General features: G+C 53.1%; 14 protein-coding genes, 3 long non-coding RNA genes, 1 other non-coding gene and 5 pseudogenes across 51 annotated transcripts; 12 read left to right on the top strand and 11 right to left on the bottom strand.

The window, feature by feature from the left end:
• Positions 1-15,204: 15,204 nt before the first annotated feature.
• LOC118611842 lies at positions 15,205-15,323 on the top strand (annotated as a pseudogene).
• A 4,583-nt stretch (positions 15,324-19,906) lies between these two features.
• LOC118611757 lies at positions 19,907-20,025 on the top strand (annotated as a pseudogene).
• Positions 20,026-22,540: 2,515 nt separating this feature from the next.
• Positions 22,541-42,399, top strand: LMTK3 (lemur tyrosine kinase 3). 2 transcript variants are annotated; one of them, XM_036231764.1, is made up of 16 exons: positions 22,541-23,264; positions 24,793-24,905; positions 25,790-25,923; positions 26,175-26,325; positions 26,807-26,883; positions 27,323-27,441; positions 30,055-30,142; positions 30,451-30,599; positions 31,083-31,167; positions 31,250-31,371; positions 31,545-31,694; positions 31,993-34,499; positions 36,972-37,378; positions 38,559-38,694; positions 38,864-39,001; positions 41,900-42,399. In XM_036231764.1, exons 2-16 carry the CDS (start codon positions 24,830-24,832, stop codon positions 41,914-41,916), a joined length of 4,356 nt encoding a protein of 1,451 aa, XP_036087657.1. In that variant the 5' UTR covers positions 22,541-23,264; positions 24,793-24,829; the 3' UTR covers positions 41,917-42,399. The 2 variants fall into 2 exon arrangements, with proteins under 2 accessions (XP_036087657.1, XP_036087658.1); XM_036231765.1 differs by lacking the exon at positions 22,541-23,264 and adding an exon at positions 24,589-24,670.
• Positions 42,400-45,916: 3,517 nt separating this feature from the next.
• CYTH2 (cytohesin 2) lies at positions 45,917-53,985 on the bottom strand. 2 transcript variants are annotated; one of them, XM_016122485.2, is made up of 12 exons: positions 53,780-53,985; positions 52,818-52,965; positions 52,653-52,719; positions 51,522-51,640; positions 50,422-50,502; positions 49,839-49,951; positions 49,597-49,745; positions 49,008-49,119; positions 46,935-47,011; positions 46,745-46,816; positions 46,492-46,646; positions 45,917-46,399 (listed from the first exon to the last, which is right to left on the bottom strand). In XM_016122485.2, exons 1-12 carry the CDS (start codon positions 53,796-53,798, stop codon positions 46,312-46,314), a joined length of 1,200 nt encoding a protein of 399 aa, XP_015977971.1. In that variant the 5' UTR covers positions 53,799-53,985; the 3' UTR covers positions 45,917-46,311. The 2 variants fall into 2 exon arrangements, with proteins under 2 accessions (XP_015977971.1, XP_015977972.1); XM_016122486.2 differs by lacking the exon at positions 53,780-53,985 and adding an exon at positions 53,245-53,449.
• A 2,059-nt stretch (positions 53,986-56,044) lies between these two features.
• Positions 56,045-64,318, bottom strand: KCNJ14 (potassium inwardly rectifying channel subfamily J member 14). Its single transcript, XM_016122483.2, has 3 exons — positions 64,222-64,318; positions 59,730-60,489; positions 56,045-57,989 (listed from the first exon to the last, which is right to left on the bottom strand). The coding sequence occupies exons 2-3, from the start codon at positions 60,435-60,437 to the stop codon at positions 57,393-57,395; spliced, it is 1,305 nt and encodes a 434-aa protein (XP_015977969.1). The 5' UTR covers positions 60,438-60,489; positions 64,222-64,318; the 3' UTR covers positions 56,045-57,392.
• Positions 64,319-64,858: 540 nt separating this feature from the next.
• Positions 64,859-70,331, bottom strand: GRWD1 (glutamate rich WD repeat containing 1). The gene is made up of 7 exons (XM_016122482.2): positions 69,971-70,331; positions 69,652-69,769; positions 69,270-69,429; positions 67,319-67,532; positions 67,055-67,197; positions 66,711-66,908; positions 64,859-65,740 (listed from the first exon to the last, which is right to left on the bottom strand). Exons 1-7 carry the CDS (start codon positions 70,155-70,157, stop codon positions 65,423-65,425), a joined length of 1,338 nt encoding a protein of 445 aa, XP_015977968.2. The 5' UTR covers positions 70,158-70,331; the 3' UTR covers positions 64,859-65,422.
• Positions 70,332-71,049: 718 nt separating this feature from the next.
• GRIN2D (glutamate ionotropic receptor NMDA type subunit 2D) lies at positions 71,050-98,738 on the bottom strand. Its single transcript, XM_016122481.2, has 12 exons — positions 98,263-98,738; positions 93,979-94,598; positions 90,560-90,674; positions 90,055-90,266; positions 89,624-89,792; positions 88,972-89,125; positions 86,633-86,758; positions 86,214-86,443; positions 84,853-85,013; positions 74,188-74,375; positions 73,753-73,985; positions 71,050-73,609 (listed from the first exon to the last, which is right to left on the bottom strand). Exons 1-12 carry the CDS (start codon positions 98,716-98,718, stop codon positions 72,272-72,274), a joined length of 4,002 nt encoding a protein of 1,333 aa, XP_015977967.2. The 5' UTR covers positions 98,719-98,738; the 3' UTR covers positions 71,050-72,271.
• Positions 72,291-75,162, top strand: LOC107498867. Its single transcript, XR_004954295.1, has 2 exons — positions 72,291-72,419; positions 73,946-75,162. It is a non-coding gene; the product is annotated as an uncharacterized LOC107498867 (long non-coding RNA).
• LOC118611922 lies at positions 78,080-78,193 on the bottom strand (annotated as a pseudogene).
• Positions 86,602-93,166, top strand: LOC118611382. Its single transcript, XR_004954294.1, has 4 exons — positions 86,602-86,709; positions 88,840-89,084; positions 92,712-92,800; positions 92,892-93,166. It is a non-coding gene; the product is annotated as an uncharacterized LOC118611382 (long non-coding RNA).
• A 5,954-nt stretch (positions 98,739-104,692) lies between the features above and the next one.
• KDELR1 (KDEL endoplasmic reticulum protein retention receptor 1) lies at positions 104,693-111,734 on the top strand. Its single transcript, XM_016122491.2, has 5 exons — positions 104,693-104,981; positions 105,625-105,725; positions 105,897-106,055; positions 109,491-109,743; positions 110,989-111,734. Exons 1-5 carry the CDS (start codon positions 104,891-104,893, stop codon positions 111,021-111,023), a joined length of 639 nt encoding a protein of 212 aa, XP_015977977.1. The 5' UTR covers positions 104,693-104,890; the 3' UTR covers positions 111,024-111,734.
• LOC118611503 lies at positions 109,038-109,156 on the top strand. Its single transcript, XR_004954482.1, has one exon. It is a non-coding gene; the product is annotated as a 5S ribosomal RNA (ribosomal RNA).
• A 2,540-nt stretch (positions 111,735-114,274) lies between the features above and the next one.
• SYNGR4 (synaptogyrin 4) lies at positions 114,275-122,029 on the bottom strand. 3 transcript variants are annotated; one of them, XM_036231762.1, is made up of 5 exons: positions 121,985-122,029; positions 120,939-121,120; positions 115,989-116,226; positions 114,739-114,878; positions 114,275-114,511 (listed from the first exon to the last, which is right to left on the bottom strand). In XM_036231762.1, exons 2-5 carry the CDS (start codon positions 121,029-121,031, stop codon positions 114,278-114,280), a joined length of 705 nt encoding a protein of 234 aa, XP_036087655.1. In that variant the 5' UTR covers positions 121,032-121,120; positions 121,985-122,029; the 3' UTR covers positions 114,275-114,277. The 3 variants fall into 3 exon arrangements, with proteins under 3 accessions (XP_036087655.1, XP_015977978.1, XP_036087654.1); XM_016122492.2 differs by lacking the exon at positions 121,985-122,029 and adding an exon at positions 121,872-121,972 and having other exon boundaries at positions 120,939-121,123; XM_036231761.1 differs by lacking the exon at positions 121,985-122,029 and adding an exon at positions 121,872-121,972.
• A 210-nt stretch (positions 122,030-122,239) lies between these two features.
• Positions 122,240-140,142, top strand: TMEM143 (transmembrane protein 143). Of its 5 annotated transcripts, none has more exons than XM_016122444.2 (8): positions 122,241-122,515; positions 122,898-123,138; positions 124,070-124,174; positions 131,581-131,775; positions 132,509-132,636; positions 133,564-133,843; positions 138,265-138,454; positions 139,066-140,142. In XM_016122444.2, exons 1-8 carry the CDS (start codon positions 122,493-122,495, stop codon positions 139,272-139,274), a joined length of 1,371 nt encoding a protein of 456 aa, XP_015977930.1. In that variant the 5' UTR covers positions 122,241-122,492; the 3' UTR covers positions 139,275-140,142. The 5 variants fall into 5 exon arrangements, with proteins under 5 accessions (XP_015977932.1, XP_015977930.1, XP_036087652.1 ...); XM_036231759.1 differs by lacking the exon at positions 122,241-122,515 and adding an exon at positions 122,522-122,737; XM_016122446.2 differs by lacking the exon at positions 122,898-123,138 and having other exon boundaries at positions 122,240-122,515.
• A 912-nt stretch (positions 140,143-141,054) lies between these two features.
• On the bottom strand, positions 141,055-143,686 carry EMP3 (epithelial membrane protein 3). The gene is made up of 4 exons (XM_016122448.2): positions 143,544-143,686; positions 143,150-143,252; positions 142,144-142,284; positions 141,055-141,314 (listed from the first exon to the last, which is right to left on the bottom strand). Exons 1-4 carry the CDS (start codon positions 143,619-143,621, stop codon positions 141,145-141,147), a joined length of 492 nt encoding a protein of 163 aa, XP_015977934.1. The 5' UTR covers positions 143,622-143,686; the 3' UTR covers positions 141,055-141,144.
• Positions 143,687-147,101: 3,415 nt separating this feature from the next.
• ODAD1 (outer dynein arm docking complex subunit 1) lies at positions 147,102-166,371 on the top strand. Of its 2 annotated transcripts, XM_016122410.2 has the most exons (16): positions 147,140-147,198; positions 147,916-147,971; positions 148,322-148,413; positions 149,574-149,673; positions 149,809-149,998; positions 155,998-156,120; positions 156,448-156,561; positions 158,543-158,610; positions 161,480-161,667; positions 161,835-161,969; positions 162,474-162,556; positions 162,635-162,803; positions 164,605-164,768; positions 164,860-164,960; positions 165,242-165,320; positions 165,391-166,371. In XM_016122410.2, the coding sequence occupies exons 3-16, from the start codon at positions 148,344-148,346 to the stop codon at positions 165,916-165,918; spliced, it is 2,112 nt and encodes a 703-aa protein (XP_015977896.1). In that variant the 5' UTR covers positions 147,140-147,198; positions 147,916-147,971; positions 148,322-148,343; the 3' UTR covers positions 165,919-166,371. The 2 variants fall into 2 exon arrangements, with proteins under 2 accessions (XP_015977897.1, XP_015977896.1); XM_016122411.2 differs by lacking the exon at positions 147,916-147,971 and having other exon boundaries at positions 147,102-147,198.
• On the bottom strand, positions 154,860-162,444 carry LOC107498842. 4 transcript variants are annotated; one of them, XR_001594139.2, is made up of 4 exons: positions 161,583-161,845; positions 160,666-160,776; positions 158,148-159,740; positions 154,860-155,705 (listed from the first exon to the last, which is right to left on the bottom strand). It is a non-coding gene; the product is annotated as an uncharacterized LOC107498842 (long non-coding RNA). The 4 variants fall into 4 exon arrangements; XR_004954292.1 differs by lacking the exon at positions 154,860-155,705 and adding an exon at positions 162,292-162,444 and having other exon boundaries at positions 156,556-159,740; positions 161,583-162,029; XR_004954293.1 differs by lacking the exons at positions 154,860-155,705; positions 161,583-161,845 and adding exons at positions 161,963-162,029; positions 162,292-162,444 and having other exon boundaries at positions 156,556-159,740.
• Positions 166,372-169,955: 3,584 nt separating the features above from the next.
• Positions 169,956-185,980, bottom strand: ZNF114 (zinc finger protein 114). Its single transcript, XM_036231760.1, has 4 exons — positions 185,877-185,980; positions 185,367-185,776; positions 180,113-180,239; positions 169,956-173,205 (listed from the first exon to the last, which is right to left on the bottom strand). The coding sequence occupies exons 2-4, from the start codon at positions 185,367-185,369 to the stop codon at positions 172,076-172,078; spliced, it is 1,260 nt and encodes a 419-aa protein (XP_036087653.1). The 5' UTR covers positions 185,370-185,776; positions 185,877-185,980; the 3' UTR covers positions 169,956-172,075.
• Positions 185,981-195,532: 9,552 nt separating this feature from the next.
• Positions 195,533-220,777, top strand: CARD8 (caspase recruitment domain family member 8). Of its 15 annotated transcripts, XM_016155403.2 has the most exons (17): positions 195,535-195,837; positions 197,163-197,306; positions 197,670-197,887; positions 201,022-201,066; positions 201,167-201,369; positions 201,642-201,766; positions 201,886-201,988; positions 203,273-203,374; positions 204,431-204,568; positions 206,717-206,775; positions 208,451-208,601; positions 208,950-209,179; positions 209,250-209,512; positions 213,354-213,479; positions 213,809-213,950; positions 214,844-214,888; positions 218,676-220,777. In XM_016155403.2, the coding sequence occupies exons 7-17, from the start codon at positions 201,930-201,932 to the stop codon at positions 218,939-218,941; spliced, it is 1,581 nt and encodes a 526-aa protein (XP_016010889.2). In that variant the 5' UTR covers positions 195,535-195,837; positions 197,163-197,306; positions 197,670-197,887; positions 201,022-201,066; positions 201,167-201,369; positions 201,642-201,766; positions 201,886-201,929; the 3' UTR covers positions 218,942-220,777. The 15 variants fall into 15 exon arrangements, 14 of the variants coding, with proteins under 14 accessions (XP_016010900.1, XP_016010891.2, XP_016010899.1 ...); XR_001598169.2 differs by having other exon boundaries at positions 201,022-201,369; positions 213,809-214,099; positions 218,676-218,719; XM_016155402.2 differs by lacking the exon at positions 201,022-201,066 and having other exon boundaries at positions 201,188-201,369.
• Positions 220,778-224,330: 3,553 nt separating this feature from the next.
• Positions 224,331-224,449, top strand: LOC118611731 (annotated as a pseudogene).
• Positions 224,450-227,714: 3,265 nt separating this feature from the next.
• On the bottom strand, positions 227,715-245,100 carry ZSWIM9 (zinc finger SWIM-type containing 9). Of its 4 annotated transcripts, none has more exons than XM_016155428.2 (4): positions 244,928-245,100; positions 243,620-243,904; positions 238,924-239,236; positions 227,715-231,343 (listed from the first exon to the last, which is right to left on the bottom strand). In XM_016155428.2, the coding sequence occupies exons 2-4, from the start codon at positions 243,892-243,894 to the stop codon at positions 229,235-229,237; spliced, it is 2,697 nt and encodes an 898-aa protein (XP_016010914.2). In that variant the 5' UTR covers positions 243,895-243,904; positions 244,928-245,100; the 3' UTR covers positions 227,715-229,234. The 4 variants fall into 4 exon arrangements, with proteins under 4 accessions (XP_016010914.2, XP_036087641.1, XP_016010913.2 ...); XM_036231748.1 differs by lacking the exon at positions 244,928-245,100 and adding an exon at positions 244,446-244,847; XM_016155427.2 differs by lacking the exon at positions 244,928-245,100 and adding an exon at positions 244,627-244,847.
• On the bottom strand, positions 238,204-238,322 carry LOC118611565 (annotated as a pseudogene).
• A 78-nt stretch (positions 245,101-245,178) lies between the features above and the next one.
• Positions 245,179-272,772, top strand: LIG1 (DNA ligase 1). 5 transcript variants are annotated; one of them, XM_036231752.1, is made up of 29 exons: positions 245,179-245,385; positions 246,246-246,395; positions 247,368-247,438; positions 248,469-248,558; positions 249,492-249,630; positions 251,895-251,988; positions 253,576-253,659; positions 255,158-255,265; positions 255,965-256,084; positions 256,321-256,396; positions 258,428-258,508; positions 258,782-258,838; positions 258,917-259,089; positions 259,391-259,557; positions 259,985-260,061; positions 260,804-260,895; positions 261,067-261,166; positions 262,037-262,122; positions 262,749-262,864; positions 263,687-263,782; positions 263,997-264,107; positions 264,680-264,751; positions 268,004-268,148; positions 268,275-268,357; positions 269,580-269,732; positions 270,642-270,695; positions 271,185-271,328; positions 272,278-272,370; positions 272,514-272,772. In XM_036231752.1, exons 3-29 carry the CDS (start codon positions 247,422-247,424, stop codon positions 272,595-272,597), a joined length of 2,712 nt encoding a protein of 903 aa, XP_036087645.1. In that variant the 5' UTR covers positions 245,179-245,385; positions 246,246-246,395; positions 247,368-247,421; the 3' UTR covers positions 272,598-272,772. The 5 variants fall into 5 exon arrangements, with proteins under 5 accessions (XP_036087645.1, XP_036087646.1, XP_036087643.1 ...); XM_036231753.1 differs by having other exon boundaries at positions 251,892-251,988; positions 255,971-256,084; XM_036231750.1 differs by having other exon boundaries at positions 251,892-251,988.
• Positions 272,773-275,193: the final 2,421 nt, after the last annotated feature.

The following is a 275,193-nucleotide window of genomic DNA, read 5'->3' as shown; positions in this document are numbered from 1 at the left end:
TCCCTTTATTCATTCAGAAAATATTTACTGAGCGCCTCCTGTCTGCCGGGTGCTGTTCTAAGCACCGGGATGCCGCCAGGAACCAGACAGACAGAAACCACCCCCGAGGCCGACACTCTGCGGGGCGCACGCACAAACAGACTGAGAGACAGACGTGGCCGGAGCCACAGCAGCTCGAACCAGAGAGAGAGAAGCCGGGAGGCCAGGAGAGGGTCGAGACAATCAGAGGGTCAGGGGCCAAAGGAGACAGTGAGAGCGGGGGAGAGACAGAGGTGCACGAAGACGGGGATAGAAATGCAGAGTCAGAGACAGAGAGACACAGAGAGACCGAGGTCCGGGGGTCAGAGAGGCAGCGATAACCGCCGCATCTGCTCGGTCATGGGGCCTGGTGCGGGTCTCAGCTCCAGCTCCTGTGATCTACGGTGTCCGAAACCAGTCCCATCGTTCCCCTCTGTGCCTCGGCTTCCCCACCTGTAAGTGGTACCTGCGTCATCAGGCCGTTGTGACACTGGGTGAGACATTTCTCAAGTGTTAGGCTCAGTGAAGCCAGCATCCCTCTCGGCTTTAATTCCCCAACGGCCCTTACCGATGACCCTCTGAGTCTGGTCACCAAGCCCAATCTCCCCAGAAGCGAAGTAATTTCCTTTTTTTTTTTTTTTAGAAATGACTTCTTTTTATAAGACAAAGGCATGTGTGCATCTTGTTCCCCCCCCCAAAACAAAACAAAACAAAACAAAACAAAAAACAAATAAGTCTAGAAAGAAAATAAGGCTCCCTGTGACCCTTCTACCAATGGAGTTAATCACTATTAGCATTTTGGTGGACTCTTTCTAGAAACTTCTCATTTTTCTAGTATATTGTGCCAGAGAAATTTCGGTTGGGTGAATAAGTACCAAAAAATCACCGTTTAAAATCCCATCTGCTGACCCATCACAGTTTGCCATATGTTGCTGCGTAGGGGTGGGCCATGGGGTGTGTCGGACCCACAGAACGGATGCAGAAGGGGGGCTCAGAGAGGTGGGGTGACTCACCCAAAATCACATGACACTGTGCACCCTCACTCCGAGGGGGCGCAGAAGACAGATGTCCCGGAGTGTCACACCCCCTCGCGCTATCTGCCTCGAGGATGCTGTGGTGTGGGAAGCTCCCCACGCCGCCCATCCCCCACCACGACTGACTTTGAATCTCGCCTCGGCTCCGTCTGATATTCACCTCGATGTTCCCATCTGTGAAAAGGGGCTCCCTCGCAGGGAGGGGGCAAGTCGAGAGGGCCAGCTCCCGCGGTCTGGGGCCGAGTGGACTTCCCCAATGTCGGGACGGTTGGGGAACCAGTGGAGACACCTCGCCTGGCTGTGGGGCCGGGGCTGCCTCGCCCTCGGTCTGCCTTCAAAGACCTTTTGTTCCTGGCTCTGGGAAGGTGACAGCCCTATCTTGTCTCTCCCACTGGATCCTCCGCCTGAACCCTGTCACCAGGCCCCCCACAGCGTTTCGGGAACCAGAGGACAGGGCCCTGTGTCAACCAGAAGCCTCAGGCTCTGAGGGTGGGAAGAGTCTGGGGAGAACGGAACGCCTAGGTCCCTGAGGGGGACAGGAAGGGAAGTGTGGGGGGCAGTCCTGGGGGAATTAGGGATCCAGGGAGACCTGGCGAGAACCTCAAGGAGGATGCTGAGGGGAGAAGGCGGGCCTGGAGGCTGTGCTTGAGTGGGGCAGGACCAGCTAAACAAAGGGACCCAGAGATCAGGAGACGCTCCCATGGCAGGCCTTTGCACCTGCTGTTCCCTGTATGACATGCTCCTCCTCTGACAGCTGGGAGCTCCGCCACCTGCCTCCATCCAAGCCTGCCTGTCACACCTCCCCTGAGCTTTCTCAGCAATGTCTCCACAGCCCTCATCACCGCCTGACGCCTTAAATGTTTCTTTCTTGGTCTCATCGGCTGTCTGTCTCCTCATCAGACTGTTGACCCACGCAGGCTTCTGATATGTTTATCCCCTGCCGTATCCCAACGGGGGTGCCTGGCGGAGATGTTCAATAAATGTGATGGGAATGAGTGACCAGATCATGGCGGTGCATGGAGGAGTCAGGTAAATCTCTTCAGAAAATGGGAGTGGGGTACGGAGATGCAAGGCCTGAATGTGGAAGGCGAGGGGCCCAGACTCCAAAGGAGGTGGTGAGAAGAACCAGAGAAGCATCTTTTCCAATGACAGGAAGGGAGGGACAGTAATGGGGACCACTGACCCACAGAAATAGATCTGGAAGGCTGGGCTTTGGGGGACAGGGAAGAGATTTGGAGGGGAATGGGAAGAAGAAAATAGGAAACTCAGGGCCAGCTCAGGGGAGCACTGGGAGGAGCAACGATTGTACATCCATCCAGCCGTCCATCCATCTGGCCATCATCCATCTGTCTCTCCATTCATCCAGCTGTCCATCCCTCTGTCCATTCATTCATTCACCCATCATCCATTCATCCACCCATCTATACCTCTATTACATACATATATTCATCCATCCATCCTTCTATTCATTCATTAACTCACTCATTCATTCATCCATCATCCATCCACCCATCCATTCATCCATCCATCCATCCGTCTATTCATTCATTCATTCACTCATTCATTTGTTTATTCATCCATCCATCCATTTATTTACCCATTCTTACATCTGTCCATCTCTCCATCCATTCCTCCGTCCATCATTCATTCTTCCAACTAAACTTTGGGAGGCCTCCTCTGGGTGAAGACTGGGCATTTTGTCTTCAAATGAGATAGGTAAGTAAACACAGCTTAACATTGTGCCGTCCAACCCAGGAGCCACCGGCCACATATGGGTATTTAGCATATGTGACTGGGAAATGTGACTGGGAGCGAACATATCCCATTTTATTTAACTTTAATTAATTTAAATTCGACTTTAAAAACAGAGGCAGTACTTTCCTCTTAAGTGCAGTGTTAATACTACATTTCAGTTTAACTCCTGGAAACAGAGCATCAGAATCGAGATAAACCATGTCCAGGATCTCATGAGTAATTTTTCTTGATTACCTATTAAAATGATATTTTGGACATATGGGATTACATCAAACGTATTCCTAAAATTAATCTCGCCAGTTTCTCTTTACTTTCTAAAAGAAAATGTGGCACTAGGAAGTTTAAGACAACATCCATGGCTACGTGCCAGTCAAATCGACCCTGCTGGCCTGGGGTGAATCCGGTCGCTTGGTGTCTGTCCTGCCTGTAGACACAGAGGCTGCTTGGGGAGGTGGTGGCATGTCCCACTAAAGGAAATTCAGCAGGTGAGGGACATGAGAGGAGGTAACATCTGGGCGGAGCACGTCCTGTGGGCAAAGGTCTGGAGGCTAGAGAGGCAGCAGGGGATGTATTTCCTCCAGGCCAAAGAGGGGGCATCTGGGGGGGTGGTATTCCTGGGTCCTGGGGCGGGAGCTCACACCCGTGTCTGGGGGCACTTAAGGGCAGCAGGGTGCTGTGCCAGGTAGGGATGGGTTGGGTCAGTCAGGACAGGCCCTCTGCCCCTGTGAGCCCCCAGGGAGATGGACATGTCACCCCTATGTGCCACTGGCCATGAGGGGGATCCCACTTTTGCCTCACACCTCAGGGACTGAACGTGAAAGGGGAACCAAGCTGAGGGTCCAAAGCAGAGATGGGGTGCTCTCCAGCACACCCCCTCCCCAGGCCCCCCACCTCAACTAGCTGACCTCTCTCCAGGCCCCCACTTGGGCCCCGAGAACCTCCAGAACGTTCTCTTTTGCTCTTGGAGCTCAGATGTGGGCACAGGGAGGTCACTGGGTCATGAGGGCATGTTTCTCCGGAATCGGGGACGCATTCACCTCCAGAGCGCGACCTTTCCATTAAAAGCTGGTAATTGCCAGGAATTCTGGGAGAGCTGAGGCCAGGCCAGCTCTGGCTGCTGGAGGCTGAGTTCCCTGGAGGACAGAGGCTGGGGGCAGGGCTCCCAAACCTGGTACGATCTGAATGGGGTGGAGAGGGGGGAGGCGTAAGAGCCAAGGCCGCACTGCTGGGTCTGAGAGAGGAGTGGGTGGGGGCCGAATTCCTGTGACCCAGACAAAGAGGAAACTGGGACAACTAGACACCTGGACCTGGGGAAGGGTGGGTCATGGGCGCAGGGTGGGGGCGGGAGGGGGGATGCCAGTGTCCCCAAGGCAACAGGGCCCCTAGAGAAAGAAACAAAGACATCACGCTGGGTGGGGCGGGAGGAGGGCGGACACGACTCCCTCCCCTCGACCTTGCCTCTAATCAGTGGGTCCATCTTGGGGTGTGCGGCGTTTGGAAACCTTCTCCGCTCTCCACCCGGATTACTCCATCCCTGTGGAGGAGCCCGCCCCAAGGCCGATACCGTGGCCCGGGCCCCACCTCACACACTCACACGGCCGCCCCGCCCACCCTGCTGCGTCGTGGGGCTGGGGCTGGGCCTCTGCTGGCGGCTCGCGCTGGGACCCTGAGCCTGGGGAGGGGTGCTCACGGGAGGGGGCTGTTGATAGCCTTGGTCCTTACCAGTGGCCTGGTCACCAAAGGAGACCAGATGCGGGTGTACAGAGAGCAGGCATCCCCAGGAGTCTAGCCCAGTGCTGACAACGAGGGAACCTAAGCCTTGGGCTCCCGGACTCCTGGGCTGAGGGAGGAGGGGCTGGGGACCCAGACTCCCCCGTCCAAGGCAGAAGGTTGAGGATGGGGAGTTAGGCTCCTGGTCCCTGGGGCTGGACAGACAGAACCGAGCGAGGCTTCTGGGGCGGGACTGTTGGCCATGGGAGTCTGGGGTCTACTGGGACGGACCTGTGAACAAAGGAGCTGCCCGCCCCCCGCCCCCCGCGTCTTCCGGTCCTCCCCAGGAGCGCCCAGCAACATCCTCACCTGTCCCCAGCGCTTTCCTTTGCCAAGATGCCAGGACCAGCCAAACCAGCTGTGCCAGTCAGACACCCCGTGCACCACCCCCCCACGCTCTGCCTTCCCTCCGCTCGCTGGCTGCCGGGAGGCCTGGGCGCTGCGGGCGGTGAGTAGGTGCGAGTGGGAGAACAGGATGACCCGACCTCAGCAGCATCTTCTGCCCCGGGCCGGGCCGGCCTGTCCAGCTCATCCCTGCCACTTCCGCCATCCTCCTGCCCTAGGCGGGGGACGCTCCGCTCCTTCCTGCCGGGACTTCCACTTCCTTCTTGGCCCTCAGTCCCCAAAACCTGCTCCACCAAACTTCCACCCTGCCTTTCCTGCTCCTTGTGATTCATTCATTCACTCATTCATTCATTCATTCACTCACTCACTCCCTGGGCTGCTCCTACAGAGGCTTATTCAATGCCAGGCACTGGTGACTCAGTGATAAACAAAAAAATGACAGTGTTGTGATGGGCTGAATGGTGACCCCTCCCTCCCAATGATGTCCTCGTCCTAATCCCGGAACCTGTGAACATGTGACCTCACATGGCAAAAGGGACTTTGCAGATAACATCAAGCTAAGGACCTTGAGATGGGGAGATGACCCAGGGTTATCTGGGTGGGACAATGTAGTAAGGAGGAGGGGTCCTTACAAGTGAGAGAGGGAGGCACGAGGCTCAGAGTTACAGAGATTTGAAGGTGTCCCACTGCTGGCTTTGGAGATGAAGGAAGGGGCCAGGAACCAAGGGACGTGGGTGGCATCCAGAAGCGAGAAAAACTCGGAAGTGGATTCTTCACCAGAGCATCCAGAAGGAACTAGCCCTGCTGATACCTTGATTTGAGCCCTGTAAAAATCCACTTTGGACGCCTGAACTCCGGATCCGTAAGATAATAAGTTCGCATTGTTTCAAACTGCTAAATCTGTGGCCATTTGTTACAGCAGCCATAGGAAGAGAACGATGACAAGCAGCTAAAAATCACATCGATGGCAAGGAGTGACAAGTACCAGGAAGAAGGCTTAAGTCAGGCAGAGGGGCTGAAAGTGAAGCAGTTGCTGTTTAGGTGGGTGGTCAGGGCGGGCTTCTTGGAGGGGGTGGCATTTTACAGAGGCCTGAAGGAGGTGAGTGAGTGAGCCGAGGTGAGGGGTAGATGGGGGAGGAGGGGTGCAGACAGGGAGAACAGCCAGCCAGAGGCTCCGTGCTGGGAGCAGCGTGCCTGGTGTGACAGATGAAGGGACCTGGAGGTGGCCGGTGTCACTGGAGCAGAGGTGTGAGGGGGCAGCTGGTGGTCCTCACGGCACCTTTGTGTTTATTCGAAAAAGACCCCCTTGTTTCTCCATGAGTATATCATCAAACAGCGTTAATAATGGTGTGGGGAGAACTTTCTAGGTAAACATGGGAATAAGTGCTGTGGGAGAAACTAAGGCAGGGCGGGGCATTGGGAGACAAGCGGTGGGCATCAAGTCAGACCCCGGTGGTAACATCTGAGGGAGCCCCCGAAGAAGACGAGAGAAGAAAGGACGAAGGGGACAGCGAGGACACAGGGCAGAGGGTGGGACCGTGCCTCTCGGCCCGCAGAGGCGGGGGGTGGCGGGGGGATTCGGACCCAAGTGCACTTTTCCTCGGTGACCCAGAACTGATCCCCGATGTGGCAAGCTCTCTCCCAGCTCAGGGCAATGACACACCTTGCCATTGTACAAACACAGCCAGGGACACCTTTGTCATTCCAAGATACAGTCATAGTCTTATTGTATTTGTCCAACACTTACCTAGCACTTAGTCAGGGCTCAGAAGCGCAGCAAGAGATGTGCACAGCTCCTCAGCTAATCCTCAAGATGACCTTATGCGGTCAGCACTATTATTATCTCTATTTTACAGACAAGGAAACCGAGGCACAGAGGGCAGATGTCACTCGCCTGGCTTGGATCGAACCCAGCAACCCGTGCTGTAGGCATCATCTGGGCTCCAGATGAAACGCTTTGTACATCTCCTAGTTCACAGTAAATGTTTAATTAATATTGGCTCAGAGTCACCGGTTCTCATCGGGACTGCCCATCGCAATTCCCTGGACGGCTTTTAAAAGCCGGTCCCCAGGCCGGAGAAGTGGGGGAGCATGTGTGTTTGGGGGAGAGTCCAAGTGTAACTGTCTGTTTCCCCTGTTTATTGGTCACCTCTGGAGGAGGGATTGTGTCTACCCCCCTCAACCACCAGAGACCCACTGCAGCAAACCAGGAAGAAGTCACACGCAAACATTTGAGTCCAGTAGTACTCAACTGGGGACAATTTTGTCTACCGAGGGGACATTTGGCCATGCTGGGAGACATTTTTGGTTGTCACAATGGGTGGGGGGGCGGGTAGGAGAAGCTGCTGGGTTGAGACGAGGGATGCCACTCAAGGTCCTGCAGGGCACAGGGTGGCCCCACAGAGTCCTCAGTGCCCCGCCCTAGACACACATGCGGTTTGCTGTGAACAGGAGCAAGAAGGGTCCAAGGTAAAGGAATCCACCAAGGAGGGGGCGAGTTGGAAGGGAGGACGCTCCAAACAAGACAAGTTGCCAAGCTCTTCAACGCCTCAGCTTGGGGACAGCAAGAGGGAAGGGCCACACGAGGTAGGTCTTTCTCAAAATGTAGGAATTAAGATTTGTGCATTAAAAGGTACGTATGTGTAACCCTATTGGAAAAATACCACTGTCAACAAACATGGAACTCTAGTTAACGACATGCTTGCTGGAGGTTTGGGGTGGAAGCGTACTGGTTTCTGCAACTCGTCTTGAAATGCATCCAAAAATTGTATGCATGCTATGCTGTTGTGATTTCTAGTAATGAAATACATATTTGGTCTCCATCCCTGCTTCTGGCACAGAGCTCTAAACCCCTTGGAATTCCCTAAGAGGTGAGAGTGTTCGAGGTATCTTTTATTCATAACAAACCCCTTTGAGTCCATGATAATGAGGTGACTTTTGGGAAGAACCTAAGGGTAGGGGCTAGTTGCCAAGGGAACCAACCCAGAAATTAGAGGGTTGGAATTTTTCGTCCAGGGAGGGGACAAGGGCTAGAGACAGTTCAATGGCCAGTGGCTAATAATTTAACCACTCATGCCTATATAGTGAAGCCTCCATAAACCCCCCAAAAGCGGGGCTCGGAGAGCTTCCAGATTGGGGAACCCATGAGGACCGGGGACGGTGGCTCCTGGTGAGGGCATGAAAGCCCCTTGCCCTTTCCCCATGCCTGGCCCTACGCACCGATTCAATCTGGCTGTGCCTGAGTTATATTTGTTTATAACAAACCGGTGACCTAGTAAATATTATGTTTCTTTGAGTTCTGTGAGCCGCTCTAGCAAAATCAATCTGACCCAAGGAAGGGGGTAGTGTCAGAAATTGGATTAAATTGTAAGACGTCCAGCTGGTATTGGGGAATTGCTTGGTGTGAGGAAAAGATATACCCAATAGCACATCTAAACTTTGAAAGACTAGGTGCTGGCCAGGATATGGATTGATTAGAGCTTTTCTGTAATGCTACAGGGGGTAGGAAATGGTCCAGCCAGTATGGAAAACAGTTTGTCAGTCTCTCGGCAAGTGAAACAAATGCTCTATGACCCAGCAATCACAGTCCTGGGTATTTACCCAAGAGAAAGGAAAGCGAGCACGTCACGTCCACACCGAGACTTGTACACGAGTGTTTATGGTTGTTTCATCCGCCGTAACCAAACGCTGGAAACAACCAGATGTCCATCAACAGGCAGATGGACCAAGCAGCTGTGGCACACCCGGACCACTGAATGCTGCCTGACTCTGAAAATGAAGGAATTATGGATGTGCCCAGCAACGTGGACAAAACAGTTCTGCTCGGCAGAGAAGCCAGACCAAAAAAAAAAAAAAAAGAACATTCTGTATGCTTCCATTTATAGAAAAGTCTAGAAAATGCAAACTAATCTACAGTGATAGAAAGCAGGTCAGTGGGTGTCTGGGGATGCGGGTGGGGTGGGGTAGGAAGGGAGAGGAGGGGGAATTACAAAGGAGCACTGGAGACTTTGGGGGGATGACAAAGTGTTCATTCTCTTGATGGTGGTGATGGCTTCGCAGGGGTGCACATATGTCAAAACTTACCAAATCGAGCACCTTCAAACATGCAGTCTATTATATGTTAATTATACCTCCATGAAGCTGTACGTAAGTGAACACAAACTCATGAACTGTATGCTTTAAACATCGTACCAGGGTGGGTTTTTATCTCTGGAATTGAGTGATTTTATGTAAATGATACCCCAATAAACTTGCCTTGTAAAAATAAGGTGGATACAAACTTGTCACCGGTAGATAAATGAGTCCTGATGCTCAGCACAGTAATTCTAAGCAACGATACCGTATTATAAACTTTAGAGACTAGATGTAATGGTTCTCGCCACAAAAAAAAAAAAAATGATGATAATGTGATGTGAAGAAATTAGCCAGCCCTGCAGTAGTAACCCTAGGCATCAAATCACCATGCTGTTCACCTTGAACTTGCAGGATGCCTTATATCAATTACATCTCCATCCTAGAAAGCAGAGGCATAGACCTCGCCCTCAGCACCTCTGCGTCTGCATCCTTTACCACATCCTTTGTAATAAATAGGCAAGGCAAACGTAAAGCGTTTCCCTGATTTCTGTGTCTTGACTTGCCATGGCAAGCGATTGAAGCCAAAGAGGGGGGTCGTGAGAATTCCTGATTTACAGCCAGTTGGTCAGAAGTCCAGGTGACAAACTGGGACTTGAGATGGACGTCTAAAGTGGGGGCAGCCTCCAGGGGCTGAGACCCGTGGGAGGGGCACTGGCTCTGCTCTCTCCGGGTAGTGTCAGAATCGAATTGAACGTTTGTACGCCCAGCTAGTGTTTAGAGACTCGGAGACTTGGTTGGTGGTGAGGGGGGCGGGGAGGGTAGGACACAAGCTACACGTTTGGTGACGGAAGTATCGTGAGCAGAGCCCTAGCACTGGTCCGGGATGGTTATCGGTTGCATCTGCTGGTCTGGATGATGGATACCATGGTGGTCTGGATATGTGAGTCCTTCAGGGGACAATCGGAAGGCGATCTGGAGGTAGGATATATCTCCAGGCATCTATGCAGAACGGGAAAGTTCAAACGTTTAACTTTCCAGACTGGTGAAAACAAAAACGGAATCATTTCCTCATACCTCAGCCTGATTTTAGTAATTTAGCCGCTCGATTAACCTGCCTCCGCGTGATTTCTTCACTCTGTTCCTCACCATCATCCCCACGCCCACTGCTCTCACCCTCTCCCGCCCGCGCCCGCCAGGCTCCAGGTCCTCCTGGGACTCTGGGGTCTGGGCGCTCCGGGCACTGTCCTTGTCTCGCGGCCTCTTTCTCTCCTTACTGCCCCGTGATGGGCCGAAGAATGTCCCCTAGGGGAATTCCAGTCTGAATCCCCAGGACCCCGCGTTCTGAAATTCGGTTTTAACGTATAGAGGTGATGGAGCGATGACACGGAGCATCGACCGTGTCGATGACTGGCATTTCCTGAGCGGAGGGGCCGGCCCGGGCATGCTGGGCCACAGGGGGAAGCACCGGGTTTGGTCGGGAAGGACAGGGGCGCGGGGCAGGAGGCCTAACCAGAACCTACACTGGGGTTCTCGAGGCAAAGGCAAGTCAGGCGGGGCGAGTGGTTGAGGATACGCTCCTTTGCATATTTCTGGGGGACTTTGGCCCGTAGGGGTGATCTCTAGTCACCTGGTACCTTGTCCTGAGATGGAGGAAATATTGGCTCAGTGTGTGAGAATTAGATGGAAAGGCGGCAGGGGGGAGATGGGCTTGAGATCAGTTATGTGCATCCTAAAGGCATGCTAGCGGGCGAATTGTTATTATCTTTAGGGCTTAACCTTGCCCTGGGAGGGGTGGTCTGTCTCTGGATCTGTGGGGCCCTCCCGAAGTGTCAAAACATCATAAGAGACAGAAAAAATTTTAAAAATGATTAATATGTCTGAGAATGTGTAACCTCACGTGGCAAAAGGATTTTGCAGATGTGATTAAATTCAGGATCCTGAGATGGGGAGATGATCCCGGATGATCTGGGTGGGTCCAGCAGACCCCAAGTCTCCCGGTGAGAGGAGGAGGTGTGACGGAAGAGAGCTTCGGCTCATTTTGGAATTCTGGCCTCCAGAACTAAGAGGAAAGATGTAAGTGGTTTTAAGTCACTTCGTTTGTGGCGACGTGTGGCAGCAGCCACAGGAAGTGAATCGGTCCGTGTGTTTCAGGGTCGAGCGAGAAGTGGAGAGCCAGCGACAGGAACACATTTGGGACAGGGCCGGTCCATTACTACACTCCCAGCCTCTGGCATCCAGGGCCCTGTCTCCCCCACTTACAGCTCCTCTGAGCTGATGTCGAGGGACCCCCCTCCCTCCCGGAAGCTAAAGGGAGACACGGCCCATTAGTTTCCCAAGACTCTATAGAGTCGAGGGCAGAATGGGAGTCAGGGCGTATGGGACCTATGTTCCCCCCTCAGACACGGAGACGATGATCCTACATATGTCATTTTACATCCTGCTGTTTTACACGTGACTTTAGGCACAAATAACGATTTGTCATGGTGCTTCGAGCTCTTGGTAAACATAATTTTTAATGCCTGCCTAAGAACCGATGGGCGGATTCTGATTTATCTCCCCATCTTCCCATCGTTGGACGTTTGGCTCACCTCCAAGTTCTCACTGGGATAATTATGTGTGTGCCTAGCGCCGTTTCTGCCTTTTGGTTCAGTTCCATCTCTGGAGCTGAGTCCCTGAGCGGTCAAGAGGAAGGAAACACCTTGGTCTGCAAATAATCTTCTTTCTTCGTGCTTACCCCCAAATCACGTCCATGTTTGCATAGAATTTGGAAATTACAGAGAAGCAAAAGACAAAAAGAAAAACCGCTAGCAGTGCCATTGTCGTCCTTTGCCATGGGTCCTTCTAATAATACAAAAATTATGCATAGTTTGTTCAGTTTCTTGTTGAGGCTGCATTACACAGCACTTCTGCACCTGCTTATTTTTTACTTAATAGATCATAAAAACATTTCTGCCCATTACCTTGAAAACGATTGTGTGGTATTCCATAATATTGCTATTCCATAATTTCAGAGGCTTTTCTCTAAAGCTCAGCATTATAAACATATAAAGTGTGTTATTATAAATATTTGCTGTATCCAATTTTGTTTTCTTTTACTGTTGCAAATAATGCAATAGAGAAAAATTTTCGTGCGTGAACTTTTGTTCAGATGTTATGTCATTTCCTTCGCAATAGAGTCCCAGAGGTGAAGTTCCTAAGAGTAGCGAGTCCATTTCTAGGTTAAGATAATTTCCACAGTAGGACAGGATTGGTCTCATGGCAGCTTCACGATCACTGAATTCATCGTTTTAAAAGTGCATCGTGCCAAAAGGGTCAGTGAAAATCTGAATCTCATTTTCATGCATATATTCATCCATCGAGTCAGTAAATATTTAGCGAGATCTGCTTCACGGCCAGCACTGTTGTAGACGCTGGAGAAGAAGCAACAAGCAGAAACAGACAGCAGCTCCCGACTTCAGGAAGACCATGTTCTAAGGAGAGAGGGGACGGGAGGCAAACAGCAAACGAGTAAACTACGTGGACCAGATCATTTTGTGATGTGTCCTATTCAGAGAGTTAACAAAGAGGATAAACGATTGTTGATAAGCTTGTAACCCAGCAATTTTGTCTGGCGACTTAGGTGTTTGCATCCCTTACGTATTGTTTATTGGCATAGCAGTTCTGCATTTTCTCCTTCTTTACCAATTTGGCATATCTATGCTAAAAACGATAGTAGTATCATGTATTAAACATCTGCTCTGTGACAAACACTCTACTAAATGCTTTACTCTCTTTGATCTCAGGCAATTTTGCCCAGTATGTGGTATCTTCATTTTGTAGATGTACAAATCAAGAGTCAGAGAGGTTAAGTTACTTGTGTGGAGACACACAGCCTGGGCGGCACAGCTGGGATTCAAACGCCCAGGTTCTTAACTACCAGGCAGTTCTGTTTCTAAAAAGCCTGAGACACTCATTGGTTATCTTATGTGATCGCCTGTCTCCTTGGCAATAACATTTTTTTAAAGTTTTTACTGGCCTACAACGTACATATATATAAGAGAATATATTTCAGAAGCGGACAGCTCAACAAATTACTTTCAATGGATACATCCATCAGCCAGCACAGCAGGTTAAAAAAAAAAGCCCATGAGCTCTTCATCCCCCATCCCCGACCCAGGTAATCATGGCCGTGACTTCTCATATCTGATAGGCACATTTTAACTGCCAGCTCTGAATTCCTAAAAGGCACATTTATGAAACGCCTTTGTGAAACCCATGGAGGTTCGTTAGCACGCCCGCGCCTCTTCCCTAATAAAACCCACGGCGATTTAGTCTCTGTATTCAAAGAGTGAAGGCTCTTTGTCTCACTTGAACTAATAGCAGATGTGCAGACACACAAGCACAAAGCAGGAAGGTGACATGGGGACAACTGGATGGATGTATAAAGGGCAGCGAGGTCACAGGGAACAGAGCACTGTGGTTCCCCAGGGGCGGTGAGGAATGTCACCGGCCCGCGGGGAACATTTCAGCCACCGCTTTAAAGTTAAGTCAAGTGTCAAAGACAGACGGGGCTGGATGATAGTAGTTATTTTACCCCCATGTGATACTGGTCTTATATTGCAGCCTCTAAAACAGCCCCCAACACCTAGCGTTCATGTCTTTGTATAGTCTCTTGCGCAATTAAATTAAATTTAAAAAGATGACACCGGGGGACCCCATATTGAACAGTGCAGCCCCAAGACACAAACAAGCCCACTTAATGGCCATCTGACCCTCTAGGCATGGGCAGGCAAATTTTCATCCGTAAAGGACCCAGATAAATCACCTTAGGCTTTGCAGCCATACGGTCTGCGTCACAAAGACTCACCTCAGCCTCTGTGGTGTGGAAAGAGCCACAGACAGTGCAGAAACGAGTGGTCACAACTGTGTTCCAATAAAACTTTATGAACAAAAACAGGCAGCGGGCTGGATTTGTCTGGCCGGAGGCAATATGCCAAGCCCTACTCTAGGGGAGTGTTTGACCTACTATTTCATACTTTGACTTATTATTTTCTTGAGTAAGGGTCCGCACTCTGGAAAGTTAGGCGTTAACTTGTTTAAAATCGATTCATCGAAACGACTGTTTTTCAAGTACAATGGCAGTCCCAAAAGTTATTGCCCGAAGGTCATTAATTGTTTTTGTCTCTAAAGCCAGCATCTCATTCCGGACTTCTGTCTTTCACTGACTACACATGCATCCATCAGACTCTCGCCTCCTCCCTTGAGCGAGCCTGTCATTCTTCCGGTTCTCTCATTAATGTCATGTAAGTCTTTGTCACGTGTTTACCATATGTTTGTATGAGGCGGGTTTTTAACTGTTTTTTTTTTTTTTTGAAAAATATACTTTAGCGAGACCTTCTGAAATAATGTTTAAATGAATAAAGAAACTTTGTAGGGTAAAGAAACCAACTAAAACACAGTTATCAAAAATATTTCAAAGATGCATTTTTGATATAATATATTTGCTTCTTCATTACCATTAAACAACAAGAATTAACAGTAGATCTGGTCCCAATGGTAAATCATAGCGGTAAGGAGGGTGAACCATATTTCAAATACCTGCAGCTTCTGCAATGTGATTTGGAAATATCTGATTTCTATTGCTAGAAGAATAGGTTCCAGAATAAAGTCACAGGTATTGCTAATGCTATCATCATTGTATGAGTGAGTCACTGCTGTGTAACATCCACAGCAAAACCGAGCGGCTTAAATACAGCAATCATTTGTTTCGTTCTTGAATATACAATGTAGGTGGAGCCTGGTGGAGACAGCTAATTTTTGATCCATGAGGCAACAACAGAGATGGCTCCTCTGGGAGGTGGGGACCCTCGCCCAGCTGGCAAGTCAGTGCTGGCTGTTGGCTAGCTGCTGAGCTGGGGATGGGGGCTGGGGTCCTCGGGTCCTCTCCACGGGACCTTCTCCCGTGGATTCTTGGGCTTCCTCCCAGCATGGAGGCTGAGTTCAAAGAGCATGAAGCGGAAGCGGACGGCATTTTTATGACGCAGCCTCAGAGCTCACATAACATCACTTCCACTGAACCCTATTGTCGGAGGCAATCGCCCAGGTTCGAAGGATCAAAATGCAGAGTTCCCCTCTCAGTGGGGAAGTGGCAAGGTCTGAGAGAGCAGGTGGAAGGGGAGCTGTGGATGAGGTCACCTTCCGGAAATATGATCAGCAACAAAAACAGAGTGACTATGGCCATGCCACCCTGAACAAGCCCAATCCTGTCTGATCTCGGAAGCTAAGCAGGATTGGGCCTGGTTAGTACTTGGATGGAAGACCACCTAGGAAGATCGGGTGCTGCTGTAGGTGTAATAAAATAAAATAAAATATAAAATAAAATAAAAACAGAGTGAAATGCTAGATTTCTGTTGGAAGTGAGTGAAAAGAAGGATGTGATTTTTTTTTTTTTCTTAGCCAGTGTCTGGACCCCAAAGCCCTCCCATCTGCCCCCTTATCTATCTGGCAAACTCCTAGCTCCTCAAGTGTCACCCCAAGTGTCGTCTCCCCTGCTTACCTCAATGACCTAAAACTCCCACCCCAGCTGAAACATTTGTTTCCACCTCTGTATGCCCAAGACATTCGTTCAAGCTTTTATCTGCATTCTTAGCATTATCTAAGGTTTTACATTAACAACTAAAAATAGAGGGAGATCCCGTAAGTATGAACACTTTCTTCTTTTGAAACTTCCAGAGACCTGCTATATGATGAGATATCTGTAGTTCACATATGGTATCGTGTACTTAAAATTTTGATAAGAGAGTAGATTTTATGTGAGGTGTCCTTACCACCAAAACCAAAAAACAAATAAAACAAGACACACACACACACACACACACACACACACACACACATACACACACACACACACACAAAGGGACACTAGAAAACGTTGGGAGGTGATGGGTATATTTAGCACCTGGATTGTATAGCTGATAACATAAGTGGATACGTACATTACCAAACTCATCAAATTGTATACATTATGTGCTGTGTTTTATATTCAAATTTTATCTCAATGAAGCTGGGGAAAAAAACAAGTGGTTATAATATCATTTATAACCAGAATATTAAAAAAATTCAAATAAGACAGACTTCACATTTCATGCCCATTCCCGTTTTTGCTACTGTAAATTTGTTTTATATCCTTGCAGACCTTTTCAGAGCCTATGTATGTATATATGACAAATTGCTATTTCTTTTGTAAACACTATCATGCTTTACTCATTGCCCCAAAACTTGCTTTTTACAGTCGACAATACATCTTAAAGCTCTTTTTCTGCTGGCCGTGGCTCTGTCATTCTTTTTAATTAGTTGTAAAATATTTTGCAAATAGATGCACCTGTTTATTAACCATTCCTTACTGATAAACATCGAAGTAGTTTCCAATTTCTGTGCTTTTACATAAATAATGATCAAAGACAAATAAATAAACAAAGGACACAGAGGACCTGGGTGTGGCGATGTGGCCTGAGATTCTGTGGGTAGGTTTGCACAAAGGTCTCTTGTCTTCTAGATAAAATCCAGATCTAGATTGGAGGGCACCGCCCCTGGGTGCACTGCCTTCGGGCCTGAGTTCAAGTCCCAGCCCTGTCACTTCCTGTGCTTGTGGACTCAGGCAAGGATTGTAACCTCTCCGAGCCTCCATTTTCTCTCCTGCGCAATGGGGTGATACTCATATCTGCCTCTGAGTGTCGTTATTGTAAAAGTGGAAAATTCTCCAGTAAGCTAGTCCCAAGGACAAGACAGGGAGTGATATCTTCAGGCGCCAGCTCCGAAGAAAAAACAATGTTGCCTCGGGGGTGCTGATAACAAAGCTGTCTACCAGGCCCTGTTTGCTGCAAGATTTAGGAGCCCCCAGAAACGATATATCTTTGTATTAGATGCTAACAGCCAACTCCTGCTTTTGTAATCTGCTTGCTTGCTTGCTCAAGGCCAACCAGGACGTAGTTTCGGGCTTTATAAGCTGCCTCCTCCGGAGGCTCGGGGCTGATTCTCCAGTGGGGAGAGTCAGTCGACGGCCGGCTAATAAAGGCTCATAACTAATCTCAATCGGCTCCGTGGGTCTTAGATTTGAACATACCACAACATTATGACAATACATGCTTCCTGGTGAGTGTTCATCGTGGTCTAGACACTCGAAAAATGCTGCTGCTTTTCTTGTCGAATTAGACATACCCCCACCCAGATCCGGCAGTCCCATTCCTTGGCATTTGAGCAAGAACCATGAAAACTTGGATCCATGTTAAGACCTGTACACAGGTGTTCACAGGAGCTTCCTGGGTAAGTAATTGCCTCAAACAAAAAAAGACCCAGCGGGAGATGGAGGAAGAAGCCACGGTCCGGCCGCACAATGTAATGTACCACAGCGATGAAAAGAAGCAATGTGCATGCAAATCTAAAGACACAGACTGCAGAGTTCCATTTACACCATGTTCTAGAATGGACTAAATTAATCCACAGTTAACGAATGCGGACTGATGGTCACCTAGGGGCGGGGGTGGCTAGGAAGGGGTGCGAGGGAACTTTCTAGAGAATGGAAATGTGCTGTATTTTAATCGGGGTGGTGCTTGCCCAGGTGTACACATTTGTTAAGACCCATCGAAATGCCTTTGTAAGACCCGTGCCTATGACCGTAAGTCAGTTATATCTCAATTAACTGTGAAGAAAATTGTTGTTATTAGTATTGCTATCCTTCCTCATGTCCACGCCAGCTAGCCTGCTGGCATGGAGGCCTATTTGCTCGTTGAATGAATGAATGAATGAATGAATGAATGAATAAAGGAACGAGTGAGTGAATGAGGCTCGAAGCGGCATCCTGAGTTCATGGAATTTTCCTCCCCAAACCCTTCACACAGGAGGAGGAGGCTGTGTGCCTCCCAACCCCCAGGAGACGCTCAGAACCTTCCGGTAACCTCGCCCCTGCTCCCCTGTCACCCCAGCCTCCCTCCCAAAGCGAGACTCACAATTCCTAAGCCTCTACGTTCAAGCACTGGGGAGAGAGCTGGGGATGGAACAAGGCCAAGATCTTACCCGGCAAGAGCTCCAGACATCAGGCAATGAAATAAAACGAAACGGGCGGAGGGCCTGGAGAAGGCCAGAGCTGGTGCTGCAGCTGCGGTGGCCAGGGAAGGCTCCTTCGGCAGGGCCACACGTGGGCAGAGGCCTGACTGTAGCCAGGAGGTCAGCCAGGCAGGGATCCGGAGAAAGGACATTCTCTGGACAAAGGCAGCCGGTGCAAAGGCCCTGGGGCAGCGCGCTACTGACACGGCGCGTTCAAGGAACGGGAATGAAGCCTTCGTGGCTGCAGCGGGGTGAGCCGGGGGGAGAGGGACAGCGGTAAGGGCAGAAGGACACGATGCCGATGCTGCAGAGTTTAGGGCCTTTGTCGGCCGTGGGCGGGGCTTGGAGCCCAAGCCCAGCTAGGCGAGAGCTGGGGAGGATCACAGCGGAGGAGCAATGGGACCTAGGCGTGAATGGCAGGAAGAGACAGAAGGGTGCGGGCAGGGTGTATGTGACGAGCAGGGAGACCGTTGAGCAGGCTACTGCACAAGCCCAAGCAAACAGCGGTAATGGGAGCAGAGCCCGCGGAGAGCGCGATGCAGGGGTGTGGGAATGCGGCGGGAGTCGGCAATGACCGTGGCTTTGGGCCCTGAGCCACGAGCCTCGAGCCTCGGAGGCAGTGGGCGGGACAGGTGCAGGTTGCCCAAGCATCTCCAGCTGCTTCGCAACTCCAGGCCTGCGTGCCCTGCACCCCCGGGGCCTGCGTGCTGTCCCTTCTCCCCTCCCCATCCCACTGGGCCCATGCTACCTTCACTGCGAAGCCCAAATGTCCTCCTCTCTGGAAGCGCCTCTTTAAGCGACTTGACCTTGGCAAGGCGTGTCCTCCTGCAACCCCACAACTCCCTGCCCTCCGTCTTCTCCCAAATGGATGGGCAGAATCCAGCTGCCGGCAACTTGCTCCAAGTGGGCGATGCTTGAATTACTGGGGAGAGGCCCTGGCTTCAATCCAGCAGCGACTGCATCAACAGGAAATAGCCTCGTTCATTCAGCAGATATTTACGGTGCCAGGAACTCTAGAAGGCGCTGGGAAGAGACCAGGGAATAGGAAAAGCAGATCTGGGCCCTTATGGGGCTCTGCTGGACACTAAACAAAGCGAAGAAGTGCAAGACCTAACAGGTCACATGGCGATGGAGAGAGAGGAGGGATTCCATACATGAAATGTGGGGTAGGGGAGATACAGTTATTCATAAGGTAATCTGGGAGGGCTTTGCTGAGGAGGTGATATTTGAGCTTCGACCCAGAGGAGGTGAGGGAGGAGCCATGTAGGTTTTGAGGAAGAAGGGAACAGCCAATACAAAGGCCCTGAGGTAGGACCACGCTTAGAATATGGGAGGAACTTGGAGGAAACCAGTATGGCCAGAGCCTGTGAATAAAGGGGTAGAGAGAGTAGGAGCTGAGATTCAGGGAGGGCATGATAGGGGGTACAATCTTACAAGGCTTTGGGAGTCACCTGAGGACTCTGCTTTTACTCCAGGTGTGAAGAGAGCCTTGGAAGGGCTCTGAACAGAGGAGCGATGGGATATGATTTGAGTTTCAATAGGATCGCCATAATAACAGCAATGGTAATGACATTTGAGGAGCACTTCCTGTGAGGTTGGCAGAAGACCCCTCCGTCTATCCAGTGGTCAACACCCCCGGTTAGCACTTCTCCTGCCAAAATATATCCTGAAGCAAATTTTTGACGGCTTTACTGAGATAGAATTTAAACACCATACAATTCACCCATTTAAAGCACACAGCTCAGGACATGGTTCTGTAGCATAGTTAGCACGTCTGCTTTACACGCAGAAGGCCCTGGGTTCGTGCCCCAGTGCAGCCATGGTCCATGGTCTACAGCCATCCCACCCTAAACAAGCCAGATCCCATCTGATCTCAGAAGTTAAGTAGGGTCAAGCCTGGTTAGTACTTGGATGGGAGACATTCTAGGAAGACCAAGTGCTGTAGGCATCAATAATAAAAATAAATAAAGTGTACAGTTTAGCAGTTTTTAATATATTCACCGAGTTGTGCAACCATCACCACAATCAAGTTGGGAACATTTTCATTTCCCCAACAAGAAATCTCTTAACTTCCCCCATCTCGAAGCAACCACGAGTGAACTTCCTCTCTGATTTGCCAAATCTGGACCTTTCCTATCAATGAGATCAAATGATACATAGCCTTGTGTGTCTGGCTTCTCCTACTTAGCATAATGTTTTCAAGGTTCGTCCATGTTGTGGCATCTATCATGACTGAATTCCCTTTTGTGGCCGAATAATACACCATTGTCTGCATACACCACACTTAGTCTATGCATTCATCGGGTGATGGATATTTGGGTGGCTTCCATGTTTGGGTTATTACAAATAACGCTGCTATGAACATTCCTGTACAAATATGTGTGCAGACACATGTTGTCATTTCTCTTAGGTAAATACCTGGGCATGGAATTGCTGGGCCATGTGGTAACTCTGTGTTTGACTTTCTGAGGACCTGCCAGACTGTTTTCTAAGGTGACAGCATCATCCCCACCAGGAACGTCTGAGGGTTCCACGTTCTCCACATCCTCGCCATGACTTATTATTGTCCTGAAGCCATTTGCTCCTCTCTGCCTCCACTGCCACTAGCCCACTTGAGCTGCCACCATCTCTTACCTGGACCATCGAAGTCACCTGGTCCCTTGGCTCCCTGCTTTCACTCTCAGCCTTGCCCCACACCACAGGCAGAGGGAACCTGCTAGCCTGGATGTGAATCCTGTCCCTCCTCAGCTTAGAACTCTTCAAATGCTAGCTCCTCATTGACTGAAAATAAATCCAAACTCCTCACCATTAATGGCCCACTGAGCCTGCCCATCTTGCTGACATAACTCATGTACCCGCTTCTCTCCCCTCTCGGACCCAGCCACGCGCAGCCTAAATCACACCCACTATCCGCTCCCTCAGTTGCACTTAGCGCCGTTTGAAGTCTATTCATGTGACACTCTGCCCAGTCGCTAACTACCCCGCCTCAGGCAGGGCTCTGTGAGGGTGCATGAGCACCAGCACCCGACCTGCGACAAGAGCGGACTAAACATCTGTCCTCATTACCCCTTCTGCCCACATGCAGTGTCCTCTGCCCAGACACACTCTTCTCTCTTTATTTCTCTGGCTGATTCCCACGGTGCCTCGGCTGCATGGCACTTTCTGTCAGAGAGTATTTCTGTTTTCATTCTATTCTCTCGTTTCAGTTTTCACTGTGACCCCACCCCCCCCACACACACACACGCCATGACCAGGACACACAGAGACACAAACAGCAGTTCTGAAATCTTCACACTTTCAAAATTATTAAGGACCCCAAAGGGCTATTATTTATGCGGGTTATGTCTATCAATATTTATCACATTAGAAATCAAAACGGATTTTTAAAATATTTGGTTATTAATGCCTTTCAGAATAAGAATAATAACCCCGCAGCACTTAACATTTAAAACTGTTCCAATAAAAATAACTTTTCCAAACCAAAAAGTCTAGTGAGAAGAGTGGCATCGTTATTACCATTCTGCAACTCTCTTTAATGTCTGGCTCAACAGAGGATGGCTGGGTCCTTGTAGCTGTGTTAGTCACCATGTTGCATGCTGTGCTGCTCTGGAAAATTCCAGGGTACACTCATGAGAGAATGAGAATGAAAAAGGCAGGTGATGTCTCAGCATTGGTATAAATATCATCTGGACCTCTCGGATCCCCTGACAAGGTCTCAAGGACCCCCCAGGGGACCCTGGACCACACACTTCGAACCCCGTTTAATGGACGGGTCCTCAATTTTGAAGTCAATAAAGCTCCAGAACACACTAGCGCCACTCAGCATGCACAGCTTATGTGCCCACGGCCTTATTAGAATCTAATGATTCCCAAATCCAACACACTTCTGGGCCCAGGGTTTAGAATAAGGGACCTGTCAAAAATAAAAGTCCCATACATGGATGTTGCCCTCACAGAGAGCATACACTCTGCTTATTGTTTTATTATTTAAACAAACAAACAAACAAACAAACAAACTCTGGTCACAACCCAGCAGATCCAAGTCACACCTCGGTAATGGCTCACTGCTCACAGCCTGGAAAACTGTCGTCGACCTTCCACCAGCCCCTGTGGCACCCCACCTACACCTCAAGAAGGGCAGGGAACGGGTTTGGCTGTTCCCTGCTGCGCCCGGGTTCTGGCATAGAGTCCAGCACCTAGTAGGTGTTTAATAAATGCTTGTTGAACAAAGAGCAAGCCAGAGAGAGCGTGAGGCCCGCAATCCCGCCTGTGCCGCTGCCTGGGACTCTCAACGGTGGCCGCATCACCTCCAAAGACCATGGCGGCGGATTCCTTCCTGGCTTCTGTTACCTCATCCAGCCACAGCTTCCTCCCCAAGTTGATGCTGAACCTGAGCCTCCAATCTGGATGAGCCAGAACTACACTTCCCACAAATCTCAGGGCCGGGACTACACTTCCCATAAGCCTCTGCTTCCACCCGGTTGTGTGCCCTTCAACCGCGGGGGCGGCTCGCAGCATCCTTGCTTACCCTCCCCCTTCCCCCCAATTCTGTTCTGTCTGCACAATGGTCAGGCTACCTGCAGCCGAGGTCCCGGGTCCCCCTCCTTCCCACACCTCCTCGCGCAATTCATCTGCCTCGGTTTCTCCAATGAGACCCCGAGAGGCAGCCCCCGCCCCCTTTCCTGGGGCCCCAGAGGAGGAGGGCTGTGCACTGCGGCGTGTGTGAGCCGCCTGTCCTGGGTGCGCCGACAGGACGCGGCTGCGCGTCCCAGATCCCTGCTGGGGGGCACGCGTCGGGGAGGGGGTGCCTGGGTCGCCTCGGCGTTGCGCTGTGAGGCTGCGTCTGGGATGCGCGGCGCCGGGCGGGAGGGACGCATCGCGGGCGCTCACGGACGGCGGAGACGTCGGCGCGCAGGGTGCGAATCCTTGCTTCCAGGGTGCCTGCGGCTCGGGGTGCTGTGGGGTGCGGTGTGACCCCCGAGACGGCGGCGGCCTGGCACGTGATGTGTGCGTCCTTGTCTGTTTTGTCTGTGTCCCTAACGGACCGAGTTCCAGTCCCCACTCCGCCATTTCCCTGCTGTGTGCCCTGGGGCAAGTGACTGCGCCTCACTGTGCCTCAGTTTCCTCATCTGTACGATGGGGATGATAAAAGTACCTGTCTCAGAGGGCTGCTGTGAGAATTAAAAGGTAATATGTGTAAAGCGCAGAGAACAGTGCCTGGCGCAGAGTAAATGTTCATGAGAATAAACATATAAAATAAATGCGATCATGTATCTTTTGTGTGAAGCAAGTGTCTATGGCTGTGTAATGGCTGTGTAACCTCATGGGAAATGTGGCTATTTGTGATGTGTGTGTCTGTATCCTCACGTGTCGTGCATCTCGGTAGGTGCTGTGTGTGTCCGTGTGTATTTAGGTATGTGACGTGTGTATCACATACTTTTATGTATTCGATGTGTGTGTGTTTCTGAACGTATAACGTGTGTGACAGTATTTGTCATATGTGTCTATCAGTGTGTGATGTATTTGTGTACTTTTGTATGTGATTTGTGTAGCTCTTGTGTGTCTGTGATTTTTGTGTTGTGTGTGTCTGTATCCACGTAGGTGTTGTGCCTCTCCATGTGTTTTTGTGAATGTGACATACGTCCGTGTGTTCAGGTGAGTGAAATGGGGGTCCGTGTGAGGGACACGGATCTGTTATATGCCTGTGTCTTGTGCATGTTGTGTCTGTGTATATACGTGTCTGCGATACATGCGTCTGTGTTAGTGTGTTGTGTGTCTACATGTCTCTGTGAACGTGACGCCTGTGTATGTGTGATGTATTTGTGTATATCTGTGTGTGCGATGCTGTGTTTATGGCTGTTCTTTGTTGCCCATTTGTCTGTGGACTGTCTGTTTGTGACAGTGTGCTCCAGCATGTCACCATGGTGTCTGCGTGGATCTTTGTCTGTGGCATATGTGTCTGTGTATTCAGTGGCATGTGTGGGTCTTTGTGATGCATTGCTCCTGCGTGGCCGGGGCATCTGTGTGGGGGGCTGGCCTGCCTGTGCATTCCCGGTGCAGCCCGTCGTCCCTGCGTCTTTGTGTGTGACGTGTACGTGTCCCCGTCTGCCGATGGCTGTCCACCTTTGTATGTGATGCGCTTGTCTATGAGGGTCTCTGCGACGTGTGTCGGCCATGTGTGGGCTGCGTATGCCTGCCTGACATTTGCATCTTGGCGTGGAGCACACGTGTCCATGCCGGTGGCATGTCACAGTGGTGTCCAGGCCAGGCACTGTGGGCCCTGCGCCCCCCCAAGGGTCTGCCGGTCCCTGTCTGTCCCTCCCCCTCCACTCCCTCCTGGCAGCCAATGCTACTGGGGAGCCAGTTGCTATGACAACGCTCCCTCCTCCCTCCTCCCACCCTTCTTCTGACAGGCTCTCTGCTCCCCCAATCCCGGCTGCCCTCGGGGGCGGGGCCCTCATTTCCCCCCCCCCCATCCTACCCTCTCCCCCCAACCCCAGCAACCCCGGCTCCCCAGCTCCTCTCCTCTGTCCTCCTCTCCATCCCTTCATCTGTCTGTCCCTTCAAAGAGGGGGAGGGGGGTACCTGAGCCAGTAAGCAGCCCCTCCCTCCCCCTGTCCTGCGTCTCCTGACCCTCTCCTGGGCCGGGGGGAGGTCAGGGTCGAGCGGGTCCCCATGGCTGGGGGCTGAGGGCCCGCCCCCCCCTCCTCCCCAGCCGCCACCACCTCCACCTCCCTTCCATCCTCGACAAGATGCCTGCGCCCGGCGCCCTCATCTTCCTCGCGGCCGTCTCCGCCTCCGGCTGCCTGGCGTCCCCGGCCCATCCCGGTGAGTCTGTCCGGCCATCCAGATGTCCGGCGGCCCCCTCCCCCACCCCGGCCTGCCCGGGGGTCTGTCCGCGGAGCTCCGGCCCCATCACCTGTGTGCGCGTCTTCCCGCAGTCGAGCCGGGGCCTGGGGAGCTTCGCGGACGGTGCCTCTGTCAGCAGGGCCTGTGGGAGGAAGGCTGGGGGCTGGGTGGGGAGAGGGTCCTTTTGGGCAGCATGTGTGTGTGCACGCATGTGTGTGTGCAGGTGTGTGCAGGGAGCCGGGAGGGACAAGGCCTCTGAGAGAACTGGAGACCGAGGGGAGGAATACTATTTCTAAGGCGGACACAGCACAGGAGGCTGTCTCTAGCTTTGGGGAGACCCAGGGTTTGCGGGGTTCCCTTCTCAGGGGCTTGGGCTGGGGACAGAGGACATACGTGCGCTCCAAGTGTCCCTAAAAGAGGCACGCCTCAACCCCCCTAACTAGAGGGCCCTAGCCTGAGGCAAGAATCTTCTCCTAGCCTGAAGCTGGGGGCTCATCCTCTTCCCCAAACAGGGGGGTAAAGAGGCTGTCGGTGAGAGCGTATTGTAAATTCTGGGAGCTCCAGGCTCCACTATTACTCCTCCTTCCCTCAGTCCTCACTGGAATTCATCCAAGCTTAGGGTGATGTGATTGTGGGGGGGTGTCCCAGCTTGGGGCGAGAGGAGGGTCCCCACCCCCAACCACCTGAGAAGGCTCCAAACTACAACTCCCACAATGCCTTGGGCCATCCGGCTCCTCTGCCAAGGGGCCCCTGGTTGCTGAGCATCATGGGAGTTGTAGTCAGGACGGGCCGGAGAGTAGGGGCATGGGGTCCGCAAACCAGGAGCTTGAAGCCGGGACGCCAGCCCAGCCCTGTACCCACAGATGGATTCGCCCTGGGCCGGGCCCCTCTGGCTCCTCCCTACGCCGTGGTCCTCATTTCCTGCTCCGGCCTACTGGCCTTCATCTTCCTTCTCCTCACCTGTCTGTGCTGCAAACGCGGCGATGTCGGCTTCAAGGTGAGGTGCACTAGAAGGTTCAGGGTGGGGAGGAAGACTCCAGCAAGGCCTTTGCCCCAGGTGGTTGGTGAGGGCGTGGAGCAGTCCGTCTGAGAGCACCGTTAGTCCTGAAGTTATGGCGAGACTCGGAGGCTTGGGGTGGAAATTGGGCTGGGACTGGGGACAGTTATGAGAAAGGTGGGGAGACACACGAGAAGGACGATGGCATGTCTCAGCCCTGTGTCCTCCCCTCCTCACCTTCCCGGCTCCAGGAATTTGAGAACCCCGAAGGGGAGGATTGCTCCGGGGAGTACACTCCCCCAGCCGAGGAGACTTCCTCCTCTCAGTCGCTGCCTGATGTCTACATTCTCCCACTGGCCGAGGTCTCCTTGCCGATGCCTGCACCGCAGCCTTCACACTCAGGTACTGCCCACACCCTGCCCAGGTCCCTCTGGTCCTGAGAGCCTTCCCTGAGGGACCTAGGAGCTGAGGTCCCAGAAGCCAAGAGGAAAGGTGGAGCTGGAGACCCCATAACCTTGACCCTAAAGAGAGTCAGAGATCATCTTGGTGGAAGCCACTGCTTCATCCAAAACCAGATCTGGGGCTTCTTGTGGGGCAGTCAGTGGTGAGGGCGGCCTAGATCTCAATATCTGAGGCAGCCAATGGCAGGCCTAAGTCACGGGTGTAGGATCTCAGGATGCCAAAAGGAAGGACGGATTGGATGCTGGAAGCCACGGGCAGCCAATGAGCAGGCTGAGGGCCCATCATTGGGCCGTGGGGTCAGCCAATGAAATGAGACCGGTGTCTGCTTTGCCCCCAGCCCCCAATGAGTTGGGAGGTTTCAGTGGCACTTGGGATTAGAGAGAGGCTCAGGGGCCTTCCCCTTCTACCCCCTCCCCCCCAGACATGACCACCCCTCTGGGCCTTAGCCGCCAGCACCTCAGCTACCTTCAAGAGATTGGGAGTGGCTGGTTTGGGAAGGTGAGTGCAGGTGGGGGTGGGAGGGGGTCCATATATTCCAGGGCCGTGCTCCTGTTCTGTGTCCATTCCTCCCCCGACCCCACCCCTGACCCCCTCCCCCCCATCACCCTCACCTCTGTCCACCTCTCGCCCACCCCCGCCCACCCCACCCTCGCACATCTGTCGGTCAGCGCCTCCCTTCTCACTCCATTGATCACTTCGCCTCGCCACCTGGCTCTCCACGCGTCCGTCTGTCCATCCTTTCATCCGTCCCTGCGTCCATCGGACTCTGGGCCCGTGAGTCTCTCACTCCGCATCTGGTCATGGAAAGGGGGGCGGGTTATGAAGGGAGAGGCCGGAAAGCAGGGAGAAGTCGAGAGCCTGCGGTGGGGCGGAGGCGGTCCCAGGGGAGGGGGCCGGGGGGAACACACGTGCTGACTCCTGGGGTGTCTTTGACCAGGTGATCCTGGGAGAGATTTTCTCTGACTACAGCCCAGCGCAGGTGGTGGTGAAGGAGCTCCGAGCCAGTGCGGGGGCCCTGGAGCAGCGCAAGTTCATCTCAGAAGCACAGCCATACAGGTACAGAGTACCTGGGCCCCTGAGGCCCGAACATCCGGGTATGTGCCTCAGGAAGGTAACACTGGCGAGCAGGGGGAGTTGTAGTGTGGGGGTCAAATGAGGGTTCGAATCCTGGGTCCACCGCCTCTGGGCTGTGCCGCTCAGGAAAGAGAATTTTCCCTCTTTGAGTCCCCAGCTCCTCTTTGGGACAGAGCCAGGGTCGTGAACAAGGGGTGCTGAGCTACAGGCTGGTTCCTGCCACTCTGAACCTCAGTATCTTCCTCTGGAGAGGAAGTTCAGAAAGCCCGGGCAACTGAGAGGAAGCAAGATTGGCCTCTCTGAGGCCCTGCGTACCCCTCCCTCCCTCAGGCCCCTGCTTTGGCGGTGAGGAAGGGAGGAATCAGAGTCACAGAGTCACAGAACAGGCACCCAGAATGGCCACTGAGGAGCTCTGTCCCCTGTCCCCTGCCCCCACCAGACTGAGAGGTCTGGCAAGGCAGGTCCCTGTCCCTCTCCTGCTTGGTCTTCCCCTTCGCTCTAAGGGCTTCTAGAAAAACATTTCACAGATAAGTGCCTTGCGAGGTAGTAAGTTCCTTGGCATGGAAGACGGTGTGTCTACTGAGACCCCTTATCAGACAGTTTAACAGTGGGGTTCACCTCAAGAGACTCAGACATCAGACTATCAACATCCTTGCTCTGACACCGCCCACGTCTCCCTATTGCCTGAAGGACAAAGTGCCACTGCTCCACACAGCCCACAGGCTCCGCACAGCCGGACCCCGTTCCCTTCTTGCCACAGGGCCCCTCACCCCAGCCAGCCTGGGCCCCTCACTGACCTGCCCACGCGTCATCCTCTTTCCCACCTCAAACCTTTGCTCGTCCTTGCTATTCCCTCTACCCGGAATATCATGGGGGGAGGGGGTTCTCAGATGGAGGAGCTCCCTTCCCCTCCTCTAGTCTCAGCTCAGAGGCCTTCCCTTACACACATACACACACACACACACACACACACACACACACACTTAAAGTGGGGCCTGGGCTCCCCCATCCTATCAACTCATGTGTTTTCTTCATAACATGCAACCTAGTTTGTCATTTCTCCATCTGCTTAGTTGCATATTTGCCTGTCTCTCCGTAGACCCGTGCTGGTAAACCTAAGTGGCTTACTTAGGTTTATGTTGAATAAAAAATGAAATTGAGTTAAAAACTTATTTCCTCAGCTACGGTCACCACATTTCAAGTGTTCAGTGGCCACCCATGGCCAGTGGCTGCTATGGCTGCAGAGTACCCCCACCTTAACGGGAAGTTCTGCCGGAGCGTGCAGGACCCCACCTGGGCTGGGTGCCCTCATTCCTCGGTAGACAGGGAGAGCCAGAGGCCTGAGATCATTCCCAGCTGTGTGGCCCTGGGCACATCGCTTCGCCTCTCTGAGCCTCCGTGTCCTCTGGACCGAATGGGAAACGGCATCCTGCCTTGGCACAGGGTCGTTGGGAGGGTCCGATAACGGACGCGGCTGGCCTCGGCTCAGGACAGGGGGTGTGCGGTGAACCCACGCTTCCTTCTACATCTGCCATCCTGGGTCTCGGTTCCTGGGGGCTCCAGCCATTTTTCAAGGCCCAGCACATGCTGAGTTCTTGGTAGCAGCAGGTGCAGGAGGCCCCATTTTTGTAGGTGGAGGAGGTTGGAACGCGGCCAGTGGATGCCGGGGACCTGGGACCTAGCCCCCCAGCACAGAAGTGGCCCCTCCCTCCTGCTGGGCCCCAGAGGGGACATAACTTACTGAACATCTACCCAGAGCCAGGCTCTGGGCAGAAGCCCAGAATGTCTTAATCTTCCTATAGACTGCAGGCCTTGTAGCATGGTAAAATCCTGCCTTCTCCACGTTTTTATTGAACACCTAGTAGTCTGAGTTACTGGGGACACAGCTATGTGAACAGAAAGCCCCAAATCCTTGTCCCAGTGAGGCTCACTGCCTAGTGAAAACAGGGGCGCCCCGCCTTGGGGGGACAGTGATATTTCTTGGGGAAATGATACTGAAGCTGAGGCCCATAGGATGAGAAGGACTGGCGAAGGGAGGTTGTAACCCACAGAGAGAACCGTGAGTGCCAAGGCCTGCATTGTGAGTGTGTTTGGGGGTACACACACTGGGGTGCGAGGCAGTGGAGCAGCCAGAGGGGCAGCAAAAACCAAGGCACGAGCCAGGCTCTGCTCCAGGAATGCCGGGGGACCATGGAAGGCTGTGAGCAAGTCAGGCCACACTGAAAGGGAGAAGCTGGAGGCGGGGAGGCCAGGAGGAGGCTGAGAGGAGAGGCCAGCATGTGAGGAGGAGGCTTGAGCTGGGGTTGTGGAGAGAGGAGGGGATGGGAGAGAATCAGGGGGCAGGGAGACGGAAGGGCAAGGAGGCATCTGGGGGGTCTGGCTCTGGAATGGGGGGACAGCGAGGTGGTCCTGAGATGATGTGTAGGGAAGGAGCGTGTGTGTGTGTGTGTGGTGAGGGAGACCTAAGCTGAAAAAACAGCAGAGAGACCGAAGCACCGGTTTGGTTTTGCTGAGCGGTTAGGGCAGGTGGGTGAGAGGGACTGGGGTGGGTTGGAAAGGGCTGTTTTCTGACCCAAGCACCTCCCCCCACCCCAGGAGCCTGCAGCACCCCAACGTCCTCCAGTGCCTGGGCGTCTGTGTGGAGACGCTGCCTTTTCTGCTGATTATGGAGTTCTGTCAGCTGGTGAGATTGGGGAGCTGGACGGGCGGGGGGCTGGGGGGTGTCTGGCAATAACCTCATCATCATCACAACGCCTGTGTGACAAGCGCTAAGTTTTTGAGCGCTTACTGTAGGTGAGCGCTCGTTCTACAAGTGGTGTGCACTGAACTAGCATGCGAGGTGGATTCTGTTATTTACCCCCCCCCCCCGCTAAGAATCGGGAAACTGAGGCTCAGAGTGGCTGCCTACTGAGTGCAGAAGACGCCTTGGATTGGCTGGGTGTGCGGATGCCTGGGTGGGGGGTGCTGACCCCTCCCTGCCCTCCTTCCCAGGGGGACCTGAAGCGTTACCTCCGAGCCCAGCGGCCCCCCGAGGGCCTGTCACCTGAGCTGCCCCCTCGAGACCTGCGGACACTGCAGAGGATGGGTCTGGAGATCGCCCGCGGGCTGGCGCACCTCCACTCCCACAACTACGTGCACAGGTGGCAGCTGGGGCGCCGCAGGGAGGGGCTGTGGGGTGGGACCATTTGACGGAGGGAGGCGAGGCTATGGGGGTGGGAGGTGAGGCCATCGGAGAGGGGCTTAAGGAGCGGGGGAGGTGGAAATGGCAGACACGAAAGAGAAACCTCAGAGGATCACGGAAGTAGAGGGGTCTGGACTGCAGAGGGAGGAGTTTGGAGCAGGGAGGAGGCAAGAGGGGAGGCGGGAAACAGAGGAGAGGAGGTGTCAGGGAAGGGGAGGATTCAAGAGGAGGGAGGAGTCAGGAAAGGAAGCCGCTTGCAGAGGCGGAGGAATCAGGATTTGAGAGCAGCGAGGCGAGGAATAATGGAAGGGGCGGAGTCTGGAAAGTGTAAGGGGCGGAGTCCGGAATGTGGGAGGGCGGGGTCTGGAAAGTGGGCGGAGCAGCGGGGAGGAGCTACTCCAGGTTTCCCCTTTCTCACCTGGTCCACCTTGCCTGCACCCAGCGACCTGGCCCTGCGCAACTGTCTGCTGACTTCCGACCTCACCGTGCGCATCGGAGACTATGGGCTGGCCCACAGCAACTACAAGGTGGGGGCTGCTATCCGTCGAGACTGGGTGGGGGCCGTGGGGGTGACCCGACCCGCCTGACCCTGCCTGGCCCGCTCCCCAGGAGGACTACTACCTGACTCCTGAGCGCCTGTGGATCCCGCTGCGCTGGGCGGCACCTGAGCTCCTTGGGGAGCTGCACGGGACCTTCATGGTGGTGGACCAAAGCCGGGAGAGCAATATCTGGTGAGGGGGCCTGAGTGGTGGGGTGGAGCTGTGAGGGGTGAGGAGGGCAAGGCAGGTGGAAGGGTTACAGATGTCGCCCGGTTCCACGGATGAGTAAACTGAGGTCGGAAGGGGAGGCCCCTAGGCGGGTGCAGGTGGAGTTCTGACCTTTCTCTGCTCTCTGCTCCCCGCAGGTCCCTGGGAGTGACCCTGTGGGAGCTGTTTGAGTTTGGGGCACAGCCCTACCGCCACCTGTCAGATGAGGAGGTCTTGGCCTTCGTCGTGCGCCAGCAGCATGTCAAGCTGGCCCAACCCAGGCTCAAGCTGCCCTACGCAGACTACTGGTGAGGGCTGGACCTGCCTGACCTCTGACCTTCCGCCTCCCACCCTGCATGGTCCCAGAATCCTCTACCTCCTTTCACACAATCGCTGTCACCTCTAGAGTGGAGCAGGCATGTCCCCACCCCTCTGGCAGCATCTGCTGCTTGGAGGGGAGAAACAGACATGAGTGGTAGAGCTGGTGTTTGCACCTGAGTTTCTGCAGCCCTAGGTGACCCCCGCTACTCGCTTGTCTCTGACTCCAGAACTCACAGCTGAAAGAGGAAGGCCGCTTTAACTATCTTTCCCCCCTGACCACCCCAGGTACGATATACTGCAGTCCTGCTGGAGGCCGCCTGCCCAGCGCCCCTCAGCCTCTGACCTCCAGCTGCAGCTCACCTACCTGCTCTCTGAGCGGCCCCCACGGCCCCCGCCCCCACCACCCCCACCCCGCGACGGCCCGTTCCCCTGGCCCTGGCCCCCGACCCACAGCGCACCCCGCCCAGGGACCCTTTCCTCCCCATTCCCCCTCTTGGATGGCTTCCCTGGAGCGGACCCCGATGATGTGCTCACGGTCACCGAGAGCAGCCGTGGCCTCAACCTTGAGTGCCTGTGGGAGAAGGCGCGGCGGGGGGCCGGCCGGGGCGGGGGGGCACCCCCCTGGCAGCCGGCGTCGGCGCCCCCCGCGCCCCACACCAACTCCTCCAACCCTTTCTACGAGGCACTGTCCACGCCCAGTGTGCTGCCGGTCATCAGCGCCCGCAGCCCCTCGGTGAGCAGCGAGTACTACATCCGTCTGGAGGAGCATGGCTCCCCTCCGGAGCCCCTCTTCCCCAACGACTGGGACCCCCTGGACCCAGGAGTGCCTGCCCCCCAGACCGCCCAGGCCCCTTCCGAGGTCCCTCAGCTGGTGTCCGAGACCTGGGCCTCCCCCCTCTTCCCTGCTCCCCGGCCCTTCCCCGCCCCATCCTCAGCATCAGGCAGCTTCCTGAGTGGCTGGGACCCCGAGGGCCGGGGGGCTGGGGAGACTCTGGCGGGAGACCCTGCCGAGGTGCTGGGGGAGCGGGGGGCTGCCCCATGGGCCGAAGAGGAAGAGGAGGAGGAGGAGGGCAGCTCCCCTGGGGAGGACAGCAGCAGCCTTGGGGGCGGCCCCAGCCGTCGGGGACCCCTGCCCTGTCCCCTCTGCAGCCGCGAAGGGGCCTGCTCCTGTCTGCCCCTAGAACGGGGCGATGCCGTTGCTGGCTGGGGGGGCCACCCCGCTCTTGGCTGCCCCCATCCCCCAGAGGACGACTCGTCCCTTCGGGCAGAGCGGGGCTCCCTGGCCGACCTGCCCCTAGCCCCCCCCTCTTCGGCCCCCCCCGAGTTTCTGGACCCCCTCATGGGGGCGGCGGCGCCCCAGTACCCCGGGCGGGGGCCACCTCCCGCTCCCCCCCCCCCGCCGCCACCTCCCCGGGCCTCCGCGGACCCCGCCGTGTCCCCCGACCCCCCTTCGGCCGTGGCCAGTCCAGGCTCAGGCCTGTCGTCTCCGGGCCCCAAGCCAGGGGACAGCGGCTACGAGACCGAGACCCCTTTTTCCCCCGAGGGAGCCTTCCCAGGTGGGGGGGCGGCCGAGGAGGAAGGGGTCCCTCGACCACGGGCTCCCCCCGAGCCCCCCGACCCAGGAGCGCCCCGGCCGCCCCCAGACCCGGGTCCCCTCCTACTTTCGGGGACCCGGGAGAAGCCGACCTTCGTAGTTCAAGTGAGCACCGAGCAGCTGCTGATGTCTCTGCGGGAGGACGTGACAAGGAACCTCCTGGGGGAGAAGGCGGCAACCACCCAAGAGATGGGGCCCAGGAAGGCCGTGGGAGGCCCCGGGAACAGAGAGAGAGCCCCGGGCCTGAACAGCGACCCTGCAGTCCTGGGCAGCGGGAAGAAAGCCCCAGGCCTGAACGAGGACCTGAGCAGCCTCCCCGTGAACGGGGTGACAGTGTTGGAGAACGGGGAGCAGAGAGCCCCGGGTGTCGAGGAGAAGGTGGCGGAGAATGGGGACCTGGGGTCCCCGGAGAGAGACGAGGAAGCGCTGGAGAATGGGGAGCTGACACCCCCAAGGAGGAAGGAGACAGTGCTGGAGAATGGGGAGCTGAGGTCCCCAGAGAGAGAAGAGACAGTGCTGGTGAATGGGGGACCGACACCCCCAAAGATGGAGGAGATGGTGTCAGAGAATGGGGGCCTGAGACTCCCCAGGAACATGGAGAGGCTGCCAGAGACTGGGCCTTGGAGAGCCCCAGGGCCCTGGGGGAAGATGCGCGGGAGTGGGGGTCCAGCCCCAGAGACCTCACTGGAGAGAGTCCCCACGCCCAGCGTGGCGGCCTCGCCCCAGAACAGCGGGCAGACAGCCCCTGGCCCCACTGGCCAAGCTCCCAGGAGCGGGGGACTGGAACTGGGGAGCGAGAGGAGAGCCCCCGAGGCTGGGGGGGCATCGAGAGCCCCCGGGGCTGGGAGGCTGGACCTCGGGAGTGGGGGCCGAGCCCCGGTGGGCATGGGGACGGCCCCCGGCGGCGGCCCCGGAAGCGGCGTGGACGCAAAGGCCGGATGGGTAGACAGCACGAGGCCGCAGCCGCCTCCACCTCTGCCGCCGGAAGCACAGCCGAGGAGGCCGGAGCCGCTGCCCCAGAGAGCCAGGCCGGAGGTGGCGCCCGAGGGAGAGCCCGGGGTCCCAGACAGCAGAGCCGGCGGAGACACGGCACCCAGCGCAGACGGGGAACCCCCCAAACCCGAGAGGAAGGGCCCCGAGATGCCACGGCTGTTCTTGGACTTGGGACCCCCTCAGGGGAACAGCGAGCAGATCAAAGGTGAGGGGGCTGCTGGGAGCCTACAGGGGCCAGGTTGTAGGCCCCGGGGGGCACAGTCGAGATTCTCGGGCTCCTGGGTGGCAGAGAGGTCAGGCTGGCCATGACCAGTGCAGACACTGGAGCCGCACTGCCTGGGCTCAAATCCTGGCTCTGCCCCTCCCTAGCTCTGTGACCTTGGACAAATGACCTCCCTTTTCTGTGCCCTGGTGTCCTCATCTGCTAAAAAACAGATGACAAGGATAGTGCCTATGTGATAGGGTTGTCGTGAGGGTTAAATGAGGTAGGACTTCCACAGCCTTCAGCCCAGTTCCCCACACTTGTAAGCACCTGCTTTTATTATTGCGATTCACATGGTCTCAAACTCAGATGCCCACGGGGGTCAGACAGTATTGAGGAATGACTGAAGTAGGCTGAGAGAGGTAGGGAGGAAACACAGCCTCTTCTCAGCTCCATTCAGGACCCCTTCCCCTCCCCCTGCCCTGGGGTCATTGAACCCACTATTTTTTCTCATTAGAGTTCTGGGTGTTTTAAAGATTGAAACCAATTCAAATGCAAGCTTCTCTGTGCGCTGGGCTACCAGCATTGTAACCTCTGGTTTCGACTTCCCAACAAGCTGAGGCATTTATGGAGTGTGCTGGGCCCTATGCCCGGGGTTGTCCGGTATCGGTGACCTGGAAGCTGTAGAAATGCCTTTTCTGGAAAATGAGTTTGGATTGGAACACAGGAAGTGTTTTGTCACAGGACGGGGATGATTTAAGAGAAGATACCCTACTTAGATGTAGATGTGGGGACTGTGGGTCCATGGAATCACCTGGTAGAAAAGTTACAAGTGACCAGGTCCTGTTTTATACCGGCAGACTGACAGCCACACTGAGGGATGGTTACGTCTCCCTGTCAAAGGGGCCTGAGGCTCTGGATGGAAAGGTCAGGAAGGGGGCCAAGTGGGGAACTTTCCTTCCCCGAAGCCCCAGGTGTCAAACGCCACCACTTCCTTGAGGCTGTTGGGGTGAGGGGTGAATCAAGAAAGGCCAGGGCGTGAAAATGTCTAGAGGAGCAGCTAAGATGCTTCTGATGACCTGGGGCACAGTGGGAGGCTCGCTTGTGTTTAGTGAGAAAAGGCTGGGAATAGCCTGCTTTTTTTTTTTTTTTAACCAGCAAACTCTTGCTCATCTTTCAAGACCCCACACAAGTTTCTCCTGTCCTAGGAAGTCTTCCTGATTTCTAAAGGCCGTCATCCGGTTCTTCCTCTGGGTACCCACAGCCTCTGATAGCTCTCTCTATTACAGCCCCCACTCCACTCCATCACCCGAGATGGGTGGTCAGGGAAGGCCTCAGTATGGAAGTGACTTTTGAGCAGACATGAAGTGAGCCAGGTGGACATAAGGTCCCCCTGAGATGGGCATTAACTTGGCCTGTTTGGTGAAGCTGGTATAGAGTGAATGAGGGGAGGAGAGTGACTTGGTCCACACCCATCTTCCTCCCTGTTTCGCCCCCATCCTCCTGCCATCCCCACTGTCAACCCCCCACCCCACACACACACACACTAAGGGAGGAATGAGTGGCCCACCCCTGTCCATTTACCAGTGAGGAAACAGACTCAGGAGGCGGGTCTGCTTGCCCAGCAACACAGGGCAAGTGAGCGGATTCTCGGGATTCCAAGCCACCTGTCCTCCAGGGCCCTGAAGTACTGCCTCCCACCAAGCTGACAGCAGGGGGTCTGAGGGCAGGAAAAATGGTTAGAGACTCCGATTTTGTCTGATGATAGCGGGCCAGAGGGGAAACATGCCTTGGCCAACACTACATAGCAGGGAACATTCGTTCTTTCATTCAGTCATTCATTCATCCCACAAATGTTGATGGAGTACTTCCACAGGCTTCAGGTTTGGGGATGCAGCCGGAACCACAGGGACTCCGTGTCTGTTCTGTGGCAAGGCAAACATCTGTCACATCGCCACAGAAATGTAGTTATGTACTGAGATAATCTGCTCAGGAGGAGAGGCCCTGGGTGCTGTGAGGTGCAGGGCCGGTGGCCTGGCCTCATGACTTCCGGGGACATCTCTGAAGGCTCTGAAAGCCCAGACAGAACTAGAGGACGAATAGGACCCCAGTTAGAAAAAGGGGGAACAGCGGATGCAACTGCTCAAAGGTGGGGGGAGGGGGAGGTGGCCTGTGTGGCTGGATGGAAGTCAAGTCAGAATGAGGTGGGGACAGAGCCTGGGGAGGTCAGCAGAGCGAGGGCTCTGCGTGGCAGGCTTGGCAGGGAGAGGTGGGCGCTGGGGAGCCATGAGGAGGGTTAAGCCCCTGGAGTCAGGGAGAGATCTCTCCCACTGGCTCTCTACGTGGAGAAAGGATTCCTAAGCGGGGAAACTGAGGTCCAGGTGGCAGCCTGAGATGGCCTAAGAACACACAGCTCTGTGGGAGGGCGTGCCTCAGTTTCCCCAGGGACGGTTCACCGGGTCTCTCCCTTCGCAGCCAAGCTCTCGCGGCTCTCGCTGGCGCTGCCGCCGCTCACGCTCACGCCGTTCCCGGGGCCGGGCCCGCGGCGGCCCCCGTGGGAGGGCGCGGACGCCGGGGCGGCTGGCGGGGAGGCCGGCGGGGCGGGGGCGCCGGGGCCGCCGGAGGAGGACGGGGAGGACGAGGACGAGGACGAGGAGGACGAGGAGGCGGCGGGCGCGGCGGCGGGGCGCCGGGGCCCCGGGAGGGCGCGGGCAGCCCCGGTGCCCGTCGTGGTGAGCAGCGCCGACGCGGACGCGGCCCGCCCGTTGCGGGGGCTGCTCAAGTCTCCGCGCGGGGCCGACGAGTCCGAGGACAGCGAGCTGGAGAGGAAACGCAAGATGGTCTCCTTCCACGGGGACGTGACCGTCTACCTCTTCGACCAGGTGAGCGGCCGCGGGTGGGTGGGGCGGGGCGGGGCCTGGAGGAAGGCCCGCCTAGGACGGGGGCGGGGCCTCGGGAATGGGGCGGGATTGGAGGGCGAGGTGAGACCTTAAATGTGAGGGCGGGGCCGGGGAATCGGGTGGGGCCAGGAGGTGGGTCCTGCGGTGAGGGTGGGGCTAGGCCTGTGATGGGGGAGGATGCTAGAGGGCGCGGGAGAGGCCTGGAACTTGGCAATGGATCTGGAAGGGAGGACACCTGGTAGTCAAGAGGGAGCCAGAAGAGGCTGTGGAGCAAGTGTCGAGAGGATTGGGGCGTGGCCTGGTTGATGGGGGCGGAGCCTAATGAAGTTAGGGGCCGGGTTTGTACACCAGTGCTCTGTTGGTGTTGCAAGGCTAAGGGGCTGTCTCAGAATGGAGTGGAACTTCCCCATTAGGGCGGGCCATAGAGAGGCTGCAGGTAGGGCTCAAGAGGTACGGCTTGTAGTGTTAAAATGGTTTACAGTGGTTTCACGATGGGCTGAGCTAATGAATTGCGGCGGGGCCCAGGGAGATGGGTTGAGGATTGTAGAACTAGCGCAGGGAAGAGAAAAAGGGAGGGCGGGGTGGTACTTGTGGACTGGGTCGAGTCCAGATGGACCAGAGGTGGGGCAAACCGGGCCGAGGTCCCGAGTGAGAACAGGTGCATGAGCTGAGGCCTGGGCCACTGAAACAAAACGATAGGCCGGCAGGCTGGGCTTAGGGACTCAGGGAAGGGTCGGAAGGTGCTCAGGATGGGGTGGCGGTTTGGAGGACCATAGCAGCAGTTAATTCTGGGGCCCGAATTTGAGCTCCTGCGATCAGTATCCTGGAGGTAGGTATGGCAGGAGGTAGGTAGGACGGACAGGACTTATGGAGAGATAGCGTTAGCTTCCGGTTTAGGAGCAAGCGAAGAATTCCAGCGGTGGGCTGCTTAGCTGTGGGCGGGGCTCTGAAGTCGGGGGAGGAGCCTCGGTGGGTTGGGGTGAAGACTGACCTGAGGATTAGAAGAAGATCTGGGAGATTAGGGGCTCCAGCTATTTCCAGCAATAGTGAATTGGGATGCCTGAGGCCCAAGAATCGTTAGCGGGCTTTGTTGCTTGCTGGGATGCAGTGGGTGGCTTGTGATGGTTCGCCCCCTGCTGTCTCCCCTAATCTGCCTTCTCAGGAGACGCCAACCAACGAGCTGAGCGTCCAGGGCCCCCCCGAGGGGGACACGGACCCATCAACGCCCCCAGCGCCCCCGACGCCTCCCCACCCCGTCACCCCCGGAGATGGGTTTCCCAGCAACGACAGCGGCTTTGGTGAGGGGCGGGCGGAGCGGAGTTAGGGGTGGGGCTGTTGGCGCCGGCAGCGGATGGGCGGAGCCTGGGGAGGTGCGGGGTCTGGGGGCGGGGCGAAGTTGAGGAGAGGCTCCAGAAGGGTCTGAGGGTCTGACAGGGTCCTCTCTTCCCTTACCCCTCTCTCCTCTAGGAGGCAGTTTCGAGTGGGCGGAGGATTTCCCCCTCCTGCCCCCGCCAGGCCCCCCCCTGTGCTTCTCCCGCTTCTCCGTCTCGCCTGCGCTGGAGACCCCGGGCCCCCCCACCCGGGCCCCCGACGCCCGGCCCGCAGGTACGGTGCTTCAGACTCTGTCCATCCCTCACTCAGCCAATATCTCTGTCCCCATCTATCTCTCCCCACATTCTTGTCCCCAACTCCGAATTTCCCTGCCTCCCCCCTGCTCAATCTCCTCCCTCCCCTGTCAACACTCTGCTCATTACTGAGACCTCACCCAACTCTGGAACCAGCTCAGACCAGGCAAGCGGTGTCCATCAGATGCTCTCGGGCACGCAGGCCCCTCCGTGAGCCTCAGTTTCCCCTTCTTTAAGGATCTCCTCGGAGTCTTGGCCATCTTTGCCCTCCTCTCCGTCATGCTCCCGGCAGGCACTTGCGGGATCCTGACCCCATCCTGTGTTGCGGGGCACATGTTGATCAGAGGCAGACAAGGAGAGAAAGGAGACCGGCATTCTCAGAGCTGGGTGATCTGTATGAGCCAGAGCCCAGAGAACCTGGCCAGGAATGGCAGCTCTGCTAATAATAATAGCGAGTGCTCACAGAGCCCCTGCTATGTGCTTGCTCCATTTTAACCCATTTAATCTTCCTATGATCCTGTGGAGTGGATTCTAATCTCATCCTCATTTTACCAAAGAGAAAACTGAGGTGCAGAGAGGAATGAGGAGCAGCCAGGCTGCAAATCCCGTCTGCTTGGCCTCTGGGTCCATGTCCTCCTCAGTAGTCAGTGTTCGTCGAGTTCCTTTTTCGTGGTGTCTCACATACCCCAGATCGCTAATCCTCACCTCCACCTTGGGAGAAGGCATGCCACCCTTTGTTTCTGGCTGGCCCGAAGTGAAGGCCATTCTCACAGAGAGCAGGAGGGCACAGCCACGTCTCACCCGCAGGGCTGGGGCTGGAGAGCGCACAGGCCAGGGCCCTCTGCTGCCTCCTGCTGTCGCTCCGGAGAACAGCCCTGAAGGCGGGGCTTGCCGTAGGTGCGTGTGTCCCCTGAGGACAGAGCTGAGACGGTAGGAGGTGCTCCTGGACCCTTTCAGTGAAGGGTTGCATTCCCGCTTTCCCAAACCGCGCCCGAGTCCACGCGCCCTGCCGCTTCTCGGCTGTGCCACTCTCCCTCTCTGTGCCTCAGTTTCCTTGTTTACAGAATGGGGAGAACAGGATCAAATTCATGAGATCATTGAGGGGGTCGCATGGCTTAATCCTCCCCATGCACAAAGCATGGCACCCCATCACGCAGCGGTGGTCTCTGGTAGCTGTTACCATACTTAAGTCAATGTTTATTGAGCAAACTCAGTGAGCCCCGCCCCGCCCCCAGACACTGACCCCCCCCCCCCCACAGTCCTGCAGCAGTTGCCGAGAAAGCAGATGACAAGAAAGGGCTTTGTCTCCCTCTACAAAGTGGCATTTAACCAGGGACTCAAAGGTTGGTTGTCCTTAACTAGGTGAAGAGGAAGGGACAGTGAGCTAGCTGACTGAACAGCTTGCACAAAGGGCCTGAGGCAGGAGAGAGCTTGGCCAGTTAAGGAGCAGAAGGGATGCAGTGTGTCTGGGGCTTGCTTAGAGGGGGTAAGGTGAGAGGGGGCAGGGCCAGACATGTAGGGCCCCTAGGGCCCGAGAGTGGGTTGAGGGGTGGGGACTTTGTCCTAGGGGCATTAGGGAGTCATGTGAGGGCTGTGACAGGCAGTGGGTGGCAGAGGACCCCCTTGGGGCCAGCTGGAGGCTGGGAGGGAGGCCAGGGCCAAGGGCCAGGACGGAGAGAGGAGCACACTTCAAGTCGAGGGCAGGAGAGACAGGACTGAGGGCTGACTCTTCACTTGACTTTGTCCTCAAATGTCACCCCAAATGTCATGTCCTGCCAGAGGCCGCCTCTGAGGCCCCCATAAGGACAGGGTGCGGTGGGTTCCAGAGCGTGGGGACACCGGCCAAGTGGTGAGTCATGGCTGAGGCTGGCAGGGCCAGCAGAGAAAATGACTTCACCTTTAATCACCAGGAGGGGAGAGGGAGGGCCTGAATGTTTCAAACCCCAAGTCCCTTTTATTCCGTCAGCAGCTAGTCCCCTGGCTGCTGGGCTGAGAAGTGGGGGAGCCTGTCTGTTACTTAGGACCATGGGGCTCCCTTCCTCCTCAGACCCCTGTGCTTGGTGCGGCTCCACCCACTGAACCAGTGTTCCCTGGGTACTGAGTGACCCCACATATCCCAGTCTCCCCTCACCTTTGAAAAGGACTTGAGAGTCATGCTTCCTATTTAAATAGAAGGAAGCCGAGGCTTGAGAACAGGAGTGAGGGCAGTGATTTGGTCTAGGATGGAGAGCGAGGCGAAACGCACCGCCCCACAGACCTTGGTTTTCTGGGCCTGCAGAATGAGAGGAAGGGAGGGGAGCTTCCTTCCACTGAGGGAGGAGGGGTCATGGGAAGGTTCAGTGGGAGGGCATTTTGTGGCAGGCCCTGTGCTGGACGCCGGGGAGGCAACAGTGACCAAACACAGACCTGTCCTCCCCGAGCTTTTGTCCTAGAGGGACAAGCAGACTGGGAGCTCTTCCACGATGACCTAAGAGATATATGAAGAAAGCCAACCGCAGTGCAGTGTGGGGGGTGGGGTGAACGGGAACCCCCATGACAGCGAATGGCCAGGAAGGCCTCCAAGAAGGGGGCGTTTCCTCCCAGGCCCAAGTTACAAGGGAAGGACTAAAGAAATGGGGTTCTACGCACTGGGAATAGCATGTGCAAAGGTCCTGGTGTAGGACCGTGCTTGGGGCCTAGAAGGAACGGTGAGGCCAGTGTGGCTGGAGACATGAGTGAAGGGGAGGGTGTAGGTGAGGACAGAAAAGGGGCTCAGCGGACTGGGCATGGCCTTGTAGGCCACAGTGAGACCTTTGCTTTCACTCGGAGCAAGCCAGAGGCCGTGAGAGCCAGAGGCCGTGAGTCTATCTGCCTAGTAATTCCATTTCTCTGTCCTCAGGCCCCGTGGAGAACTGACCTCCCAAAGACCTGAGCCCCCCGCACCCTCAGAAGAGGGGTTGAAAGTAGAATCCTCTGTGGATGACGGAGCCACTGCCACCACCACAGACACCGCCTCTGGGGAGGCTCCTGAGGCTGGGCCCTCCCCCTCCCCCACTATGTGCCAAACGGGAGGCCCTGGCCCCCCACCCCCCAGCCTCCCCGATGGCTCCCCTGACGCCCCTGACCCCCTCAGTGCCAAATGAGGCAGGAAGCCCCTCACCCCTCCCTGGAGAGCCACCTTTCTTGGAACTGAACTGAACTCTTTTGGGCCTGGAGCCCCTCGGCACAGCGGAGGCCCCTCCTCACCCACTCCCAGCCCCAGACGGGGCTGCAGGCTTTGGGGACCCGGACCCCCCATCTCGCGTCTCCCCTCCCCCGCCCTGGCCTGGCCCCTGGTGGGGGCCTCTGGTTCAAACCTTCGCGTGGCATTTTCACATTATTTAAAAAAGACAAAAATAACTTTTTGGAGGAACACAGGGTCTGTGTGTGTTTCAGGGAGTGAAAGGGGTGGCTGCAGGGAGTGGGTGCCGCCCAGGAGAAGCCGCTGTCCTCATTGCCCCGTTTGACAGACGGGGACATCAAAGCTCAGAAAGGCAGAGAAGTCCTGGCTTCCCCCGGATTCCAGCTCCTGTCTGCTGTTGGCATCACCAACCTCGGTTGCAGCCTCAACTTGCAGTTCAAAAGGTGACAAGGAGCCAGCGAGGGTTGGGGAAACTAGCAGGTTATGATCAGAGCCGTGTTTCTAACAGGTGGCCCATCGCGGTGGCCAGAGCCTGTGCCAGGGCCAGGGCTGGTGAGTGGGGATGCCCAGAAGTCACCACACCGGATGACCACATCCCACTTGGCTCTCTGAGAATGACGCTGCCTGTCCCTCGAAGACCAGGATTTATCTCTCTGCCCTTGGTGACTCTGCCTCAGTTCACCTGTTTCTCCACGTGACCACCCACCTCCCTGACGTTCTCACCTCTTGCCTTCTCCCTAACTGAATCTCTCTGTGGGCATTTCTTTGCTATTGTCCTTGTGAGCCCCCTGTCTCCACAGCCCGGTCCGGGCCCCCATCTGTCTTGCTGTTTCCCCATCTCTCCATTCATGCCTTGTTGCTCAGCCTCCTTCTTCCTAATTCTGTATCTATTTCTTTGAGTTTCTCCGTCTGTACTTTTCTCCCTTGTCTGTGTCTTCCTGTCGCCTTCCTGTCTCTATTATGTTCTTCTGCCTTGTGTTTTTGTCTTGATGCCTTTTTCTCGGTTTCTCTTAACTCTTGACTGATTCTGCCACCATCTGTCTCCCCCCACCCTGCACCCCTTTGCGTCTCTGATTCTTGGCTTCAGCCTGTCCCTCATCACCTCGGTACTAGATCCACTTGCATATCTGAGGGATGCAGTTTGGATGAGAGAGGAAGGAAGGGACTGGAAGACTGGACCCAGCGGGGATGATGTGGATCCCTGGCTTAAGGGGGTGGTGGCATTAGGGTCACATGGAAGTCATGGGGGATGGAGAAGGGGAGGGAGAGGATTAGGTGGTGGCCTCTTCCTGTTAGTGCCACTGCTAGGAGACCTGGTGGTGCTCAGACTGACGTTGGGACACGCCTGCCCAGGGTGGGTGCTGCATGGAAGTTGCTAAGCCAGGTGTGGGGGTGAGGTCGCAGACTCCTGGTGTTAGGGAGGAGAGGAGGGGTGTACTAGTTCAGTGAGGTGGCTTAAACCACAGGCGTCGTCTCACAGTTCTGGAGGCCAGAAGTCGAAGTTCACGGTGTCTGCAGGGTTGGTTGCTTCTGAGGGCTGCGAGGGGTGGGTCCATTCCCTGCTTCTCTCCTGGCTTCTGGTGGTTTGCCGGTGATCGTTGGGGTGCCTTGGCACGTAGATGCATCACCTCGACTTCCGCTTTCATCATCACACGGTGTTCTCCCTGGGTGTCTCCACGTCTAAAATGTCCCCTTGTGGAAGGACACCAGTCGCCTTGGATTAGGATCCACATTAATGGCCTCGTCCTAACTAAGTTTATCTGCAATGATCCTATTTTCAAATCAGGTCATGTCCCCAGGTCCTGGGGGTTATGGCTTCCCCACGGGAGTTTTGGAGGGACACGACCAACCTGTACCAACTGGGCATTAGGGGGCCCGGGAGAAGAGGGAGTTAAAAGCCAGAATCACAGTCCTTGAGAAAATGGATGGGGGAGGGGGAAGAACTGAAGGACAATTTTGAGGTAACTGGAGTCTGGCTTGAATGTTCCACAGGCATCCAGCTTAATTTGCCCAAAATAGAACCATTCGAGTTTTCCCTCCCTGCCCCCAAACATCCCCTCTTTGACACTCAGGGAATGGCACTGCCATTCACCGGTTGTTAAGGCCAGAATCTGAACCCTCAGCAAGTCCCACTGGCTCTTCCAAATGCTCAAGCTGCCTCCCCCCGCACGCCCCCCCCCCCCCCGCAGCTCTGCAGCCTCCTAACTCACCTCCCTACTCTCGCCCCAGCTCATCTCCAGGTTCTTGTCCTGCAGCAGCCAGAGGCCTCTCCTACAACCTCAACCTGAATACATCATTCCCCCACTCCACACCCTGGGATGGCTTCCCACGGGCAGAGAATACATATCCCAAGTCCTAGCATGGCTGTCCGGGCCCAAATGAGTTACTCCACCTCGCCAGGCCTTTCCTGGCCTCCGTACGTGCACGCGCTGTTCCCTTTTCCTGGGATGCTTTTCCTAGGCCTCTCCACTGAGCCATTCAGGAGAGAGCAGGCGCTGAGCACTTATGAGTTTGTTCCATGGAGGAGAGCAAGATAGGGTGGGAGAAGGAGGGGACCCTTTATTTTCCCAAGGACCTCCTTTCCCACAACTTGGGGTTGTTGATTCCATTTCCGTGGGACCTTTGAGAGGAGTCAGGAACTACAGCAGCTGGGGTTGAAGCGGTCAAGGCCTCTTTTCCCAACCTGCACTAGGGCTGGGGACCAGGCTGATCTGATGGCATTGTCTTGGGAAAATCTACAACTCCCAAAAGACTTAGAGACTGGCTCTCCTGCCGCTGAGGGAGCGAGCGCCTCAAGGCTTGCTGGGAATCGTAGTCCGAGGGAAGGGTGGGCCACCTGTTAGAGTGGCAGTGCTGTTGCACTTACGGTCCCTTCATGTCTGCAGATGCCTGTGGCCAAGGGCGGGGCCAGGACCCAGGCCTGAGGTTTGGGGTGCTGCCTCCCAGCCTAATGGGAGCACTGCGTGTGGGAAACTGCTCTCGGGCACGCCCCCCCCCCCCCGCGCGCGTGCGCAAATGACAGGCTTCCCTTCCAGCTGGGGTCGTGGTTTCCTTGTACTAGAGTCGCCCCAGCTAGATCTCTGCGTAGAATGACGTGGGGTCTCCCAACCTGCCAACCACCTCTCTTGGGATCCATGTGTCTTTGCTCCATGGGGATACCACACATGTCCCAAGCTGGAGAGCAAAGGGGAACGGGCCTGGACCTGCGGCTCAGGAGCACCTCAAACCCCAAAGGAAGCGGTTCTTACACTTCGGAGGCTAGTGGATTCCCAGGGAAGGAGATGCGACAGAAACGCAGGCTCCCAGCGCAATCGCCACTTGGTGTGGCCTGTCCTCACGAGGAGGATCCTCCGCAGGTTGAGAAGCGGGGCCGCCCTCCAGTCCTGCCCACTTCCAACTCCAGCCACCTCTTGGTAAGCTCCAGGGAGACCAAGTCCATCCCTCCCGCAACGCCCGGGGAGGGAGGCATTTTTCCTCTTTCCTCCGTGTCTGCCCTTCCTGTGGCCTCCCAGAGTAGGTCCCCTCATGGCCCTCCCAGCTCTCCGGTTTTCCCCAGAAGCACTAGCCCAGCTCACGAGCTCGTCAGGAATTACTTGCCATCCCTCAAACCACAAGCCTGACTGAGGAGGGCAGAGGTGGGGGTGACACCCAGGGTGGATCTGGACCTCGCCCAGAATACCTGTGTCACCCAGAATACCCGCGTTCCAGGGCAGGTCCACGCAACACCAACTCCTGCCATGTTAACTGCTCCCCTTTACTCCAGGCTTGGGGTACAACCACAACTGAGCCACCCCAGAGACCCCCAGGGGGCCACCCAATTGGACGGCACCCTTTCCCCTAGAGCGGCACCCCTGGGCCTGGTCACGGTCACGGTCAGTCACAGATGGGGTGGACAGGCTGGCTCCGCCAAGTACCACAGCTGTGTCAACCCCAAGAAATGAGGGTGTCCACAGGCCAGGAGCGGTTCAATAATTAATAAGATTACCAACAGCATGTTAATTACAAATAAGAGAGGAGCTAGAGATGGTGAATTTTCCAAAGGGGGAACCAGGATCCGCAGCCCCAGGTCCCGGGTCCGGCCTCGTGGGCGGGGCGGCTCAGTAATAAATAACGGAGTTGGGGGTGGGGGGTCAGGGCTGCTCCTGCTTCTTCTTGACAGAAATCCGCTTCTTCCTGGCCGCCAGCATCTCATAGAAGGGGTCCACACTCACAGCTGCCCTGTGGAGCGGAGGGACCCCAGGGTGAGGGGCAGGGAGTCTGCACCCCAGTTCCCCCCCCAGCCCCCTGAGGACCCCAAAGCCCAGGCTCACTGGATGGACTTGATCCACTCGTCCTTCTCCTCCTGAGTGGGCGCCGAGATCCGGTAGACCATGTGGTTCCCCTCGACGACTCGGCCATCGGCCTCTGTTTTGCAGGCTTTGATGAGCTGCCCTTTGTTATTGGGGATGTAAAGCTCAAAGCAGTTCTAAATGGACACAGGGGAGCAGGGACGGCAGGTAAGAGCCAGCCCAGGGGCCAGAGGGGCCCCCATTGTGGCAGGAAGGGGTACAGAGAGGGTCTCACCGGCTTCCGGGGGTCGTCCACCTCTCGGATGCTTAGATTTTCCAGGGGGATGATTCCTCGGGGCTCCTTATCCTAAAAGAGCAAGTTGAACAGACCTCAGCCTTCCAAATCCTCCCCCCACCCCCTCCCTCAGACCTGGGGTTCTGGCCCCCGGCCCAGGACCTAGAGCACAGCCCGGCTCCATTCTCACCGTCGTGTACTCAAAGTAGTAGAGGCAGTTGTCCGTGAGGATAAACCAGCGCCGCTTCCACGTCTTCACCCGGCCCCCTGAAAGGGAAGGGGCGGGAGGGGGCCTGGGCTCAACACAGGGACAGGGCCTCTGGGAGGGTGGGGAGGGGACTGAGAGGCAGAGCAAGCACAGGGAAGGCGGGGCTGGCAGGCCTAGGACAAAGCCATGCGTGGGAAGAGACAGACAAGCAGGGACAGGCGCATCTGGGCCCGGGAACTGGTCCACCCCCGGTGTGGGGCTCTACGCTTTCTAAGCCTGTCTGCCAGCCCAGGGCCCAGGAGCCTGAGCCCCAGCCTCCTCCCCTCGTCTGGTGTCGGGGAGCGAGGGCAGCCGTGTACCTACCTCCTGGGGCAGACAGCGAGAAAGCAGGCAGGACCAGGCGAGAGGGAAGGTAGAAGAATGGGGCGCCCCCAAAGCCGCAGGCACAGGCGACAGAAATAGGGTGGGCGAGGGAAGGAATGCGCAAGGGGTGGGACAGAGACAGAACCGGCAAAGAAACACACAGAGAGGGAGGGAGGAAGGGAGGGAGGGAGAGAGAAGAAAACCAGTTACATCCACAGGAGAGAGGATGGGCCAGGCCCTCCCTCTCGGGGGGCTGAGGGTCCTGAGCCCTACCAAGGCCGCTGCCAGCACTTCCCTCAGCAGTGCTGGGCTCCAGCCCACCCCCAGGCCATGTCCTAGGCCAGCGGGGTCCCCCTGTTGCCAGGATTCTCCCCTGGAGGTCCTTGGCCAGAGGCAGCCCATACAAACTGGCTGTGTGACCTTAGGACAACCTCTGCCCTCTGTGGGCTCCAATCTGGAGACCCAACTTGCGCCCCTACCTTCTTGCTTCAAGGTGACCTGCTTTTGTGTTCCTTGTGGTGCCAGGAGGAACAAATGGGAACAGTAAAATGGCTTTTATGAACCCTGGCTGTGACGTTAGCCACCACCAGATGACCTTTCCTTGTATTTTGGGGTTGTAAGAAGTCTCTTTCTCTAGCGGCCACAAAGCCATGTGTTCAGGCCAGAAATCTGGGCCCAAGGCCACCTCTGCCCTGCAGCGGCTGCAGCGACTGAGCATCGATTTCCTCATCCGGGGGATGGGAAGGATCCTACTGAGGGGAACTAGCTCCTGCTGAAGATGCCGCTCCCTGCCCACCATGCCCTCACTGCCGAGGACCACTGTCCTGGCAGAACTCAAATCCCCAGAGCCCTCGGCCTCCTAGGAGCTGAGGCAGGAACCCACCCGTCCCAGAGCAGGCTGGGAGGAGCACTCTGCATTTTTTTGTTCCCAAGACCCCACTTCTGTTGGCTGGAGGACACCCTGACTTAAGAGCATAATGCCACACTGGGGGAGGGAGGACACAAGGGAGCGAAGGCCAGTCCTGGGCCCCCCACTGGGCTGGAAGCTTCTGCTGGGCCCTCCCACTGCCCTGGCTGCCTCCACTGTCCGCACTGGACTGGACTATAAGTCCTTGTCAGAGTCTCTGTCTACCCGGTAAAAAGCCACAGCTGACACGCTTGTGGCAGCTTCCGTTATGGGCACAGCTCCAAGAGAAAGCTCTCAAACCCGGGACCACCTGGGGAGCTATCAACATGACAGATGGCCCGTCGTGCCCCAGAGATCCTGTCTTCCTGAGCCTGTGGCAGGACCACTGATGCTTTATGAGCTCCCAGGTGACTCTCTTGTGCAGCCAGGGTTGAAAACCATTTGAACCCTCAGGGAGAGACACCTGTATGTCCCCTGCCAGCTGATTCTGAATTTACTAGAGTCCCCTGTCCCATCCTGGCCAGGGACTCTTCATTCATAAGTAGAGCCTGACATGTACTCAATGCCCTCTAACCCCTCTTCACCCTCAAAGGTTGATGGAGCCCCGGCCCTACGCGAGGCCCCGAGCTTGCTTTCAGCTCCATTTCCGGACGTGGAAACAGGTTCAGAGAGGTCGAATCACCTGCCTAAGGTCACACAGTGGGTTATGTGCGGAAGCCAGGTCCAGAGCCTGGCCTGCTAACTTCCCCCGCAGAGGCCCCTGACGCGGTCAGGTGGGGACGTACCCAGCTTAAGGAGCCAGCCCTCCCGGTCCGGGTTGAAGAAGGTGTGGGTCAGATCATTCCCATCATCCTCGGGGATCTTGAACGGCTCATTTCGGATGCTGTCGTAGAGGTTCTGAGGGGCGAAGGCCCAGTCAGCAACTCCAGGCCCCTGGGACCCTCCTGGGGCCACTTAGCAGTGGGGACGGAATGAAACCACAGGTGGGATGGCCCATGGAGGGAGGGAGGGGAGGACAGGTGGTGGAAGCTGGGGAGGGAAGGGCAGCAGAAGGCGGAAGAAGGGAAGGAGCCCTAGGGAGGAGAGGAAGCAGGAAAGAAAGACGGAGAGATGACAGACACAGATGTAAGAGCTTGCCCAGTCCTCAGAGAAACAGAAAGATGGGAAAGACTGAAAGTCAGAAAGCCAGAGAGGGACAGAGAGGAGAGAGAGACAGATAGGCAACCGAGAAAGGACAGGATAGCATGGTGACAGCGTCTGTGGCAGGGCAGGTTCCCAGGCAGATGGCTCAGGCACTGCGGGACCCAGGAGGAGAGGGTCTGTGGCAGGAAGGACAGGCCGAGGGGCGGTGGGGAGGGGAAGAGGGGGCCTGACCCTGAGCAGCTCCTCAGGCAGGTCCCCGCCCTCGTTGATGCCCCGGTTCATGGCCACGAAGCGCTCGAGGCCCGGCTTGTCCCGCACGTTGGGGTTGTGCAGGCTGGTGTTCAGCATGATCACGGCGAAGGACAGAACGTAGCATGTGTCTGCGGCAGACGGCAGGGTGGTGAAGACATATGTGGGTGCATGAGCCGCCCCTGCCCCTGCCCCCTCCCTAGGCAGCGGGCTCTGGGCCCCACCTGTGGACTGGAACACCCCGGGGTTGCACAGGCAGTACCGCTGCGCAAAGGCTTCCATCATCCGGTCGATCTTCTGGGCCTCTCCGGGGAGGCGGAAGCTCCACAGAAATTGCCTGGGTGAGAGAGGAGCCGAGTGTAACTGCCAGGACGGGCAGAGAGCCATCCCCGCTTCCAGTCCCCGTGTTGGGAACCCGTCTAAGCACGCCGTGTCTCACAGCCTCAAAGCTGTTTCAGGTCTGGACACCTGATGCCACCTGACCAGGGAGCACGGACCGTGGGACTTCCGGTATGCTCAGTGGACATGCATCCTTCCTGCGAAGGTTGCTAACCAGGCCTGGAGGTTGCTAGGGGTTTTTCTTACATGGGAGGAGGATCTGCAGAGTGCAACGCCAACACAGCGGCGGGCATGACTGGGAGATGCAGAAAGCTGACCTGACACCGTCTGAGCACCTGGATGCAGCTATATCTGAAGGAGGCCCTACTGGCGACGTCTGTGCACCGGTGCCCTTGCTTTTGTTTCTGGTGCTGTGGGAAAGCTTGGCAGGCACACTCACTGCTGCCCTTCCGAGCCCACCCTTCTCACCTGAGGGCCTGCACCAGATTGAGGTCGGTGAACTCGTGCAGATCCACAAAGGCATGGAGCACTGCCAGGTTCAGCTCTTCCCTGGGAGGACAAGGACAAAGTCACTCACAGGAAGGAGTCTGGGAGGCGGGAGGGAACAGAGCACTGGGGAGGCCGTGTCGCCTCTTTGGCATTGCAGCTGCCTCTGCAGTGGACGAAAGTTCTGGCCTGGGCCCATCGCGGGCCTGGCACGGGGGCAGGGATGTTCAGAACACGCCCTTGCGAGGACCGCGTGTTGCCATGACCCTGCTTTGGTGGACCTTTGCAAAAACGATCCCCACAATGCCAGATGTCCACAGACAGTCCCACACACCTCAGATGCCCACAGATGGTCCCCGAGCACCTACAGAGGGGCCCCCATGTCTCCCAGATGTCCACAGTCCCTACATATCCCAGATGCCCATAGATGGTTCCCAGGCATCTATAGACAGTCCCCACATTCCGTACCTAGAAAGTTCCACACACCTTAGATGTCCACACAACCCCTAAGCACCCCAGACACCCACATAGTCTTGTGTACTTCAGACGTTCAGACTGTCTCCACACGCCCCACTCAGATGGTCCCCAAGCTCCTTCGGTGCCCAGAGTGTCCCCAAATTCCCCAACATCCACAGACTGTCCCCATATACTAATTTGCAATCTTAGGCACTCTAGACTTCTAGACGTCACCATACACCCCACATGTGCACAGATGGCCCTAGGGTCTCCGTGTTCCCTAGAGACCCACTGACAATGCCCATATTTCCTAGCTGTCCACACAATTCTCCAACACACCAGTTGTCTACACATGGTTCTCACGCTCCCATGACACTCACAGACGTTCTCCACTTGCCCCAGACCTAAATGGCTGGTCCCCACACTTTCCAGATGTCCACAGAAGGTCCCCACGCCTCCAAGATGCTCACAGACAGTCCCCAGTTTCCCCGGATGGTCCTGGGCTCCCCAGGCCCCCGTGTCAGCCAGGGCCTGTCCTTGGCAGAGGAGTTGGCAGTGTGAGGGCAGGGGCTCGGGGCAGGGGGCTGTGGGGAGAGAGGCCTGGAGGAGCGAGGCAGGGATCTCACCTCTCCCCCAGGTAGTCCCCAATGGCCGTCTTGTTCAGGCCCTCGCCTTTGTACAGAAAGCGGGCGATCTCCTCGGGTGTGTTCTGCAGAAGTTCGTTTTCCACCAAGAACTGGATCCCCTGGGGGTGGGGGCCGGGTATCAGTGCTGATGTGCTGGGAGAGCCCCTCCCCAGTATGTCCTCGGAAACCTCAGCACCTGGACGCCCCCGCCCCATGGCTCAGCAGGGCTAGGCTGCTCACGGGTCTTTAAATGCCATCCCCCTACCCCCACCTCATAACCTTTGGACCTACTATTCCTTCTGCCTTTGCCTGGTTAACTCCAGCACCAAAAGCAGGGTTCAGCAAAGAACAAGAGCTCAATGGATGTTTGTTGAATGACTAAACAAACTACAATCGCTTTGGGCAGGAAGAATAAAGTGAGAAAGTGTTAGCAGACAGTAGTCTGTCAAGGGCTGGGAGGGCCAAGTCTCATGCTGGACTAGGGCCTTCTTTGGTCTCCCAATGCCATGAGGACCCCTATTATAGCACTACCTCACTCTGAATTGTGGTATGTGTGTCAAGGGGCTCCCTGAGGGCCAGATGGGGTCAAACTCTTCTTTGGGCCCCCAGCCCTGCCTCCCAAGGGAGACCTCAGGAAATGGGTATAGAATGAATGACTAAATGAACGAACATCTTTCCTCCACCTTGTGAACAACTCATCTTTCCAACCTGACCTGAATCTCCCCTCCTCTAGGAAGCCCTCCCTGACTCCACTAGTCCCCTCCCCTGAGTGTCCACAGCCCTTGTACCTCCCCACTGTGGCACTAGCCAACCTTCTTTGTGTATATTCCCTACTAGACATGAGCTCCTCCTGGGACTCTAGGTGACACCAGAAGTGGGTTCAGAAATATGAGTAAAAAGAAAAAAGAGGATCTCTCAGGCAGAAGACACAGGTCAAACAAAGGTCAGGAGGCTGGGACACCTGATTAGTGCTCAGAGAATAAACGGACAGCCAATATCTACATCCAGGTATTGGAACCAAGTCTCTCCGCCTAAAGTGGGCCTTCGGCCACCACACTTCTGAAACCTGGAGGTGCCAGAACACCACTGGCATGTCCGATAGGACGAGTCCAGCCCTGTGGCCCCAAGCACCTTCTTGGGGTCCATGTTGAACTTCTTTCTGCCCATTGCCATCTTCCGGTTCCGCTGTAAGGTCTTACTGCAGGGGCAAAGAGTAAGGGGATGGAGGATCAATGCCTGGGCATCCATGGCTCAGACCTGGGGCCACAGCCCCGAGTTCCCCACCCCAGCCCTCACCTGCCCTCATTGGCCTCCAGACCCTCCACCTCGCTCATGGCTTCACTGAGCTCCTCCCGCAGGCGCTGGATCTCCACCAGCAGCTCCTGCTTCCGCCGCCGGATGTTCTCCAGCTCCATTCGCTCCTCTGGAGTCAGGTCTGGCGGCTCTGGGGGTCAGGGGTTGGAGGTCAGTTCTGTGGGCTATAAGCCTGGATGCCTGCAATCTGAGGGATGGCAGGACTCCTAGGTTCAGGGGGAGGATGAAAGTGAGGGTCTGGCCTCCTATGTCTGCTGGAAGAAGGGGTGGGGACCCGAATTCCTGAGTCCAGGGGAAGAAGGGCTGGGGACTTGGACTCCTGAGTCCCGGGGGGAAAAGGGGTTAGGAGCCTGAACTCTTAGGTCTGGAGGAAGAATGGGCTGGAAGCCTGAAATGCTGGGTCCATTACTTGGAAAGGGGCTGAGGCCTTGGTTTTCTGCTTCCATTCCTGGCGAAGTAGCTGGGGACCTGGGTGTCCGGACTCCTGGGTCCATGAAAAGTAACTACGGCAAGGGAAGCTGATGACAGCATGTAAGAGTTGGGGAAGGGGGCGGGGCGTCCAAGGCCCCGGTCTTAGCGGGATCTCCGTAGTCCCCGAGATTTCTCCCTCACCCCACCGCCCCCAGAAGCCCCCCTCCCCGCTCCCAGCAGTCACTGGGCTCGCCCGGCCCCTCCGGCGGGAAGGTTCCGCCCCGGCCTCGCCTCCGCCGCTCCATCCCGTCCCCTCCCGCTGCCACCGGAAACAGGATCGGCCCAAACAATGGCTTGGAACGCCCCACTCTCGGGCCTCGCCGGAAGCCCATCCCGAGCCACACAAAAGCGAGGCGGCGACGACGGGGCCGAACGGCTGCGCCAGGCGCGCGCCGCGGGGAACGTTCGCAGCGGAACGTTGGTGACCGAAGGCTCCATCCGCTCGCTGCCGGCCCCACCCCTCGCCGACCTACCATAGACACCGTCCTCCATGGCGGCTAGGAAGGCCCGGGGGGAGTCCGGGGCGGTCCCGCCGGTCGGGCCTGGATCCGCGTTGGCCCGCGGGCTCGGGTGAGCCCGCTCAAACGCCCCAGGAGCCACCGCCGCCTCCTCAGCGCCAGTCCTCAGCGCTGAAAAGACTCTCCCTTCGCCTCCCAACCGCCCCGCCAGTAGGGACCGCCCCTCGTTTTGACACCGTCCAATCCACTGCAGGCCCTCTCGTCTGCTCCGCCCCCGATACCGAAGGGCCATCCTCCAGGGCCAATAAGCGCACAAGGAACAGACGTAGCAAAGTCCAGCCAGCGGTAGACGGTCTTTGGGGCCAATCGGAGTGCGGACAGGGGGCCGAGCCCCGCCTCCTAAACAAAAAAAGTCACTTGGCTGGCTAGCCCGCCAATGAGAAGCCTCGGAAAGGAGTCGCATGGAGGTGGAACTATGCGGGAGCAAAGAGGACTGCGTCTCCGCGAGGGCTGTGGGCGCTAGGATACTGATTCAACCAGCCCCGTTTCCAGTTATTTGTTCCTGGGAGGGCCGTACTTTGTTGGTCTCGTTGCCAGGGGGCGGGGCCACAGCTGCTGGTTGTTTCTGTGAGCCACGCCTCGCAGCAGGCCAACCTGGCTTTTGACGGCACCGGTTGCCACGCAACTGGGAGCAACTTTGGTTCACCTTTCTTTTGGCCTCCGTCCTCCGATCTCCAGACCCTTTTCTTACCCCCATCATGACCCCATCCACCTAAGCCTTTTCAGAGCCAAGGAGTGGTGGTGGAACAAAGACTTGTTCTTCCTTCTAAATGCCACGCTTTTTGGTATCTGCCAAGGATAATGGGCCAATAGGGAAAGGCTAAATATAGTGAAAGCACAGGCTCCGCCTTCCTGGTGTCGTCTGCCTCTCAAGCCCCTCCCGCTCACGCCCAAACCCCTCCCCTCATTCCTCCGCTTCCCTCAGCACCCTCCCACCTGATTCCTTCCCCCTTCTCAGAGCCCCTTCCCTCCTCTTCAGCTCGCCTCAGTTTGGCTTCCTCCCTCCTTTCAAACTCTTGCTTTTCTTAAACTCCTCCCTCCTCTCAGAATCCTCGCATATCTGCGGCCTTTCCTCCTCCCCAGCTTCTCACTCCCATTCCTCGCCAGGATGGAGAACCTGGGCACCCTTGTCACGGGCAAGTCCCTAATTGGGTCTGAGGTGGTGTCCGAGCCTCGTCCTCATTTGCCGCTCCTGGGCTAGGCAGGTGGGGACAGATTCGGGGCCAGGACCTGGTTAAGCTGGCAGATTAGAAATGGAGCCTTGTAATCCTCTCATTGACCTTTATGAGTAGCCCAGACCCTGCCCTCGCAGTAGAAACCCAGGCTGTGCCAGCCCTGACCCCACTGTCTCCTTCCAAACAGAACCCTTTTCCTGTCCTTTCACTTTCAGCTTAATATCCTTCTCTATCCCTAATTTCCATGGCCCCCAGTTCCCTATCCCAGACACCTGGGATTGCAGCCAGCTAATTAATCCCATCCGGTTATTACGTGGGGATTCTGAAGGATAAAGGGAGGTGGGGGAGCAGGAAGGGGAGACCTGGGTTGCTGCAGCACTTGGGCAGGCAATGGCCATGCCTGCCCTCAGTCCTGGGTCACAGCGGTAGGAATGTGTCCTCGCTGGCACTGGCTCCTTCTGTGGCTGGCTCCCAGCCTGCTGGGCACTGCATGGGCAGGGGCCAGGCCTGAGGACCCATGCCTCAGAAACATATTCACAGATACACTAGGGCTCCCAGTGGCTTAATCTAGGGGAGAAATCTTCCCCTAAATACATACTTTCCCCTGGCATTCAGAGCTACCTCCTTCCACTGCCACCCAAGGTGGACTGTGGAGGTGATTCCGGCCCTTAGACTCAGCCCACGCTATCCGTGGCCAGCCCTGTCATTCAGACCTCCAAGTTCAGGGCTGGACTCCAAGAGCATGTTCTGTTCCAGTTGCCCCTGGGAGGCCTGGGCAATATCTAGGACCCGCACCCCACCCTCAGTGAAATAAGGAATCATCTTGGTGGAAAGGCCCTTGGAGAAGTTCAAGTTCCAATGGCCCATTTTTACAGATGGGGAAACTGAGCTGAGGAGAGGAGAGCGATTTGCCCAAAGTCACACAGTATGTTGGGGCAGAGTTGGCATGTAGAGCAAAAACTTCCTGGATCCTTGTAAAGGACTCCATTCCAATCAGCTCATGCTCTGTTTCTAACCCTCCTGTAGGAATCATAGGAAAAATAAATAGATATTTGTATTTATATTATATATATATATATAATACACGTATGTATAACATCTTTAAGAAATAGACACACATCACTAGGTGTAGGATTCCAGAACACTGTCGACTCGCCGGCCTTGGGCCTCTCCCTTCCCTTGCCTGATAACTAGCCATTGCCCACAGGGTCTTGCCCAGGGTCCTCACCTTCTAGATCCACCCAGAAACGCTGCCTCTCAAGTCCTGAGTCCAGGACTGGGAGCTGATTAGAACTTTCGGGTTTTGATAATGGACAACTCGGGATCCCTGGAGCCTCAGATTCTTTTGGCATTACAGAACCACAAAGAAGTCATCTAGAATCATCGAGATTCTCAACTCTGTTAGGCAAACTGGAACCAGCTAATCTCAGACTTCTAGGATTGCTACTCCTTCCTTGACTCTGTGGTCAATGTAGAGCCATAGAATCTTGATTCCTTTGGACATTCTAGAATGGCACTTAAAAAAAAAAAACACTGTGGATCATGTAGAAGCATTGATTATCCCCTTGCTTCGATGTTCTTCAGCCAGTGGTCTGAAGTCACCTATCATCAAGAACTCCCAATGTGTCATTTTAGTCCTTCCAGACCCACAGACTCGCCATTGTTTTGTGCATTCTAGAAACACGACTCTTTAGTTTCTGGAGTAGTTCTACTCTCTAGGTCAAACCTGTTCTAGAACCACCAGTGCTTGCCTCTGAGGTCAATCTAGATTCACAGAATCTTAAAACATGGGCTTTCTGGAAACACAGGTCTCTTCTTGACTTGCAGTCAACGTTTCCTGCCTTTGGTCAATCAAGATTGTCTTGAATGCTTGGAGCACTCCATAACTTTCCCTCCTTAGGTGATCTAGAAAAAAATGACTTGATACTTGGTTGACTGAGTCTAACAGGAACAGTCCTTTGAATCTTAGGTCAATCTAGACCTAGAAACTCTTGATCTCTGTTGCTGCTCTGAACCGCTGACTTCCACCCCCAGACAAGGTCTATACCACTGATTCCTAACCCTGCTCAACAATTTGAGCCAGCCATATAGAAGAATCTAGAACCACCAGCCCTTGCCTCTTGGGTGGGCCAGAATTCTGGGTGTCTTAGCTCTGGTGAGATTCAGGAATCAGACTGCTTAAGGGATCTCAGAAGGGAGCATGGAACACAGAGGAATTAAGATCCAGTATGTCCGTGGTGAGTCCACTAGGTGTGGCAGAACTTCACCAGCTAATAAGTTACCCAGCAGGCCCATTGGTCTTGGGGAATACTGCCCCCATCCCAGGAGAGGGCCCGATCTCGCCATCTTGCTATCTCTGGGAAGGGGATACAAATCAGGGACTCCAGCTGGTGTCACGGGGGCAGGGTCAGAGCCAGGGTTGGTGTGAGCACGCGAGGGCTGGCAGCCGCATCCTCTGCCTCCACTTCGTCCCCCTCCTTGGCCTCCTCTTCCTCCTCATCCTCCTGACAGCAGCTCAAAGCAAGTTCGTTCTCATAACAAAATGCAGCCAGAGAGCCGGGGAAGCTAGACTTGGGGCTCTGGGAAGCCCGTTCTGCCCGTTCGTCCAGTTCCTTGGCACTACAGACCGGTGTCCCTGGGACCTCATAAGTGCGATGGAAGTGACGATAGTCGACCTCATACTGGGAGCCACGCTGGAAGAGGACTGGCTCAAAACGATGGCCCCAGAGCAGCTCACCAGGGAGATAGGAAGAGCGACACTGTGTGGTCATAGCTGTGGCCTCAACCATGCCCTCGAGAATGACCACCAGCTCAAAGTCGGCCCGGGCCAGCTCGGCACGTCCTAGTTCATACAGAGGACTAGAGGAGTCAATCTCGTGCACGATGGTGATGGGAGACACAAGGAAGATGCGATCAGTGCCGCCATCGAAGCCCACGTCCACGTCCTGGTGGTCCAGGGGTATGTACTCACCCTCCGGGGTCACTCGAGGCTGCAGTGAAAGGTAAAGGGCCAAAGACAGACAGCAGGGAGCATGGAGATGGAAAGAGATAGAGATGGTGACAGAAAGGAATGGAGATGCAGACAAAGAGGAGAGCAGAGACCAGCAGTGGGTGAATATACGAACTCAGAGAGAGGGGCATGGTGACCCGAGAAGCAGAAAAGAGAGACATGGTGGAGGGGACAGAGACCCAAAGAGAAGGAGATGTAGACCCAGAGAGAGGAGGATGGAGGCCCAGAGAGAGGAAGATGGAGGCCCAGAGAAAGAGGGAACAGAGACTCAGAGAAGATTTGGGGATAGAAACCCGAGGAAGAGAAAGACAGGAGAGAGGAAGAGGGACAGAGTGATATTGACATAGAGCCACAATCAGCAAGGCAGAGATGAAGTTAAAGAAACAGAAGAATCACATCCAACCAGCAATTGGAGAAGAGGGAGAGAAAAATGGCTTTTAATATACGGCCTGAGAAAAATAAACCAGGATTACAAGCTAGGTCCCATATCCTGTGTTTCACCACTGCTTTGGGTTACGCCCCCCGCTCTTCGCACAGCCTCGCCCCCAAACCAACTACAAGCCCTGCACCCCCTGGTGTGCTTATGCATGTTTGTGTTTGTGGGTATGCAGTTCCCAGCCCAGGCCAGTTTTGTCCACCTACCCATTGGTTTCATACCCACCCCCACAGGCCGTGTCATTGCCAGAGACTTCTGGGAGAGACAGTATTCCTCCTAGTCAGGAATCCTGACGCCTCAAGCAGGAGACAGAGGTGAGGGGTGGAGACCCATTCTCTCCCAGCTGTCTCCCGGAGACCCCAGATGCTGCTGGGAGCTGTAGTTTCCACCACCATCCCATCCTCCCTCTTAACCTAAGTCCAACCTCAGCCCAGGGTTAAGTGTCTACCGGGCAAGGACAGCTAGGTACTGCCCAGAATTTGGGCAGTTTGAACACAGTTCAGAAACACGAATGCGCCTTTTTCAAAGCATTGGAGGGAGCCCACTACTATCCCAGGAACCAATGGGAGTTGTGGTTGTTTTTTGTTTTATGGCTGAGTTTCCCAGCCCCGGCCCTGTACTCCTCTGAGCAGGTGGCTGGTGGGAGAGAGTGGGCCACTGACGGGGAAAGACGTCTCCCACAAAGGCTGCAGGACCCAGAGGCCATGGATAACTGTGTTCTTGCACCCCATTCTCACACCTACATCTCCACAATCTGACAGGGGCATGGCCTCAAGCCACAGGCCGCTGGGAATTGTAAACTCCAGCCGTGGTTTACACCGCCGGCAAAACTACATCAGCGCCTCAGACCACCCACGGGGCACTTTCCCTGCCCCCGGACGCTTCTGGGAACTGTAGTTCAGACCCTTAACGGGCCAGAGTGACCCTCGCAGGTCTAGATTTCCCACAACCCCATCGGGGGCTCATCCTCAAGCCTTAGGAAGCTCTTTATGTCTCAAAATCTATCTCAAGTGCCAGCCTCCTGGAAGAGCCGGTCACACATCACCTTCTCTCTTGGGTTTACATCTCCTAAAGCTGCTCCAGGACGGAACCAGGGAGGTCCCTTCCGGAGAGACTGCTGGGAACTGTAGTCCACGCGCCCTCCGAGCCCTATGCACACCTCACCATCGGGCCTACATCTCCCACAATCCGTTAGGGGTCCCCACTCCGCGAAGGCCCCTTCCTGGCTCACCCTCCGCCCGCGCCCTGCTCAGCAGTGGCCCGCCACCGGGGTGGCCCCCACACCTGCAGCAGCTGGGCCCGCACGTGGGCCTCGACGAGGTGGCTGCGGCGCAGATTGCCAACGCGCCACATGAGGCAGAGGCGGCGGTCGCGAAGCGCCACCACCGCGTTCTCGCTGAAGACGAGCGTCTCGTTGCGCTTCTTGGGCTTGGCCATCTTGGCCATGACGGCGCCCACGACGAAGGCGTCGAGCACGCAGCCAGCGATGCACTGCAGCACCACGGCGGCCACGGCGGCCGGGCACTCCTCGGTGACGCTGCGCACGCCGTAACCGATGGACGTCTGCGTCTCCAGCGCGAAGAGGAAGGCGGCCAGGAAGCTGGCCACATGCGAGAAACAGGGCGCCGGCGGCGGCGGGGCGGCCAGGTCGCCGTGCAGCGAGGCGATGAGCCAGAAGGCCAGGCCGAAGAGCAGCCAGGAGGCGAGGAAGGAGCAGGAGAAGAGCAGGCACATCCAGCGCCAGCGCACATCCACGCATGTGGTGAACAGGTCGCTCAGGTAGCGCGCGCCCTGGCCGCCCAGGTTCACGAAGCGGACGTTGCAGTGGCCATCCTTCTTGACGAAGCGCCCGCGGCGACGCCCCACTGGCAACAGCGAAGGTGCCCACCCGTTGCGGCACAGCCCCGGCCCGGCCTCCTCCTCATCGCCTGCCCGGCTGTCGCCTGATTCCAGGGCGCCGCTAAGGCGGCGCAGGGCCCTGGCCAGGCCCATTGGGTGGGGACACCCCCTCCACTTGTCCTAGTGGGGGGCGGGCGCCCCGAACCTGCAGGGACAAGACGTGGGTAGCAACGTCAGAGGTGCCAGGGACGGGTGGGCCGTTGCAGGCATGCTCCCTGGGCCTTAGAAGCCTCATGCCTCTCAGCACTGCAGACATCAACGCCAGTTCACAGATCAAGAAGCTGAGGCACAGAATGCCTACCTTGCCCAAGGCCACAGCTGAGTAAGCCAGGACTTGCATGCTGGCTGTCTAGCTCCAGAGTCCAAAACTAAGAGATAACTGCCGCTCAGCACAGAGTTAGCAGGGCCAGAGAAGCTGGAGCTCCGAGGTTGCCTGATTTTCAAAAACAGGCTCAGAAAGCACATGCAACAGAAGGGGAAACCAAGATAAACTGAACTTCAAACTTAAAAACTTTTGTGCTTCAAAGGACAATAACAAGGTGAAAAGAGAATCCATTAATGGGAGGAAATAGTTGCAAATTGCATATTTAAGAAATTTGTATGTAAAATATTTAAAGAGTCCTCGTGACTCTATAATAAAGACAACCCAGTTTAAAAGTAGGCGAATTATCTGGACATTTCTCCAAAAAAGATGTACCAGCCAAGATGTAAATGAAAGGATACTTCATTAGCCATCAAGAATGCTAATCAAAACTACAATGAGATACTTCACACCTACCGAGGATGGCTATAATAATGTAAAATACAAAGCCCAAAACCAGAACATGAGTGTCGACAAGGACACCAAGAAATTGGCCCCATCAACAGTCTGGTAGTTCCTTAAATGGTTAAACAGTGGCCATATGATCTGGCAGCTCCACTCCTAAGTATTTCCCAAGAGAAATGAAGTGTTCCCATAAACACCTGTATGCAAATGTTCATAGCAGCATTATTCACAATAGCCAAAAAAAATGGAAACAAATTAAATATCCAATAATTGATACATGGATAAATAAAATGCGGTTATGTCCACACACCAGAATAACTCTCCTGTAATGAAATGAAGCACTGACACATGCTACGATATGGGTGGACCCAGAAAACATCCTAAGTGAAAGAAGCCAGACAACGAAAGACCACATACTATGTAATTTATATCAAATGTTCAGAATCAGCAGATCCATAAATTGAGAAAGTAGACTAGTGGTGCCCAGGACTGGGGAGAAGGGAATTGGGAACAGCAGCCAGATGACATTGAGATGAAAATGTTCTAAACTCAATTGTGATGATGGTCGCACAACTCCACGAATATACTTAAAACCCGTTGAATTGCGCACTTTCATATGTGAGCTGTATGTATGTGAATTATATTTCAATAAAGCCATTACTAAAAACAAAAAATACCCCTGCCCCTCAGACCTTGGTTGGGTCTTTTTGAGCCTCAGTTTCTCCAATTGTAAAATGGGGAAATTGGACTTCATCAGTTAGGAAGAGCCCTCTGGCCAAACAAACACAGGCTCAGTTGCTGACCCTCTGTGTGCCCTGGGACCACCAGCTTCCTTTTCTGGAGCTTGCATTTCCTTATCTGTGGGATGGGGATAAAACGTCTTAAAAGGAGGAAGCTCCAGAAGACCTTCGGCTTCTGAATCAGGCAGTTCTGGGTTGAATACTGGCTTTGCCACTTACTAGTCTTATGACTGGTGGCAGGTCATAGTCCTCCCTGAGCCTCAGTTTCCTCACTGAAAAATGGAGGGAATCTCAGCAACTTGACAAGGTAGAGAAGGGGCGAGGGGTGCACCTGCAGACCTCAATGCCCTCCAGCAGCTGCAGGGTGACATCTGGCACTGAAGTGCAAGGACTTCTGGGACTTTTCTCGGCTCGGGGTGAAATATCTTGCATATTGGTTCCATCAACATTTACCAAGAACCTATGTACTGTGACAGGTTCTGGGATCCTCATGAAACTTGGCAGGGCTGGGGGACTGCTTGATCTGAAGAGAGGGCTGTTGGTCAAAGTCAAGTTCAATACCAATGGATCATTCCCTGCCCCCAGCTCTGCACCTGCTGTCCATGACCACCAGATCGCCCTGCCACCTAGGGTTTACTGTGCCAATCCCAGAGGCCAAGCTGTGGCTGTGGCTCTGGGCCTGGGTGTGTCTGGCACCCATGATGGAGCCCAACTCTCCTTTTAGACCCTGAATGTTAGAGCGTTCTTCAAAAAAGGGGAGGCAGACTAATCGCTGAAGGGGTCACGTTCAATGTCAAAATCCAGGCTCTGATCTTGACCTCTGCAGTTCTGTCCTGCCAGTAAGTTCCCATTGTGCACTAGTCCCCCACAGAAGCCACTGAAGACAGGGTAAGGGGGAGGCCGCTGGCCTCTGGCCCCCGCTCCAGGCTGGACCTCCTCACACCCACTCACCCCTAAGCACAACCCTGGGGACTTTGCTTTTCACGGGAAAGCAAGCTGAGCTGCAGAGGTCCATCCCTTGGCTCAGGCCCCTCATGACCCAGAGGATGGCAAACCCCAGATCCTCATCTAGGCTTCCTGCGTGCCAAAGCCCAAAGGACGAACCACCGACGACCACATGGAGCACGCTCCCGTTTCCTGAACACCTACTGTGTCCAGGGCCTCGGGACAAGCTCCTCAGAAATTTGTCTGCAGCCCGTCCCGTGGACTCCACCAGAGCCCGCCGCTCACCTTGACAGCTCAGGACGCTGGGAGGTCAAGGTCACTGTTCTGGTTCAGATTGGGGAACAGGCTCAGAAACCTGGCCAGACCCATGCAGTGCAAGGATGGGGTGCCAGTCTGGGCCCTGGGCCTTTCCAACCTAAGAATGCCTCCTAAGTCCTTGCACCCATTCTCGGCCCTGCGAGGTGGCTGTGACTTTCTCCACTCCACAGAGCAAATGGGGACATCCACCTCTGGGGGGCCTTCTCTGCATACCGTGTGGCCCCGCTCTCAGAGGTGGACGCGACGTGGGCTCAGGGCCCCCCCTGCCCTGCAAAGGCAGGGGGAGGGAAGGAAGGCTCACAAGCCCAGAGTCCCCCCACCCCCACCCTCCCACTGACCTGCGAGAGCAGCTTAATGTTTCCATATAAAGGAGACTCGGGGCTTAAGGTGCGCTAACTTGGTGTCAAAGTCACTGTCTAATCTGGGGCCGAGCAGCCCTGTCCCCGGGCGTGACCTCCCCCTCCCCACCAAAGAAACACACTTCCTTCCACATTCTTCCCTGGAGACCCTGGCTGTTCCCCCTGCCCCCCACCTCCCAATGGGGTCTGGGGAGAGACTGTGGACAGACAAGGGCTGAGGTGGGAAAGAAAGAGGGGTGCTGAGGAAGCCCGAGAAAGGGGGGTGTGCACGGAGACCCAGAGAGGGGGGCAGAGATAGGGGTGCGGAGACCAAAAGAAAGGGGACAGAGGCCCAGGGGGAGAGGGGAAGAAACAGGCAGGTGAGAAACTGGGAAAGAAAAGGGGAGATCGTGTCGGGAAATGGAAAGTGGGGAGATGGAGTCGTGAAGACAGAGGCCAGTGGATGGGACAGACGGGGCGAGAGAGACTCTGCTAAGACAGGATTGGGGGGGGGCAATGGAAAAAGGCAGAAAATGGCGATGGGCCAAAGCTGGGGGCATCGAACCTGCAGGGAGAGGTTTTCTGGGGCTGGACTCTGTCACTACGCGTAAGATGGGACCGCCCCGAGGGGGAACCGTGAAGACGGGGTAGGGGTGTGGGTGTAGAGACACCCAGGCAGGGAGGATGGAGGGTGGAGGGACGGGGTGAGGGAAGGTGGGATGGCTCTCAGGCCCACGACCCCTGCCCAGGGACTGCATGCAGGCACGTACCTGGGGGGGCGGCCCACCCCCATTCCCTCTGCTGGGGGCTCCTCTCTGGGTGCTGAGGGGCTGCGGTCTGTCCTTGGCCCCAGGGGCCTTATGCCGGGCACCCGACCTCTGTGTCCACAGGCGGATCAGAGGCCTGGGAGGAAGGGGGGTAGGGGGTGGGGCCAGCTCAGAGCCGCAGAGGGGGAGCCAGGGAGGACAGCCAGGCCCGGCAAGCGGCTGGGCCACAGCCCAAGCAGGCTGGAGAGGAGACTATGGCAGAGTGGGGACACAGGAGAAAGGGCCAGGAAGACAGCATGAGGGCCAGGAGACACGGAAAGATAGGGACCCAAATAAGACAGAGAAAGATGGGGACAGATAACAAGGAAATGGTGAGATTATAATAAAAGGAACAGTGATAGGACAGAGATATGGGACTCCCTGGTTCCGTCTGAAATGAAGCCTTTACAATGGGGGTCTCCCACAGGTGAGATGTCCTCTGGAGACCCGGAGCGAGTTCCCGATGGACTAAAATCTAGGGAAGGCGCAAAGGGTGGCACCCAGCAGGCGGAGGGCTGGGCTGGGGGGAGCAGGTGCCAGACTCCTGCCCTTCCCGTCCTCAAAGGGAAGTGGCCAGAAGGACGAGTCGCACACACATCAGGCCTGTCCAGGTCCTTTAGTGCCTCTCAGGAGCCCCCGACTTTCCTCCCCCAACCCCAGCGCCTGCCTTCGGCACAGCGGGGGAGGGGAGCAGGCCCATGCAGCTCCCCACTGGGAAGTCCTGGCTGGGCCCAGCTTGCAGGAAGACCAGAGGCTAAGTCCAATTCTGCTGGGGGAACCCGCCCCATTGTAATGCACTTGTGATGCCTGGGGGAGACTAAAGGCCAGGACTAGGTCCTGAGACAGAGAGGTCAAAGGGTCAAGCCAAGTGCCATAGGTGACAAAGTAGCCACAGTAACACCAGCCACACCAGGCCCACCTAGGAAATGGGCCAACAGAGTCCTCTGGCAGGTGGGGGGGCACATGGGGCCCAACCGAGTCCCTTCCAAGAGCAGTCAGTCAGACAATCCATTGCGGCGGCCAGTGGGCCGAGCAAAGTCCTCTGGGGAATGACCGGTGGCGCTCAGAGCTGTCACGATCTGAACGAGTCCCTTTGGGGAGTGACTCGGCCCTCAGTCTCCACGCATGAGGCCAGACCAGACGCCGCCGGCCCAGCCCAGCCGGCTCAGACGCTGATGGTGCGGAAGATGGTGAAGCCGGACAGCGCGGTGCTGACCAGCACCCCGGGGCACTGCGGGTGCCAGTGCAGCTCCTTCAGGTCCGTCTCGCCCTGGTGCACGAACAGCAGCTGCTGTGGGAGGCCCGCCAGCCCGGGCTCGGCCTCCGCGTCGCCCGCCTCGGGGTCTCGCTCCACTGCCAGGTCCCACTGTGTGATCTGGTTATCTGCACCAGAGGCTGCGAAGACCCCGCTGTCCTGGGGGTGCCACTCGACAGAGGTCACGGGGGCCACGTGCTGCTTGAAGGTGGCCACCGGGGTACCGGACTGTGGAAAGACAGGAGTCAGGGGCTCTGAGCACCTCAGCCTGACTTCTGGGGTGACCTAAGCAGAGCCCTCACAAGCCCAGATTCCCTAAAAGGCATAGATGGCAAAGTACGGCTGGGAATAAAGGTGTCACGTCCCCGGGGCTGCTGGGGACTGTGGTTTCACGTGAGAAGCCCCGCCCAGAAAGGGGATGGGGCTCTGAGTGCTCCCCCTGCAGATTCTATGTTCTTAAAGGGGGGCAGAAGCAGGACCCCCAGGCTCCAGAGGCAGCCAATGCCAGGGATGAAGACACTTTCCTTAAAGCAAAGTGTGGCCTGGATGGCAGTTGCCCTAATCTGGAGAAGTGGCCGACATTCCAGTGGTCAATTGACTCAGCCATGTGACCTGGCCATGTGCCTACTTTAGGAGCTGGAATCAATTTCTAGAAGCTTCTCCAGGGCTGATTCTATAGAACCCATTACACTTAAGGGGAAAAAAAATGACAACATGGCGCTCCCAGGAAGGCACAGAGCCGCAGGAAGTTACGGCGTTGAGCAGAGGCGTGCCGGAAGCGGCGACCTCTCCTGCCCACAGCCCCTCTCAGCTCTTTGAAGTCGGCTCTTGGTGGGGCCCTGACGCCACATCTGCTCCAGTCTTTGTGCCTCAGTTTCCTCTCCTGCAATGAGTGAGCTGGGCTCCAACCCTCAGCTGTTTCTGTAAAACCCATGGCTCCCCCACGGGCAGATAGGAACTGTAGTCTCTGCCATTGCCCAGGCTCTTCTGTCTCGTCACCTCTCCAGCTGTAGAGTGAACAACTCCATACCAGGCACAAGGCTTCCTCCTGCAGGGCCTGTTTCCTCATCTATACCCCAAAGGGCCTGAACCTCCATCCGAAGGGCCTTTCCAGGTCTGATGTACAAAAGCATTGATGGTGAAGACCCCAAATCCCAGTGGCTGCCTGGAGCAGGAGCCACTCTGGCTGCAAAAGTACCTTGAACTGCCGCAGGTCCCAGACCTTGAGGGCCCCGTCATCCCCACCGCTGAGCAGGAAGGGCTCCTGGCGGCTCCAGCTGATGACGTTGACGTCCCCATCATGGGCGGTGGCAGTGGTAAGCATGCAGGCCTTGCTGGGGGCTGCCCGGATGTCCCAGATGCGAATGGAGGCATCGGCAGAGCAGGAGGCGAATACCTGGACAGGGCGGAGTCAGAGTGATCCCAAGCTCCCCCTGCCCCACCCTGGAGACCAGGGACTAGTAGTAGGCCCCTCGCTAGGACCTGCCCCCAGCCCCCTCTTCCCCCAGGACCGAAGAGTCCAGGCACCCAGCCCGCTCTCACTGTGTCCTCAGTCGGGGACCACTGTAGGTCCTCCACAGAGCGTGTGTGGCCCACAAATGGCCGCTGGTCCACGTGCCAGGAGCCACCATCAGTAGGTGTCCAGAGGTGGATGTTCTTCTGACAGTCGCCGGTCAGCAGGCGCCCTGGGGAAAGGAGTCAGGAAACCACCTGGTCCCAGGGAGCCACAGCTCATCCCCCTCCCACCCTTGCCGCAGGCCCTGCTCCCTTCAGCCCCCGGGACAAAGTATTCACCCCGAGACTCACCAGGCACTCGGGGGGACCAGTCGAGAGCAAAACCCTCGCCCATGTGGCCGGCGAAGGTGAAGATGGGCTTCACGCGGGCCTGCTCATCCTTGAGGAACATCGCCAAGGCCTGGGCGTCATCCACCACCTGCAGAAGCCGCCGCAGTGCAAACACCTCCACCTGGCCCTTCTCTGACCATACCCCAGCCACGGGCTCCTCACCCAGCCATGACACCTGCAGGGGGAGGAAGACGAGGAAGTGAGGTGGGAAGGACAGGAGGCTTAGGGTGGTGACCAAAGCTGCTAGCATTCCTGAGCACCAGAACCGCAGGTCCTCAGACCCCTGGGGCTCCCAGAACCCTTTGTGGGGAAAGACCACAGCCTACAAGACTGGCTTGGTACCCGGGACGACTCCCCACTCTGAGGTTGAGACAGTGATGGTGGGAAAACAAAACCTTCAAGACTTCTGGGAGTTGAGGCTATAATTCCTACCAGCCCCAAGGGAGTGTGTTCAGACCCTTGGTCTCTGTAACCCTCGAAACTGGTGAGTCGCAGGCCCCGGCCCTCGGGTTTCCGCTCTGTGCATTCGCTTGCTAGGAGATCTCGTTCAGCTTCGGTTTCCAGTGGCTCCTAGCCCTGACCCCTCTCTTGAACTCCAGGTTCATATCTCACTGACCTTTCAAACTCACACAACCAAAGCCAAGCTCCTACTGTTGATTGCAACCTACTACTCCCCCCCCCCACCCTGGTGTTCCCATTCAGGCCCCAAAGCAGAGAACATGTTCTTGACTTGTCTCTTCTTCCTCATGCTCGCCACCTACGCTGCCGGTTCCACTGAAAACACACCACTTTCAACCCTTTCTCGCTACCTCTGTCATCACAAATGCTACTGCTGATGTCGTCCTGCCCTTGCCTCCCTGCAGCCCAGTGTCAACACAGCAGCCACAAGGACCCCTTTAAATTACACATCACAACCCATTTTTCCTCTAAACTCTCCAATGGCTCCCAATTACTCCCCAAGTTAAGGCCAAGGCCCTGAACAACCTGTCTCAATTGTGTCCACCCCAAAATCTCATCACTCTCCCCCTCGCTCACTCTGCTTTAGATGTACCGGTGTTCCCAGCTTCCCTCGAAACTCCTCAAATATGCCAAGTTCACCCCAGGGCCTTTGCACTTGCTTCCCTTGCCTGCCAATCTTCTCCCACAGACATCCTCAGCTCACTTGTTCACTTCCTGTGGATCTCTGTTCAGGAGGCACCTTATCTGTGAATACTTCCCTGACCACACTTTACAAAATAGCAACCCCATTCAGGAACACCCTAACTCCCTTATGTTTCTCCATAACACATAGCACCTGACACAGTACACACGTACTAAGCTGCTTCTTGTTCCCTCCTCTACTAATATGTAAGTTTCATGAAGTCCTTTTGCTCCCTGTTAAACCCCCTGGGTCTAGATCAGTACCTGAAACATAGTACTATTTTAATGGAAAGCACAGCAAGAACCTTGGACCAAGCACTGCTCTAAGTGCTGTTCACATGTCATCACATTCAGTTCACACATCAAGCTCATTAGAAGCTATAAGCCTGAAACACAAAAGTAACCCCTCCACTCAGAACAGAGAACACATATCTCGTACTATAATCAGGAACTGTTTCTAAGCACCTGAACTAACTGTATTTCAGCTACATAAACATCTATATGTTATTCCATCTTACCATTATATCAGGTAAGTTTGGCATCTGTCACTGTTTTACAGAAGAGGAAAGAACATAAAAAACATCTCCATAGTACCTACCACCAAGTGACAATTAAAAATAGCTAAGACACTTATCAACCAATAAATAAAGTGACATGCCCAGGGCTTTCCCAAAAGCTGAAGGACATAAGGAGGCGCCAGTATGGGCATGGCAGGTAGGGGGTGGCGGGATGCTCCAGAGAATGTAGAGCAGGCTCCTGGCATTGTATTTACCCGAACTCGGTTGATGCCACCATAGTGGGGCACCATGGCCAACTCCAGCTGAGGCTTCCGCTCTTCTTCATCCTCTTCATCTTCCTCCTCCTCTTCATCGCTGTCCTCTGATGCTGGGGCCTTCGTCCCATGCAGGTTGTGCATCCGAAGCATCATTAATCTGGGGAAAGTGTTATGTGAGTGAGGTGCTGGATGCCGAGGCCCTTATGGAGGAAAGAGGCTGGAAACTCAATTTCTGGGGCTGAGGGAGGCAGAAGCTGGAAGTCCTACTTCCTGGGTCCTGCCTGGGAGAGGGGGAGTAGGAGGCTCAGACTCCTGGGTCTTGAGGTGGTAAGGGGCTGGGGACTTGGGCTCCTGGTCCAGGGAAAACTTCAGGTCTCACCTGTTGCTCTGGGCGCTGTCCGCCTGGGTCCCAGCACACAGGTAAAGTGTAAGGGGAAGCTCTGTCCGATTGTCTCCCAGATGATCCCTGACTATGTCAAAACTGAGACAGGGGGCGCCTGGAGAGGGAAGTAGGGATTGGAAAGTTAGGATGGGACAGCGGAATCTCAGCCCCTTCCGGTGTGATGTCACCCCTCGGAGACCCCAGTCTTCTCTTTCAAAGCGCCTCTTGTGAAAGGCTCAGGACCTGAGCCCCTCAGGACCAAGGATTCCCGTCCCCTCCTTCCTCAGGAGCCAGGAGTCCAGGGGCCCAGCCCTACCAGTCTGCGCTCGGTGGTACAGCACGTAGGCCTCCTCGTCCATGACCAGCTCCTCTCCTTCGCGTAGCGGCGGTCCCCGGCCGGGCAGGTAGACCTGGGCCGGGCCCTCGGACCCTGCATCGCGGGACTCGGCCTCCATGGGTTGCTCGGCTTCACACGTGCGCTTCCGACCCTTGCGCGCCGCCATCTTCGAAGCTTCTCACCGCCCGCGCAAGGTAAGAGCGTCACTTCCGGTTGTCCCTTCTCCCCCACCCCCGCTGCTTTGAAGTCCTCTCAGCTGCGCAGTTACCTTGGAAACCTTCTAGTTCACCAATTAGAGAGGGCAGTGGGGAGACGAAGAAGGAAAGCCAAGGTAACAGCGTCCCGGTTTGGTGGCTGAGGCCTGCGGTGGACGCTAAGAAGCCACGCCCGCCGCGTGACTTTGGGGCGCTCTTCGCGGAGCAGTGGCAAGGTCTCCTGGGAGCTGTAGTTCCGGAGGCGGCCTATGTTCCGGTTCTCTAGAGCGGTTCCGAGCCTCGACTTCATCTTTGTCTCCCAGCGCTTCTTTTTACTTAATTGATTATTCATATATGCAAATAAGAGCGCTTACTGGCAAGGAGCGTGGGTTTCTGCACCCTGAGGACACATAAAGCCGGTTTCTTTTCTCCTCCTTGTGTCGATGGCTTTAATTTGCTTCAAAATGCTTAAACAGGATATCACGCGTAAGTCAGTCGGTCGAATATACTCTCTCGGGGCTGTCAGTTGCCTAACCGGGACTTCACATAGCAGCTATGGTCAGCGAGCATTTAATCAGAAAGTCCACCCTCTGGAGGCAGCTTATTACAAGTGCTTCGACTCTTTATCGCCCATCAGCACCAGGGGTTTGGCTAATTGGCATAATGAAATGTTAGAAATAGATTCTCCTCGGTGAGATTAACGATATTCGAAATATGTGGACTGGCTGGAATACATTAGACACTGTCCTCGCTTGCACGAACAGGATATTAAACATCTCGCAAGCCTCGTTGCCTGTAGCCATAGGAATGGGACCCTAGACTTGAATCCTAAAATGTTTTGATCCTGGATTTTTCCTGAGTCTCTGTCCCCCATATCTCTAGGTCTCTGTCCACCCGGGACTCTTCTCAGCCCTTCTCAGCGTCTTTTCTCTCCGCCTCTTTCTGGGTCTCTGTCTCCCACCTCCCTCCAGGGTCTCTGTTCTCTCGCTCTAGTTCCCTTGCTGTCCCCCCCTTTCTCTGGACTTTTCTGTTTCAGTTTCCTCTAGAGAAGCTTGAGGGGGTGAGACAGACACGGAGCTCACACTTGGACTGACGAGGCATAAAAACATGGTTTATTCCAAACACTGCAATGTGGAACAGGAACGTGGGAAGGGAGTTGGGTGGTGAGTGTGGATTCCCAGACCCTCCCCTCCGCGACCCAGCTCCAGACCCGGCTGGAGATCTGGGAAGAGGAGGCTTTGGGAGGGTCTGCTGGGTCATCGCTGAAGGGTCACAGATAAGGGCTGGATTGGGAGAGGATGTGTTTGGTGGCACCTGGGGCTGGTAGTGAAGTGCAACAGGGTGGGAAGTTTGGAACCCTGGAGTTTGGGATCATCACTGGGGCGGGGAAGGCGGGGCTTCCGTTTGGGGGCGTGTCCTAGGTCAAAATAGGGAAAAGCAACCGAGGGTGGAAGAGGAAGAAGGGGGTGTCCTGGTTTGACGTCAAGGGTCACAGTCTGGTCGGGGCACAGTCTGGGGTTCGGGTCACAGTTTGGGGTCAGGGGTCACAGTCTGGGGTCGGATGACCATTAGTAGGGGTCGGAAGTCACAGTCTGGGGTCAGGGGTTTCTGTATGGCGGGGCCGAGGTCTAGGGTCACAGTTTGGCGAACGCGTCTCACAGTTTTGAGTCCCGATGGATGAAAGGTTAAAAACGGGCTTCCCCGGAGGCGTGGCTGGGGCCGGGGAGCTGCACAGTGATGTGGGGGCCACGGCCCCGGGCGTAGGGGTGGGGCGTGGCGTGACACCCCGCCCCCACCTCCCGCCCCATCTGGTGACGTTAAAAAGCCCTTGTCGGGTTTAAAAAAAAGTCCAGCGGGCTCCGAGACCCCCGCCCCCTTGCTCTCAGGCAGGGTGAGATTCGGGGGGCCAAATTCCCTCCAGGTCGCAGTGCCCCGAAAGCGGGGAGGCGCAGGACGCTGCTCCAGGCGGGTTCCGGCCAGTTCCACGTTTTTCCTTCCCACCCCACGCGGGTCCTGTCCAGTTTGCGTGCTCCCTCGGACCGTGGCCTGCGCTGACCGAGGGGGCGGTGGGACCCCTGGGGCCGCGTCATACCTCGGACTCGAGGCTGGAGAAGTGTGCCGAGCCCCGGCGGGTCCCCAGGTCCCCGCCCCGGTGTCTCCGGTGGGACGCGGAGGGCAGCGGCGGTCCCCAGTGTGCGGCGTGCGGGCACCGGCGCGCGTGGCGGGAAGGCCCGGTGAGCCGGCGTGGGGGCACGGCGCGGGGACAAGAGCTGAGGTCCTCGAGCGAGCGGGAGGTGGGCGCGGGCGGCGGGAAGTCCCAGACCCCCGCGGCGCGCCGGTGCCGGTGGTGGTGCGGGGCCGGCGCGGCGGGCACGCGGTGCGGAGCCCGCGGGCGGTGCGGGTGCGGCCGCGGGCACCCGCAGCGGGCCCGGCGCCGGGGTGGGGGCCCCGCGGCCCAGGGCGGGGGCGGCGGCGCCCACCAGCCGCCGTCCAGGCCGTCGTGCGAGCAGCTGAGGTGGCGCGGCGGTGGCAGCAGCTCCAGGCTGGCGCAGTGGCGGCAGTGCCAGGCGGCCGGGCCGCCGCGCGGGGGCAGGTAGTCCCAGCTGCCAGCGCGCCATCCCCCGAGCTTGTCGACCGACCAGTAGCGGCCGGGCGGCGGCCCGAGGCGTTCGGCGTATGGGTAGGGGAAGTCGGCGAACCACCAGGGCTCCAGGCCGCCCAACGACGCGCCGCCCAGGCTCTCCGAGTCCTCCGAGTCCGACGGCGACGGCTCGAGGTCGAGGTACGGGCAAGGGGGCGGCGCGGCGCGGCACGGCGGAGGCGCGGCCGGGGCCCCGCCGCCCGCGCCCCCCGCGGGCCCGGCGCCGCCCGCGCCCGGCCCCAGCAGCGGCTGGCTCTCGGGGTCGGAGCGCGGCCAGCGCGCGGGCGCCGGCGGGCTCTCGTCCTCGAAGGCCAGGCGGCACAACGGCGGCCCGACGGCGGCGGCCGCAGCGGCGGGGGGCGCGGGCGGCGACGGGAAGCCGGGGAAGGCGCCGGCGGGGGGCTCAGCCGGCTCCTTGTCGCGCACTATGGCGAAGTAGGAGGGCGGCGGCTTCTGCGGGGGCTGCGCGGCCGGCGGGGACAGCGGGCGCCCGGCCGCCCCCCGGGGCGCCGCACGCGCCTCGCTCACGCCCAGGCCCTGCGGCTCGATGGGGCCGTAGTAGCGGTGGAAGCCGTCGGCCAGGCCCGCGGCCCCCGGCGGCCCCGCGGCTTTGGAGCGGCGCCAGCGGTCCACGGCGGCGCGCTCGCGGGGCACGAAGGGCGCGGGGCCGGGCGCGGGCCGCGCCGCCGGGTACGCCGGGCTGGGCAGTGGCTGCGGCGGCGGCGGCGGCGGCGGCTTGGCAGGCGGCGGGGCGGCCTCGGCGCTGCAGCAGCTGTACATGCCCTGCAGGCGTCCCCGGGAGAGAGTCGGGTCAACGCGGGACCACGTGCCTTCCACGTCCCTCGCTCCTCTCCCGCGCCTCCACCCGGGTCCCTTCCATCCCCAGACACCCACCCCTGCCTTCCTCCTCCCTGTCTCCCTCGTACCCTGGAGAAGGCCAGCAGGAAGTCCATGCGGTGCGTGGGCCCCAGGCAGTGCCGCAGGCGCCAGTACACCAGGTGCTCCCAGGCGAAGACCAGCAGGGAGAGGCCCATGGCCACCAGGAGCATGTAGAAGACACCCGCCATATTGTCGATGTCCAGCTTGCTGCTCATCACCTCGATTTTGTCATTGTGGCAGATCCCGGAAAGCCACAGCCTCTCCAGCATCTCGATCTCATCTGGGGGACGGAGGGAGTGGTCAGAGGTCACCTTCCGTGCGCATCCACCGAGGATCCGCCTCTGATATAGGAGTCTAGGTAGGCCCCAGCCACCTCCTCTACCAGACCCTGGTGTCCCTGTCTTCATCCCCTTCTTCCTTGGGACTCAACCCTGCCCCCCCATTCCGCCCTCCTCCCCCCACTTCCGCGCGCGCAGGCGCACCATCCCCCAGGAACTGCAGCAGCGCCAGGTCGATGGGCCGCTTCCAGCGGGAGCCCTTGTGCAGGGCGATGCCATAGCCCGTGGTGGCAAAGACCTTGCCGGAGCCGATGGTGACGAGCTTGCAGCCCTCATCCTTGCGGGCCATGTAGTTGAGCACAGCCGCATCGTAGATGAAGGCGTCCAGCTTCCTGGGGACCGGGGGCATGAAGGGCAGGGTCAGTCCCACCCAGATGCCCTCATGGCCCAGCCCAGAAGCCCTGTCACCCCTAACCTCCAACCGCCCCAGTTACTACTGTCTGGCGACCTCTTGAGCAAGCCACTGTGCCTCAGTTTCAACATCTGTAAAAAGGGGATAACAGCTCCAGGTCGTTACAAAGGTTGGATAGCACTTGGTGCAGAGAAATGGTTGGAGTAATGTTGGCTGTGATTGTTAATGAAATAACTACTCGTTGAATCCTCACCGGAGTTCCTTAAAGTTGTCCTTTGTACTTCATTTTATAAGGGACCGAGGCTCAGAAAGGGAATCATCCAATAATTATGCCAGTGAGGGCACTTATATGTGCCAGGCAGTGTCCATCTACTGTAGTGACTCACGAATCCTGCCAGGTCCCTCTGAGGTAGGAACAATCATCTCCCTTATTCAGACCATGAAATGCAGGCCCAGACACACCATCTTACTTTGCTCCCATTCTCCCACGAGGCCCTAATTTCTAGAACTTGGTGGGAAGATAGATCATGGACGGATCATGGTGGCTTTCACTGCGTGTCACTTCCTTCACGGCCGCTGCCATCGTACACTCATTACTGTGATGAACTGATTCATCTCGGTCTCTTTCCCACTGGACTGTTAGCCCCTTGAGGGCAGGGTCTGAGTCAGTCATGTTCTAGGCTGTGACATGCTCTCGCCCATACAGGGTGGTCGTAAATATTTGCAGAATAAAAGAACGAGTGAATAAATGAATCCATACCTCAGAACACTGTGTAACTGTTCTATAAATTAAGATAAAAGCTGATGTCTGACATGTGAAGATGTCCAGGATGTATTAATGAGAAAAAAAAAATTAGTCACAGAATCTCATATAGCGTATAACTCCATGTGCATTTTTTTAAATGACATATTTATGGGGTGAAACTTTGGTCATCTTAACTACAGACACCAGACACCGGACTCGCTCTTAGAGGGAGGTACCTGTCTTTATCAAGTACAGAACTGTCCAAAAGAACATTCCGTGATCATGAAAACATTTTGTCTGTGCTGTCCAACATGGCAGCCACCAGCCACGTGTAGCCCTGACTGCCACCAGCCACAGGTGGCTCTTGAGCTCTTGAAATATGCCACTGCAATGAAAGGATGGAATTAATTTAAATAGCACTGGACAGTGCAGATTGAGCGAGAGAGGTCAAGGGACGTGGCTGGGTGCTCGGTGATGGAGAAAGCAAAGGGCCTTCTAAGCAAGACTATGTCACCTGCAGTTTTGAGTTATCTGTCTTTTGATGTAAATACCTCTGTGTCCCCAAACCTTCAGTAACACACAGCCCACACTCACGCACACACACACCTAAAGAATACTTTGGGGGAGCATTTGAGATTTCACTTCCTGGCAATGTCATCAGTTTGACTGAAATAAAATCTTATAAAGATTCAAAAAATAAAAATAAAAAAATAAAGAATCCTTTGGGCACGTGCTTGGTTGCAGAGAAATTAAGGAAAAGGACAGAATTAGTCCATGCACCCCCCCCCCATTGGGGAGGCACACAAAGAGGATCCCCCACATTGGATGGAGCCAGCGAAAGCAGAAACATGGAGGTGGGTTAAAGTCAAGCTCCCAAGAAAGAGTAGAAACTAGGCAGGGGAGGGGGGCATTCACCATCCTGTGGGTGGAGAACGGTGTTCAATTGTATACAGCACCTGACAGGCAGGGCTGCCCCAGTTGGCATCTGGAAACATATATATATGAAAGAAACATCACAACCGCCTACAGGCTCTACCGACTTGTAGACAAAGTCTTAATTTTTCTAGGTCTCTCTCAGTTTAGGAAAATCCCGAGGATGAAAGGGGAATCAGGCTGAAAAAGAGATGGGGGCACTGGGGAGGAGCGGACAATGGAAGGAGGGTCTCTAGGGTCACTGGGGCACACAGTGGGGAGAGCCCCGAGAAGCATTTTAGAGAGCGCCCCAAGCCGAGGCTTCCAGTGGTGGGAAGCCGCGAGGGGCCTTCAGGATGAGGTCACTTGAGAGTCTTCACTTCCAGTCACGTGCTCAATCAATCCGGAGCGTAATGCCTCTGTCCCCCGCCTGCTCCCCATCCTCACATTGTCTCTCAGCCTCTGGTAAAACTCAGCATAGATTTCGGGAAAATAAAATGCCCTGCACTGGTCCTTACTCTCCTGTTTATTCTGCCCTGTCGCCAAAGAGACCTTAGCATTTGAGTCTGTTCCCATCAGGCCTCGGCTCACGCCCTCCCCACACCCACGACTCTCAGAGTGACCTGTTACCTTGAGCTACAAGGCCCTGTGCCACCCAACACCCCCGCATCGCTCCTTACTCCCCTGTCCTCACCTTCCCCGCACACCTCCCACACGAAGCCCCCACCAGCCGCACTGGCCTTCGTCAGGCCCCTGGACGCCTCCTGCCTCAAGGCCTGCTGCCTGAGCCTTCTCCCAGAGAGCCACCTGGCTCGCTCCCTCCCGTCCTTCAAGTGCTCACTCAACGGACACCTTCCCTATTTAATACTGCCAACTATAGCCTCCCCCACCCCCACGCCCGGGTCTTCCAAACTCATTCACTCTATAAAATACTCTTGGTTATTAAATTTATCGTCTGTGTCCCCTCGCTGGAATTTAAGTCCTATAAAGGAACAGGCCTTGTCTGGTTCATGGCTGTACCCCAAGGTCCAGATCAACACCTGACACAGAACGGGTGTTTAATCAACTGAATGAATGAATTTGGGAGGGTTGGAGGCAGGTGTTCTGTGGGCCAGGCACTGGCGCTGAAAGGTGAGATTTCATTACTAGGGAAAAGAGGCCATGAAGTGTTCCACATGGTTTAATTGATCTGCAAGAAATAAAAATCATGCTTTCTTTAGGGAAAGGGGGCTTGATGGATCCTTTTCGGCCCCTCCTATGTGAGTGGGCTTAGAGAACAGCCTCCCAGGGCTGGCTGGGGAAAGAGGCCGTGTTTATTTATTCTGTTTGAAGAGATGCGTTTCCTTTCTCTTCCTACGAGGCTGCTTGCCTGGAGCGGGCGGGACAGCCCACCAAAGCCACGTTAGCTGTGGGTTCCCTGACCCCGTCCCCGCTACCCTAGTCAGGGCTGCCCTGGGTGGTAAACACGAGCCACACATAGGTATTCGAATTCCATCTTTCATTAATATTAAAAATTTGCTTCCTCAGTCACACCAACCACGTTCCGAGTGGTTGAGAACCAGCAACTACCATGTTGGACTGCACAGGTCTAGAATATTCCATCACCGTGGAAAGGGCATTGGAGGGTGCTGCCCTAGACACGCATGTGTGTTTCCCAGGAGAGCAGGGACTTTGACCTGTTCGGCGCTACACCCTTGGTGCCTGGCCCCATGCCCGCTGTGAGAAAACCTTAACAGACATATGGATGGATGAAGGAATGAATGAATGAATGGCTTTTAGCTTTCCTGTCATTAGGGGTTATCTTGTCAGGGAGATCATGGCTCATTATTTGTCATTTCTTTGTTAAGAACATTATATATACATATATATACAAATTACATAATATATATGTGTACATATATATGGATATGAATATATGTTTTTAAAATTTTTTTTAGGTGAGGCAGCCCTTGGTTGACCACACAGATTGCAAGGACCTTGTCAGCTTACAATCCCTTATTCATTTTTTATTTTTTATTTAATTTTTACACCTACAGCACCTGGTCTTCCTAGGTACCATCTAAGTACTAACCAGGCCCAATGCTGCTTAGCTTCTGAGATCAGACGGGATTGGGCACATTCAGGGTGGCATGGCCATAGATATATATTTATTGTATATGTATATGACTAACGCAAGAAAAGAGACTGAAAAATGCTGACGCTGAGAATTCCCCTATGAAAATGGTCCAGATACTACAGTGAAGTTCATAGTCGGCAGCCCCACCCACATCACGGGCCCACCACTTCGAGAGTTTTGGACCCCCCACTCCCGAATATGAGCAGACCCCTAGGGATAATTAGGCATCAGCTAAATCCTCTATTATAAAGATGGAAACAAAACAAAATGGAGGGGTGATTTATGCAGAAAGGAGAAAATGTAAAAACCCTCATCAACTATCATTAACATCATTAGAGAAACAAGATACTGCAATGCTGAACCATGACTAGGACATTATGAAATAGGATACCATAAAATCCCATTATAAAATTTATTAAGTAATATAAAAATTCGGAGATGAAAAAAAGTACTTAGAAATTTAAAATGTAGTAGCAGAGATGAAAAGCTTAATAAAAGAGCAGAAGATAATGTTAAGAAAATCTCTCTGGCAGTAGAGTAGAAAGATAAAGAAAAGGTTAAAATAAGAGCAGGAATAAAATAAATGGACAGTTCAGGAAGCCCAATATCAAATTAGTAAGGGTTCTAGAAAGGAATAACAGAAATGGAGGGAAAGGAGAAATCGTGATTAAAAGAAATCAAGAAAATTTCCCAGAACAAATGATACAAGGGCACGATGAGAAGGTCCAGCAGTGGAAACAGATGTCAGCTGTAATTGAAAAATTAAAAATAAATAAATAAATGCAGACTGCCAGGAGAATAAACAAAATCCACAGCTAAATGGGCCTTAAAGGAATGCTGGGAATTTGGGAAAGAAAAAAAGCCTCAGTGAAAAATGGTTGGAACTAACCCTGTGGGTCCCATGGTGACAAGCACCATCCACACACCCCTAGCGATGGAGTCACTTGCATTTGAAACAATCGATGCAGAAATAACCACTTCTCCCCTCTCCTTTTGTTTGCTTGTATTTAAAACAAATGAATAAAATCCAAATGAATTGGTAAAAAATATACTAATAAGAGACATATTGCTGAGGAACGTCAGTACCCTGAGGACAGGGAAAAGAAAAACAGGCTACATACAAGGCTTAGGAATCAGAATGACTTTGATTTCTTGACAGACACTTAGAAGACAATGGAGTGATGCTTTTGGAATTCTGGAGGAAAATGATCTCTAGCCCAGAATTTTATACCCAGTCAGATGACGCATTGAAAGTCCAGAGGTTTTTTAGAAATGCCATGTCCATATAATTTTACCTTCCCCCCACGTGCCTTTTGTTAGAAAGCTCTAAAGAACAAGAGAGAAAAACCCAGGAAGAATAAGAATTGGGCTACGACAAGATCCAAACCAGGAGGGAAGGGGATGGGATCACGATGGTGGCTATGTACCAGACTGGAGTGGCCAGAAGGCCACGGGAAATACTTTTTCAATAGGACGAAATTAATAGAGTACCTGATGTGGCTAGACACATGAAGAAGAGAGTCATAGAGTTAACAGAGAATGTGAGTTTGAATTAGTTAAGCACAAAGAAGACTCAGCCACCAAGCAACTGAAAAAAAAAAAGACAATTATTAACTCCAGGAAAAACAAAGACTTGTGTAGGAGACGAAAGTAATCATGGTTTACTACTTGTGGCAGCTGTGGGAGCATTTACACAGTCATAACATATAAACACTGCATATTTATCTAGCCAGAATCACAATGTGGGAGGCTGGAATAATTTAAATAAGAGTATGAGGATGCGTCTTTCATAGTGAGAAGTGAATGGAAAATGCCCAAATCGAAAAAATCGAGAGGTAGCTATACAAACATGGTATTTAGAGACAGGGATATAGATAATGAAAGGACACAATAAATAAAGTGAAAACAACAGACCCCTCTAGGGTGGGAGAAATGGAGGGTAGGCAGATGAGGGACTATTGGTTTTCATTTTTTTTTAAATGTATTTGACTCTCCAAATAATGTGGACATATAACTCTGATAAAAATAGAACTAAAGATTGGGGCGGGGGCGGGGGAATGTAAAAAGGAATTCAGCGGAAACAGGAAATCACAGCAAGAGGTGACAGAAGCACGGAGGTATCTCTTGTGAATCCTGAAGTTCCTGCGGAGGGCACAGGGTGCTTCAGGGTTCCTCATAGCCCAAGGGGCTGGGCTCGGAATCAGATGCCCAGGGTTCAAATCCCAGCTCTGCCACTTAGCAGCCATGGGATTTTGTGGGGCCTTAGTTTCCCCATCTATAAAATGAAAATAAAAGTATTCACCTATGATATGTTATGGGTTGAGCTGTGTCCCCCTACATTTGCATCTGTAAGTCCTACCCCAGTGCCTCGGAATGTGACAGGGTCTTTACAGAGGAACTCAGGTTGAAATGAAGGCCCTAATCCCATAGGACGGGTGTCCATGCGACGAGGGGAAATCTGGACAGAGAGACACATCGATGGGAGATGATGTGAAGAACACACTGAGAGAAATGGCTATCTGCAAACCAAGGAGAGAGGGCTGGAAGAGACTCTCCCTCGCGGCCCTCAGAAGGACCCAGGAGGACTTCTAGTCTCCAAAACTGTGAGATGATACATTTCTGTTACAGTGGCCCTCGGAGTGATGAACTTAAGTGACTATTGATATATAATAAACACTAGAGTAAATTTAAAAGATTCGGGAATGATACCAAGCCTTGGCAAGGCTACAGAACAAACGGAACTTTCCTGCACGGTTGATGAGAGTGAATTGGTACGACTACCTTGGAAGATGTCTGGCAGTATCTTTTGACGGTAAAGTCTCCACTCCCCATGACCCAGCAGTCCTACCCGTGGGAATTTGCCCAAGAGAAACGAACGTGTCCTCCGAAGACTTGTACAAGAATGTTCACTGTAGAATATTCATAATGGCCAAACACTGGGAAAAACCCAAATGTCCACCAACAGTTAGAATGGAAGAATTCCCATATATTCATATAATGGTATCCTCAATGGGATACAGCTACGAACAAGCAACCTGGCAGTAAAATGGGGCAGAACAAGCCAGACACAAAAGCTGCTAAATGCACTGTTTGACTCTGTTTATGTTATATTCAAAACCAGGCTAACTCAATTAACAGCGACACTCTACAGTGAGTGGAGGGGTGAGCGGGGAGCCTTCTGGCAGTTGGCCATTTTCTATACCTTGATCTGGGCATGGTCACGTGAATGTTTTGCATGTATAGACATTGATGAGTTCCACAGTTTGTGCTTGTGAAGTAGGGGTGGGTGGGCAGAGCCTGGGAAAGCCACCCTGCTTTGTAGAAGAGAGGGAGAGGATCTGGGAATCCCAGAGGCCTTCCTGGAAGGAGGGGCAGAAGAGGGCAAAATGGAAGGAGGAAGAGAGGGGAGAGATAACTCAGCTGGCTGGCTGGGAGGAAACTCTGGGGGTGAGTCAGGGAGAGAAAGAGTTCCCGGGGCAGGGGGGAAGTAGCCCGAGATCTTTTATGTTTCATGTTCAAAATGTTCACTGTGAAACTTTTTGTGTTTAGATGACTGTGTGCCTGAGCTGTCCCATACGGCAGCTACCCGCCACTGTCGCTATTTCAAATATGGGTCTGACCCGAGGCGTGCGGTGGGTGTAATGTGTATTTTGGATTTCAAAGATTTGTGTGGGAGAATAAAATGTAAAATGTCTCAACCATTTTTTTTTTTACTGATTACATGTTATAATAATATTGAGGATATCCTGGGTTAAGTAAAATATATGATTGAGTCTAATTTCATCTGTTTCTTTTTTTTTTTTTATGTCTTTTCATGGGGCTACAAGCAAATTTAGAATTACACAGTGGTTTGTACTGGATTTTACTGGACGGTGCTGGCAGCCGGCACCTGTCACGTTTTCAATCTGCAGTCCGGCACACACAGTGGGGGCTTTCATGGGGATTGAGGAAGGGGTGGGTTCCGATTTCTGGATAACAGCCTCTGGAGCTGGGGAAACACACTTGGGCCAGTGAGATGGTCCAGAAAGTTAACTAAATCTGGCAAAGAGGACCCTGAAGCCAGGGTGATTGTGAGAAGCCCAGGAATTTGCAGAATTCTTAGGAAGGAAGGTTAGGCCAATGTTTTCTAGATCCTAAGGGTCTAGAGCAGAGGTCCCCAACCCCCGGGCTGTGGACAGGTACCGGTCTGTGGCCTGTTAGGAACTGGGTCGTACAGCAGGAGGTGAGCAGTGGGTGAGTGAGTGAAGCTTCATCTGTATCTGCAGTTGCTCCCCAGCGCCAGCATCACCGCCTCAGCTCTGCCTCAGATCATCAGACATTAGATTCTCATGGGAGCACCAGTTCCTGGTGCCACAAAGGTTGGGGACCGCTGCTCTAGAGGACGCCTGGGGGCTGGGGCAAGCAAAGAAACAGAGGAGAATGTGGAAGAAGGGGAAGAAATGCAAGTAAGAAAAAGAAGAGGAGGAAAAGAAAAAGGAAGAAGAAGATAGAGGAAGGGAAGAAAATATAACAACTGAAGAGGTAAAAAGACAATTCTAGGTCTATGCAGTCCAGAATGACGGCCACTAACCAGATGTGGCTTCTGAGCCCTCGAAATGTGGCAGGTAGGAACAGAGATGTACACTGAGTAGAGCACGCACTCAAAGCTCAAAAAAAGAAAGAAAAGTGAAATATGTCATTACTTTTTATATTACATATTGAAATGGTAATATATTAAAGATATTGGAGCAAATGAAACAGATCGTTAAAATTAGTGTCACCTGTTTCATTTAATATGGATCTTATAAAATTCTAAATTAAGTATGTGGATCCCCAGCCCCACTCTAGAAAAAAACGCCTGAGGAAATGCAGTGAATCATTAGCAATGAGTGGATAAGGGGGTTGGGGAGGGGGGGATCCATTTTCACCTCATTATTTTTAACAAGCAAACGTTAAGCAAATACAACCTTCAAAGAGGGGAAAGTGATTTGGAAAGGGGAAACTCAGCTCAAGGGGCTTGGAAACCTTAAAGTGAGGGTTGCCAGGCACAGAGAAAGGGAGGTCCTCCAGCCAGGGGAGCCCTGGGAAGGGGCGGAGGGGTCCGCCAGGCTTCCCAGCAGAAGGAAAGGCAGGAGACGGATGGTGGAAGGGTGATCTGGAACCCGAGTGAGGCTTTTCTTGCCCACAGGCTCCCTAGCATATATATATATATATATATATATATATATATATATATATATATATATATATATTTAATCTCATTGTATTTCGTTATGCATTTATTAAAGAAAATAATTTATAATTAAAAAAAAAATGTCCCAATATACACGAAAATTCCCTAGCATCTTAGAGAACCTGCCCAGAGTAGGGAAGAGACGGTCGGAGCCACGTGGCCAGGACCCACCCCTCAAGACGGAGGGGTAAAAGGGATCGGGTTAGGGGTGGCTGCTTGATGGGTAAGCAAAGGGTGGGCCTCAGGGAAGGTGACCTCGAGTACATGACAGCCTAGGCACTGGTCCCACTGATGGCCCCTCCTCCGTCCATTCTCTCTATGGGACAGCTGGAGGGGGCGTGTTTACACACAAATCAAATCATGCCCCACCCCTACGCCAAGCCCACCTCCCCATGGCTCCTCAGGGCCCTTCCCGTAAAACCCAGCCCTGACTTGGCCTCAGGGGTCACACCCCTGTCTTCTTCTCATCTGCACTTTGTCTCAGCTCTCCGCCCTTGGACATCATTGGCTTTCCTGCTGGTCCTCTAATGTCCCAAGACCACTCTGCACACCTGCTCCCTCTGTGGGCGAGGCTCTGCCACCTGGTTAGCTCCCTCACCTCTTCCGGTGCTCTGTTCAAGTCACCTCCTCCCAGAGGCCCTCCCTGAACACCCCTAGCTCGGCCATGCTCTAGCTCACTATTACTTTCTAAATGACCTTGCTAATTTTTCTGCTTGCATACTTATAGTTGATTTCCCACCTCTAGACTCTAAGCATCCTGAGGGCAGGAATTGTGGTCTAATTGTCTATGGCCAGGTATAGAATAGATGCCAAGAAAGTAAAGGAATGCTGAATGACTAAAGGAGGGATGAGGGGAGAGGTACCGTGCCTAGCTTTGAACTTAACTTTATCCCCATGGTTTGGGAAATGTGTTAAAAACAAAACAAAACAAAACAAAACGTAATTCAAGTATCAGTTCCAGTGAGTTCAGCTCTGATGATGATGATGATGATGATGATGATTATAACAACAGCAGCAAACACCTACATTGTGCCAGGCACACTGCTCTAAGTGTCATGCACGGATTAACTAATAAAAACTATAATAATATATTAATTATATTGATTAATAATAACTATAATAATTCTTATAATAACCTTATGAGGTGGGTCCTCTTGTTATCCCCATTTTACAGAAGGAAAAACTGAGGCTCAGAAGGTCGAATGACTTGCCCAATGTCACACAGCCAAGAAGGGACAAAGCCAGGATTTGAACCCTGGCAGTCTGGCCCCAGAATTCAGAACTCCTGGATCCCTGAAAACATCACGAGGACCCTCCGTATGGAAGGGGGGCACTCACTCTCACACTCGGCGACCTCTGTCCTCCAAGCCGGCCCACCCCGGGCTGACCTCAAAGGCTGATAAACGACCCCTGACCCCTCGCCAACCCCGAGTGTGCTCAGGGCCCCAGCGGCGCCCCGCGTCTGCGCTGACCCTGCCTTGAGCTGAGTGAGCGCTTCCTCTACGCGCGGTTGGTTGTAGCGCACCATGTAGCTGTGCATGTCGGGGTAGTTGCTGCGGATGTTCTTCTCCGTGGACCCGTTGGGCACCGTCCCAAACTTCAGGGGCGGGTACTGCTCCTGGGGCCTCTGGAACTGAGGCAGAATGGAGAGTTACCAGGGCGCCCCCTTGGGGGCATCTGGGTGGAGGATGTCCTCGACCAGATAGATGCTCCATCTTGGGGGACACTCCCCAACCGGCAGACACCCTGGGGGCAAAAGCCTTTCTCGAACTTGCTCACCATGATCTGCAGTAGGAAACACCCACAGGTAGCTAGCTGTGTGTTGCAGATACGGATACATAATCAGGAGTAATGTTGAAATATGTAACGCCCAGCATGGCCTGACCGTGGTCCAATCAGAAAAGACACTGGCTACAGAGCTCAAGAAAGGTCCCGGAGGCCCCTGATGTGCCAGGCATTAACCCTTAACCAGCGGGATCACGGGAGGACCTGGCACAGGGGCCTGGTATGGGGGACAGGGCTGGGGCAGTTATTTACCAATCTGTTCAAAATCATTCACTATGTTAACAGACATAGCCAGACAAGTGTCTTGCTGGTTCAATCTCAATCTCAATTGTATATATGACTAAGACAAATGTTTCATGAAACCAAACTCATCCGTATCATGTAAGATGCAGTCAAACATACTTTCAATTCCATTCCATTAAAAAAAAACTTGCTCGTGGTCACCCACTGAATTGATTTCTCAGTGAACCACTTGAGTCTCAAAGCCTGCTCTGCTGCCCACCAGTCCCTGAACAAACTGTGACCTGCGGCAAGGCAAGGACAGACACAGTGTGCGTGTGTGCGTGTGTGCGTGCGTTTGTGTGTGTGTGTGTGTGTGTGTGTGTGTGTGTGTGTGTCAGCATTTAGAGCGATCTGACAAAATAATTTCATGTCTGTTGGACCTTAGATGTTAAAACTTGGCTTTGAATTTTGCATGTCTTGATTTAAAATTTTACTTTTCCGGTAACTCATTTCTGCTGTATTTTACAAAAGTATTGGCCACCATTGGATTAGAAATTTCACAGATTAGTCCTTTGTCGTAGTTTAAGACTGACAGTGGTCTAGAGTGCCCCATTTGGCACACTCTGTAACACCTATAACATTTGGGGATACTCCCTGCACCTGGGAACATTGAAATCGTTCACTATGAACTCTGGAACATTCCACTCTACCATTCTGGAACTCTGGGACGAGACTCCCTCTGCCCCCAACATCCTTCCGCCCTCCCATGTGCCAAGCCCCAAGACCTCCAACCCCAGCCGACTCCCCCATCCCCAAACGCACACACCTTTCGGTCACTGAGCCCAGACACGGTGTCCACGTATTCCTCCTGGATCATGAAGGCGGCCAGGTTGGCTGTGTAGCTGGCGAGGAAGATGACGGCGAAGAAGGCCCACACCAGCACCATGATTTTGCTGGTGGTCCCCCGGGGGTTCTCCACGGGCACCGAATTATTGAACACCAGGGCCCAGAGCAGCCAGATGGATTTCCCAATGGTGAAGGTTGAGCCGCCAGGGCCTGTAGGGGGCCAGGAGGGGGGACATGGACCCCAAATCCCTTCTGCTCAATGAGGGAGCGGAAAGAACTACAATTCCCAGTGGCCCCCGAGGCCTCTGCCACCAGGCTCTACTCCAGGGCCTGCTGGGAAATGTAATTCTATCTGGTCCCGGGGCCTGTGAGGTAGGGTGCTGGAGGAAGGGGACTCACGCTTTCCTGTGGCCAGGCTGCGGTTGTAGCCAACGGGACTGAGGTACTCGAAGATGAAAACAGTGACGGCAACCACGGTGAGACACATGACGAACATCATCACCCACACGGCGGGGCTGTAGGGCTCTGGGGGAAGGGGGCGTGTGGTCATGGCTCCACCAAGTGAAGGATTGGGGGGCCACAGGTATGCGGACAAAATGCAGCCCAGGTCTGGCCCTACCCAACTCGGTCCCCTCCCCAGGTTCCCCATCTTGGGGACAGCCTTGTTGTCCACCGGATTCCTGGGAGCCAGCCTTTCTCGTAGACAGCCCCCACAACCATTTCTGTGGTTTCGACCACCTAAATGTGTCTCCTGAGCTCCAGACCCACTTCTCCACCTCCACTTCCTGCCGGCCATCCCGCAGGCCGTTCATGTCCCGCACTGAGCCCCGCGCCAGCTCCCTGGCTCCCCATCCCGAGAGCCCCAGCGGCCATGCAGTCATAGCCTGCTCCCCCCGGGTGCTGTCTTTATCTCCTCCCGTCCCCTCACCAGTCCTCACCTGTCAGTCCCCGGCCTCATTCTCCTGGACCTGTCCCCAGCTTGGGCCTCGTCCTCTCCTGGACCATCTCCCAGTAGCTACCCCTCCAGCCCATGCCCCCTCCCCATGGCCTGAGAGGCTCTTCCTGCACTCAGAGACAACTCCACCTCTTCCCAGCTCTCAATGGCCCACCTGCGACCCCCAGGACAAAGTCCCCATCCCCTAGCCTTGCTCCACCCTCCTCTCTGGCCCAATCACTCTCTCAAGAACCCTTTACTTGTACCACCCAGAACTCAGTTCCCTGAACGAGCCACATCCTCTCTGCCCTGGTCTCCACAGCAACCCTGTCAGAGGGGCCACCCTAACTTGTCCATCACAGGGACTCAAGTTCATGTGTCCCCTCCTAACACTGCCTCTGGGAGTTCAGTGACAATAAGCTCAAGTCACCATTTCCTTGAGATTAGCACTGGCTTGTTTGACTGCCCAGGGCCAAGTGCAAGTGGCCAGGACTGGCCCTGTCACAGCAGGTGGCCCTGTCACAGCAGGGTGACCACCCTGGACTGTCACTGCAGCATCTGGGGACACACCTGTTGCCTCGGCTGGCAACGCGGTGGGGCAGACAGATGACCTTGTCACTCCCCTGCTGAAGGCAGGGGCCCTGCCTGGTGCATCTTGGGGTGCTCTGCAGAGACCTTGATGCAAAAGACGAGGCCACAAAAGACACGCTTGGGGAAATACGCTGAAAACAAAACACGAAGGAAGGACGGCCCTTCCCCCAACCCCTCTCCCTCCCATAGCCTTGCTCAGACTTCAGAGAACAAGCGGGAACTGACAGGAACCGCCACCTTGGCCAGGGGTACACTTCAGGCTTCTACAAGCTCAGTAAATGAGATCTCTATCCTGTTTCAATCCACCTCAAAGCTGCCAACCAATCGAGGTGTCCGCTCCCTAACCTCCAGCCTGTCCCCTTGTCTTACCCTCACTGCCATCTTCCTGCCACCACCTGCAGTTAAAACGCTGGCTGTTTGGGCGAGTGTAAAGCCCAAACCGGCCCTGTCCCCTCTCAGCCCTCACCTCCCACTGCGCTCACTCACTCCCCTCCTCCAACCTCGCAGGCTCCTTCACAGGTCCTCCGCCTTGGCGCCTCCGTCCTTGCTGTTTCCTCTGCCTAGGATGCTCTTTCAGCCAGGTCTACACAGGACTGGGTCGCCGCCTCAAAGGACCTGACTGGCCACCCACGGCATCAGTCTGATTCCTTCTTTTCTCTTCCCCAGCCTAATTTCTCTGTCACAATCTTAAGTGATCCTGTCCCTTTAAGAGTCTATCTTCTGTCTTACCCATGAAGCCGAGTGCCCTGAGAGGGCAGGGGTATGTGTGCAGCTCGGAGCCTGGCGCACAGTAGGTGCTCAATAAGCAGTCTGATGGGTGAATCGAGCACTTACCATGTGCCAGTGCCCTGCTTATCTCTTTTCCTCACCTTATAGCTACAAACAGGGTTAATGGGTTTTGTGGGGCTTGAAGCTTATACAGTTTGGAGGGTTCTCTTTATGAAAAAAAAAGAAAGAACACAACATTATGAATACAGAATGAGGTACAGGGCCTTGAGGAGGCCGTGCAAGGCTCCTGAAGCTCCTCAGCTTCACCGTCAAAATACTTCCGGTAGGTGAAATCATTTCTTCCATGTCACAGACTAGGAAACTGAGGCTCAGCGGTGAGGGCACTTAACCGGAGTCACAGTGCTGATATGGGCAGTACCAGATGGGACTGGGGCACACGGCTGCCCCAGCTGACCGACCGTCCCAGGGCCCCAACCTCACTCACCAAGGAAGGCGGAAGGAGACACGGTGCCGTTGCTGCGCGCGACCATGACGCTGATGCCTGTCTCCACGAAGGGGACAGAGAAGTCTACGATCTCGGACCGCTCCTCATTTATGGTGAGCGAGCCGATGGCCATGTCCGCGCGCTGGTAGAACACCTGGTAAGCGAAGTGGGCCGGCTCAAGCAGGTAGAGGCAGCAAGACCATCCCGGGAGGAGACCAGTGACGGGGTGAGAGAGACGCTTACAAGGATGGCCCAGGGGAAGGGGGCGTGAGGGAGACGCACAGTGGGGCAGGAAAGGTGGAGGTGAGAGTCTGCAGACAGGAGTGGGAACAGGTGACCGCGGCCGCATCCTGCTCCTGCAGCAAGCCCTCAGAAAGGTTTTGAGCTCCATCCTCCAGGCCCCGCCCCGTCTAGGATGTCCGCCCCAGCCCCGCCCCCTCTTCACAAAGGCCCCTCCCTTGGCCCCGCCTCCAACAAGGCTGGTCTTTCCTCTTGGACCGCGTCTGCCAAGGTGGGTCTTTCCTGTGGCCACGCCCCCTTCACATTAAAGCGGTCCCTTCTTTCAGCACACCCCTCCAGCCTCAGAGTTCTCCAACTCGTGGCCTAGTCCCCATGTCCCGGCAGCGCCCCCACCCTGTCCCCGCAGCCTCACCTCCCCGATCATGCCATTCCAGACGCCGTCGATCTTTTTCCCGTGCTTGCCGTTGGTGACCAGGTAGAGGTCATAGCTGAAGCCGATGGTCTGCGCCAGCCGCTTCAGGATGTCGATGCAGAAGCCCTTGCAGCACCGCTTTTCTGGGCGCGGGGCGTCCGGTGGAGGGCTGCGGGGAGCGAGCAGGCTTGGGGACGTTGGGGACCCTCCCCTGCTCATGGAGGGAGGGACAAACAGTGGCTAAAAACTAAGGTTAGTGCTTTCTGGAGAAACTGAGGCTCAAAGGAATTATGTGACTCGTCCAAGGTCACTAAAGCTGGACGGCTTTGTGGGGCCTGGGTCCCAAGGCGGGAAGGGCTGGGGCCAGGAACACTGGGCTTCAAGGCAGAAGGATTTTGAAACCGGAATTCTTGGGTCCCGGGCTGTGTTACCTGTGGGTACGGTTGAGCTGGCTCCGGCAGGGGACGGAGTCTCTGATGCAGGTGCCGCTGATGGGGTCAGCGGGCTCCACGATGACGAAGGGCCTCTCCTCCAGTGTGGCCACTGTGAGGTGCTGCGTGTCATCCACGGGCTGCAGGAAGCGACCATAGCGGGACCACAGCGGGTACTTGAGGCGGAGGGTCTGCTGCTCCCAGCTGCCCACCTGGGCAGAGAAAAGGAGATTCACGCTTCCTGGAGAGACTTCCTGCAGGGACTTCCGGGAGGTCCTGGCCTTCATGGTCGTCCTTCCTCAGAGTGCGGGCTCCCAGCTCCAGGAGTCTGCGCCCCATTTCCCTCCTCCCCTGAGGTGTGGGCTCCCAGTTCTTTCCCACAGGACCTAGAAGTCTGGCTCTGGCCCCTTCCTCCCTCAGAGGCCAGAGGCCAGCCCCCTCCCACACCTGCCAGGACCCAGGTCTGTGGGCCATCTCTATATCCGAGGTCGGGGCTGGGACTCACCACCTCCCAAGTCCTGTCTCTGGTGAGGGAGATGACCACCAGTGAGGGATTCACCAGGAAGCCATCCTCATTGAAGGAGTAATCCCGGTTGTCCCACGTAATGTTCATGAAGTACCTGCCAGGAGGAAGGGAGGGGACATATGGGGACCTGGACAAGACCTTGGCAGCCAAAAGCAGAGAAGGTCCCCTTCCTACTGACCGGCCCCGGCCTCCAGCCAGAATCTCTTCTCCAAGACCTTGAAAACCCAAATTCGCCTCTTGTCTGCGAGGCACTCTCCCCTCACTGCCCAGCACAGCCACACAAGGTCCCAGACCCTCAGCCTGGGGTCGAGGCGCTGCAGACCCTGTGTGTTCTGGCCCCATCTGCCTCTGCGGCCCAGTCTCTGATCCCTTCCCACCCTCAAACCCTTTCCACTCCAAAACTATTTCGTGCCATACCAACAGTAAATGCAACGTGTCCCCAAATGTATCAAGCGGTCTCCAACCTCTAAGCCTATGCAAATAATGTTTTCTCTGCCCGGAAAACATTTATTCTGTCTTTTCTCATCCTAACAAGTTCTTATGTCTTCAAGACTCAGCTCAAATGTCCCTTCCCCTAGAAAGAAGCCCTCAAGAGCCTCTGGAGCCCTAGATAGCTTCACTATGCAATAGCACCCTGTACTTCAAAGACCTGTCACATCACCTCAGTCCCTGGGCCAGATCCCCAGCTGCCCCCTCATTCCTCCTACCCAGGCCATCCATCCCTAAGCACCATCCTTCCTGCCCCTGGGATCTCCTCTCTGTCCCCATAGCCTTCCTGGATGCCTCCCCCAGCCTCCTGCTTGGCCTCCAGCCTCCAATCTCTCTCCTTTGGTCTGTTTCCCACTCCACGCCCAGAGAGGTCTTTCTATGCCCCAAACTGACTCTACCCCTCCCTTGCTTGTAACCCAACCATGGCTCCCCAGTGCCCAGAACAATGTTCAAGCCTCTCAACCTGGCTTGGCCTCGTCTACCCCCCCAGCCTCACCACCCCCAGCCCTAACTCTCCTGCCTTCCTTCACCCTGAGCTAGTGTCCCACCAACCTGCCCTCTGGGGGCCTTTGCACGATGCTGTTCCCCTGCCTGGAATACTCTCTCTGTCTTTCCAGTGAACTCCCAATGGCCCTTAGAATCGAATCCGAACCCCTTAACCTGGCCTACATGCCCTATGTGAGCTGAGTTGCCTAAGTGTTTCTCCATTTCCAAGTCATGCCCCCTCCCCTTGCCCATTAAGCCCCAGCCACGCTGGCTTTCTTTGGGGTTCCCAAGCAGGTAATTCCAGCCCGAGGGCCTTTGTACCTGCTGTTCCCGCTTCCTTCTCTTCACTCAGATCTTCCAATAGTTGGCTCCTTCTCTTTACCTTTTTACCTCCAAATTTCACCTACTCAGAGACCTTTCCTGATGACCTCGCCTAACCTAGCACCCTAGATATTTCTTATCACATTCTACATATTTTATTTTCCTCACAGAAGCTACTATGTGATATTTTCTTCTTTCTTTTCTTGTTTGTCCCCTACGAGATTGTAAACTCTGTGAGAGCAGTGACCCTGTTCAACACTATACACTTTTGTGCCAAAGGCGCTGCTTGGCACATAGCAGACTCTCGATAAAGGGTTTTTCGATGAATAAATGAACAATTCATCCTTGAGGTCTCAGCTTAAAAGCTCCTCCCCCTGGAAACCTCCCTGACTCCACAGGCTGACCAGTGACTCGTGTAGCCTAGTTTGGAAGGCTGATTGGGGCCAATGAAATTCTGCCCTTGGGAGGATGTTGGCTGTGACATTTTGCGAGATGGGTGGTGGGCAGGATGAAAATTATGTGTTAGGAGGAGCAGAATCCTGGGTAAGTGATAGCAACGGAGGAACCCAACAGCCTCTGGGAGTGGCAAGCTGGGGGGGGGGGGCGGAGAGTCTCAGCCTCAATTCCTGACATCTGGATTTCTGTGAGTGTTTATCTTTCCAATAAACCCCCTTTTCCCTGAGGAAACTTGAATGAGACTCTGCTTCCTGCAACCAAAAATGTCCTGGCTTAAACAGTCCTCTCCCTGGTGCTCCTATGACGCCCATTTAACTTCCATTATTGCAAGCATCACGCTGTGTTGTCATTATCCCATCCGTGTCTGCCGCCCCTACAGGACCCTGTGTTCTTTGAAGAGAGGTCCATGGTCTCTTTCATCTGTGTTCCCAGTGCCCAGCATGAGCCCTGGTTCTTAGCGGGCTCTTGGTAAGTATTTATGAACGAGGCATGTTTTTCTCACCCTCTTGTCCCTGGATCCTGATTCTCAATTCACCAATTCTCAATTCTCCTCCCCTAGGTTTTCTTCCCCACTCATCGCCTCTTCCCCAGCTCATCTCAGGATACAGGCCTCTCCTCCCACCGTTCTGTCACCCAACTCATCAATTTCCCCACTCACAAAGCTTCCTACAGTGGACGTGCTGTTTTCTGCCAAACCCTGTTTTCCTCTTCAAAAATAATAGTGTGTAGGCTGGGCACACAGCTGACCTGCTAGAGTCGACGCATCCCAATTTTCTTTGCAGCTGGCGCAAGCCACGTGCAGGGGCTACATTCAAAATGTCTGACAAGCAGCGCAGAACAGGCACTAGCCAATGAGAATCCACCGTCTAACCAATCTGCATGGGTGTGGCCGTAAGTGACCAATAAGCCAGCCCTGGCCACGTGACTACATTCTCGCCAATGGGATGTCGGACTCACCCCTTCTACCTCGCTTGTGCAAAAGGAAATCGCTTGCTCTCCAGTTCCCCTGTTTCCCACATCTCGTGAGCTGGAATTCAGGCTTGCCCACGACCTAGCTTTGTGTGGAAAGGACATGGCACAGCAAGCAAGGTGGCCCGGGTCCCTGAATGGTCACGTGGAGCAACGAGGTCTCCTGATAACCTGGACCATGCATCTCCGGACTGTTAAGTGGGAGAGGAACAAACTTCGACCTTGTTTGGGCCATTAGATTGTTGGATCTTTCGTTACTGAAGTTCAGCTCATACTCTAACTGGCGTATCTCACTGCTAGCCATTAGAAGATGTATCACTATTTTTATGTACCATAAAGAAAGAAAAAAGCATTGCCAATTAAACCACGAAAAGCCACCAATTGTAAGACACGCCTTGATTTCAAAGCCATTAAACTGTGAAAAAAAAAAAAGGTGCATCTTAAAGTCATGAAATATAGTAATACACTCACTGTGTCTCCAACGCTTTTTCCAAGTTACCTGATTTAACCCCAGAGAGGAGACCCAGTTACAATCATTTTACAGGAAAGGGAACTCAAGCTGAGAGGGAGCGTGACCCATCTGAGGCCACTCAGGCAGCGGGTACCCCAGGATCTGGAGTCTTCCCACAGCCCTCCCCACCCCCTTCCCCCCCCACACACACCCCAGCCCGACTCACCTGTGGAGACTCTCCCCTCGATGTGTGCGGTTCTGGGCACGACAGTCATGGCCAAGCTCAGGCAGGAAGCCGTAGTCACGCAGCAGGGCCTGGGCACCTCTAGCCACCACAGCCACACCAGCTGCCACACGCCGGCCCAAGTCATCCCGCCAGCCAGCCGAGCGCACTGCGAACAGCCCAGCTGGCAGCGGGGCGCCTCCTGGCAGAAGGAGGGGCTCCCCAGGGGTGCCCGAGCCCCCGCCTCCAGCCAGCTGGGGCCCCACCATGAACCAGACGTAGCCGGGTCCAGTGAGGCCGGCCTCTTCGGCCGCCCGGAACACCGGCTCGGCCTCCTCGCGAGCACAGAAGAGCAGGCGGATCTGCGCGCTGACGCTGCGGAGCTGGGCGCTCAGCACCGCCTCGCCCGCCCCAGGGTCTAGCGTCAGCGCCCCGCGGTGCTCCCAGCCCACCAGACTGCCATCGGTCAGCACCTCGATGTAGGACAGGAAGGCCCGGTGGCCAGGGGCACGTGTGGTCACAGCTACAAAGGATGTCCAGTCGTACTCCTCCAGCACCTCGAAGATGACTTGAAGCTGCTGCTCTGTGGATGAGCCTAGCTGTAGGAAGGTGGAGCCCTTCTCCTGTGGGCAGGGAGGAGGAGGTCAGGCCTCTGATGTGGAGATCACAGCTCCCAGGAGTCAGTAAGGAACCCTTCGTTACCAACGAGGGGATTACAGCTCCCAGTGGGCAAGAGGGGAACCTCATCTCCCAGAAGCTGATAAAGAGACCACAGCTCCCAGCCACCACCGGTGGCTCACATCTCTCCATAGGGCGGGCTGACTAGCTGTTCACCAAACCCGTCTCCTTTTCCTGCTGGGGCACAGAGACCTGGGTTCCATTTAGTTACATGACTGAGTTCTAGGCTCATCCATAAAAACACTCCCCAGGACACCTTATTTTCTTCCCTGTCTGAGGGCTGCTGTAGAGGACCAGAAGAAAACTCCGAAGTCCTTGGCGATTACAGAGCCACGAGAGGGAGGAGACTGAGTCCCTGAGTCACCACTTGGAGGCGTGCCATCTCCAATCAGGAACATTCGTTTGGATTTTATATGAGTGGGAAACAACCTTCTATTGGGGTGAGCTGCTGAGAAGTGGGGGTTTATCTGTTAAAGCAGTAGCATTGCTGTAATGGATAAATCTAGTGTCCAGTGAGGGAACTACAGTTCCCAGCATCTACTGAGAGGGACTACATCTCCCAGCATGCAAGGAGGGTTCTGAAAGTATTGTCTCTCCCAACTGGAAGAAACTTTGCTGAATGGACTTGCCCTTCTCTGGTGTTCCTCCTACTTTCCTGTCCCTTCCTTCTCTGCTTCCTTGGCTGGACTCTGTTCCTCAGTAGGAATTCTAAATGTAGGAGTGCCCTAATCCTCTCTCCCCAGTGACCTCACCACCTATGGCTATTCAAATTTTAATTAACCAAAATTAAATAGAATTTAGTTCCCCATTGCACTAACCACATATCAACATATCAAGTGCCAGTGTACACATGTGGCTAGTGGCTATCCTGTCGGACAGAGCAGACCTGGACAATCTTCATCGTGGAAGGTTCTGTGGATAGCGCTAGAGCAGGCGATGGCTCCTGCCCTCAGCTCTCACCTCTCTTAGGAGCTCTGGACAAACCCTTCGACTCAACAGCTCCCCTCGGATTTCCAAGGGGCATCTCAAAATTAGTATGTCAAAAACAGAATTCTTGATCTTTCCCTTGCCTCAGACCCATTCCCTGTCTTCTTTCCCTTATTTCCCCAGGTGCTCAGGTCTCACGGGTAAATTGCCCTTTCTCTCACACCCACATGCAGGCCATTTCCAAGTCTTCTTCGCTCCCTGCTCAAAACGTGACCCCAGTTGTCCATTCCTCACTGCTACCCCTGTCACAACCTTCCACTGTCCCCACTTTCTTGCCTAGACAAACCCATCTCTACTTCCATTCTTGGATCTTCCAGTCCATTCTCCAGACAGCAGCCAGAGTGATCTTTTCAAAACATTAATTGGCTCATATCCCTTTTTGGTTGACAACCTTCCAATCATTATATCTTCGAGTCAAAGCCAAATCGTCACTGTGGCCCACAAGGCCCTGCATAAACGGGCCCCCGTTGCCTCTCTGACCGCGTCCCCCGACACTGCCACCTCTTTGCTCTCTCTCAAACACATCAAGTTCCTTCTGGCTTCAGGGTCTTTCCAATGTGGTAGCCACTAGCTGCCTACGGCTATTCAAATTAGCTGTTACCTCTCCCAGGGACACTTTCCCCCTGCTCCCCCATACTGGACCCGCCCCTCCTCACTCCTCAGGTCCAGCTCAGCTGTCACCACCTCACGGAGGCTTCCCCTGACCACCATCTACTGAGGCTCCATGTTGGTCATTACGACATCTCGTTCCTTTTCTCCGGGACAGATTTCATTACGTTATTTGTTTTGTCTGTCTCCCTATTAAAATACAAGCTCTAAGAGCAAGGACCTCGCATATAAATATATATTTCCTTTTACGACTGTATTCTCCAGAACCTAAAACACTCCTGGCACAGAATCAGCCCTCAATAACTCTTCTAGTAACACAATGAGAACAGCAAGTGGACTTACTCCCTAGGCATGTGCCTGTGGTTATATGTGCAAGGGACAGGGCAGTTGTCCTGAAGGCATGCAATGAAAACTCTGAGGAGAACTCCCCCTTGTCAGGTGGAGGTGCGCTGAGGGGGACAACGTTCTCAGCATTCAATGGGGGCACAGATGGGGCTGTGAGGGCCACTCTCTCATCGGAAGACATTGAAGGGACTATACTTCCCAGAAGGGAACTGGCATACAGAGTGGGCCACAGTGCCCAGCAGACAATAAACAGAGCTGCCCACACTTCTCAGCAGTAATGGAGGCACGAGGGACCACATTTCTTGGTGTGCCGTGGAGGTGGCAGTGCAGAAGTAAAAGGTTCACCTCAAAGGTGACCTGCCTACAAATCCCTGGACAACCCCATGCAAGTTGAACAGAGGCCTTTCCCAGAATGCTCTGGACAGGAGAGAACTACGAGTCCCAGCATGCAATAGCGATTTAGCTACAAAGCCACCGGCCTTCACAGGGAGAGATTTAGGCCCCACCCACTGAGGTGACCCTATCCTTCAGCGCGTCCCACCTTTGTCATACTGGCTCCACCCCCGAATAGGCTCCGCCCCTTCCCTGCACCTCTTCTTAGCTGACCCCTTTTACTTCTCAGCCTACACCCTAGCCTTGTTCCAATTCTGTCCTTTGTTACAAGAAGTCCACTCCAGCGGGCTCTCCTGTACCCTCCCGAGGCAGGCCTCTCTCCTCCAGCCTCTGCCCCATCTCTCCTGTAGTCTCCTGGTTTTGACCACTTATTGGCTGGGCCTTCACCCTTCTAGGCCTACCTTCTGGATTCTCGCTTTCCACACCTTACAGCTGGGGAGGGTCTTGCCCAAATCCCACTCTCGGACCAGCTTCCTCTCCAGACCCCGGCCCCTTTAGTACAGAGCAAGGCTCCGCCTCCTCCTTGGCCTCGCCCCTCACCGGTAGCCCCGCCCCTCCCTGACAGGCCACGCCCTAAAACACACTTGGTTGCTCGTCGGTTCTACCCTTCCGCAGCCCACCTGTCACTAATGACTCCTTCCCTTCCCAAACGCCTTTCACCCATGGATCTGCCCTCTACGTAGTTCTCTAGACCCCACGCTTAGCTGTCAGAGCCTCCCCGTCCCTCAGTCCCTGATACCCCTCTTTCCTGGTCCCTGTCCCCGCCTGCCTGGCTCTCTCCTCCTCATTAGGCTTCACTCCTTTCTGAACACCATTCCTTTCCAACTGACTTCTCCCCCGCTGATCCCAGATCCCACCCCTCTCTGAGATTTTGCCATCTTAGCCAGGTCTCTTTGCGTTCCCAATCCCGCCCCCGGATGGCCGGTACCTCCTCTTCCTCAGATCTCAACCCCACGACTCACCTCTTGCGCAGACCCTCAACCCGCCCCATACCGTGTACGTTTATGACTGGCTTCTTTCAGAGCCTACTTCGAGGCAAGTCCTCAGGCAGGTCCCCCTCATCCTACAAACCATGCCTCTCAAAGTCAGCTCCGCCCCTCACCTGGACCTGACCCCAACCATCTGGTCTCACGCATCCCAAATGCAGACCCTCCGGCCTGGCCCCGCCCATCCAAGGCCCCGCCCCCACGGCTGGCCCCGCCTCGCCCCTTCCGCGGCCGGTCCCGCCCACACCCTCGGGGACGCCCCTCGCCCCCGCCCCCAGGTCGCGCGCACCTTGGGCGTGAGCACGAGCGCGGCCCCGCCGTGCACGGCCACGATGGGCAGCGAGGTCTGTGCCGACAGGAAGTCGAGGATGGGTGCGACGGCGGGCGCGCGTGAATCGTCCTCGAAGACGACGCCGTGCACGCGCAGCCCCGACAGCAGGTCGCAGAGCTGCAGCACGAGGCTGCGTGGGTCCGAGCCGTTGAGCACCAGTGCCACCGGCCGCACGTCCAGGCCCGGGCTGCGCACGGCCGCCGCCACTGCCGGGCCCAAGCGAGCCGCCTCGGTGGCGTACGCGGGCCCCGAGAACACGAGCGCCACGTTGAGCGGCCGCGCCCCACCGAGGCCCCCGCCGGCCCCGCCCGGCCCCGGCGCCTCCTCCGGGAACGGGCTGGCGCAGGCCAGCGCCAGCAACAGCAGCATCTTAGCGGGGCCCCGAGGGCCGCCGGGGCCACCGGCGCCGCGCATCGCCTGCGGACCCCGCCGGGCGGCCTCTGAGCGCCCCGGCCCGGGGAGGGACACAGGAGGAAGGAGGGGATACAGAGACACAGAGGTAGGAAAACAGAGACAGGGAGACAAGATATAGAAAGAGACACACGAAGAGACGGGGAGGGAGAGACACAGAGATAGGGAGGAGAAGGGAAGGTTAGGGTGACAGAGACAAGGAGAGACACAGGGAGAGATAACAGGCAAAGGGAGAGACACAGAGACAGGCGGAGTGGAGACGGGTAATGGGAACAGGGAAGATACAGAAGTAGAGAAAAGAGACAAGGTACCGATGGGGAGGACGAGACAAGACAAATGGGAAACAGATCCACAGAGATGGGATCAGAACAGGAGCAGAAAGAGGAACCCAGGACCCAGGGACATAGAAAAGGAAACACGAACAACAGAGATAGACGGTCAGGGAAAGAGAGTGACAGGGATAAGGAAAGAGATGGAAAGAGAAACAGAAACAGGGACAGAGGGGCTCAGAGTGACGGGGAGACAGAGAGAGAAGACGGAGTGATGGACATAGGGAGGCAGGGAGGGACGCAGAGATAGATGAAGAGAGACGAGAAAGTTCAAGAGAAAGGAAGATGGAAAGAAACCAAGAAGTCGGAGACAGAGACCCCACAGCCACCAAGAGATAAGCGCACATGAGAGATGGAGAACCAGGCAGAATCAGAGATTGAGGGAGGAGGCGGGCAGAGCAGACAGAAAACAGGAAGACAGAAATAGCCAGGCAAGGCAGGGATCAAGACCCCCACCAGGGAGGTGCCCAGCACAGACATGAAAGGGAGGCCGGGAAGGCGAGTGGCAGGAGGGATCAAAAATAAAGGGAAGAAAAAGTGAGGGAAAAAAAGATGAGAAAGGGAAAAGGGGTCAGGTTTGCAGGGGAAGAGAAAGAGAAAAAGAAATTACTGGGGGGGGCATCCTAAGGAGAGAAAATATCCCCGTGACCTCACCCCTCACCCCCAACACAACCCCCAGCCCATTTTCGTGTCCTCACTCCTGTCCCTGTTCCTCGGTTTTTAGTGAGAGAGAGTCACGGCCCAGGCTGGGCTGCAGGGTTGGGGGACACAGCTGTGGAGAGCTGGGGGACAGGGGTCCCTGGCTCCCAGCCCAGAGTAATTTAGTAAATTAGAGGAAATACAGCATCTCTTCCTGTGTCCCCTGTTGAATACTAGCTAGCTGCCCGGGGTGGTCGGGCCAGGAGCCCAGACTCCTGGTTCCTGGGTCTGGGGGAGGAGGGCACTGGGGGCCTGGATTCCTGGTTCCCAGAAGGATTACAGTCTGTACTAGGGGCTCCATGAAGGAGTGAGGGTCCAGACAGGGCAGGGTTCTCTCCTAGCTGTCAATCAGGCTCCTGTCCGGTTGCCATGGTAGCAAAGGCCTGTCTCCCCCACTGACAACCAGAGTGGGGGAAAGGCCCACACCCTGCCCAGAGGCCTAGCCCTCCCACCCCACCCACCTTCCCAGGGATGCTGGGCCACTGTCTCCTCAGGAATGGGGGTGGGGGCCCTGGCATGCCTCTCCCTCTCAAATCCTGGCTTCCATGCCCCTCCTCTCCTCTGCCCTTCCCCAAGCAGCTGGCTCAATCAGCGCTCAGAATAGCCCCCCCGCTCTGCCCCAAAATAACCCACAGCTGTGGCCTGGCCCCTGCGGGGTTAACTCTCATTTTCCACCCTTCCTGGTGGCTGCTCACCCCTCAGCCTCTCTCAGACCCGCCCACCTGGCCCCAGCCCTTGGGGACCCCAGAATCCCGCTCCCTGCTGACGCCCAGGAGGGCAGCTCCATCCCCACCCATCTGGGAGGTTTAGACACCCAGTCTTCTCCTGTGAGGGACTCAAGGGGCAGCGTCCCACCCTTCGGAGACTGATAAGTGGCACCCAAGGCCTCGGGAGGACTCTGGAGGCCCGATCCCCAGGACCTGCCCCCTCAGGGAGCACACTGTCCAGCACCTCAGTCTCCACCTCCTCACGGGTCTCAGGCCCCACTTCCAACCCTGTGGGACCACAGAGTCCCTGTCTCCTGCCCCACCAGCGACTCAGGAGACTGAGCCCCAGCTCCTGCTCCCTCAGATGCAGAAGCCCTGCCCTTAAACTTCTCCCGTAGACTGAGAAGTCCTGGCTCTCGGCCTCCACCCCCCCAGGACCCAGGTGGCCCAGCCCCCTCCTGCCTCCAGACTCAGGAATCCAGGCGCCCAGCCTCCTCTGTGCCCAGGAGCCAGAAGTCCAGGCCAGCAGCCCTCTCTTCTCTTAAGGACCCCCTTTTGTCTCAAACCCCATCAGTCCCAACACCCCAGGCACCCCCATCCCCAGTTCCAGTCTCCCCAGTTGCCCGGCCCTGGTCCCGTACACAGCACAGTCTGTCCCCCCAGCCGAGGGGAAGGAGGGTGCCAGAGATTCCTGGGGTGTCCCTGTCTCCATCGCTCCCCCCAGTCCCTCACAGAGGAGATGGGAGGCCACTTCGATCAACAGCCCGCCCCCCCTCGCATCGTGCTGCAGACGGTGTCCCGGCCCCCCCACCTCCAACGGCGTTCTCTCCCCACCCTAATCTCAGTGCTCGGAAGAGGCTGGAAGGGTACTCCAGAACCTTGAATAAGGGTGGCAGCTTGGGGCGAGGGGTGCCAGGGGCCTGGATGCCCTCAAGGTCCTTGGCAGGAGTATTAATAGCAGACTCATAGCTCTGAGGAGGGAGGGGAGAGGGAGAGGAGAGAGGCAGAGGGCCGGGCCGGTGAAGGGGGGCACTGATGTGTGTGTGGGGGGGGGGGTGCGGAGGCAAGGTGAGATGGAGAGGTGGGGGGCTAGCCATATGGGGTGTCAGGTATGTGGAGCTGGGGAGAGGGAGCAAAGTGTCAGAGAAATGGGGGTTGGGAGGGAGGGGGTTCGGAGGTCTGAGGTGTAGAGACCCAGGAAAAGGGGCTCAAAGAGGGAGAAAGAGGGGGCGGAGGAAAGTCCCCAAGAGACAAGGAAGCGGGGAGGACAAAGCCCCCCCTGCTCGCCATTCAAACCCCCCTTCCCCGAGGCCCGTGACCAACTTTCCCTGTCCTAGATCTGGGGGTCCACGTCCCCACCCCCGCCTCTGCATCCCCCAGCCCGGCCTTACCTTCTCATGACCCTGTTCTGGGTGGGAGATTGCAGGGGTGCTAGGACTGGAACCCGGAGTCCAGCGACCCAGAGCTTCGGCAGAGGGCTCAGGGAGCCGCTCGGGGGCCAGGCCCTGGGGCGGCGGCAGCGGCGGCGGGGACCTCCCGCCCGTCTCAGGCTCCGGCCGTCCCTCGTCTTCTTCGGTCCGTCCTGCCCTGTCCGTCCCCCAAGGTTGCGGCCACCCCGGGCTAGGCGAGGACGCGGCTACACATGTTGCGCTGGAAGTTGGGCCCCGGACATTGCGGAGGCTGTCGGGGTGTCCTCTCAGCGCCCCGACCCCTTGGGGATGTCCCCTCCGCCCACCCGGGGTGCCCCCCTCCGCCGCCTCAGCCCCGACTCCTCCCCCCGTCCATGTGTCCGGTCTCGCCTCTCCCCAGCTCACTCGCACCCCCCCTTTGTGCCCTCGGCGCCCCCCCCCTCCCAGCGTCTGTGTCTGTCTGTCTGTCTGGGTCACCTCTGAAGCCAGTGGCGGGTGCGTGTGTTTGCGGGAGGGGCTGGAGACGGCCTGTCTGGGAACTGGTTGCCCCTTCCTCGCTTGGCCACCCCCCAGACACCCCCCAGGCGCCCCCACTTACAAGCACAGGCAGAAACACGCACACACACGCACACGCACACACGCACACCCTCACTACCCTGGGATTCCCCTCGACACCCCAGGGAAACACACGCACACACACACGCACATGGGGGTCCGATGGGGGCCGGGCTGCCTCTGCTGTCAGGGGCTGAGCGGACAGACAGGAGGACACAAGCAGCCGGGGGAGCCAGACGCCTGGTCGGGAGGCACAGAGCCCAGGTACACACCATCCATTCGGGTTCGGGGGTTCGGGGAGGAAGCTGGGGGGCCCACGACACCCAGGCAGGCGGCTCAGGGTCGGTACAGCCAGACCCTCCCTCCTCCCTTCCCTCGCGGCCGCCGCAGCCCTGACAGACACACCCCCCCCTCCGCCAGCCCCGACCCCACACACCGGGACCCGCCAGATCCTCACCGGGCAGATGGCGGACGCACGAGAGATCCCTGGGGGCCGCGCGGACCCACCCGGGCTGACACCCCCCCACCCCAGCCGGGCACCGGTGGCGGAGGGAGGATGCGGGCGGAGGGTGGCGGCTTGGAGGAGCCGGAGCGGGAGGGACTCGCCCGCTCGCTCTGTTCTCGCACACACACACTCACTCGGGATGCGATTAACATTCAGTCCCCGTCCGCCCCTGCCGGGAGACCCGCAGCCCCCCTCTTGGCCTCCCTGGGGACCCCTCCTCCTGCCAAGGTTGGGGGAAGGGGCGGGCCCCCACCCCGGCCCCTAGCCTCAGCCTTCCTCCTCCTGGGACAAGAGAGTGAGGGGCTGCAAATAAAAAGGGAGGAGTGGGGGGACAGGTAGGGACTCAGAATCGGGCATCGAGATATTACCTTCAGACTTGGGGACCTGGGCACCCGGACTTCAGGGCCCGGACCGCAGCCGCCCCCTGCCCCCTCCCCACATTGCGGCTTCAGAAGCAGGAGGCCATTCCCGGACATGCTGGCACCCAGCTCTTGGCTTCTGATGCTCCAAGCCTGCAAACTGGGTCCACCATGAAGCCGCCGGGAGTCCAGGCCCCCAGCCCCCTCATCGCTCAGACCCCGGTCGCCTGGCGGCTGGTGCCCTCCTCCCACAGACCGGAAGTCCAGGACCCTGGCTCCCTTCTCACTGGCACCCAGTCACCCAGGCCCCCACTTCCAGGCCTCTGTCCCTGTTAGATACTCAGACAACCTGAACCCCCAGCACAAACCACCCTCGGGGGGCCACAAGTCTGAGGCTCCTGGATGTCACCCTCAGACACCCAAAGCATCCAGTCCTCTGAGGAAACCACACCGTCATTCCCCTTCTTTTATTGAGGGGCCCTGGCCTCCATCACCTGCGGGCACTCAAATACCCAGAAGGAAAGCAGCACCTGCTCTGGACTAGATACTGCCTGGTCCTGGCAGGGGCCCTTGAGGCCACTGCCCAGCTCCCACCCCCCACCCTCCAATCCCTTGCTGGAGAGGCTGGGCCCAGCACTCTACAGTATTGGGGTGGAGTGTGCACAGGACGCCTGGGCTCCTGAGGGCAGAGGCCAGGAGTGGCGTGTTTGTGTGTGTGCGTGTGTGTGTGTGTGCACGCGCGTGTGAGGGGCAGTTGTGTAGTGGGCTGCAGACTTCAGGGTCTGGGAGAGTGGGGACAAAGGCTTTCATTCCCGAAAAAGAAGGCTGGGGCCTGGATTTGTGGGTCCCAGACGGAGCAAGGGATTGTGCACCTGGATTCCTGGATTTAGGGTGATAGAGACACAAGATGGTTGAGGTGTGACTGTGAGAAAGGAGGGCTAAGGGCCTGGACTCCTGGGTTCTGGGAGGGGGTGAGGCTGGGGGCCTGGACTCCTGGGTGTGAGGGAGGAGGGCTGGGGTCCCAGATCCCTGGGGTCTCGGGGATGAATGTGCTGGAGTCTGGAACTCCCGGGTTTGGGGGAGGCGCTGGGTGCTGCTTTCTTTTGTTTTGGGTGCATTAGAGCTGGAGGCCCACAACAAACCAGCCCTTGGGTCCCTGTCTAAGAATTCTGAAGCTCAGCGGCCAGCCTCCCGAATGGCTATCAAGGGCAGAGGCTGGGTACAGACGGCCTCGGGGATCAGGTGCCGGGTTTAGGAGTTTCAGATCCCAGAGAACCCGCAGATTCCTAGGAGGCGGCCTTTGGGGTGCGCGACTCTGCAGGCCCTCAGGCGCGGGCTAGGGGGCGCCGTGGAGCTGCCGCTAGGCCCTCGGGGGGCGGAGCCTCGCCTCCCGGACTCCTCCCCCTCCCGCCCTCCTCCCTCCTTCTCAGCTCCTGCTCGGCCATCAGCTCCCGCCGCGGCTCCCCTCCCGGAGACCCCTCCCAGGAGCGGAGCCCACCCGAGGGCCCCTCTCCCACCTCCAGCCTAGCTGCCCATCCAGAACAGCAGCCCCGGGGGGCAGCCCCCCGCCAGCCTGCCTCCCTCCAGTCCTTGCAGACGCCCCCCCCGCGCCATGAATCTCTTCCGATTCCTGGGAGACCTCTCCCACCTCCTAGCCATCATCTTGCTATTGCTCAAAATCTGGAAGTCCCGCTCGTGTGCCGGTGAGACGCCCACGGGCGCGGAGGAGGGGTGGTGTGGGGCACATCCAGGACTCGGGGTTTGGAGGCACTAGGGGGATGAGTCCCTCCCCCTACCGCTTGCTGGGGATCCCCCTTCCAGGTCCGGGGTCACCCGGGGGTCAGTTCCCTTCGCCAGACTGGGGGTGCATACAGTTTGGTGTGGGGGGCTCCAGGCACCCAATTCAGCCTCCCCCGGCCCCTCTCTGGGTGCTCGGACACAAGCAGGGAGCGGCGGCAGGCGGGGAGGTGGCTGGGAATTGGTGACGTGGACCGTGGAGGCCAGGAAGAGAGCGGGAGGGAGGCGACCGGTTCTGGAGGTGCTGAGGTCAAGTGAGGTCCTTCCGACGCCCCACTTGGAGTCTGGACTTGTGAGGACCCCGCGGGGACTGGAGGGTGGCCATGAGGCCTAGCCTGGGACGGAGCCTCGGGCTGGAGTAGTTCTGGGGCCGGACCGCCCCCTAGCTGTGGGCCGTGGGAAAGGACCCTGCTCGGGCCGGTCGGGCTGGGGAGGCCTCCAGGGACCGCTGCCCTCCAGAGCTGCCTGCAGTCTGGTCCAGGGCGCCGGGCCTTGGTCTCTCCTCTGTTCAGCCGGCCCCCAGACTCCCCCACTCTCTCCCGACCACAGGGATTTCAGGCAAGAGCCAGGTCCTGTTCGCTGTGGTGTTCACCGCCCGCTACCTGGACCTTTTCACCAACTACATCTCACTGTACAACACGTGCATGAAGGTAAGGGCTGTTGGGTGCTCCTGAGGGAGGAGCCAGGCCTGGGATCAAGGGCCCCAGCCTTCCAGGTCTGACCGAGCAGGGCTGGGGCTCCAGACTCCTAGGACTGAGCCCACCTGGGGAATAGGCCCAGTGCCAGAGCTGAAGCCCCCTCTTCATCATCCCCCTCCGCAGGTGGTCTACATCGCCTGCTCCTTCACCACAGTCTGGATGATTTACAGCAAGTTCAAAGCCACTTACGACGGGAACCACGACACATTCCGCGTGGAGTTTCTTGTTGTTCCCACAGCCATCTTGGCATTCTTGGTCAACCATGATTTTACCCCTCTGGAGGTAGGCTTTCTGGTAGGGTCCCTGGTACGGGGGTGGGGGGGTGGAGGGTGGGCCGTGGAGGGTGGGCCGTTGACAGTGGACTCTTGAAGGCTTCCTTGTGCAACATTTGCTCAGACGTCCTTCCTGTAGTACGTAAAATTCCGCCCTCACTACATGCCAGATGCTGCTCTAAGTATCTCGTACACGGACTTGTGCTTTTCACAGCAGCCGCGTTTTATTGACGAGGAAGCCGAGTCCTGGGGCGTCTCAATGGCTCATCTGAGGTCACTGGCCTAGTGAACAGCCCAGTGATTGGGAACAGGGGCTCTGGAGCCAGATTGGAATCCCAGATCCGCTACATTCTATTAGGATGAACTTGGGCATGTGACTTGACCTCTGTGTGTCTCAATGTACCCACTTGTAAAATCGAGACCGGGTCGTGGTGAGAATTTAATGAGATCAGATTGTGGTTAGACACATAGACCATAGAACCAGAGAGCAGGGATTTGAAGCCCACTCAGCTACTGTGAGATTTTGGGTAAGTCTGTTTCTTTGTGCCTCAGTTTCCTTGCCTGTAAAATGAGGATACTCAATTCCTACTTCAGAGGCTTCTAATGAGAGGTTAATATTGGTAAAACACAGTGTCTGGCACAAGATAGGAAGAGCTATGCCGATGTTCGTTCACACCAAGTGCTGATACTTTTATTCCTAAACGTTAGCCGTCATGGTTTGTATTCTGTGGCATTTTGGTGGCACGTGGGCCAATTCCTAGGAGGAATTTTGGGAGGGCCTGTGGTAAGTCTTCACTCCGCTGGCTCCTGGAGCCTGGCAGGAGTCAGATTCAGAGCAGACCCTCCTCACCCAGGCCCACTCCTGCTTTGCAAAAAGGCTGATGTTCTCAACAGAAGCCACAATTCAGGATTTTTCCTGTAAGATCTTGTTTAGAATCTTGGCCATGGAGTCAACATATATTTCTGAAAAGCACCCTACCAGCCAGACAGATCTGACAGAGGGTGACTTTGGCCCATGACTCCCAGAAACGTCAGAGTAAGGCTGCACCGTGCTGCGGCGGGAACCCCGAGCATGGCTCCAGGCTCTGGACTTTGCACACATGTCGTCACCACATTGCCTGGAGCACTCACCCACGCTGGGCCCATTTTGCAGATGGGGAAGCTGAGACTAGGGACAGCTGTGGGGCTTGCTCCAGGTGGAAGACGCCACACCAGAACCCAGGCCTACTTTTTCGGTTCCCTCATTTAGAAGGAGGAAGTCACTTGTGCAAAGTATTGGCACTGACTGTGTCTGGCTCCATGCTGGTCATTCTAAATACGCCATCGTCCTGTCCGATCCCTCTGCCACCTGGGGAAGCAGGCATCCTTATCTCCACATCTCAGAGGACTAAAGCGAGGCTCAGAGGGCAGAGCTCGCAGGATTTGGATGCAGGTCTGCCTGCTTCAAAGTCCATGCTGTTAGTTGGTGCATGCTCAACAAATTTTTTAGTCATAAAAGGAAACTATTCTTTAAACATTCAGATGTCATGAATAGATAAGATCAATGTGATGAAAACATGACTTCTCATCTCCCCTTATGTCACGATTCTATTCCCAAGGGTGACCCCAGGGCTAACAGGTGGGTGTGCCTCAATTTAATGGGTATCTTTCCCGAGAACCCCCACTAACCCGACTTGTTAGGAGCCTTGCTGGAGGATTCTGGGAGATTATGGGAGCAAATTCTGGAGTTAGCTGTCTGGGTAGGAATCTGTTTCGACCGCATTTTAGCTGTGTGACCTTGGGCCTTAGTCTCCTCGTCTGTATAATGGGGATAAGGATAGGGCTTACCTCCTGGGGTGAAGGCAGTAGCCAGTTAAAACCTGTGAGGTACCCAGAGCAGTGCTCGGGATATTGTAAGTGCTACGTGAGTGTGCATGGTTCTGAATATGCCCTGACGTCCCCCACTTTCTCCCACAAACCGAAATACCCGAGGGAGAGACGAGGGAAAGACATATTGGCCGCCTGGCCGTGTTCCCTGAGGGAGGTGTCAGTGGGTTTGCAGATCACGAGTCACCCCAGGTGTGACTTTCAGGTTGCTGAGGACTGAAAGGGGCTGACAGATGTCTGCAGTCCCTTCTCCCCCCTCCCGTGGTGCCCTGTCCTGCTCACTAGTGATGACTGTCACTGGTCCTTAAATGTTGGTCTATGACAAGTATATGAGGAGATCGCTTCCATTCGTTCATTCAGGCATCAGATATGTGCCAGGCATCGTGCCAGGTGCTGGGGTCACGGGGTGAATAAGACGTAGGATCCTGAGACTCATGGCTCACATTCTGGTGAGAGCTGCCAGAATGGAGACTAGACGGGGCGATGTGACGTTCCTGGGGGGAGGACGACTGGGGAGGACGATCGAGGGGAGGCCTCTTAGGAGCCGACTGATGAGCTGAGGCTGGAAGGAGGCAGAAGAGGCAGAATGCGACACTCTAGGGGAAGAGCTGAGGGAACAGCAAGTGCAAAGACCCTGGAGCAGTTGGAACCTGGAATGTTGGAGGACCAGACAGAGGACCTGGCTGCAGCCCAAAGAGCTGCGGGAGGGAACAGGGGATGAGGGCGGACTGAGGTTAGACTTGGTTTTTATTTTGGTTGCGATAAGAAGTAGCCACTGGAGGGTTTTAAGCCAGGGAGTAACAAAGTCTGGTTTATGTCTGTGAAGACTACACACTGAATGTCACCTCCCCAGGGGCAGGAAAACTATGGGCAGGAATACCGTCTCCATTTTAGAGACAAGTGGTGGCTTGGAAGATCTAGAAGGGAAGTCTCCGAGCCCAGATTCCAGCCAGGTCTGCCTTTTGGGGAAGCATAATTGCCAAACGCTCACGAGCACCGACTCGGTCCTGGTTTTGAATCCGAGCTCTGCCACTCACCAGCCGCATGGTCTTGGGCAAGTCTCTTTCCCTCTCTGGGCCTCGGTCTCCTCCTCTGTGCAATGGGGATGCTAATGAAAGAACCTTCTGTCTACAGCCATGCCGCCCTGACCATGCCCGATCTCGTCTGATCTCGGAAGCTAAGCAGGGTCGGGCCTGGTTAGTACTTGGATGGGAGACCACCTAGGAAAACCGGGTGCTGTAGGCATAAAAAATAAAAAAAAAAAATATAAGGAGTTGTAAGCTGAGACAAGGTCCTTGCAATCTTTGAGGTCAACCACCAAGGGTTGCGTTGCCTAAAAGAATAAAATAAAATAAATAAAAATAATAATACCACCTCCCCCAGGGGGGCGCTGTGAGGATTAAGTTAGAACACATGTGTGGTGCGCAGAGCGTGTCTGGCACACAGGTGATACCAGCAGGCGGCACTGTCTCGTTCTTACTGTGTGCGTGCGCCTGTCACCGCAGTCTGCCTTCTCTCCCACCCCATCCCCTCCCGCCTCATTCTGCCTTCTGTCTCCCACTCCCCGGGCTCCCCACAGATCCTCTGGACCTTCTCCATCTACCTGGAGTCCGTGGCCATCCTGCCGCAGCTCTTCATGGTGAGCAAGACGGGCGAGGCGGAGACCATCACCAGCCACTACCTGTTCGCGCTGGGCGTCTACCGCACGCTCTATCTCTTCAACTGGATCTGGCGCTACCATTTTGAGGGCTTCTTTGACCTCATCGCCATCGTGGCCGGCCTGGTGCAGACGGTCCTCTACTGCGATTTCTTCTACCTCTACATCACCAAAGGTAGCTGCACGGGGGTGCCGGCCGGAAAGGGCCCCGCTCCCTCCCTGGCTCTTCTCCCAGATCCCAGGGTCCTGGGCCCACCTCCCTGCTAGGAGTTCAGCTCTCCAGCCCCGGCCTCCCTAGGGACCAAAAAGTCGCTCTCCTCGGCCCCAGGTCTCTGAGGGAAGGGAATGAGGGGGCCGCCTTCCTGCAGAGTGGTCCTTCCTCCCTGGACCACACAGAGACCAGACGTCCCTCTCCCCAGCTCCCGGGTATGTGCGGGAGGAGACAGGACAAAGAGAAGGGCAGGGGTGGCCTCTGGCGTCTCCTCCCTTGGAATCTGTCCTAAGCCCTCCCCTGCCTGTGGTTCTAGATCCAGTTTCAGTCTCAAACCCATAAAATTCTGGAATTCCCACCTTCCAGCCCCAGCAGCGCTTAGAAAAGGGGAGGCCTCCCCCGTGCTCCTTGGTCTTTGTCTTCACCCTCATGGACTTAGGCCCACCCAGATTCATTCATTCATTCATTCATTCAACCAACCACACATTTACTGAGCACATTCTACGTCCCAAGTCAGGCAGGGCTGGGCTCTGGTGACGACGCTACAGAGAGAGAAAAATGGCCGAGGCCCTCCCTTCCCCTTGTAATTCTGGCGGGGAAGATGGTGAATGAACAAGTGAAGAGCGATGAGTGGGAGCAGTGAGGAGGGCGGTGGCAGAAGGAACCAGGGATGTGTTGGGGAGTAGCCGTGGATGACAAAGGGGCTCCTTTACATGGGTCGGGGGTGTCCTGGGAGACCCTTGCAGGAGACAATGACTAAAGCAGGGGCCTGAGAAGTCAGAGAGGGTCAGTGAGGAGGACAGAGGAGAGTGGGGGGACAGAGGCCTAGAAGCCGCCATGGCCCCTCGAGACAAAGGTTGGGAGGGCGGGGGCGGGTGGGCTTCCCTGGCCAGCCTCGCCAGACCCTCTGACCCCAGCTTCCTCCAGGATCCCAGGTATCCAGCCCAAGAGTCCCTCGAGGGTGGGAGAGGAGTAGCCAGCACCTGAAGAAATGGGGTGTCCTCTCACCTCATTGCTCAGCCCCTAGGATGCAACTAGGGTCTCCCACTCTGCCCCTCTGTAATTCAGGCCGATCCCCTCAGTTTGCAAGCCAGTGTCCCGGGGCCGGCCCTCCTCACAGCTCTGTCCAGGCCTCTGCTCTGGGTGTGGGGGGGCGTCCCTTCCACCAGGGGCCCCGTGATGACGCCCGCCCCCTTTCTCTCCTCACAGTCCTGAAGGGGAAGAAGCTGAGTTTGCCGGCGTAGCCCTGGTCCTCACCAGCCCTCTGTTCGGTGGCAGTGAGGGGCAGAGGAAGGCGACGAAAGACAAGGGCCTTCCTGTCCAGGGGTGACTTTTTTAAGAACCAACCTCTCCCCACTCCCCGTCCCCCTCCTGCGGGTTTCAGAGGGTGGTGGAGGACCCAAGACTTGGGGAGCTCAGGATCTGGGCTGTTTGTAGTTTTTTTTTGCTTTTTAGAGAAGAAAAAAAAAAATCTTTCCACTATTTAGTTTTTGATTCTGATGACTCTTTTCTCGTCTACTCTCTGGCCCCGATTTTTATAAACTGTTTCAAGGGTCCTGTGTGGGAAGGTGAGGGTGTAGCGTTGGAGATCTGTTCTCAGCTCCCTTCCAGATCCGACGGCCCAGCTCACTGTTGCCAAACACTAAATTTGCTACACCCGCCTTCCAGCCCCCCACCCCCGACTGCCATGAACACAGCCCTCCCCCCACAAACTTGTGGATCGGTGAGAGGGAGGAGGGGAGGGAAGGCCTCCCCTGATTTTTCATAATTTTTTCCCAGAGTTTGGGGTTTTTTAGTCTTGTCCTCATTTTGGGGGCAATTTAAGCAGGGTGAAGGGCTGGGCATGGGAAGGGGGCTGGCCCGAGGGTGACCCTGACTCTGCTGCCATGTTTTTGTACAGAATTGATGGTTAATTCTTTGTTCTCTTGAAATAAACCGGAGAAAATGACACCTCTCTTTTCGCTCCTCCTCGCCCTCTCTCTGGCGTTTGTGGGGTACCGCCCTGGCCCCTCTCTCTTGCTTCTGCTTTGTCCCATTGACTGTCCGCAGGCGACTGAGGCCTGGGAGGAGCAGGAAGATGAGAAACTGGGTCCCCCGAGACTGTGACCTGCACCCTGACTCTTCATGGCTCCACCGGGGAAGACACTTTGGAGGAAAAAAAATCTCAAAGATTCTCCTATCTTGGCACATAATTTCCCTGACTTTTTCTCCAAATCTCAGGGTTGCAGACAGCCTTCAGAGGTCACCAATGGGCGGCCCCCATCCCACCCTCGTCTGAGCTATTATGTTTGCCTAAAAAAAAAAAGAATCAGTTGCCAGTCTTTAAAAACCAGAGTTTCGCATTAAAATCTGAATTTCTGGCTTCTCTTGAAAAAAAAAATCCGTCAGTCTCACAATGCCGAGGCCTTGTTTCTGGGTGGCAGCAGATGGCCGGGGCTGAATGGATGGGATGCGAGCTTTTCTGTCAGTCCCTGCGCCTTGGCTGAGGGCTTGTCATCATTTATTATCGGGCTGACACGGTCGTTTTTTTGTTTTTGCTTGGCGGAGTTAAAAGGAAAGGGATGTTTTCCTAGTCTCCTCTAGATTGACTTCATACCCGGCTTGCTTCCTTCTCTGAGTTACCTGCCTGGCCCTTGTCAGCTCTGGGGGTTTGGCCCCCGGCTTTCATCAGACTCCCCAGATGTTCGCTGAGACCTTTCTTCGCTGCCCCCAGTTCTCCCGCAGGACGGCTGTAGAAACTTCCGGGGGCAGGTAGCTGGCGTTTCCCATGCATTTCATAAGTGCCAGACAGTGTGGGTTTCACAGAGGAGCCCGCTGGGCCTCAGCTCCCCTGTGGGGGGCACCCCGTGAGAGAGGAAGCCGAGGCCCAGGGGGCGAGTGGCAGAGGTGGGGTGAAGCCAGAGCCTGTATGTTTAGCCACTGCTGTTTGTTTTTCTTTCTTTAAAGCCAAGGGACCTGTTTTGAGGAGCGGGGCCCAGAGGCTTGATAGGAAAACGCAGGAATGGTGCTGCTAGGCGGGTTGGCGTGGGGAGGTGGCGCCTTTTGAGTATTTTGAATGCAGCCTGGGTAGCATCCATCTCAGTCTGCTCTTGAGTTTCTAGTTTTCCAGCCAACACAGCTTGGGCCCAGAGAGATAAGTGACAGTCCCGGCTAATCCAGCTAGCAACAGAGCCAGGACTGGAGCTGAGTCCTCCCATTTCCCACATGGCAATGCCGCCTACTCCACTGCGCTGCTGTCACCGCCCTTCCCTCCCCGCTCCCCCCATAGCCATAGAGGCCACACCCTACTTATTTCGTCCCCCCAGAACTGAGCATGTGGCCTGTCACACAGGAGACCGCACGAAGGGACCACGGAATCCGCATCTGACTCTCCCTTTGTCCAGTTTGTAAATGGACGCCAGCCACCGTGCCCCTTGCGTGAGTGTGTTCCATTTGGCCTGCAAAACATTAATATATATATATATATTTTTGTATGTGTTGCCAACTAATTCCACATAAGAAGGATGTTCAGTGTTCTAGAAAAACCGGAAGGTTCTAGAGTTGCACCGTCCAACATAGCCATCAGCTACGTGCGACATTTGCACTTGAAATGTGGTGAGTCCAAACTGAGATGTAGACTCCACCAAGGGTTTTGAGAGCATGGTATGAGAGAATGAAAGTTGCCTAATAATTTTTTATACTGATGACACGTTGAAATGACAATATTTTGGATATGTTGGGTTAAATAAAATATATACAAATTCCACTTGTTTCATATCTTTCCTTAATGTGGCTACTGGACTATTTAAACTTCTCCCTCTGTGGCTCGCACTGTATTTCAATCGGACAGCATGGCTCCAGGGCCCAGGGCCGGCAGGGCTGAGCGGTGGGTGACGTGTGATGGCTGTCCTGTCCCCACCGCTCCCTTAATGGGTGCTTCACCCGCTGGGGTCCCTGATGAGCTCCAGGGCTCTGGAATAAAACCCCTTCACCTTCCCCAAGTCGGCCTTCTAAATATTCGAAGGCTCTCTGACCCCAGCCACTGACTCGCCGTCCCCTTCCTTCAGGGACACCCTGCGCAGCTTGGTTGTGAGCCTTGTGCGCCTTGTCACCGGGATGAGTGAAAGGGCTTGGGTTTCGGCATCAGCTCGGGGGCTGGTCCCAGCATTGGTGGCCCTGGTTCTTAGCATTTCCTTTCCCTGAACTTGAGCTTCCTCGGCTGTCCAGTGGGGTGCCTCATACACCCCTCCATGGCTGGTGTGAGGAGAGAGCAAAGGCCTCGATGTGTCATGAACCAGAAAGACGTGTTGCCTTCCTGTCACCACGATGCTGCCACTGTCACGCTGGTTCCCGGGTGGAGAGTCTGGGACCTGGCATGGACCACCTGCAGAGACCCCTGGGGTGACCTCATAGGACTTCTCCCCAACCTGGGTCACCTGAGGCAGCGGAGAGGAGCGGACATGACCAGGACAGAGGGCTGTTTTCAGAAACCCTTCTTTACTGAGGCGGAGGAGGGTGTCTAGTTGTCGGGCATCATGGCGAGACGGGGCACCTTTGGAGTGGTCAGGTAGGGGGACAGGGCAGAGCTGGTGTAACTCAGGCTGTTGGGGCCGGCAGCGGGCATGTTGATGGGGCTGGCGGCGGAGGGCGGGGAGAGGGTGGTGAGCACCACGCCACCCTCGTCCAGGGAGCGCTTGTATGGGACCGGAGCATCGCTTCGCAGGTCCTGGAGGGCCAGGTAGGCCTGGAATATCTGTGGGCAGAGGAGCGCGAGCTAGAGGCCGGTGTGGGCTGGGCAGGGCAGAGAGCGACCCCCTCACCAGATGAGGACCCCCGCACGATGCCCAGTGTTGGCGCCTGTTTTCCGATTTGCCTGGGAGCCCCACAAGGGGCCTGCGGGGTCCGGGGAGCCAGTGACGGAGAGGGTGACCTGGCCCGCCCACCCTGCCCTGCAGCTGGCCAAGAGGGGCTTATTCTCACCCAGACGAAGATGGAGAAGAAAGAGAAGGTGATGGCGGCCTTGGCGCTGCTGCTCCCCAGGAGGAACTGTTTGGGCGATGAATGCTGCCACTGGTTGGTCAGGAAGCAGAAACCCACGAACCAGACGCCGGCCCAGAGGACTGCGGGCGCAGGGGAGAAGCCGGGGGAGCTGGCTCAGGAAGGGCCACCGAGAGCGAGCACAGAGGGCCAGGCTGGGTCTGCAGTGGCCTCTCCCCACTGCTGGAGTGGAGCCTCCTGTCACACACGGCTACTTACATTTCAATCAGTGAAAATTGAATTAAAAACAAAACAAAAACAAAACGGAGCCCCTGGTCACACCAGCCAGACTTCGAGTGCTCAGTGGCTACATGTGGCCTGTGGTGCCCACACTGGGGAGTGCGGGCACCCGACATCCCTACCCTCCCAGAAAGTTCTCTTGGACAGTGCTGGACTCGACGGCCTTTGAAGGACCCCCCCAGCCCTGGGGTGGGGGTGGGGGAGGGGAGAATAGATGGAGAGGGAGGAGCCCTCGGCCTGAGGAAAAGAAGTGTGCATTTATTTAGCGCTTACTGAGTGTTGCGCTCTACGTAGGGTGCTTGGCTAACGGAGACGGAGGTGGGACTTTGCTCTGAGCCTAGACTCGCCCCTCAGCAGCTGTGCTCCAAGGACAGGAGCTCCTTAGTGCCCATCCCTCCTCTGTGGGTGGGCGCATGTGCAGGGCTTACCTCCTGGGGGGTTCTGAGGGGGAAAGGAAACTGGGAGGTGCCCGGGAAAGGTCCACATTATCCTCATTTCCTCCTCAGAAGGACCTTGCAAGGTGGGGTTTTTCTCCCAGCTCCCAGTGAAGCTGGGGGGCAGCAGGGAGCCCCTCCAGGACACACAGGGCGAGGAGGCACCTCAGCTAAGATTTGGAGCCCAGGTCTGTCTGGCTCAGGGCCCTGAACGCCACCTCCTGCCACCCGGAGGCTTTGCAAGAAATATGCTGTGAATGAGGGAGGCGAATGGGAGGAAAAGGCCAGCCAGAAGGAAGCATCTGGAATTGGCCTGGGGCTTAGAAGAGGTCACCCTTACAGGAGTCTGAAGGAAGAGATAATTCCCCAGGGAGGAACTTGCAAGTGCAGACGCTTTGGGTCACAGGTGGAGGACCGTCAGAGGCCAGCTGGGGGCCAAGAGAGGCGTCCTGGGGCTGGGGGAGCCAGGCAGTACGGGGAGCCGGGCAGGGCGGCTCCGCTGGGGGTGCGGGGACTCACCGGCCAGGATGAAGTCCAGGAGCTGGACCGCGGTCTTGAAGCGGGTGCTGGCGATGCGGCCCTCGTGAGCGTCCAGGGCCAGGAAGCCCAGACAGCTGAGGAAGGCGGGGAGGCCGGCGCCCACGGCGAAGCTGCAGGCCACGTCATTGCCATTGAGGACGCAGTGGAGCTTCGAAGAGTCTGTCTTGTTCTGGAAGCCATCGGTCAGCACGGACGAGAAGACGATGAGTGAGAAGACCTACGGGTGTGGGAGGGATGCCTGGGGCCTGGCGTGGAGCTCGGCGTCTCCCCGAACCCACGAGTCCTGTTGGGTTCCCCACCTGTGGGTGGGGCCCGGCCATGCACCCACGGGGTGGCTCTGGCCCCTCCCTCCCAGCCCAGCCTTTCTGTCACCCCTCACTCATCTTCCCCACCCTAGCTCCGGCCCCCTCTTCTCCCCCTGGGCCTTCGCCCCAGCCTCCTCCCTAGCCTCCCTGCCTCCCGTCTCCGCCTCTCAGCCCATCCTCACCCGGCCCACGCTGCTCACACCTGTCCTTGGCTCCCTGGTGGCCCCAGAACGGAGGCCCAGCCCCTCGGCCTGGCCTTCGAGGCCCCGCATGGTCTATGCTCTCCCCAATCACCCCGCCTCACCCATGCTCTCCTTCCGCCACCCCAAACTGGTACCTGCCACCAAACACAGGTACCAAGATGAAGTGCTCTGCACAATGCTCGGTGCGCACGCGTGCACACACACACACGCTCAGTAAGTACTTGCCATCACGATGCTTCGTCGGCCTCCCAGCTCCTCCCTCTCCCTGCAGCTTCTTCCTCCTCCCTCCCAGCTTGGCTAATTCCATTTGTTTTTTTAAAATAAATTTATGAAATTGTCTAAAAACACGGAGAGGACGGAGAGGATGGAGAGGAACGTAACAAACACCCAGGATGTAACAAACATTAACAGTTGGGTCTTTTTAAACAAACAGAACCTCACTGAGAGGGTAGCCCCCGGCCTCTCGCTGGGCACCTGCGTGCGTCGCACTGCAGCAGTTTTCTGCGGCTAAGCTCATCTTCCACGGCATTCATTCATTCAGCCCCACTGAAGGACTCCCCAGCACTAGCCCGAGTCATCCCCACGGCCAGCTGAGGGCGCGAGCACCAGCGTCAGCCCCATTTTTCACATCATGGAACTGAGGATGTGGTGTCGCCCAAAGTCAGGCGGTCAAGTGGCAGTGCCCGGAGCTGAAGTGAGGTATCTGGCTCTAGCGTCTGCTTTCACCCCCTGCTCCCTGCTCTACGGCCTCCAGCTGGACCAGACACCGCGAAGCCAACGGTTCCTACCAAAGCCAGTCAGGGAAAATCGTCAGCCCGGTTACTAGTCTCAGCCACAGTGCAGCGTGGCCCAGTCCTCGCCAGATGTGAAAGAAACTGGCTTGTGTATGTGTGTGTGTGGGGGGGGTGCTGCAGTGCAGGAGGGGGGGCTTTCTGGACGAGGGGGTGCCTGCAAGGAGTGCCACAGGGTGAGAAAGGCAGGAGGGCAACAGGGAGTCCCAGCAAGGGAGGGGCAGCCCTGGATGTGTGAAGATTCCTTTGGGGCCGCGTGGAGATGGGCTGGAGGGGGCGAGACTGGAGGCTGGGAGGCTTGAGAGGAGGCGGGGGCCGGGGGTCAGGAAGAGAGGTGAGGTTTGAGCAGGAACAGAAGTTGAGGGGCTGGATTCTGGAGGAAGCAGATCGGAACTGCACCTGAAAGATGGAGATTCTCAGAGGAAGGGCGTTCCGGAAGGGTGAAGCACGTGTGGTAACACCAGATGCTGCCGAGTGCGGGTCCTTCGGGGACTGGAATGTCACATGAAGGATCTGGTGTGAGATGGGACTGGAAAAGTGGGCGGCAGCCCGACCCTACAGGCCTGGACAGCCAGACAGAGGGGCCTGGCCTTGCGGGCCGTGCAAAGTGAAATTTCTTACTTGGATTTACTTAGATGCATGGCGGGGTTCTGAGCAGAGGACAGCCGGGGTCATACCTGAGAGTCGCAGCAAATTTCTAGGGTCATGATGGATTGGAGGGGGCAAGACAAGAGGCCAGCAGGTCAGAGAGGGCATTGGTGGGAGGGCCCAGGTAAGCGATACTGAGGCCTGGGCTGAGGTCAGGGCTCTGGGGAATCCAATGACATTTAGGACTTAAAATCAGACTTGGGGATTGATTGATAGGGCAGTGCTGGGGACAGGAGCAAGGGAGTAGGCAAGGGGTAGGGGAATCCATTAGAATTTGAACTCCTGCCAGACAGGGTCCACATGGAACCCTTCTCTCTCCCCGGCACCCAGGTTGGAGCCGAGCAAACGTGCCAAAAGAGTGAATGATCTTGGGCCTTTCTTCTGTGTTCTTGCCTTGCCCTTCAGAGTGGGACGTCAGAGGAAAAGGATTGACCCTAACTCCTCAGTCTCTGTGGGTCCTCCTCTCCCCTTTCTCTTCATTGCCTTCTCTGAATAATGATGATGATGATGATGATGATAACGACTGGCCCCCCACTTCGTCCTGCACATTGGCATTAACTGAGGGTGTTCGCCTCTATTCCGTTTTGGAGCTGCGGAACTGAATCCACTGAAGGGTAGCTGGCGTCTTGCCCAGGTGGTCTGAGGCAAAGCCAGGTCAAGGACAGGCCCATTGATCATTTTTGAGCTCATGTTCATTTTACCTGCATCATCTCCCCGAAGCCTCACACCAGCCCCACGCGTTAGATGCTACTAATTCATTTCTGTTGCACAGCTGATAAATTGAAGCCATTATGGTGGGATGGAAAGAGCCAGACATGGCTGACTCTGCCAGCTGTGTGGCCTTGGGCAAATCACTCACTTCATGGGAACCTCAGTTTCTCAGTTTGCCTTGGCGCTGCGAAGAGAGGGCACAGGCGAGGTTGGAGTGGCGACTTGAAGCCGATGATAGTTGTCATGATTGTCCCAGAGGGGAAGTGTCCTTTCAAGGTCAGTCAGTGGAGGAAGGGGACTGGGATCCGACCCTCCTGACTTCCACGCCAGTGGAAGGGGTCTGTCCACTGACCCTGAAAACCTCGGCCTGTGGGGAGGGGGCCAGCTGGGCCGGAAGGACCCTGGCCCCGGAAGCCTGAGCCCAAACCTCCTTCCATGCCCTCTCTGGCCTGTCCCCAGGGAGGGAGCAAAGATTCATCATTAAGGCGCCAGCTGGCAGGCGGCATTGAGGACAAGCGCACCAGCTGCCCAGAGTCCCCACCGAGGAGCCAGGCCACGGGGAAGGAGGAGCGCTTGGGAGGGAGGGAGGGTGTGGGCGCAGGCAAAGTCTGTGACCGCACAGTCTGGCGTGCTGGTCTGGTCGGTGGCCCTTCCCTCCCCCTTCCCCACGCCGGTCCGCACCAGCTGGGCCTCCTTCTCCCCCACCCACCCTTCCTTCTGGAGCTTTGGGGGCTCACGGGTCCTTCTGACTTGCTCATCAGCTGGGTGACGTCTTTGGCCAAGTCATTCAAACTCTGTGAGTCTCAGTTTCCCCTTGGGTCAACCAGGAGTAACAACGCCCATGTCACAGGGTCATGGTGAGGGGCAGAAGAGCCAGCACCAGCGAGGGACCTTGGACCTCGGATGTGGAACTTGTAATTCCCCTCTTCCCCTGGGTGAGAACAACAGTGGACATGAGTCCCCATCACCCTGGGCTCCCGAAACTATCTCCTTGCTCACAAGTAATGATCCGTCTCAATAATACTTGCTACTTAAGGAAAGCTTGCCACGTGCCACACCCATGCTGATCCGTTTACACACTAACGTGTTTCATTTTCACAACTGTCCTTCCCATGAGCAGAATGTTAGTATCCTCTTCTTCCATATGATAGTACAGAGGTTCGGAGAAATCAAGTCACTTGCTCAAGGTCACACAAACATTGAGTGACCCAGAAGTTATCAAACAAAACAGGGCACTTTTGAGAATGAAAGGCGGTGGTACTGATAATTACATTGGGACTGGCCCAGGCAAACGGAGGAGGATGTCGCCCTATGCAGACAGCGTGTGGCCGAGCCAGGATTCTCAGCCGGGCCTCTTGGAACCTCTGACCACAAGTTCCAGAAGGGGTCGAAAGGAGATATTCTGGGTTAGGACCCTGGGTTCAATCCAGGGCACGCCCAGCTACTGCCATGACCCCGATCGAGTCTCATCATCTCCCTGGGCCTCAGTCTCCAATTCTGTCAAAGGAGAGCAGCGGCGGTAGGACAGCCCTGACTCTCATGTACTGAGTTCCAGAGAGGAGCAGTGATTGGCCCAAGGTCAAACGGCTGAATGAGGATTCGAACCCAGGTGTCTTGCCTCTGGAAATACGGCGATGGTTAAACAAATGCCTGTAAGCTCTCGCGTGACCCGGCGCCTGGCACAGCGATCACCCAACGCCGGGCATCTTAGGCCTACGCTGTATATTCTCTTCCTCCCCCGGGACACTTCCTTCTTCTCCACTGCTCCTCTCCTAGTCCCTCGTCTGGAAAATGAACAGGCTCTGGCACCTCAGAGACCCCAGTTCAAATCCCAGCCCCGCCCCTTACAGTGTGACCTTGGCCAACAGCATCCCCTGCGGAACTTTCTGCCACAACGGAAGTGTTCTAGTACTGCGCTGTCCAACGTGAGAGCCGCCAGCCACATGTGTCCTGTGGCCACCACCTTGGACAGCACAGCCTCACAAAAATAATTTAACTTCTGTGATCCTCGGTTTTCTTATTTCAAAAAATTTCTTATCTCCTCGCACCTACTTTGAAAGGTCGTTTCTTCCCAGGAGAGTAATAAGTGCTCAGAATAGCACTTATTACTAAGGGGAGGAGTTCAGTCAAAGGGGACTTCAGTTATTAGCGCCCTTTTGCTTCGTTTTCCCTGTCTGGCCCCTTCAGCCCCCACTCCCTCTGCACTGTGTCTAAGAGGTGAGACCTGGTTCCGGTCACCCATAGGGCAGTCAGGCCACAGGAAGGCCTCACCCCTGCGAAGATCCGCAGGATCGTTTTAGGCCTCTTCAGAAACTGCACGGCTTCGCTGTCGGCCAGGTCCTGGAGGCTTTCCGGGATGTGCATGGCGGCTGCTCTGCTTCCGGGGCCCCGACGGGCGGGAGCAGGGGGGCTCTGCTGCGGGCCACAGGCTCCAGGCCCACCCTGGAGCTCAGCTGCTGCAAGACAAGGCGGATGGTGGGAGGTTAGGGTCGTTGGTGTAGGGCAAAGGGGCTGCCAGGGGTCCCAGGAGAAGGGAGTGTGGGATAGGGAGGTGCTTGGGGTACCAGGAATGAGGGTGTGTGGTGTGAGGGCTTTGCCAGGGTTCTTAGGAGAATGGACTGCTGGGGGTCCCAGAGGTGGGGGTGCAGTATGAGAGGGATGCTGTGAGTCCCATAAGTTGGGGTGCAGGGTAAGGGGGCTCCTGAGAATTCCAGATGTCAGGGCACTAGGTGAGAGGGCCGCTGGGGGACCCAGAGGGGGAGGTGCCAGGTGAGGTGTCCCAGGAAGGGAGAAGGGGTGGGGTGAAGACTGAGATAGTGGGGTCAGGTCCCTGACACAGGAGCCAGAGGGCCCCTCTGAAGGACAGTGTTCTCCCTGTGAGGAGACACAAGTGGCATTTTCCAGGGACTAGGGGTGCTGGATCAGAACCCCTGGAAGGTCTGAACCAGGGGAATCCCTTTCAGATTTGGGGTGACCCATAATGGAGAACCCCTACATCTCAGGGGAATATTTTGGCTGTCTTCATCATTTGGGGTTATCGCCTTAGAATGAGGGCCTCCCCTTAGAATTCAGCTCCATCTTCGTAAAAGTGTATTTCCTCAAGTTGGGGGCCTGGACCTCGGACGTGTGGGGACATGGGCTCAGAACTGGGCTCTCTCCTCAGAACGCGGAGGCCATGCCCGCTCCCACCCCGCGCTAGACTACCTTCGAGGAATTGGGGTCTTCCCTTTCAGGAAGTGGAATGGGGTGATGGGGCTCGTGGGGGGGCGCTGCCTGACAAAGGGCCACCCCTATTCTGGAGGTCCGGTCTGCGTCACCTGGAAACCCGCTCTTCCTTCCGCCCACCCGCCCCTCCTGCTCCCCCGCGCCCCTTCAGCCTTCTTTTGCTTCCGCTTTTTCCCGCCTTTTCGTCCCTCTACAGCTGATTGGTTGTGCCCAAGCCCCGCCCCTCGTTTTTCCCGCCTACTCGGAGGCGGACGCGGCCGGGGGCGTGGCCACAACGGACGTTGGGCTGCCCGCCGTTGGCTGGCTGCGCGCGGCAGTCCCGGCCCCGCCTCAGTCCTCCCGGGAGTCTCGCGACCGCCCCGCCCCCTTCCCTTTGAAGCGCGGACAAGGAGACGATTCTGCTACGCACGCGCCGCGCCCAAACAGGGCCCGTGGTGGAGCAAGGCAGGCATATTGCGCAGGCGCAGTCGAGATGACATTAGGCGAAAAGGATTCCCCCCCACCCGCGAGTGACCCAGGTTTTGCGCATGCGTCTTACTGCTGCATGAAGCCGAACCTCGGGGACCGAGGACGCCTTCTAGCACATGCGCAGGAGGCTCAATGACAATTCAGCGTTGGCTAAGGTGAGGGGAGGGCGGGGGATTGCATGGCCCCGGGAGGGCGGCCCTGCACCCCCTTTGTAGCTTTAATGAGCATCTCCTATGAGCATCTCCTAACGAGCATGCTTCTGAGATCCACCTCATCGCCTAGACCCCGCAGAAACCAGATGTACCACTAAAGGGTGTCCGTCTGGGCCCTCAAAACGCCCCAGGACATAAGATCTCTGACCCTTCCCTGGTACCCAGGTCAACTGAGCGGTGTGGGAGAGGACGGGCAAGAAGGGCTCCGAGGCGGGCGGATGGGCTCTGCGCCCCGCCTGGGGTAGGGACAGCTGTGGCACAGGGAGGTGGAGAGGGCGCTTTTCCTCCAGATGGCATTTGACCCCTGCCCATTTCCCTCGTTTAGGCTCCGGGGACAGGGTCTGGCCATGCTGCACGTGACCCGGGGGGTCTGGGGATCTAGGGTCCGAGTACGGCCCCTGTCGCCCGCGCTCCTCGGGCCCTCTCGGGCTCTGACGTCGCTGGCGGCCAAGATGGGGGTGTACCGCAAGATGTGGAACCCCACGGAGCCCCGCGACTGGGCCCAGCAGTACCGCGAGCGGTTCATCCCGTTCTCCAAGGAGCAGCTGCTCCGCCTCCTGATACAGGTACCGCCCGTCCCGGGTCCGGGAGCCCGGGGACTACGACTCCCAGCAGGCCCTGCGGCGACAGGGCCCTACACGCTATAGAGGGCCGTCTTGGCCCCTCCTGGGAGATGTAGTTCCAGTTCCCCTTACAGTCCCCAGTGGGCGCGAAGTGAGTCGGCATATAGGGGCAGGAAGACCTCTGAAATGCAGGTAGATAGATGTAGCAGCAATTCCTGACTCTAGCTTGTTCTGGAGACTTGAACAAGTATTCTCTGGGGCGTGGTTTTTCTCTCTGCAAAGTGGGTGTAATAATCATCTTCATCATTACCATTACTACTACCAAATTATACCTACACAGCTATAACATAATTATTATTATACTTTTTGAGCTCTTACTATATGGCACTGTGCTAAACACTTTCCACATATATTTGAATCATTGAAACAATCCGATCAGAGAGAGACCACCATCATCCCCATTTTATAAATGAGGCCACCGAAGCAGGAGGAGGACAGTGACAGGCATAAATCACTGGTTAAATACATGTGCTCTGGAGTCAGCCAGGTCTGGATCGGAGTCTCAGCTTCTCTTTAGACATTGCGGCCCTCAGCTGGTGACTTCCCCAAGCCTCAGTTTCCTCCTTCGAAAAATAATTATGTCATTGGCCTCCTTGCATCTCTGGAGGATGATGGCATGCCAGCAAGCCACATAGTAAGCATTGTGTCAGTGTTGGTGAGTAAGTGTCAAAGTGGGAACTGAACCTCTAGCTCTTTCAGCAGTCTGTTTTTCACTATCTCCGGCTACCTCAAATACCCTCCTGTCCACCAAATAAAACGACATTTTTCAATGCCCAGAGCTCTGACTGTGTGTGGGGGCCGCTAGGGAAAGGATTTCTCCCCATGAGGAAGGGGAAAAAGGCCTAAAGAGCAGTTTTGCTTCCTGAGGTAACAGGAATTTCACTCCAGTCCTGTGGAGAAGGCGGCTTTGGAGGAGTTCTCGGTCCACGTGGACTCCTGCACCTTGTTCCACTACCACCACCTCCTGGCCCGGCTGCAGGTGAGGACGGGGCCCCTTCCTATGTGCCTGTTTGCTCATCCATTCATTTAGTGAAAATTCTTTGAGCACCTATGTCGAACCTGGCCCTTTCTAAGCCCTTGGAGATGCAGCGAACAGGAAAGATGAAGCCGTGCCCTTGGGGAGCCAACATTTCAGTTGGGGAGACAATAAATAAATATCAAATATGATACCCAGGAATGTTAAGTGCTGAGAAGAACAATGAAGCAGAGATTGATGCAGGATAGGGAGGGACGAGATGGGGGCCTGTTTTAGACAGGTGCTCAGGGAAGGCTTCTCTGACGAGGAGGTGACAGCTGAGCTAAGACCTGAGTGAAGAGAGGGAGCCTGCCTGATGTCTGGGGGAGGGCGTTCCAGACAGCGGGAAAAGCAGGTGCAAAGGCCCTGAGGTGAGAGAGGACCTGGAGTGTTGGGGAAATAGCAAAGCGGCCGCTGTTGGTGAAGGGGAGTGAGTGAAGGAGAGCGGGCAGGAGATGAGAGCAGAGAGGAAGTGGGAGCAGATTGAGCCCGGCCTTGTGGGCTGCGGTGAGCACTTTGCTTTTACGCCGAGTGAGCTGGGAGCCATGAGGGCTCCGAGCAGAGGAGGGACAGGAGCTGATTTAGGTGTTAATAGGTTCCTTCTGCCTGCTACTCAGGGAACAGACTCGGAGGCAGAGATCTATTAAAGAGTCCATTATGTACATATGAGAGGGAGGTAATGGCAGCTCTGACAGGAGTAACAGCAGCAGAAGTGATGAAAAGTGGTCAGACACTGGTGGTGGTGGGAAGGCAGCAGCATTCTATGTGCAGGCAGGGCGACGAGGGACAGGGAGGAGGCAGGGCCTCCTGTGGCCCGGTCTACCCCTCGGGAAGGATGGAGCTGCCTGCCCTGAGATGCTGAGGCTGGGGTGGGAGTGTCTGTGGTCTGCGGGGAAGGTCGAGCGCTCAGTTTTGGACTTAGGAGTTTGAGATGCCTGTCAGACAGCAAGATAGAGAGGTCTGGAGGTCAAGGGAGGAGTCTGGGCTGAGGAGTAACCCCGGTGGCTCTTGATGGCACTTGATGGGACCATGAGGGTTGTTAGCTGAACCCTGGGGTGTGCCGGCCTTGAAATCAGGAAGGGGAACTGGTACCGGGAGGGGGACATGGCCAAGGAGCAGCCAGAGAGGGAAGTGGTGTGTCAGAAGAAGGTGGTGTCAAAGCCAAATTCCCAGCCTCCTCCTCCTCCCAGGGCCCTACCTGTGTTGAGGGTCCCCAGCTCCACCCTCAGAGTTACTGATTCTCTAGAGGGACTGCTAGAGCTCAGAAAGGCTGGTATGCTCATGGTGATGGGTCATGGTCTGGGAGAGACCAGGTGACAGCTACCAATTGTCCTCCTCCAGTGTGGTTGCACGGACAGCATCTAATTCTCCCGCTGATATGTGGCAGCGCACGTGGAGCACATGGAGCACCGCCAGACAGGGAGGCTCACCTGGGCTGTGTCCAGGGTTTTCACAGAGGTTGGTCACATGGCCCCAGCCAACGACCTGTGCGGCTGCCTTAGCTTCTCAGTCCCCAGCCCCTCCAGAGGTCACACTGCTACCTCACGGCACAAGGCCCCCATCATCAGTCACCTTGTTGGCGTAGACTATCCAGCGTGGCCCAAGGCCCCAGGTAGGACGTTCTTAGTGGTTCCCTCCCAGGAGCAGGAGCTGAGCGACCGGGATGGTCCAGGTCTGCTGAGTTAACCCTTTGCGGCACACTGCCATGCCCTCTTACAGGTCCCCTCTTTGCTTTGAATAGTAGCAGCAGACGACGGCCCCTCGTTGCTGAGCGCTCACTCCATGTCGGGCTCATTGACTGTCCTGTGGCGCCCAAGGCCAGCCGCCATCAGCCCCATCTGCAGAGGCAGAAACTGAGGCTCTGAGAGGGACGTGCCCAAGATCGCACAGTTCACAAGTGGCAGAGGCAGGATTGGTGCCCCTGTCCACGCGCCTCCAGGCTCTTACCTGGGGCACCTGTGGCCTCTGGCAGCAGGTGTTTTTTAAAAAAAAATTATTTAAAAAAGATATTTATTGCATAAACATTTAAATATATAGAAATGTAGAAAGAACAATGAGTGAAGATGCATATTCCCACTGAGGCAGGAGACTTTAAACCGAGAGAGGCAGATGACACACTGGGTGACCATTTGCTAATGACCTGAGTCCCTCGAGAAAGCGGCCTGGGGCAGGAAAAAGAATAGCCCAGGTTCAAAAGCTGACTTTGTTCACTAGCCATGCAGGTGACCTTGGCAGGGGACCTCTCTCTGCTCTGCCTTTCCCTTACATGAATTCACTCAATAGATATTTGTTGAGCACTTACTGTGTCCCCCATAGAGTTCCAGGTCCTGGGACACAGCAGTGAGCCCGACAGGTGTGTCTCTGCCTCATGGGGTCACATTCTAGTGAGGGAGACGGACTCTCAACAAGATAAAGAAGGAAAATGTGTTGAAGATGCTCAGGGCCGAGGACAGGGTTGCCAGATACGGCGCAGCATGCCCAGTTCATTTGCTATGCTGCTGTAGCAAATTGCCATGAACCGCGTGGCATAAAATGACAGAAGCTCATTTACTCTGAGTTCAGATGGCCAGAAGCCCGGAATCGGGGTGTAGGCAGGCGGTTTCTTCTGGATGCTTGGAGGAGGGGACTGTCCCGTGCCTCTCCCCTGGCTTATGGTGGCTGCTGGCAATGCCCAGCATCCCTGGCTTGTGGATGCATCATTCCAGTCTCCATCTCTGTCTTCCGTCGCCTTCTCTGTTCCTCTGTGTCTTTTTCTGTCGCTTATGCAGACACTCTCATTGGATTTAGGGCCCACCCTTATCCAGTATGATCTCCTTTCAATCCTTACCTTATTTACACCTGCAAAGACCCTATTTCCAAATGAGATCATGTGCTGAGGTTCTAAGGGGATGTGAATTTTTAGGGGATACTATTCAGCTCTCTATACCTAGTTAAATTAGAATTTCAAATGAACTGTGAATATATATATGTATTTTTAAGTATCATAATGTCCCATGTAACAGTCTTTGAATACTGCATGGGACATACTTAAACTGAAAAATTATTCGTTGTTGATCTGCAGATCAATTTGGTGTCCTATGTTTTATTTATTTTTGCCTAAATCTAGTAACCCTAATCAAAGAGAAAAAGAAAGCAGAGGTGTTTTTCAATTGTAGGTAGGGCAGTTAGGGAAGGCCTTGTCTCACTGAGGGGTGACATTGGAGCAGAGAGACCTGAAGGAGGCAAGTGGGCTGTGTGCAGAGCTGCAGGAATAGTAAGTGCAAAGGCCCTGAGGCATGAGTGTGCGTGGTGTGCAGAGAGGGATGGCAAGGAGGCCGGCGGGGCTAGAGCTGAGTGAGCAAGCGGGAGAAGGCTGGAGACGAGGGCAGAGGTGACATGGGGAGGACTTTGACTCTGAGTGAGGTGGAAGCCACCAGAGGCTCTGAGTAGAGGGATATGAGCAGACTTAGGTTACAGCAGGCGCCCTCTGGTGACCATATTGGGGTCACTGGGGGTGGAGGGTGGGATGGAGGGTGGGAGCAGGGAGACCAGTGTGGGGGCCACTACAAGAGTCTGCAGGACACACAGTGGTTCAGTCAGGGGTCGTGGGGCTGCGGGGAGGGTGAGAAGTGGTCGGATTCGGGATCTATTTGGAACGTGTTGCCATCAGGATTTGCTGATGGGTTGAATGCGTGAGAAAGAGAGGTAGGTGCTCAGGATGACCCAGGGCTGTGAGCTGGGAACCTGGAAGGATGGACTTGACCTCTTGTGAGCTGGGCGGATGGCGGAAGTTGTGGGGAGCAGTTTCGGGACCCCAGTTTGGGACGTGCCGTACACAGGGTTTGAGAGGATACCTGTCAGACGTCTGTGCGGAAGCTCTGAGTAGGCTCTCGGCTGTGTGAGTTTGGAGCTCAGGAGAGATGGCAGGACTGGAGACAGATCTGGGGGTCCTCAGGCGACAGATGGTACTCGAGGTCCCCAAGGGGATGCTTGAGGATAGAAAATGGCAGCAGCAGCCACGGAGACACAGTGACATCTTTCATCCTTTGAGTCCACGTCTGCGTGAGGTCCACGCGAGCCCACGCCCTGCCCTCAGGATGCTGGGGCTGGGTGGTGGCGACAGGCGTGAGTCAGACATTCTCTCCCAAGTGAATGGACACGTCCAGGTTGGAACTGGAGGGACATGGTCCGTGCGAGCGGATCACACAGCCGGCCTCGGCGACTGTGCCGGGTCTGCGGGCACCCCTCCTCCAGCTTGGCACTGTCTGACAGGGCAGGCCCTACCCACGTGTGGCCGTCTAAAGGTTAAGTGACTGAAATTAAATGAAAAGTTTTATTTCCGTTCCTCAGCCACATTCGCCATGTTTCTACTGCTCAGTAGTCGCCAAGGACCAGTGGCAACCTGTCGGGCGCTGCAGATCTAGAAGTTTCTATCATTGCAGGAAGTTCTGTTGGGCAGTGCTGCTCTACACCCTTTATTTCCACCTGAAGGACAACTGTACGATAAAACATTCAGGTCTGAGGCATCCACCATGGCGATGAGGCCTGTGTGCAGTACGTGCCCTGCCCAGCCCCTCGGCGCAGCCCTGGGCAGCCTAGTGGGGGAGGCTTTTCGAGAGTGACAAGGGCGCTGGAATACCACGGAGAAGTAGGACTTCAGTTCGGTATCGAAAAGATGAAAAGGCGGGGAGGCGGGGAGGCGGGGAGGTGGGGAGGGCGACAGGGAGAGTGTCCCAGGAGTGTGTGCAAAGGCCCTGTGCCTGGCAGAGCAAAGGCCTGTGGCCAGTGTAGAGCGACCAGGAGAGAGCGTGGTGTCAGGCCCTGGGAGGGAGGCCTTGCAGGCTAGGGGACGGAGTATGGCCTCCTCCCTGAGGTCGGCCTTGGGAAGTTCTCGCGGGAGATCAGCACAGTTGGATGCGTGATTTCTGATCTCCCACTTGCTGGCTGTGTGACCTCGGGCAGTTACTTGGCCTCTCTGTGCTTCGGTTTCTACATCGATAAATGAAGACAGCAATAGTACGATTCTCGCATCATGAGAACCTGCTTCAGATCGGGCCTGGCACACAGTAAGTGCTACATAAATGTGCACCTCTCTCATTTATTACTGTCACTGCTGCCGCTTGACCGGGTCTCCCCGGGGGCGGTATGGAGGACAGACCGGCAGGGGAGTGGGGAGGGGATTGGGGAGACCCTGAAGAAAGCATTTGGACTCATCCAGCCAGGAGGAGGTGACTGTGGTATGTGGACAGACAGCAGAGAGCCAGGCGAGGAGGTGGCGATCTGTTTGGAACGCGGGATCAGCAGGATCTGTTCTGCGAGGGACGGGAGCAGCCAGGGTCACTTGCAACATCTGGGTTTCTGGCTTGAAGTCCCGAGTGGATGTGGAGTTCCCAGGAAAGGATCTGACTCGGCAGCAGACCCCTGGTGAACGTGGTCTCTCTCTCCTCCAGCTTTGAGATTTCCTCACTCTAACTGCAGCTTGGTCCTGGGAATGGAATTTCTCAAGGTCACTCCAGGAGCCGCCACGTGGCCTGCAGGACCTGCCCTGTCAGCAGGGGCGGAAGGGCTTGGGCATAGGCCTTCGCTTTGGCCCCAGGTCCTGTCCTTGGCCAGCATGCCCAGCCCTGGGCGTTAGTTCAGATTAGCCAGGCTTGATTCTCCCTGTATCACCCGTCTGTCTCCTGGCTCAGTTATTCCTGTGCCGCTGGACCTTCCCAGCTCCAGACCCTGGCCTGGGCCACTCCTCCACTCAGAGTCCCCTCCTCTCTTTCCTGTCACTAATGTACAGTCACACCTGGCTGTCTCTCCTCAGAGACACACAGAGGGCAGGGTCCTGGGCTCGTTTCTGGGTGATTTCCTCCTGAGGCATGTTCCTCGCCCGGTATGTCTGGAACAGTCATCCTTCATCCCGAAACTCAATCTTCCCATAAACAAAATGGGCTAAGCAACTGGCAGCTCTCTCTTTCGTTCATTCTGCAGTTTTCGGAGTAGGCGGGTGCATAAGATGAGGTGGGCAAGGCAGAAGCGAGTTCTACAGGGACCTTGAAGATTGCGGAAAGATTCTGGAATGATTTCCAATGTGGCGAGAAGCCATCGGAGGGGCAGGGTGCGGGGTCTGTTTGTAATCTAAATAAGCTCTTTGTGACAGCCACATGGAGAATGGTTTGCAAGGGGTGAGCAGAGAAGCAGGCAGAGCGAAAGCCCAGTGCAAAGCCCAGTGCAGTGGCCTAGGGGAGAGGCGAAGGTGGCTGGGTGAGGAGGTAGCCATGGCGATGGAGGGGGAGATGGGGTCAAGAGCAGTTCAGAGATTTGATGAACTTGTTGAAGGACTGGATACAAGGGTGCTAAGAAGGGAACCAGGATGCCCCTAAGATTTCCAATCAGAGCCCTTTGATTGGGTGGTGGTGCCATGTCCTGAAACGAGAAGACTGGGGTGGCGGGGGAGAAATAAAGCATTATCCTTGGACCGCATCAGATGCGAAGTGCCATTACAGCCACGTGGGACTGTCAAAGGGAGCGCTGAATCTAAGAATCTGCCCCCTGGGGGAGAGGCCAGGCATGGTCGAGGGGCGTCGGTCTGAGACGGGAGATCCAGAATGGTCATTTTGTTGGGAGGTGGGGGGGGGGGATGTGATCTGTGAGCTTGGTGTGTTGGATTTGAGGTGACTGTGACATCCAAAAAGAAATGTCAAGGACAGAGTTTGTATTAGTTAGTGCAGAGGCTTAGCTGCTGTAACAAGCAGACTCCATAACATGATGGTTTAGAGGAGGTGGGGGATAGTTCTCCCCCTTAACGGCCCTGCGGCGAGTGGATCAGGGTGCACAGGCGGCCCTGTTCCACCTGAGATTGTGCTGGGACCCAGGTTCTTTCCATCTTGTCGTTCCGGCCTCTCTTAAGGCGTTGTCTTCATTGGCGCGTGGTCACAACTGGGTTGTAGGTGAAACTGTTCTAAGCTGGCAGAACAAGGAAAGAGTGGGAAGAGAACTGAGGGCGAAGGTGACACATGGTTTTTCTGCTCACATTCTGTGGAGGGCCACGCCTGGCCTCAGGGGAGGCTGGAAAATGTCATCTGTCTGGGCAGCCCGTGTCAACCCTCACTTCTATTCCTGTGGGTGGAGGGGAGAATGGATACTTCTACACGAGATTGGGTATTAGGTCTGGAACTTGGAGAGGGGTCCAGACTAGAGGTGTGAGTGGCTCATTACCTGCCATGCCTGGGAATAGTGAGGCAACCCAGAGCGAGCCTGAAGAAAGAGAAGGGAACAGGGCCCCGAATCAGTCCCTGGGGTGCCCATCATTTAAAGGGTGGAGCCAGGAGCATCCTGAATTATACCCATGACCCTTCTTGCTGCCACCCAGCCTGTTTTTCCTCTCTCTGATCCTCCCTCAGGCTTTGTATGACCCCATCAACCCCGACAGGGAGACCCTTGACCAGCCTTCGCTGACAGACCCCCAGCGTCTGTCCAACGAGCAGGAGGTGCTTCGAGCTCTGGAGCCCCTGCTGGCTCAGGCCAACTTCTCTCCGCTTTCCGAGGATGCCCTGGCCTACGCTCTTGTGGTCCACCACCCTCAGGATGAGGTCCAGGTACCTGTCTTCCAGAGGAGAACCAGGGTTCCCAGGAGGCCTTGGGGCAGGGACAGGGCCTTTGGGAAGCACGAGCTGCTGGGAGGTGTAGTCCTGAACACAGGGTACCAGCCTATGTGGTGCCTCATGAATTAGAAAAGGGCACCTCTTTCTCAGGTCACCTCACTGCCATCTGTTGGATATATGGATATTTTCAGGACTAGAGACATTATTGTCATCTGCCAGAAAACTGTAATAAAAAATCTTCCAAAGTGCTCATCCTTAAAGTCAACAAAATCATAATAAAAATACTAACATCTTCCCAAGTTCCACATTTTTTGTGTGTGATTTTAAGATGTACTTTTCCCTAAAGTCATATTTTATTGTCTCTGAAACTATGATATGACTTACAAGTGGTGGTATGATATAAGTTTAATTGGCAATATATTTTCTCTTTTAGTTGCTTCATAAAATAATGGAGTATCTTAAAATCCGTGGCATCTTAGATTCTAGGAAAGACAGTAGTGAAGATGACTGTCATGTGAATGGCGCCATCTTCCATGGCGTACTCTTGTGCAGTATACAACATGAGCAACCGTACACGCTGCCCCGCCCAGACACCGGGTGATGATAAGCCTGGGACGGGGGGCAAAATCACCGGGAGGGGGGTAGGGAAGATATCTAATTTTAATATCCTGCACTCGTTCCCAAGCCCGTGTTCAGCTGCCTCTTCCTGCTTTGTCTACTTTGGCAGGTGACAATAAATTTGGACCAGTACATCTACATGCAGTTCTGGGCTCTGGGCCAGCGAGTCGGGCGGATACCCCGTAAGTCCAGCACGGGCTCCAAGCGTGGCTTCTTCAAGTCACCCCCTGCAGAGAGGTGAGGCGGCTCTTGTTCCACAGGTGCAGCGAGAGGGAGCAAAGTTAGAGACCAGAGGGGACTGCCAGGTTAGTGTCTGGATTTTGGTGTCCGGGCCCTGGGTGGGAAGCAAGAAAGGGCCAGAGGTAGATCCTCCAAATGAGGCCTTTTCTTCCCAAGGGAAAGGAAGAACTCCATTTCTTACAGGGGAAGAGAAGGGGGTAGGGACACCTCTCCCTATTTTCCAAGTGAGACCTGAGGCTCAGAGGACGAAGGCCACATTCTGAAAAGGTGGCCCCACTGGGATTCTGATGAATATCCTATTTTTAACAGGATATTCAAATTCAGAACAGAGAGAGAAGAGCCAGACTTTCTCACGGTCAGCCAGCGGGCCTGTCGACTACACATTTCTTTCTGGAAATCAGTTTATCAAATTTGGTCGTGAAGCCAAAAAACAAAACAAAGCGAAAATCAAAGACAAAGAATCCTTCCTAGCCCTTAAACCAGTAATTCCACTTCCAGGAGATATTTATACTCACAGTATATGTTTAATTATCTGTCTCTCATGCTGCATTATGAGCTCCACAAAGGCAGTGATTGATTCATTTGGTCGTCTCCCCAGAGTTCCTTGGCACTCCCTGGCACTTAGCAGACACTCAGAAACATATGTCAAATTTGAAAGTTTGCTAAACAAAAGAATTTTGCTCAGTTCTCCTCTATCACGTATATAAAGTCAGAAGCAACCTACATGTCCAATAATAGGGGATCGCATTATATAACTGATCCTCTATTGTTGGGCACTTAGCTTATTTCTGATTTTCCTCCCACCATCATTAAGTAGCTTTTAAAATGACTGTGTGACTGTAGAGCCAGTGAGAGTGTCCTGGGCTTGGAGGGGGCTCCCCGGGGCGGACCTGAGCACCCCGCCTCTCTCTTCCAAATTATCAGGAGATACTTTAAGCGGGTGGTGCTGGCGGCCCGAACCAAGAGGGGGCACCTGGTGCTGAAGAGCTTCAAGGACACACCGCTGGAGGGCCTGGAGCAGCTGCTGCCGGAGCTGAAGGTGCGCACACCTGCTCTGCAGCGTGCCCTGCTCAACCTCATGCTCGTGGTCTCCGGCGTGGCCTTCTTTGTCAACGTGGCCATGGTGATGCTCACAGACCTCAAGATGGCCACCTCCCTGCTGCTGCTGCTCTTTGCTGCCTTCATGGGCCTGCGGGCCTCCAAGGTAAGTGGGCCGCCCACCATGACTCCTGGGTCCCTGCCTCTCGGTGTCCAGTCAGAGGTCAGACCACCCTCTTGTTTTTGTTTATTTCATACATTACTTCCGGTTCAAGCTGTGCTTCATTTCTTCCCTTGCTTCCTCTCCTTCCCTCCCCTTCCCTTCCATCCCCTTTGTTCTTCCTACCTTTCCTCCCTCCGCCTCCCTCCCTCCTTCCTTCCTTCCTTCCTTCCTTCCTTCCTTCCTTCCTTCCTTCCTTCCTTCCTTCCTTCCTTCCTTCCTTCCTTCCTACCTTATTTACTCAACACAACCTTGGGCGGGTTTCATTTCTCTCTGTACTTCAGTTTTCTCATCTGGGAAATGAGGATAGTAGTAAGATCTGCCTCATAGGGTTGTCGTGAGGATTAGTTGCGCTCACTGAGTGCCTGTTTTGAGAGGCGCTTGGTGGTGGGGTGAGGGATGTATGTTTTAGAACCAGATGGCCTGGGTTTAAGTCCAGCTCTGCCTGGCTTCTAGTCATGTGGCCTTGAACAAGCCTGTAACTTCCTGGTGCCTCAGCTCCCGCATCTGGCCCGTGGGGATGATGACAGGCCCTGACTCACAGGGTCGCTGTGGGGAGTAAACGAGTTAATAGGCGCACACGGTGCAGCAGGTGCTGTGAGCGCGAGAGCATCATCGCTATTACCACCTGGGCTCCTATGTCCAGGTCTGGGCTCCCCTACCCTGGCCAGGTGTCATTGTCACCAGGGGAGCCATTTGACAAATGCAGCCTCCTGGGTTCCGGCCCAGATGGACTGACCTGGAAACCGTGGGATAGGGGCCCAGTGGAGTGTTTTTAACATGCTCACTCCTGCATGCGGGTGTCAGGCTGCTTCCTCCAGTTGTGCAGGCTGCTCTCCATCCAAGGCTTCGTGGCCAAGGGGACAGGTGGGGGCTGACACCAAACTTGTGCTTTGTCGGCCGAGCCACCTGCTCTGTCTGGAGACTGAGTCGGCCAGGAGGGTCTGCCTCAGATGGCCTTGCCCTGTTCATTGTGCCCAGTCATTCACTCGCTGATTCATTGGTTTCCAAACTGTTTTCATCTATCCCAATGGGCTCTTAGGAAGGCTGGCAGTAAATCCCACAGATAACAGCCAGGCTGTGCTGGCGGAGGGGTGTGGGGAGCTGTTCCTGCCTCTGGACCATAGGTCGGGCGGATCCAGGATCTGGAGAGCTTGGAAGGGGGAGGATGGAATGAGTGAGCATGGCTTGGGGACCTCACAGGACTGGGGTCTGGGACGCAGCAGGGAGGAGTGAGGCCCTGGAGGGCGGGTGGCCAGGGCCTCCAATGCCAAGGTCGAGGGCTTTGTCCTTAGGGCAGCAAGAGTCATGGAAGGGTTGTGAGCATGGCGGGAGTGCCAACCTTCAGGTTCTGAAGGGCCCAGTTGACAACCCAGGCCGAGCCCTCAAGCCTTAAATGTGTCCCACTCGACCCCCCGCCCCCGCCTCGGTTCAGCTGTGCCTCCCTGTGCACACACGTTCCCTCCTGCGCGTCACTCACTCCTAGCTCTCCTCTCAGGCTCCTCTCCCCAGCCCCAAGGCCCTGTCCCCACTTGCTCCCTTGATGTCCCCACTGAGCTCAGTCTTCTCTGAGTCCCATTCTCTTCCCAGACTCCCCTCTCGGGACAGGTGCCCAGATCAGACACCTGGAAGGCTGGTTTTGCAGCAGGATGCCCCTCTTTCTTTGCCCTCCAAAGGTTCCCCCACATCTGTGGTGTCCACAGACAGCTCCCCTCCATCTCCTAGATTGGGGTGCTCTGTGCTCAGCCTGCAGCAGCCACCTCAGCCAGGTGGAGCATAGCGTCTCCCCCACACCCGCCCCTCCTCTGGTTCTCCGTCTGGTTATGGCCCCGTTGTCCCTCGAGTCACTGGCTAGAACCCTGGAAGTCACCCTTGCCCTGCCTCCCAACCTGTCTGTCCCCAACCTTGTCCTTCCTGCCCCTGAGTCTCTGTGCCATGGCCTCCCCTCTGTCCCAGCCCCAGCTCAGACCCCCCTTCCTAGCCTCCAGCCCATCCCCGATGGCCCCTGGCTGGCCCTGCTCCCCCCACGCCCCCATCTGGCATCAGAGACACCACTTCCCCAGCCTCACTTGACATAGTTCTATGCTTCGGCTCCACCAAAATAGCCCGGCAGCACCTCCTCACTCTGCGTCCTTTCCCTTTCCTCCCTTTGCATGTGCTAGTCCTCTGGAAATGCCCCTCTCCCCTCGTTGGGCTGACCCAGCCCATGCACCCCAACCCTCAGCTCAGAGGCTCCAGAAATCCTTCCCGATTTCTGGGGCTGGGTGATGCTCCCGTGGGCTCCTGCCATACCTGGTTCACTGTGGCTCCTTGGCCCAGCCCAGACTAGGCCTTGGCAGGGGACAGAGGCCCGAGACACATGGGGGATGGAGGCCCCTGAGATGCATCGGAGGTCCCGCCCTGGAGGGGGCGGGGCACGGGGCACATGGCACATGGTCAGACCTCCACGTGCCTGAGGAAGTGGTGGTGGGGGGCACTTTAGGACCCCGAGGACACAGCTGTTCATCTGTGTGTGACGGTGTCCTTCTATCCTGAATGGGAACAGTGAGGAAGCGAGGGTTTTCTAAGAACGGACCAAGGCTGGCATGGCTTGTCCAAAGCCCAGAGGTCTGAGAACAGGGCAGCGGTCAGCATGGGCTGCATTCAGAGGGCAGAGTGGGGGGCCGATGGGAAATTCTTTAGGGACCAGGCCCCGCAGGGCTTTGGCGCCAGGCCATGGACCTTGGACTCTCTGATGGGACTGGGGAGCCATGGGAAGGCTCTGAGCAGGGGAGGAACAGGGTTAGCTCTGGGCTCTGTGTGGGGACGGACTGGAGCGGGGAGACTGAGGCAGGCAATGAGGCTGCAGTGATGACCTAGGCGGGTTGGAGAGGCGGGGACAGGGCAGAGAGAGGCAGGGCCAGAGGATGAGGCTGGGGACTGACAGGCGGGTGAGGAGGGAGCGAGGACTTTGCCAGGGGTCTGGCCTGTAACTGGGTAGATGGTAATGTTGCCCCAGATACGGACCTCGTGGGGGAGGGAGGAGTGGGCTGGGGCGTCAGGCAGGGGACCACCCTGCACTCGGTATGGGCCCTGATGACTGTTGATGGGAACTTTCAGGGGTCAGGTGGTGAGCCACCCCGGGGGAGAGGCCCGATCTCATGCGTGTGCCGTGGAGTGGCGCAACCTGCTCATTTAACCCCTGCAAGTTCAACACCATCCGCTCGGCAGAAGCAGACATAAAACCCAGTTTATTTTCACATTCGATGGTCCTGAACGTGTCCAACCTCTGCCTCTTGCCTTCAGCTGTAGGAATGGCCATTGGTTCCTGCACACGGCTGCGCCATCGGTACCGTGCGGGCCATTTCCGCGGTGTCTCGGGGATGCGTTGGCTTCAGAGGCATTTCACTAGCACTTGAGGGCGGAACATATTTGCCTTTAAAAGGCGGCACCCACTGCACCCGAGGTGTGGATGGGTACTTAGTAGTAGCTAATGTTTAAATGTTGTAATGCCAGGCTCTGTGCCAAGGGTTTCGTTAAACGTATATCCACTTCCTGTCACCTACCTCCTACCCTAGGACTTAGGTGTTAGAGACCTTGTCTGTGCCAGCACGGACTGGCTCTCAAGCCCCAGAGGCTCATTTCGAGCTCATTTTATGGGTGAATGGGGGAATCTGTACAGAGGTTTTTAGTATGAGCCCCCGGAGGTCACTGGTTCCCTCCTTAGGGACACCAAGGATGGGAGAGGGGTCCAGGCCAGGAGAGAGCCACAGGTGGGGGAGGGGGTTAGTGAACAGACAGCGGGCCCCAGACCTGCCCCTCTCCCCTTCTTCCCTCAAAGTGGCTCTTCACATATTCATTGTGTAATCTCTTTACGATTTGATATATTTTAAACCTTTTTTTAATGATCGAAAAGTTCAAACAAATGCAGAAATAGAATAGCGTGATGAGCTCCCATGTAGCCTGCATCCAGCATCTACTAGTCAGTCGGTCCCCCCCATCCCCAAGACCACCCCCCACCCCCTCTGGATTGTTTGGGAGCAAATCCTAGACCTGCGAACACTTTAGTATGTGTCTGAGAGATAAGGACTGAAAAAAATCATTGTAACAAAAAGCTCCAGGTCTAAAGCCCCCATCCTCTGGAAATCTCGCGTGGCTCAGACATGCAAACCAGCACAGCGGCTGCAAAATATCATCCGCAGCCTGAGAGTCACTGGGGCAGAGAGCTCGCAGGTTAAAAATACAAAACGCCAGGCCTCAGTCCTGGGGACCTGAACTAAAGAGGGCTGGGGACAGCCTGGGCATCCAGGAAGGGCGGTCCCGACGTGAGGTGTGCGTATGGGGCCCTGCTCCTCCGGGTCGCCGAGATGCTGCTGTCCCACCCGCAGATGTTCGGGCAGCGGCGCAGCGTGCAGGCGCTGGAACTGGCGCACATGCTCTACTACCGCAGCACGTCCAACAACTCGGAGCTGCTCAGCGCCCTGGCGCTGCGGGCGCAGGACGAGCACGTCAAGGAGGCGCTGCTGGCACACAGCTTCCTGGCGCGGCGGCCCCCCGGTGCGCAGGGCCCGCCCGAAGGTAGGCGCAGTCCCTGGCCCCCGGCCCTTCGTGGCCCCTGTTCCCCGTCCCATCCCCGTCCCATCCCAGCCCAGCTCCCGGCTCCATCAGGCCCCGCCTGGAACAGATTCAGATGGTGTCTACAGGGTTGAGACTCCCCTCAGTCCCCAGTGGCCCTGCCCCAGTGAGATGCCATCCGGGCACTGCCCGCCCCCTACTCCCGACTGGCTGTAGTGACCCTGACCTATTTCCAAGGCAGCCCCGGCCTCAGCAGATGGGACCCAGATTATGGTTTTGGTAGACGTGCTTGGCTGGGGTGGCCTCCCTTCCTGGACCTCAGCCTTGGTAGGGGCTCGGATCAGGCCCTTTCACGCCCCTTCTGATATGTGAGCCCACACTTTCCCTGTGGAAGACCTTTGTCCCTTCCCTGTGTAAGCCCTGGGAGGTTCCTCCCCAAAAGGAGCCCCAGCCTGTCTCTGGCTTGCCCCCAGATGAGAACCCCAGAGCGAGCCTCCCAGGCCTCACTCTGCTCCTAACCTCAATATACCCCTCCCCAGTCTTTGCCCAAACCCAGGCCCCTCAGTCCTTCCCTGTCCCTCTGACCTCATGACACCTGCCTCCCCCCCCTGCAGAGACTTCCCAGTGGCTCCAGTCGGAGGTGGAGAACTGGCTCCTAGCCCAGTCAGGTTGTGAGGTGGCCTTCGATGGAACTCGGGCCCTGGGCCACCTGCAGTCCCTGACTCCCAGCATGGGGAAGTACCCGCCCCCGGGGTTCCCCAAATTAGACCCATCTGCTACAGTCACTTCCCCTGAGGCCGCACCTAGCAGTGACAACCCCTGACAGAAACCTCTCAGCTCAGCCCAGCCCCGCCCAGCCACCTGGTTAGGAACTAATCCCTGCCTCCTCTATGACAAGCTGTCAATCAGGGAAACTTCGCTTTGCAGCTCCTGAATTTCCAATGATATGCAATCATGTTGCACTTAAAGCCACCAATCAAGACAGGCTGCATTCGCTAGCCCCACCCTTTCTGATGAACAGCCAATCAAAGCTTTATGGTTTATGGTTGGTTTTCTTCCATGTTTTGAGTCCCACGCCTGCTTTGGCTGAGGAGGGAGTGTCAGCCAATCAAGGCAGTTGAGTGCTACCAACCACCTGGCACAGGACTTAAGCTGTGCCCTCCCAAGGCTATATATCATTGTCTTTTTAGTCAGCTCTGGGAAAATTGCCCATCATGTTCCCCAAGGCAGAGCCCCAGCCTGCAGCCAATGAGAGCCCTCTAGCCCTGCTCTCTGGCAAACAACTGCCAATGAGTTTCTGGACATTGTCAACCATGGGCAGCCAGTTGTCGCTGCATAGAAGCAACCAATGAGAATTTCTAAAGCAAACCTGATCCATCAGCTGCCACTACTATCAGGCAGGCCATCTGGTCAACTGCTGACAGGCTTGTCCAGGCTGAAAAAGTCGGGAGCCTTTCACCAGGCAGGAAGCTGTGGGCCAAGAGGAACCGGAGGTCATCCTCAGCCCAAGAGACACTTCCAACGTAGGCCCCAACGACCTCACGTGCCTTCCCTGCCCGGGGTCCCTTACACTTTCAGCAGAAACTACCTCGGTCTGGATCTCCCCTCCAGTAGTGGCCTGTGCAATATTTATTGGTCTGTGAATCCCCCCTCCCCTCTCCCGAAGGAATAAATTATGTTTAATAAATCTGGATATGTGCGGTAGTTTGCAAAGGTTGGAGGGAAAGAAAGCATCAGCATCTTAGAAGAGACTCTGGGTCTTGGAGGAATGCATCACGGTGGGTCCCAGGTGGAGATAGCTGTAATCCTAGAGACAGACTGGACTTTTTGTTTGTGAGGCAGACTGGCTGTGAGTCACAGAAGGGGATCTTAGAAAGGAGCGGCTCTGGTTCCCAGAAAGACGGAGCCTTCTGAACACGGGAGGGAGGGTGGCCATGGGGGGTGCGGTGGGGGGCTGCGCAGGCCAGTTACTGTGCAGGCGGGTTACTGCGCAAAGGCGCACAGCCCGGGGTGTGTGACTGTAAAGTCCAGCCTCCCCTCCTCACTCCTTACCTGTCCTAATGTGAGGCTGGAGAAGGGGCGGGGTGGCATCTAAATTTTACTAAGGTGTACATGGGCTAGAGGCAGTATTTGGGGAGGAGAGGCAAGAAGAAAGGTTGGGTCGGAATGAAGAAAAGAGGCTGGGTTTTAAGAGGGAATCGGAACAGCGGCTTCCTAGAGGAAGTCAGAACAAGAAAGAGACCAACAATCTAGAACACGCACACCCTGCCTGGTTGAAGGGGGTGTGGGGAGAGAGACAGACAGACAGACGGAGGAAGGGAGAGAGAGAGAATATGGCCCTTGCACAGAGAAAGAACCCGACTCCTGGTTCTTCTCCAGCCTGGTGGAATTCTGACACTTGAGACAAGAGGGCCTCAGGACCTCGGGTCTGTGTAAGGGAAAGGCGACCAGGCCTCCGGACTCCTGTGTCCGCGTTTAGAAGGGACTGGGGGCCTAGAGCTGGACATTCTACAGGCGGAGCTGCTGGTGGCAGGGGCGGCCCCAGGTTCCCATCAGGCGTGAGCCACTGAGTCTCAGGAGGAGGAAGGAAGGAGGCAAAGGAGGACCAAGCGGTTAAAAGGTTTTATTTTCTGGAGGCGGGGACGAGGTGGAGGGGCCGGGGTGAGCAGGGGCGGCCAGGTGATGCGCGGCGCTCACTCTCGCTTCCTCAGGTGGATGTAGATGACACCGCTGGCCAGGGCCAGGGGAAAGGCCACCCAGGCGAGGGCGAAGCAGTAACCGAAGCTGCCCCCTCGTGGATACTTAGCCAGGATCTCCTCTGCGTGAATGGCGTAGATCAGCGCCCCGGTAAACACCGCCACACCTGTGGGCAACGGGACCCACGTGTCACTCCGTACCCCCAAGAAGACTGCAGTTCCCAGCAACCCATGGGGCAAAGAAGCCTCCAGAGGGCAAGTGAGCAGCGCTGCTGCCTGCTGGGGTTGTGGTTCGCTTCCCCCAGCGCCCTGCAACCAGGCTACTGCAGACTGGCCTTGAGCAACTTAATCTCCGGGTTCCCTTTACTCATCCATAAAATGGGACAATAGTATCTACTCATCCATCCATCCATCCAAAGAATATTTTGAGTGTCTTTCTACAAGCCGAGTATGCAAAAAAAAAAAAAAAAAAAGAACTAATAAAACGAGAGGGTCTTTGCAGGTACCTAGGAAGATCATGTTTCCCAGACGGTGGACTATGATGAACTTAGACCTTTGCGCGTGAAGTCAAAAACTTAAAAAGTACATAAAACTCCGTGAAGTGTCTGATACAGAATAGGTCCACCAGAAACAGCAGCTGGCTGCCATTATCATGACATTTCGATTCAGAGTTCTCTCCTGGGGTATTAATGAACCACCTAGTCCCTGATCCCCTTTCCCACCGTCCCTGGGGTTTAAATTACTTGCCCACATCACCTTCCTCAGCCCTGGCTCCTTGAAAACCCCAAGCACCAGCTCCCTCATGACTGAGACACAAACCACCACTGGCCCACTGGGAACTACAATGCCCTCGGGCAGAGAGGTGCCATGGAGGCACTTCCGGTGGTCCCTGGGCTGTGCAGAATTGTTTTCTCCTGCTAGATGTCCACTCTCAGGAGTCCCAGCATCCTGACAGGTCCCCTCCCTTCCCTTCGACTCCCAGGGAATAGTGCTCACTGGTGCAGAGCTGGCAGAGGCCAGTGGCATAGAACAGCCCTCCTCGCCGCATGGTGTAGAGCTGGAACATGAACAGGATGAAGGACAGACAGCAGAGGATGAGGGAAAGCACCATGAGGACCTGCACCGCTTTCATCCAGCCTGAGAGGAGGAGGAAACAGAGGTGGAAGTCACATCAGGTCCAGAGTCCCAGCCCCATCTGCTTACTCGATGAATTGCCTGCAACTTAGAGCCACATATGTTTGGACACTTAGGAGTATCAAGGATATTGACCTTGATGCCTGTAACTTCGCTAAATTCCCTTATCAGTTCTAGAAGCTGCTTTGAAGATTCTTTAGGATTTTCTACATGAACATGTCATGTAGATATGACATGATATGTCAGAGATATCTTTACTTCTTCTTTTTCCATGTTTGTGGTTTTTATTTATTTTTCTTCCCTTATTGCATTGGCTACCTCCAGTGCAACACCGAACAGAAGTGGTAAGAACAGAGATTCTTGCTTCACTCTTAGGAGAAATGCATTTCACCCTTCACCTTGTTTCGCTTAGAAATTTCAATGGATGCAGCTCCACCCCTTTAGAACTCAGATGCATCTGTCTTTCCCCTCAACTTCAGAACCTTGGAAGGTTCCAGTCCCACCGTCTTGGAACTTGGACAAACTGGTCCCAGCCATCCATTCAGAACATCCATTAGAACTCTGGATACATAATCCCATCGTCTCAGAATCTTGGGAGCTTTCTCCCCCATTTTTTAAGTCTATGGCATGTGGCCTCTGCTCTTTCTGAATCACCCACAGGGGAGGAGGGCTTTTAGCTCATCCTCTTCAGGACATGAGCACATTGCCTTCTACCGCTGAGTTAGGCAGGTCATACATCAGTCCCAGTCACTCAGCAATGGGACCCAGAGCCGCTCACTCAAACCTTGGCCGATTCCCCATCCTCAGTCCCAGGAGGAGACTTGGGGTTACCCCTCCCCTCTGCAGACCAGTCCCCATTGCCCCTCACCGTTCTCACTGACGTTACTGCAGGCCCATGTTTTGTTGTCATTGATCCACGTGCAGTCAATCCAGAGATTCAGGGACTGATTCCCCGGGAGGGTCCACCAGGACTGGGATGGACAGAGAAACAAGGGTAGGGATAGGAAAGGCAAGTGGGAGGGGTCAGGGAGTCTGTGGGAAGGGTTAGGAAAGGGGCGAGGTGCCAGAAAGGGGCTGAACTGTGGAAAGCAGGGATTTAGTAGGAAATGAGGAGGAGGTCAGAGGAAAGAGCAGGGTGGTGGCATCGGCAGAGCTCAGATGGGCAGATGCTGGAGGAAAGGGGCAGGTCCAGAGCGACTGTAGAGGAGGGGCGTGGCAGGAGTCTGCAGGAGAGCGGAGGCCGCTGCTCTGAGCAGGCTTACCTTGTCCAAAGTGGCCACAAAAAGCAGGATGAGAATGAGGATGTGAAGGGCAGAGACCACCAGCAAGAGGAGTGACATGGCTGCCGTGGAAGCCTGGCGTAGAGGACGTCAGGAGATGGTCGTTTCCAGAGGCTGGCACAGGGGCGGCTGAGATGCCCGAATCCCTGGGAGAAGGGGGCTAAGTCCAGACCCCCGAGTCTGAGGGAGGAGGGGCCGGGGGCCCAACTCCTGAATCCCTCAGGGACTGGAGAGGGCCAGGGATGGACTCAAGTCCAGGAATGTGTAGGACCAGCAATGTGGCCCTTGGTCCCCTCAGAGCCCTGTCCCTGGTTGCATATGGACCAAGTTCTGAAAATTCAAGTTGACGCCCTTCCAGATTCTTCAGAAGCTGCCTGCTGTCGGTCCCTGAGATAGGCATCCTTGACTCACCCCACCCCTCTCTTGGGGTGAGAGGAGGAGGGGGACTGGGTGAGTCATGGGTGACTCATCCTACCCTCCTGCAAGTGTCAGGGAAACCCCAGCCCCTAGCTGTGCCCACGAGGTCCCTGCCCCACCCCACTTCCAGACTGGTGGCTGCCAAGCATCCTGTGGGGAAAACGCACGGGATCCATACAGAGGGGAGTGAGGCCGGAGGAGGAGTCGGCCTCCCACGACCCTTCAGTGACCAGAAGGGGAGGGGGCCCCGAGAGTCCCCAGACTTGGGTAGTTCTCATGCAAAGCCCTGATCCCAGGGTCCTCAGGGGAGAGTGGACAGCCATGGAGGAAAACGGCAGGAAGTTTTCAGGTGGAGGGCTCCGCTGAAAACCCTGCCCGATCCTTGCCCGGCCCCACCCCTTCCTGGATCCCCACCCCAAGTGCTAAGAGATCGCTTCTGAAATTACAAGGACTTCCATGGGGGTGTCCTCCTCAAACAGCTGCGCTCGCAAGTAAATAAAGTAATCCCAGTCCGGATAACGGACTGGAAACTTACCGAGAGCGGAGGAAAAAGTCAGAGTTGGAGCGCGTCCCTCGCTCGGGCCTCCGTGCCCCGCCCTTTCCCTCCCTCCTTCCACCCTCTCGAGGCCCCCGCCTCCCTCGCCGCCTTCTCCCCTCCCGCGCACTGCCCCTTGGCTCTCTCCGTCCTTCTCCCCACCAATCCCCAAACCCTTTCTCTCTTCTCACTCCTGGTCTCTTTCTCTGCTTCTCAATATATACTGACCCTTTTATATACCCACCCGCGCCGCACCCAGCTGAGGTCGGCAGCCAGAGGGAGGGCCCAGGAGCTGGGGTTCTTCATTCTGAGCCTCCGCCCACGGCCCCCAGACAAGCCAATTCTCTGGGTTTTCCTCCTGAGGTGGAGATGATAAGTCCCTGGAGGACGCAGAGGGGAGCGGTGGGGCAAGCGTCAGGGGGTGAGAGGGCCAGATGCTCTTAGCTCTTGTCCTGGAACCTGGGACCGGATGTCTGCTTTCCTCGATGGGGCTTGGGACTCGGAAGGATGGGAGCGTGAAGGAGGACGCCAGACTCCGGTTGCATGGAGTGGGCTGAGGGCCCGGCAGGGATCAGGGGGTGGGAAATGGGGAAGGGGGGACTCTGGAAGGGCACAGGAGGTGGAAGGGAACGGTCCCAGGGCCACCGGCTCCCGCCTGAGGGATCTTGACCAATTATGTCAACTCTCTAGGCCTTGGTTTTTTAATCTGTGAGGTGGGTATAATAAAATAATAGTAATAATAATACTGACAATATACTAATACTGATCATAAGTCTGATAATTATCCTAAATGAATAAGGTGATACCCACACACTAACACACCTAGCATGTTCATTCCTTTCTTCATCAAAGATTTATTGAGCATCTGTTAACCAGGAATTAATAATAAAGACAACCAAAAACTGTTACCATGGAGCTGAACTTCCTAGTAGAGACAGAATAAAGAGAAAACATATCGATGAAGAAGAAAAATTTCAGATAGTGCAAATGTTCGAAGGAAACGAGAGCCTGGTGGAGATGACTGTGGGACCCTGCTCTAAACAGGGTGATCGGGCGAGGCCTCTCCAAGGTGGTGACATCTGAGCTGAGACCCAAAGGTAGGAGCCATCTGAATGTAGGGGGGTGGGCGGGGGGAGAGAAAGTGCAGAGACTCGAGAACAAGCTCAGTTGTTTGGGGAGCAGACAGAAGGGCTGGTGTGGCTGGAATCTGGATCTGGGGAGCAAGAGGGAGTGGTAGGAAGGGAAATTAGAGGGCCTTTGGAGACTAGGGGAGTTTGGACTTTATTCCAAGTGCAGTGGGAAACATTTAAAACCATGAGAAGGTTTAAAACAGAAGTGCAATAAAAGAGACTTACTGTTAGCTATTATTATTAATAATTCTTGAGTCATCAAATTAGGGCGTGTGTGTGGGGGGCGATAACTACTACATATCAGCGCCTCTTGGAAGGGCTAAGTGCTGGTGAATAGTGAGGGATGGGGGACCAGGTGTCGGTGGTCCTGATCTGAAATCGAGACCTGGTGAACTGAAGTCTTTTGTCCCTGCAAGGGGAGGGAACTGGCTGATGGCAAGTCTCAGTATCTGATGGGGCCAGAGCTGGGGGAGGGAGAGCGGTTGGTCACGTGGTTCCCTGAGAGGATGAGGAATAGACAGTTCAGTGGTTGGGAGGGTTCGGGGGTGGGGTGTGTGTGGTGGTGGTGGTGGAGGGAAGACCTGAAAGCTGGGGTACTGGTATAGCGCAGACTCTAGAAACACACTGGATGGATTCCAATCCAAGTTGCTTTACTCATTAGCTGTGATTTTGGGCAAGTTACTAATAACCTCTCTGTGCCTCACCTCTATCTGTAAAATAGGGGGAGTAATAGTGAATTCATTGTAAGCACTGCTGTGTGTGCTAGTTATACCAGGCATTGGGGCAGCCAAGGTCAAGGTCTCCAGGATCTGAGGATGGGCAAGTTCTTGGGTCCACGGGGTCTCAAGGCTAAAAGTTGGGAGTACACGATGAAGGCCCCTTGGTTGGGGAATAGGTGGGTAGTCACAAACTTAAGTCTTTGATAAGACAGAAAAGGGAGGGCAGTCTAGACTCAAGAGCCGCAAGGATGTTAGGAAGTCTGGGTCACTGAAGGAAAAATTAGGGGCTAGAGTGAGTGCAGGCAAAGGGGGTCAGGGTCCCGACCTAGTCCGGGGAAGAGTCTGCAAACCGGGGATCAGGGAGATGGAAATTTGAGCGGGGAAGGTGGAGAACAGGAGGGTAGGGCTGAGTCAAGTTCCCTGAGTCTCCTATTTAGGGCCCTGTGGAAGGGGGAGAAGCAGGGAGGCTGGAGCGGTGGCGGGATCTCCCCTTCCTGGGCCTCCAACGCTACCAGCTAAGTTGCGCGCCCGCGGGCCGCTTCCTCCCACAGGAAACCGCAGGCGTGGGGCACACCCAGCCTGCAGGGAACAGCGCCCATGCCCGCCCGCTGCGGGTAGGCCCACGTGGGCAGCAGCAGACCGCTAAGGGGGCGTGCCCGCGGAGCGCAGGGGGCGTGGCCACACGGGAGCGTGGCCGGAAAGCGGGGGCCGCACGTAGCGCCCGAGGCCCCGCCCACTTCCGCGGACCCAGTGGGCGGGGAAGGATTTTTGGCGGCGTCTCCTGTGGCCGTTGGCTGCGCATGCGTAGTGAGCCACTGCGAGGACCTGAGGCGGTGGTGAGCGCTCCTCCTCGCAACTCCCCCAAATAACGTGGTCTTAATCAGCTTAAAGACACGCTTCCCTCGGGCATCTCCCGAAGGACCTCGGCCTGGCTTCAGAGCCTTCCAGACGTTTCCTTCCCAGCTCTGCCTCCCACTCCCGGAAACACACAGCACGTCCCTCACAAGCCCGTGCTCCCCACTCAGACCTTCCCGACACCACGCAGGCCCTTCCGGCCAAAGCACCTCCCCGTGGGACCCGCCCCCATAAGTCTTGGGGGAGACTGTCCCGCCTGCGCCCTCCCACCAGGGCCCGCAAGTGTTCTACCAGCCACGCCCCTCGCTTGCCCCTGAATCTTCGACCCCACACACGCATCCATGCTCCTCCCCGCACCAGGTCCCAAGTCTCCGCCCCCTACAGGTACCCGTGCCCCACATCGCAGTGCCCTGAAACCCCGCCCTCCTGTGGTACCCGGGCCTCCACTCGTAGGCCCACCCAGTCCCTCTCGCCGCAGGGCCTGTCATCCCCGCTCCTTATAAGGTCAGCCCCGCCCCCTCAAGGCCCTCCCAGCCGCGCCCCTCTCAGGGCTCCCCAACCGGTCCGATTAAGCCCTGGAGAGCCCAACAGATCTTCTCGCCACCTCCTCGGCCACACCTCCCCAACCTCTCTTCCTCGCGGCCTCGGTCCCTCCCCAGCTGCTGTCCTCAGGTCTCATTGGTCCCTTATCTCCCCAGTAACCTACCACAACAGTGAGCTAGGAGCACCGAGGACAGGTCAGGCACTCCAGCAGGTAGGGACGGGGCTTCGCTTCCCACAGCGGGCCAGGAATTTCTCCTTGCTCTGTGACCCCTACCCCAAATAGTAACCCCCGAGCCCCCAGCTACCGAGGGCCTAAGGGACCTGTGTCCCCGCACTAGTCGGAGCCATGATGCCAGAGAATGAGAGTGGGGAGAAGGGGAAGTGTGGGGAGAGACCTGAGAGGTGTCCCCACTCCAACCCATTGGAGGAATTGAGACTCAGGGAGAGGCCAGAGCTGCTTCTGGGGTCACCTAACAATTCCTAGCCCCTCACTATTCATTGCCCCCCTCTCCTTGCCCTGTCCTGCTCACTGTCTGAGAGGGTCCCGTGTCATCCCTACAGGAATCCACACTCTTTGGCAAAGATGCCTTTTGGACTTTCTGCAGGGAGCGCCCGCTCCGAGGATGGAAGCGACGTCTTCCTAGAGGGAATGGGTAATTCATACGTTCATTTCACTAGTTATTTTTCTGTTTTCCCAAGTTCCAGCTCCTCTGCTGCAGGGCCTTAGGGACAGGGAGGCTTCCAGTGGGGAGCACGTGTGCGGGATAGAGATGCAGCTGGGCGCATGGCCAAGGCTGGGCAGCGGGGTGGGCCAGGAAGACTTCCTGCAGGAGGCGAAGTCTGAGTGGGGCCCAGACTCCTCTTTGGAATTACTAGGGGGAGAAGAAGGGGGAGTGTTCCCCGAGGGAACAGCGTGTGGCTAGAGCAGGGCTTCTCGGCCTCACGCTGCTGACACCTGGGGTCAGGTAAGCCTTTATCGTGGGGGGTGTTCTGTGCTTTCTTTGTAGGATACTTAACAATATCCTTGGCCTCTGCCCACTATTTGCCACTAGCACCCTCTGCACCCCTCCGTCCCCACATTGTGATGATCAAAAATGTCTCCAGACATTGTCAAATGCCCATGGGGGATAGGATCGCTCCAGGCTGAGAGCCACTGGGCCGTGGGAGGTGGGGGGCTGTTGGAGGAGGCTTGGAGAGGTGGGTGAGGTGAGGTCATGCTGGGCCTTGAACCCAAGGCCAAGGAGCTGGGACGTTGTCCTGGAGGCTCTGGAACTCCAGAGAAGAATGGGGTCCGGGTCCTCTTTGAGCCTAGAAAGGGTCCCTCTGGGCTGCGAGAGGAGGTGGGGAGGTTGAGGAGGAGTGACAGTTCAGATGGGAGAGGATGCGGCCTGAGCCCAGGAGACGGACAGAGTGAGGAGGCGGGAGGGTGGGACTGAAGGCAGCTGGGCAGTGGGGGCCGAAGGGGAGGGAGGGAGCAAGAATGCTGCTCTGGTCACTTGTCCTCTTTTTCCCAAATTCAGATCCCTTGCGGGGTGGGGTCCCTGAGGACCGAGAGTCCTCCCAGGGGCGCCCTCTAGTGGGGAAACAGATGTATTCCCAAACCGGAGGAGGAGTGGGTTTAGGGAGGAAATCTCGAGGTCAGCCCAGGCTACAGTGAGGAAGTTGGAGGCAGCCCTAGAGGGGTGTGCGGGACTGGGCCTGCGACTCAGCTGCAGCTTGCGAGGCCCTAAGGGAGCCGGGATGTCTAGGTCCCGGTGAGGAAGCGGCTGGGGCCTGGGTTCCCGTTAAGTCCCTCGCCTGGTCCGCCCCTTAGTGGACTGGGAGCTGAGCAGACTGCAACGACAGTGCAAAGCGATGGAGGGCGAGAGGCGGGCCTACAGCAAGGAAGTCCACCAGCGCATCAATAAGCAGCTGTGAGCGGAGCGCCTGGGTCTCAGAGCCTGAGAAGGGGCTGCTAAAGGGGCCGGGGGTGGGACCCTGCGGCCTAGGCGGGGTCGGGCCTTTGGCTACGCTGAACTCCGCCCCTTGCTGGCCCCTCGCCTGGGCAGTGAGGAGATTCACAGCCTGGAGGCGGAGCGCGACAGACTCCGGGTGCAGATCAGCATCGCCCAGAGCCAGGTCAAGCGGCTGCGGGACAGCGAGAGGCTGGAGAACATGGGCCGCTTGCTGAAGTGCCGGGCCCGGGTGCAGGCAGAGGTCAAGGAGCTGCAGCTGCAGGCCAGAGCCCTGGACCAGCAGGTGCGTCCCGGAACCAGACGCTGGATCCTACTTAGGGGCAAGTCACCATCGCCGTGAGCCTTAGCTTCCTCATCGGAGAGCACCTGCCTGGCTCTGCGGTGCTCAGGCTCCAGTGGGATGTGGGTGTTTAGTGCCAAGAACAGTCCCACGCATAGGAAACGGGGCTGGTGCAGTTAGAGGGGAAAGGTCACCTTCTGGGGTCCTTGACACCTGCACCGGAATCCTGGTCCTGCCACATCAGAGTCTTGTGACCATGGGGAAGTCTTCACCTCTCTGGGCCATAGTTCCTTCATCTGCGAAAAGAGGATGTTGGTGATGGAGCGGGGTCTAGGTGGCTGGCTACTCTCTCTCACCTCAAGATCTTGCCGTTGGATTTTGGAAACTGTGGCTTTTCTAGGCCAATGTTCTTGCAAATTTTTATGACCATGACTGGTGATGTAGTTCGTATACACACAGGTGCAGATGGCTAGAAACACGCGCACACACAGACATCTATCTGAAACAAAAGCTTCATCAAAGCATACTTTTTCTATGAGCAATTCAATATTCTCTTCTACAGTTCATTAAAAAAGTTCCTTGCCTATACCCAGTGACTTCTTGCACATTGTGGGATCACGAGTAGGAGTTTCCTGTCTTGGTGATCTGTATCAGTTTGGACAGAAGTCCAGAGGGGGTCTCACTTGGGTGAGATCAGGGTGTCAGCAGGGCTGCGTTCCTTCTGGAAGCTTCAGGAGAAAATCTGTTTCCAGGCCTTTTCCAGCCTCCAGAAGCCACCTGCTTTTCTCCACTATGCCTACTTTATCTTCTCAGGCATCAGGACCAGTTGAGTCTTTCTCATGCCTCATCGCTTTGACCTCTGCCTTTGTCATCTCCTCTCTTTCTCTGGTTCTGACACTCCTGCCTCTCTCTCTCCTTTTAAGGACCTTTGCAATTACTTTGGACCCACCCAGATAATCCAAGATCATCTCCCCATCTCAACATCCTTAATTTCATCACGTCTGCAATACAAAGTTCTTTTTGCCTTTTAAGGGCACACATTCACAGGTTCAGGGATTAAGATGTAGAGGCATCTTTGGGGGGGCATTATTCTGTTTACCACATGGTCTATAGTTTTCTGAGATGTGGCTTCTGGTCAGTCAGTGTTCAGCTCTCAATAGCACCCTGAGCTGCTTTTTGGAAGCTGAGTTTTGATTCATACACGCTAGACTTTTGGCTATTTCCTATTAGTACAGTGGCTTACTGAGTGTTGGCTGCTGGAATTGGTTTTCCTTAGTCTTTCATGGAAATTCACTAGAGTTGGGCTTGAGCTGGATGATTCTATTACTGATTCCATGGATTCCTTTGCCCTAACAAACTTGATTATAGAGAATTATAGGTCGGGGGCGGGGTGGGGTGGGGAAATAGGGTCCCTAGAAGAGTGTTCTGTAAAGTTCCCCATAAAGTCAAGAAAGGACGTAGTTATCTGGTGACATTCATTCACGTAACAAAAATTTATTGAGTGCCTACTAAGTGCCGGGCACTGCACTAGGTGCTGAGGACAGCAGTGAACAAAATAGCTGAGAGCCTGGCTCTCGTGTAGTTTACATTCTAGTGGAGAGACAGATAATAAGCCAAATAAAAGCTGAATAAAGAATATGTTCAGAAGAAACCATCCAGAATCCAGCACAGAGAGACAAAAAGAGGGGACATATGGAAGGGTGGTTAAAACGCATTGCTGACAGGGTGAGGTTAAGTATATGTCTAATAAGAGTTTCGGGAGAACAGAAAGAGAATAGGACAGAGGTAATGTGTGACAAGATCACATCTGAGAATATTCCAGAACCAATCAAAGAACAAATCCAGATTCAAGGATGCCTTAGAATCCAAAACAGGATGAATAAGAAATCCACACTTACACAGAATATAGGGGATTTTTAAAATATAAAAGCATCCAAAAAAATATGTCCTGTCTCAGCTCTCAAGTTAGCTATTTCTCCAAGGAAAACTTACTTTCAGAGGAGCCACAATTAAACTGGCAGCTGATTTCTCACAAGAAGCATTAGCAGTCAGAAGATGGGAGTGAGATTACAACTTCACTGTGCTAAGAGGGAAAGCTGTCAACTTAGAATTCTATACCAATGAAAATGTCATTCACAAACAGGAGAGCAGGATAGACATTTTTTGGCAAAGAAAAATGTGGAGTTGGACATAGTGCTTTTCAAAAGGCTTGTATCTTGTGTGTCTTGTGTGACTTGACATGTTGTTGTGGAGACGGTTTGGTAGAAGAGTTGGAGTCTGGAAATGTGTTACTTATATGGATAAAGGAGAGGAGGATTGACAATTCTAGCATCCCCAACCCCTGTCTCCATGGCCTTTTATTAAGTTTCACAACAATGTTGGCTTTGTAATTTAACACTAGTTACTCTCAGGTCAGCAGATAGGAGCTACAGCCAACTCCCAGATTCAGCCTCAAAACCACCTCCGTGTTCTCAGCTACTTCTTCTCAAGTATCTTTTTCTTATCCTCTTAAGTATCTTTTTTCTAGTCCCTAGAGCAAGAAGTCTCAAAATCGGTCAGGCACATGCACCCTCCCTGCAATGTGTCCTTGTGTGCAAGTCCACATCTACTTCCGATGTTCTTGTTGCTCCAAGCACCAGACATTCTGTTAGGAACATTCTGTACCACAGGTGTCTCTTACAACAACATGTGAATTCAGTAGCACCCCAAAACACTTTCTAAATGCTTACTCTCATTTTTGAACCTGTAGCATCAGAGACCTATGACTAGACTTGCACCAGTTCATAGCACCAGCCTATGTAGATACAACAAATTTCTCGATAAAATTCAGCATCCATTTTTGTGAAAAACTCTTAGAAAGCCAGAAACAAAAGGAAATTTCCTGAATCTGATAAAGGGCAACTACTAGACATCTACAGCAGACATCATATTTTATAGCAAAACATGAAAAAAAAAATCCCTTTGAGATCGGTAACAACATAAGTATGTCAGCTACCACCACTTCTGTTAAACACGGTACTGGAGATGCTATCCAGGGCAATGTGACAAGGAAAAGAAAGAAACAATTTAAAGATTGGAGGGTGAAAAAGGTGAGGGGAGTAAGAAGTGCAAACTGGCAGTTACAAAATAGTCACAGGGATGTAAAGTACAGCATAGGAAATGTAGTCGATAATATTGTAACTATGTGTGGTGCCAGGTGGGGACTAGACTTATCGGAGGGATCACTTCGTAATTTATATAATGTCTAATCACTATGCTGTACACCTGAAACTAATATAAAATAATATTGAAAAAATAATTTTAAAAAAGATTAGAGAGGAAGAAATGAAATAATTATTTGTAGATGGCGTGTTTGGATACATAGAAGATCCAAAAGGATCTAATGCTAACTTATTATAATTAACAAGGTATTTTAGCAGTGTGGCTGGACACAAAATCGACATGCCAAACTAATGGTATTTCCCTATATTAGTGGTAACTGTTAGAAAATAAAATAAGAAATGACACATTTATGATAGCCGAGAGGAGTAACTAGGAAGAACTCTAACGAAGTGTGCAAGACCTCAATGGGGTCAATTGTAAAATTTATTGAGGGATATTAAAGAAGAACTTAACAAAGGCAGAGATATACCATGTTCATAGATTGGAAGAGTTAGTGTTGTAAAATGTCAGATCTTCAAATTGATTTATAGATTCAATGTAATCCCAATCAAAGTACTAAAAGCTCTTCTTCCCGCCCCCTACAGGTGGAACTTACCAGCATATTCTAAACTTTGTATGGCAGTGCAGTGAGCACAGGACCCTCACCTCACACTGTACCCTCAAAACTAACTCCACATGGATCCAAAGAAATTTGGATGTCCAATAACTGTAGGAATTACTTATCACTCATTAGTAACCAGAGAAAGGCAAACGAAAATCACAATGAGATACCGTTACACACTCACTGGATTTTCAAAAATCAGTGTCTGAAAATACCAAGTACTGGGGAGAGAAGGAGCAGAGGGAACTCGTATGAACTGTCGGCGGGTTTATAGATTGTCCTATGTATTCTGTCCTATGTATGTGTTTTCCCCATTATCTGTTACATCTGACGTACCCTGTGGTGCGGGGTTGCATTTTCTCAGCATAGTCACCAGAAATAGTGCTGGGCTGCACCTGGCAGCGATGCTCATGTGATCCGACAGCCAGTAACTTGGCACCAGGTCCACTTAACTTTGTAGAAGGACAGAGGACAGGAGACAACAGCATCTTGGCATGACGGCATCAAACGCACTTTCCTTGACAGTCCAGGGACTGCTTCTCATCACCTCCAGTTGGGCGATGCCACATGAGCGGGTGGGTGTCACCCACATGGCATGGTGAAGCTTCGTACACAAAAGAAGCCACCTCTTATAACAGCTCATGAGGGTGGCTTGTAAGTCCCCACAGTGTTGGTCACGTAGGCCCTTGGGATCAATGAGCCCACTCACAATCCTGTCAGGGGTCGTTTTTATAACAAACCTTGTTGCCCGGGAACACAGCTGGCATTCCATATTTACCTTTACCCAGTATGTTTCCATGGAAACAAGTGTTGGAAGAAAGTACACCAAAGTCATCTTCCAACAGAAAACAGGTTTAGATCTGTTGTTAACTCTTCGCCCATCCAGCAATTACACTTCTGAATATATACTCTGGATTCATGGAAAAGAATGTTGGAAGAAGCATTATTCATATTAGCTAGCACTAAATTGGAAACAACCAAAATGTCCATCAATATTGAATGAAAAAATAAATCGTGGTATATTTGTATGATGAAATAGTATACAACAGTGATAAGTGAATGACTCACAATTACACAGAGCAACAAGGATGAGGCTCACACCTGAAGGAAGCAAGACATACAATACACGGGTAGCATTATTTTATTTACATAAAATTCAAAATCAGTCCAAACCAAATTTTCACATATGGGTGATGAAACAATTAAGAAAAGTAAAGAAATGCATTTCACTTAAGTACAGTAAACAGAATAATGACCCTCCCCCCCAAGCTGTCCATGTCCTAATTTCCAGAACCTGTGAATGTGTTTCCTTACATGGCAAAGGAGACTCTGTAGACATGATGAAAGGTGTGCAAATTTCCCTTTTTATAAAGACACCAGTCACATTGGACCAGAAACCCCTAATACCCTCATTTTAACTTGATCGCCTCTGCAAAGACCCTGTCTCCAAACAAGGTCGCATTCTGAGGTCCTGGGGGTTAGCACGTCACCGTGCAAATTTTGTGGGACATGATCCAACCTATAATGGCACACAAATGAGGAAACATGGATCCCAAGGCCAAATGAGTTAAAGACCTGATTTAACGAATCTTTCATGAAACATTTCCTTAACAAAAGTTATTGATTTAGTCAACATATTTTGTTGACTACCTACTCTGTGTCAGGCCCCAAAAAGACAAAAATCCACCCTCACAGAGCCCCCATTTTAGTTGGGGGAGACAGCATGCCCCAAATCAGTGAAGGAGAATATGGAAGTGAGGACAGGTAGGAAGCTGGTTCTGGGCACAGCAGACTTGGGGACTTTAATGGCATCAGGCCTCATTCTCACGATCTTTCAGTCTCCCATCTCTGCTTTGTCTACTGGCCTCATTCTCCCAACATGCTCCGTGTGGTGAGGACCATGACAGCGGGAGTCCTGGAGTCCCATCCTGCCGGCTTATGCATTTCCTGCAAAATAACAGGGAGAGATTCACGCTGGCTCAGCCTGGGTTACAGGTCCATCTCTAGGCCAGTCACTGGAATTGTCCAGGTGTAGGTCAGGGGGCTGCAGGGTGGCCTGTAGTTGGAAGGAAGATCCACGTGGAAGGTTGGGTACTGTCAGCAAAGGGTATAGCAGATGGCTGGGGCCACAGAAGAGCAGGTGTCAGCCACACTGAGCCACCCTTCCTCCCGCTCATCTCCTCCCTTGGTCTTTCAGTCACATTCAGCCAACAAACAGGTACTATCCTCTTTTCTCCAGATCAGGGAGTGGGAGGCCCGGATCTTTGTCCACGGCAAGGATGTCAGGGCCCCAGGAGTCATCCTGGAGGAGAAGGCCAAGATCCAGCGAAGGATCAAGATCCTGGAAGACCAGCTGGACAGGGTGAGGGTTGACCTCTTGGCTCTTTCCAGGCCTGAACTCTGGGGTTTGGGGAAGCATGAGCATGGGGTCAAGTTCTGGAAAGAGTGGACCAGATTCCTGGGTGTGGGCGGTCCTGAAACACCGGGCTACCGGAGGGAGTCAGGAGATAGGACCCTGGAGAGACGGAAGGTCCCCCAGGAAAGGAGGCCGAGGCCTGGGCGATGCTCTCAAGGTCCCCAAATTGGGAACGGGTGCCACGTGTGACAAGTCGCCCTCCTCTGCTGAGCGTGGAGCGGGGAGGCAGGCTGGGCCACGACAGACTGTCGCACCCCTCTATCCCCCGCCCAGGTCACCTGTCGCTTTGACATCCAGCTGGTGCGGAATGCCGCCCTGCGGGAGGAGCTCGATCTCCTGCGGATCGAGAGAAACCGCTATCTGAACGTGGACCACAGACTGCAGAAGGTCAGTGGCCTGAAGCCCAGGACCCCTCGGCCCAGCCAGGGCGGAGGGGAGGCCGGGTCACCCTGCTTTCTCCAATACTGGGCCCGAATATGGAATCGACAGATCCTTAGGTTTATGCAGTTCAGAGGGAACGGAGACTCAGAAAGAATTCCAGGATGCCTCTAACAAGGAAAGCGGCCTCATTTAGATTTGCAGAAAGCGGAGATGTCATTTTGACTATTATCACCCATGGCAACCACTGAGCAGGCCAGACCATTTGCATTCCATGGGTTTCTCAGAAACCTTTGAAGTCCTTGAAGAGGCCTCCTGTCCCCCCTCCACCTTCCCATCCCCGCTGGTCAGGAGCAAAGAACAACCCGTCCTTCCTTTGCAGGACTGATAATTGGCCGTGTTTACTCTGCATGTATGTCATTATTATTTTTACTGAAAATAATTTATTATGTTTGCTGAACTGTCTGAGGGTACGCTGCAGACATCATGTCCCTCAGGACTCCGGTGCATGTTTTTTAGGAACAAGATCCATTTCTTCCATGAGCACAGTGCAGTTTTCCGAGTCAGAAGCTTTAACAGTGCTCCCATTCTGAACACTCCATATTTAAAGGTTGCGATCATCCCAATGGTGTTCTATATGGCTGATTTGATTTTAGGCTCCATGCTCTGGGCTGGGACCCATGCTGCGTTTGGTTGTTTTGGCTCTGCTCATCCGGAACCGTCCCTTGACCCTTCTTCGTCTTCATGACTGACGTCCTGGAAGCCCCTAGGCCAGCTGTGTTGTACAAGGTCCCTCACTGTGGGTTTATCTGATCTTTCTTCATGACTTGATTCAGGTTGTGCATTTGTGGTGGACATCATGGAAGTGATATTGTGTCCTTCGTGAGCACCGTACCAGGAAGCACGTGATATCAGTGCGTCCCATAACTGGTGACTTTGACTTTGATCACGTGGGGAGCCAGGTTTCTCCGAGACAGTGTGTTGCTATGTGTAACGCATAAGTGGTCCGGGGAGATTCTCGAAGACTGTGAAGTCTCCGTTCCGGGACGCACTGCCAGTTAGGTGCTCAGCGTCCAAGGACGATTCTGGGCCAAACAGTCATTACTGTCATGGCTGCCACATGGTGATTTTCCAACTCTTTCATTCCTTTTACATTCATAAGATGGCATTTCACTTAAGGAAGAGCTTCTTGCTGTTCCCTGTATATTTATGTGTTATCATGAGCATTCGTGTGTTCTCACTTTATCTTCTGGGTCATAATCCATGGTGGTTATTATTCATCATGGTGTGCCAGCTCTCTTGGGAGTTCCTCCAAGCTGGCTTCTGTGTCCTTTCTACAGGCCTGTCCCTTTTTTTCAGCACTTCCTTACTTTCTAGCTCAGGAAGCTATTCCTGTTTATCTCATATTTATCCTGTCGCAACTCTCAAGTTAGCTATTTCTCCAAGGAGTCCTGGTTCTTTCTAGCAGGGAATAGGTGCCAAGAGACCAAGATCCAGGCACTAGGAGTCCTCACTGCTACTGGGGTGTCATTGCTTTGAGGCCCCTTCTCTGGAGAGAGCTAGGAAACACACACATATTTCAAAACCATACATACCTGCTGATACTTCTTACTCCAATCCAGCATCTGTCCCCGGGTTATTCAGGAAGAGTCCCCATTTTGTCTTCCTCCCTCTGTTCCTGGCCTCAGTGTGTCCTCATTTGCTCCATCCTGCACCCAGAGGAAGCAGGCGCTCTGTGGACTGTTCACGGTGATAACCACGCTGAGCCGCCTGCCTCTCATCCGTCTGGCTCTCTGTTTACTTCCTACCTCTTCCAAATCCCTTTAACTGGCTGCTGCTAATTCAGGGGGTCCTGTTTGCAGAAGCTCCACCTCTCACCCCGTCTCACCCTGGAAATGCGGCAAGGCAATGCGGGTGAAGGGAAGCATGTGCCCCCCCTCCCCCCACCACCACGAGGTGATAAGTGGTGTCTGCTTTGTTCTCTGGGCAGGAGATCCAGCTCCTGCAGCACACGATCAGCACGCTCATCGTGTCCTCCACGACGGCCTACAGTGCCAGGTAAGACCCCGAGGCGCGTCCTGGCCGGGGCCACAGCGCTCCACACGCAGCTTCCACAGGCAGCAGCGGGAGGTCCCCAGCTCAGATGCTGACCGCCAGAACCTACATTTTTGTTTCATAAGGTGCCCTTTGCTCCCCTGCATGATGTCCCAGCTCCTCTCGGGCCCCAGGCTGTTCCTGGCACATGGCACGTAGCACATAGCGATGTAGAGAGAATTAAGTAAGTTGGTCCATCACATGGGGCCTGGGGCCGGGGGACATTGGTGCATGAGAGCAGTTAGAGTGTTCCTTATCAGTATTGGCTGACAGGGACAGTCTCTCAGGCCACCTTCGGATAAAGAGACAGGAATGGAATCGAGAACCCACACCGCTCTGTTTGTTGGCTTCCATGTCTGTCCCTGGAGCTCTGTGTCTCCGTCCCTGGCTCTGTCTGGGGCTCCGTGCTCCCCTTACTCCACCCCGGCCTCTCTCTGACCGTCAGCCCTGCTCTCTTGCTCCACAAGGCTCCCCACGTCCATTCAGTGTCTCGTTTCCACGTCCTGACTTCTGCCGACTCGTGGTTCGCGAGTCCTTGTGACATCGATTCTAGCCCAAGTCCACCTGATGGTTTCAGTGATTTGTCAAGATGCACAAAACAAAATTTACCACTTGAAAGTGTTCAACTCAGTGGAATTTAGTACATTTATCATCTGTACAATCATCATTTCTGTCTAGATCAAGGACGCTTTCATCACCCCAAAAGGAAATCTATCCCCATTAAGCAGTCACTCTCTTGTCCCATCCCTGGTCCCCAGAAACCACCAGTGCCCTGCCCATCTCCATGGATTTACCTGTTCTGGGTGTGTCACGTAAATGTGTGACTTTTGCTGTCTGGCTTCTTTCACTTATTGTAACGCGTTTGAGGATCGTGCACACAGCAGCGCGTATCAGGACTCCCTTTTTATGACTGATTCTGTAATTTCTTACCTGTGGTCCACCAGGACCCCTTTGGAGCCCTGGCTATCCCCTGCGACCTCTGCTCATGCACAGCTTCGGCTTCTTCATAACGTGACCTTTTGTGGCTTCTCGCTATACCTGCTTCTAGTTTCAGCCTCCTGTGGTCCCAGGCTTAGCATTTCCCGATTTAGTTCCTGAGGGAGAGAATCTGATTGGCCCAGCTCATCTTTTTCTCCAGGTCCCACAAATGACGGCGGGCCAGCCCTCTGTGTATCGCCAGAGTCTAGCCTCTGCCAGTACTCCTGTACTTGACCGCAGCCTAGCTAGGTCAAGGACAGGGTGGTTTCAGCTAGAAGGGGGGCAGGTGTCACCACCGACATGTCCTTTCAGACCAGCTAGTGTCACCAGTGCTTCCTTGTTGGATGACCTGGGGCCAATCACTTCCCCTCTCTAAGTCTCCACTGTGACCTGGCAACAATAGTGATATCTACCTCAGGGGGAGTGCTGTGCAGAGCACACCCTAGGAGGTGTGGCTCTCATGAAGTGGGGTTCCCTCTTTTCTGCCCCTCAGTTGGCATAGAGCCCAAGGCACAGAAAGAACTGTGAGTCCTAATCCCCGAGGGGCCGCCACCAGAGGCGACGGGTCACCTGGGCCTGGTGCTGGTGGGTGCCGAGCGGGCTCGCCACCGAGGGCGGGTGACCTGAGGAGGCCTTCAGGGACTCTGGTAGAGCAGGAAGCCGGTGCTCTGGGCGGAGGCCACCAAGGTCAGCGGAGGTGTGGCTGGGAACTACAGCTGTCCATGGTCAGGGCCCCGAGGAGACTGGCTGGCTGTTCTCCCAACTTAACGACCTCTGACTTTTGACCCTGTGACCTGTGAAGTAGGCTTGGGAAACTCTGAATTTACAGTTGGCTGCATTACATTTAAAAGCTTAGAAGCTAAGCTACATCTTCAGATGAGCAGGCTGGGTGGGGGGCGGTGCGGTCAGTGAATGAGGCTTTTAGGGTATCCCCACTGTCCTGACAAGATGTCCCCTACCTATCCAGCGTGAGGCTCCAAATGGTTCAAGCCTCTTATATTTCTAACCATACGGCCTCCAAACTCCACACAATTGCCTTACTGACTGGGTCCCGTCTGGAGCCTGAGTATCATCCGTAACTGTGTTCACTGCCATCTTGCCACCTGTTCCACGGGCCACATAACGTCCTGGCCTCCTGGACGCTCCTGTGAGCTGTTCATCAAAGAAGAGGTTCATTTATTTGAGCAGAAGGATTGCAGTCCGAGACCCAGATACAAGTAGCCATGGGAACTGGGCTCCAGACAGAACCAAGAGATGCAGGTTTATGACAGCAAAACCCGCACAGTGTAACTCTTTGACGCAAAGGAGGGATGGCTGGCTAGGTTCGCGGGGCTCAGTGAGTTCCAATGTGCAAATGAAGGAGGCGGAAATGACAAGATAGAGGCCATGTAATCCTTGTGGCAGCTGTTGTTCCAGATGTTTAGGGCTCCAGGCTGTTTAACGCGCTGCCTTGAGCTGAGTTTATCAACAGGTTTACGAGCTTAATGGCAGCTCTGAGGACCGAGGCTGCGACGTGCACAGAATCCACTTCCCCAGTCCCCTCTGGGCTCTAATTTAAGTAACACTATTAGCGACGCTCATTCCATTTTAGTGTTTTTACTATCAGCATGAACTGGCAAGGCCATCTATCCCTAACGGGGCCTACACCCGCCAGGCCCTGGATCTGCGCCACGCCATCCCTACTCACCTTTTCCGCCTTCTGTGACCTCAGGCTAACTGCAGTCCGATTCTGCCCCAGGCCGGGACCCCGAGGCTGACCCCGCCCCATTCGCCTCCCACCCCCAAGCTGTCCCGGGCCATCCCTGGGACCCCAGGCCGACCCCGATCCGACCTGAGCCGGGCTGACCTCTCCCAGGGAGGAGGCCAAGACCAAGATGGGCCTGCTGCAGGAGAGGGCGGACAAGGAGGTGACGCAGAACCAGACGGAGGTGCAGAGCCTGCAGCGGCAGATAGCGCACCTGGAGCACCTGCACCGCTTCCTCAAGCTCAAGAATGACGAGCGGCAGCCGGACCCCGCGGTGGTGGAGAAGCGCGAGAAACGCGGTGAGGCCGGGCCGGGGCGGACCAGCAGGGGGCGATGGAGAGCGGGGTCCGCGAGGCCCCGCGGCGCTCGTGGTCAGCGTGCGCAGTGGCCTTGGCTCCCTGCAGCGAGGCCCGTCGGCACCAGTGGCCGCCGTGGACGCCGACCTCACTGCCCCCTCTCCCCTCAGCCAAGGAGGTGGCCGAGGGCCTCCGGAAGAGCTCCCAGGAGAGACTGAAGCTGCGCTACGAGGACGCCCTGAATAAACTGTCCCAGCTGACCGGGGAGAGCGACCCGGACCTACTGGTGGAGAAGTACCTGGAGCGTGAGTGACCGCGCGGGCGCCGCACCCGAGTCGGGTCCCTGAGGGCCCTGGGGACGCCACCTGTGTGGGAGGAACAGGGAACTGGGCCGCTTCCACGCCCCTCACTACCGTCCCCCCTCCCCCTTTCCCACCCCCATCTCTGCCACCGCTGCCTCCGCCTCCTACTCCTTCCTTCTGTTTGTCGCCTCTGCTCCGCATCTGTGTCCCCTCTGAGGTCTGTCTCCCACCTCCTCCATCTCCACTTCCCCTTTTCTTCCCCCTCTTCCTCCGTCTCCCTCTCATTCTTGGGCGGTCACTCCCCAAACCTTCCCCCACTCTGTACTTCTCCCTTCGTGTCCCTGTCGCCGTCCATCCCTCTCCCGGGTCCTCCGTTCTCCCGGCATTTCTGGGTCTCTGTGACTTTCTCTCGCTCTGACTTGCTCCGTGTTTGTTTCTGTGTCCCCTTCCTCTGCCTGTATCTCTGTCTCCGTGTGTCTCTGGCCCCGCCCCGCGGCCCTCCCCCAGTGGAGGAGCGCAACTTCGCCGAGTTCAACTTCATCAATGAGCAGAACTCGGAGGTGGAGCGTCTGAGCGAGGAGATGAAGGAGGTGAGTGAGCCCCGCCCGGCCCCCTAGGCCCCGCCCACACCCCTCTGCTCCGCACCCATGTCCTTCCCCGCCCTGCAGATGCAGGAGGCCATCGAGAGCGCGCACACCAACGAGGCCGCCCGGCGAGAGCTGCGCGAGCAGGAGTGGGCAGCACTGCGGCAGCGCGTGGCAGAGGTGGGCGCGGAGGCCGACAAGCTCGAGGCCCGCTCACAGGACCTTCAGGGGCAGCTGGAGAAGCTCAAGGCCGGTGAGCACGGGACCCACCTCACCCTGGAGCATGCGACGTGTGCATGGGGGGCCCAGAGCCCGGCTGGCCACTTGGAGGCATTTTGTGGGTGACTTGCTCATCCATCCGTCCCATATGCATCATCCGTCCTTTCACCCATCCATCTGTCTGTCCATCCCTCCCTCCCTCCCTCCCTCCTGCATCCATCCATCTACTCATCCTTCCATCCATCCATCCACCCACCCACCCACCATCCACCCTCCATCCCTCCATCGTTCCATCCCTCTCTTCCTCCCTCCCTCCTGCATCCATCATCTGTTCATCCTTCCATTGCAAGAGCCAGGCTGCCCTGGGTTTAAATCTCGGCTCCAATCCATGACCCTTGCTGTGTGGTCCCCCCTGTGTGAGCCCCTCTGGAAACAGGTGATGGATAGACAGCTAACGGTGGACAGACAGGAAGGTGGAGGTGGTGATGGAGAACGAGCAGTAGGAGCCCATATATCGGTAGATCTGCCTCCCCTGTGCCCCTGAGGCTGCCATGCCCAGCCCTGTGCTAAGCGATGAGGACCCTGTGAGGAGACTTGACATGGATGCTGGTACCCATAACCCAAGGGCTAGGAGGAGGACGCCAGGGCAACGCAAAGCAGGAGGTGGCCCTGACTCAGGGCTCAGTGCAAACTAAGAGTTCCCAGGTGGTGGCAGCAGAGCATCCACCAGATGCAGGACCCTCTGAGCACAGAGCAGCAGGGAGGGCTTCCTGGAGGTGGTGATGCTTGATGCTGACATCAAAGAACGAACATTTAAGGGAAAACGGGGGAGGGTGGATGCTCCCAGTGGGCGGGGCCCAGGCCTGGGGGTGCGTTCATGGAGTGTGGGTTCCTCATACAGAGATGGGGGTATGAGGGTATGGCGGGCACTGAAGAGGGCCGGTCCCACGGGGCTGCCAGGCCAAAGCCCAGGGCTCTTTCCTGGAGGTTCCAGGAGTCGCGGACGAGCTGTGAGCTGGAGAGGGCGGTAGATAGGGAGGTTGTGATGATGGGGGGGCAGGGGACGGAACATAGCGGTAAGGGACTGATGGGCACCAGGAGTGACGGATGAGGTGCACCTGTCTGCCTCCGGGCGGGCGAGGCCCCTCCCCGCGGAGGAGATGGGGGACCTGGGTGGAGCAGGTTTGAGGGATGGCCCCGGGCTCAGCGTGAGCCATCTGGGGGGTGTCCAGGGAGGGACCCCAGGAGGAAACTGTATATATATGAGTCTGGAGTTCAGGCGTTGGAGGCACAGGGATGGTGAGCGGGGATGCCATGTGGTTGGGTGCAGATTTAAGTCAAGGTCATGGCTGCCTTTTAATTTCATTAATGATAACCAGTTAACTAAATACAGGGCCAGCCATACGAGAATGACCCCTGGCTCCGCCAAGGACAGTGATTGCTCTCGTCGTGTGCACCTGGGCTCTGATGTTAAAACAGAAAGCAGAGTCGAAGCTGCCGTGACCACGCCCGCACCCGTCTGTGCCACTGAGGGGGCATGCTCCTCTGGGGTGACCCTGAGCTGTGGGCGGGGATGGGGTTGGCGCGTGTCTCACAGCCGAGCCAGGAAGTGTTTGGGGGGGAGGTGCCTTGTCCGGTGCCTCTGACCTCCCTCGCTGTTTGCCTTCCCGCGTTCCCAGCCCCATGCCAGGCTGTCTGCACATGGGCAGGTCCCTCTCTGCCATCAAGGTGCTTCCTGTCTCCATAGGATGGAAGGCAGTGGGGACCGGAGGGGAGGGGAGGGCTGGCACCCGGCGGGCACCAGGTTTGTGACAGCCTGTTCTTCTCACCCACAGATATTCAGCAGCTCTTCTCCAGGGCCCAGTGTGACAGCACCATCATCAACGACCTTCTGGGGGTCAAGACATACATGCGCGACCGGGACATAGGCCTCTTCCTGCGCCTCATTGAGAAGCGGCTGGTGGAGCTTCTGACGGTGCAGGCCTTCCTGGACACCCAGGTGGGGTGCAGGGTGGGGGGCGGGGAGCCCGAGCCTGGGGGCTGGCTGCGGGCCAGGCCGGGTCATAGGCCATGGGCTGACTCCCCTCCAGGCCTACACCTCCAGCCTGGCTGATGCAGCGCTCCTGGTGCTGGGCCAGAGGGTGGATGAACTGCCAAAGAAGGTGGCCCCTCCGCAGCTCCCTAACAACCTGTGAGGCATGGGGCGGCAGCGGGGAGGAGGGCATGAATGGTAGGGGGCTTGGGGGGCGCCAGGGAACCTGCAGGTAGGTATGGCTGTGGTGGAAGACGGAGCGGGTACTTTGGGGAAACCAGAGGATGCGGGGCTCCTGGGAGTGGTACGGGACGATGGCCCTGGGCACACCAGAGGGGAAAAGGCCCTCAGGGATGGCCAGAGCATGGCTAAGGGTCTCTGGGTACGACAGAGGAGCCGTCAGCCTTTCGTGGTCCCTTCCTGTCTTCCCCTCACTTTAGGGATGAACCCCCAGGATTCGAGGCCAAAGAAGACTATCCTCTGAGCAAAGAGGAGCTGCTGGGCCACGTGACGAAGTCGGTGAGAATGGGACCCTGTGTGGGGTGGGGGCTCAGCCCTCCCCTGAGGCCCTAACCTGCCTCGCCTGCAGCTGGAGGCCCGGGAGCGGGCACGGGAGCAGAACCGGAAGGAGCTGGTCCAGGTCCTGGAGGACAGTCCGAACGTTACCGTCCCCGGTACCCACGAGGCCAGCTCAGGCGCGGGCCTGACGACCGCCAGGAGCCCCAGTAATGTGCCCGGATCCATCCTGAGCAACAAGACGAGCGGCATCCTGGCGTCCAGCGGAGGCCGTGCCACCAGCTCCAATGTTGCCCGTGTCACCTTCGGCGATCCCACCTCCACTGTGGGCTACGTGACCAGCTCCACCAATGCCAGCGAGGGCTCGACCGGGGGCCACGAGACCTCGAGACCCGTCAGCTCTAGCAGCTACCTGGGCTCCACAGGATACCTGGAGTCCAGCAGAGGCCACGAGAGCCTCGCAGGCGCGCAGAGCAGAGGCACCGAGTCAGAATCGAGCGGAGGCCCAGCGTCCAGCAGAGGCCACATCTCGAGCAACGGCCCTGCCTCCAGCACCGGCCCGGGCTCCACCACCAGCAAGGACTCCCAGGGCTTCGACTAGGGACCCCCAGCCCGCCCCTGGTCCCCGATTTCCCCCGTGACTCTTCATCTTTCTCTCCCAGTTCCAGCGTCTGCATCTCTGCCCCCATGTCTGTCTCCCCCTGCCCTTCACTGTGTCCCTGTATCTTTTCCATCGGCTCATCATCATCTTATCTCTGTCCCCTGGCCTCCACACTATTTTCCTTTGTCTTGGTTGCCCATTCAGGGCACCTCTGTCTCTCTTTCGGCCCTCTCTGCCTCTCCCTCCATCTCCTCTTTCTGCTTCCCCTTTTCCGATTCCCCCTCCTCGTCTCCCCATCGGCTCCCTTGCATCTCATGTCCCTGTCTGGGTAGCTTCCGACTCTCCCCAAGAGCCGCCGGCACTGACAAGGAGGGGAAGCATCGGGGCCAAGAGGTCAAGGTCAGCCTGAGCTGTGACTATAGGAAATAAAGGCCAGAGCCTGATTTTTACCCCCCTGTCTGGTCCCAAGTGTGTATGTGAAAGAGCACTCTAGAGACATGGCTGTTTGCTCTGCCTCTGTCCCAGGGGAAATGTCATGGCCCTGTTCGTTCATTCATTTATTCATTCATTCACTCATTTTGTTGAGATCTCCACATTTAAGGCTCTGCCATATCAGGCAGGATAGGTTGGGTTATGCTGCAGTAACAGACACCCCAGGATCTCAGTGACCTAACAAAAGTTTATTACTCACCAGTGTTACTGATCTATTGTGGGTCAGCTAAGGGCTCTGCTCCACCCAACTTTGTGCCTCGGGCAGATGGAACAGTGTCTATGTGGAGTGTCGCCAGTCCCTGGCCCTGGGAAAGAGAGAAAATGACAAAGCGGCAATGACTCTTACAGCTCCTACCTGGATACAATACATGTCACTTCTGCTCACATGTAGTGGCCCGGGCAGGTCACACGACCATGCCTTACTCCAAAGGCAGGTGGGAGTGGAATCATTCAGTATGTCTGCAGAGAGAGAGGGATAAGGATAGGGATATTTGAGATGGGCCCAATGCCTGCCACAGGGTCATAGAGAGAAAGCAGGCTCTGTCCCTTTCTTGCTGTGGGGTGGGCCCGGGAGTCAAAGGGATGACTCCTGTCGCCGTCATGCCAGACACCCTGTAAGAATGTAATGCGACCCAATCAGGCGGATACTCCATCATCCACCTCCCTAAACTAGGGAGGTGATACTCTGGGTCTCCCTCCCCTGAGACGGGTCGGTGACAGTTCACACCTCAGGGAGGGTTTCTTTCTGTGAGAATAAGATGAATTGCTCCATGTAAGACCTTGGGATGGTACCTGGCACGCAGTAAATGCTCCAGAGCAGCTGTGGTCATGACTTCGAAGAAGATGAAAATTAATGAAGTACTTTCTCACTTATTCAGATGACCCAGGCTGGCTCTCCCCTGACCTGCCTGTTACCTGGGGAGGCCCGCCCAGGGGTCTGCTGGTAACTGTGTGACAACTGGCTCTTTAGGGAAAAAAAATCCTGACTTGTAGCGCGCGTGCATTTCTGTGGTATAAATGTTGCCGTCTCATATTTGTTTTGTTTCATAAAGAGACGTGTGTTTAGAGCTTGAGCTCTGGAATGTTCTTAATGTACATATACAGTGTAAGAAAACAGCTCACCCGTGCAGCTCAATCTTATTGTCAAAAAAATGGAGAAAAGACTGAATTAAATCCTACCGGATAGCAGTGAAATTTGGAGCATTTAGTGATTCCCCTTCTGCAGGAGTGAGGCAGAAACTGGCACTGCTGCGCGAGCTGTGTGGCCTTGGTCAAGTGTCTTCACCTCTCTGAGCACAGTTCCTCGTCTTGAAACCAGCTAGCAGTGAATCCTTAGAGGCGACACAACGTGGTGGACAAATATGCCTGAGGTTGCTGTCTGGCATGTTTGGGGCGGGATAAGATAACCTGGGACGCTAGAAAACACGATCCTAGTGGAGACTCAATTTAGGGGGAGCTGGTCAGCTTTTAAAAATAAGAACAGAACAGAATAAAATAAGAACAGAATAGAATAAAAAGCATCAAGCAGGACAGTGGTATCTCATGAAACTATGTTGCTGTGAAATGACTTCTTACTGTGCATCATGGTGAGAAAAATCTGGAAGCCATTGGTAGACGGTGCCCAGCTTCCCACACTGATTTCCAGACCACTGACCGCCAACACCGACAGCCATTCCTTTCAGCCACCTCCCCCCAAAGCTCCAGGCGGCGCTGTCCTGGCACAGTTCTGTCGCCAGGGGGCGCCCGTGCCCCGCCGTGAGCCGGTTCTGCATCCTTCTCGTGGTCGCACGCGGCGATTCCCTTCTGGTTCCGCGACGCACCGAGAGGATCCTGTTTATTGGGACTAGAAGCCCTAACTACGAATATTCCCCATCGGAGCGCGGCCGGAGGGCCCAGGTCAAAGGGATGCGGCCGTCGTGAGATCAGGTCGTCCTTCTTTCATTCCACAGTGTTTATTAAATGCCTCTGCACGCCAGACGAAGTTCCCACTCCCATAGCACATCCGGGTGGGGAGGGCAGACAAGGTCCCAAGTTCGGGACCCCCCAGCCTATCCTGGTGCGGGACAGCCCGCAGGCAAAATCCCCCGGCCGCCAGCTGGTTGTGACTTTGGGCAGCCGGCTTGGCCTCTCTGTGCCTCGGTTTCCTCTCCTATAAAGTGGGATGCATAGGACCAACTACAGAGTTGTCGTAAGCATTAAACAAATTAATATTTGTACAGCACTTCGAAGGGTCCTGGCATATGTTTGTTAAACCAATCGTTTAAAACGCTCATTTTACAGCTGTGGGAACTGAGGGCCAAGGTCATGGGGTGTGTGGGGCAGGGAACCCTCAGAGCTACATCCTCCCCACTCTTCGCCCACATTCCCCCTTCCTTGGGGTTGAGTCCAGGGATTCTGACTCCCAGTCGGGGTCCTTCTCCACTGCCCAGTGCTCCTTGGGGGGTAGAAGTAAACCTCACTCCCTTTTCATGGTCTAGGGCTGATGGGGAGGGGCCCGGGTGCACCCAGATTCTAGGGTAAAGCAGTAATTTGGGGAAACGAAAGCAGTGGGGATGAGGGAGACAGGGCCACCTTGGAGAGCTCACTCACCCACAGGGTGGGTCCCTTGGCCTAGGTCTTCCCATCACCTAAAGTTAAAATTTAGCAAAGCTTTGGAGTGCCCTGCAGTTGTGGGTACCGAGAGGACCCGTGGAGTCTTTTTCTCTCCTTCCTTCCTTTATAAAATCATTAAGGTATAATTTACAAACTGTAAAGTCTGCTTATTGTCAGTGTACACGCGATTCTTTCATAAATTGCCCAGTTGCACAATCATCACCAGAGTCCAGTTTTAGATCATTTTCATGACCCCCAAAATTTCCTTCTTGCCAGCTGGCAGTCAATTTCCTGTTCCACCTTCAGCCCCAGACAACCCCTGATCTCCTTTCTGTTTATATAGGTTAACTTTTTCTGGAAATGACATATAAATGGAATCATACAATCTTATTCCATCTAAAATACATTTCTACTGAAGATATGCAGATTATACAAACCAGCGATTCCGCATTGAATGACTTTTACCAAATATCCATCAGAGACCAAAAGCTTTTAGCAGCAATGTCTACAAGGTGTACATGAGATACATAACAAGGGTCCCATAAATGAATTTAACTAAAATATAACCTACAGGAAAGTGAAAATGAAAAATGATGACACCTATGACCCACCTGGGTTAATCTTTCTCTGAATGAAGCAAGACACAAGAAAATATTCAACATGACATTTATAGGTAGTATAAAAACCAGCCAAAACAGAAAATATGATACTTGGGTCTATAAGCGCAGGTGGTGAACATAAAGACGAACAAAAAAATGAATCATCTCCAACGTGTGATAGTGGCTTCCCCTTGGGGACTGGAGAACACTACCTGTAAAGTACAGACATGGATCGCCTGGCATTTCTTGATGAATTGTTTCTGGGCCTGGATGCTGGGTATGTGGTGATGGCTTTGTTGACTTTTAACTCTGTGCACATTTTCATACACTTTTGGACAGCCATGTTTCCTAAATTTTAAACAAGTAAAATTAAAAAGAAAAATCAGGTTAGTGAGAGCCCAACCTTTATAGACCTCTGTTTTCTGCACAAGAACGCAGATTCTACAGGGCATAGGCTTGTTTCACTTTTTCCTTTAGACTAGATCTGTGGGCCAAATCAGTCCTGTGAGCTAGGAATATTTAACATTTTTAAATGGTGGGAAAAAATAATCAAAAGATTTTCATGATATCTGGAAAAAAGGAGATGTTAAAAGCATGTATCATTGGAATGGAGGAGATATACATAACAACCAGCTCATGGTAAAGGGAACATGAAGTTTTGCACCGACTATAGAGTGAACAAAAAAATCATTGTTGGTAGAAAGGGTGGTGGAACATGGACCAGGAAAAAAACTCACCTGTAATAAAGAAAGTGTCCAAACTCCTATGCATATAATGACATTGTGTTCAGGTACGTTAAGCAAGAATTGATAAAACTCCAAGACTTTTTGATAATCCACTTCTAGAGTGGGATATTTATTATAAACTTCCTCAGTAAAAGCTAGAACGAGGGTCAATTTGTTAGTAAGACACTCTAAAACATTCAAGAAGCTCGACCATTCAGACATGTCCTGAACTCTTAGCCCACCTGACACCAAGGAATGCAGTATTTTGAAACATATAATTTTTTAGAGAACTGGCCATATACTAGGTTGATCATTTAGCATTTAACTGAGTTATAGAACTCTCCCCTTACAATGTGTTTTAATCCAACTAGGGGTTTGCTTTATGTAATAAATCTAGAAATATAGTCTACTGCAACCATGGACGCCCCAAAACATGTCATCAGGGAGTGAAAAACCTTGTACTTTGAGGGTTGTATTTTTTGAGACCATGGCCTTTGTTCCAGTGAACCTGAGGCTGCTTGTGCTAACTTAGGGAATTTCATCTACTTCCCAAAGAGCAGTGGGGAAAGACAGCAAAGGGAACGTGGCTAAGAGGAATACTGTGATAAACACTGTCCTCTCTTCGACAGCTGTCTGGAAATTCACGCCCTTGAAACCTGCTCTCCTCACCGATCAGAGCTACATGCTCTGCCTATGAGAAAAACTAGGAAATGCACTTAAAAATATGAAAGAATATTAACTCTGAAAAACACTAACTCTGGAAAAAGTATTAACTCTGGAAAAACAAATCTATGTACAATCTTGGTAAAGAAGATTGGAAGAATAGATGTGGCCAGGCAGTTGATGGAATCAGCCCCATGAGACCAACATGCGAGTCAGAACAAGTACACTATCTCAATATCATAAAGACTACATACTCTGACTACAACGCAGTCAAATAGTGACCAGCAACAATGGACAGAAATAGTATATGGAGCACACACAACCCAAATCTAAGTTAAACATGGCTCAAACAAGGTTTCATATTAGTGAGACCATATGTACGTTAAGTGAATTGTAACAAAGCCACTACATATTAAGCTTTATGTGGCAGAGCTCAAAGGGTATACAGAGGGATAGTCATCATTTTATAGAATTTTATTAGAAAAGTAACACTGGAAAATGACACATTTCAGTCCCAATTGAAGGATGAGCCGATGATACTGGCAGCTTTAATACCATTTACTGTGTTTCTCTCCTACTGTGTACTCATTTGTGCCCCGTGAGTGAAGAGATGGAGCCAAAGGCTTTCTCACATCTATCACAATGACAGTCTCTCTCCAGGTGTGGTCGCACATGTAACTTAAGAAATGAGTGTTTCAAGAGGTACATTAATCAAGAATTGATAATGTGAATTTTTCCCACATTTTTACTCTTATATTGTGTCTCTGCAGTGCGAGTTCTTAGCAGGACCGCAAATTTGAGACAACATCAAAGGTTTTCCAAATTCTTTAGATTCGTAGGGTTTCTTTCTGGTGTGAAAATAAACATCTGCTAAAGATGAATGAAGATTAAAAGGTTTTCAGACCTTATCTGTACAGGCTTTCTTTTTAGTGTGACTTTTCCCATTTCTGTAAGATACATGAGTTCAAGGAAGACTTTCCTCTGTAGGTTAACTTGCTGAGCCCCCTACCAATAGGTCCTCTTTACCCTTTCAGTGTTTTGGAAAATGAAGATTTTCCCACCTTCCTTTCATTCACAGGGCATCTCTCAGTCGTGATTCTTTAGATGGCTTTTAAGTCCTGAATTACTAAAGTAGGCTTTTCCACATTCCTTACACTTATAGGGTTTCTCTCCCGTGTGAATCCTTGTATGTTCGATAAGTTTTGAGGACTGGCTGAAGGCTTTCCCACATTCCTTACACGTATGGGACTTCATAATGTGCTTTATTAAATGTTTATTAAGGTGTAAGGAATAGCGGAAGGCTTTCCCACATTTCTTACATTCATAGGGTTTCTCTCCGGTGTGAATTTTCATGTGTCTCATAAGGAATGAATGATAAACATAGGACTTCTTACAATCTTGACATTTATAGGTTTTCTCTCCAATGGTAGTGCTCCCATGTGAATCAGAATTAGGGATGTTGGCAAAGGTTTTCTCACTTTGATTATTCTCGTTATCCGACTCTCCCGTAGAGAATTGCATCTGCACTGCGTGGACTGGGTTCTTTTGTAAGGTGTTTTCAGACGCCTCAGACTTGTGCATTTTTTCTTTAATGCGAGTCCTGTGTGCTCTAAGGACGCAGTCTTCAGTGGAGACTTTCCCAAATGGATCCCATTCGCGAACGTTCGCCCCCACATAAGTCATATCATGTGCACAAAGTGCACGGTTCTGATCGTCGGTCCACGTGTTTGATTTCAGTTCTGTTGGAGTTCTCGCACTTGGAACCAACAGGCGGCTCTGCCCCAACTCTCTATCATATGTGCTGTTTTTATAGCCTTTTTGGTTACTTGTTAAGATACAATTGTTTTTCAAAAGATTTTCGGGGACATATTTTCTCGTGGAATTAAGAGTACCTTTATCTTTCTCCGCATCGGTTTTCAGTCCCTTTGGGAATATAACCCGTGCAGGCACAGACTCTGAGCTTGGCTTCAGTTTTTCTCTCATTTCACGATATTCACAGACTAGAGACTTTTTCTCTTGGACAACTGCACCTTGCTTCAATTTTTGCCCCCTCTGCTGGCGAGGCTCCTCTGTTTTGTGGCATTCCGAGTCTTCTAACATGGAGTGTTGGGAATTGTTGCTCACGAGACACACTCTGTTGGCTTTATGAAGTGTCTTTTCAGCAAGAACGTCCCGTGGAGGCAGTGAGTCTTTGTTTTCTTGTTGAATTACCCCATCTGAAATAAAGTGGCACAAAAGTTGTTTGTCTAAAGTAAAGGTGGGCTGGAGAAGATAAAAGAAGTAAACGTCCATCTGGGTTTCTTTTTAAATGGTCATTTGACAGATGGGAGGCGAACGTGGAAGGGAAGAAAGCACGAGTAAGCAAGTAGAGAGAGGTTAGGGGCCTGGACGGTGTCAGGAGTGTGACTGAGGTTAAGACAGTAGTTCAATATGGAAGGCAAGTTGCTAAGAAACGGTTCTGTCAAGATCGAGGGTGTGATCAGGAAAGTCAAAGGGGAGAAAATTGGATGAAGAGTTTATTAAAGACTAAAGTTGTTTCCCTCTCGAAATCCACACGTTGAAGACCCTGCCCCCAGTGTGATGCTATTTGCAGGTGGGACTTTCCAGAGGCACTTAGTGTTAGAAGAGGTCACAAGAGGACAGCCCCCAAGATGGGATTGGTGTCCTTATAAGAGAAATAGAACAGAGCTCTAGTTTTCTGCAAACTAGAAAGTAGTTTTCACCAGGAACCAGATCTGCCAGCACCGTGATCTCGGGACTTCCCAGTCCCTAGAATGTGAGAAATAAGTGTCTAAGCCCCTGGGCTGTGGTAGTCTGTCACATCAGCCTGAACGGACTAGGACAGAGTCTACGCGTAATTTTAAAGTTGAAAGAGGATAGGTCTTTCTCTGAGAGGGGGAAACAAGAAGATATGAAAATATGGAGAAAGGTAAACAAAACAAAACAAAACTCTAGGTACCCGACAAAGCGCACACCTTGGCAAGCATCAGCTTTCCTCACAGATGCAACGAATTATTATTTTTTTTAAATCGAGGTGAAAGTCACACAACATAAAATTAGTCATTTTCGATCGCACTATGCAGTGGTGTTAAGGACATTCGCCACGTGGTATGACCATCTCCACAGAGTTCCACATTTGCAGCACCCCAAAAGGAAACTTTGCATTCATGGGGCGGCCACTCCCTGCCTTCCCCTCCCTCCTGCCCACAGCCACTAACCTTCCTGTCTCCACAGGTGTGTCCATCTGGGACATTTCATACAGATGGAACCACATAACACATGCCTTCTTGTGTCTGGCTTCTTTCACTTAACATAGCGCCTTCGAAGTTTGTTCACATCGTCACATGTATCAGAGTGTCATTCCTTTTTATGGTTAAATAATATGCCACGGTCTGAATCTACCACATTCTGTTCTGCTACTCATCTGTTGACGGACATGTTTTTCCCCCTCCTCTGGCTACTGTGAATAGTGCCACTGTGAACACATGAGCATCTGTGTCTGCACACCCATTTTCAGTTCCTCAGGGTATGCAGCAATGAGCGGGGTCGCTGGGTCATACAGTAGTTTAACTTCAATATTGAATATTTTGAGAAGGCACCGCACTGTTTTCCACAGTTCATGAAATGGATTCTTACTTAACATTTCCACATCATTTGTAAAATCCTTCAGTGCTGGCTGGAAATTTAGTATTACAGAATAGGGGCTATGAGCAAATTCCGCATGAAGAATCAAGGATTTGCTTTTCTGCTAAGGCCAGTGGGGAATGTGCTGGCTGGAAAATGACTGCTTGGCTATGTCCATGGGAACATGGGCTGTCACCCATAGGAACATAACATTCTAACAATAAGCTTTCTGCTTCTGTACCCCCGCTCGCGCACCTGACCTGTGGGTTGACAGGTAGTAAATAGAAGAAAAATAGACCTTTGTGTTCAGACAGAATGAAGAATGGCGTTTGGGGCTTAAAAACCCTGTACCTCTACATTTCATTTGGGGTCTGCGTACCACTGGAAGACCCAGCTGGCTGAATAAAGAGTGTGTTTCCTATAACTCACTGAGTTCTGGTGGTCCATGTGCCTTTCGGGGGCTGGTGGCTACAACGTTTGGAGGCCCCAGTGAGATCTCAGGGAGTGGCCCTGGGATCTAAGACCAGGTTGGCCTCAGAAGCAGTTGCTGTCTCTGTTACGGATTCAAAGGGGTGGCAAACCTGAGACGTTCCAGGGCCCTTGAATGTGTGACGGGGTTAATGCAATTGTCAAGGACACAACTTTCAGGACACACTCTTTGTTCCCGGTCCCAATGGGAATCTGGAATCTCCGAGGCCTCGGCGTCTGGATAAAACGTACCTTTCTCGTTCTGTTGACCAGTCTTTGGGGGTCTGTGGAGAGACTGGACGCAGTCATATCTCCCGGACCATGGCCAGGCCGCGGGACGCCGCCTCCTGTGCCCTGTTGTCGGGTTCTGTTTATTGTCTCTGGTCCTGTCTAGGTTGTGGGTGGTGGACTTCTCTGGATCCACCTGCACCTCAGTAATTGTTCTCGTCTAAGTGTCTGTTTTGTGTTTTGTGTTTTCTGTGCAAGCGATGGGGGAAAGCCCAAGTTCACAGAAGACACCCTTGGGGTGTCTCCTGCGACATTTCAAAGAAGGGTTTGTAGAGGGAGCTGACTATGGCATAACATTTTCTCCAGGCAGACTAAGAACATTGTGTAAAGTTGAGTGGCCATCTTTTGATGTAAACTGGTCTCCGGAGGGTTCTTTTGACAGGGATTTAGTGAGCAATGTTCGGAAGATTGTAACAGGAGACCCAGGACATTCTGATTAGTTTCCCTACATCGATCAATGGTTAAACCTTGTTCGGAACCCCCACCTCCTTGGCTCCGCCGGTGTGCCCTTTCTCTAGGGGTGCAAGTTTTAGTTGTGGGCACCCTGAAAGATACAGCAACTGAATCTCCAAGACAGCCCAGTCCCTCAGTCCTCCAATCTCCACTGGAGGACAGTGACCTTCCCCCACCCTATAATCCAGGACAACAGAGCCCCAATAGCACTGACTCACCTCCTCAGACGTGAGCAGGTAACCCCTATGGGCCTCCTGCTCCCACTCTGGGCGGGGCACCAGCCGATACCGCCACCCCGGCCATCCTCCCCTTGCGAGAAGCACCACCCCAGGGGCATCACACAGACAGGCCCTTTATGATTTATGTGCCTTTCTTGACTAGTGCCCTGTACAACTGGAAGGCACAGAATACACCTTTCTCTGAGAAACCCCAGGCATTGATGGGACTCTTAAAAAGTGTCTTTCAGACTCGCTGCCCCACCTGGCACGATTGCCAACAGCTTGTAATTACCCCCTTGACCTCAGAAGAATGTGGACACATTCAGATTGAAACACAAAAGATAGCTGTGGGAGGGAGGAGAGTTGAGGAAGCAGGGGAACAGATTGAGGAGGAATTTCCCTCCACCCGCCCAGACTGGCGACACAATTCTCAGGCAGGGAGAATGGCATTAGATCGGTACCACCAGATTCTAATTGGGAGAATTAGGATGGCTGCTTGTCAGCCAACTAATCTTTCTAAGGTAACTGAAGTTATACAGTGAGGGACCTCAGGAATCCCCTGGAGTGTTTCTTGAACAAGGCGTACCGGGTATACACCCCCATTGATCCTGAGGCCCGAGAACCAGCAGGCAATTAATATAGCCTTTGCTACTCAGGCAGCCCCTGATATCCGGTGTAAATTGCAAAAATTAGAAGGTTTCGCAGGGATGAACCTGTCCCAACTTGCTGAGATAGCCCAGAAGGTGTTCAACACCAGGGAGGCACCTGATAACCCTAAATGTATGGCTAAAATCCAAAGCTACTGTCATCAACCCAGCCAATCTGTTGCCAGACCCAGACCCCGAGACCCTCGTTCATGACTGCACAGATTTCACTGACGCTGTGTGTTCCTCGCGGGCAGACCTCAAAGACTCCCCTCTGCCTGAGGCCCATGAAGTTCTGTTCATGGATGGGAGCAGCTTCATGCAGGAAGGAAGGAGGTATGCTGGGGCAGGGGTCATAACTCTAACTGGCACCATCTGGTCACAAGCTCTTCCCCATAGGTCTTCTGCTCGAAAGGCAAAACTCATCGCCCTCACTGAGGCACTAAGATGGGGAAAGGATAAGGCAGTCACAATATACACTGACAGCCAATACGCCTTTGCCACTGCACATGTACACGGAGCCATCTTCAAGGAAAGAGGGCTTCTGACTTCAACTGGGAAGGATGTTAAGAACAAGGAAATCTTAGCCTTACTTGAAGCCATGTGGATGCCTAAGGCTCTGGCTATTGTTCTTTGTAAAGGGCTTCAAAAAGGGAATAGTCCTGAGGCTGAGGGAAACCGAGGAGCCAATGCAGAGGCAAGAACAGCGGCCACAAGGCCAGTGGGGCCCCCACTGCATCTACTGACTGTTGTCCCTTACCCAGAACTGCCTCCATCTCCAACCTATACAGCGGAAGAAGACATATATTTTCAAGACAAGGGAGCCACTAAGAACCAATAGGGGTGGTGGACGACCCCTGATAGAAAACTCGGACTGTCATGGGCCCTTGGAAGGACTCTCCTCTACCAGCTACACCAGACCACGCACTTAGGGTGGACAAAGATGCTCCAAGCTTTAGACCCCTACTTTCACTTGTTAGAAAGGAGAAGAACTACAGAGGAGATTGCCTCACGATGCCCGGCTTGTGCCCACGTTAATCCAAAGAAGGGGAAGATAGAAGAACCTAGGCATAGGGATGAAGAACTTATCTGGGGGACCACTGGGAAGTCAATTTCACTGAGGTAACCCTGACTGTGGGGGGCTACAAATATTTACTTGTTTTTATAGACACGTTTTCAGGATGGGTAGAGGCCTTTCCTACCAGGAAAGAGACTGCCTCAGTAGTTACTAAGAAACTACTACAAGAAATCCTCCCTTGATTTGGTCTCCCCAGAACTTTAGGGTGGGATGATGGGCCAGCCTTTGTAGCAAAGGTATCACAGCAATTGGCTAGCTAACTAAATTTCCAATGGAAACTCCACTGCGCCTACCGGTCCCAAAGTTTGGGCCAAGTAGAGTGAATGAATCAGATCCTAAAAGAGACATTAGTCAAGTTAGGATTAGAAACTGGCAGGACCTGGGTAGAACTTCTCCCCTTAGCTCTTCTCTGAGCCAGATGTACTCTGTATATTAATAGATTCACCTCATTTGAAATTTTCTTTGGAAAACTCCCACCTTTAATACTTAGAATAGAAGATGAGAAAAAGGCAGAACTGCATAACCTTGTCTTACTTAAGTCTTTACAGGCCCTTCAAAGTGTACAGAAGGAGATTTGGCCCTGGGTTTGTGCTGCCCACTCAGCCTCGGGGGATGGACTTCCCCATCAGTTTCAGTCTGGGGACTCTGTGTGGATCCAGAACTTCATTTCCAAGGGACTAGAACCCAAATGGAAAGGACCCTTCACTGTCTACCTGATGACGCTCACTGCAGTTAAAGTAGATGGCATCCTATCCTGGATTCATCACCCCCACGTAAGGGCAGCACGAGAGTGGACAGCTCAGGAAGACGGGCCCTTAAGACTAAGACTCAAGCGTACATAAGTCTAACCCTCTGTTTCTTCCTTTTTTCCTCTTTAGCCCAGGCATTTGACCAGCCACAGCCAGAACCAGAAGGAATATTAATAACTTTGCTGAGGACATTACACAAGGTCTTAAATAAGATCACCCCAGACATAGGACAAGATTGCTGGTTGTGTCTAAACCCAAAACCCCCTTCTTATGTCGGATTAGGAACTCTCCTAAATTTAACTGAGCTCAGCAGGCTAGAACTTCAGTTGATTCACTAGCAAAAGTAGTCCTTCAGAATAGAAGAGGTTTAAATTTATTATTTTTAGAACAAGATGGATTATGTATGGCTCTAGGTGAAACCTGTTGCTTCTATGCCAATAACTCTGGAGTAATTAGAGAAAGTTTAGTACTAGTACAGAGAAATTTAGATGCCTGGGAAAAACAGAGACTAGAATCAAATAACTAGTTTCATAGGATGTTCATTTGGTCGCCATGGCTAACAACCCTTCTATCTGCTGTAGCTAATCTTTAATCCTCCTCCTCCTCTTGTTAACTTTTGGCCCATGTTTCCTCAATTTCTTGTTGGCATATATAAGGAGGAGAATTAATTCTATTAGACTTTAGTATTACAGAATAGGGGCTATGAGCAAATTCCGCATGAAGAATCAAGGATTTGCTTTTCTGCTAAGGCCAGTGGGGCATGTGCTGGCTGGAAAATGACTGCTTGGCTATGTCCATGGGTACATAGGCTGTCACCAATAGGAACATAACATTCTAACAATAAGCTTTCTGCTTCTGTACCCCCGCTCGCGCACCTGACCTGTGGGTCGACAGGTAGTAAATAGAAGAAAAATAGACCTTTGTGTTTAGACAGAATGAAGAATGGGATTTTGGGCTTAAAAACCCTGGACCTCTACATTTCAGGGCTTAATTTAGGGTTTGCGTACCCCTGGAAGACCCAGCTGGCTGAATAAAGAGTGTGTTTCCTATAACTCACTGAGTTCTGGTGGTCCGTGTGTATTTCGGGGGCTGGCGGCTACAACACTTCCTCGTAAGGACTCGGGTGTGCCTGGCATTCTGACACACAAGTGCCTAGGGAAACCCCTGTGCTGTTCCCAGACCTGTTTCTTGCTCAGAATGCAGAGCAGGTGGGGCCGGCCTAGCTGACATCCTGGTCCCTGGGGAATGGGAGTGGGCGTGATGTAAGGAAATAGTACCAGGAATTTTCATGAAACGGGGTGCACGCTTTGGTCTGCAGTGGTTCCGAAGCTGAGGAAGTGAACTGCTCACAAATGTCCCGAACTTCCACTTTTCTCACTAATGCACTAACTCTATGCTCTACACTCACCCACTTGAGGACCCCCAAAAGCTATTAACCATGACAGGAATACAAATGTAATGCAACAGACAGATTTCTGTGTCACGGGAGAAACCCCACGCCTCCTACGGAAGCAGTCATAATTCTGGGGCCTAACGAGCTGGGTCCCATTGTCACCTTCGTCCCATCCCATGGTGGATGGAGCGCTGGAAGGGGCACTTACCTATGGAGATCAGGTGCCTGTAGTTCTCCAGCATCACCTCTTTGTAGAGATTCCTCTGCTCGGGGCCCAGCAAGGCCCACTCCTCCTTGGTGAAGTTCAGTGCTACATCCTTGAAGGTCACTGGGTCCTAAAAGCACACATCCATTTTGGCTCAGTGCAAATTCTCAGAAGTTGAATTGTGTTCCCTCCCAAAGATATGCTGAAATCCTAATCCCCTGGACCTTGAATGTGACCTGATTTGCAAATAGGACCACTGCAGATAGGAAGGAGTTAAGATGAGGTCACAGCACAGTAGGGTGGGCCCTAGCCCAATGACTGGTGTCTTCCTGAGAAGAGGAAATCCAGACAGACAGAGGGACCAAGGTCACAGGACAATGACAGTGGAGACTGGGGTGACATCAACGAGCCTAGGAGAGGTCACTGCAAGTTGTCAATAAAACTGTCCCACATTAATTTGAAGGCAAATGAGGCTTGATTTACCAACATTTCATACGTTTTCATCCATTTTTTCAGGACTTGTATTCGTGGGATTACAAAAACACCTGGCCAAAAAGTCATGACATATACATATAATTATTTATTGAAACTGATTTATAACAGCAAAAGACTGGAAACCGCCCCAAATATTCAATTACAGGGACTGCTTAAAATCTATGCTGCATCCACAAAACAGAGAACTACAGAGCCGTGGATGATGGATGAGAATGAGCGAGATCCTTCTGTCAGATGCAAAGTGGTAATCACGTGGTCTCCGGTTACGTTCTGTATTTCAAATGGAAAGAACGATAAAAGGGCCAAGCACGTGTCCTGTAAACTACAGACTTATGAGCAAGAAACAGTAAAGGGGAAGGAATAGAAGTCAGATTTGTCAAAGTACAACCTCGTTATATAGATTTTAATTGGGAACCATATTCTCTTCACATATTGAAAAATAAAAACAATTCTAAAATGGAGAAATTAAAATGAATGAAGCATGTATCAAGCTGGCAGGTTAATTGCTGGGAGTAAAAAGTTCATTCAAGGCACTCTACAACCTTAGGGCGTAAGATTTTATGGTACAAAAAGAAAGGGCACCAGACCTGTCACCAGGTAGTTTTACTGCTAAAAGTAATGTTGTCACTGCTTCTTACAAATATTTTATAAGTACTGCAGATCAGGCAGGGGGCTTATGTTAATGTTAGGAAGCAAGATTTTTTAGTCCAAGAAGAAAGATTCAAATATAAAATTAAAAACGTTCTAAAAATGCCAGCTTTATGATAGAATATAAGCACGAGCATGTGACCAGTCTATACAAAGAAAAGGGTTAGAATTAATATGCAGGAAACAAAGAGAAATGGCTGAGGCAGGAACCGGAAGTATGACTGGGGGCTGGAAGTAGCCTGTGGTTCCAGAAGGCAGACAAATCGTCCCACACTCTGCTAAGAGGAGGTAGAGCCAGCTGCACAAGTCGTGCAACAGCTTAATTTAGAATATTCTCAACCATGAAATTGCGAGATTCATGAAAACACACTGGATACTATAAATCCATGAGCTCAACAAGATACCAAAAAGGAAAAGTCAAATGGAATAAAGGAGCACTTCTCACCTCTGGAGGAAGGCTCCGTCCTTATTCTGAAACTTGGTTAATAGAGAGGCAGCATTAAGTCTTCTCTCTGTCTTTCTAGTAGAAGTGTTACTTGGGAGTAACTGAATAACAGGAAACTTTTACAGAATTCCAGCTAAACACTTAGAGGAAATGACTGCATTGAAAAGCCACCGTTTTGCAACCCAAATGAAATAACTGATTCAAGAAACAAACATTAATGGTGCCAAGACACAGAAGTGTCTCATATAATGGCAAGAACCCATGTATTTATACCAATGTCTTGTGTTATGAAGGACACATCGCCTGAGGGGCACCACTACAAAAACGTCCACTCTAACTTCATTGCACCTTTAGTCTGGCTTTCCACCATGCACGGAGTAGTTACACAGCTGGGGTCTTCCACTGCATTAACCTAGTGCCTTCGACAGGTCAAGGTCATGAGCAAAAAGGAGGCAAGTTCCAGTTACACTATGAGACCCGAAAGAGAAAAATCATCTATGCAGTGTGTTTGAACCCTGCTGAAAAGAAATCTGTGTTTGAACCCTGCTGAAAAGAAATCTAACTCTAAAATGTATTTTTGGTAGAAACAGGAAATTTGAACTCTGACCAGGCAGGTTATAATTTTTCCCCCCCTAAGTCACACAAGTGGCTGATTTCCTTAATCTGAGAACCTACATGTTTATTATATTATTTAAAAATTTGACTTGTAAATTAGTTTTATGGACTCTTGTCTTTATGAATTTTTTTCATAGTCACATAGTAAGTAAATGTGGATTAAAACTTAATTTCATTATACTTAATCTGCCATGTAATCTGACACCAATCCCTTCTTTAAAAAGCTCGGTGATATAAATAGCTTTTCTAACGTTGCTGCTAAATTATGGAAAGCATCAAGCACACACTGTAATAGCGAAAAATTCTCCAGTAAATTAATCACTAGGGCAAGACAGGGAGTAGTGATATCTTCAAGCGCCAGCTCCCAAGAAAGAAAAAAAAGCAAACAACATCACTGCCAGGGTGCAGATTACAGAACTGGCTACCAGGCCCTGTTTGCTATAAGATTTAAGGGTCCCCCAGAACTAACATTTTTGCACCAGACAATAACAGCCAATTTCTGCTTCTATAATCTGCTTCATGTATAACTAGGGTGTATATCTAGGAGATGTCCTGTGCAAAGATATACTAATGGCTAACTTCTGCTTCTGTAAACCTGCTCGCTTGTTTGATGTGGTTTTAGGCTTTACAAGCTACCTCCTCTGAAAGCTCGAGGCTGATTCTCTAGTGGGGAGGATCAGTTGCCGGCCGGCTAATAAAGGCGCATAATTAATCTCGATTGGCTCTGGGGCCCTCAGATTTGAACACGCCACAACAACAGGACATAGTGAGAATAAATGCAAGCAAGGCCTGGTCCACCATTCATTCAGCTTCCATGCGCTGTCCGCCTCCCAGCATCTCCCTACCTCCTTTATTTTCCTCCTAATGCATGACTGTAGACAAAACTCCAGATATCCTGGCATTTCGTTCTAATACCGTCATCATATATTCCTAAAGCATGAAGCATGTTTTAAAATGTGATCGCGACATTACTGCACAGAGAAATGCTAGCAATCTGTTTTTATAGAATCAAATATCTGGCTAGTTTCTAAAACACGACCCACATATGTTTTTGGTCACTTAAATCTTTTAAAATCTATGACAATAACTCCTTGTGTTCGCTGCGGAAGAGTGTAAAAGAAGCTCATTTTCATGAAATAAAGGGAAAATAAGGAGCCCTGGAAAGATAATGCAAGGAACTATAAAAATGGTAGCTGCCAGGAGTTGAGAGCAGGGTAAACTGAGGCAGGACGGAGAAAGCATTTCGAGGTTTTCCCTAATCATTTAGATTGTTTAAACACCTCGATCTATTGCATATTGAAAAAATAATTACAGAAAATACAGTTTACAATTAAATAATGAATTGACAACTAAATCGACGAGTTTGACTTTTTACTTTGAAGTCATATTTTCCAGCTGTTACAGAGAAAACCACAGGCCCCACATGGCGTCACTTGTGTTTAAAGCGCATAATACCAAACCTAGACTTCATAGCTGATCTAACTGCGGTTTAACCTCTCTCAGAAAGGTGATCTTTATCAACCAGTCTTGAAATTTTCTGACCAAGCACCAGGGAGGTAATCTGGGGGTAGGCTCAGCCTTCTTCCATAGAGAGGCGATCTGCAGGATAAAACTCCTTCCCATTTTCTTTCCCCAAGAGAAGATCCCGCCCCCAAATAATCTGTTCTTTCCTTATGTCGGCAGCTCCCTTGTCCCATTCTGCTTCTTACATAAACCTCCCATTTTGTACTACCCCTTGCCAGATGGTGTGCTGAATCATTTAATTGAAGACGATCAGAACTTTATAGGTATTTGGTTGAATTTTAACACAGCTAAAATCGGAACTCCTTCTGTTAGAGTTCATTTCAAAGTTCTCTTGGCGCGACCAACCTGTGTTTCTTCTAGTCAGAACGGCATGCCCTCACCTCACAAATACCTACCTATTCCATTTTTTAGGGAAATATGCAACCGTACTAGTGAGGTGTTAAAACATTCAAAACATTTATGTTGTTTCCCACAATCCCCCTGGATTTTCTACTCCAGAGTTCTCATTAACTTAGCTTTTACAAAACAAAAAGGAACATGACACATAATTAGTTATTCAGTGTAAAACTAGGGATTATAGGCAGCCCTCACATTGTGAAATGATGTATGTGTAAGGCTATTCTGCTGTCCGTCAGGTGGAGATATCAGACTGCAAAGTCAAAAAAACTTTTTTTTTTTTTTTACTTTTTCTTATTGAGAAAACTTGTTCTCCAGAAATCACAGCTTACCTAAAACTTGGCTGTTTGACATTAGATGGGTAAGAAAAAACTTCCCATTCTTGCCTGGGGCATCTAAGTCGCGCTGACCAAGGAGCCTCAGTCTGCAATTTGCACGTTTGAGAGAAGGGGCTGAGAACGCAGGTTCCACAGCTATGGAGTTGGTGGTTTCCAAGGAAACAGCCAGGTACGAGGACGAGCCCTGGGCACACAGCTCAGCCCGAGCCCATCTAAGCACGGGCTTCATTTAAATTTACCCTTTCGCTCAATCCTACGATGACCGCCGCCCTCCCTCGACCTGGCCGGGCCTCCAGCGCGGACCTGACGACCAAAGTGCCACTTGCTCAGACCCAGGGTTTTGCTCCTGACAACCCCGCTGCCTCTCTCTTCACCTTGGCCTTTAGTAAACACCCTTTACGGGGGTCTCAGTTCACGAAAAGGAAGAACGTGTCGGACCCAACTCGATCCGCAAAGCCCTTTCTCTAGAAGAACCCAACGGGCCTTGCTGGCCGTCTGGAACATTCCACCTCTCCTTCATCACAGCACTTTCGAGGGTTCCGGTAACAGCCCCGCCGCCGCCCCAGTCGCACGCGGACCCTCCTCACCCTCCTCGCCCTCCCCCAGGTCGGGATCGATTTGCAGAGTTGCAGGGGGCGAGATGAAGGGCTCATTTAGGGCGCCCCGCGCGGGAGGCGGACCCCCCTCCCCGCCCCGGCGGAGTATGGGCTTTTGCAGAAAGCTGCTCTCGGCGCCTCGGAACCGACCCGGCGGCCCGCGGCGTGGACCCGTGCGGTGTGGACCCAGGCGCGCTTACCATTTCACCAGCACCGGCTTCCGGACGCGTCTGCCGCTGGCCCCACCGAAGGGCTCCTTCCAGATTCTGAGGAAGTCAGGCCCGAGCAGCTTCCTAGGCCGGTAGAAAGTCATTCACTTCCCCTAAGGGCCGCCAACCAATCAAAGTACACTCCCCTCCTATGGCAGGAGCCTGAGGAAGCCTAAGACGCGTATCAATGGAAAAGACCCACAATCCCAAGGAGCTCAGCCTTTGGATGTGAATCCGCGGAGCCGGTGCAGGCAAGGATGCGCGCTACTTCCTGCTTACTGCCTCGGTGTCCCCTCTCCCGGGCCCAGGATCCGGCGACACCAGCACTGGCTTCTGGGTGTGATTGCGACTGGCGCAGCCCAAGAGCTCATGCCAGAGACTAGAGTGTTAGTGTTGCAGGGCTGTAGACGGGAAGGAAGGAACCGTATTAATAAGAATAATCAAATAAACCCATGAAGACACCCCCGCCCCAGGATCCAGGACAGAGATGGGATTCTGTACCTGCTCCAGACCCCTCCTCCAAACGGACGTGTTAACGGGAGGGGAAGAGGGGTGGGGGGAGGGGAGTGGGCTGAACCCTAGCCCTCCCGCAGGACCCAGCCTCCAGGAGCCCTGAGCCTGATCCCACCCACAGCGTATCTGCATTTCCTGCAGAACTCTCCCCAGACACCCCTGATCTTTAGCGGCGCGGGACTTTCCCACATCGTTCCTGCCTCCCAGCCATAGACCCTCGCTGTCACCACAGCTGGCCGCAGGTTCCCAGGCTTGGCACCTGGCCGGGAGGAACACTGGAATAGTCCTCACAGGCTTTCCGTGTTTGGTCTTAAAGGCCTTCTCTCCACAGGTTTTATTTGGCAAGCCCCAGCGGAGCCATTTAGCCGGCGGGCTGCTCAGGCTTGATCAAGGACAATAGATGAGGTGACATCCCCACAAGCCTTTTTTCACTCCTCCGATATCAAAACAATTCTACTTTTGAAAACAATTTCATTTTTGTCCTAAACACGTGGATCTGAAATCATATCGAAGCAATGAATAATCGTATTTATGAAATGTGCCTTCATTTCTAGTAGTGCAATTCTACCCTAAAGCTTACGCTGTATAATGTTAATATAGACCTTGCTTTTTTTTTTTTTATTTTTTGGTGAGGTGTGGGTTTTTGTAAGTTTATTTGAGCTAAACTGATGACATATGGGGCACCATCTCACCTGGTGACTGGAAGGCTGTACAAAATGGAAGGCTTTTACAGGCAGAAAGAGGGTGAGATTAAGTTAAAAGCTTTTTGTTTTAGAGCAGTTTTAAGTTTACAACGAAATTGAGAGGAAAGTATAGAGATTTTCCATATACTTCTACCCTCCCCCCATGCAGAGATAGCCTCCTCCTGTTAAGGGTAGAAAATTTTCAAAGTGAACCAACTAGCTAAGTCAGCTACAGGGAAGAAATATCTTTAGATACCAGAAGCTACTCCACTTGCTCGGGTGTGGTTTTAGAAAATGTATTGTATAGGATATAAAGATGGCCAGTGTTTGCTTCTGTAATCAGCTCACCTATTAACCAGAGTGTGGTACGAGACAATGTATTTGTATTGTGTTAATGGTCAGTTTCTACTCTTGTAACCTGCTTACTTGTTTGGTGTAGTTTTAGGTTTTATGAGCTGCCTCCCTTGAGAATGTAAGGATCGAAGCTTCCCAGTAAATCAGAAACAAGGAGAAGAATGACTCCTCTAGTCACCAAAGCCCCAGGAAGAGGTGCAACATTCCAGGATAAAGATAACAAGACTGCCTATCAGGCTAGGTGTGATTTAGTAGTTCCCCAAATACATTTATCTTTGTAAAAGACATTAACGCTAACATCTGTTCTCTGTAATTTCCTTACCCTCTTTGTTCTAGGAAGTAGTCCGAGGCTTTATAAAACTGCCTCAAACAAAGACCCGGGGCTAATCTTCTCTAACCCTGCATGGTGGAGAGTCCGTTGCCGGTCAGCTAATAAAGGCTCATAATTAATCTCAATTGGCTCCGTGGGTCTTAGATTTGAACGCACCACAACACCCCCTTACCTACAACACTCACCAGAATGCTTTTTTTTAAAACCAAAATGACTCTTACATTGACACATTATAATCACCCAAAGTCCATAGTAAAATTGTCGTAAAGTATACATAACAAAATGTCCGTTTTAACCATTTCTAAGTGTAAATTAGGTGCCATTAAGGCTATGTACACTGTTGGGCAATCATCACCACCATCCATGTCCAGGACGTTTTCATCTTTCCAATCTAAAATTCTCTATTCTTTAAATCTTAACTCCTCATGTCCCTTCCCCTTAGCCCCTGGTAACCTCTACTTTCCGTTGCTATGAATTTAATTTTTCTTCCTTCCTCATAGAAGTGGACTCATACGATATTTGTCTGGTTTAATTTGTCAACCAATGATTGTTGGCACCAGTTCAAGGCCAACAGGAAGCCCCAACAGGAATTCTCAATTTTTGGTGAGGCACACGCAGCTCAATTACCCAGCAGTATAGACCTGGAACAGGAGCGCTCTGAGACGATCCTCAGGTGAGGACCCTCTTCTGGCTCACTCCAGGACTGAGTGACATCTGCCAGGGAAACACAACCCTCACTCTTAGGTGAAGAAAGGATGCACAGCCCCACCAGGAGCCAACTTATATAGGTAGAAAGCTCTCATGCCAGTGAGAACTTCAAATCCTCACAATTTGATTGGTTCAAAAAGTATTCTCCTGATTTGTCAGAATGGAGCTGCTCTGATTGGTCAGTGGAGATGCTAATGAAGATCTAGCTACTGCATCTCAATTGGATGGGAAAAGTCTCAGTCCTATTGGTTGAAATATGATTGCAGGAACTCCTACGTAAGGGTTGCAGTTTAGTGCAGAAGGCAACAGGTTTAGTGTGGTCTTCCTGAAGACCTTGTGGGAGAGGCCATTATTTAGTAATGGCTGCTAGGCTCTGTTTATAACGTTGAGTCCAGTTAGCCCTTCTCAACAGGTGCATTCGCTCTCTGGGTCAACACATTTAACACAGTATTTTCAAGGTTCTTCTATGTTGTAGTATGTATCATGTATCCATTTCTCTTTATGGCTGAATAATATTCCATTGTATAGATAGACCACATTTTGTTTACCCAGTCATCTATCTATGACCATATGGGTCAGTTCACTTTTTGGCTCTTGTGAATTATGCCTTTATATGTTGGTATATTAATACATCAGTTTTTTTTTTAAGTTCGTGTTTCTGTGGTATAATTTATTTTAAGTTTTTTTTTTCCCTTCCACTTTTTGGTATTGCTATTTAAATTGCATCTCTAATACTTACTTTAATTGAATTTCAAAAATCCTATCTGACAAGTTTTGTCTTCGAATTGGAGTCAGTCCATTTATATTTCATGTAATTACTTGATGTAATTGAATTTAGCCTGTTGACCTTAAAAATACATGTATCAAACCAACACGTCGTCAGAGAAATGCCAATCAAAACCACGAAGAGATACCGTCTCATCGCTATTGGGAATCTGTCATAGAAAAGACAGGGAAAACAAGGTTTGGCGAGGATGTGGAGGAAAGGGAACCTCTCTATACATATTTGGGTTGGCAGCTCTGAACTTTAAAGTAGCATTCTAGAAATGGGTCAAGTTTTGATATTGGATTCTTAAGCAAACACTGCTTAACAATTAACAAATGCGATTTTAAGGACCATGATGGTTTTCGGTTCTCAACATTTAGTATTTGGAAAAACAACATAAAGAATGGGGCAAAGTATTCCTGTATTCTTCCTTTAGTTTGGTCAAGTAGTGGCAGCCTGGCTCTGCCTGGCCATTACCTGCTCAAATGAGTTTGTTACTGACCGCCCTCCCATCCCCGCCACCACCAAGGACTCTGCAGCTGACATCAGTTTTCTCATAGCTTGCCAACCAATCAATGTTCTTCCTTATCTCTGTAGCTGTGTAAGGCAAGACTGTATAAAAGTGCCTGCCATGTCACAATCGGGGCCCAGCCTTTGGATAGTAATCCGCTGACCCGGTGCCGGCATCAATAAATGCTGCTTCCTGTTTATAGCCTCGGTGTCCCGTCTCTTCCTGTGACAAAGTGATATATTTATATTTTCTTTTAAACTGTCCGGTTTTTATACTTCTGCCTTAATTACTCCTGGTATGTGTCCACTGGAGTGTGTCTTTGGGTCACATCTAATATAAATATGAATATCTTGACATCATTCTGGCAAGTTTATATGTTAAGCCTTGGAAACATTTTCATAAAGAAAATAAAAGATATGAAAGACAGTCTGGCTATAGCTATTTATGGAACTTTCTGTGCAATTTGCTTTTTTTATCGGATACAATTTGTATTTCCCAGGACCAAACACAACATTATTCTTTCTGCCTAAATACACATCCTTGGTCTTCATTCCTGAGACTGCATAGCAAAGACCACATGTAACACGAGTCTATGATTAATGCTCGAGGTAGCCATTTTAACTCTGTCTACCATCCAAACCACCTGACGTTCAATAGGATAGCTTGTAATGGTGCATTCAGTAGACTTATGATTGATGAAGTCAGGAAAATAAAATTGGATATTTTGGATTAACCAGTGTAATCATGAATTAACTTACGGTTAATCATTTCACAAGATTTTCGCAAAAATTCACAAGAATTGTTTTATTAGAATTTTTTTTTTGTTTCAAAGGCTGATTTCTCTTTGGTTCATTTACATAAAATATATTAAGTGCACAGTGATTTTAACATTTAAATAATTTAAACCTTCATTTTAAGGGTTTGTGTGTGTGTGTGTGTGTGTGTGTGTGTGTGTAATAGGAACTCCTCCCTCTTGTATAAACACAAAATCAGGTGGATTGCATAGGTTTCATTCCACAACGTATATCTACATGATGGAAGAGTAAGTCTACGTCTATGTTTCTGTTAAAGAAACAATTGAAGGATTGTTTATATACATATACATAATACAGTACACGCATATAATATGTTTTATAATATGTATTGTGTATACAAATGTAATACACATGTGACATTCAAGTGTATATATATTTTTCTCTGATGACGCTTGAGTTACATTTTGTCAATATTTACCAGGCACTGTACCAGGTCTCAGTTATATAAAAGTTCGTAGTTGAATAGAAGTACAGAATTGAAGAAATAACAATAGCAGTGAAGATCAGACTAGTGTTCATAAAGACACATATTTTGATGATGTAAAAGAAATGCTGATCAATTATTTCCAAGAGAGAATGGAGTGTTTCACAAAATAATGGGTCCTAGAATCGATTAGAAAGAATGAACAGAAATTATCCTTGTGGATAAGATGAAGAAGCAAAATCATAATGGTTCTGTATGTGTAAAGGGGGTATTTTCAAGATAAGAGGCTATATTATATGGATCAACTAACCACACTGAGGTTTGTGTGTGTGTGTGTGTGTGTGTGTGTGTGTGAACTGTAGGTGACTTTAGACTGTAAGGAAACATGTCTAAATCTGTGATTTAGACATTATCTTTTTGTATCATTTTGTATTACGTTTTGAGATCAAGCCTTGGGATTTGTAAAAAAAAATTTAGATTCAACAACAACCAAAAATGTTCCTGTGGTTACAAACGAGAGCCGTGAAATTGAGGATGGGGCACCCAGAGGTGGTGGTAGATGATGCATATGAGAAGCTTAAATTAGAAATTATCTGTACCTCAGAAAACTCCAATCAAATCAATCACCCTCTGGCCGAACAGAATTGTGCTGTAACAGGCTTAAGCTTTGCGACAAAATGGTGTGAGTTCATGGCTCTTGAGTTGTTGAAACTTCCTCCCGTAGGACACCTGGCTTTCGTGCTGGGGGCCAGGAAGTGCTACTCTTCAGACGTGTCACTATGTGCTTCCCTTGGTAATGTTTTCCAATACCTAGTTTCATCTTGGCCATCTGTGCGAGAAGGAAATTACTACTGATGTTTTCACTGCTGAATCCCCTCACGTGATGTAGGCAAATCGAACCCCGAATAATTCTTGCCGTCCATGGCGTTTCAAGTGATCACTCTGAAGCAATGACAACATCTAGGTAATGCAGCACACATTGACCACCCCAGGAAAACAAAGATTCTGCAGGTTCTCTGTGGTTTGACAGCACGGTGCGGGCTCTGAATACAACTCAGTTTAATATTGAATCGACCTGTGTAGTTCTATGCTTCTTCCCAACGTCACTTACATACAAATTCTCAAAAATATAATAGAAACTAATAATGCTTTTCAGGATCCCATGATCTGGGAAAAATATTTGATATAAAGCTAGTTTGAGTTGGGTCTGGTTAAATAGGCACACCTTTAGAGTTATTAGCATTAGTATAATCATTTTATCCTACCTAGGTTTATAAGTTATATAAGTTCATGTTAGCTGTGTTGTACCTTTGCAAAATCACAAAATGTTTCCCAAATACTCAAGGCTGAATAACCACAGCGTGATATCAGTTGTTCGTTCTTTCAAGTAAAAGTGGTGTTTAATGAAAAAAAGGAGCTGGTTTATATTACAACTTAAATAATAGCGAGATTCATTTTCTTTGGGACAGACAGCATACTTTGCTGTGTGGCAGATAAATTTTATGTACAACCTCTCATAAGTTTTGTATGCATTGCTGTAATATGTATTGCACATTACATCAAAAACAGGTGTACGGCGGTCGAATTTCAACAAAATCAATCATGTTTATTTTGCTTCATCAAGGAAGGTAACTGAAACTGGCTTTGTTTTTTCTGTGAGTCTGTGGTGGTAAAACAGTATGGAGGTTTCTCAAAAAATTGAAAACGGATATACCTTTTGACCCAGCAATTGCACTTCTGTGTGTTTATCCAAAGAAAACCGAAACAATAAGTTGTAAAGAGCTATGCACTCCAACATTCATGGCAACACAATTTATGATAGCCAAGATATGGAAGCAACCTAAATGCCCATCAACAGATGATAGGATCAAGAAATTATGGTTCATATATACAATGGAATATTACTCAGCCATTAAAAAATAATGAAATCCTACCATTCTCAATGACATGGATGGACCTAGAGGTTCTTATGCTGAGTGAAATAAGTCAGACAGAGAAAGATAAACACTATATGATTTCACTTATATGCAGAATCTAAGGAATAAAAAGAACGAACTAATCAGAAACAGGCTCACAAATATAGTGGGCAATTTGGTGATAGACAGAGGGGAAGGGGTTGGGGGCTGGGAGAAAGGGGTGAAGGGTTAAAGAAGTACAAATGAGTAGTTGATAGTTGTGCATGGGGAGGGGGAGCACAGCAGGGGAATGCAGTTGTCCTTTATCTGATGACTAGGTGGAGGGCCATGGGGAGGGAGGGGCGATCGTCTTATGAACAATATAGATGTCTAACTAATGTACTGTATTCTTGATCCTAATTTAAATAAACGAATTTAAAAAAATTAAAAAGCATGAATCTAAAAAACAAAAAATAAAGAACACGATGACTGCTTTCGTAGATTACGTCACTTCCTTGACTTGTGCTAAGGCACCAGCAGTTGCCCCATCGATGCAAATATCCACATGAGTGTCCAAGATAACCCACGAGATTCAAAATACTTACTTTAGCACGGCTTCTGTTTTAATAGGTTACATAAAAGCAGATAAGATTTCCTTTGACGATTAGCCACCTCTCTATCTTTGTCCATTCTTAAGGCAAACATTCTGTAGATACCAACTGGGTCTTCATGTTTGTAGCAGAATCTCCATTTTGATGAGTTACCATGGTGGAAAGTGGCAGTGTGTAGTAAAGAATCTTCCAGAAGAAACTGCTACCCTAGCTGGTGGGATCACCAGGAGGAAGGTGTGACCCCTTCCACACGATTGTCCCCTCTCGGGGTTATGCTTTTGAGTCATGTGTGTCAATGTGAATGAGTAATAAGATCTCACGGTGCAAAGAAGTTAATTAGTTTGGGAGCTTGAAAAAGAATTTCTTGTACAGTGAGCGATTTGAAATTTAGTTTTTTCTTTCTTACAATAGGAGCAGCAAATGGGCCAATGACTTGTGTTTTACAGTAAGCCCCCATTTTTTTCACATCTGTACCCCATTTTTTTCTCACACCCCATCCCAGAGAGGTTAGCCGACTTGGACCCATTCGCAGAGTGAGTAAGAAACTCTGTTTGGAGTAGGACCCCTGCTGTAACTAACAAGTGTACTTGCCTCACTAAGTTCCAAGTGAATGCCTTTGCCTCTAGGAGCTGAAGTTATCTTAGAGAAATTCCCTCCATTATGGATGTTACACTGCCTAGGTTATGAAATCGTGCCAACTCAGATTATCTGAAAAAAAATAATTGACACAGGGGTCAAGTTTATGGAGAAGTGTGATTGCATGAGTAGGTGGGTGGTAGTGTAGGGTGAAGAGGCTCCGAGCCAGTAGAAGCAGACCTTTGGTCTCCATCCTGTGGTTTTGTACCGTCCACAGAATCGAAACAAAGTAGTAAAGCTATTTCCTTTGTTCATAGTGGAACAGGAAGTATCAAGGCAGGTCCTGAAAGACTCCAAGAAGATAAACTACTACATGCAGCGGTCACAGGACAGGGTTTATATGATCTTGCTGCTGAAAGGGACATTTGAGAGCACAGAGTAGCATGCTCCGTCCCCTTCTTTCCGTAATTCCCACCGCGGCAGTCAAAATATTGAGAATGGCATACCAGATGGAGAATCCAAGGAGTGCGAGATTCCTTCCTTGAATGAACAGACACACGTGCTCTCCAAATTTTAAACCCAGCTTTGGGGGGACAAAGAACCCTTGACTAAGGACAGCTTCCCCAGTGGTGTTTGTCCAATTCTGCTTGAATACATCCAGTAATGGAGAGCTCGTTGTAGGAAGCGACACCTGATGGAGGAATTTGGATGTTCAGACAACTTTGTTGGAGGAAGGAGAATTTATTGCCAGCAGAGCGCATGAGGCTCTAGATAGCACGAAAGCATGAGCTCGCAAGATAGATTTCTTACAGCTTATATACCCTGCAGCATCCATGCCAGGGGCGCGTGATTCCTTCATCTGAGCGTCTATGTGCACCTCCTGACTCAGGATGAGAGGGGGCCTTTCAGGTGAGGGCAGCAAAGGAGAAGGAATTTCCTGACCACCTGTCCTATCCATTTACAGATTATTCTCATGTAGGTGTGACAAGTTTCTAGAAGACTATTCAGAGATCTGTAGAGTGTGGTTAATCTATAACTGGCTGAGGGGGCCCTTTCTGTAAGTCCTTCCCTTTGAATTTCTCACATGCCTCCTCTCTTAAGTTCATTAATTACTTCTGGAGCCTGGAGATTACGCCGATGGACTGGGTTGTAAAAAGAACTCATTTTTATCAGCCATGCCAGTAAAAGTGTATGAAAACATACTACTCCACAGATTAAATAACAAGCTAGAGACTGGAGAACAATAGCATCTAATTTAGGAAGGAGATAATTAGAAGTATAATGTCCTTAGATTTTTATATTGGTCAGAAGAGATAAAAGGTTGACTTTATAATTTGCTAAGTTTAAAAAGCATGCTAAACTTTAATAGTAATTATAAAAAATATAAAGAGAATGTATGATTTTAAACATGGAGAGAGAGAGAAAAAATGTAACAAGAAAAATGTCCTCATCAAACTTAAAGCAAGAAAGGGTAAAGAATCATAAAATAAGCAGATTAAATTAGAAAACACAAAAATATATCAATAACAATGCACTTATACTGTCCAATTAATGTACAACAGTCAGAAGAGGAAAGAAAAATGATATTTTATTACCCTTAAAATGGAACAATATAAGGCCACAGAATCATATATTATATTGAAATTAAAAAAAAGTTTTTAAATATATAAACATATGGATTTTTTTGCACTAAAGCACAAAACGGCTGTACCTCTTTCAAATAACACCAAGGCTGACACAGATACTGAATTCCCGGAACACACCTGGTCCCTCTCACTGTCTGTCTGCCTCTGTCTGTCCCTCTGAGTCAATCTCTGGTTCTCTCTGTGTCTCTGAGAGGAGACCACATTCTGCCTATAAAGTGTTATCCCTTCTCTAATAAAATTTAATATAAAATGTGACTCTGACTCTGGGTGCATTTGAATTCTTTCTTGTACTCTGCCAAGGCCCCTCGCTTGGCACAGGGCTCCTGCGGGGACTTCGCCCTGTGTGAATCAGTGAGGATTACTCAACTCACACAGGCTCCAGAAAGCACTAACCACTACCATCAGGAAGCTGAACCTTTTTTTTTTTTTTATTTTGTCTTGTTCCCCTTACCCCCAAGGGGAGGGCCCTGCCTCACTTTCCAACAACCTATATAAGCATCTCCATGCAAAGTAATACTTCCCCAGGTGACAGAGATGAGCAGAACACAGAGCAGCCTGCAGAAGACCTAGCCACCGGCCTCCCTCCTCCCTTTTCCTTCCTGCATCCGGGGGCAGCTGAAGCTCAGCTGGTGAGTGTTCCGGGAAAGTGGTAGGTGCTGCCTTCAGGGGCAGAGGGGGCAAACAGAAACCCTCCCGCCTCCCCCCAAGCCCCAGCTGCAGCCTGTCTCTTTCCAAGCTCCTTTGGAGCTTTTAAACGGTTGAGATAAAATAGTTTTCAAGACTCCTGGTAGCCATATTAGATGTGGGCAGCCAACTGCCAGAGCCGGCATCTGAGCCATCTTTAAGGTGGGGAGGATAAAAAAGCAAAAGGAAACTCGCTTCTGCAGAGTTTATAACATTCTTACTCAAATATTTCTTTTAAACAGAATATATTATATACACAATAAAATGTTTTAAGTGAAATCGAAGCCTTATATGATACTCCCTTGGAACATTAAGATTTTCTGGTTCGCTAACTGTACTATCATTACATATGTTGCTGAGTGGGGGGAGGGGCCGAAGGATTGATGTGAGTTCTCTGTACTGTTTTTGCATCTTTCGTTTTATTAAAAAAAAAAAGTTATTTCGAAATGCAAAGATAAAAACAATCATATGGACCTTGTAGCTCTCTGGTTAAGTTTTAATGCTAGGCACTATATTTGCTATTGTTAATGGGGGTATTTTCTTCCTTTATATAATTGCGATAGTCTTTTATATAGAAGAACTATTGATTTTTGTACATTAATTCTCCTCCTCTAACTTACGAAATCACCCTACTGTTGTATCTAATTTCAGGTGATTTATTGGCCTTGCGTATAGAATCATACAATCTGTAATTAGCTGTGGTTTAATCTCCTCTCTTCCAGTTATTACACTTCTAATTTATTTATCTTTTTTAACTATGTTGACTAATGCTTCCAATATTTTGATAAAAATAGTGGCGGGAGTCATACCTGGCATTTCCCTGACTTTCCCTGAAACTATTTTACTATGTCCACTTTAAGCATCACGGCTTTCCTTGGCCTGAGAGACATACATTATGTCAAAGAATTGTCTGACCCTTCTTATTTATTTATTGTGGTTCCCCCCCCCACCCCCAGATTGATTGTTGACTTTTGTCCATTATGGTCTTTTGATTGTTCTTTATTTTAAAAACTCTTGCTGGTCTTTCTCACCAATTTTTTTTTTTTTTTTTTTGGTAGCAATGGTGTCTGTTCATCTTCTTTTTATTAATTAGCGTGAAATCAGTTGGGACTTTTCTATGCCTGATGACATGCATAAAGTTATTGCTAGATGTGTATTTTTGATACCATTTTCTGAAATCCATCACTGCCTGGTCATTTCTCCATTCTGGAGGAACTTGGGTTCGTTGCTGACTCTGCCGTGTTCATGTCCTGCTTGATCTCTACCCTAGGAATCCCAGACCCAAGAGCTCCTGCATGTGACTGCAGTCGACGTGCCATTAAGAATAAAGTGTTACTCACCAAAAAATCATCTTTCTAGTGTCTCCTGCTCCACGACTCTGATTTTTGACAGCCCACAAGAAATTTTTGAGTCTGTGAGTTCTATCTCTTTCCTAGTTTTTGTGAAAATGAGTTTGTGTAGACTCCTCTTCACCTCTTTGCTTTCATCGATACTACTCGGTAAGAGAAGAGGGAAATTGTTATTTCACAGCGCATTGTTATTGTTCTCATCAGGAGCACTGGGTAGAGTTTTACAAATAAGATTGAATCAAATCACATTTCCAGTGACTTAGTTGCATTTCTTCGTACACTTCCTTCAGTCCGTCGTTGTATTCTTCCGGCTATAGAATTTCTGTTTGGCTCCTTTTTACGTTTTCTATCTCCTTGTCGAACTTCTCATTTTGTCGTTGCCTCATTCTGCCGATTTCATTAAGTTGTTTATCTGTGTCCTCTTGTAGCTCTCTGAGCGCTGTTACAAGGGCAGCTCGTGGATCGCTGTTTCTTTGGGCTCCATTGCCGGACGTTTACCGTGTGCCTTGGGTGGCGTCACGCCTCCCTGATTCATCGCGATCCCTGTCACTTTGCAGAGGTGCCTCGCCCTGGAGAAGAAGTGGTTACTTCTTCCAGACTTCATGAACTAACTTCACTAAGGAAGCACCTTCTCTTGTAGATGAAGGTACATTAGGGTACCCCGTGCCCCTGAATCTCGTGGTCGAGGGCACCCCACCCGTGGCGGCTCTGGGTCTGCGGGTGGCAATGATCCGTATTGGCTCAGACCGCTGGATACACAGTTCAACAACCGTGTGGTCCTTGGCGAGTGGTCTGGGGGTCTGCAGTGACTGCAAGGGCTGTTGGGTCCTTAGTGGGGCCTAGCGCATAGTGGCCGTGGCGGCCAGCTGTAGGTGCCTGTGTAGTGGCAGGGGCCGCTTGCAGACACACATGTAGTGGAGGAGGCCAGGGCAGGCAGTGAGGGCCAAGGCCAACTTAAGTGTCCTGGCAGTTACAGGGGCCTGGCTGATGGCCTGTACTCAATGGCTGCTAGATATCACCGTGGGTACATGGCAGTGGAGGCCAGGTCACGAGTCAGGCCGAGGGAACACAGGTGCATACATAGCTGCAGGGCCTAGCTGCAGGTGAGCACAGTCGTACAGGCCAGTCACAGAGATGGGGTCGAATCTGGGCCCACGAGCAGTCACGGGGGTCTTGGCTGTCCCTGTGTGCTGCCGTGGTGCTCAGACAGCGAGCAGCGGGGGATGGGGACAGGTGCACAACTGGAGGGGTGTACATGCTGGTGGGGGGTTCCAGGCTGGAGTCTTGCACGTGTGCAGCTGCAGGGGCCTTGGCTGGCTGTTATGAAGGTCCCCATGACGGGTGGGGGTGGGAGGGATCAAAAAGAGACAAAGGCGGCTGGCCTCTACGACAGGGACACATGTGCAGTGAAGACTGGAGAAATCTGCAGGGGTCCGTGGTGGCCGTGTTGGCCGTCGGTTTCCTCAGTGGGGAAAGCTGCTGGGGTCCTCTGCAGAGAAGGTCTCTGGGGACCACAGATGCTGGTGTTCCCTGCTTTCTTCCTTACTCCTACCTGTCTTCGTATGTCTCAGCTTTGCCTGTTTCTCGGAGCGGGGTGGGCGGAACCAAAGCGGGTTTCTCATGCAGCGCCTCAAAAGCCTGGGGGAGCTGGGCGCTAGAGTGGGAGACTGTGGTTGGAGAGTTTCTGCTCGGGCGTCCCCGGGCTGGTGTGGGAAATGGGGCGATCCAGGCAGAAGGAAGCTCTTCATACTTCCCTTTTTTGTGTGGTTATTTTCTAGTTTTTTGTTCCACTGTGTTGCACAATTTTCTTACGCAGACTCCGGATATCTTCCAGAGCTGCGTTTGTTTGTGGGGTAGCTGTCTAATTATTGGTCTTTGCTGGGGGACAGAGGCTGGGGTCTTCTACATTGCCATCTTGGTGACGTCACTTCTCCAATCTAGAAGTTATTATTTCTATATCCTTTTCATTTGCACACAGAGAGCTATATCAAAAGGAAAATAATGAAAAAACATTCATTTTTTTACTACCTTAGGCAAAAATGAACAAAATTTTTTTGACTTCTCTTTGGATCTCAGTCCCGAGTGTCTATCATTACTGGGAACGGTTCAACCGGTGTCTCTCTTTTACTTTTTATTTTATTTAATTTTTCAGTTATAGTTGGCAATATCGTGTTAGTTTCAGTATTATATTATCATATATTATATTACAATATTATATTAGTTTTTGAGGTATAACATAGTGATTAGACATCTATGTAACTCACAAAGTGATCACCCCCAAAAATCTACTGCCCCTTTGACACCGTGCATAATTATTACAACATTGTTGGCTATAATCCTTATGCCATAATTTATATCTCCATGACTATTTCGTAACTACCAATTTGTACTTCTTAATTCCTTCACCCTTTTTCACTGACCCCTCCCCAACACTCTTCCATCTGATAAACCTCAAAATGTTCTCTGTATTTATGAGTTTCTTTCTGGCTTTTGTTATTGTTTTTGTGGTTTATTTTGTTTTTTAGATTCCACATGTATGTGAAATCATATGACACTTATCATTCTCTATCTGACTTCTTAAACTCAGCACAATATCCTCTAGGTCCATCACGTAATACCTTTTTCTACTCCTTTACTTTCTGTCTGTGTGTGACTTTTAATCTGAAGCGAGTCTCTTGTAGGCAGCCTATGTAAAAGTTTTGTTTTCTATCCATTTATTCAGCCACCATATCTTTTGATTGGAGCAATTAGTTCTTTTTCATTTGAAGTACTTGTTAATACATAGGTAGTTATTGCCATTCTTTATTTATATTTTTGATACATATTTTTTCCTTCTTCATAAAGAAGTCCCTCCAACATTTCCTGTAATACTGACTTCGTAGTGATGAACTCCTTTAGCTTTTTCTTGTGTGGGAAGCTCTTTCTTCATCCTTCGATTCTAAATGATAGCTGTGCTGAGTAAAGTAATCTTGGTTGTAGGTCCTTGCTTTTCATCACTTTGAGTATTTTGTCCTAAGCCCTTCTGGCTTGCAAAGTTTCTGTTGAGAAATTGGCTGACAGTCTTGTGGGAGCTTCGTTGTAGGTAACTAATTGCTTTTCTCTTGTTACTTTTAAGATTCTCTCTTTGAAATTAAACTTGGTATTTTGATTATGATGTGTCTTGGTGTGGGTCTCTTTGGATTCATCTTGTTTGGGACTCTCTGAACTTCCTGGGGTTGTGTGTCTATTTCCCTCATCAGGTTAGGGAAGTTTTCAGACAATGTTTTTAGAAATAGGTTTTCAATTCCTTTCTCTTTTCTCCTGGTACCCCTATGATGAGAATATTGATATGCTTGACGTTGTTCACGAGGCTCCTTAAACTATCTTCGTTTTTTTTGGATTCTTTTTTCTTGTCGCTATTCTGACTGGGTGTCCTTAGTCACCTCCTCCTCTATGCTGCTGATTCGACCCTTTGTTTCATCCATTCTTGACTCCCTCTGATGTATCTTCGTCTCAGATATTGCCTTCTTTATTTCTGACTGGTTTCCTTTTATGTCTTCCATCTCCATTTTTATGTTTTTTTTTTTAATCTCTTTGTTATAGTTCTCACTGAGTTCATCTATTCTTCCCCTAAGTTTATTGAACATCCTTATAAACAGTGTTTTGAATTCTGCATCTGGTAGATTGCTTGTCTCCATTTTGGTGAATTCTTTATCTGGTGATTTTTTTTTTTTTAATGTGAGACATGCTTTTTTGTCTCCTCATTCTGTTTGCCTCCCTGTGTCTGTTTCTATGTATTAGGTATGGCTGTTGAGTCTCCCAGTCTTAGTACAGTGGCTTTATGTGGTAAGTGTAGGTGGGCCCACAGGTAGGGAGGGGTTGAGTCTCAGGGAATCCCCTGAAGGAGCGACCAGTGTTATCCAGGTTAATGTAGTCTCACATACAGCCACAGCACCCTGGTCCACAGGTTGGGTGGCGGAGGGCTCACCAAAGGAACAGCGGATACTGCTGCACTTCTGTCCAGGAGGAAGCCACCTCTCCAGTTGCACTGAAGCCCGGCAACTTAGCATCTCTCCATCTGACCCTGGTGCCCCACAAGCGCTGCCTCAGCACTGGGGCTCAGAGCCAGAGAGTCAGTCAGGGAGTGAGGTACGTGTGAGCCCTTTAAGATGAACTTCTATGAGTCTCGCAGCTCTCTGTGCTACTGGCTTTCACAACCAGAGGTGGTGGGGACTTCCCTTTCCTGGGCTGGGGCACCCAGTGTGGGGCCAGGACCTCTCACTCCTCAGGTGGGGAAGCAGCCCTGCAGCCAGGTCACCCCTTCCAATTCTCTTGATCACCACACATGGTTGTGGGACCTGGCTGTTTTGTGTCTCCGTCCTTCCTGCTGTTTTGAGGTGATCTACGATTTCTGTCCCAAGTTGTAGGATTTCTGTTCAGCCAGATCTCCGAATATTCTGTGTGCTGGTTGCTCTGCTGTTTGGTGTGGTCACGAGAGGCGGTGTGCACGGCATCTACCAGTGATGCCATCTTGGAACTTGCTCTGGTGTGTGTCTTTTAAATGGATAATAGCAATTTTGTCCACCTTGTAGAGATATTAAAGCTAACATCTCTCTGAAGGTTCTTTCAACTTATTTAAATACAATTTTTTAAAATTTTTTTCAGGGTTAATAGAGACATAGTGGAGAGATAAATACAACATCTGATAAATGGAAAGAACTAAACCTCATAAACTCCTTCGGAGATCCAAGATATGGCGTCTGGGATGGTGAGAGCCTATATATTTCACAGTGGAGCTTGATGGCTCTGATTCCTCTGTATCTTATGATTGGTCTAGGAGATATTATGTACCATGGCTGTTTTTTGAAAGAAACGTTTCTATGTCATATGTAGAAGTATAGGTTTCTATTTTTTTAATTCACTTGTTTCTGCATGACTGAGGGGTGACACTTTGAGGACACCCAGGTGTATTCCTTAGACCTGTTTTCTCCATCAAAGGGTAACATAACCTTGAATGTGAGCATGACAATTTTACACCTGAGCACAAGTGAATGCATGGATGATCCTCCAGGTCTTTCTGTGATGCTTGGGTTATATAGCTGTGGCCTTGCTTTTGGCACTTGAACAGCACAGTACAGCCTCACTAAGCTGTCTCCATGAGCACTTCAGCTTTTTCTCATCAGCATATTTTCCAGGGGCTCAGGTCTCATCTGTGACCAATGAATGTACATTTTCTTGCATAGTCTTAGACTTCAAAATAAATGAATATGAGCAAAGCTTTAAATACTATGGCATGCATAAAAAGCCCAAGACTAGGAAGTGTTGAGGATAACTGAGACATTTTCTTTGGGAACTCAAGGTTTTCTAGCTCTCATACTAAGTAATATTGCCCTTCTATAATTAACCATCTCAGGGATTTGTGATGGTGGAATTACATTCTTATTTTACAAGTTAAGCTTGGATAGTCACCAAGAGTAAGTGACCATTTTGACACAAATATCACTGCTCATAAATGGCAGTGTGAACCTTTGGATTCAGGGATCTTTGGTCTCCACAGTCTATGACAAACTCACATGAAATAGATATTGCTTTTTTAGGAAGTTTAATTCATCTAGTGTCATGCAACTTTACTTAGATTACTATCTCTCCTATTTAAGACCAGTGAAGGAGAACAGAAGAGTAAGGAGCATCTTATCCCCTAGAATTTCCTAGAACGCAGTATTGTTGTACAAATAATGAACAAGTCTATCTATCGTTACATGCAAGTGAGTCTTACTGAGTCTTACATATGATGATGAACCTCAGGGACTAACCACCAAATAAGATATGCCTCTAGATGAGATCGTTGTCTGCGGAGTGGAGATGGAGGAACAATCATTCAGGCAAATAGGTAGGAAAACAGGCTCTCATCACAGGATGGGTATTAGAGTAAGCATCGCTAAAGATGAAACATCTAATTAGGGCTCCTTCCACCATATCACAGAGAAGAGACCATCCCACAATCAAGTCCCTTGTGTGTAATCAAATTGCAACCCCCTTAATGTGTTTCCAGGCCATGTGGATGCAGATGCAATGGAGATAAAAATACAGAGCAATTTCTTCCGCAACTTGTGGGTCTGTCACAGATTGTAACCGATGAGGAAGGGCTTTATAGGTAAGGGACACTCTATTCTGTAGGAAAAGGTGGAAGAGTTTAGATCATGTTCCTTGGTCTCAGAGATTCTTGAAAAACAAAGACATTTAGGTTATTTGCAATCGAACCAGCATGTTATTCTTCTTCGTTTGTTTATTGTAACTTTTTATTTAGAAATAGTTCAGACACACAAGAAGTATGAAACATAGTGCAGAGGTTTCATGTACCTTCACCCAGCTTCTCCTAATGATGATGTGTTTCATAACAATAGTAATTGTCGAAACCAGGGCAGTGATACACACAGGGTACCACAGTTTGTATGACTCTATTTATTTGGTTGAACCAATACCAGATACCCCAGAGCAGGGTTCTCTAGTCCACCTGGCTATAGCAGATGATCAAGGACAGTGCTATCCAACGGAACTCTTGCCGGAACATATTCCATACCTGTGCTGTCAAATACGGAAGCCACTGGCCACATGTGGCTTTTGAGCACTTGAAATATGATTAGTTCGAGTGAGGAATTGATTTTGAAATTTAATCAATTAAAATTTAAATTTAAGTAAGCGTGTGTGGCTAGAAGCTATCATATGAGACAATGCAGATATTGGCTGAAAGGCTACTCCATTCCCCCTAACCCCAATCTTGATTCCAGCCAGCCAGGGGAGACCAGAGCCCAGTACTTGAGTATAGAGCGGAAAGGACCTAGCATGAGGTGAGGGCAGAATATAAACTAGAAATCTTCTCTTATCCCTAAAATTCTCAATAAGGTCACTTAGGTCAACAGGCATGTTGATCAATTTTAAACGAAACTCGTACCAAGTACCAGGTGTTCAGAATCAATTGCGTCCTGCTTCCCAAATGGGAGAAAGTAGTCAATAGTGGGAGACAGGCACACGAACAGGTAAACTCAAAACAATGCAGGGTGAGATGGAGTCTTGTGGACTTGGGAGAGGTTTCACCGAAGACAAAACTTGAGGTCTTATGGCTATTAACGTAAATTTGTAAACTAGAGGTCATCCAACCACCAGGCCTCTGTGCTGTGTTTATAGTAGAAGTTCCCTTCTGTCTTTCCAGTTTGGGTGTTGAGGAAGTCCACAGATCTACGTGGAGAGAGTTTAAAACCTATGATGATGCCTTTGCATATACTAGTAGGATGGTAGTAAATCCATCATGGCAGAATGTCTCTCCTGAACCCCGGAGGGAGTGTCTCAGGTAAGGGAAAGTATTGTGTGGGCAATGCTTGATGGTATTGGATTTTGTTTTACAATACAGGGCAACGTGAGGACCAAGGAAATTTGGGTCATTTACACAGAGGGAGAATGAATGAGCTTCTGTGATATTACCAACAAACAGAAATTTCTGAACGAGGTCGACCACCTCTTCTTGTGGGTGGTCGTCTTGAGAAGATGTACGCACAAAAGCGACAACCGATGCGATCAGAGGTCATCATTGGTTGAACACATAACCAATGCAAATGTCCAACTCAGTCCTCTAGGAAACTTGCTGACACGGGGCCTGAAGGCTGGAGTGGGTCTCTCTGAAGTAGTGTGCTGGTAAATGCTTAGTGTCAGCTTCCCCAGGCGTGGGGGAAGAGCCTCTCTCTGTAGTATTTGCCGATTTCCATGAGGTGAATACTCCCATTGTGTCAGATTTCAAACTCATAACATGATGTCCCTGAACACGGCATTAGAAAGAGATGCACAGTAGCCCACTTTTGTAGATTATTCTCACCAGAAGACGCTATAGGTGTAAACAGCCTCAAGAGCACAGACTATAGTGAAACATAGGAGAATAATTAGAAAGCGTTAAGTTTTGAACATTTATTACCTTTGTTTGTAATAGAATTTATTCAAGTAAAAATTTGTACGATTCAATTTTTAATAATAGCTGTGTTGAACAATCTACCTACAAAATTCCTGGAAATTGAACGATCTCCTCTTGTGATCTGAGATGAGCTAGCTCCAGCTCACCATGGGCTTCCTCCCAGCTCCTAAATCTAACCTCAGCCACTTAAGCAGAAAGCAGCATACCCAAGCACTGTGGGAAAATGGGAGAAGATGTATTTACTCTGATTTCTTTGCATGGGGCAATCATGATCCACAGCTAAATTCATAGACGCAGCACCAAGTCTACGGTAGCCCAAAGCCTATAGTAGCCCAAAGTTCTCTCGCTTCCCAAGAACTCTTCTGAAAAAGGAGCTATAGGTCCTTTTTTTAATTCCGTGTCTCCAAAGTCTGGTTGCTTCTTTGCCCTAATCTGTACATTAATCCCGCCATTAATCCCTTCCACGTTGAAATGAATAGACATAGAAAGGAAATCAAAGGATCAAGAATTCCATGTATATATCAAGAAATCAAGAGAACTGAAGAAAATATCGGTGAAACTAGATGACATTTCAAAATACTACGGCAGAAGCAATTATGTGAAAATTATTGTACCCACAGAAGTAAATGCTTTTATTTCCTATGTCATCACTTCTCAGGGACCAGCACCCTTGCCCTGTGGGTCCCCTGATCTCTGTCCCACATTTACAACTCTCCAGGGCAGAGAAACCGATTGAGTTGGATGTCTTCATCCAGAAGGCATCACCTGTGTTAGGATGCATTTCTCATACTAGGTGCTTAACGAACCACTAGCTCACCCTATGGATCACGTTTTTCCACTTTGGCTAAAGAGTGAAAATACTTTGGAAACTTTAAAACTCCTGAAGCCAACATAATCCATGACTGAATTTGCAGCCACAGGACCTGTCACCTGCAATTAGTTTGGGCTGTGACCTGTGCATTGGGGTTTTTTAAGCTTCCCGATGCGGTCAAGTTTGGGAATCACTGCTATGGGGTATGTATTTCACCCATGGGTCAATTACTGATTCAGTTTTTTAATTTTTTAATTTTTTTTTTTATTTTCAACAGTCATGTAATAGCCATCAGAGCAATTTAAGTAAAAGGAATGAGCTATGGCCACTTTGGACGTTGGCATGACAGGGTAATGGAAAGTATAGTCAGGACATGTTTGGTTCTAGAGGGCCCCTTGTTTTTGCTATCCAGACATCTGGTTGACAAGTCACACTTTGTCCAAGTCATTTTTTTTTTTTGATAGTCTAGATCAGTACTATCCAACTGAACTATGATGATGGAAATGGTCTCGTCTACGTCCGCCAATATGGTAGACGTTCGCTACATGTAGGTGCTGGGCACTTGAAGTGTGGACAGTAAAACTGAGGAGCTGAAGTTTTGATTAGATTAAGTCTAGATGGCGCTTGCTAGTGAGGGGCCACCACTTGGATAACACGGCTGTAGCTTTTAATGACATCTCCTTTATATTTTTGTGAACCGATTCTTAACATTTTCCTCATTTTAGACGCACAAAGATTGGAGACAAAAAGTTTTCAAAAGAATCTCCACAGAGACAAGAATCAGGTAATTGGCTAACACAGAAAAGGGGCCGGGGGTGCGTCAGTGGGTTGCTGGAAATGTCTGGTGGTTTAATGTGAGGTCTCTTTGTGGCAGTGGAAATTAAAAGGGATTTTCTCTCACCTGCAGTACAGTGCTCTATGCAACGTAAATGAGAAGCGTGACATTAGCTATTATTTCTGGGATGGGTTCCATATTCCAAACACTCTACTGGGGGCATTACATATACTCTCTTTTTAGCCAATGGACACTCTATGAGTAGATTCTATAGACTCTATTTTAAAGATAAATAAAGCGAAGTCAGAGGCCACATTTCTTCCAGCTTGCAGATGACATGAGGAAGTATTGCGCAGTGTTCGACATCATTGGAATGAGTCTGTTTTCTTTTACCCCCCCAACCCGTGCTAGGTCTTCACAAAACAAGCACTGTGCTCTTAAGGGTCCTGATCTTTTATGACTTCTGGTCCTTTCTTATGACCTCATTTAGCCTGAATTACCTCCTTATAGGCCCTATCTCCAAGTACAGCAAAACGGGGTTAGGGCATCAGCGTGTGAGTTTTGGAGGGACACAGTTCAGTCTGTATCCTCATCATGCTCATTGCACTGGGTGCAGTAAATTGCTCAAGCTTGACGTTTCTGGCTGTCATCGTTGCATACTCTGCCCTAAGTGCTTCTAGCTGGAAACTGTCCCACGTGGTGAGTAGTAGTTTGAAAACCATGGGAGGTTCAGGAAAAGCATAGGCACGGGAGTTTGCACCTTGATGCCCAGCCCAGATCCTGTGCTTGCCAGCCATGTGGTCCCTGGGTAAGCTAATTCGTATTCATGTCAATAGCTGACATCGTCGACATTGAGTATTTATGTCGTCTAGGTAGCACAGGTACCCAGGTTCCGAGCAGCTCTGTATGGTGCAGATGGTGGTATTCACTCCATCTTACATGCACAAAAGAAACTTGGAGAGGCTAAGTGACTTTTTACTTAATGGAGACTTTTCATTTTGCCTACACACAGTCTCCGCTCTCTGCAAAAGGACATCCCATCATATACAATTCTGAGTAAACTAATTTTGTCAAAGTACAGTATATCAGAGACTTTTATCATCCAAGATGATGGATAGTTGTCCTACTCAAACCCTCGTCACGTCATCCCAAATGCCCCGTTTGGGGAAATGGAGGAAAAGGCGTGGCACCCCACCGTGCATGTGTGGAAGATCACCCCGAGTTGCTCATAAGGCTGTCACCACTGGGTCATGGAGACGCTCAGGGAAGCCGGGGTGGTCTGGGGCGCCTCGGGGTGGTGGTGGGCACTTGAGCAAACAAATGCTCCTCTGCCTCTTCAGCATTTTGTGCTTGTTCCTTTTCTGCACTTGACTTTCCTCACCAAAAGAAGATATCGTCTGCTGCTTGGGACCACACAGAAATTCAGTTCCCTTGGTTCCTGCCCTAGGGAAATGCCATCCCACTAAAGCTGTCCAGCCCAGCTTCTTTCTTAAATTTGGGGGCAAAATTTCAGTAGAACATTTGCACGCCCTCTTTTGTCTGGATTCCAAGAACAAAGTCCCCATACCCTTCTCTCCAATATCTATTTTCCCAACAGTGAATTGCTAATCGAATATCCAAGACTCCTTCAGGCCACGCCTTTTCCAAAAATCTACATCAGACATGCGCAATATCTTCTTTTCAGGAGATGTTTGCTCAGAAGAGAGGCAGCTGGTACCCACCACAGCTGTTATACTCTCTTCTGGGTTTAAACCAACGTGTCAAAGTCATCAGTTTCTGGGACCTGCAGGGACTGTGGATGTTGACTTGATTGATAAGAGTGTAAACAAATACAGGTAAGAACAGAAGATGCTTAGTATTTAAATACAATCCTATTATCAAGGAAGTACATATTACGTGATATTGTAAAGGACACATGCAGCAACCTGTAAGATCTGAAATTTTATCAATAGTATGTGTATTTCATGTACTAAGTTGATATTTTAACTTTGACATAGATAGAATACAGAGAAATTGGAACCCAGGTTGCTTCATGGACTTCCCGGAGATTTCTAATACAGTAAAAGTCACAGATGAGTCTTCAACATTGCCTCACTATGAACGTCGCATTCATCTATGGAATTGTTGTTTAAGTCAAAGTTTTGGCATTCTCCCAGCATGACTGTCACTCCGGTTCCTTTCAGCGTCCACTTCTCCACGCCTGGCTTCTATTGGTGGCCAGCCACAGGCCTCGCGTTGCAGGTAAGGGCAGCAGTGACTGTGACGATCACATTGGATTCTTGGAGTGAGCACCTGGCCCCAGACCTACAGCACCATAAGCAGTGGATGGTGGCGGGCCCTCTGCTTGACATCTCCGTGGAGCCTGGAGACGCCATTGCAGAAATCTACCTCCCTCATTTCATCTCCCTCCCAGGTAGTGAGGGAAGGGAGTGGGGGGTGGGCTGAGGAACGTCTCGCTCATCGTCTTCGTGGTGCTTTTCCAGCAGATGGCGTGGATGTCTCCTGGTTCCATGTCGCCCATTTTAAGGATGAAGGCATGGTCCTGGAGCCCCCAGCCCGCGTGGAGCCTTTCTACGCAGTCCTGGAAAACCCCAGCTTCTCTCTGATGGGAATTTTCCTGAGGATTGCCAGAGGGACCCGTCTTTCCATCCCCATCACATCCACAACACTGGTCTATTACCACTGGAACTCCGAAGAGATTAATTTTCACTTGTATCTTATCCCCAGCGATGCCTCGCTAACCAAGGTAAGGCTGACAGATTTTAGAGAAGACAATGAGAATTACATTCCCAGCTTATCGCCTTGGACATTCCATCTTCTTCTTAAACAGAGAAGTCAGTTTCCTTCATTAGACGTATGAATCGCCCTCCACGATTTCAATCCATAGGCGCAGACTCTTAAGCGATTTGCAGTGATCCGCACTGGAAATTCAGTTCAACTAAAAATGGAGCTTCCTTTTCTGGTTCTTGAGGAGAAGGAAAATGAGGTGACTTCTAGAGGACTGACAAGGGAGTAAGATGCAGTGTTCCACTATAAAATTTTGTATTACTAATATCTGAATGAAACACACATGCACACACCACATGCACACACACAGTGTACACACATGCACGCACAGACACACACACAGCATCCTCTTGACTCATTCTCCTATTCGGTTGTATCTCCTTCTAATTCATGTGTAAAAGGCTCGTAGTCAGCCATCCTCTCCTGGATTGGTGACAAAGCAGATATGTTGGAGGCTCCTGCTCCACAGCTACTGTATTGCTGGATAAAGGACCACATCTGTCTCCCCAACCTTGGTGAAGAGGTTATGGGGGGCAAGAGTTTACTGTCCCACATTTCAGCGCTCCCACATCCCAGTGAGAGGTAGGTGCCTGCCTGGCAGTGTATAGGATTGTGAGTAACGGGGGGTATTGAAAATATAAGAGAAAACATTTTAATCTGGATGCTAAAGATGGCTATTCCCGGCATATACAGGAAAAGAAAAAAATAGAAAAACGAATTCTTAGGTGACTGTTCTTTTCATTCTGGACGCAGCACAGTTCCCAGCCTGGCCTTGCTGTTTTTATTTCCTTCCTCCACCCCAAATCTCATCTGCTCACTCGCCTCCCACCTTACTGATACAATAGAGACAGTGAGATGCAAACGACCTCAGTTTCCTGGCCTCAATAAGCCTCATTTTGCATCCTCTTCACTTTTCCCATTCTCTCGCAATTAGCAAAGCCGCCCTCTACTTGTACAAAGCTGTGAGTTAAAGCAGGTCCTGGATCCCTTTCCCTCTTGCCTAACCGAGGACTCCACGCTCTGAGGCATCATTCTCACCTCCACCATCAATCTCTCCCACCCTGGCGTCTCATTCCCGTCAGCAAACCAAGATCTAGCATAGCCCATTGGCGATGCTTTGCCTGGCCACTCTTCATTCTCCAACCACTTTCTGTGTTTCTCTTATGCTTCTCAAAAAATGGAGCAGTAGCTTTATGGATCCATAGTTTCGCATCCCTCAGTTTTCACTCCTGCCCTCGAATCCCTCCAACTGGGTTACCTCCCCACCATTCCTTAAAGCGGCCCTGTTTAATGTACCCGGTGACTTCCACATTGAGTGATTCTTGCCTGAAACCTCAGCAGCATGTTTCACCCAATTTTCCTGTTTCAGTCTTGCCCGTCTTTTAATGGCCTCTGTAGGCGCTTCCTCTGACGCCTTTGCATACTCGCTGGTGGTCTTGGTGAATTCTTTCAGTTCCCTTACTGATTTCTGTGTGAGAGGAGGGTTACTAGGTCTGTATCTACGATCCCACTCCCCTTCTTCCCCAAAACTGTTGTTTCAGCTCTTTTTCCCCATTGATGATAGAAAACTAAGTTCTGTTATTTAAGTCCAAACCTAGAATGTCTCTTCCATTCCTCTATTTCCTTTCTTTTCCACATCCAATGTCTCATTAATTCCAATGAATACTGCTTTTTGAAATATTTAGAGTTTACAATCTGCAGAGATACAGACAACAAATCAGTAAAGAAAGAGATAGTTGAATACCTATATACTTATTTTCAGACATTGCTTTCATAATATAACTTATTATATCTCTGTAGACCATAAGTTCCATAAATGGGAGGGACCATTTCCACTTAATTAGAAATTAGTTCAGAGCACAGTGTAGGGCTTGTTATAGGTGTTCATGAAATTTCGTCAATAGAACAAATGAAACATGGTCTGTCTTCCCTCTTCTGGAGGATAAGGAGAGAGGAGAAATCTTTTCTTTGCTTGAAACTGTAAGTTAAACTCAAAATATCTATCATTGCTCTGAGAACCCTCCCTGCTTACTTCAGAAGCAGCACGGTCCTCTCTGTTAGCTGCTGGCCGCACGTGCCTACTGAGTACCTGAACCGAGGTGTGCTGTAGGTTCACAATACACACGGATTTTGAAAACTTTTCATGAAGAAAAGTACATTGATGTCATTTAATTTTTATATCAATTACATGTTTCAATGATAATATGTTGGGTTAAATGAAATATGTCATAAATGTCTTACTAAAAATAATCTCACCTGTTTCTTTTTGCTTTTAAAAATGTGGCTGCTAGAAAACTTTGAATTACATTTGGGGCTCAAATTATATTTTTATTCAACAGCACTGTTCCAGGGAGATTTATTTACTCAATCAATATTTATTCCATGCCTGACATATTCCAGGCACTGTTTTAGGGGCTAAGAATACATCAGAGAACAAAATAGACAAAAACAGGATAACCAAAGATACTATATGGAATGTTTGTGCTCTAGGAAGTATAATTTAATTTAAACTAATTCTTAAATAATTTTGTTTTATTTTTTTTTAAATTAAACTTTCTGCAGTGACATTGGTTAATAAAATTATATAGGTTTCCAATGTACAGCTCAATAATATGTCATACGTATATGGCATTGTGTTTTCACTACCCAAAGTTAACCTTCCTTCCATCTCCATGCATTTTTAAATTTAATCTGAAATAAGTCATTATTTAAAATAGTTCTTTGTTAGAAGTGTCAGGGTACATTCTTGTCTTTTGTCCCTCAATTTTTTCTTTATCCCTCCAGAGTTGTCACTCTTTATTTGAGTTTGTACAGTGATGCTCTTTGCCTCTCTTTTCTGCCGCCTCCCCGTCATGGTTTCATCTCTTTGATCAGTACAATTTGAAATTTTTCTCTTACTTGATCTTCGGGGCCCAATTCAGGTCGCAGCACCAACCGTCTTTTCCTTCAAATGTATCTACTGATTTTTAAAAACTCAATCAGATGGGCAGAAAAATTGTTGCCTCATAATTTTCACAGTCCACAAGCCACCCAGACCAAGAAGTAGGGCATCACTAGCCTCTTTGGAATCGCACTCTTGACCCTTTCTGCCCCACTCCCAGTCACTACCCCCAAGAGTATTTACTAACTGGACTAGAAACACCATCTACTGTAATTGTTTGTGATAGAAATTCTTGTGCTTTAATTCTGTAGTGTCTCTACCGAACCGCATTTGAGACTTTTCAAATGCTATTATCATTCAACAGGTTATAGTTCTATTCTGTGCCTTTGGTGACCACTCAGATCATTCTAAGGACTCTTCCGCTCTGGCTCCTGGGCCTCTCGGAAGGGACGTCACTACTGTATGGCTCTTTGGTGCTCAGGTGACAGAACATCTCATGTGGTAGCCACCCTGCCTCGGTGAGAAGTCAGGTCTCTACCCTTGCCCGTCACAGATGTAGCTGCAGACACAGAGGGGCCCCTGCTGAGGCACAAGAGGGGAGTGTCTTTGTACCCAGGTTTGAAGAACACTCAGCCACATTTATCTCTGCTACATTATACAAAGAAAACCGAACTCTCAGAGATGTGTAATAAAAGGAATCCCTTGGCTCCGAGATAACCGACAATAGAAGTTTGTGATACACTTTTTCATGAATGGAGACATCGTCGCACATACGTATCTGTCTGTATGTGAATCTTTACATCAATCGAATCTCGTCATACGTATGCGACAGCATGTAGACAACCCTTTATGCCACTACTTTTGCTTATTGACTTTTTCACTTTTGCTTTCTAATTCATTTTCACCTCTTCCTCCTCAGGCAATAGATGAAGAAGAAGCAAGGTTCCATGGTGTGCGTCTGCAGAGCTCACCCCCTGTGGAAGCCCTGAACTTTGGATCCCGTTATATTGTGTCTTGTACTGCTAACGTGGACATAATACCCAAGGTCAGTAGAACGTGAATCTGACTCGACGGGTTTCAAAATGTTTTGTACTTTTGAAATAAATGGAAGACTGCTGGAGGGTGTGTAGCTCAGATAATTCTTCTCTGAACCAGGTGTTGCTGAGTGCTAAGCTACACATCCTTCCATGGAATCATAATAGTTCTTAAAATTGTAAACTTAAAAGGATGTTGACCTTTCTCCTTCTGTTTTTCACTCAAGCAGCCATGAGATTGTTAAAAAGCAAGGGGTTAGATTTCACTGGCCAGTTCACTGTAGGCCATGAGTCCTTTCAATCCTCCACTGTTTCAAGTCAAGTGGTGTGTTTCCTCTAGGAGTTGAAATTGTCCTACAGAAACCCTGGAGAAATCCAGCCCTTCTCTAAAATCTGTGTTGGGCAGATGAAGGCACCGATCCGATTTGAAATTATTGAAAAAAGACGTAAGACTTTAGTCTGGGAAACTTTGGTGAAGCCAGGTGAGTAAAAGAACGATGCTGAGTTTTGAGGAAGAAAAAGTCATGAACCTCTACCCTGGGGTTGGAGCGAAGTATATCACAGGAGAAAAAGTCTGTTTGTGGTTCCATCCAAGAGAGGAGAATAAATCTACTGTTGGTTGATAATCAATGTGAGTGAAACAAAGGTGGGTGGCAGTGGTCCATCTTGGTGATGAAGCCAGTAAGTACACCTGGCAGTAAGGATGTAAACCCTTCATGTCTAAGAGGTAGTGAACAGTCAGAAGGAGCATAAAGTCTGTTTATTTCCATTTTCTGTGCAATTTCATAATTGTTAACATATATAGAGACTGAGCAATCACCAAAGAAGGATACACAATTCATCAGAACTTTAAACAACTTAGGGGATTTTAAAAACCAAAACATAAGACCATGTTGAAAGCTTAATAGTAGACAGTGTTCATCCATTTTCTGAAATGGTTGTTCAATTGACAAATCTTTCATCAACTTATAACTGTATTCAAAGTTCTGCACTATCGACACTCCTATTAAAACATTTAAAAAATATATGTTCAAATTTACTCAACAATGTTGGCATTTTATGTCTAAAACATACTTGCCTACATGGTGATTTTTGTAGGACACCACGATATAATTATGTTGTAGCCTTACCATTTCCTAACAGGTCAGAGTTGAGAGAATATTAGAAAAATTGTTCCTTCCTCTGATCATTTCCTTAATGGCTGATGAGTGACCTACTTATTTGGGTCCCATTAGTATATTAATGTCCAAAACAGGATCTTTACTTTAGAAAATGGAATTTAATTATCTCAGTGGGATGCATCAAAGTTTAGATAAACTAAATAAAGGTATGTGATCAATTTCATCTCATCCTCCGATTTTTCTCTTTTTCCTAGTGGATCTCCAGCTTAGTGCTGCATCAACCCCTGCCCTCGTCTCAGGTCAGTGAAATGTTTATACTAAAAGCCAGCAGGATGGTTCCGATTTCAGGAAGCCTTTGAGCAGTATGATGTCACTCAGTGAGGGTTCATTCCTTCCATCCTTGTCATCTATAAAGTCCAATGTCAGAGACAGAGACACGCAGTATGACTGACTTCAGTGAGTGTGTTAGGGTATAATATGCAGACTTTGAGCATGCAGCCATGTTTGATTAGGGAAAGTATTTTGCACCTGAGGAACTACAGATTAAAGTATTCTGATATGGCTGGAAATTACACTTTCAAGGAGCAAAGCGAACATGATTTCCAGAGAGGAGGGCAAGAAAGAGAAGTTGAAAGTCTAAGAATGACAGTAGGAATATTTTGGACCTTTGGCTGAAAGTGAAGGGGAATTGTTAGAAGGTAGATAATAATGCATTGACTCTTCTAACAGAGGGGATGATTGAATGTAGGCGAGTCATGGACGGGAAGTGCGGAACCAGAATTTGAGACTGCAGTAAAAATCGAGAACAGCATTTCAGCCAGGAACTGGTTTGGGTTATTGAAGTTGGTATGTGGCAGAGAAGGAAATTATTTAAAATAAGGGCTCAAGATTCAGAGGACCTAAGTTCCATCATTTGTAAGTAATAGACTTGGGTCTGCAAATCCTTATCTTCTGACTCTTGCTTCTCCATTTTAAATTGCCTAAGGTAGCAATCTAGAATGTCCTGGATGTCAGTGTAAACAAATGTCTGTGTGGCAAATGGCAGAAAGGTCAACCTAAAGGGACTTAAAGGGTGTGCCCCAGCTGAGGTGAAAGCAAAGACGATAGGTGGGGCTGGCTTTCAGGAAGGCTGATCCTGTGGCTTAAATGTCCCCGGGAGGAAGCTATGGCTCCACCTTGCCTTCTTTATCTGTGCGTTTGATGATCCATCAGCCTCCACACCTGTAAAAATGACAAGCCTCTCAAGACAGACTGACCACACATTGTCATGTCCCTCCCAATGAAGAGAAGGCTTTTAGGGTGTCGCCCTGGCTTGAAATGGTGACGAATCCATTTCCTGACCAGCTTGTGTTGTCAGGAAGGAGGTCCAGAGAACAGACTAGCTTTAAAAAAGTCGTGCCCCACACCTGGAGTTGCAGGTGGGTTCAAACTCGACTACACATCTAGGTTAAGGATCAGGTGAAGATGACTAGACAAAGAAAATTCAAAGAACGTCCTGTAGGTGGTGACAGTATAGCGCCAACAGAAAGGTCTCTATACTTCCTACTACACAGGGCTCTTGAGCAAGAGGCATCTACCATGTTGTATGAAGGATGAAATTGAAACTCATTAGCTCAGTCTACAAGACCCTTTGGAAGCTGCTCCCAGCGCACATCTTGAGTCAAATTCTCGCCCTATAAATCGTGACATCTCTTTCCCACACTTTTCTTTTTTTCCTGGTGTTATTTTTTATTTAATATCAAAATCCCACTCCTTCAAATCCTCCTCTGATACTAAATCCTCTGCAAAGATTTTGTTCTAAAGTCTAGCCATCTCCTTTACGGCATTATAGTAATAAGAAATGATGATGAAGATGATGATAAATGCAGCTTATTAAACTTCTGCGGTGTGCTAAATATTATGGGCACCTGTATTTGTGCTTTAGCGCCACCATTTCTATTTAGTCCTGTCAACAAACTGTGGCTAGGCTTCGTCAGAAAATCACAGAAGAGCATCAGTGTGAACGTGCAGACGGCCATGATGTAACAATCACGCACTGAGTATCTTTAGATACAGTGGAGCCAAAACAGAAATGGACCCCATGCTCGTGGGGTGTATATTCCGGCAGGTGACAATAGAGAAACTGATTTCACAGTGATTATTAAAACGCAGTTGTCATACGTATTCCAAAGAAAAATTAGAGCAGTGTAGGAGAGGATGGAACAGGAGGCTCTGATCTAAGCTCAAGAGGGTGAAAATGTTACAGGGTGAATCCCAGAGAAAGGAAAAGAGTGACGTTTATGTCCCTGGTGCCGAAGACTGATTAGAAGTTGCTCAACAAACAGGAGGAGTGAAAAGCAATTCGGTAACTAGGAATAAGTTGAAGATCTCTCGGTAGCAGCAACTTCACTCACGTTTAAGAGTCATCGAATGTAAACTTCCAATAACCTTTTCCATAGAGATACCAAGACTTCACAGAAATTTTACCACCAAATCACGCTGTTTGGTGATAGCTCCAGTTGACTGGGCGTTCATTATCTATGCCATTGTGTTAAGAAAAAAGTTTGAGAGGCGTGAGCTGTAAATAAAAAGTAATCACACTTTGACTGAAGAAACTGAGGTACCAGAAAGTGGTATGGCTTGGCCAAGGTCACACATATAACATATACAGATGCGCACCAATGTATAGTATTCTTAAGATCGAGATGGAAAAATACATTGTCTTTACCCTGTGTTTCCTGTTTCTTCTGTATTGTATTTTTCCAGTCAGATTTATTAGAAAACACTTGGGAGGGGGAACAGGTCTAATCTATCTCCATATCTCCAGCATTAGGTAAAGATACTGACAATTTAGGAATCTGAAGTTTCTGTTTGATTGTTACAGGGATGAAAAGGTGAATGTCCAACAAGATAGAGGCCATTCCAGGGTTCTGATGAAAAATGGGACGTAATGAGGCACAGGCTCTCGAAACTTGGCAGAGTGGACGGGATTGAAGAATGCATTTACATTGTCTGTTTTTCGTGTTAGTTGCATGCTGTTGAGTCAGCTCTGACTCCTGGGGACTGAATGGATGAGTGACAAACACAATGTCCCGTCCTCACCAGCCCCGCTCAGTTCCCATAGACTCATGCCCATGACCTCTTTTTATAGAGTCAGTCCCACTCAAATTTGGTCTTCCTCTTTTCCTGCTGCCTCTTGTTTTTCCCAGAATTCCTGTCTTTTCCAAACAACCCTACCTTCTCATGCTGTGCCTGAAGTAGGACCCCTTCCATTTTGTCACTTCTTGTCACCAGCAGGTATATCAGGCTTCATTTGCTCTGGGACGCAGATGTTCGTCTTTCTTCTGGTCAAGGTGTCCATAGAGCTCTCCCCCAACTTCGTATTCCAAATGAATCAACTTTTTTCTTGTCAGCCTCCTTCACTGTCCACTTCTATGCCATACATAGTAATCGAGAATACAAAGGTGAAGATGATCTTGGCCTTGGTCTCTGATGACACGTCTTTGCTCTTGGTGATCGTTCCTACTTCTTCTGGTGCTGCCCTTCTGAGTCTCAGCCATCTCTTGATTTCTTGGCTGCAGTCAATGTTTGAATTGATGACTGAACCAAGGTAGGCACGAAAATCTTTAACCATTTCAGTGTCTCCATTAGCTCTGTTAATGTTGTACATTTCTTCTGAAGTCATGATTTTTTTTTTTCTTGATGTCCAAATGCAATCTTGTTCTGGCACTTTCTTTCACTTTCATCAGAAATCTTTTTCAAACCCATGCTACTTTCTGCCAGTAAGATGGCATCATCTGCATATTTTAAGGTGTTGATATTTCTTCCACCAATTATTTCTCCTCCTTCCTCTGAGCCAGCCCACTTGGTTCATGTGGTGTGTTCTATGTACTGATCATATAAATAGGGAGACAAAATTCCCTGAGCATACCTAACTTCATGGACCACTGAAAACGGACTGCACATCCTGAGAATCCGTGTGTGAGAGATTTAGACGACATGCAAAGGGGGACGAGCGACATCTCCACACAGAATTGTGATTTTCAGCTGGTCCAAAACTCTGTGACAGAGCTGTCCTCTGAGCCTGCAATCCTTCCTTCTGTCCAGGCGCAGCCTTTGTGAAGAATCACCGCCGGCAGCTGCAAGCCCGGATAGGGGACCTGGACGGGGTCCTGGACGATCTTCAGGACACCGAGGTCCTCACTGAGGGTGAGAAGGAGACAGTGGAGCAGGAGCAGACACGGCAGAAGAGGAACAAGACCCTGCTGAAGATAGTGGAGCGGAAAGGGGACGAGGCCCTGGAGTTGCTCTTCAGAAGCATTAGTAAACGAGACCCTTACCTGATGAGCTTCCTCAGCCAGCAAAATTTGTGACAGTGACTCAGACAGATGGGACTCCAGTGTTCTCCGCTGGGAATGGAGAAGCAAAAATGTGACCATTGAGTCCGAGGCAGAAGAGGTCCAGGTAACACCTATCCATCGCGTGGGCTTTCTTGAGCGCTGATGTGTGACCTGGCAGATATCTAATATCTTAACATCAAGAATATCTGGAGAGAGTAGTAAAATTCCCACTAAATGTTTTCTAAGGAGGATATAAAAAATCTGTTCCGCCCATCAACACATTTCTTGGAGACTAGGGTGGAGGAAGGCAAAGGCAGGGGTGTTTATGGTTGACAGGGTCTGGGAAGCTGAAGGCTTTTGAGTAACTGGAAGGTAGTTCTAGCAAAGTCACAACAAAAGGGAGGAAGGCTTCTCAAAACTATCTGCTGAAGGTATTCCAGACATCCACCAGGATCAATAGTGATGGTTTTTTTCATATGGTATGCCTTTAACATTTTATCTATTACTATAATTACTGGAATAATATAAATGCATTTGATGGAATAGAGCACAGAAAAAAAAGAAAATGCAAACACGGGCAGAAAATCTTTGGTTTTCCGGTCCCAGGAACAGACAGGTCATGTTTTCCTGGACCATCTCTGGGGAATGCAGAGATGCGAGTGTGGAGTCACGGTCCCCACTGACCCAGCAGGAAGAAACGATGGACCGTTCTAGTAATTCCAAGAGACAAAACTGGACACTCGGATTCCACCGTGTGACCTTGCCACGATCGTTCGGTTGTGCTTTGATTAGCGTTTGCGTGGCACGTCAATCTCCATCTTTTGGCTTCCAGCCTACTTACTATATTTGAAGTGAGTTTCTAGAAGATGGCATACAGCTGGGTCTTTTGGGGTCTTTTTGTTAGAAATCCAATTTGACAAACTCTGCTGTTAATGGGCATGTTTGGACATTTACATTTCATGTAATTATTGATATGTTAGGATTTAGTCTAGGTCAGCCATTTTATTATTTGTTTCTTGTTTGTTACTTTTATATTCCTGTCTCTCCTTTCTTGCCTTTTTAAGGGTTACTTGAAGAGTTTTTAGTATTCCTTTTTAGTTTATCTATTATGTTTTTGACAATATGCAGTCGCCTATATATTTTTTTTGTGGTCGCCTATATTTTAGTGACTGCACTAGAGATGAAAATATACACATTGTTTACTATGCATCACTGTTTACTAAGATCTTTTCCACCATTTAGGCATGGCACCCATCCCCTTTGTGACACTGTTGTTTTCAATATTGCCTTTCTCTTTACGAATATAAATAAAATTCCAATTGGAATAATGTTCTATGTGTCTTTTACTTTCAATTGTGGACTGTGTTGCAAGGGACCCATGAAAAGTGTCATGTTACAAGACTCTGGCTCTTGTTTATGTGCATAGAAGAATGTGGATTTTTTTTTTTTTAACCTTCTACGAACTGGCTTTCTAATGTCGGTTCAGTTTTCAAAGGCTTCGTAGGTTTGCTCTGTGTATGTGCCTATAGGTTTGGATAGCTCATGTGAGCTCAGTTCTCAAAATTCTTGGGATCCTAAGGGCCAGAGGCTTTGGGCATAGGGGTTCCTAAATGACTTCATGAGTCCGCATTCTAGAGCTTCTTCCTTTCCGTCATTGTCATAATGGGAACAACAGTAGTTTGTGGCTTTCTATATTCTATCCTGAAGTAAAAGCAAACTTTTAAATCTGATGTCAGAACGTTATAATATTGCCTACGAAATAGAAAAATAGTTCAATCATTTTTTTTAAAAAAGGACAAAAGCACAAATTATTAAGAGTCAGATGCATAAATTTGAGTATGTTAACAATAAGGGGCCAAAAATAAAAAATAAAAAAGAAAGAATCCACAAACTGGCAGAGGTAATTAGCAGATTATTTTAAAAATATACAACAAACTGTTTAATGTCAATACAAAAATATAAAACTCTTGATTTAAAATGGGCAAATGTTATAAGTAAGATTAAAACAATTTTTAAAATTTCAGCTTCTAATTACCAGGGACCTTGTATAAAAACTGTATGGAGATGCCATTTTACTTCATCAAATTGCCAACGTTAGAGTCTCTAGGATCTTGGAGAGGATATGAAAAACATTTAAGTACTGTTATTTGTTATATAAATGTTCACTTTGGAAACTAATTTGAAACCATAGCGTGAAGTGAAAGACACACATACCTTAGTGCCAGATTTTCTCGCCTTTTTATAAACTCTAGAAACAAATGCAAGTATCCGTGCTCCAGGAACACGTGGAGACACTTTTACTTTGGCACTCTGGGCCAGAGAAATAAGTCAAAACAACCCAGATTTATCAACCTGAGAATTGATCAAAAATCATGGTATAGTAATCCATGAGAATATAAAGCATCAGGACAAATAAATTACCTTCAACCACCACTTTAAGCTTCTTCAATTTCACAAATACATCTTCGTGGATAAAAAATTTAAAAAATTGAGTTTGATAAGAATACATACAGGATAAGGCTACGCACAGGAGGTGAAATCAAACATTATTTTATCAGAACATACACGAATTTTAAATGTATAAGAAAAGGCAAAACGATGACGAGTGAAAAACATTCTAGAATGGTTAGCCCTAGTTCTGAGGATGCAATGAACGGCTTGGTGACTACACTTAATAAATTCTGTATCGTAGACTTGAAATTCGCTGAAAGAGTAGATCTTAAGTGTTCTCGCCAAATAAAGGAGGAAAGAATCAGTGTGAGGTAATAGATGTATTAACCTGTTGTGGTCATCATTTCACAACATATGTATATCGAATCATCATATTAGACATTTTAAATACATTACGATTTATTTGTTAATTATACCTCAATAAATCTGGTTAAAAAGAATGGTTAACTCAGAAGGCGAGAGAAAAGCCTGGTGAGGTATAGAAGCCCACACAGGTGTTCTGAGTTATAGATAATTTTCTATGAATTGAGCCGTCGTATGTGAATTTATGTTCTTCTATTATTTTTAGATCATGTATTGTGTATGCAATATTTAACAGTAAAACGTTTGGAACTATTTAACATACATTTTAATTGTAAAACGAGAAGCGGAGTGCAGTCAACCACGTGCATCGCCATCCCGAGCAAGACCTGTGACGGCTTGGTCACAGCAAAACTTGCCACACTGCACTGTGCTTGTGCTTTGATTAATAAACCTGGTACATTTACCAGGAGAGTCGTCATGTGTCTGGGAGAGTGATCTGTGGCTCCTCTGGGCACATCGAAATGATTCCAGATAAACAAGGACGTGGAGATGGCAGGTGACAGGCAATCCGTTGGGAGAAGTCCCGCTATCCTGTCCCTGATACACGATCATCGCCAATCAGACCTGTCCTTACCAAGATGTCTTGCTGTCATGGGGAAGCCGACTGTCCTTCTTAAGGCTACCGGACATTCAACCTTGAGAGTGATAGGCAGGTACAAAGATTCTCATTGTCACTGTAAGCTTCCCGAAGAGAACTCAATTTTTTTTTTATCGGATTTAACATTCTTTCTCATTTTATTGTGGCCATTTCTCTTCCACATATGTTGCTTTAACTTGTTTTCATTCTTTCATTCATTTCATTCTTTAATATCTTTCATTTCTCCAATACCATTTTCTTTCATTTTAAAACCGTATCACACTGTGTTCATTGTATTTTGACTTTTTAGATTATTAACTAGTTAGTTTATTAACTACTATTTATAACAACTAAAAATTCCACGCAATCCATGTATTTCCTAATTTCTCTCCTTGTGTTTTTCTTTCTTTTCTCTTCTTTATGTTCTATACAGTAATTGATATTTACAATTGATATAATTTGCCTCGTTTCATTTCGGCACCCCCTTTTCTGATCTGTTATCCTTGCTTTTGTTTATCCCAACATTATTCTATTTTTTTATGGATAATTCCCTTTATCTCAAATTATCATACATTCTTTTTCATTTAAAAACGTGTTAATCACATTAAGCCTAACTTATACATTGTTTCCTCTTATAGGTTTTACATGATTTTATCATATTCCTAGGTTCAACCTATTTTTATGAATGATCTTTATATTGACTTTGCTGCCATTAACCTTAAAAATTGCTATTAAGAATTCTAATAATTTAACTAATGATTCTTTTTGTTTCCCCTTAAAATTTATATATATTTTCAATGATAAAAAATAGTGTTACTTTCTTTCCCAGTATTACAAATTGTATTTTCTATTTTTTACTATAAAGCTCAGGAAATTCAAAACCCTGAGGGATAACAGTGATGATAACAGATTTTTTTATTCAGCCAATCCCAAGAAGCTTTCAAAATAACCTTTAATACGTCATTATAGATGTTTAAGTCAGGGCGAAGTTACTCCTTTCTCCTGCTACATAACTAAAAGTTGTATCATAGATATATGCTGAATTTTATCTCATGCACATACTGAAGTGATCATATAGTTTCGTTCCTTTAATCTGCCAGTGTGGTAATCACCCAGATGACGTTGCAAACGTTAAGCTCACCTTCCATGTTTGGGATAACTGCTCAAATGCTTGATTCGTTTTACGTAGAGTGGACACAATTTTACCATATTTGTATAGATTTTTTTTTGATTGGGTTCGTGAAATAGTCTTGTAATTGTCCTTTTCCTACTACCTTTGTTTTGTCCGGCTACTGCAGTTAACTTCATAATGTGATTAATGGAATGTCTCCTTTTTTCTATCTCTGGGGAATATCCATAGCTATTATTTGTATCTGGTGTGTTTGCCGTATGTCACCGTTAAAGCATACATTGAATTTCCTGAAGGAACGATTTTTGCCCAGTGTTCAATTTCATCATGAGGAGCCTTGCACATTTATGCCTTTCTATTATTGCTTTTTTTTTTTTTTTTGGCAAATCAAGTCTTATAGAAAATTTCCTGTATATCTCCTAAATTTCCATATGTGTTGGCAAACTTAACCATTGTATCATGTTATGTTCTAATGTTTATAACTTCTCCACTCTTATCCCTTTGACTTTTTTTAATCCTGACATTATTGGTGCATCCCTTTGTGTGTGTGTGTGGGGGGGGGAGGTGATGCCATGTCACATAAGTTTGTTAATTTAATTATCTTTTGAAGGAACTGACTTTTGATTTTCTTTTCCCTTTTCATACCAGGGCTTTACCCGTTCATTTGTGCTTTACCTGTATCAATTCCATTGATTTTTTAAAGGATTAATTTGCTGTTCCTTTTCTGGTGTCACTTATTTCTTTTTATTTTTTTCCATTTGACTTAGAAAGTTGAATTCTACCTTCTTTATCCATCTAATTCTGTACTCTAAGGTACTCAAAAATTCCTGGAATCCAGACTCTGGAAGTGACACATCTTAGCCTGAAGTACGGGAGAGGTGAACATTTAAAACACTCTCCTTGTGTATGGCCATGCCACCCTGAACGTGCCAGATCTTGTCTGATCTTGGAAGCTAAGCAGGGTTGGGCTTGGTTAGTACTTGGATGGGAGACCACCAAGGGAGACCAGGTGCTATAGGCAGAAAACAAAACTTCTCTCCTCATACTGGACTGTCAATCATTATATTTATCTACAGGCAGGCTCTATTATTTATAACTTCACAGAAGGATCTGTTTTGTTTCGTTTGAAAACTGGTTGACCTAATTAAAACATCAATAAGATAATGTTTCCAAATGATGCCATTTTGGGGTTTTTCTCCATCGCTCAAAATTGTGTTGGGATCATGGGGAATTCATTGCTCTTCATGTTATATATGTACACCTTCTTAGCTCGGTCTCACCTGGAGAAGCCCATAGATCTGATTTTCATACACCTGACATTGGTCAATGTCTTGACCATCAAGTTCAAGTTGATCCCAGATATCATGTTATCCTTTGGAGTCAGACATTTTCTGGACAATGTTGTAAGGCAATGATGTTCACATACAGACTTATCCGGAGGCTTTCCACCTGTGCTACCTCCCTCCTGAGTGTGTTTCAAGCCATCACTATCAGTCCAGTAATTCTGAATGGGCATGTCTGAAACCTGAAACCTCTGTCTGGGGCAAGGAGGCGGGACCCTCTGTATCCCCAAATCCCGCTTTAAATTTAGAGATTATTTTCATGATGATAGGCAGTCTTCTAAACATACCCATGTGTTACCTCAGTTAATTCTCAAATTTATGAGACGATACAATTATTTTATAGAAGAGGAAACTGAGGCACTGGGAGTTTAATAATCCTGCAAATACCATCCCTCATTTATTTTCTAATGTCCCTCCTTACCTCCTTGTGCCCCAATTCCTCCTTTATCACCCAAATTCCTGGTATCGCTTCCTCGATGTCCCCCAGCACCCTTATGACTCTTTAACACCCCCACCTTCCCTGTAATATCACTGCTTTTACTCTGAACAGCCCCTATTCATTTAATCAGGGTTATTTACACAGTGTCTCCTCAGTGCCCAGCACACTTCTGTGCACTGTGATTTTCCACGGTGAACAGGGCAAGGTCTCCCTCTAGTGGGGAAGAAGTGAAAGGTAAATGATCAAGGAACAAGATAATTTTAGATACTGGTCAGTTTTCTGAAAGAAATTACACAGGAGGACGGGACCGTGGCTGGTGGTGGAAAGGAGATGGTGGAAAGTCTGAAAACAGCTGTCGAGGGAAACCTCTTCCTAGAGGTGACACGACATTTAAGCCGGACGTGCAAAGGGCTGGACGGGCATTCCAGGTAGATAGAACGGGCTCTGGGGAGACTTGGATCAAGCTGGTCCTGTTTGAGGAACAGAGTGGAGCCCACTGCAGGTGAGAGCAAGTGATGAGATGCTGCGGGACAGTTAGGAACCAGGACATTCCACGCTTCCTGTGACGTCCCAGTTCATCCTCTCCATGAGTGATGGGCAGACAAAATATCCTGCATTGATGGAAATGCTCTAGGTCTCCATCACCCAACACAGAGGGGCCACTGAATGCCTGAAATGATGTGAGTGCAACCGAGGAACTGAATTTTTAAATGTATTTAATTTAGCCACATGTGGCTAGCTGGTACTGTATTGGACAACACACCTAGAAAACTTTCCATGACACCTCAAAACACCGAACTCTTCCTATAATTCTCCCAGTTCTCCCCAAACAAACCAGTGTTCCTTGGAGGCTCCACTCACATTTATAAAAAACCTGTAACGACTGCACAACGCCCAAATGGCCCGATTCTCTCTTTCCTTTTACCCTGTACGACCCTCTTGTCCCTCCCATTAGGTCCTACTCCCTACTCTTAATTTCCAAAAGGCAGTGCACGTGCTACATGGCAGACGCCAGGGCCTGACTGCAGGGTCTGTGCCACACCACTTCCGGTGCGTGATTTTGGTCAAGTTATTTAAAATCTGTATGTCTCGGTGTCCTCATCTGTAAAGTGGGGGGATAACAGCAATCGCTACAGTATTGGGGTGTGGGGACGCTTCAATATGGTGCTCATATAAAGCAGAGGTGGTGAAGTAGCTCATGATATTTTCTACTCTACTATCCTATAGGCTTGAAATTTTCCAGAATAAAAGGCTTTTCAAAACAAAAGCACTTAGAATAGCCCCAGGCACGCAGAAAGTGATGATATTAGTATGGCCTCAACACTCCCACTTTTCAGGATCATCCCCAGCTCTGCTTCCTACAACCCAATGACTCTATAACATCTCATGACCTCTGTAACAAGCCATTCTTTGCCGACACCCCAATTCTGCCAAATTAGGGTTCTCAGATAAAAATACAGGATGCCTAATCAAATTGGAATTTCAGATAAACAATGCATTGAGAAATTCTAATTGAACTGGTTGCTTTGCCCCTAAATCTGGCAACCACACCCATGATGTGGACTTTGCTCACCAAGGAATCCTCAGGACTTGCCGGAGGCACTGGGTAGGTCCTGTAAAATAGTGCCCTAGTTAACTTACATAATGCCGCGCCCCAATTCCCTTGTAAAACCTCCGACTTCTCCTTATAGCTCAAGTTCTTCTCAATTGCCTGTTTCCCTCATGGGGGACAATATCCTTAATATCCTAACTCCTCTATAGTCAAATCCCAACCCCCTCCCCCCTAGAATTACGGTCTGTCCCGCTCACCACCGTATATATACCTCAGATCTAGTCGTGCCTGGCACATAAGTAGGAGCTCTACTGATAACTCTGAACGATACATGCGTTTAACATCCTAATGTTCCCCACTGCATTTCCACTTCCCCCAAAGCATCTCTGTTACCTACTAGAGTACCGATTTCTCCAAAGACCTCTCCAAATCACCTTATCACGTACGAATTCATCAAAGCGCTTCCACTTCTTCAAAGCATCCTTATTCCCCTGATATCATTCTAACTCCCTTTAGCTCCGACCAATTTCTTCATCACATTTTCCATTCCTCCATGAGCACCCCATTTTCCCGACTGTTACTCCAATCCCTCCCACGAGATCCCTAAACCCCTTGCTCTTACCCCCGCCCCCTTAGGCGCCAGAGTTACCATGGCAACGCCTCCTTTGGCTTTCTCCGCCTGCGGCAATCCTTTCGGCGCAAGGGGCCCGGCCGGTCACCATGGAAACTGAAGAGGTCCCTTCTGCTCTCCTCACTCCGAGATGGCAGCCCATGAACCCAGACCCCGCTGTCCGGGAGAGCCGGGAGAGATGCGGGGTCCCTACAACGCTCAGCGAGCAAAGTGTCTCTCATTCCTGATGCCCCCACTAAGCGCTCAGGTGGAGCACCAGGACAGCAGGTCCTACTGCGCAGGCGCCTGACTTGGCAGGGGCGAGCGGGCGGCGCTCTGCCTGCTGGGAGTTGTAGTTTTCTGGCTGCTATAGCCGTAGATACAGGTGGCCAATGAGTGAGCCGGATGACGTTAGGAACAAGATTACTGAATCTGGCAATCTTCAGGCTGATTCGATGGTCACCATAGCAACGATGGCGCATAACGAAGCACTAGCTTTACTAGCCAGCCTGCTGTTTCTATTCTTTTATCTTTTTCACTCAGCGCTTACTTGGCACCAGGCACTGTTCACGGTAATGGAGAGGCGATCAGAAACAAAAGAGTTTATATTGTGGTGGGGGCAGATGGACTTGATAAAAACGGTGACTACAGATTATTGGAGACAACGGTATGTAAATAGGTAACTGAGATGCTTTTGGTTAATTGGAACGTTAGGACAGTGGCACACATGCTCGTTCAGGTCACACAGCAAGTAACAGCGCTGGGATTTGAACCGAGACTGTAGCTTCATACTCTAAATTGAACCACTTGCTAACTATGGGATATAGTTTCAGGTGGTGGTTAAGTGTTGCAAAGAGAACGGGGATACTCTTTAAATAGACTGTCCAGGGATGGGCCTTAGGAGGCGACATTTGAGCAGAGGCCTGTAGGGACAGAGCTGGACACGTGAGGCATGTAGAGGTTCAAGGATCATAGGGGATGAAGCCTGAGCTGCCGTGGAGATGGATTCATTTCGGGCCCCTTCATTCCATCTGAGCCCTGGAGGCCTTGCTGAAAGAAAGAAGAAATGCAGGACCATCTCATTCTCCTTCCACGTCTGGTCCTCTGACCCTTCCCCAGAAGTCAAGAACTCAGAACGGGAACCAAAACGATACCGTTTTATTCCAGTTTTGAAGCAGAATAGTCCAGGTGGCTCCCCTCCCCCGCTGGAGAGCCCCCAGCCCGTTCCAAGACTCCTGGCTCCCCCTCTTCTGTCTCTTCCAGAGATGACCAGTCAGAAGGTGAAGGGGATCACACCTCCAGCCCTTGGAAAAATATGGAAATCGTTCTCCTCTCTTTTCTTCTCCCCCCATCGCTCACATCTTCCTTTGTTGTGTCTTCTTCCCTTCTCTCGCCCCCTCCTCTCCTGTCTCCCTCCGCTTTCCCCACTTTTGCACCCCCTCTTTTTCTATCTCCTCCTTGTCTCTCCCCCCTCCTCACCTCTCCTTCATTTGTCCTATTTCTTCCTTGCTTTTTCCTTTCCCCTTCTGCGTTCCCTAGATCTGACCAGTCTGTTCCTGCTGCACTCTCCCCATGGCCTGGTGTCCTCTGCTCCCTTCTCCCTTCTGCCTCAGCCTGACCCTGTCTATACATCTTCCTCATATTCTGAGGCAGCCCTCGGAAACCACCCTGGCCACCACCATCTTCCACACCTGTGGCTCCAGGACCTGAGACCTCTGTCAACTTCTCTCAGACCCAGAGAAGCAAACAGCACAGATGGGGTGACTTAAGAGGTGGCCTCCTAGGCCTCTGCCTTTCTATCTTTGGGATCACAGTTACCCTGCCGCCCTTGCAGTGGAGGGCGGTGGGCAGGGCCCGGAGGGTCAGGACTCTGGGGCGCTCCCCCAGCAGTCCCGGAGCAGGTCCGCGTGGAACAAGGCTGCCCCAGTGAGCAGGCGCGCCGCGAACACGTGGCGGCAGGGCAGATGGCGGGCGGCGTGGATGGAGCAGCTGCAGCGCGTCAGGGCTCCGTCCAGGAAGAAGTCCGAGGAGCCGTCCTTCAGGGCGAAGCCGGCTCCGGTCGTGTGGAAACCTCGGGTCCCGTGCTGCCTGGCGAAAGCGAGCTCCTCCGCCACCAGGCCAGCCAGCTCTGGCCCGCAGGCCGCTCGGAACTTGGCCAGGGGTTCCAAGTCCACCTCCTTCTCTCCCGAGGGGCAGCGAGGCCTCCTTGGTTCCTTTGGGCCGTCTGCTTCACCTCCATCCTGTAGGCTGTCCCCTGTGGCCAGGGACACTCTCCTTGTCACTGGCCATTCTGGGTCATCCTCCAGCACAGTTCCCACATGGCTGCCACTCATGACTCCATTCCCCAGACCTAGACACCTCCCTCCTGTGTCTACGCACTCCCTCCCTCGCCCTCCTCTGCTCTTGGGGCCCCTAAGCCATGCTCCCGCTCCGTCTCCATTCTCTAGGCCTGTTCCCCTTGTGTCCCCAAGCCGGACCAGAACCACATCTTCCAGGTCCCTTCTTCTTTTGACTCCAAACCTTAGTTGTTCTCCTTCTCCAATTTCTGGCTCACTCTGCCTCTCATCTCCCCACTGGGGACTCCTCTGGTCTCCGTTCTCAGAGACCGACTCCATGGCCTTCTCCAAATGGAGCCCCCTACAATCCCTAACTTCCAGCCCGCCTCCCTCCTCTGCTACCACGGGAGGCCCCTTCCGGTCTCTGGTTTTCAGCCCACCGGTCCTTTCATCGTGCAGCTGGGCCCCGCTGCAGATGCTCCCCTCAAGGCTCCAGGGCCTCTCATAGCCGACCTGGGTCCTCCGCTCTGCGGTCTCCAGAACCCTCATCCTCCGATCCTCCATCTGGGCCATCCTCCAGAGGTAACCCTCCAGCCCCCAGCCTCTCTCCACTTTCAGCAGGGCCCCCCTCCAGTCTCTGATGTCCGGCCCTTCGAGGTGCTCGTCCTCCGGGGGGGCCCCACTCCAGCCATGTCCCTCCAGCCCTCTCACCTTGCGGTTCTGCACTTGGACCGCTCTCCAGGATCGGATTTGCAGCCCTCTCCCGTTCCCAGTTTCTAATGGCGCCCCTCCCCGGTTCCTGGCCTCCGGTTCTCTGACATACTCTTTCTCCAACTGGGTGCCTCTCCAAACGCTTCCTTCATTCGGGGCCCCTCCGCAGTCCCCGTTCTCCACCTGGACTTCCCTCCCGGACTCAGCCCCTGACAAAAGGTCCCCACCATCGGGGCCATCGGGTGCTACCTCTCCGGACGCATCGGCCCACTGCATGGCTACCAAATCGCGAAGGCACTGTGCCATGCTGTGCGACGGGCTGAGGCGGCGCAGCAGGCGCCGGCGGTGGCCGCGCACCAGGGCGCATGCGTCCAGGTCGCGGGCCGCCTCGAAGGCGCGGAAGCGCACCCACATGTCGCGGCGGGAAGCCCAGTTGCGCTCGAAGTAGTCGACGAAGGCGACAGGGCCGTGGGCGCGCAGCTCGGCCAGTGCCTCGGCGTACGCAGCGGGTGACGACGCACCAGCCAGGCGACACAGGCGCGGCCACAGGCCCGGGTCTTCGCGGCCCGCGCCGCCCAGCTCCTGCGCCTTGCTGAAGAGCGTCTCGAGGCCCTGCGCGCGGCAGATTTGCACGCGCGCGCCAGGCAGCAGTTGGCGCACGGCGGGGAGCTGGGCTGTCACCTCGGGCCCCGCCGTCAGGCAGCGCACGCGGCCCTTCACGTCGGGCACACTCTGCAGCAGCGAGGCCAGCGCGAAGCGCAGCAGGCTCGGCGTTCCCGGGCGCGCCACGCAGCAAGCGGCCTGGCGCGCGCGGCCCGCGCCGTCCACGCACAGCACCGCCAGCAGGTCCAGCGCCCCCTGCAGCCCCGGCAGCCGGTCCACCAGGAGCATGCGCGGGAAGCGCCGCAGCAGCGCCCGCGTGCGCGACGTCAGGAAGAACACGGTCTCCACCACCGCCTGGTTCTCCATGAACACCAGCTTCACCTGCGGGCAGAGGGGCGGAGAAGGAGGTCAGGGACGCCGGGGCCGTTCCCCTGTCCCAGCTCCCCAACCTCGGTTTCCCCCTCTGGGGAAATGGGAATCCCCCCATTCAAGCGGGCGTGCATTTATTCTGGTCACCGACGGAGGGCAGTGCAGGCCCCCGGAGCCGACCGCCCGTGTTTGCTATCCCCGCACCACCGTCTCAACAGCCGTGTCATTTCTGCACACTCGACCGATTGAGTCCTTTTCCCTACTCGGGACGACGTGTTCATTCTTTCATGCGCCAAGAGGGAGTCTAGGGCAGTGGTTCTCAAAATGTGGGCCCTGGGCCGGGAGCATCAGCATCACCTGCCAGGACCTCGACAGAAAAGGATATTCTCAGGCTGCCCAGTCGCTGCTGGGTCAGGAACTCTGGGGGCGGGGCCCAGCAATCTGCAGTGACTGGCGTTCCAGGAGATGCGCACACAGGCTCAAGAGGGAGACCCACTGGTGTAGTAAGAAACGCAGTGACCATGGAGCCAAGTCGCTGAGGCCTGAGTCCAGGCCCCACACTTTCTAACCCGGTTTCTTAACCTCTCTGCGCCCCAGTTTCCTCCTTAACCTCCTCGTTCCGTAGTTTCCCCTTTCAGGAAGTAGACATTCCCTCCCACATGGAGCTTCAGATCCAGCAGCCTCTGGGGCCAGACTGGGCTGACAGTCCTCAGCTGTGTGGCTCCCAACAGCTTCCCTAACCTCCACCTCGTCTGTAAAATGATGATGGTGACAGTCAATTAAAGCATTTAGACTATTGCCTGGCGCAAACTATATTACTATTATTCAACAATAATCACTGCCAAAGCGTTTATTACTGTGACTATCATCTCCGCTCACAGGCCGTGTCCTCACGAAGGCCTGCTCTGACCATTCTGAGCAGACACCCTGCTCTCTCCAGCCCCTTCAGCCATGGCACTTACTACCATGACGCGCGTCATCTCTTGATGTGATTTGCTTGTCGCCCGTTTGCCCTCCCCGAGATGTAGGCCCCGTCGTAGTTCACATTTGCACCTCTGATCCTTTGGATGGCACCTGGCCCAGGTACTAGCTCAGCACACCCTGAACGAGCACGTGAATGTGCGAGCGTGTGGTGACGCCCGGGAACACAGTCTGATTGTGAATGCTGGCTTTGTCTCTTAGTAGCTGTGAGTCCTCAGGTGAGTGACTTCTCCTGCATTTTGGCCTCAGTTTCCCTGTCTGCAAAATGGGGATAACGATGCCTATTAAACAGGGTTGTGGTGAGGCTAAAACGAGATCATTTGTGCCTAAAACTTGGAATGATGGCCGGCACATATCAGACCAGCTGTTATCACTGTCTTGGGCTCTGGGCAGCGTTCAGGGTGGTGACTGCCCCCTTGCTGGAGCACAGGTCTCTCTTGGCTCCTGCCGCCCTGGGAAGCCCGGTGTCCCCTCCTCTTAGGCACCTCTACTGCAGTCCCCTGTGTTTGCCTCCTCCGCTGCACCTCCAACTGCTGCAGTGCCGTGGCCCGACCGGCCCCCGCCCCCTCCCCTCTCTAGGCTCTGCCGAGGCCATCTCACCCTGCCACACGGCCGCCATCACTACCAGCCGACACCTTCCCGTGCTGTGTCTCCAGGTTCCAGACCCACCTACCTAACTGTCTCTGAAGCAACACAGTCCCTGGGCAGCTCACGCATCCCTGGAGACTGGTCGCCCAAAGCGGCACCTGCTTCTCACCTCCGCAGCCCGCTCCTTCTCAGTCACCCTGTGTCCATCACTGGCTCACTGTGCACATCGCAGCCCAGGCCCCGACACTCAGGGCCGATTCCTGGCTCCCGTCTTCCCCAACCCTCTGCGTGCAACCCATCCTTAAATCTTGGAAGTGACCACTTCCCCCATCCCCTGGCCACCACCGGCACCTCTCGCCTGGATTATGGTAGCTGCCCCCTTGCCAGGCTGCCCAGCCCCACCCGAGTCCCCTCGTCTGCTCCCCACACGGGTGCCAGAGGGGTATTTCCAAAACTCTAGCTGAATCACCCATTCCCCTGTGAAAATTGTTCCCAGGACTTCCTGTCACACTCCCCACTACACAAGCACAACGCAGGGTTCACACCATGCTGAGGGGTGGGTGAGCAGGCTTTAGGCCCTCTTCCTCTGTCCCTCTTGCTGCTCCAGCCACCATGGCCTCATTAGCAGTGTGCAAAGGCCACTCAGTTGGGCAGGGAGACTGGTCATGGTCAGGGCCCCTTTAGCCAGGCCCTGCTGGAACCAACCCACAGCTTCAGAACTAGGATTTGAATACACAGATTAAAGCATAGATCTCTCCTCAATCCACTCTGCCATGATCCAACCTCATCTTACAAGACCAGCTAGAGAGCACTGGGCAGTTCTCAGCTTTCAAGGGGAAAACGAACAAAGAAAGAAAGAAAAACAAAAACAAAAAAATGAACCTCGAGAAAAAAAACGCTCGTAGAATCCTAAAAGAACAAGGAAATTGCCATCCTAATGCTAAAGTCACTCAACAGCTTAAAAAGTACCAGAATTCAACAAATTTTACAAAAAAAGCGGAGTAAGCTTACTACTGAGTTAGTTACAACACTATTGTCATTTCTTCAACCAGCATTCATTCTTGCACTTATTGCTTTATGATTTAACTTATCTCAGCAGAAGTTTAAATCTAGAACTCCTCGGTCCAACATGTTAGCTACTAGCCACACGCAGCTATTAACGTTTAGGTTAAAACACTTAAAGATCTATAAAACGTCCACCCCCCAGTCACATGAGTCATATTTCAAGTGCTTGGAGCCCCACAAGGCTGGTGGCTATTTTGCTGACTGTTGCAGACCTAACATTTATCTCCGTCTCCTCAGAACGTTCTACTTGACGGCACTGTCTAGAAGTGACGGAAAGACAGGTGTCGTCAGATGTTAACTGGACTTACTGTGGGGATCGTTTTAAAATACGCACAGATGTCGGCTTGTGCTGTAGAACTGAAACTAATGTAATGTGTCAATCACGTATGACAGGTTAAACGATTTACATTTCTGTAGTCTGAAGGAAGTCCCTTTTTAAAATTTCATTACTAGTTTCAAGTGTGCAGTACACTGGTTATGTAGTTCATACAACAATCCCCCTGATTGCTCCTTCTCTCCTCTGGCCCTCCACCCAGCCATTACATCACTGCTGACTGCCTTCCCTATGCCATGCTCCCTTCCCCGTGACCCTCTACCAACTGCTGATTTGTACCACTTTAACCCTTCACCCCTTTCTCCTGGCCCCTATCCCCACCCCTCTGGCTGTCACCAGATTGTCCTCTACATTCGTGAGTCTGTTTTTGATTAGTTTGTCCTTTTTTTTTCTTAGATTCCACATGTAAGTGAAGTCATGTGGCATTTATCTTTCTCTGTCTGACTTATTTCACTCAGCAAAATAACCTCTAGATCCTTTCCTTTTTCTCTTTGGGAGTCAGGAATGGGAGGAAAGCAAACACAGTGGATGTATTTGCCTCAAAACCTATCTAGGGCTGGTGAGCTCTCGCCTAATTAGAAACTGACTTCCCTTAAGGGGAAAACAGATTCCTGATGTTGAGTTTTCTTTCTAAAGAGGGCAGGTTAGCTTTTCATGAACGGCCATTTGTTCATTAAATGGCATTTCCCAAGCACCTACCAGGTGCCCAGTTCAGTGCTAGGCCTTGAGGAGAGGGAAGGGACTGAGGCGGGCCCGCCCGGTCCTGCCCTGTTGGACTGGCCGAGTGTCTTTGAGCAATAGCACGACCGGTGTGAATTTCAGCTGAGAGGCCTGAAGCCTCTGGGTAGTCAAGTTCCTGGACCCAGGAGGCAGACCGTGGGATCCAGATCCGGGTTCTTCTAGCTGCTAGTTGTGTGAATTTGCACACCAGCCGTGTGACTTAGGGAACGTGTCCGAACTTCTCAGAGCCTCAGCTGTTGCCGTTTGCAAAGGTGGGGCACGTAACTGCATCAACATGGTAAAATTGCGATGAGGATCAAACGGGTTGGTCTGCATGAAGCATGTGGAACAGCGCCTGGCAAGAGGCAGTGTTTATTGGGCATCTGCTGCTGTTATTATTACCTGAGCATGGAGGGCATGCTCAAGAGACAGGCTAATGGGACTGAGGTTGGTGTGGGGCCCTCTGATTGAGTGAGGGTCACTGCTTAGAGGGGACCATTGTGTTCCTTATATTGCAGACGTGGAAACTGAGGCAGAAAGACTCCAGATACAGAGTAATGGTTAATGCAGCAGGCCGAGGCTGTCCAAACACTGCACATTACAGAGAAAAGTTCAGCTCCTGTCTTTTATCTGGGGTTCCTGGGCCACACAGGATCAGCTTGACCTCTGGAGAGGCTGGCGACTGTCAGCCACACATGCAGGCGGTCATGTCTATGTGACCGAACCCAAACAAAAACCCTGGACACCGAGGCTCAGGTGGGCCTCCCTGGTTGGCGATACTTAATGCACATTGTCATGCATTGTCACTGGGAGAACGAGGCAGTGTCCATAGGAATCCACTGGGAAGATGACCGAAAAGCTCACACCTGGTCTTGCCCAGATCCCGTCCCATGTGCTTCTTCCCTGGGCTGACTGTCATCTGCATCCTTTCACTGTGATAAACTGTAGCATGAGTGTAACAGCTTTGCTGAGTTCTCACTGAACTTGAGGGGGGCCTTAGGAAACCTATGGCAGAGGAGTGACTGCTCAAGGTCACGGAGCTAACGAGTGGCAGGGCTGGGGTCTAGGACTAGGACATTGAGAATGGTTAAAAAAAAAAAAAGGAAGGAGTGGGAGAAGATGCATGAGTGACACTTTAGGGGTGTGGTGACATTTGATGAAGGTGGAGGATACATAAATGAATGACTATATATAGAAAATACTTACTGAGCAAATACGACGTGCCCAGTGCTGCTTCAGGCACTGAGGGGTCGCTATGGCATCTCAGAGAGGGAAGGGACAGCCCGTAAACCAAAGATGAAGAGAAACACAACGATTTCAGGTATGTAACGTGCTGAGGAAAACGGACGCCACACAGGAAGCTGTTTCTCTGTGCCAGGCACAGTTCCAAGGCGCGAACTCTTCCCTTCCTTAGAAAACCCCCTACGACACACACTGTCCTTACTGAGCCGAGGCTCAGCTGTTTGCCTGGGGTCCCACAGCACGTGAGCAGCCGTGCTGGGCTTCGAACCCGGGCAGCCTGGGCCCAGGGTCTGTGGTTCTGACCACCACAGCCCGTGACCTTCACAGATGATCGCTTGGCTGGATGCAGCGGCTGCCGGCTTGAAGCGAACTGGACTACAGTGTGCGTGCAGAGATGGAACAGGCAGGAAGGATGTCCGAGGACCCAGACAAGTGTGGGTGTCATCTCGGACACACAGATCAGTGACACTGAGGCTAACTGATCGCAGATGGTGGACTCCAAAAGTGTGAAGACCTGAGACCACGCCAGCTAATGCTCCTCCCCACACCATCTCCTGTGTCCTTGTAGTGGCTGAAAAATGACTTTTACTGGAAATTACTGTTTGACTATCGCTATGGGAACATAGGCCTTTGATTATAGGAACATAACATTCTAAACAAGCTTTCTGCTTCTGTAACCCCGCTTACGCACCTGACCTGTGAGTTGACAGGCAGTGAATAAAAGAAAAACAGACCTTTGTGTTTAGACAGAATGAAGAATGGGATTTGGGGCTTAAAACCCCTTTACCTCTACCCTTCGAGGCTGCTTAATTTGGGGTCTGTGTACCCTGGCAGACCCAGCTGGCTGAATAAAGAGTGTGTTTTCTATAACTCACTGAGTTCTGGTGGTCCGTGTGTCTTTTGGGAGGTGATGGCTACAACATCCTCACAGAGCTCGTGATTAGCACGGTCCTGGTCCCCACATCGCCCTGAGGAAAAACTCGAGTGATAAGACTAACAGCTAAATACCTAAAACACTCCTGTTTTCTGGGCTTGGAGAAGTTCAATAACTTGCTCACAACTTAAAAGATGCTCCACGGCCAGTGAACAGCACAGAGCGAATGTCCACAAAGCTTTTGGCATATGGCGATATAAATAAAATTGTGTTTCTGACTGTTACTGTATTGCCTGAAACTGGCTGGTCTAATGTAGAAAGAGACTCTGGGCACAGAGAACGTTCCCTTTGGGAGAAAAAGGCTGAGAATGAGCTGAGAGGCCTGTGTGACTCGGAGCAGGGGAGATGTGGCCTCAGATTCAGGCAGGGCTCAGGGCTTGGCAAAACAACCCTCTATATGCCTGTGGCTGTTGCTGGCTGTCTGCCAAGTACCTATGGCTCTCCTGTTCCTGCACCAGGCAGGGCTTAACCTCTCTGCACGTCTGCAGGTCACGTGACTTGCTTTGACTAAGGAAGTGAGAGAGCGACCCGGCCTATTTGTCACTTGTGGTGACACGCTTTAACGGCCCTTCCTGACAGATGTGTTGCTTAGGTTGGGGCAAATCCCTGTGTGACGGGTCTGATTCCCGTGACAGGCCTCAGGCCCTCTCGCCTCGGCCTCAGGCTCACTCCTCACTTACCCTGAGCTGGGGCCTCTTCCATACGTGAATAGAAAACACAAACTGGATTTTTCCCTTCCCTCCTTCCGTCTTTGTTTCCCTTCAGGTCTGCCCCAGCCCTAGGGCTGGATCAGAGGGGTAGGAAGACCCCTCCTGAGGGGCAGCATTTCTGCGGTCCCTCAAGCTGCTAAGCCTCCACACTGGCCGGTCCCTCTGCCTGGCATGGCACTCTTTTTCCTCTGAAGGACCTTTGTGTGGACTATAGACTTATTATCCTTTGTACGCACTTATTATCCTTAACATCTCTAAAAATGCTGTTTTTTATCTTTTTTAATTTTATTATTATTTGTGCCTACAGCACCTGGTCTTCCTAGTTGGTTTCCCATCCAAGTACTAACCGGGCCTGACCCTACTTAGCTTCTGAGATCAGATGGGATTGGGCATGTTCAGGGCAGCATGGCCGTAGACCACAGACTGTGGCTCCACGGGGGTCAATTCAGGCCCTTCTGCGTATAAAGCAGGCGTGCTAACCACTACACTATGGAACCACGTCCAAAAATGCTGTTTTTAAAAAGTGTCTTCGGTCACTTTCAATCCTGGTGACATGATGTCACATGTGGATGTGTCCTTCCCTTGTCATTTTCTCCCACCACAAGGTCAAGCTACTTCTAGCAGTCACCTCTGCATTGTGGCTTGTAGCCATCAGTAGCTACTTAAACTTCTGTTAGTTACAATGAGATAAAATTAAAAATCCAGTGTTTCGAGCCCACTGGCTACATTTCAAGTGCTCCAGAGCCACCTGTGGCTGGGGCCCCCCTCCCGGGCAGCACAGACCACTTCTGTCACAGCAGAAGGTCCCTTGGGGCAGTGCTGAGCTGGAGGGTGCCTCCTCTAGGGGTGGGGAGCATGCGCATCTTGGCTGCCACAGTCTACTGCGCCCTAACGGGAACTAACTGCATGAATGCACGCAGGAATGAATGAAGGCGTGAGTGGGAGGATGGACGAATGAATGAATGAACGAATGAGTAGATGGGTGGCCCGCCCCCGGCTGCTTCCTCTGAGACCCCACCTTGGCCTCAGGGTCGGTGCGGAAGAGCCCCTCCAGCGCGCGCAAGGCATCGATGACACCGCGGTCGCGGTCCTTGCAGTAGGAGAGCAGGCGGTGCACGTCGGCGGGCGCCAGGAACTGCTTGGACACCTTGTTGGTGGTGCGCACCGGCAGGCAGGTGTTGGCCAGCAGACGGCCCGGCCGGAAGTAGTAGGCGAACTCGATCGGGCAGGCCGGGTGCGAGTGTGTCAGCTGGCACTCCGTCACCACGAGGCGGTCCCGCAGCGGGCTCAGCTTGACGATGATGAAGGCGGGGCAGCCGGCCTCACGGTGCCTGCGGGGGGGGGGGGGGGGAACGACCATGGCCGCCGTCACCTGCTGCCCGCTTCTTCCTTCCCTCTCCTCTTTAAAACTTATTTTAAAAAATTAAGAATGGTTTCAAGCATAGAGAAGGGTAGAGGGCCCTAAGAATATGCCAACTGTCTGACCTCGGCCAAGTCACTTCAGGTCCCTGTGCCTCAGTTTCTTTGTATGTTAAAAGAGGAGGGGTTAGAATCACAACAGCTTTCTCGTAGGGTTGTTGTGAGGAATAAAAGAGTTGATCTACGGCAAGCACTTAAAAACAGTCTCTGGAACACAGTGACCCCTCTGTGTTGGCTATAATTCTGTACCCATCTGTACCTATCAAAGATGAATGAATGTTTTATTGTAGGCACCCACCTACAATGAAACGGTATACACGAAAAGGCGCTCAAACTCATTAGTCATCAAAGCAATACGAATTTAAGAAAATGCATGACACACCACCAGGATGGCCAAATAGAAGAGACTGATAACATCGAGTGTTGATGAGGACACAGAGCCACTGGAACTCTCGTTTATCACTGTTGAGACTGTAAAATGGGTACCATCATTTGTAGAAAACTCTGAGAGACTGTACTACAATGTTCATAGCCAAATACCTGAAACTACCCAACATATAACAACAGAGTGGGAAAGGAAGTCATGACATATTCGATCAACAATTAGAATGCACCTAACATTACTATCCCCAGCAATGTGGGTGGATCTCACAAACCATCACGATTCTTGTTTATAGAAAGTTCACCAATGGGTAAAGCTAACCCCTGCTGGTGATGGGCTTGAGTGGCTAACCCTTTGAGGGGCCTGAGGGGCATCTTGGCACCGGACATGTTCTGTCTCTTACTCTGGGTGCTGGTTCCATGTGCATTTTATTTTGGGAAGACTCATCAAGTTATACACGTACGATATGTGCGTTTTTCTGAATGTGTGTTATACTTTCTAAAAATTTTCTTCTGTGAAGCCACCCACCTTGGCAGAGACTAGCACATCTCCTCTGGAGTCCCAGTATCTTACGTAATCATCTACTGTGGCCTCGACATGTCATTTTGCAATTTCTCTCCACCCGGCTGCGGGAATAAAGCCATCCACCTTTCAATATAAACTCCACATGAGCAGGGCTTTTTGTCTGTTTACCCAACACCTAGAACCACCCCTGGGAGGAACTTAGTAAGTGTATGATGAGCGAAGACCTGAATGCCACCGTATGAAGCCCTAGGCATACCTACCACTAATCCATCAAAACCACGTCACCACATCCTGCCTTCTAAACTCTCCATTCCATCCACTTTTTTTTCCATTCTCACTGCCACAAACCTAACTGTGAGTTTTCAGGAAACAGCCTTCTCCCTTCTTTTTACCTAGTTAACTCCTACTCGTGCTTCACGATTCAGTCACTGTAGCCTCCTCCAGGAGGCCCTCCTTCACCTCCCCAGACCAGGGCAGATTGCATTACACACTGAGGCGATGGTCTGATTGATGCCCATCTATAACGTATGCTCCCCACTGGACGGGGAGCTCACCCACTGAAACCTCAGCATCTAAAGTACATTCACTCAGTACATTCGACTCTCGTACTGACAATCCGTGATTGTAATGAAGGTGAGGGGACGGAGAGGGAGAGAGAGAGATATGCGGAGGGAGGTGGGAGGCTGGTTATTGAAAGCATGGGCTTTGTGGTCACTGTGCAGGTCTCAGCAGCTGTGTTGTCCTGAGAGAGTCCTTTAACCTCTCTGTGCCTCAGTGTTCTCATCTGGAAATCGGGGCTAATAATAACACCGACCGCACAGTCTTGTTGAGCGATCTGAATAAAAGGATTAAATTATGCAAAGAGATTAGAAAAGGGGCTGGTACACAGCAAACAGTGACTGACGAGTGGCTGCTGTTTCTGAAAGGACCTTCTGCTGTGGCTTGTTTTCCATTCCACTGGCCCGTTTCTTCTCAGTCTTTCTGGCCGAGATCTCTTGTGTTTGCAAAGGCTGGTGTGTGTGAGGAAAAGCTGAGCTCAGGGGACAGGAAGGTAGGGGATGGCGATGCGGGGAGGTCACCGTGGGAAGAAAGCCTTCTGTGTTCCCTGGACTCTCAGCCCTAGCTCTCTCCGTGAACTCCTATATCTCTCCTCCAGACCATCCCCTCCATGGGATCTTCCTAGACACAGAAGTGACCTTGCTTACAGTCCCCTGGGACTCTCCAGGGCTCCCAGGATAGAGCCCCAGGCCCTGGACTCGGTGCTGGCAGGCCTAGGCCTTGCTGCCATTCCAGCCACACCTCTCACACTAACTCTCTCTCACATTGGACCTCGGCACGGGGCTGTCCCTTGGCTGTGACGCTGCAGAAGCCCTGGGCAGCTAGCGGAGATAAAGGGGCTCACAAGCGAGAGCCCCAAGTTATCCCTGAAGAGGCTCAGCAACCACTCTTGTTCCCGGGCTTCCCATCTGGGGACCGTCCCAATGTCCACCCAGTCACCAGGCCAACCCCCCTCCACAGCCTGTCACTTCTCAGCCCCATCCCCCATCCCAGCTTGCTCTGATATTTGCAGAGCACTTAAGACAGCACCTTCACTGGGCAAGTGCCACATATTTAAGTCTAATACTGTATGTACATAAATATGTAAACAAATAAAACCCTATGAGATCCTTCTTACTGGTCACCTCTTCCAGGAAGCCTTCCAGAACTGCCCTGTAAGCTCTCAGGTGGAACTGACCACTCCCTTTTATCTCTTCCATCGCCCCCTTCAACCTCTCTCTCACCACTGTGGGCCATTGTTTCTCCCTCCACCTCTCTTTTTTTTGGGGGGCGGGTGGGTGGGAGCCTTTGTCTCTTCCACTAGGTTCTGAGCTTCTCTAGGGCAAAGATCAGCTCTGGGTTCCGAATGCCCAGCAAAGGGCGTGCACACAGTAGGTGCTCAGTGTTACTTTGAATTGGAGTCCGTTAACGAGAGATTCCAGCTTGGGCCCCAGCTTCTTGCAAGCTCTAACACTCTAGATTTCTGTGTGGTGAGGTGTGTTTGATGCTGTTCTGCTTCCAGGTCACCGAGTCTCTGTTTCTAAAATTTATTTGAATAAATCACCAAGAACAGTAATCTCACAGTTAACGTTTAGATAACTATGGGTGAGCATCGCTGTTACGAGAGCCCCCTCAGCTCCTTTAAACCTCACAAAACCTGCGAGATCGGTTCTCATCTCCAATTTTCCAAATGGGGAAACTGAGGCCCAGAAAAGGTGAAGTCACTAGCTCAACGTCATCTGCTAATCAGCAGCAGAGTGGTGGTCTGCAGCCAGGAGTCTGTGCTCTTGACCCCTGGAACAGCGGTCATTTACCCGGCTGCCCCACGTTCCAGGCACTGGGTAAGCGCCCTCCTGCACCAGGTCTCATGGTCACCTCCCAGCAGCCCCTGGAGGCGGGTACTGTGACAATCCCATTTCAGAGACAAGAAAACCGAGGCTTGGGGATGTGAAGTCTCCAGCATCCTGAAGGCAGAGCCTGTGTCCCCAGACACTCTACTCTTGTCTACGGCTCCCTAACCCAGGGTTGCAAACTCACACACCTATGGGGGCCAGATAGGCAGGCAAAACAAGGAAGTGGCAGTGCAAAGCTGAAGTGGCCAATGGCGGTGGGGGCCAGGGCAAGCCTGAGTGCCAACACCGGGTCTAACTGGGATGGCCATCTGCCACACAGGAATGTGGGCTCAGCTTCTTCCCATGTTTCAAGGGAAGCAAGAACCCCAACATTCTGTGAGGAATGTTCCTAGTTTAAAATCAAGGTCAATTAAAACACCCTTGGCCACTTGTGCGTGTTTCTTAGCTCACTTTTGGATTTTTCACTTGCGCCTGTTGTAGCATTATGTGAGTGTGCTTACCATCAATCTTCCTGCTCAGTCTGAAAGTTCCAGAAGGGCAGGGAATCTGTCTGTCTTGCTCAAACACCTGCCCCGCCTCCCCCAGTGACTATTCTTGGTCCCCAGCATGGAACTTGGTCCTGTATTTACTGAATGGATGGACCTTTTCTGTAGCTCTGTCTCTGATCTCTTTGTACGTTTTTTTTGGCTGTCTGATGTCTCTGGCCCAATGTCTCCGTGTTTCTGGAATCTTCTGTGTCTTCCTTTTTCTTCCTTTGTCTCTTAGGTGTGTACATCTATCTTACTCTCCTCCCCTCTATGGGTCTCTATTATAAAGTCGGTAAGGGGAGCCCACTGGGTCCCTCAGTGCATGTGCCTTTGTCCCTCCAGCTCCGTCTACCGCTCTCCGGAAGGGATATTTAGCCATTTTGGTCAGCATCTCTCTCTCGGGCGGGGGCGAGGGGGGGGAGGGGGCGCGTATCCTTCCGCCTTGCCTCCCTCTCCCTCCAGCTCACTCACCCCATGGCAGGCCGGCTGGGAGCACGCACATCCTTGCATACAAGCCGCACGTAGCTGTACTTGAGCACATCGATGAGTGTGTAGAGCGGGGGCAACCTAGCCCAGTGGCAGCGCGTCAGGTGCATGGAGCTCTGGACAAAGAAGAGCGCCAGCCGCTGCTGGCACCACGCGTCGAAGAAGCGGCTGAACTCAGCCCACGAGAAGAAGGCCCGCTCCAGCAGCTCCTGCTCTGCCTGCTCCTCCTGCCCCGCCGCCATGCCAGGTGGGGGCTCCATCCTGGGGTGCCTGAGTGAAAGGCGGGAACACGAGGATATCAGACCCATACCCACCTTAAGTATCCCACTCCCTCTATGTCCCGCCTGCCTCTTTGGGGTTGGTGCCTCTATTCAGGCAGGGCCCGAAGTGGGATGCACCCCCGTTCTCTCTAGCTATGACCCTCCATCTCCTCCCACCCCTTGTATTAGTCCAGGGACAGTTGGAGCTTGTCATTCTGATCCTTAATTCCAATTCTGGTTTCTTCTTCCATACGTATGACTTCCTAGGTACGGTTGGGGGTCCCTCTCCAAAAAATATGACTCTTAAGCTCAGTTGTGGACACCTCTTCAGATGTGCTCTCAACTTCTAGCCAAGACCTCCTCCCTCTCCAGAAGTGTCTCCTACATTGGCAGTGACCTCTAGTGCCCCAGTCATATGAACTCCCCCTCCATGTGTCTACACTTGCAGTAATCCACATGCAGTGATGCCTGTCTCTAAAGATGTTCCATCTCCACATGTGGTCCTATATCCGGCCACAGACCCCTCATCACCAGTCATATTCTTCGTGCACCTGTGGCTCCCTTCTCTCCAGATGTGTCTCCGATATGCAGCTGTTACACTTCCCCCAGCAGTGGCCTCTATAGGTCGCCACATCCAGCTGTGGCCTCTGCTTCCCAGAAATCCTTCCATAGCTAGACGCCCTTCCTACATCCAACATGTACTTTTCCCCTACAGGTGTGTGCCCTATTCACTTGTGGCCAGTTCTCAGAAGTGTCACCAATAGTCGTCTACGGTCCTCTCCTCCCGTCTACAGCTATTGGAGGTGCATCCTCGTTCCAGACTTGGCCCCTGGTCTTCAGATGGGCTCCATCACCCCAGATGCTGGCCCGCGTCCAGCTGCGTCTCTCCCCTGGTGCAGCCCGTCCCAGCCCGCTCCCGCCCCCCCAACCCCTGCCAGCTCTTCCCGTAGCGGCCCCTTCCGCCCCGCTGTCGCACCCAGCTGTGCCTCTCCCCTCCCCCAGAGGTGCGCCCTTCCCGCCCCTCCCCGCTCACCTGCCCGCCCCGGAGCGGCGTCCCCCTCCCACGATGCCCCGCGCCGAGGCCCTCGCTCCCGGGATGCCGCGCGCAGCCTCCGCCTCTCTTCCCGCCGTGCCTCGCGCGGCGGCTTTCCCCCGACTCCCTTTCCCCGCCAGCCGCACCAGGGACCTGCAGCCACAGCCGCCCGCCCCGGCCGGGGGAAGCCGCGGGCCTTTTCCCAGCGTGCTCTGCGGGAGGGCTCGCCCCACTTCATCCCCTCCCCCGGCCGCCCAGGCTGGAAACTACAACTCCCGGCGTGCACCGCGCGGCGACGGCGCGAGTGTCGTCCGGGCCCCGCCCCCTGGCTCGGGCCAGCCCCCAGCCGCTGAAGTCTGCGCGCGAATTTCGTGGCGCGAATTTGGGACCACAGTCGAGCGGCCGGGGTTCCGACTGTGACGCCCAGGACTGCGGCGCGGGGACCCGGCGCGAGGCAGGTGGGGCCTCCCGCGCGGGGCCGAGAGGTGGCGCGCGTGACGCACGCTCGGGGGCCCCGACTTCGCCGGGCCGGTGGGCTGCAGGGGAGCCAGGTGGGGGACGCCGAGTTGGCCGGGGGCGCAGTGGGGCGTGGGGAGCCCCGGCAGCGGGGCGGCGTCCGCTTGAGGGAGAGGTCCGGGGAGAAGGCAGACCCGGGCTAGAGCAGGGTTCCAGGTGAGGCCTGAAGGGGTGGGGCCACCTGGAGGGGGCGTGGTCAGGTGGTCAGGGACGGCCTGGGTGGACTGCGGGCCACTGGAAAGGGGGTGTGCCCGGGAGAAGTTTAATAGTGAGCGGGGCCGGGGGACAGTTGGAGAGGCGTGGTGGGCTTTTAAGGGATGGGCCGGGCTGGACGGAGGTGGAGCCTGGGAGAGGTCAATGGTAAGGTTTGCGTCTAGGCAACGGCCTTTCGGAAGGTCGGGAACCTTCTGTATATCTGATGAGGGAGCAGAGCCAAGGGAAAGGCCACGAAGGGGCGGGATGGACGGCAAGGAGGCCAAGGTTTGGGAAGCCGGGGGCGCCACAGTGGGGTCCAAGGGGGTGCGGCCAAGCCTAGGGTAGCTGAGCGGCCGGTGCTTATGCTTACCGTTGTCCAGATGGGTGGAGGCAGTGCCAGAGGAGCTTGGGGAGGGAAGAGAAAAGGATGTTGGTGTCCTGTAGGTGAGGGCGAAGCTCGAAGGATAAGGGGGAGGGCACTTGGTGGGGACAGGAGCGGAACATCTGGAAAGAGGAGCTGGCACGGTGAAGCTGAAGGAGGGAACCGTGAGGGGGGAGCAGAAAACGGGATCATGGACACCACCCTTTGGTCTCCACCCCATTTCAGCTCATGAGAAATTCTGACTTGTACATCCTGAGAAGGAGGCGGGAGGAAAGGCGGGAACGTCAGGTGTAAGACCTGAATTTCATCTCCAGATCTGCGGGGAGGTCACTGGGCCTGCAGATTTCCCCGTCTGTCATCGGAGCTTCTGGATCAGTGAGTGGGTCAGGGAGTGGGGTGGGGCGTTTTAAACATCAGTCCCAGGTGGTACTCAGAACTGGCATCCTCCATTTTTTTGTATCTGCCATTGACTGCTGTTGTCTTTCAATTATCTTTCGAGGAATGCGGAGCTGTTTTAAGTCTCAAAGGTTGAGGGAGAGCAGCATATTTAGGAGCAAGGCGTAAAATGTTTCACAGGGGTGAGGTGTGGCTGGGGGAGCAGACAGGTCAGGAAATGTGAGCTTTTATTAACCCGAAGAGATGCAGGTTTGAGCCTTTGGCTTGTCATCCTCGTACTGTTCAACAGTAAAGACCCTTTTATATCACACTTTGTCACCATGGCCTCCAGGTTTTGTGAGATCCTATTTATGAACCCTAACTTTTTCAGTAATGTTTTTGAACTTCAGCCTTTTTTGAAACAAAAGGGTTTATTAGATGATTGCTAGCCAGAAAAGACCGGGTCCTGGAGCATGAAGTCTGAACCCCCAGCAGCAGTGCAGAGTGGAAAGGAAGCATGCCCACCACCTGGAGTTGCCAGGAGTTTTTATACATCACATAGCGGGAAGAGAGATGTGAGCCATTCTGAAGGGATTTACATTAGCTCTAGACAGAGCAGGTGGGAGAAGGCGAAGCCAGGCTAGCGCTGGGGTCGGTGCGGGCAGTGAGGAGCAAGTGTGCGCCCCTGCGGGTTGGCTGTGGGCAGCAGGCGGAAAGGTTGGTGTAAATGAGAAATGGCGGGTCCATGCAGAAAAGAAGCTTCTCGTTCTCGGACTGGGAAGTCTTTCTGTGCTAATAAATCTCACTGGTAAATCATTCCAGTCCAGAGAAGAGAGTTTCTTCTTGAGGGGGAAACTCATGTTTCTGATTTAGTGTTTGGTCTTTTTTTCAATTTCTGAAAGAAGGAGGTTTATGTGTTTTGATCTCTGCACAGAGATCAAAGTATTCTAAGTATTTGGACACCCGTTTCAGGAACAGCTGACAAGAGAAGAGGAAGAGTGGGGAAGGGACAGTTCTGACGCCATCATGCAGCGAAGTATCATGTAAGGGACCCTGTCCAAATTCTCTGCTTCCTCCTCTAACTCTGCCTTTCGTTAGCACTCAAGTCGGCATTCCCAGGAGTTGGCCAGTATGGAAAATGGGGAGCGGGATATGGAAAACGGATCGTGTCTTAACTGAAACATTTTAGCTACAAGATTCGGAAACCCTGACCCAGTGGTTCTTAGTGGTGGTTCCCCAGCCCCCCCCCCCGCCGCCCCACCCCCAGGGGACGTCTGGCAGTGACTGGAGAAGGTTTTGATTGTCACAGCTGGGATGAGAGGGGAGTTTTCCATTAGCCTCTAAAGGCTAGGCATGCTGGTAAACATCCTAGATACAAAAGACAGCCCCGTGCAGCAGAGAATGACATGGCCTGGCATGTCACGCCGACTCCAAGAAGCCCTGTAACTAATGCCAGCTGGCTTCAGGAAAAGAAAGAGAGGACTGACTTGGCCACATAGTAGTTGGAACCTCAGGAGTTAATAGTTGGACCCAGCTGCCAATACTTTTCCCAGGACATCTGTCCCTCCCCACCGTTCTCTGCTTCCACGTTGTGTCTCGCTGGCCCGCTCTCTCCCTTGGGGTTGTGGCACCCTAGAGTTAGCGGTCCCAGTGGCAAGAGGCTGTCTCTTCCCCATCCGTCCCAACAGTATCTAGGGTCCTGCTTTGTTGGCTCATTTTGACGTGGTCACTGCAGCCACAAGGATGCAGGGCTCTGACTGGCCAAGCCTGGGGCGTGCGCCCCCCCCCCCCCGATGGGTTGCGGGTGGAAGGGCAGGACCATGTAAATTTCAGTTACAGAGAATTTGGGGGAAAGAGCCTCCGAAGAGAGAAATGGAGGGCTGTTCCCAGAAGGATGGAATGAGCCCTAGACAGACCCAGGCCTGGACACCCACCGCACGGACCCGGGGTGGTTCGAAATTTGCTATGTGCTGGGGTGGGAACAGGCGTCAGAAGCCACGGAGGACATCATGGATCAGAGGGTCATTGGCGCTGTTATCCCCCTTCCCGCCTCCCCACCCTGTGCTCCTCCAGGTCATTTTTCTACCCCAAGACAGAGGGCAAAGCGAAGAAGCCAGAGGAGGAGACGCCCAGCGGCATCAGAGAGACAGAGCCCCCCCCAAAGTACGTATACCGGGCGGAGTGTGATGAGTTTGTTCCTTCACCCATCAGGACTCTGCTGCAGGTGTTATAGACCCACTTCGTTCTCGTTGATAATGTTTCATAAAACGAGAGTGCTGTCACGGACCCAACTAGGGAGTTGTTTGCCCAGACTGCGAGCTCTGTGGGTGCAAGAACCTCGGAGTCAGCCCTGTTCCCAGTACCTTAAACGACCTCCATGTCACATCGTACTTCGCTAGTCTATGTCCGTGTTCCTCACCAGGCTAGGTCCCCCTTGGGGCTAACATCAGGGAATAGTAGTGTTGCTTTAACAGAAACCAGTCACAAAATAGGGTTTCTCATAAGATTGTGAACTGTCGAGGCAGTACAGGGCAGGTACTCGGTCATGGGTCCCAGATTCCCCTACCCGGACTCGTCCCCCCTCTGCTCTGCCATGACTTCGTCTGCACTGGCAAAACAGGTCGGCAAGTCCGAGTCCCAGGGCTGAGACACCATGAGGGCCAGCGGTCAGAGCAAGTTGTGTGTGTCACTCCTGGCCACTTGGCATTCTCTTGGTCAGAACCCATCTCGTAGCCGGAGGGGAAGCTGGAACATGTAGTTCCTAGCTGGGTGGCCATGCATCTGGCTAAAACTCGGGGGCATGTATGACTGCAAGAGAAAGAGGGTCTCCAGATGGATGCTGGAGGTCATCGTTTGCCCTAAGTAGGGACCCCACTTGCTCTTTGGTGTCACCCATTGGAGGGCGGGCACATAGGAGGCCTCCGGAGATGTACGATGGAAGGAGGGATGATTAGGAGTATAAGCCCAGGAGGCCCCTAGCAAATGTTCACCGACTGCTTGAAAGAGAAGGAAGGGAACGAAATGTAGCGCAGGAGCTGGCATGTTTGGGGCAGCGCCTCACTTTTTGCTGGAACACTCCTATTTCCCCCCTCCCAGGGTGGCGCTGAAGGAGAGGAATGGAGTGGTGCCTGAGAGCGACTCTCCGGTGAAGAGGCCGGGGAGGAAGGCAGCCCGCGTCCTGTGCAGCGAGGGTGAGGAGGAGGAGGATGGAGCCTGCACGCCCCCCCGGGGCCAGGTAGGTCCCGTCGCTCTGCCCATTTCTTCTGGGGGAAGCCGTAGTTCCCACCGGCCCACGGGACTGAGGGCAGCGGCTGCACAGGAGACTCTGGACCCCTGCCTGGGGCTGGAGGGCTTCAGGCTGTGCGCCGAGCAGGCGGGCACGGGGTCCGAACTCTGCCTCTGCCCAGTGACCTGGGCGGGCTCCTGACCTTGATGCAGCTCCCTGTGGCTCCCACGTCGCTGGTGGCTGTGGAGATGAAAGCGGTCAATTCACAGACAGATCTGAAAATGATGCCTGATGCAAAGGCAGGTTGGGACATGTCCCATGTCCTCCGTCGTCGGGTGGCTTGCTGTTCGCCTTCCCAAGGCGTGTGGGCTCGTCTCCTCTTGTTGAGCCATTTAATGCCTGCTTGTTGCTCGGTGGATAACACCCCCGGTGTCGGTGGTGACGCCAGCTCCTGTCCCGTGCTCGATGCCCCAGGGTGGGCAGCCAGGCGATGAGGCCCTCTGTCAGCCGCCTCCGCCCCCACCTGTGGCCCTTCCTGGGCTCGCTCTGCCCTGTTGTGGGGGCCTCTTGTTCTGTCCCCTCTCTGAACTTCTTTCCCATGTCCACATGGCCCAGGCCTTCACTTCCCTCAGGGCTTTGTTCGGCTGTCACCTCGGCAAAGCCTTCCCCAGCCACTCGTGTGCGTGTCTCATTTGCTACCATACTCCTCACCACAGGCTTGAGGTCACGTCAGTGTGTTCTGGGGTCGGGAGCCGGACGTGGGGCTCTCAGGGCTAAAATCGAGGTGTCGGCAGGGCCACGTTTTTGGGGCTCGAGGGAGGGTCTCTTTCCCTGGTTTTCCCAGCCCTCCAGGAGCCACCTTTTGTCCATTTGCAAAGCCAGCAAATGGCTTCCTCCTGTAGTCACATCGCACCCTCCTGCCTCTCTCTCCTGCTCCTCAGGCCCCCGCGATGGCATCGGCCACGGCTACCAGATGATCCCAGATCACCTCCCTCTGTAGCTCTGCCAGTTAGCCCCGATTCCCTCTGCCCTTTGCTGTGTGACCTGGCTGAGTCACGGCTGAGTCAAGGGTCTTCGGAGCTGGGACTTGCCCCTAAGGCCGCTAGTGCTCTGGTTTAGAACAAGAGAGGGACAGAGGTAGCTTGTCCTGGGCGGCATTCCAAACAGTTTTGAGGCCCGTGCTGTATTCATCAGGCTCCAAACTGGAGACAGAAACCACAGGAGTGATTCGAAGAGAGTTTAGTGTTAAGGATTGTCGCGCGGTCCTGCAGTTTTTAACCGGGGTGAAAAGAGAACTAAGGACAGCCTCGCGGAGGCGGCAGCCGCAGGGTGCAGTTGCTCCCCGGATTGCGGAGCTGGAGCTCCCACCTTTGCTGCGGAGATGCCAGCCAGTGGGTGCTGGGGCCGCTGAGCTCGGGGGCGGGAGCTCTGAGGAGAGGGCTTTGGTGTCTCTGATGGGGCACCACGTGACAGGTCTCACAAGCGTTGGAACTAGTATAGGATCCAGGTCTCGCGGTCCGTCCTGGTGCCCAGTGTGGGCACCACCTGACACGGGCTGGCCGCCAGAGCAGGGGAGGGCTTCGCCGACTCCCCGCATCGCCAGAGAGAGAGGATGGGAGTCACGGGACCCTCGCTCTGTAATCCGGCACCGGGCCCTGTAAGTTAGTTAGTAATTGAAGCCAAGACACAAATGACAGTGGCTTAAGCAAGGTAGGAATCTGATTGTCTCTCATGGGCGTGGAAAGTCCAGGATGAGTGGCAGGCTCGGGGTCAGAGAGCCAGCCACGTCTGCTGTCGCCTGCTGTGCCTGCACGCGCTCGCCCATGAATGTCCATGTGGGAAAGAGGCGGGCAGGCCACTTGCCATTAAGGGAGTGTTACTTGAACCAAGAAAAGTGTGTGTCATTCCCCCTCAGGTTGCACGTGCAGACCTGAGGCACGTGGCCACAGGGAGTCTGGGAAGCGTAGTCCTCAGGCTCCTGGCCACACCCCGCCGCCAGCGAGGCTGGGAGGTGTCTTCAGGTGGGCCGTCGAATGCCCAGCTAAACTTCAAAGATCGTGTTGCTTTAGAAAAAATAAGAGTTGTTATCGGTGTCCACGATGGGGAGACCCTGGGACCCCAAAACCACAGGAGGGTGGAGTAGTGGCCCCGGGTAAGAGGACTGCAGGGCGGGGGAAGGGGTTGGAGGGGAGCAGGGCACAGAGGAGGAGAGCTGGGCGTCCCCTCCTCCCGGCCCTCACATGCGGTGACCACTCTTCCTTGCCTTCCAGAAGCCGGCCGCGGCCTTACCCCGGGAGCGCAGCCCCGCCCTGCCCAGCGCGTCGCCGGAGCGGGCCTCCCCACCGGGCATCCCGAAGCGGCGCACAGGTGAGGATGCCCGGCTGTGCCCACGGGCTCTCCTGCGCGGGGCGGCCGTCCTCCTGGCAGCCCCGAGCTGCGCTGTGGTTAGGGGCCCGGCTCCACCACCCCCTGGCTGTGCGACCTCGGGCAGAGGACTTCCTTTGCCGGGCGTTTTCTGCTTTTCAGTGTAGACACCAGGAGGCTTAGGGTGGTGTGTGTGGCTCGCCATATACCTCTGTTGGACGTGTGGCATGAGACGTGGCAGTGGCAGCAGAGGGCGCTGTGGGGGCACAGAGCGGAGCCAGCTGAGGACAGGTCGGGGTTCGCCGTGTTGAGGGGGGATGGGAAGCGTCACAGCCAGGATGGCAGACACCTGGAGTAGGAACAGCCTGGCGTGCTGGGGGGTCCCACGCATTTCAGTGTTTCTGGAGGATAAATGTGATTTGTGGGGCAGGGAGAGCTTGAGGATTGAGAGGGATGAGCTCGGGAGGAGAGGGGACCTGTCTCCCAGGGCCCTCGTGTGGGCGTCCGTGAGCCAGGGCCTTGTCCCGGGGCTCTGGGAGCCACGGGCAGGGAGCACAGGTCAGACCCGTGGGAGAGGCTCAGGGCTGCCAGAGCCCAGGCTGACACTGAGGTTGGCCTGGGGGTGTGTCAGGGACTTTGTTTTATGGGAAGTGACAGTTCAGCTTGTTCCCAAGGGCCACTAAACAGCATGTGCAAGGCCCAGAGGGGTGACATGGCGTGGCGTGCTTGGGAACAGCAGCAGCTCGGCGGGGGCGGGGTGGGTTGGTGACGGGGAGCACGCCCCGGGGAAGTTAGGTCAGTTGTGGGAGGCAGGAGGACAGAGTGGATGTGGAAGGCTTTTGAGCAGGGCGGACAGTACCAGCTACAGCTGATAGAAAGTCCCTTGGGACACGTGCAGGAGCCAGTGTGGGCCAGGGGACCCAGAAGAAGGTGAGGGTTGATGGGAATGATGACAGCTGCCTTTTCTTCAGCGTGTGTTAGTACCAACTTGGAGTCTTCTAGAATCCAGCTCCCAAGCACTGAAATAGGACTCAAGGGCAAGTTGTTTCTTGGAGGAGGGCACGTTGATTCAGAGATGGGGAGACTGATGATAAAAGACGTGTTTTCAGGCCCCCGACCCATGGGCAGCTGATGCTTAATTCTCAGGGGGCTCTGGGAGTTGGTGTCGATGTGCACCCAGAATTGCCCGACGTGCGAGGAGCTGGGGTGTTCGGCACCAGCCCTGTCAGTCACTGGTGACGGTCACTCCCGGGGCCTGTTGATTTTCTGCCGCTCCGCGCTTCTGAGGCCTGGGAGACCTGTCCGGGAGCAGGGGGGCAGGGCAGGCGGGCTCGGGCGTCATTGGAGTCGGCCTGGCCGCTGTTATGCTGCTGCTGCTGGCCTTTGGGATCGTGAACGTTCTGCAGGTGGGGGTCAGTGAGGCACAGAGTTTGAGTAGTCTGCTCACGTCACTTGAAGGACGAGGCCTGTGCCGGGCGGTGGCTGAGGGCAGGTGGAGAACAGAGAGGGCCCAGAACCTTCTCGGGGGGCCCATCATCGACGGGCTGCGGCAGGCAGCAGCAAGTCACACCGAGCCCTTTGCCTTCCCAGCTCGGAAGCAGCTTCCTAAACGGACACATGAGGGAGAGCAGAGCGAGGACAAGGACAGAGAAGCCAAGAGGACGAAGGAGGAAGGTGAGACACCTGGAGAAGAAGCGTGTGTCTGCCTGTCGTCTGCATGTGTGTGTGTATCTTTTGTGTGTCTGTTACGTGTGCACATGTGTGTGTTGTGTGTGCACACCTGTGTCTATGTTGTGTGAGCATGTGTGTCTGCACGTGTCGTATGTGCGTGTGTCGTGTGCGCGTGTCTCGTGCTTATGTCTGTGTGTGCATGTGTGACTTGTGTGTGCACGTGTGTCTTGTGCGTGTCTGTACATGTGTATTGTGTGTACACGAGTCTTGTGCATGCACATGTGTCTGTTCATGCATGTGTATGTTGTATGTGTGTATCTGTATGCATGTGTGTGTGTTGTGTGTGTCTGTGTGTGTCATGCGTGCACGTGCGTGTGTGCGCGCACTCGTGGGCAGTCCGGAAGGGCGGGGCCTGTCTGAGGGCACCATGTCGGCGCCCCACTGGTCGAGGCCGGTGTCCACGGGCTGCAGGACGGCCAGTTCCGTTTATTACATAGTTATATCCAGACAACCGTTTATGTTCTAGCAACTTGGACACTTGAAGAAAACAATACACGCATGTTGAAAGGAAAAAATGATGTTTTAGTTTTATTTTTAATAATCGCAGTTACTTACTGATAGAATGCCTCCTTGTTGCCGCGCTGTCTCTTAACTTTGGAATCCCGTTATGAACTGCCACCCTCACCTTCCGTTTCCTGTCCCATGCTGACTTTTGTGTAGTGCGTGGTTTTTACCACAGCAAGCAATGGACCCAACTTTGCAGAAATACAGCATCAGGAAGTAGAAGGAACATGACCTGATACTGAAAACTGAAATACGCTGAGCTAGTTAGTAGTTCATACCGTGTGGAGCAGATGTCACCAGTTCCCCATGAAAATGTCACCTGTCTCGCTGTGTCCCAGTGGGTTTCCTGCATCTTGGTGACACGGGGAAACGTGCCGTAAAGGCCTGACCCACTGAGGCCTGAGATGTGACAGTCGCAGCCTTATTTGGTTCACCTGTCCCAGGGAAGGTTTGAGTTTGGTCGAGATTTCATTTCCAGGTAGTTAATTTTTAGCCAATAACAAATTTCACTGTAAATTGTGTAGTTTCAGCTCTCGTCGGTATTAGGAATGGGGGTGGGTTGCCTCTTTCTACTAAGGCACATTTTTTCCAAGTTCATTCCATTTTTATTGGTAACTTGGAGGTACATGTGACTTACTCCAGTCAGTTTAAAAATTTTTAATTATAATCTATGACAGGTTATCATAAAAGCTATCAGACTCCTATTTTGCAGTGAATGATTCTAAAATAACAGTTTATGAGAAAAGACTAGCGTCGATCAGCGATACAGGCGAACACTGGGGTTGGGTCCCCCGGGGCCAGAGGCTGACCACGGCCTTTCACTCTATAGACACGCTTGACTGGCTCAAGAAAGAACAAAAGGGGCAGAATGTCTCGGGAGCTGAAATGTCCTCAGGCATCAAAGTGACTTTCTGCCATCTGACTTTTTTGTCATCAGAAGCAGAGACCCCAACAGAAAGTCCCTCAGAGTCAGAAGGGGCCGAAGAGAAGGAAGTGGAAGAGGGGGACCTGCCCACGGTGCCCCCCGAGCTCCCTGAGGCCTGCAGTGAGTGTGTGCTCCTCCTCCCCCCGCACCCCCATCTCACCGTCTCTGGTCTTCGGGTCAGATGTCTTTGGCGGACAGTTCACGTGAATGAGACGTAGGTTCCCAAACGTGCTATTTCAATGCGAATTCCAGGGGAATCCTAGATTTTACTGTTGTTTCTGTTATTGTTTTTCCTCCTTGCACGTGGGGAAAGAGCCAGTCATCCCACAACAGAACGTTCAGAGCTTGTAGGTACCAAGTGTCGTTACTTGAGCAATAATGTTTGAAGTTAGATAACTGGGAATCTCAGGCCAGTTCAGGGGATTTTAGAGGCTGGCGTTACCCTGCAGGTCGCAGGTCAGGCCCTGCCGTCCGGTGCCCGTGGGGCAGCTGTGTCAGAGGCAGTGCCGCGGGGACATTTTTAGGGTGCGGCTCAGACCTGCCTGTCTGCAGGCACAGAGGCGGGGCCGCTGCCTCCTTGTCGGCGGGATTTCTTTGCGTCACTCTCCATACGTCTCCAGTGTCAATTCCGTGGGTTAGTACCGATGGAAAAGCCTCAGGCCCAAGGCTCAAAACGTCCTCTAAAGGAAGGCAAGGGGCAAGATGGGTCAGGTTTTCCATTTGTAGGGTCAGAATGACCTTGGAATTAAAAGGGAAAGATGGGGTGGGAAAGTTTGCATCGTTACTGTCTGACCTGTCGTCTAACCTCTCGCTTTTCTGAAGCAGAGCCCCCAGCAGGAAGCAGTTCAGAGCCCGGGGCAGCCGTGGGCCACGGGCTGCAGGATGAGGACCGGGCGAAGCCTCCTGCCAGGGCTCCCAAGACGCTCAGCAGTTTCTTCGGTGCGTTTCTCCTCCCGGACACCTCCCGGTCACCTCCCAGGGCTGTGCAGGGGGCAGGCAGGTGGCACTTTCTTCAGACAGCCGCAGATCCCTGAGGCCTGCCGTCGAGTTGGGTCTAACACATCCCTCCTGGCTGGGCACCCCCTCCGGGGCGATGGGCCAGCTCGGCTGACAGCGGTTGTGGGGTGCGCCTACAAGGAGGGGACGGACCCACGATTTCCTGGCTTCCTTCCCAGCCCCCCGGAAGCTGGAAGTCAAAACAGAAGCGAAAGAAGAGGGGTCTGGCGCCCCAAGGAAGGAGGCACCCAAGGGGTGAGTCAGTCCGCCACTTAGAGGCGACAGTGGGCTGGAAGGGATCGCGCCGTAAGCCAGTGTCGCCTCGATTATATTTGAGGCCTCCGAAAAGGAGGCAGAACCACAAAGGGTCCTTTTGGCTCTAATTATTCCAGTACCCATGGGTCTTGGACCTAGTTGAGACCTTGTCGGTGAGGTTGAACAGCGCCATTTCGGGGTGCGGCTCAGTCTCCTTTCTTGAACACTTGCACGCCTGCGGGGACACCTGGGGATCCTGTCAGGCCACGTCACTTCATTCCCGCGGCGGTGCTGTGGGGGACCGTGGGAGTGGGGCCAGGCCCGGGACCCGGGTCCCCCGGATCCAAAGCCTGTGCTCCGCCCCACCACCCCGCCTCACCTCCCAGGTGTGTGTCTGCTTTTGTGTTTGTGAATGAGTTTCTCTAACAGAATCAGTGTCCTACGCATAAAGTTTTACATCCTATTCCGTGGGAAACTGTGACCATTTTTTAATGCGATTCGCAGCCTGATCGCTTGTCCATCTCTGATGACTGCCTGCAGGAGACAAACCTGCGGGACCTTGCCTCTCTCACCTCTGTGTGGGACCTGTTGATGACAAAGCTTCTCCGCTGGTGGCTGCGCCAGGCCGGGCGGAGCACCTGCCGTCTGTGTTGACGCGACCCCCATTTCACGATGGGAAAAGCGAGGCACAGAGGCAGGACGGTGTGGTTAGGATCCCAGCTCCGCCTTTGCCAGCTGCGTCACCTTGGGGAGTGACAGCCTTTCTGGGGCAGTCCCTCCCCAGAGTTGGCCGTCTGGCCACGGTCAGCCTCAGCAGGTCGCAGCTGCTGCCATCATGGTGTGATTTCAGTGCCCCGCTGAGGTCCTGGACAGGGCAGGCGGTGTGGCTGTAGAACTTTCTACCCGCCGTTGAGTCTGTGCAGCTCGCTGGGCACAGCCTGCACTTGCTCCACCCAGCTCAGCACCCACACCCCTCCTGGCACCAGAATCACCCTGGAGAGCTGAGGGGATCCCAAGTCTTCTCTGGCCCCCTTCACCCCCCGTTTTGGTACAGATACAGGCCTGAGGCTGGGAAGTCAGGTCTGTTTTAAAAATGCCCTGAGATGGGAGAACCCCACCTGAGCGTCTTGACCCTGTGACAACATGTCATGGGAGGGCTCGGTGGTTCCCCCTTACGGATGGGGACACGGGTTTGGAGAAGCTGTGTCCTCAGGACGACACAGCAGGCTGTGCCGAAGCGGGACGTGACCCCCGTGGGTCTGACTGCGGCCAGCATAGCGCGAGGCCCATCTGGTGGCGTTTGCAACGCAGCGGAGTCGGGCACAGTCTGGGGGCCCCGCCGCTCGCTGGCTGGTTCCCGGGGTACCGCTCAGGCACACTGCGCCCAGCGTCCTCGCCCGGAAAACAGAGGAGTCCGTGTCTGCAGGCTGACACCAGCAGACGTGTGCGCAGTGCATTCCCTGCCAGCGCCCCACCCCCACCCCACATGCACGGGGACAGCGTGGCTGAGAGGCCCAGAGGGGTCCTCAGCCTCTTGGAGTGGACACAGAAACAGTCAGCTCGTGCCGTCTGCTGTAACCCTGCCGGCCCCGTTTCTGTTCCTCAGAGTGAGCGAGTCTGTGCCTCAGGTCTCGGGGCCTTTGCTCTTGCTGTCCCTCCACCTGGAGTGCTCTTCCCCGACACCCCGCATGTCCACCCTCAGGCCTTCCCCAGCCGCCTCTCTCCCCGACCTGGTTTTGGTTTCAGAAGCATTTCTTAATATCTAGCATAGCTTACGTGCGTGTGTATCTGTGTGTGTGCGTCTGTGTGTGTGTGTCTGTGTGTGTATCTGTGTGTGTGTGTCTGTGTGTGTTTTTTTTCTCCACCCCCCCAAGACCTTCCCACTGGAACATGAGCGCCAGGTCGGCAGACTTCGCTCTCACGTCTGGGCCTGGAACAGCCTGGCCTGTGGTAGGGGCTCAGTCGGTGCTGGAGGACTGGCTTCTCTGTGACCAGGCTCCTGCCCACCCTCTGTCCCCTTTGCCTCCACAGCCCGCTCGAGCCATCCGGCTACAATCCTGCCCAGAACAACTACCATCCTGTCAAAGACGCCTGCTGGAAGCAGGGCCAAAAGTGAGCCGCTCCCCCCCCCCACGCTGTCCCTCCAGTCCCTGTCGCTGTGGGGCGCCTCTCCCCGAGGCCTCTATTGGAGGAAACTCAAACCTGTCCCATCATGTTTTGGGGACACAGCAGCGGCATGGAAGGGGACAGAGGGAACGGGCTGGTGAGGGAGCGGGGCTCCCTGTGGCGTACGTTTACATTTGGGAGTTCGCAGGGCCGTCCCTGGGAGGCGTGGGGAGGCGGGCGCGTGGAGGGACAGTGTGTGTATCCCCTTTCCTTCCCCAGGGTCCCCTATCTGGCTGTGGCCCGGACGTTCGAGAAGATCGAGGAGGTTTCGGCTCGGTGAGTGGCCAGGCCGGCCGGGCTGGGGCGGGGCCCGTGCGGCTCTGCCCCTTGCCTGGCACTCGCTCCCCTCCTCAGGCTGCGGATGGTGGAGACGCTGAGCAACCTGCTGCGCTCCGTGGTGGCCCTGTCGCCTTCCGACCTCCTCCCTATCCTCTACCTCAGCCTCAACCACCTGGGGCCGCCCCAGCAGGGCCTGGAGCTTGGCGTTGGGGACGGTGTTCTTCTCAAGGCGGTGGCCCAGGCCACAGGTGAGGGGCTGTGGAGGCAGTGCTGACAGGATTGGAGCTTGGAGAAAGTGGGGTGGTTGGGGGGACCCGAGACACAAGAGGGGGACCCTGAAGAGAGAGGCTAACAAGGGGGGAGGGCCTGGTGGGGCAGGCAGCAGGGGAGGTGGCCGTGGCTCTGTGCAGGCACCGGGGCCTGTGTCACAGCCAGACGGGCTGAGGGGATGGAGACGAGGGGCTGGGGCGGGGCCTGAGGGCTGAGGCGGCGGGGGGTGAGGGGGAGGACACGCCTTAGCCTCACCCCCCCGGCTCTCCACACCCCCAGGTCGGCAGCTCGAGTCCGTCCGGGCTGAGGCAGCTGAGAAGGGCGACGTGGGCCTGGTGGCTGAGAACAGCCGCAGCACCCAGAGGCTCATGCTGCCCCCGCCTGCCCTCACCGCCTCCGGGGTCTTTGCCAAATTCCAGGACATCGCCCGGCTCACTGGCAGCACGGTGATTGGGACAGGGCGGGGCAGCCCACCCCAGCACCCAGACCCTCTGCGCCTCACCTCGGGGACCCCAAAGCTGTGTGTGTGGCAAGAGGACTTCTGCTTAGACTTTTTGGGGCCGGGTTGCTTCAGCTCCGCTGCGGGGTGCAGGGCTGCCCTCCCCACTTCCCGCTCTCATGACCGAGGGGCCTGCTCTTGAGACTCAGGCACTTGATCTAGTGTCCCTCAAGTAACAGGACACAAGTTATTTGCTGCATAAAGCGAGGGAGGGAGGCAGGAGAGCTGGTTCTTCCTACTGCCCGTGGGGCTGGGAGAAGTGAGGGGGGGCAGGTGTTCCAAGGGTGTCAGCTCCCCAGGCGGCTGGGATGGCAGGGAGGAGGCGTCCCCTCCCTTTGCCCCCAGGCCCTGACCACTGTCCCCAACCTCTTCAGTCCACAGCCAAGAAGATAGAGATCATCAAAGGCCTCTTCGTTGCCTGCCGCCACTCGGAAGCCCGGTTCATCGCCAGGTGAGTGTGCAGTGAGTGTGCGGCCGTGAGGTGCGGAGGGGTAAGAGCAGGGCGGGGCCAGAGGCGGGGCCACTGCTGGTGCCCCAAGCCCCTTGGGGAGCAGCGTGAGCGAAGCGCCCGGCCCTGAGGGGTGTCCCTTCTCGGGCCAGCTGCCGGGATCAGAGTCCGGGGTGGGTGCGTGGAGGGCGCCGTCGCGGCTGCCAGGCCTGAGCTGGCCGGCACAGCATGGGAGAGGTGGTGGCCATGACAGCGGAAACGAGCCGCTGACGTCACGGAGCGCCTGAGTGCCCTGCCAGGCCGCACGCCTCACTCATCAGTTCCTCTCTGTGGCTCCGTGAGGCGGGCCCTGGTGTCCTCCCCGTGGCCCACAGCAGGGGAGCTAGAGGCACGGGGACGTTAAGCCTGGCGCTCGAGGTCCCTGGCTCAGAGCAGGGCCTCTGGTGGGGACAGGTCCTTGACCATCACACTCGTGGGCACCAGTGGGGCAGGCTGAGCTCTGGTTCCAGGCCACCTGCCCCCAGGAGATGCCATTGGTCGTGACTTCCTGGCCAGCCTCGGCTTCCCCACCTGTACGTGGGGCCATGCGATGTCTCGGGTCCCTTCCAGCTCCAAAGGTGGTTCCGGTTTTGAGGAGGGGTTCTACCTGGGGTCGAGCTGGGGGAGACCGAAGGAGGCAGAGGCGGGGGTAGAGGGCAGGGCTGGACAGGTGTGCAGAGCCCGCTGCCCTTCCTCTCTCCCCCAGAGCCCTGAGCGGACGGCTGCGCCTCGGGCTGGCGGAACAGTCGGTGCTGGCCGCGCTCGCCCAGGCCGTGAGCCTCACGCCACCCGGGCAAGGTGAGCCCCTGTGTCCCATCGCGGTGCCCTCCTCCCCCCGGGTGCCTCCCCAAGGGCACTGCCCCCACTGCTGAGGTCACACCCCACACCGTGCACCGCATCACCCGCTGCACCCTGGAGTGGCCAAGGGGTCAGCCGTCCCAGCACCGCCTTGGGCGGGTCTCGTCTCAGGCTTCCCCCCGGCCGTGGTGGATGCCGGGAAGGGCAAGGCGGCAGAGGCTAGGAAGACGTGGCTGGAGGAGCAGGGCATGATCCTGAAGCAGACATTCTGGTGAGGGCCAGGGCTGGGCGGGGGTCAGAGGGGCCGGTGGCCGGCAAGCGCTAGTGACCACCATGGGGCCATGACAGCACAGGGTGCCAATCTAGATAAGGTCGGTCCTGGGCACAAGGATGGTGACAAAGGTTGGGAAGGCGGCGCCCAGTGAAAGGTCAGTGACACAGGGACAGAGAGAGGCACAGCGATGCGGGCGACAGGTGGAAGCAGACGGGACTGCCGTGCGGAGAGGCCGCAGCAGACGCGCAGAGGACCTGGTGACTGACGCATGGAGCTGATTCAGGATGTCCCTGGAGCGATGCTGAAGGGACCACGTGGAGGGACCTGGCCAGCAGCCGGCCCAGGGCTGGCACAGCGAGATGGTGACTGCCCAGAGAGTGTCAGCGGCAGGAGGGCCGTGCATGCCCCCAGGCAGCTGCTCTGGGCTGGGGCCGTGGGGCGCAGGGCACAGGCGGTGAAGGGCCCGCAGTCGCCTGTGCATGGGGCTCTGCGGACTTGCTCCCGGGCCCACCCCAGATAGGTGAGTCAGCACCTGCAGAGGTGGGCCCAGCCTCGAAGGAATGCTCATCGCCGTCGTCGCTAACACATCCCGACTGGTTTTGCCATGGAGCCCAGTCAGAGAGACTCTGGTCTCAAGAGGACCGATGGGGGTGTGGCAGCTAGGCCCCGAGTGACAGAGTGACGCTGAGGGAGACCCGTGACTGAGGTAGAGACGGCGACAGGAGTCAGGGATAGGAGGGCGTGGATCTGGGGATAAGGTGACAGGCAGGCACGGGTAGGTCTTGCAGCCAGAGATTACAGTACCCGGGCTGCCTGAGTTCTGGGAAGAACGTCCCCCCTTGTCCTCCCTCCTGCCCCCACCTGCAGCGAGGTGCCTGACCTAGACCGTGTCGTCCCCGTGCTGCTGGAGCACGGCCTGGAGCGGCTCCCAGAGCACTGCAGGCTGAGTCCAGGTACAAGCCCCGGGCCCCGCGCAGGCTGGCCACAGCCTCACCCTGTGCACAGATGGCTGGGGTTGCAGAAGCCGGGGTCAGGCCTCCTGTAGGCTCCCTGCCTCCTGGCCTGGGCTTCTCCCCTCCTGGTGGCTGTGGGGTCCCCACTCCTGGGACACCTGCGGGCGCCACTGTCCCCCAGGGTAGAATCCTATTCTCTAGTGCTCAGACCCACTCCCATTCTCCCTGGAGTCTCCCACCCCTTAGACGGGGTACAAATGAAGCTGTTATAGCAGATGCCCCAAAAGGCAGTGGGGCAGACCAGACAGAATCTGTCCCTCACACACCAGAGTCCTGAGGAGGGCAGGCGGCCAGGGCGGGCGCTCGGCTCTGCTCCAGGGATCACCCGGGGACCTGGGCTCCTGCTGCCTTGTCTCCTTGTCATCCCAAGGTTGTCACCCTAATGTACATAATCATAGTTTATACCTGTTCTCTACACTCCGAGTCAAGGGAGAGGGGACAACCAGACTCCTTGTGAGAATGTCACCCAGGCCTTGCACATGGCACTGCCGCATGCAGGTAGCAGTCTCTGCGATGAGCAGCCCTTCGCCGCCATCCTTCCTAACGCACCCTCTCCCCCATCCCAGGGGTCCCCCTGAAGCCAATGTTGGCCCACCCAACCCGGGGTGTCAGCGAGGTCCTGAAGCGCTTTGAGGAGGCAGCTTTCACCTGCGAGTACAAATACGATGGGCAGAGGGCGCAGGTGAGGGGGCTCAGGTGGGGGGGGCGCAAGCGAGGGGGGCGCAGGTGAGGGGGCCGCAGGTCAGTGGGGCACAGATCAGGGGGGTGTAGGTCAGGGGAGCAGAGGGCAGTGCCAGGGAGCAGGACGGGGGTGGTCGCCCCGGCTCAGAGCAGCATGTCTCCTGGGGCCCAGCCCCCAGCCCTGACTCGGCTGTGGGAGCCACTGGTGCCAGCCGCGCACTGCTCCGCGCGGCCTCATCTTCATCGTGGGACCCCGTGTCCCGGGCAGTCACGGGAGCCTGTGTGGGGGGCCACATCTGTGCCCGTCTCCCAGGGCGCGTGAGCAGGCGTGGATGGTGCCGTCCCGTGGGGTCGCTGGGTGCATCCTCAGAATGTGCTGAGAGAAAAACACGAGGACGGTTTACAGCAGTGACAGCGGCTGGAATATACACGTGCGTGTGTCCAGCCACACATGTGCCGCACACAGCCGTTTCTCCAGATAACGCACACGTGAGGGGGCATCGATGCAGCTCTGCTTAGGGACTGACCGGGCCGAATTGAAATAATAGCGAAAGGCAGGAGGATGTTAGCCGCCTGACGCCATCCAGACGGCTCGACACATCCACACACACAGCAGGACAGGAGGAGGGGTTGGGGGGGTGCGGAAAAGATGGCGGGGCTCTCACAGATGGGTGGGAGGTGCTGTTTGAATGGAGATGGTTTGCTCAGTTCCTCCTTCAGAGCTTCTGGAACCGTCTACCAGTGAAAATGGCAAAATAAGAGAAAGGAGGGGCCCCCTGGGGCGGTCCAGGCTCTGATCCCCCCTCCACCTCTGCTGTCACAGATCCATGTCCTGGAAGGCGGGGAGGTGAAGATCTTCAGCAGGAATCAGGAAGACAACACTGGGAAATACCCCGACATCATCAGCCGCATACCCAAGGTGGGTGTCTGGTCCCCGCGCCGCTCAGGTCCCAGGGCAGAAGCCCTGGCAGCCCAGGCCAGCTCAACACTGGTGCTGCACGGGGTCTGTGCACACATGTCTGGCATCGGGCCATCGCTGGACCTCGAGAGCCACTGGACAGAGAGGCTTGCTTCCCTGTGTGCTGGCTGCATCCTCCACCCCTCAGCAGGCCGGTCTCCCCTCCGCCTTTTAGATCAAACTCCCGTCCGTTACGTCCTTCATCCTGGACGCCGAAGCTGTGGCCTGGGACCGCGAAAAGAAGCAGATCCAGCCGTTCCAAGTGCTCACCACCCGTAAACGCAAGGTTGCCTGGGCCTCCCCACCTGCCATCTTGCCCTCTCTCGCCCACCAGCCCCAGGCTCCAGAGGGCCCGTCCCCCGCCTGCCATGCTCCAGGGGGGCCTGTCCCTCAACCCACAGGCTCCAGGGAGCCCATCCCCTACCCTCTAGGCTCCAGGGGGCCCGTCCCCCAATCCACAGGCTCCGGGGGGCCCATCCCCTACTCTCTAGGCTCCAGGGGCCCGTCCCCCGTCCCCCAGGCTCCAGAGGCACAGCGTCAGGCAGAGGGTACCCTTCCTGGCCCTGGCAGCATGGCTGCCAGCTCCAGCTGTTCCATTCCTCCCCAGGGGGGCCAAGTGGGATGGGGGAGGAGCCAGTTTCCTACATCATTGTTATCACGAAAGGTCCGTGCCAGGAGCCCCCCAGCCTGCACCCCAACAAACCTCATTACTCTCACTGGCCAGAATTATGTGCCGTCACCACCGTCAGCTCTTAGGGAGACTAGGAGAGCAAGTATCTGGCGAAAGGGAGAGTGGGGGTACCCAGCCAGACCCCGCTCTATCCCCCAAGCCCTGCCCTCCATTCTGCCCCAACCCAGGAGGTGGATGCCGCGGAGATCCAGGTGCAGGTGTGTCTGTACGCCTTTGACCTCATCTACCTCAATGGAGAGGTGGGTTCCGGCTCTGCTTCCGGGGGGTAGCTGGCAGGGGGCGGGCAGTGATTGGGGGGTTTGTGAGCCTGGGAGCTGACACTGAGTTTCATTTCTGACTCTGCCTTGTCATTGAGCTGGGAGGCCACACTGGGGCAGTAGTGCTCATAGTGTGGTCCGGGGACCCCTGTGGGTCCCCAAGACCCTTTCAAAGGGGCTGTGAGGCCAGCCCTCTCCAAGCCCACATCTGTGTCAGGCAGATTTTATTTGGGTACTGCAGCCATCCGGGTGCAGAGGCAGACGTGGGGTTCTAGCCTCTGCTTAGCCACATGTTAAGGAAACTGCAAAAATGCAAAATAATGCTTCTCCTTGCTAGTTTTTTTTAAATGTAGACCTGTTTCATGAGGAAAGTTGGGCTAGCATATTGGATTTGATTTACTTAGTGAATTAACGTATTTGAGGTTTCTGGGTTTTAATATGGTCAGTGTGAATGATACTGTTAGTACCATGTCAGTAACATGGTAAATACCGAGAGCCATAATGCACGTGCTCAGAAGCTCTTTGCAGTGAGTCCTCAGTCAATTTCAAGAGTACGAAGGGTCCCGAGACTGAAAAGTTTGAGAGCCGCTGCCCCAGGCTGGGTACAGGCTACGAATCGGGGCCAGGCCGTCGGCTTCCGCCTCCCAGCTCCCTGCTCGTAGCCGTGTGTGGCCCCCGACGAGTGGCTCAGGCCCTCCGCACGTCTCAGGTCCTTATCTGTGATAGAGACCTAATGGTAGCACCTGCTATTTGTAACAGGCAGGTCAGGTGGTCGCGGGCGTGGGGCACGGTGGCACGTGGAAGCATTCGCGTTTAACTGCCACCACCGTCTTCATCCCAGATGGTCTTTGACGATCTGGGAGCTGGAGAGTGACAGCTGGCCCCTAGCACTTGCTAGTGACGTAGAGCGTCTTTTCAGACTTGTGGGCCACGTGCATTTGCTCTGTGACTTGCCCACTTGTGACTTGTCTGGTGGGTTCTTGGTGTCCTTGTGGCTTAAAAAGTTTCTGAGGAGGCGGATTCCGTGGTCCTTTGCCAGGACCAGTGAAGCCAGTCATGGTCCTAGTGCTGAAATGCATCCAGCGCCTAAACCGTCACCTTACAATGCAAGTGAAAAGCAGCATTCAGCCCGTAAAATAGCTCGATGACGTTCATCGGAATTCTGATTCTGTTTCCCAGGGTCTTTGGGAGGAGGAAATACGAGATACCAGATGCTCTGTGTTTCCTTCTTCATATTTTGATTGTCCCTACTCTGCTGTGTCCTTCGAGTCACAAGCATTTCAAATAGCTCTCTTTTGGTGTTTGCCTTTTAGTTGTTGTTGTTGGGTTTTGGGCTATGTAGAACTTATTTTTTTTACTTATTTTTTTGTGTAGTCAAATTTATCATTTTTCCCTTTAACGCATCCTCATCCCCAAGATTTTTTTAAAAAAAGAAAAAAGGTCATCCTTTTCCTAGGATTCTAAAAGCTTTCACTTAGCTTTTCGTCTAACGTCTTTCTGGCTTTGTGTTTTGCTTTGAAGTGTGTGGTCCAGCTGGAGTGCGTGCGTGGGCACGCATCAGGCAGGAAGCATGCGGTCTGGCTTCCTCTGCTACAAACGTGGGGCGGTGGTCTCAGTGTCCCGGTTGCCGACCGGATCCCCCCCTCACCCCGGCCCGCTGCTCTGGCGCCCACTCTGCCTGGCTCGGTTTTGCGGGCCCCTCCCCCGCCCTGCCGCAGGCGGTTCTGAGGCCAGTTCCGTCCCAGCGGTGACTGTGAGCTGCTTTCGCTGCTGCTCACCCTCCAGGGGGACGCTTAGGCTGTGTCCATCGACGGTTTGTTTCTATTATGAAACCCTTTCAGCTACATTTCGTACAGAAAGATGGGAGACCCACCATCATGGTTTCAGTGCGCAGACCCCTGAGTCAGGCTTGGCTTCGTAGCCCAACCACACACTTCCCAGCCGGTGCCCTCAGGCAGACGACAACTTCTCTGAACCACAGATCTCTGTAGAAAGAGACAACGCATACATAAGAGCACGTCTGAAAGGTCACCTGAGCTGTGCCACCCGGTGTGGCAGCCTCCAGCCCCAAGTAGCAGGGAGCCCTGAAATGTGGCAGATCTGAACGACATGTGCCGTGTGGCACTCTGAAGACTTGGTTCGGGAAAAGACCAGCTGAAATGCTTTATTAATGATTCTTTTACTGATCACTTGTTGAAATGCACAGAGTGGGCAGCCAGGACCTTCAGCTGCTGCTTCTGTCATTACTGCGATTATCATCTTTATTTCAGAATCTCTCCTTAGGGTAGAGTCTGGCAAGGGACACGAATGAGCTCAGGGCCATCGAGGCACTTTTCAGAGATGGAACAGGCCCCGGGAGGGCAGGGTCCCCAGGGTCCCCCCGTGGCCTGGCAGAGGAGGGCCCAGCCTCCCCTGGATGGGTGAGCGCCAGCCCAGCGAGGTGACGTTCCTCTTCTGTTTCCATTCTCCCCTCCACTCCCCCCTAACTGCTCACCTGCCTGACCGTTTGCAAGAACAAGGCTTCCTGCCAGTCTCAGCCTCTAATCTGCCCGGGTGATTTCCAGCCGGGTGGAGCCGGCCGTCAGCCTCCAGCACGTGGGCGGGCGCGCAGTGGGGCTGACGGCTCCCTGAGGGCTGCGCGTCTGACGTGGGCGGGCGGCGCTGCCCCCTGCAGTCCAGCTTCACCACCCGCCCCAGCACCTGCCCTTGCAGCGGAAGTCCCGTTGGAATGCCACCATGGCCCTTGCTTCCTCGTCACTTGCCGCTGCTGCTTTCTGTCCCACAAGGGCAAAATTGCACGGTCCTGACACAGACAGACTGCCCCTCAGCCGAGAACGTTTACTCTGGGTTTTCATGGAGAAGGTCGCCGACCCCGAATACACATCGGAAACATCCTCAGAGGCGCGTCTGCGTCAGCACCTGATGGCCATCGGCCTGGCTCTGTCCAGCTGGTGTTGGCATAGGGACTGGAGTCAGAGTCACAAGAGGCTGTTCGGGCTCCAGTGGGTCCGTGGCTCCCCAGCTCCCCGTCTAAGGCCCCCGAGATCACCAGGGCCAGAACGGCGTCCAGCCCTTGCCGCCAACCCACACTGCTCTTGGAGTTCTCAGTCCCGTCGTGTGGTTTTCCCTTGAGGCTTTCCGCAGCGGCGTTGCCTCTGTGGCGGTGATGCTTCCTCTCCGAGGGCTTATTCTCCTTTCACATGACATCCGTCCCCTCTCGCCCCGTCCCCGCAGTCCCTGGTGCGTGAGCCCCTCTCCCGACGCCGGCAGCTGCTGCGGGAGAACTTTGTGGAGACGGAGGGTGAGTTCGTCTTCGCCACCTCCCTGGACACCAAGGACACGGACCAGATCGCCGAGTTCCTGGAGCAGTCAGTGAGAGGTGAGGCCACCGCCCGCTCCCTGCCCAGGCTGCTGCCGGGGGCCTCCATGGCCCCGGCACCCCGCCTGCCATCCGGTGCCCACCATGCGCCACAACTCCCCAGGGCCTCACTTCTGTCTCCTGCAGACTCCTGCGAGGGGCTGATGGTGAAGACCCTGGATGTCGATGCCACCTACGAGATCGCCAAGAGGTCGCACAACTGGCTCAAGGTGACTGTCCCCGGTAGCCGCTCTGTGGAGCCCTCGGTCGGAAGTCTCACCCGCGGGGCAGTGGGCTGCGGGCCCCGCACTGCACCCGGGATGAGCGTGGGAGCCCTTCCCAACCCCTGCCACCTCTTGCAGCCGCCCCCACTTTCTCCCCTGGGTGAGTCCGCCTGGCTAGAGGCCGCCAGGGTCAGGTGGGGAGGGCAGCCAGCACCCGGGGAGGCAGAGAGGGGTGCGCAGATCCGCGTGGCCGTGAGTGCCATGGAGGAGACGCCGCTCAGGCCTGCGAGGGTCCCGCGGTGCTCTGGGTGCTTGGCGAAGCCTCTCCAGAGGCCACGTTTGGGTCGAGACGTGGGCGGCAGCGAGGGGCTGGCCACGTGAAGACCAGGGCCAAGCATCTTGCCGGAGTGCACAGCACATGCAAAGGCCCTGAGGAAGGGGCAGGCTCACATGTGCGAGGGGCGGCGAGGTCAGGGTGGTCGGGCTCGGGCACAGTGTGCTGCAGCCACGGTGAACTAAGCCAGTGTCTTCCTCTGGGGGTTTGGGGCGCCGTCAGGGGTTTTAAGCAGGCAGGCACGCGGTCTGGTCATTTCGGACAGGTCCCCCGCCTGTTCTGTGGGTGGTGATGCGGGTAGGGTGCTGGCAGAGGTGGGAGCATGTGGAGTGGGGAAGCTGTTGTCTGGTGAGAAACTGGGGGTGAGGGGGGCGGGGGCCAGAGCAGGAGATGGTTGGGAGTGGAGCTGGCCGGCCTGCTGGCTGGATACCTCTGCGTGCGTGTGTGTGCGCTGTCTGTGCATGCGTGTCTCCGTGTGCATATGCGTGCACGTGTGTGATCTTGTTCCTCTCCCCTCCCAGACCGAGTGGCTGCGAGGCCACAGACCTACCTTGTCTTAGCCAGCAGTCACCGTGCGCCCCCAGGCCCGGGCTTCTGCCTGGCATGCAGTGACTCTTCCTCGTTGTTTCAGGAAGGAGGGACGGATGTCCTCTGCGGAGGAGCGTGTGGCCACGCCTCCATGGCGAGGGAAGGGGGACCCGGGAGACCCTGAGGTCTCCCTGTCTGGCCGGTCCCCGTGGTCGCCCGCTCTCCCCATCGTGGTCGCCTCTCTCCAGGCCTGAGGCCCGTTCCGTGTCCCGTCCCCCACGGCGGCCGTCCTCAGCCGTCCATCTGTGTGGCCGTTCCGCCCAGACCTGCCCCACCCCCCTCACCCCCTGCCTTCCCTCCTCCCAGCTGAAGAAGGACTACCTGGATGGCGTGGGGGACACGCTGGACCTCGTGGTGATCGGCGCCTACCTGGGCCGGGGCAAGCGGGCCGGTCGCTACGGGGGCTTCCTGCTGGCCGCCTACGACGAGGACAGCGAGGAGCTGCAAGCTATATGCAAGGTGCGGGCCCAGCGGTGGGCTTGGCCTGGGGGCTCCTGCCTCCCCGCCCCGCGGTGGTAGCTTTTTTCTTAGTTTTTATTTACTTTCTCTGATCCTACAGGTAACTCTTGCTTCCATAGGAGGATGTAGGAAGCTGTTAGTTAGGGGTTGAGTTCCGATGGTGGTGGCTTAAGTGAGAGAAGGATTTCTCTTCCTCTCATGGAATGAGAGGTCTGGGAGGGGACAGGTGTCCTTAGGGACGCAAGCTTTCCCTCCCCACAGTGGCCTGTGCCATGTGCTTCAGGCCTCTGCCTCAAGGGGTGGCTGCGGGAGCCCCTGTGGCCGTCCACGCAGCCGGCTGGGGACGTCTGAAGCTGGGCGGCTTCCAGCCGGCTCCGCAGTGGGTGGACGGCACCGCGGCTTTGTCCTTATGCCCGTCAGCGCCACACGCCCGTCACCCATGTCACCATGGTGGAGTTCACGGACGTGGCACCGTTTCACGTCATTCGCTTAGAGTATTTTCTGAGAGCCGCTGCAGGGGCGGAGGGCGAGGAAAGCGCCACGTTAGGCGCTCGGTGCAGAAAGGGCTGCGCCGACATCTCTGCCAGCACCTGGAAGACGTCCCATCAGGGGGCGCGTTTAGCCCTGACCGTCTTGGTCGGGGAAGGGAAACTCTAGGCAGTGTGGAGGCTGTGATGACCCTGCTTACGGGCCAGGCGGGATGTTGGGGCCAAGGGAGTGACCCCCAGGGCCGGGGAGAGGCAAGGGGCAGGGGGCGCAGCAGGGGAGTCACTCGCCGTCCACGGCCTGCCCCCGCCCTTCCGCGGCGGTTTCCATGGATACCGGCTGGGCGCCCAGACTCTGTGTGGCAGGGGACTTGGTGTGGCATGGTCGGCAGGGCCCAGCCTCTGACCACTGCCCTCCCCGCAGCTGGGAACCGGCTTTAGCGACGACGCGCTGCAGGAGCTCCACCACGGCCTGCAGGTGAGCGGCCCCCGTCCGCCCGCGCGGTGCCCTTGGCCCCCCCACCCCTCGGCCTGGGCTCAGGGCGGCCGCGGCAGAGCCGGGTTCAGCCCCAGCTCATGCAGGCTCCTCCCAGAGCTCGTGGCCTCCGCCACCAGGGGTGGGAGGGTGAGGGGCAGTCGTGGGGTCGGGTGCTACTGCAGGATTCCCCGCATTCGTCCTTAGAATGATAGCTGAGCTCCTCGTTAATGGCATTTTGTGATCACGGTCCCAGGTGATTCGGGTGTGACTATTGCTGTCCTCGGTCCTCCCCCACCCCGGCCTCCGTCCCTCTCTCTGCCTCTGTTAGTGTCCAGTGTCTCGTCTCAGCTTCCAGGGTCTCTGTCCCTCGTCCCTCCATCTTCTGTTTCCCTCCACCCCCAGGTTGGACCTTAAGGGGTGTCTGTGTTGCAGCGTGTGTCCCCCATTCCCTCGCACCCCAGCCCCTACCTCTGAGCCCCTCGTTTCTAGGCCCTGGTGCTGCCCAGCCCACGTTCCTACGTGCGGGCGGACGGGGCCGTGGCCCCCGACCACTGGCTGGAGCCCAGCGCCGTGTGGGAGGTCAAGTGCGCCGACCTTTCTCTGTCCCCTATCTACCCTGCTGCCCGTGGCCTGGTGAGTGACGGGGCCTACAGTGGCCCCTGCAGGGGCCTCCAGGCGGAGCGCAGGGCGGGGGCCTGGGCACGGACACGCTTCCTGGGCGGCCGTCAGGAGGACTTGAGCTTGGGGTTTATTTGGGAGTCAGATAATGGGGTCGAAAGTTTCTTGCCTTCTTTTTATTAAAAAGAAATTTCTCAGGACTAGAAAGAACACAGTGAAATTGCTGCCTTTACTCTCACAATTCCATCCTTGGGTAATTTTGAAAACGCCGCTCTTTGAAGTAAAAGCTTAGGACCCTTCCTGCTGCGTTTCTCTCAACTGTAATTAATTTTCACCCACTGAATTTTAAAATCCCCTCTTTCACTAGCGGTTCCATGAAAGATCTCTTAGCGTCCTCCTCCAGGAGCAGGAAATCGCACATTTAGAATGTTTCTGAGGTTTCGTCCCACTGTTCAGAATCTAGCATTTCTGCTTAGAAGCAGACTTCCATTTTAAGGCGGAACTCATATTTCAAATCTGATTTCTTTTTTGAAATGTCTCATTTTGCTGCACGTTAGAAAGCCAGGGACCCCAGGTAACAAGTGACAGAAGCAGCGAGTATAGAGCATTTATGCGACGTGGACACGTCACTCCTCACTCGTGTGCACTTACTCAGTCCTCACACAAGAACACCGAATGGCCCTCTTTCACTGATGGGGAAGTAGAGCCCCAGGGGGCCCAGGTGGGTGGCCTGGGCCCGCATGGCTCCTGGGCGTTGGGACCTGGGATGCCTGGTTCCAGAGCCCTGTCCTGGCTCCTCTAGCCTTCGGCCCTGGTGACCTGTCAGGTCCCTCGCTCGTTATCACCTCATTCAGTCCTCACCCTCAGGGGAGCCCACTGCCCAGCCCCACCCCCACCGTGCGGTCAGGAGCAGGGGCTGACAGGTGGGGGCCGGTGGGGACCCATCACCACCCCGCCTCCCCAGGTGGACAGCGAGAAGGGCATCTCCCTGCGCTTCCCTCGGTTCATCCGCGTCCGTGAAGACAAGAAGCCGGAGGAGGCCACCACCAGTGCCCAGGCGAGACCCTCGGAAGGGATGGCCACCTGGGGGGTGGGGGGTGGGGCTTGCCTGGCCAGCTCGGAGGGGGGACTGTGGCCTGGAGTGGTGTGGGGGGGTGGGGAGCAGCCCTGGGACTAATGACCACCTGCCCCCTCCCCTAGGTGGCCTGTCTGTACAGGAAGCAGAGTCAGGTTCAGAACCAGCAAGGCTCACAGTCAGACTCTGACCCGGAGGATTTCTACTAGGCCCTGCCGCCCGGGCCGGGTAGGGCACGTGGGGTGGGCACTCAGGCCGGGGACACCTCCCTGGTGGCCGGTCTGGTGTGCAGTCAGGCCGCGTGGTGTGTGTGTGAGCAGGTGGGTTCAGCCGGGGTCTGGGATTCATTTAGTTATTTTTTTTTCAATAAATAATTATTGAACACTTCTGTGTCAAGGTCTGTGCAGGGCTGGGGCACGCTGTGACAGCTCACACTTAGGGAGCGTGCGGCGGTGTGCCAGGGACAGCCTAAACCAGCATCCGACAGAACCTCCCACAGCCCCACGCCCGCCTTGTGCAGCCTGACGGCCCCCGGGCGCCGGAAACGTAGCCGCCGTGACTGAGGACTCAGATAAATGTCGCTCAGCCCCGTGTGGAGTAGCTGTTACATGGGACCGTGGCTACCGTAGCAAACTCATAAACTCAGACTTGCTGTGCCTCCCAGCGGCATAACCGAGCCTGTGCCGTCCCAGCCGAGGACAGCCAGGGCTGCCGTGCGAGGGCCAGCACCAGGGGCGCTGCAGGCCCGTCCTCTTAGGAGATGGTGCAATGACTTGTGTGAGACTCCCAGCTCTGCCACCTGCTGCCCGGTGACCAGGCCTGGCCTCAGAATCCTCAGCATGGTTTCCTGGACTGACGCTGCGGGCAGGCAGTGACCATGTGTGCTTTGCTCATCCTCAGATCCCCAGCCCTGGCACAATGCCTGACAGGTGGTCAGTTCTATTTTTCTTGATCAAAAAGGAGACCTGGTTGTGGCCGCTCTTCCCTTCTGCATGTGATGGTTGGAGCTATGGCTGCCACCTTGCGATCGTGAAGATGAGCCAGGAGAGCCGCAGAGAAAGTGGCCCCGACAACCTTCCCCAGGAGCCACAGGCAGCAGCTGTCTACCTGGGCTCCTTGCCATGGGGACAGGGCAAAGCCACTGTTAAAATGGCTTTTGCTTCTCAGCTTAAAGTTCCTAACAGAGAGCTCTGCCTCAGAGAACTGGCAAGCTAATGGGCATCCATCCATTTTTAGCAAGTTCAAGTAAATGTTTGAGCCCCAATAATGCCTTTTCAGTTAGACCTTAAATGTTGTGTGTCTGGGGTCCCCATGTCAGTCTGGCTCCATGTGGAGCCCCACAGTTCCCTCAGGTGTGGAGCTGGGTCCCCCAGAGGGAAGCTGGGCCGGGGCCACGCTCTCCCCGCCACGCCTTGGCAGCATCCTGTGAACCCGCCTCTCCAGCAGCCGTGGCTGCCCCGTCCCTCTGCCAGGCCTGGGTGGGATGTCCTCACTCGCAAAAGACCCTCCTGGCAGCCCTTCTTGGTAGGTACTTTCATTATCCCATGTCACATATGGGGACACGGAGGCACAAGAATGACTAACTCGGAATCCTTGGGTCCACCCACCGTCCCGGAAACGAAGAACCAGGCGCTGGCCCTCGCCGTCTGCCGGAGGCTCTGTGCGCTTTGCGGCCAACGACACTGCCTCTGAGGATGTGGGGCCTCGTCCCCAGGCAGGGAACGCAGGTCTGGGAGTGAAGGGCCACACCGCTGTCTGCCACACCGGTGTGTGTGTGGGGCGGGGGGTGCAGTCTGAAGGAGCCATAACTGATCGCATGCAATCACAACACGGGATTTCTGTTTGTCACGCTACCGATGACGTTCTTTCAGCACAATCATTTGGTTGATGGCTTCTGCCTGGTTCCCCTGTCCTTCGAAATTACTCTAAAGGAGGAACTTTGAGCTATGTAAATAGTATCAAACACTCCACTTTTTATTTACATGGGCACGGACTCCTGGTTTCCTGTGTGATCCTATAGAATTTATTATTTGTTTTGATTTTCAAATTGCCCCTGATATGGCCAGTGGAACTTTTTCAAGCTGACCTCTGTGTTCTTTTGACGTGACCCCATAACTCCTTGAGCACGTTCTCATGGCATGATGGGATGCTTGAGGCTCACCTTTCGCTTGTCACACTCCAGACATGGGATCAGCCGTTTCTCTGGGAGTCTTGGTTCCTTTTCGTGGGGAGTGGTGTTTAGGACACAAGATCTGGACCCGAGAGGTGTTCATCGGGATCGGGGTGCCGCCGGTTCCGTGTCTTCTTAGAGAGTAGGGCATACACGTCCAGGCGTCCCTCCCCATTTCTCATCCCTGACGACATACCGGTGCCTCCAGCTCCAGCCCGACACCACAGAGCTCACCCGATTTTTCCCCTCTCGGCATCTAACAGAACCCCAATTCCTGTGCCCTAAATGCAGTCTCTGCGTGTGACCGTCTCCCTTCTCCACTGCCACCCCGCCCCTGTGGGTACCTCTCTCACCTGGGCTGGCTCAGACACTGCGCACTGTGCTGCCCCCCACGAGCAGGCGTCCTCATGCAGACCCCCACCCTGGGCGAAGGTGTGATGCCTTCACAGAGCTGGTCCTGCACCAGGCCACCCCTCCAGGCCACGTGTGTGGGGACACTCCCTCACTCCACCCCCAGTTCGAATTCTGGCTCCCCACACCAAAGGCCCCTGGTCCCCTCCCCAACACCCAGCATGGACACCCCCATCGCCTCCTTGGGCTCTGACACTGCCACAACTTGTCACTCTCCCCGAGCC

This window comes from Rousettus aegyptiacus, unplaced genomic scaffold (assembly GCF_014176215.1).
Source record: "Rousettus aegyptiacus isolate mRouAeg1 unplaced genomic scaffold, mRouAeg1.p scaffold_m13_p_14, whole genome shotgun sequence".
Taxonomy (NCBI): domain Eukaryota; kingdom Metazoa; phylum Chordata; class Mammalia; order Chiroptera; family Pteropodidae; genus Rousettus; species Rousettus aegyptiacus.
The sequence above is the reverse complement of the archived record's forward strand: the minus strand, read 5'-3'. Positions and strand labels throughout refer to the sequence as shown.

Excerpts from the sequence above, each read along its gene's own strand:
- LMTK3 (XM_036231764.1), top strand. The coding sequence starts at position 24,830 with ATGCCTGCGCCCGGCGCCCTCATCTTCCTCGCGGCCGTCTCCGCCTCC. Across the intron at positions 30,143-30,450 it reads TTATGGAGTTCTGTCAGCTG|GGGGACCTGAAGCGTTACCT; the intron begins GTGAGATTGGGG and ends CCTCCTTCCCAG. Across the intron at positions 31,695-31,992 it reads CTGCCCTACGCAGACTACTG|GTACGATATACTGCAGTCCT; the intron begins GTGAGGGCTGGA and ends TGACCACCCCAG.
- CYTH2 (XM_016122486.2), bottom strand. The coding sequence starts at position 53,329 with ATGGACCCAGGAGTCCGGACACCCAGGTCCCCAGCTACTTCGCCAGGA. Across the intron at positions 50,503-51,521 it reads GGGGACTACCTGGGGGAGAG|GGAAGAGCTGAACCTGGCAG; the intron begins GTGAGATCCCTG and ends TTGTCCTCCCAG. Across the intron at positions 46,647-46,744 it reads TGGACGACCCCCGGAAGCCG|AACTGCTTTGAGCTTTACAT; the intron begins GTGAGACCCTCT and ends GTGTCCATTTAG.
- KCNJ14 (XM_016122483.2), bottom strand. The coding sequence starts at position 60,437 with ATGGGCCTGGCCAGGGCCCTGCGCCGCCTTAGCGGCGCCCTGGAATCA. Across the intron at positions 57,990-59,729 it reads TGCGGGCCCAGCTGCTGCAG|CCTCGAGTGACCCCGGAGGG; the intron begins GTGTGGGGGCCA and ends CTTTCACTGCAG.
- GRWD1 (XM_016122482.2), bottom strand. The coding sequence starts at position 70,157 with ATGGCGGCGCGCAAGGGTCGGAAGCGCACGTGTGAAGCCGAGCAACCC. Across the intron at positions 67,533-69,269 it reads GTGGCATCAACCGAGTTCGG|GTGTCATGGCTGGGTGAGGA; the intron begins GTAAATACAATG and ends CTCCCCCTGCAG. Across the intron at positions 65,741-66,710 it reads GGGACCTGCGGCAGTTCAAG|TCCGGTACCCCGGTGGCCAC; the intron begins GTACTTTTGCAG and ends GTCTTTCCACAG.
- GRIN2D (XM_016122481.2), bottom strand. The coding sequence starts at position 98,718 with ATGCGCGGCGCCGGTGGCCCCGGCGGCCCTCGGGGCCCCGCTAAGATG. Across the intron at positions 89,793-90,054 it reads CAGCTCAACCGTACCCACAG|CCCTCCACCGGACGCCCCGC; the intron begins GTAACACAGCCC and ends CGCTCCCCGCAG. Across the intron at positions 73,610-73,752 it reads TCCTGCTGGCCTTCTCCAGG|GGCATGTACAGCTGCTGCAG; the intron begins GTACGAGGGAGA and ends GGACGCCTGCAG.
- KDELR1 (XM_016122491.2), top strand. The coding sequence starts at position 104,891 with ATGAATCTCTTCCGATTCCTGGGAGACCTCTCCCACCTCCTAGCCATC. Across the intron at positions 104,982-105,624 it reads GAAGTCCCGCTCGTGTGCCG|GGATTTCAGGCAAGAGCCAG; the intron begins GTGAGACGCCCA and ends TCCCGACCACAG. Across the intron at positions 105,726-105,896 it reads TGTACAACACGTGCATGAAG|GTGGTCTACATCGCCTGCTC; the intron begins GTAAGGGCTGTT and ends CCCCCTCCGCAG.
- SYNGR4 (XM_036231762.1), bottom strand. The coding sequence starts at position 121,031 with ATGCACATCCCGGAAAGCCTCCAGGACCTGGCCGACAGCGAAGCCGTG. Across the intron at positions 116,227-120,938 it reads TCCTGCGGATCTTCGCAGGG|GTCTTCTCACTCATCGTCTT; the intron begins GTGAGGCCTTCC and ends CCACACCCGTAG. Across the intron at positions 114,512-114,738 it reads TCTTCTCCATCTTCGTCTGG|ATATTCCAGGCCTACCTGGC; the intron begins GTGAGAATAAGC and ends CTCTGCCCACAG.
- TMEM143 (XM_016122443.2), top strand. The coding sequence starts at position 122,863 with ATGGCATTTGACCCCTGCCCATTTCCCTCGTTTAGGCTCCGGGGACAG. Across the intron at positions 124,175-131,580 it reads ACCTCCTGGCCCGGCTGCAG|GCTTTGTATGACCCCATCAA; the intron begins GTGAGGACGGGG and ends ATCCTCCCTCAG. Across the intron at positions 131,776-132,508 it reads ACCCTCAGGATGAGGTCCAG|GTGACAATAAATTTGGACCA; the intron begins GTACCTGTCTTC and ends CTACTTTGGCAG.
- EMP3 (XM_016122448.2), bottom strand. The coding sequence starts at position 143,621 with ATGTCACTCCTCTTGCTGGTGGTCTCTGCCCTTCACATCCTCATTCTC. Across the intron at positions 142,285-143,149 it reads CAGTAACGTCAGTGAGAACG|GCTGGATGAAAGCGGTGCAG; the intron begins GTGAGGGGCAAT and ends TCCTCCTCTCAG. Across the intron at positions 141,315-142,143 it reads CCTCTGCCAGCTCTGCACCA|GTGTGGCGGTGTTTACCGGG; the intron begins GTGAGCACTATT and ends CGTTGCCCACAG.
- ODAD1 (XM_016122411.2), top strand. The coding sequence starts at position 148,344 with ATGCCTTTTGGACTTTCTGCAGGGAGCGCCCGCTCCGAGGATGGAAGC. Across the intron at positions 162,804-164,604 it reads GCTGGAGAAGCTCAAGGCCG|ATATTCAGCAGCTCTTCTCC; the intron begins GTGAGCACGGGA and ends TCTCACCCACAG. Across the intron at positions 164,769-164,859 it reads AGGCCTTCCTGGACACCCAG|GCCTACACCTCCAGCCTGGC; the intron begins GTGGGGTGCAGG and ends ACTCCCCTCCAG.
- ZNF114 (XM_036231760.1), bottom strand. Across the intron at positions 173,206-180,112 it reads CAGGCACCTGATCTCCATAG|ATGGGGTAATTCAACAAGAA; the intron begins GTAAGTGCCCCT and ends ACTTTATTTCAG.
- CARD8 (XM_016155410.2), top strand. The coding sequence starts at position 201,930 with ATGGAAAGAACTAAACCTCATAAACTCCTTCGGAGATCCAAGATATGG. Across the intron at positions 213,951-214,843 it reads GGAAACTTTGGTGAAGCCAG|TGGATCTCCAGCTTAGTGCT; the intron begins GTGAGTAAAAGA and ends TCTTTTTCCTAG. Across the intron at positions 214,889-218,675 it reads AACCCCTGCCCTCGTCTCAG|GCGCAGCCTTTGTGAAGAAT; the intron begins GTCAGTGAAATG and ends CCTTCTGTCCAG.
- ZSWIM9 (XM_036231748.1), bottom strand. The coding sequence starts at position 244,564 with ATGGAAGGATTTCTGGGAAGCAGAGGCCACAGCTGGATGTGGCGACCT. Across the intron at positions 239,237-243,619 it reads CCCAGCCGGCCTGCCATGGG|GCACCGTGAGGCCGGCTGCC; the intron begins GTGAGTGAGCTG and ends CCCCCCCCGCAG. Across the intron at positions 231,344-238,923 it reads GCACCGACCCTGAGGCCAAG|GTGAAGCTGGTGTTCATGGA; the intron begins GTGGGGTCTCAG and ends CTCTGCCCGCAG.
- LIG1 (XM_036231750.1), top strand. Across the intron at positions 253,660-255,157 it reads CAAGAGGACGAAGGAGGAAG|AAGCAGAGACCCCAACAGAA; the intron begins GTGAGACACCTG and ends TTTTGTCATCAG. Across the intron at positions 264,752-268,003 it reads TCATCTACCTCAATGGAGAG|TCCCTGGTGCGTGAGCCCCT; the intron begins GTGGGTTCCGGC and ends CCGTCCCCGCAG.